Genomic DNA, 288,358 nt, shown 5'->3' with positions numbered 1-288,358 from the left:
GCGACCTCCACCGCACTTCCAAGGGGCATTTAAACCGTCTTGCTAAGCTACTGCGACCTGCACATCTCTTCCAAGGGGCATTTAAACCGTCTTGTTAAGCTACTGCGACCTTCACGTCTCTTCCAAGGGGCATTTAAAATGTCTTGTTAAGCTTCTGCGACCTCCACCGCTCTTCCAAGGGGCATTTAAACCGTCTTGTTAAGCTACTGCGACCTGCACGTCTCTTCCAAGGGGCATTTAAACCATCTTGGTAAGCTACTGCGACCTGCAAGCCTATTCCAAGGGGAATTTAAACCCTCTTGTTAAGTTTCTGTGACCTGCACGTCTCTTCCAAGGGGCATTTAAACCGTCTTATTAAGCCACTGCGACCTGCACGTCTCTTCCAAGGGGCATTTAAACCGTCTTATTAAGCCACTGCGACCTGCAAGTCTCTTCCAAGGGGCATTTAAACCGTCTTGTTAAGCTGCTGCGACCTGCATGTCTCTTCCAAGGGGCATTTAAACCATCATGTTAAGCTACTGCGACCTCCACCGCATTTCCAAGTTGCATTTAGACCGTCTTGTTAAGCTACTGCGACCTGCACGTCTCTTTCAAGGGGCATTTAAACTGTCTTGTTAAGCTACTGTGACCTCCACCGCTCTTCCAAGGGGCATTTAAACCATCTTGTTAAGCTACTGCGACCTCCACCGCACTTCCAAGGGGCATTTAAACCGTCTTTTTAAGCCACTGCGACCTGCACGTCTCTTTCAAGGGGCATTTAAACTGTCTTGTTAAGCTACTGCGACCTCCACCTTCTCTTTCAAGGATCATTTAAACTGTCTTGTTAAGCTACTGCGACCTGCACGTCTCTTCCAAGTGGCTTTTAAACCGTCTTCTTAAGCTACTGCGACCTGCACGTCTCTTCCAAGGGGCATTTAAACTGTCTTTTTAAGTTACTGTGACCTCCACCTCTCTTCCAAGGGGCATTTAAACCGTCTTATTAAGCTACTGCGACCTGTACATCTCTTCCAAGTGGCATTTAAACCGTCTTGTTAAGCTACTGCGACCTGCTCGTTTATTCCAAGGGGCATTTAAACTGTCTTGTTAAGCTACTGTGACCAGCACGTCTCTTCCAAGCCGCATTTAAACCGTCTTGTTAAGCTACTGCGACCTATACATCTCTTCCAAGGGGCATTTAAACCGTCTTATTAAGCTACTGTGACCTGCACGTCTCTTCCAAGGGGCATTTAAACTGTCTTGTTAAGCTTCTGCGACCTCCACCGCTCTTCCAAGGGGCATTTAAACCGTCTTGTTAAGCTACTGCGACCTGCTCGTTTATTCCAAGGGGCATTTAAACTGTCTTGTTAAGCTGCTGCGACCTGCATGTCTCTTCCAGGGAGCATTTAAACCGTCTTGTTAAGCTACTGCATCCTCCACCGCACTTCCAAGGGGCATGTAAACCGTCTTGTTAAGCTACTGCGACCTGCACGGCTTTTTAAGCTGCTGCGACCTGCATATCTCTTCCAAGGGTCATTTAAACCGTCTTGTTAAGCTACTGCGACCTGCACGTCTCTTCCAAGTGGCATTTAAAGCGTCTTGTTAAGCTAATGCGACCTGCACGTCTTTTCCAAGGGGAATTTAAACTGTCTTGTTAAGCTACTATAACCTTCACCACTTTTCCAAGGGGCATCTCAACAGTCTTGTTAAGCTACTGCGACCTGCACGTCTCTTCCAAATGGCATTTAAACCATCTTGTTAGCTACTGCTACCTGCATGTCTCTTCCAAGGGGCATTTAAACTGTCTTGTTAAGCTTCTGCGACCTCCACCGCTCTTCCAAGGGGCATTTAAACCGTCTTGTTAAGCTACTGCGACCTGCACGTCTCTTCCAAGGCTCATTTAAACCGTCTTTTTAAGCTTCTGCGACTTGAACGTCTCTTCCAAGGGGCATTTAAACCGTCTTCTTAAGCTACTATAACCTCCACCACTTTTCCAAGGGGCATCTCAACAGTCTTGTTAATCTACTGCGACCTGCACGTCTCTTCCAAGGGGCATTTAAACCATCTTGTTAAGCTACTGTGACCTCCACCACTCTTCCAAGGGGCATTTAAAATATCTTGTTAAGCTACTGCGACCTGCACGTCTCTTCCAAGGGGGATTTAAACCGTCTTGTTAAGCTACTGCGACCTGCACGTCTCTTCCAAGGTGCATTTAAACCGTCTTGTTAAGCTACTGCGACCTGCACCTCTCTTCCAACGGGCATTTAAACCATCTTATTAAGCTACTGCGACCTCCACCTCTCTTCCAAGGGGCATTTAAACTGTCTTGTTAAGCTACTGCGACCTCCACCTCTCTTCCAAGGTGCATTTAAACCATCTTATTAAGCTACTGCGACCTGCACATCTCTTCCAAGGGGCATTTAAACCGTCTGATTAAGCTACTGAGACCTGCACGTCTCTTCCAAGGGGCATTTAAACTGTCTTGTTAAGCTAATGCTACCTCCACCTCTCTTCCAAGGTGCATTTAAACCGTCTTATTAAGCTACTGCGACCTGCACATCTCTTCCAAGGGGCATTTAAACCGTCTTGTTAAGCTACTGCGACCTTCACGTCTCTTCCAAGGGGCATTTAAACTGTCTTGTTAAGCTACTGCGACTTCCACCGCTCTTCCAAGGGGCATTTAAACCGTCTTGTTAAGCTACTGCGACCTGCAAGCCTATTCCAAGGGGCATTTAAACCCTCTTGTTATGTTTGTGAGACCTGCACGTCTCTTCCAAGGGGCATTTAAACCGTCTTGTTAAGCCACTGCGAACTGTATGTCTCTTCCAAGGGGCATTTAAACCATCTTGTTAAGCTACTGCGACCTCCACCGCACTTCCAAGGGGCATTTAAACCGTCTTGCTAAGCTATTGTGACCTGCACGTCTCTTCCAAGGGGCGTTTAAACTGTCTTTTTAAGTTACTGTGACCTCCACCTCTCTTCCAAGGGGCATTTAAACCTTCTTATTAAGCTACTGCTACCTGCACATCTCTTCCAAGGGGCATTTAAACTGTCTTGTTAAGCTACTGCGACCTGCTCGTCTCTTCCAAGGGGCATTTAAACCGTCTTGTTAAGCCACTGTGACCTGCACGTCTCTTCCAAGGGGCATTTAAACCGTCTTATTAAGCTCTGCAACCTGCATGTCTCTTCCAAGGGGCATTTAAACCATCTTGTTAAGCTACTGCGACCTCCACCGAATTTCCAAGGGGCATTTAAACCATCTTGTTAAGCTACTGCGACCTCCACCGCACTTCCAAGGGGCATTTAAACCGCCTTGTTAAGCTACTGCGACCTGCACGTCTCTTCCAAGGGGCATTTAAACCGTCTTGTTAAGCTACTGCGACCTGCACGTCTGTTCCTAGGGGCATTTAAACTGGTTTTTTAAGTTACTGTGACCTCCACCTCTCTTCCAAGGGGCATTTAAACCGTCTTATTAAGCTACGGCGACCTGCACATCTCTTCCAAGGGGAATTTAAACCATCTTTTTAAGCTTCTGCGACCTGCACGTCTCTTCCAAGGGGCATTTAAACTGTCTTGTTAAGCTTCTGCGACCTCCACCGCTCTTCCAAGGGGCATTTAAACCATCTTGTTAAGCTACTGCGATCTGCGCGTCTTTTTAGGCTGCTGCGACCTGCATGTCTCTTCCAAGGGGCATTTAAACCATCTTGTTAAGCTACTGCGACCTCCACCGCTCTTCCAAGGGGCATTTAAACCGTCTTGTTAAGCTACTGTGTCCAGCACGTCTCTTCCAAGGCGCATTTAAACCGTGTTTTTAAGCTACTGCGACTTGCACGTCTCTTCCAAGGGGCATTTAAACCGTCTTGTTAAGCTACTGCGACCTGCACGTCTCTTCCAAGGGGCATTTAAACGGTCTTGTTAAGCCACTGCTACCTGCACGTCTCTTCAAAGTGGCATTTAAGCCGTCTTGTTAAGCTACTGCGACCTGCATTTCTATTCCAAGGGGCATTTAAACTGTCTTGTTAAGCTACTGCAACCTCCACCGCACTTCCAAGGGGCATTTAAACCGTCTTGTTAAGCTACTGCGACCTGCACGTCTTTTTAAGCTGCTGCGACCTGCATGTCTCTTCGAAGGGGCATTTAAACCGTCTTTTTAAGCTAATGCGACCTGCACGTCTCTTGAACGGGGCATTTAAACCCTCTTGTTAAGCTACTGCGACTTGCACGTCTCTTCCAAGGGGCATTTAAACTGTCTTGTTAAGCTACTGCGACCTCCACCTCTCTTCCAAGGGGCATTTAAACCGTCTTATTAAGCTACTGCGACCTGCACATCTCTTCCAAGGCGCACTTAAACCGTCTTGTTAAGCTACTGCGACCTGCACGTCTCTTCCAAGGGGGATTTAAAACGTCCTGTTAAGCTACTACGACCTGCACGTCTCTTCCAAGGGGCATTTAAACCATCTTGTTAAGCTACTGTGACCTGCTCGTCTCTTCCAAGGGGCATTTAAACTGTCTTCTTAAGCTACTGTAACCTCCACCACTTTTCCAAGGGGCATTTAAACCGTCTTGTTAAGCTACTGCGACCTGCACGTCTCTTTCAAGGGGCATTTAAACCGTCTTGCTAAGCTACTGCGACCTGAACGTCTCTTCCAAGGGGCATTTAATCCTTCTTGCTAAGCTACTGCGACCAGCAAGCCTATTTCAAGGGGCATTTAAACCCTCTTGTTAAGCTACTGCGACCTGCACATCTCTTCCAAGTGGGATTTAAACCGTCTTGTTAAGCTACTGCGACCTGCACGTCTCTTCCAAGGGGCATTTGAACCGTCTTGTTAAGCTACTACGACCTGCTCGTCTCTTCCAAGGGGCATTTAAACCGTCTTGTTAAGCTACTGCGACCTGCAAGCCTCTTCTAAGGGGCATTAAAACGGTCTTGTTAAGCTACTGCGACCTGCATATCTCTTCCAAGGAGCATTTAAATCGTCTTTATAAGCTACTGCGACCTGCTCGTCTCTTCCAAGGTGCATTTAAACCGCCTTGTTAATCTACTGTAACCTCCACCACTTTTCCAAGGGGCATTTAAACCGTCTTGCTAAGCTGCTGCGACCTGCACGTCTCTTCCAAGGGGCATTTAACCGTCTTGTTAAGCTACTGCGACCTGCATGTCTCTTTCATGGGGCATTTAAACCATCTTGTTAAGCCACTGCGACCTGCACGTCTCTTCCAGGGGTCATTTAAACCGTCTTGTTAAGCTGCTGCGACCTGCACTTCTCTTCCAAGGGGCATTTAAACCATCTTGTTAAGCTACTGCGACCTCCACCGCACTTCCAAGGGTCATTTAAACAGTCTTGTTAAGCTACTGCGACCTGCTCATCTCTGTCAAGGGGCATTTAAACTGTCTTGTTTAGCAACTGCGACCTCCACCGCTCTTCCAAGGGGCATTTAAACCGTTTTGTTAACCTACTGCGACCTGCACGTCTCTTCCAAGGGGCATTTAAACCGTCTTGTTAAGCTACTGTAACTTGCACTTCTCTTCCAAGGGGCATTTAAACCGTCTTGTTAAGCTACTGTAACCTCCACCACTTTTCCACGGGGTATTTAAACCGTCTTGTTAAGCTACTGCGACCTGCACGTCTCTTCCAAGGGGCATTTAAACCATCTTGTTAAGCTACTGCGACCTGCATGTCTCTTCCAAGGGGCATTTAAACCGTCTTATTAAGCTACTGCGACCTGCACGTCTCTTCCATGGGGCATTTAAACTGTCTTGTTAAGCTACTGCGACCTGCAAGCCTATTCTAAGGGGCATTTAAACCCTCTTGTTAAGATCCTGCGACCTGCATGTCTCTTCCAAGGGGGATTTAAACCGTCTTGTTAAGCTACTGCTACCTGCACGTCTCTTCCAAGGGGCATTTAAACCGTCTTGCTAAGCTACTGCGACCTGCTCGTCTCTTCCAAGGGGCATTTAAACCGTCTTGTTATGGAACTGCGACCTGCACTTCTCTTCAAAGGCGCATTTAAACCTTCTTTTTAAGCTCCTGCTACTTAGTCGTCTTTTCCAAGGCGCAATTAAACCATCTTGTTAAGCTACTGTAACCTCCACCACTTTTCCAAGGGGCATTTAAAACATCTTGTTAAGCTACTGCGACTTGCACGTCTCTTCCAAGGGGCTTTTAAACTGTCTTGTTAAGCTACTGCGACCTGCACGTCTCTTCCAAGGGGCATTTAAACCGTCTTGTTAAGCCTCTGCGACCTGCACGTCTCTTCCAAGGGGCATTTAAACAGTCTTGTTAAGCTACTGCGACCTGCATGTCTCTTCCAAGGGGCATTTAAACCGTCTTGTTAAGCTACTGCGACCTCCACCGCTCTTCCAATGGGCACTTAAACCATCTTGTTAAGCTACTGTGACCTGCACGTCTCTTCCAAGGGGCATTTAACCCTCTTGTTAAGCGCCTGCAACCTGCACGTCTCCTGAAAGGGGCATTTAAACCCTCTTGTTAAGCTACTGCGACCTGCACGTCTCTTTCAAGGGGCATTTAAACTGTCTTGTTAAGCAACTGCGACCTCCACCTCTCTTCTAAGGGGCATTTAAACCATCCTATTAAGCTACTGCGACCTGCACATCTCTTCCAAGTGGCATTTAAACCATCTTATTAAGCTACTGCGACCTGCACGTCTCTTCCTAGGGGCATTTAAACTGTCTTTTTAAGCTACTTCGACCTGCACGTCTCTTCCAAGGTGCATTTAAATCGTCTTTATAAGCTACTGCGACCTGCTCGTCTCTTCCAAGGTGCATTTAAACCGCCTTGTTAATCTACTGTAACCTCCACCACTTTTCCAAGGGGCATTTAAACCATCTTGATAAGCTGCTGCGACCTGCACGTCTCTTCCAAGGGGCATTTAACCGTCTTGTTAAGCTACTGCGACCTGCATGTCTCTTTCATGGGGCATTTAAACCATCTTGTTAAGCCACTGCGACCTGCACGTCTCTTCCAGGGGTCATTTAAACCGTCTTGTTAAGCTGCTGCGACCTGCACTTCTCTTCCAAGGGGCATTTAAACCATGTTGTTAAGCTACTGCGACCTCCACCGTACTTACAAGCGGCATTTAAACAGTCTTGTTAAGCTACTGCAACCTGCTCATCTCTGTCAAGGGGCATTTAAACTGTCTTGTTAAGCTACTGCGACCTCCACCGCTCTTCCAAGGGGCATTTAAACCGTGTTGTTAACCTAATGCGGCCTGCACGTCTCTTCCAAGGGACATTTAAACCGTCTTGTTAAGCTACTGTAACTTGCACTTCTCTTCCAAGGGGCATTTAAACCGTCTTGTTAAGCTACTGTAACCTTCACAACTTTTCCACGGGGTATTTAAACCGTCTTGTTAAGCTACTGCGACCTGCATGTCTCTTCCAAGGGGCATTTGAACCATCTTATTAAGCTACTGTGACCTGCACGTCTCTTCCATGGGGCATTTAAACTGTCTTGTTAAGCTACTGCGACCTGCAAGCCTATTCTAAGGGGCATTTAAACCCTCTTGTTAAGATCCTGCGACCTGCATGTCTCTTCCAAGGGGGATTTAAACCGTCTTGTTAAGCTACTGCTACCTGCACGTCTCTTCCAAGGGGCATTTAAACCGTCTTGCTAAGCTACTGCGACCTGCTCGTCTCTTCCAAGGGGCATTTAAACTGTCTTGTTATGGTACTGCGACCTGCACTTCTCTTCAAAGGCGCATTTAAACCTTCTATTTAAGCTCCTGCGACTTAATCGTCTTTTCCAAGGCGCAATTAAACCATCTTGTTAAGCTACTGTAACCTCCACCACTTTTCCAAGGGGCATTTAAAACATCTTGTTAAGCTACTGCGACTTGCACGTCTCTTCCAAGGGGCTTTTAAACTGTCTTGTTAAGCTGCTGCGACCTGCACGTCTCTTCCAAGGGGCATTTAAACCGTCTTGTTAAGCCTCTGCGACCTGCACGTCTCTTCCAAGGGGCATTTAAACCGTCTTGTTAAGCTACTGCGACCTCCACCGCTCTTCCAATGGGCATTTAAACCATCTTGTTAAGCTACTGCGACCTCCACCGCTCTTCCAATGGGCATTTAAACCCTCTTGTTAAGCGCCTGCAACCTGCACGTCTCTTGAAAGGGGCATTTAAACCCTCTTGTTAAGCTACTGCGACCTGCACGTCTCTTCCAAGGGGCATTTAAACTGTCTTGTTAAGCAACGGCGACCTCCACCTCTCTTCTAAGGGGCATTTAAACCATCCTATTAAGCTACTGCGACCTGCATGTCTCTTCCAAGTGGCATTTAAACTATCTTATTAAGCTACTGCGACCTGCACATCTCTTCCAAGTGGCATTTAAACCATCTTATTAAGCTACTGCGACCTGCACGTCTCTTCCAAGGGGCATTTAAACTGTCTTGTTAAGCTACTGCGACCTCCACCGCTCTTCCTAGGGGCATTTAAACTGTCTTGTTAAGCTACTGCGACCTGCACGTCTCTTCCAAGGGGCATTTAAACCGTCTGGTTAAGCTACTGCGACCTGCAAGCCTATTCCAAGGGGCATTTAAACACTCTTGTTAAGCTACTGCGACCTGCACGTCTCTTCCAAGGGGGATTTAAACCGTCTTATTAAGCTACTGTGACCTGCTCGTCTCTTCCAAGGGGCATTTAAACCGTCTTGTTAAGCTACTGTAACCTCCACCACTTTTCCAAGGGGCATTTAAACCGTCCTATTAAGCTACTGCGACATGCACGTCTCTTCCAAGGTGCATTTAAACCTTCTTGTTAAGCTACTTTGACCTGCTCGTCTCTTCCAAGGGGCATTTAAACCGTCTTGTTAAGCTACTGTAACCTCCACCACTTTTCCAAGGGGCATTTAAACCGTCTTGTTAAGCTACTGCGACCTGCACTTCTCTTCCAACGGGCATTTAAACCGTCTTGTTAAGCTACTGAGACCTGAACGTCTCTTCCAAGGGGCATTTAAACCGTCTTGGTAAGCTACTGCGACCAGCAAGCCTTTTCCAAGGGGCATTTAAACCCTCTTGTTAAACTAATGCGACCTGCACATCTCTTCCAAGGGGCATTTAAACGGTCTTGTTAAGCTACTGTAACTTGCACGTCTCTTCCAAGGGGCATTTAAACCATCTTGTTAAGCTACTGTAACCTCCACCACTTTTCCACGGGGCATTTAAGCCGTCTTTTTAAGCTACTGCGACCTGCACGTCTCTTACAAGGTGCATTTAAACCGTCTTGTTAAGCTACTGCGATCTGCACGTCTTTTTAGGCTGCTGCGACCTGCATGTCTCTTCCAAGGGGCATTTAAACCATCTTGTTAAGCTACTGCGACCTCCACCTCTCTTCCAAGGGGCATATAAACCGTCTTGTTAAGCTACTGTGACCAGCACGTCTCTTCCAAGGCGCATTTATACCGTGTTTTTAAGCTACTGCGACTTGCACGTCTCTTCCAAGGGGCATTTAAACCGTCTTGTTAAGCTACTGCGACCTGCACGTCTCTTCCAAGGGGCATTTAAACGGTCTTGTTAAGCCACTGCTACCTGCACGTCTCTGCAAAGTGGCATTTAAGCCATCTTGTTAAGCTACTGCGACCTGCATGTCTATTCTAAGGGGCATTTAAACTGTCTTGTTAAGCTACTGCAACCTCCACCGCACTTCCAAGGGTCATTTAAACCGTCTTGTTAAGCTACTGCGACCTGCACGTCTTTATAAGCTGCTGCGACCTGCATGTCTCTTCCAAGGGGCATTTAAACAGTCTTGTTAAGCTGCTTCGACCTGCATGTTTCTTCCAAGTGGCATTTAAACTGTCTTGTTAAGCTACTGCGACCTCCACCGCTCTTCCAAGGTGCATTTAAACTGTCTTGTTAAGCTACTGCGACCTGCACGTCTCTTACAAGGGGCATTTAAATCGTCTTGGTAAGCTACTGCGACCTGCAAGCCTATTCCAAAGGTCATTTAAACCCTCTTGTTAAGCTCCTGCGACCTGCACGTCTCTTCCAAGGGGCATTTAAACTGTCTTCTTAAGCTACTGCGACCTCCAACGCTCTTCCAAGGGGCATTTAAACCATCTTGTTAAGCTACTGCGACCTGCACGTCTCTTCCAAGGGGCATTTAAACTGTCTTGTTTAGCTTCGGAGAACTGCGCGTCTCTTCCAAGGGGCATTTAAACCGTCTTGTTAAGCAGCTGTGACCTGCATGTCTCTTCCAAAGTGCATTTAAACCATCTTGTTAAGCTACTGTGACCTTCACCGCACTTCCAAGGGGCATTTAAACTGTCTTGTTAAGCTACTGAGACCTGCACGTCTCTTTCAAGGGGCATTTAAACTGTCTTGTTAAGCTAACGCGACCTCCACCGCTCTTCCAAGGGACATTTAAACTGTCTTGTTAAGCTACTGCGACCTGCACGTCTCTTCCAAGGGGCATTTAAACCATCTTGTTAAGCTACTGCGATCTGTACGTCTCTTCCAAGTGGCATTTAAACCGTCTTGTTAAGCTACTTTTACCTGCACGTCTCTTTCAAGGGGCAGTTAAACAGTCTTGTTAAGCTACTGCGACCTCCACCGCTCTTCCAAGGGGCATTTAAACCGTCTTGTTAAGCTACTGCGAACTGCACGTCTCTTCCAAGGGGCATTTAAACTGTCTTGTTAAACTACTGCGACCTCCACCTCTCTTCCAAGAGGCATTTAAACCGTCTTATTAAGCTACTGCGACCTGCATGTCTCTTCCAAGGGGCATTTAAACTGTCTTGTTAAGCTACTGCGACCTCCACCACTCTTCCAAGGGGCATTTAAACTGTCTTGTTAAGCTACTGCGACCTGCACGTCTCTTCCAAGTGTCATTTAAACCGTCTTGTTAAGCTACTGCGACCTGCACGTCTCTTCCAAGGGTCATTTAAAACATCTTATTAAGCTGCTGCGACCTGCACATCTCTTCCAAGAGGCATTTAAACCGTCTTATTAAGCTACTTCAACCTGTACGTCTCTTCCAAGGGGCATTTAAATCGTCTTGTTAAGCTACTGCGAACTCCACCGCTCTTCCAATGGGCATTTAAACCATCTTGTTAAGCTACTGCGACCTGCACGTCTCTTCCAAGGGGCATTTAAACCGTCTTGTTAAGCTTCTGCGACCTGCAAGCCTCTTCTAAGGGGCATTAAAACGGTCTTGTTAAGCTACTGCGACCTGCATATCTCTTCCAAGGAGCATTTAAACCATCTTTTTAAGCTACTGCGACCTGCACATCTCTTCCAAGGGGAATTTAAACCGTCTTGGTAAGCTACTGCGACCAGCAAGCCTATTCCAAGGTGCATTTAAACCCTCTTGTTAAGCTACTGCGACCTGCACATCTCTTCCAAGTGGGATTTAAACCGTCTTGTTAAGCTACTGCGACCTGCACATCTCTTCCAAGAGGCATTTAAACCGTTTTGTTAAGCGTCTGCGACCTGCAAGTCTCTTCCAAGGGGCATTTAAACAGTCTTGTTAAGCTACTGCGACCTGCATGTCTCTTCCAAGGGGCATTTAAACCGTCTTGTTAAGCTACTGCGACCTCCACCGCTCTTCCAATGGGCATTTAAACCATCTTGTTAAGCTACTGCGACCTGCACGTCTCTTCTAAGGTGCATTTAAACCCTCTTGTTAAGCTACTGCGACCTGCATGTCTCTTGAAAGGGGCATTTAAACCCTCTTGTTAAGCTACTGCGACCTGCACGTCTCTTCCAAGGGGCATTTAAACTGCTTGTTAAGCAGCTGCGACCTCCACCTCTCTTCTAAGGGGCATTTAAACCATCCTATTAAGCTACTGCGACCTGCACATCTCTTCCAAGTGGCATTTAAACCGTCTTATTAAGCTACTGCGACCTGCACGTCTCTTCCAAGGGGCATTTAAACTGTCTTGTTAAGCTACTGCGACCTCCACCGCTCTTCCTAGGGGCATTTAAACTGTCTTGTTAAGCTACTGCGACCTGCACGTCTCTTCCAAGGGGCATTTAAACCGTCTGGTTAAGCTACTGCGACCTGCAAGCCTATTCCAAGGGGCATTTAAACACTCTTGTTAAACTACTGCGACCTGCACGTCTCTTCCAAGGGGCATTTAAACCGTCTTGTTAAGCTACTGCAACCTGCACATCTCTTCCAAGTGGGATTTAAACCGTCTTGTTAAGCTACTGTAACTTGCACGTCTCTTCCAAGGGGCATTTAAACCATCTTATTAAGCTACTGTAACCTCCACCACTTTTCAACGGGGCATTTAAACCGTCTTTTTAAGCTACTTCGACCTGCATTTCTCTTCCAATGGGCATTTAACCGTCTTTTTAAGCCTCTTCGACCTGCACGTCTTTTCCTAGGGGCATTTAAAAAGTCTTGTTAAGCTGCTTCGACCTGCATGTTTCTTCCAAGTGCCATTTAAACGGTCTTGTTAAGCTACTGCGACCTCCACCGCTCTTCCAAGGTGCATTTAAACTGTCTTGTTAAGCTACTGCGACCTGCACGTCTCTTACAAGGGGCATTTAAATCGTCTTGGTAAGCTACTGCGACCTGCAAGCCTCTCCCAAAGGGCATTTAAACCCTCTTGTTAAGCTCCTGCGACGTGCACGTCTCTTCCAAGGGGCATTTAAACTGTCTTCTTAAGCTACTGCGACCTCCAACGCTCTTCCAAGGGGCATTTAAACCATCTTGTTAAGCTACTGTGACCTGCTCGTCTCTTCCAAGGGGCATTTAAACTGTTTTGTTTAGCTTCGGAGAACTGCGCGTCTCTTCTAAAGGGCATTTAAACAGTCTTGTTAAGCTACTGCGACCTGCATGTCTCTTCCAAGGGGCATTTAAAACGTCTTGTTAAGCTACTGCGACCTCCACTTCTCTTCCAAGGGGCATTTAAACCGTCTTGTTAAGCAGCTGTGACCTGCATGTCTCTTCCAAAGTGCATTTAAACCATCTTGTTAAGCTACTGCGACCTTCACCGCACTTCCAAGGGGCATTTAAACTGTCTTGTTAAGCTACTGCGACCTGCACGTCTCTTTCAAGGGGCATTTAAACTGTCTTGTTAAGCTAACGCGACCTCCACCGCTCTTCCAAGGGACATTTAAACTGTCTTGTTAAGCTACTGCGACCTGCACGTCTCTTCCAAGGGGCATTTAAACCATCTTGTTAAGCTACTGCGATCTGCACGTCTCTTCCAAGTGGCATTTAAACCGTCTTGTTAAGCTACTTTTACCTGCACGTCTCTTTCAAGGGGCAGTTAAACAGTCTTGTTAAGCTACTGCGACCTCCACCGCTCTTCCAAGGGGCATTTAAACCGTCTTGTTAAGCTACTGCGAACTGCACGTCTCTTCCAAGGGGCATTTAAACTGTCTTGTTAAACTACTGCGACCTCCACCTCTCTTCCAAGAGGCATTTAAACCGTCTTATTAAGCTACTGCGACCTGCATGTCTCTTCCAAGGGGCATTTAAACTGTCTTGTTAAGCTACTGCGACCTCCACCACTCTTCCAAGGGGCATTTAAACTGTCTTGTTAAGCTACTGCGACCTGCACTTCTCTTCCAAGTGTCATTTAAACCGTCTTGTTAAGCTACTGCGACCTGCACGTCTCTTCCAAGGGTCATTTAAACTGTCTTGTTAAGCTACTGCGACCTCCACCTATCTTCCAAGGGGCATTTAAAACATCTTATTAAGCTACTGCGACCTGCACATCTCTTCCAAGAGGCATTTAAACCGTCTTATTAAGCTACTTCAACCTGTACGTCTCTTCCAAGGGGCATTTAAACTGTCTTGTTAAGCTACTGCGACCCCCACCGCTCTTCCAAGGGGCATTTAAACCGTCTTGTTAAGCTACTGCGACCTGCACGTCTCGTCCAAGGGGCATTTAAACCGTCTTGGTAAGCTACTGCGACCTGCAAGCCTATTTTAAGGGGGCATTTAAAACGTCTTGTTAAGCTACTGCGTCCTGCACGTTTCTTCCAAGGGGGATTTAAACCGTCTTGTAAGCTACTGCGACCTGCACGTCTCTTCCAAGGGCCATTTAAACCGTCTTGTTAAGCTACTGCGACCTGCACGTCTCTTCCAAGGCGCATTTAAACCGTCTTTTTAAGCTACTGCTACCTGCACGTCTCTTCAAAGTGGCATTTAAGCCGTCTTGTTAAGCTACTGCGACCTGCATGTCTATTCCAAGGGGCATTTAAACTGTCTTGTTAAGCTACTGCAACCTCCACCGCACTTCCAAGGGGCATTTAAACCGTCTTGTTAAGCTACTGCGAACTGCACGTCTCTTTCAAGGGGCATTTAAACCGTCTTGCTAAGCTACTGCGACCTGAAAGTCTCTTCCAAGGGGCATTTAATCCTTCTTGCTAAGCTACTGCGACCACCATGCCTATTCCAAGGGGCATTTAAACCCTCTTGTTAAGCTACTGCGACCTGCACATCTCTTCCAAGGGGCATTTAAACCGTCTTGGTAAGCTACTGCGACCAGCAAGCCTATTCCCAGGGGCATTTAAACCCTCTTGTTAAGCTACTGCGACCTGCACATCTCTTCCAAGTGGGATTTAAACCGTCTTGTTAAGCTACTGCGACCTGCACGTCTCTTCCAAGGGGCATTTGAACCGTCTTGTTAAGCTACTGCGATCTGCTCGTCTCTTCCAAGGGGCATTTAAACCGTCTTGTTAAGCTACTGCGACCTGCAAGCCTCTTCTAAAGGGCATTAAAACGGTCTTGTTAAGCTACTGCGACCTGCATATCTCTTCCAAGGAGCATTTAAACCATCTTTTTAAGCTACTGCGACCTGCACATCTCTTCCAAGGGGCATTTAAACCGTCTTGGTAAGCTACTGCGACCAGCAAGCCTATTCCAAGGTGCATTTAAACCCTCTTGTTAAGCTACTGCGACCTGCACATCTCTTCCAAGTGGGATTTAAACCGTCTTGTTAAGCTACTGCGACCTGCACATCTCTTCCAAGAGGCATTTAAACCGTTTTGTTAAGCCTCTGCGACCTGCAAGTCTCTTCCAAGGGGCATTTAAACAGTCTTGTTAAGCTACTGCGACCTGCATGTCTCTTCCAAGGGGCATTTAAACCGTCTTGTTAAGCTACTGCGACCTCCACCGCTCTTCCCATGGGCATTTAAACCATCTTGTTAAGCTACTGCGACCTGCACGTCTCTTCTAAGGTGCATTTAAACCCTCTTGTTAAGCTACTGCGACCTGCATGTCTCTTGAAAGGGGCATTTAAACCCTCTTGTTAAGCTACTGCGACCTGCACGTCTCTTCCAAGGGGCATTTAAACTGCTTGTTAAGCAGCTGCGACCTCCACCTCTCTTCTAAGGGGCATTTAAACCATCCTATTAAGCTACTGCGACCTGCACATCTCTTCCAAGTGGCATTTAAACCGTCTTATTAAGCTACTGCGACCTGCACGTCTCTTCCAAGGGGCATTTAAACTGTCTTGTTAAGCTACTGCGACCTCCACCGCTCTTCCTAGGGGCATTTAAACTGTCTTGTTAAGCTACTGCGACCTGCACGTCTCTTCCAAGGGGCATTTAAACCGTCTGGTTAAGCTACTGCGTCCTGCAAGCCTATTCCAAGGGGCATTTAAACATTCTTGTTAAACTACTGCGACCTGCACGTCTCTTCCAAGGGGCATTTAAACCGTCTTGTTAAGCTACTGCAACCTGCACATCTCTTCCAAGTGGGATTTAAACCGTCTTGTTAAGCTACTGTAACTTGCACGTCTCTTCCAAGGGGCATTTAAACCATCTTGTTAAGCTACTGTAACCTCCACCACTTTTCAACGGGGCATTTAAACCGTCTTTTTAAGCTACTGCGACCTGCACGTCTCTTACAAGGTGCATTTAAACCGTCTTGTTAAGCTACTTCGACCTGCATTTCTCTTCCAATGGGCATTTAACCGTCTTTTTAAGCCTTTTCGACCTGCACGTCTTTTCCTAGGGGCATTTAAAAAGTCTTGTTAAGCTGCTTCGACCTGCATGTTTCTTCCAAGTGGCATTTAAACTGTCTTGTTAAGCTACTGCGACCTCCACCGCTCTTCCAAGGTGCATTTAAACTGTCTTGTTAAGCTACTGCGACCTGCACGTCTCTTACAAGGGGCATTTAAATCGTCTTGGTAAGCTACTGCGACCTGCAAGCCTATTCCAAAGGGCATTTAAACCCTCTTGTTAAGCTCCTGCGACCTGCACGTCTCTTCCAAGGGGCACTTAAACTGTCTTGTTAAGCTACTGCGACCTCCACCGCTCTTCCAAGGGGCATTTAAACTGTCTTGTTAAGCTACTGCGACCTGCACGTCTCTTCTAAGTGGCATTTAAACCGTCTTGTTAAGCTACTGCGACCTGCACGTCTCTTCCAAGGGGCATTTCAACTGTCTTGTTAAGCTACTACGACCTCCACCTCTCTTCCAAGGGGCATTTAAACCGTCCTATTAAGCTACTGCGACCTGCACATCTCTTCCAAGGGGCATTTAAACCGTCTTATTATGCTACTGCGACCTGCATATCTCTTCCAAGGGGCATTTAAACTGTCTTGTTAAGCTACTGCGACCTCCACCACTCTTCCAAGGGGCATATAAACCCTCTTGTTAAGCTGCTGCGACCTGCACGTCTCTTCCAAAGGGGATTTAAACCCTCTTGTTAAGCTACTGCGACCTGCACGTCTCTTCCAATGGGCATTTAAACCGTCTTGTTAAGCTACTGCGACCTGCTCGTCTATTCCAAGGGGCATTTTAACCATCTTGTTAAGCTACTGCGACCTGCACGTCTCTTCCAAGGCACATTTAAACCGTCTATTTAAGCTACTGCGACTTGCATGTCTCTTCCAAGGGGCATTTAAACTTTCTTGTTAAGCTACTGTAACCTCTACCACTTTTCCAAGGGGCATTTAAACTGTCTTGTTAAGCTACTGCGACCTGCACGTCTCTTCCAAGGGGCATTTAAACCGTCGTGTTAAGCTACTGCGACCTGCATGTCTCTTCCAAGGGGCATTTAAACCGTCTTGTTAAGCCACTGCTACCTGCACGTCTCTTCCAAGGGGATTTAAACCATCTTGTTAAGCTGCTGCGACCTGAATGTCTCTTCCAAGGGGCATTTAAACCGTCTTGTTAAGCTACTGCGACCTCCACCGCACCTCCATGGGGCATTTAAACCGTCTTGTTAAGCTACTGCGACCTGCACGTCTCTTTCAAGGGGCATTTAAACCGTCTTGTTAAGCTACTGCGACCTCCACCGCTCTTCCAAGGGGCATTTAAACCGTCTTTTTAAGCTACTGCAACCTGCACGTCTATTCCAAGTGGCATTTAAACCGTCTTGTTAAGATACTGCGACCTGCACGTCTCTTCCAAGGGGCATTTAAACTGTCTTGTTAAGCTACTGCGACCTCCACCTCTCTTCCAAGGGGCATTTAAAACATCTTATTAAGCTACTGCGACATGCACATCTCTTCCAAGAGGCATTTAAACCGTCTTATTAAGCTACTTCAACCTGCACGTCTCTTCCAAGGGGCATTTAAACTGTCTTGTTAAGCTACTGCGACCTGCACGTCTCTTCCAAGGGCCATTTAAACCGTCTTGTTAAGCTACTGCGACCTGCAGGTCTCTTCCAAGGCGCATTTAAACCGTCTTTATAAGCTACTGCGACCAGCATGTCTCTTCCAAGGGGCATTTAAACTGTTGTTAAGCTACTGCGACCTGCAAGCCTATTCTAAGGGGCATTTAAACCCTCTTGTTAAGATCCTGTGACCTGCATGTCTCTTCCAAGGGGGATTTAAACCGTCTTGTTAAGCTACTGCTATCTGCACGTCTCTTCCAAGGGGCATTTAAATCGTCTTGTTAAGCTACTGCGACCTGCACGTCTCTTTCAAGAGGCATTTAAACTGTCTTGTTTAGCTACTGTGACCTCCACCGCTCTTCCAAGGGGCATTTAAAACGTCTTATTAAGCTACTGCAACCTGCACGTCTCTTCCAAGTGTCATTTAAACCGTCTTGTTAAGCTACTGCGACCAGCACGTCTCTTCCAAGGGTCATTTAAACTGTCTTGTTAAGCTACTGCGACCTCCACCTCTCTTCCAAGGGGCATTTAAAACATCTTATTAAGCTACTGCGACCTGCACATCTCTTCCAAGGGGCATTTAAACCGTCTTGTTAAGCTACTGCGACCTTCACGTCTCTTCCAAGGGGCATTTAAACTGTCTTGTTAAGCTACTGCGACCTCCACCGCTCTTCCAAGGGGCATTTAAACCGTCTTGTTAAGCTACTGCAACCTGCACGTCTCTTCCAAGGGGCATTTAAACCATCTTGGTAAGCTACTGTGACCTGCAAGCCTATTCCAAGGGGCATTTAAACCCTCTTGTTAAGTTTCTGTGACCTGCACGTCTCTTCCAAGGGGCATTTAAACCGTCTTATTAAGCCACTGCGACCTGCACGTCTCTTCCAAGGGGCATTTAAACCGTCTTGTTAAGCTGCTGCGACCTGCATGTCTCTTCCAAGGGGCATTTAAACCATCATGTTAAGCTACTGCGACCTCCACCGCATTTCCAAGTTGCATTTAAACCGTCTTGTTAAGCTACTGCGACCTGCACGTCTCTTTCAAGTGGCATTTAAACTGTCTTGTTAAGCTACTGCGACCACCACCGCTCTTCCAAGGGGCATTTAAACCATCTTCTTAAGCTACTGCTGTAGTGCCGGCGTCCCTGCCCTCTGCTAGGCAGGGACGCTGCTCCCCTCACCGCTCTGCTCCGTGCCCGGCATCTTCCCCCCGCTCTGTTGTCAGCGCGCGCTCCTTCCCGGCGTCCTCCTCCTGCTCTGCTCTCAGCGCGCGCTCCTTCCCGGCCCCTGTGCTTAGGGCGCGCGCGCGCGCGCTCCCCTCCTCTTAAAGGGGCCGCGCGCGCCGTCCTAAGGAGTCCCCGGCCAATGGCCGGAGGACTTCATCATATATAAGGCACCTCCTCCAAAATGGAGGTGCCCGAGCAATGTTGTTTGCACCTGTGTCTCACCTGTGCTTCAGCCCTCAGGTCCCGTTGCCAGTTACCTGCCTGTTACCTGCCTGTTACCTGCCAGTTACCTGCCAGTTACCTGCCTGATTTCTGCCTGTATACTTGTTACCAGTCTGCCAGTCTGAGGTCCGACGGTCTGCCTTACTACTCCTGTCAGTCTGTCTAAAGGACCAGCCTGCCCGCTCACCTGGGAGCGCATATCAGCTACCTGCCTGCTTGCCTGAGGTCCGACGGTCTGCCTTACTACTCCGGTCAGTCTGTCTATGGACCAGCTTGCCCGCTCACCTGGGAGCGCTTCTCCGTTACCTGCCTGCTTGCCAGCCCGGAGGCTCCGTTGTCACGTGCTGTGACCACCAGCTATCTCAGAGACTCTTGCCCGCTCACCTGGGAGCGCTTCTCCATTACCTGCCTGCTTGCCAGCCCGGAGGCTCCGTTGTCACGTGCTGTGACCACTAGCTATCTCAGAGACTCTTGCCCGCTCACCTGGGAGCGCTTCTCCGTTACCTGCCTGCTTGCCAGCCCGGAGGTCCCGTTGTCACGTGCTGTGACCACCAGCTATTTCAGAGACTCTTGCCTGCTCACCTGGGAGCGCTTCTCCGTTACCTGCCTGCCTGCCAGCCCGGAGGCTCCGCCGTCACGTGCCGTGACCACCTGCTATTCCAGAGACTCTCGCTTGCTCACCTGGGAGCACACATCTACCACCTGCCTGCTAGCCTACTCGGAGGCTCTGCCATCACAGGTCGTACCTACCCTTTACCCAGAGACTGCCCTGATCACTTGCCGTAACTCCCTGTCCGTTCATCCAGAGACTGCCACCCGCTCCCTTACAAGGGCCGCCCCCTTGTATCGTAGCTCATAGGTTCCGCCTCCCGGACCCGTTACAGTTTGCTCGGGCCATGGAACCCGGTGGCACCCAAGCACCCTCGCTCACGGACCTGTGTCATGAACTGTCCCGTCAAAGGTCCCAACAGGAGTCCATCCTGGGTCACCTGCGGAATGTCAATACTCGCCTGGACACTCTGTCTGCACCCTCTGCAACCACTGCCAGTACCATGACTCGCAACCCGGCAGCTCCGCTACCCACTAATACCATGGTATCCTATCCCGGACCCCTGCTGTCTGCACCTCCTCGCTTCGGAGGCGACTCCGCCCAGGCTCGTGGCTTCATAAATCAGTGCACCCTGCACTTTGAACTTTTGTCCCATCAGTTTAACTCCGACCGGGCCAAAATTGCCTTTATCATGTCCCATCTCACCGGGGAGGCCCTCGCCTGGCTAAATCCTCTATGGGAGAGAGGAGACCCTCTGGTGCCAACTTGCCTGCTTTTCTCTCAGCTTTCCGGAAAGTCTTCGACGAACCCGGACGGAAGACCTCATCCGCATCATCATTGCTACGCCTCCGTCAGGAAGGTCTCACCGTGGGCCAATATGCCATACGGTTCCGTACCCTTGCCTCGGAGCTGGCTTGGGATAACGACGCTCTGGTTTCCGTCTTCTGGGAGGGTCTGTCCGGCCGTATTAAAGATGAACTTGCCGGTCGGGACATTCCTACCACTCTCGATGACTTAATAACTCTTGCCACCCGGATTGACCTACGGTTCCAGGAACGTGCCAGAGAGGTCACCCGTGAGAGGAGGTTACCTCGTCTAGCTCCTACTTTTCAGAAACCCGTCACTCCTTCTGTCTCTAACCAGGTACACCCTCCTGAGCCTATGCAGGTCGACCAGACCAAGATGGTCAAGACCCGTCAGGACTTACGCCGTGCCGAGGGGACCTGCTTCTACTGTGGCAGTAAGGAGCACCGGATCCGTGCCTGCCCGGAGAGGTCGGGAAACGCCTGTGTCTAGGTTCGCTCAGAGAGGTCCACCTAGACAAGAATAAATCCTCTCCATCCCTGCTGTTGTCAGTTTCAATCGTCTACGGGGAGAACCGTTATTTCGAACTTGCCCAACTTGACTCTGGAGCAGCCGGGAATCTTATTTCACAGTCCCTGGTAGAGAAATACTGCATCCCCACCAAACCTCTGGCTGTACCCTTGTCTGTTGCTGCCGTGGATGGGGGGCTCTTACCACGCCCCATCCAACTCATCACCGAATCCATTACTCTGCAGGTGGGAATGCTGCATTCTGAAAGTATCTCCTTCCATGTTCTGCCTGGACTCTCTCACGCTCTCTTGCTAGGTCTGCCTTGGCTCCAGAGACATGCACCCGTGCTTGACTGGCAAACCGGAGAGGTCCTTCGCTGGGGACAAAACTGTCATAAAACCTGCCTGGTTCCCGTCCATCCCGTCCGTCCCTCTCCTACCCCAGCTAATCTACCTGGACTTCCGATTCCTTATTGGTCTTATGCTGATGTCTTTAATAAAAAGGAGGCAGAGACATTACCACCTCATAGACCATATGACTGTCCCATCGATCTGCTACCCGGTACTACTCCTCCCCGTGGGCGTATTTATCCTTTATCCGCTGCTGAGACCCGGTCAATGTCCGAATATATTGAGGAGAATCTGGCCAGAGGTTTCATCCGGAAATCTACCTCCCCGGCGGGAGCGGGCTTCTTTTTCGTCAAAAAGAAGGACGGCTCTCTCCGTCCCTGTATAGACTATAGAGGCCTAAACCAGATCACGGTGAAGAATAAGTACCCCCTTCCGCTCATTCCAGAATTATTTGATCGTCTGAGGGGGGCTAGGATCTTCACCAAACTGGACCTTCGTGGGGCGTACAACCTGGTTCGTATTCGTCAGGGGGATGAATGGAAGACGGCATTCAACACCCGGGACGGCCACTATGAATACCTGGTAATGCCCTTTGGTCTCTGTAACGCTCCTGCCGTCTTTCAAGTGTTGGTCAATGACATCTTCCGGGACCTTCTCTACTCCTGCGTAGTGGTGTACCTGGACGACATCTTGGTCTTCTCTCCGGATCTCCAGACTCACCGGAGGGACGTTCGTCAGGTCCTGCTCAGGCTCAGGCAGAACCATCTCTACGCTAAATTTGAGAAGTGCCTCTTTGAGCAGACCTCGCTTCCATTTCTGGGCTACATTATCTCTCAGACCGGCCTACAAATGGATCCTGAGAAACTGTCTGCCATCGAGAAATGGCCCCGACCGGAGGGGTTGAAGGCCATTCAGCGATTCCTGGGCTTCGCCAACTATTACCGCCTCTTCATACCACACTTCTCTTCCCGGACGGCCCCAATTTCTGCGCTCACCCGTAAAGGTACTAATCCCAAGGAGTGGCCACCCGAAGCAGAGGAGGCCTTTCTTTCCCTAAAACAGGCCTTCTCTTCCGCCCCGGTGCTGCATCGCCCAGATGGCAACAAGCAGTTCTTCCTGGAAGTTGACGCCTCCTCCTCTGGAGCCGGAGCGGTACTTACTCAAAAATCATCTTCCGGGAGGATGGTAACTTGCGGCTTCTTCTCTAAACTCTTCTCCTCCTCAGAGCGCAACTATTCCATTGGAGACCGAGAGTTATTGGCCATCAAACTGGCATTGGAGGAGTGGCGTTACCTGCTCGAGGGGGCTCTTCACCTGGTAATAATTTACACTGACCACAAGAACTTGGCCTACCTCCAGCATGCCCAGAGACTAAACCCGCGCCAAGCCCGGTGGTCCTTGTTTTTTGCTCGTTTTGATTTTGTCCTTCATTTTCGCCCGGCTGACAAAAACGTCAAGGCGGACGCCTTGTCTCGATCCTTTCTGGTGTCTGATCTCGAGGAGGATCCGAAACACATGATCGATCCCGCCAGAGTAATGCAGGTGGCTCCCGTGAGTCTAAATCGTCTCCCTCCTGGTAAGACGTTCGTATCAGTACCTAATCGGGAGAAGATCCTACACTGGGGTCATTCGTCTAAACTAGCTGGCCACGCCGGTCAGAAAAAGACCCTCCAGCTTATTACCCGGCACTACTGGTGGCCTAACCTGCACAAGGATGTAATAGACTTTGTTTCTGCCTGTGTGTCCTGCGCCCGCAACAAAGTTCCGAGACACCTGCCAGCCGGCCGCCTTCTTCCTCTGCCAGTACCTGCTGCCCCCTGGCAGCATATAGCGATGGACTTCATAACTGATCTGCCCATCTCTGCCGGTTGTACGGTCATTTGGGTGGTCACTGACCGCTTTTCCAAGATGGCTCACTTTATTCCCCTGCCAGGCCTTCCGTCTGCACCCGAGCTGGCTAAAGACTTTATCCGCCACATCTTCCGTCTTCATGGCCTGCCCCGTCACATCGTGTCGGATCGAGGAGTACAGTTCACTTCTCGTTTCTGGAGAGCCACTTGTAAATTGCTGGACGTCACCCTGGACTTCTCTTCCGCTTACCACCCACAGTCTAATGGTCAAGTGGAGTTGATCAATCAGAACCTGACCAGTTACCTCCGGCACTTCGTTAATGCCCACCATTCTGACTGGGTGGATCTCCTGCCATGGGCCGAATTCTCGTACAACAATCACGAGAGCGAGTCTTCCTCCAAATCCCCGTTTTTTGTAGTCTTCGGTCAGCATCCTCTGATCCCGTTTCCCGTCTCCACCTCGGTGGACAATCCGGCTGCGGAATCTCTTGTTAACAAATTTTCCTCCATATGGGAGAGTACACGGTCCGCACTCCTTCTGTCATCCGAGCGTATGAAAAGACACTCTGACAAAAAACGTCTGGACCCTCCTCAATTCCGTCCTGGGGATAAAGTCTGGCTCTCGTCCAAATATGTCCGGCTCAAGATCCCTTCCTATAAGTTAGGGCCTCGGTTCATCGGTCCACTGGAGGTCATCAGTCAGATCAACCCGGTGGCCTATAAATTGAAACTCCCGGCCAACTTACGAATCCCTAACTCCTTCCATGTATCTCTCCTCAAACCTGTGGTACTTAACTCTTTTTCCAAGTCTACAGGTACGCCTCCTGCTCCGGTTTCTGCTGAGGACGAGTTTGAGGTAGAGAACATTCTTGCCACCAAAAGGGTAAGAGGAAAGACCTTTTTTCTGGTAGATTGGAAGGGGTTTGGTCCTGAGGAGAGAACGTGGGAGCCCCGGGAGAACATCCATGCCCCTCTCATCCTAGCTAAATTTTTGTCTGGCCTAAAAAAGGGGGGGCCTAAAGGGGGGGGTACTGTAGTGCCGGCGTCCCTGCCCTCTGCTAGGCAGGGACGCTGCTCCCCTCACCGCTCTGCTCCATGCCCGGCGTCTTCCCCCCGCTCTGTTGTCAGCGCGCGCTCCTTCCCGGCGTCCTCCTCCTGCTCTGCTCTCAGCGCGCGCTCCTTCCCGGCCCCTGTGCTTAGGGCGCGCGCGCGCGCGCTCCCCTCCTCTTAAAGGGGCCGCGCGCGCCGTCCTAAGGAGTCCCCGGCCAATGGCCGGAGGACTTCATCATATATAAGGCACCTCCTCCAAAATGGAGGTGCCCGAGCAATGTTGTTTGCACCTGTGTCTCACCTGTGCTTCAGCCCTCAGGTCCCGTTGCCAGTTACCTGCCTGTTACCTGCCTGTTACCTGCCAGTTACCTGCCAGTTACCTGCCTGATTTCTGCCTGTATACTTGTTACCAGTCTGCCAGTCTGAGGTCCGACGGTCTGCCTTACTACTCCTGTCAGTCTGTCTAAAGGACCAGCCTGCCCGCTCACCTGGGAGCGCATATCAGCTACCTGCCTGCTTGCCTGAGGTCCGACGGTCTGCCTTACTACTCCGGTCAGTCTGTCTATGGACCAGCTTGCCCGCTCACCTGGGAGCGCTTCTCCGTTACCTGCCTGCTTGCCAGCCCGGAGGCTCCGTTGTCACGTGCTGTGACCACCAGCTATCTCAGAGACTCTTGCCCGCTCACCTGGGAGCGCTTCTCCGTTACCTGCCTGCTTGACAGCCCGGAGGCTCCGTTGTCACGTGCTGTGACCACTAGCTATCTCAGAGACTCTTGCCCGCTCACCTGGGAGCGCTTCTCCGTTACCTGCCTGCTTGCCAGCCCGGAGGTCCCGTTGTCACGTGCTGTGACCACCAGCTATTTCAGAGACTCTTGCCTGCTCACCTGGGAGCGCTTCTCCGTTACCTGCCTGCCTGCCAGCCCGGAGGCTCCGCCGTCACGTGCCGTGACCACCTGCTATTCCAGAGACTCTCGCTTGCTCACCTGGGAGCACACATCTACCACCTGCCTGCTAGCCTACCCGGAGGCTCTGCCATCACAGGTCGTACCTACCCTTTACCCAGAGACTGCCCTGATCACTTGCCGTAACTCCCTGTCCGTTCATCCAGAGACTGCCACCCGCTCCCTTACAAGGGCCGCCCCCTTGTATCGTAGCTCAGAGGTTCCGCCTCCCGGACCCGTTACAACTGCAACCTCCACCGCACTTCCAAGGGGCATTTAAACCGTCTTTTTAAGCCACTGCGACCTGCACGTCTCTTTCAAGGGGCATTTAAACTGTCTTGTTAAGCTACTGCGACCTCCACCGCTCTTTCAAGGGGCATTTAAACTGTCTTGTTAAGCTACTGCGACTTGCACGTCTCTTCCAAGTGGCATTTAAACCGTCTTGTTAAGCTACTGAGACCTGCACGTCTCTTCCAAGGGGCAATTAAACCATCTTATTAAGCTACTGCGACCTGTACATCTCTTCCAAGGGGCATTTAAACCGTCTTATTAAGCTACTGTGACCTGCACGTCTCTTCGAAGGGGCATTTAAACTGTCTTGTTAAGCTTCTGCGACCTCCACCGCTCTTCCAAGGGGCATTTAAACCGTCTTGTTAAGCTACTGCGACCTGCTCGTTTATTCCAAGGGGCATTTAAACTGTCTTGTTAAGCTACTGTGACCAGCACGTCTCTTCCAAGCCGCATTTAAACCGTCTTGTTAAGCTACTGCGACCTGCACGTCTCTTCCAAGTGGCATTTAAAGCGTCTTGTTAAGCTACTGCTACCTGCACGTCTCTTCCAAGGGACATTTAAACCCTCTTGTTAAGCTCCTGCGACCTGCACGTCTCTTGAAAGGGGCATTTAAACCCTTTTTTTAAGCTACTGCGACCTGCACGTCTCTTCCAAGGGGCATTTAAACTGTCTTGTTAATCTACTGCGACCTCCATCTCTCTTCCAAGGGGCATTTAAACCATCAAATTAAGCTACTGCGACCTGCACATCTCTTCCAAGCAGCATTTAAACAGTCTAATTAAGCTACTGCGGCCTGCACGTCTCTTCAAAGGGGCATTTAAACCGCCTTGTTAAGCTACTGCGACCTCCACCGCTCTTCCAAGGGGCATTTAAACCGTCTTGTTAAGCTACTGCGACCTGCACGTCTCTTTCAAGGGGGACTTAAACTGTCTTGTTAAGCTACTGCGACCTCCACCGCTCTTCCAAGGGGCATTTAAACCCTCTTGTTAAGCTACTGCGACCTGCACGTCTCTTCCAAGTGTCATTTAAACCGTCTTGTTAAGCTACTGCGACCTGCAAGTCTCTTCCAAAGGGCATTTAAACTGTCTTGTTAAGCTACTGCGACCTCCACCTCTCTTCCAAGGGGCATTTAAAGCATTTTGTTAAGCTACTGCAACCTGCAAGTCTCTTCCAAAGCTCATTTAAACCGTCTTTTTAAGCTACTGAGACTTGCACGTCTCTTCCAAGGGGGATTTAAACCGTCTTGTTTAGCTACTGCGACCTGCACGTCTCTTCAAAGGGGTATTTAAACCGTCTTGTTAAGCTACTATGACCTGCATGTCTCTTCCAAGGGGCATTTAAACCGTCATGTTAAGCTACTGCCACCTGCACGTCTCTTCCAAGGCTCATTTAAACCGTGTTTTTAAGCTACTGCGACTTGCACGTCTCTTCCAAGAGGCATTTCAACCGTCTTGGTAATCTACTGCGACCTGCAAGCCTATTCCAAGGGGCATTTAAACCCTCTTGTTAAGCTACTGCGACCTGCACGTCTCTTCCAAGGTGCATTTAAACCGTCTTGTTAAGCTACTGTGACCTGCACGTCTCTTCCAAGGGGCATTTAAACCATCTTATTAAGCTACTGCGACCTCCACCGCTCTTCCAAGGGGCATTTAAACTGTCTTGTTAAGCTACTGCGACCTCCACCTCTCTTCCAAGGTGCATTTAAACCATCTTATTAAGCTACTGCGACCTGCACATCTCTTCCAAGGGGCATTTAAACCGTCTGATTTAGCTACTGAGACCTGCATGTCTCTTCCAAGGGGCATTTAAACTGTCTTGTTAAGCTAATGCTACCTCCACCTCTCTTCCAAGGGGCATTTAAACCGTCTTGTTAAGCTACTGCGACCTTCACGTCTCTTCCAAGTGGCATTTAAGCTGTCTTGTTAAGCTACTACGACCTCCACCGCTCTTCCAAGGGGCATTTAAACCGTCTTGTTAAGCTACTGCGACCTGCAAGCCTATTCCAAGGGGCATTTAAACCCTCTTGTTATGTTTCTGAGACCTGCAGGTCTCTTCCAAGGGGCATTTAAACCGTCTTGTTAAGCCACTGCGACCTGCATGTCTCTTCCAAGGGGCATTTAAACCATCTTGTTAAGCTACTGTGACCTCCACCGCACTTCCAAGGGGCATTTAAACCGTCTTGCTAAGCTACTGCGACCTGCACATCTCTTCCAAGGGGCATTTAAACCGTCTTGTTAAGCTACTGCGACCTTCACGTCTCTTCCAAGGGGCATTTAAACTGTCTTGTTAAGCTACTGCGACCTCCACCGCTCTTCCAAGGGGCATTTAAACCGTCTTGTTATGCTACTGCGACCTGCACGTCTCTTCCAAGGGGCATTTAAACGATCTTGGTAAGCTACTGCGACCTGCAAGCCTATTCCAAGGGGCATTTAAACCCTCTTGTTAAGTTTCTGTGACCTGCACGTCTCTTCCAAGGGGCATTTAAATCGTCTTATTAAGCCACTGCGACCTGCACTTCTCTTCCAAGGGGCATTTAAACCGTCTTGTTAAGCTACTGCAACCTGCACGTCTCTTCCAAGGGGCATTTAAACCATCATGTAAAGCTACTGCGACCTCCACCGCATTTCCAAGTTGCATTTAAATCGTCTTGTTAAGCTACTGCGACCTGCACGTCTCTTTCAAGCAGCATTTAAACTGTCTTGTTAAGCTTCTGCGACCTCCACCGCTCTTCCAAGGGGCATTTAAACCATCTTATTAAGCTACTGCGACCTCCACCGCACTTCCAAGGGGCATTTAAACCGTCTTTTTAAGCCACTGCGACCTGCACGTCTCTTTCAAGGGGCATTTAAACTGTCTTGTTGTTATGCACACGCCCGGACTGACTGACGTGTGCGTGTTTATGTAGTGATTCCACTGTGCCATGAACCGGAGAGTGCCTGGAGGGGCGTAACTAAGTATCTGCCCGATCCGACCAAGGTGGCACGACGGCATACGACGCCAGTGCACCAAGGAGGAACCGAGCAGAGGGACCAGGTGCTACTCCAGGACAGACCCCGGACACGGCTGTTGACCCACACAGGGGAATACAGGAACAGACTGGTAGGCTGGCACACAGACTGGTGGGTATAGGCAGGCACGACTGGTATGCAGGCAGGCGGGCATGCAGGCAGGGGGGTACAGGCAAGCACAGCTAGAGTGCAGACAGGGAGGCACTAGCAGGTAGGGACACTGGCGGGATAGGACCCAGTACACACTGGGACTCAGGAACAATACAGGCAGAGGGGTACAGGCAAGCACAGCTAGAGTGCAGACAGGGAGGCACTAGCAGGTAGGGACACTGGCGGGATAGGACCCAGTACACACTGGGACTCAGGAACAATACAGGCAGAGGGGTACAGGCAAGCACAGCTAGAGTGCAGACAGGGAGGCACTAGCAGGTAGGGACACTGGCGGGATAGGACCCAGTACACACTGGGACTCAGGAACAGAACCACAGATGTGGCGGACAAACACAGCAGAGTGAGGCCGCCCAGAGAGGTGAGCGAGAACAGGGCAGGACAAAGCCGCCTGGAGCGGTGAGCAAGAGTAGAGCAGGACAAGGCCGCCAGGAGCGGTGAGCAAAGGGTCAGAGCTGAGCGAGACTGCCGGAGCAGTGAGCAAGAGTGGAGCAAGACGAGACCGCCTGGAGCAGTGAGCAAGAGTGGAGCAAGACTGCCGGAGCAGTGAGCAAAAGGATAAGAGCGGAGCGAGACTGCCGGAGCAGTGAGCAAAAGGGTCAGAGCGGAGCAAGGCTGCCGGAGCAGCGAGCAAAGGAGTCAGAGCAGGCTAGAACCGCCGGAGCGGTAAGCAAAGGAGTCAGAGCAGGCTAGAACCGCCGGAGCGGTGAGCAAAGGAGTCAGAGCAGGCTAGAACCGCCGGAGCGGTGAGCAAAGGAGTCAGAGCAGGCAAGGCTGAGCAGGGGGGACAGGGCTCTGTTCACACGGAACAGACAGGAAGGGAAAGGCAGAGCCAGATACCCACAGGGTACTTGCAGTGAAGTAGCGAGTGGACCACAAACTCACAAACGGGAGTACAGAGACAACAAGCAGGAGTTAGGTACGAGTTCAGACTCTGCAGAAAAAGGAAGGGAACGGACATAGAGGCAAAACAGGTAAAGGATAGGAGAGAGTTCAGACTGGAACTGAGTGTACGGAGGAGACCGACACTGCAGCGGAATACAGGAGCGGGTCTGGGAATACGGCCCCCAGAGAGGCAGGATGAAAAGGCAAGGAGCGTGTTCAGACAGGACAGACAAGATACAGGAGCAGGTCTAGGTAATCGGCCCCTAGAAGGCGGGAGGAACAGGCTAGGAGTGTGTTCAGACAGGACAGACAAGATACAGGAGCAGGTCTAGGTAATCGGCCCCTAGAAGGCAGGAGGAACAGGCTAGGAGCGTGTACAGACAGGCCTGGAAATACAGCCTCCAGGATAGGCAGACAAGAGAACACAGACAGGACTCAGTTCAGACACGGGAACTGATACCGCAAAGCAGGAGACAAAGAACGGGACCTGGCACCTTCAGAGTGCAAGCACACACTGAATGAAACACTATGCTCAGGCAGGGATAGATGGGAGCAGCTGAGCTATATACCAGGTGACAGACAGCAATAGGCTGAGGACGCACAAGGGGTGTGACCCACAGCAGGTACAAAAAGCAGGAAGTGATCGGGCGCCGCCCTTAAGCAGCAGAAACAGACACAAACAGACAGCATGGAGGGAAGCCAGAGAGACATTCTGGACTGGAGATCAAGTGCGCGCTCTTGCACAGTGGGAGATGGACCACCATGCAAGAACGCCGCCAGGTATGTTACAGTACCCCCCCCTTACACCCCCTCTTCTTCAGGCCTGCCAGAATCTTCCGCAGGGAATTCGAGGGCCAATTCTTCACTTCGAAGAGATCACTTCCACTGTCCACCGGAAAAACTGGTCTCCTCTGGGTAGCTAGGATGCTACCTCCCATCCAGCCACCCTTAGCAACAGACGAAACGGGTGGAGTACCAGGAACAGCACACAAGGAAGTCTCTCTCCACATATTTTCAGGTGGCACCCCAGAGGGTACAGGAGACAACTGGAAGTCCTCCAACGGGTTGGAGGGGGACAGAGACTTGGGGGTAATCTCTGCTTCGAGGTACATCTTGTCAAGCTCACAGGAAGAAATAGACGGGTTATCAGGTACATAATGAAGAAAAGTCACTGTCTCTTTGTTATCTGGTGGTACCCCGGAGGATTCAGGAAACAACTGGAGGTCCTCCGCCGGGTCAGAAGAGTGCAGAGGCTCAGAGAAAACATCTGCTTCAGAGTACACTAGGTCGGACTCACTGCACGAAGCAGGTGAGGTATCGGGTACCGAGTATAGGAAAGTCTCTGTCCATTCTCCACCAGGTGGCACCCCGAAGGGTTCTGGAGACAACTGGCGGTCCTCCGCCTGGTCAGAGGGGTGTAGAGACTCACGGGTAACCTCTGCTTCAGAGTACACTAGGTCGGACTCACTGGACGAAGCAAGCGAGGTATCAGATCCAGGATATAGGATAGTCTCTGTCCATTTACCACCAGGTGGCACCCCGAAGGGTTCTGGAGACAACTGGAGGTCCTCCGCCTGGTCAGAGGAGTGTAGAGACTCGGGAGTAACCACTGCTTCGGAGTACACTAGGTTGGACTCACTGGACGAAGCGAGCGAGGTATCAGGTACAGAGTATAGGAGAGTCTCTGTCCTTTCGCTACCAGGTAGCACCCCGAAGGGTTCAGGAGACAACTGGAGGTCCTCCGCCTGGTCGGAGGGGTGTAGAGACTCGGGGGTAACTACCACTTTGGGGTACCCATTGTCAGGCTCACAGGACGAAGCGGACAAAGTATCGAGTACCGGGTGTAGAGAATTCTCTCTCCATTTGTCATCGAGTGGTATCCCGGAGGATTCAGGAGGCAACGGGGGGTCCTCCGCCAGGTAGTAGAGGTGCACAGACTCTGAGGTAACCACAGCTTTGGAGCATCCTTGGACATGCACACCGGTTAAAGTGGGTGAAGCATCTGATGCCGGGTGCAGGAAGTTCTCCTGTGTGGAGTCTGGATGGGCAGAAGTCTCTTCGGGCAGGAGAACTGGTGCACTACCCACGCACATTACCCGTTGGGGCTTCTCCGGGATACAGGGAGATGAAGCTTCAGTAGGGACTTCAAGGTTGGGGTCAGGAGGTCTCAGGGAGGACAGACCCTGGCGTGACGGCTTGCCTCTACGTTTAGCACGTCTGGACTGCCTCTTGAGGTTGGCAGAAGTATTCCGGAAAGCGTAGTCACCCTGTGAGGATTCTGGGTGGGCAGTAGTCTCATTGGGCTGGAGGACTATTGCGCTACCCGCACACATTACCCATTGGGGCTGCTCCGGGATATTGGGAAGTGAAGCTTCAGCAGGAGCCTCCGGGTTAGGATCATCGAAGACCATTAGAAAGGCCACCAGGAAGGCCATTAGGTCCAGGAGGATCGGATCCTGTGTTTCATATAGGGGGTTGATCCATTCCAAGGCATCACCCGCCAGGTAAGACATAATGAATGCCACCTTAACCCGATCGGTGGGAAAACATAGAGGGTAGAACTTGAAGTGTAGCATGCATTGCTCCACAAATGCACGACTTTGTCTTGGATCCCCATAGTAACGTAGCGGATCCGCGGGAACGAGAGCAGATAGATCCATCTGGACGGTGCGTAATTCGCCTGGAACTCAGCTAAGGAAAAAAAAAAATTTATTTATTTATTTTAATGCATGTATTCGCTGGAAAACTTCTCAGAGAGCGAAGGCCATGGGGCTCAACGGGAACCATGACCTGAGCATGCTGTTATGCACACGCCCGGACTGACTGACGTGTGCGTGTTTATGTAGCGATTCCACTGTGCCATGAACCGGAGAGTGCCTGGAGGGGCGTAACTAAGTATCTGCCCGATCCGACCAAGGTGGCACGACGGCATACGACGCCAGTGCACCAAGGAGGAACCGAGCAGAGGGACCAGGTGCTACTCCAGGACAGACCCCGGACACGGCTGTTGACCCACACAGGGGAATACAGGAACAGACTGGTAGGCTGGCACACAGACTGGTGGGTATAGGCAGGCACGACTGGTATGCAGGCAGGCAGGCATGCAGGCAGGGGGGTACAGGCAAGCACAGCTAGAGTGCAGACAGGGAGGCACTAGCAGGTAGGGACACTGGCGGGATAGGACCCAGTACACACTGGGACTCAGGAACAATACAGGCAGAGGGGTACAGGCAAGCACAGCTAGAGTGCAGACAGGGAGGCACTAGCAGGTAGGGACACTGGCGGGATAGGACCCAGTACACACTGGGACTCAGGAACAATACAGGCAGAGGGGTACAGGCAAGCACAGCTAGAGTGCAGACAGGGAGGCACTAGCAGGTAGGGACACTGGCGGGATAGGACCCAGTACACACTGGGACTCAGGAACAGAACCACAGATGTGGCGGACAAACACAGCAGAGTGAGGCCGCCCAGAGAGGTGAGCGAGAACAGGGCAGGACAAAGCCGCCTGGAGCGGTGAGCAAGAGTAGAGCAGGACAAGGCCGCCAGGAGCGGTGAGCAAAGGGTCAGAGCTGAGCGAGACTGCCGGAGCAGTGAGCAAGAGTGGAGCAAGACGAGACCGCCTGGAGCAGTGAGCAAGAGTGGAGCAAGACTGCCGGAGCAGTGAGCAAAAGGATAAGAGCGGAGCGAGACTGCCGGAGCAGTGAGCAAAAGGGTCAGAGCGGAGCAAGGCTGCCGGAGCAGCGAGCAAAGGAGTCAGAGCAGGCTAGAACCGCCGGAGCGGTAAGCAAAGGAGTCAGAGCAGGCTAGAACCGCCGGAGCGGTGAGCAAAGGAGTCAGAGCAGGCTAGAACCGCCGGAGCGGTGAGCAAAGGAGTCAGAGCAGGCAAGGCTGAGCAGGGGGGACAGGGCTCTGTTCACACGGAACAGACAGGAAGGGAAAGGCAGAGCCAGATACCCACAGGGTACTTGCAGTGAAGTAGCGAGTGGACCACAAACTCACAAACGGGAGTACAGAGACAACAAGCAGGAGTTAGGTACGAGTTCAGACTCTGCAGAAAAAGGAAGGGAACGGACATAGAGGCAAAACAGGTAAAGGATAGGAGAGAGTTCAGACTGGAACTGAGTGTACGGAGGAGACCGACACTGCAGCGGAATACAGGAGCGGGTCTGGGAATACGGCCCCCAGAGAGGCAGGATGAAAAGGCAAGGAGCGTGTTCAGACAGGACAGACAAGATACAGGAGCAGGTCTAGGTAATCGGCCCCTAGAAGGCGGGAGGAACAGGCTAGGAGCGTGTTCAGACAGGACAGACAAGATACAGGAGCAGGTCTAGGTAATCGGCCCCTAGAAGGCAGGAGGAACAGGCTAGGAGCGTGTACAGACAGGCCTGGAAATACAGCCTCCAGGATAGGCAGACAAGAGAACACAGACAGGACTCAGTTCAGACACGGGAACTGATACCGCAAAGCAGGAGACAAAGAACGGGACCTGGCACCTTCAGAGTGCAAGCACACACTGAATGAAACACTATGCTCAGGCAGGGATAGATGGGAGCAGCTGAGCTATATACCAGGTGACAGACAGCAATAGGCTGAGGACGCACAAGGGGTGTGACCCACAGCAGGTACAAAAAGCAGGAAGTGATCGGGCGCCGCCCTTAAGCAGCAGAAACAGACACAAACAGACAGCATGGAGGGAAGCCAGAGAGACATTCTGGACTGGAGATCAAGTGCGCGCTCTTGCACAGTGGGAGATGGACCACCATGCAAGAACGCCGCCAGGTATGTTACACTTGTTAAGCTACTGCGACCTCCACCGCTCTTTCAAGGGGCATTTAAACTGTCTTGTTAAGCTACTGCGACCTGCACGTCTCTTCCAAGTGGCATTTAAACCGTCTTGTTAAGCTACTGCGACCTGCACGTCTCTTCCAAGGGGCATTTAAACTGACTTTTTAAGTTACTGTGACCTCCACCTCTCTTGCAATTGGCATTTAAACCGTCTTATTAAGTTACTGCGACCTGTACATCTCTTCCAAGGGGCATTTAAACCGTCTTAATAAATTACTGTGACCTGCATGTCTCTTCCAAGGGGCATTTAAACTGTCTTGTTATGCTTCTGCGACCTCCACCGCTCTTCCAAGGGGCATTTAAACCGTCTTGTTAAGCTACTGCGACCTACTCGTTTATTCCAAGAGGCATTTAAACCGTCTTGTTAAGCTACTGCGACCTGCAGGTCTCTTCCAAGGGGCATTTAAACCGTCTTGTTAAGCCACTGCTACCTGCACGTCTCTTCAAAGTGGCATTTAATCTGTCTTGTTAAGCTTCTATGACCTGCATGTCTCTTCCACGGGGCTTTTAACCCGTCTTGTTAAGCTACTGCACCCTCCACCGCACTTCCAAGGGGCATTTAAACCGTCTTGTTAAGCTACTGCGACCTGCACGTCTTTTTAAGCTGCTGCGACCTGCATGTCTCTTCCAAGGGGCATTTAAACCATCTTGTTAAGCTACTGCGACCTCCACCGCTCTTCCAAGGGGCATTTAAATCGTCTTGTTAAGCTACTGCGACGTGCACGTCTCTTCCAAGTGGCATTTAAAGCTTCTTGTTAAGATAATGCGACCTGCACGTCTTTTCCAAGGGGCATTTAAACTGTATTTTTAAGTTACTGTGACCTCCACCTCTCTTCCAAGGGGCATTTAAACCGTCTTATTAAGCTACTGCGACCTGCACATCTCTTCCAAGGGGCATTTAAACCATATTATTAAGCTACTGCTAACTGCACGTCTCTTCCAAGGGGCATTTAAACTGTCTTGTTAAGCTTCTGCGACCTCCACCGCTCTTCCAAGGGGCATTTAAACCGTCTTGTTAAGCTACTGCGACCTGCACGTCTCTTCCAAGGCTCATTTAAACCGTCTTTTTAAGCTTCTGCGACTTGAACGTCTCTTGCAAGGGGCATTTAAACCGTCTTGTTAAGCTACTATTACCTCCACCACTTTTCCAAGGGCCATCTCAACAGTCTTGTTAAGCTACTGCGACCTGCACATCTCTTTCAAGGGGGACTTAAACTGTCTTGTTAAGCTACTGCGACCTCCACCGCTCTTCCAAGGGGCATTTAAACCGTCTTGTTAAGCTACTGCGACCTGCAGGTCTCTTCCAAGGGGCATTTAAACCGTCTTGTTAAGCTACTGCGACCTGCACGTCTCTTCCAAGTGTCATTTAAACCGTCTTGTTAAACTACTGCAACCTGCAAGTCTCTTCCAAGGCTCATTTAAACCGTCTTTTTAAGCTACTGAGACTTGCACGTCTCTTCCAAGGGGCATTTAAACGGTCTTGTTAAGCTACTGTAACCTCCACCACTTTTCCAAGGGGCATCTCAACAGTCTTGATAAGCTACTGCGAACTGCATGTCTCTTCCAAGGGGCATTTAAACCGTCTTGTTAAGCTGCTGCGACCTGCATGTCTTTTCCAAGGGGCATTTAAACCATCTTGTTAAGCTACTGCGACCTCCACCGCATTTCCAAGGGGCATTTAAACCGTCTTGTTAAGCTACTGCGACCTGCACGTCTCTTTCAAGGGTCATTTAAACTGTCTTGTTAAGCTACAGCGACCTCCACCGCTCTTCCAAGGGGCATTTAAACCTTCTTGTAAAGCTACTGCGACCTGCTCGTCTATTCCAAGGGGCATTTAAACCGTCTTGTTAAGCTACTGCGACCAGCACGTCTCTTCCAAGGTGCATTTAAACCCTCTTGTTAAGCTACTGCGACTTGCACGTCTCTTCCAAGGGGCATTTAAACCATCTTGTTAAGCCACAGCTACCTGCACGTCTCTTCAAAGTGGCATTTAAGCCATCTTGTTAAGCTGCTGCGACCTGCATGTCTCTTCCAAGGGGCATTTAAACCCTCTTGTTAAGCTACTGCAACCTGCACGTCTCTTCCAAGGTGGATTTAAAGCGTCTTGTTTAGCTACTGCGACCTGCACGTCTCTTCAAGGGGCATTTAAACCGTCTTATTAAGCCAGTGCGACCTGCACGTCTCTTCCACGGGGCATTTAAACCGTCTTGTTAAGCTGCTGCGACCTGCATGTCTCTTCCAAGGGGCATTTAAACCATCATGTTAAGCTACTGCGACCTCCACCGCATTTCCAAGTTGCATTTAGACCGTCTTGTTAAGCTACTGCGACCTGCACGTCTCTTCCAAGGGGCATTTAAACCATCTTATTAAGCTACTGCGACCTCCACCGCTCTTCCAAGGCGCATTTAAACTGTCTTGTTAAGCTACTGCGACCTCCACCTCTCTTCCAAGGTGCATTTAAACCATCTTATTAAGCTACTGCGACCTGCACATCTCTTCCAAGGGGCATTTAAACCGTCTGATTAAGCTACTGAGACCTGCACGTCTCTTCCAAGGGGCATTTAAACTGTCTTGTTAAGCTAATGCAACCTCCACCTCTCTTCCAAGGGGCATTTAAACCGTCTTATTAAGCTACTGCGACCTGCACATCTCTTCCAAGGGGCATTTAAACCGTCTTGTTAAGCTACTGCGACCTTCACGTCTCTTCCAAGGGGCATTTAAACTGTCTTGTTAAGCTGCTGTGACCTCCACCGCTCTTCCAAGGGGCATTTAAACCGTCTTGTTAAGCTACTGCGACCTGCAAGCTTATTCCAAGGGGCATTTAAACCCTCTTGTTATGTTTCTGAGACCTGCACGTCTCTTCCAAGGGGCATTTAAACCGTCTTGTTAAGCCACTGCGACCTGCATGTCTCTTCCAAGGGGCATTTAAACCATCTTGTTAAGCTACTGCGACCTCCACCGCACTTCCAAGGGGCATTTAAACCGTCTTGCTAAGCTACTGCGACCTGCACATCTCTTCCAAGGGGCATTTAAACCGTCTTGTTAAGCTACTGCGACCTGCACGTCTCTTTCAAGGGGCATTTAAACTGTCTTGTTAAGCTACTGCGACCTCCACCGCTCTTCCAAGGGGCATTTAAACCTTCTTGTAAAGCTACTGCGACCTGCTCGTCTATTCCAAGGGGCATTTAAACCGTCTTGTTAAGCTACTGCGACCAGCACGTCTCTTCCAAGGTGCATTTAAACCCTCTTGTTAAGCTACTGCGACTTGCACGTCTCTTCCAAGGGGCATTTAAACCATCTTGTTAAGCCACAGCTACCTGCACGTCTCTTCAAAGTGGCATTTAAGCCATCTTGTTAAGCTGCTGCGACCTGCATGTCTCTTCCAAGGGGCATTTAAACCCTCTTGTTAAGCTACTGCAACCTGCACGTCTCTTCCAAGGTGGATTTAAAGCGTCTTGTTTAGCTACTGCGACCTGCACGTCTCTTCAAGGGGCATTTAAACCGTCATGTTAAGCTACTGCCACCTGCACGTCTCTTCCAAGGCTCATTTAAACCGTGTTTTTAAGCTACTGCGACTTGCACGTCTCTTCCAAGGTCATTTAAACCATCTTGTTAAGATACTGCGACCTGCATGTCTCTTCCAAGGGGCATTTCAACCGTCTTGTTAAGCTTCTGCGACTGGCATGTCTCTTCCAAGGGGCATTTAAACCGTCTTGTTAAGCCACTGCGACCTGCACGTCTCTTCCAAGGGGCATTTAAACCATCTTTTTAAGCTGATGCGAACTGCATGTCTCTCCCAAATGGCATTTAAACCAACTTGTTATGCTACTGCGACCTCCACCGCTCCTCCAAAGGGCATTTAAACCATCTTGCTAAGCTTCTGCTACCTGCACGTCTCTTCCAAGAGGCATTTCAACCGTCTTGGTAATCTACTGCGACCTGCAAGCCTATTCCAAGGGGCATTTAAACCCTCTTGTTAAGCTACTGCGACCTGCACGTCTCTTCCAAGGGGGATTTAAACCGTCTTGTTAAGCTACTGCGACCTGCACGTCTCTTCCAAGGTGCATTTAAACCGTCTTGTTAAGCTACTGCGACCTGCACGTCTCTTCCAAGGGGCATTTAAACCATCTTATTAAGCTACTGCGACCTCCACCGCTCTTCCAAGGCGCATTTAAACTGTCTTGTTAAGCTACTGCGACCTCCACCTCTCTTCCAAGGTGCATTTAAACCATCTTATTAAGCTACTGCGACCTGCACATCTCTTCCAAGGGGCATTTAAACCGTCTGATTAAGCTACTGAGACCTGCACGTCTCTTCCAAGGGGCATTTAAACTGTCTTGTTAAGCTAATGCAACCTCCACCTCTCTTCCAAGGGGCATTTAAACCGTCTTATTAAGCTACTGCGACCTGCACATCTCTTCCAAGGGGCATTTAAACCGTCTTGTTAAGCTACTGCGACCTTCACGTCTCTTCCAAGGGGCATTTAAACTGTCTTGTTAAGCTGCTGTGACCTCCACCGCTCTTCCAAGGGGCATTTAAACCGTCTTGTTAAGCTACTGCGACCTGCAAGCTTATTCCAAGGGGCATTTAAACCCTCTTGTTATGTTTCTGAGACCTGCACGTCTCTTCCAAGGGGCATTTAAACCGTCTTGTTAAGCCACTGCGACCTGCATGTCTCTTCCAAGGGGCATTTAAACCATCTTGTTAAGCTACTGCGACCTCCACCGCACTTCCAAGGGGCATTTAAACCGTCTTGCTAAGCTACTGCGACCTGCACATCTCTTCCAAGGGGCATTTAAACCGTCTTGTTAAGCTACTGCGACCTTCACGTCTCATCCAAGGGGCATTTAAAATGTCTTGTTAAGCTTCTGCGACCTCCACCGCTCTTCCAAGGGGCATTTAAACCATCTTGTTAAGCTACTGCGACCTGCACGTCTCTTCCAAGGGGCATTTAAACCATCTTGGTAAGCTACTGCGACCTGCAAGCCTATTCCAAGGGGAATTTAAACCCTGTTGTTAAGTTTCTGTGACCTGCACGTCTCTTCCAAGGGGCATTTAAACCGTCTTATTAAGCCACTGCGACCTGCACGTCTCTTCCAAGGGGCATTTAAACCGTCTTATTAAGCCACTGCGACCTGCACGTCTCTTCCACGGGGCATTTAAACCGTCTTGTTAAGCTGCTGCGACCTGCATGTCTCTTCCAAGGGGCATTTAAACCATCATGTTAAGCTACTGCGACCTCCACCGCTTTTCCAAGTTGCATTTAGACCGTCTTGTTAAGCTACTGCGACCTGCACGTCTCTTTCAAGCGGCATTTAAACTGTCTTGTTAAGCTACTGCGACCTCCACCGCTCTTCCAAGGGGCATTTAAACCATCTTGTTAAGCTACTGCGACCTCCACCGCACTTCCAAGGGGCATTTAAACCGTCTTTTTAAGCCACTGCGACCTGCACGTCTCTTTCAAGGGGCATTTAAACTGTCTTGTTAAGCTACTGCGACCTCCACCTTCTCTTTCAAGGATCATTTAAACTGTCTTGTTAAGCTACTGCGACCTGCACGTCTCTTTCAAGTGGCATTTAAACCGTCTTCTTAAGCTACTGCGACCTGCACGTCTCTTCCAAGGGGCATTTAAACTGTCTTTTTAAGTTACTGTGACCTCCAACTCTCTTCCAAGGGGCATTTAAACCGTCTTATTAAGCTCCTGCGACCTGTACATCTCTTCCAAGGGGCATTTAAACCGTCTTATTAAGCTACTGTGACCTGCACATCTCTTCCAAGGGGCATTTAAACTGTCTTGTTAAGCTTCTGCGACCTCCACCGCTCTTCCAAGTGGCATTTAAACCGTCTTGTTAAGCTACTGCGACCTGCTCGTTTATTCCATTCCAAGGGGCATTTAAACTGTCTTGTTAAGCTACTGTGACCAGCACGTCTCTTCCAAGCCGCATTTAAACCGTCTTGTTAAGCTACTGCGACCTGTACATCTCTTCCAAAGGGCATTTAAACCGTCTTATTAAGCTACTGTGACCTGCACGTCTCTTCCAAGGGGCATTTAAACTGTCTTGTTAAGCTTCTGCAACCTCCACCGCTCTTCCAAGGGGCATTTAAACCGTCTTGTTAAGCTACTGCGACCTGCTCGTTTATTCCAAGGGGCATTTAAACTGTCTTGTTAAGCTACTGTGACCAGCACGTCTCTTCCAAGCCGCATTTAAACCGTCTTGTTAAGCTACTGCGACCTGCATGTCTCTTCCAAGGGGCATTTAAACCGTCTTGTTAAGCCACTGCTACCTGCACGTCTCTTCAAAGTGGCATTTAATCTGTCTTGTTAAGCTGCTGCGACCTGCATGTCTCTTCCAGGGGGCATTTAAACCGTCTTGTTAAGCTACTGCACCCTCCACCGCACTTCCAAGGGGCATGTAAACCGTCTTGTTAAGCTACTGCGACCTGCACGGCTTTTTAAGCTGCTGCGACCTGCATGTCTCTTCCAAGGGGCATTTAAACCGTCTTGTTAAGCTACTGCGACCTGCACGTCTCTTCCAAGTGGCATTTAAAGCGTCTTGTTAAGCTAATGCGACCTGCACGTCTTTTCCAAGGGGCATTTAAACTGTCTTGTTAAGCTACTATAACCTTCACCACTTTTCCAAGGGGCATCTCAACAGTCTTGTTAAGCTACTGCGACCTGCACGTCTCTTCCAAATGGCATTTAAACCATCTTGTTAAGCTACTGCTACCTGCATGTCTCTTCCAAGGGACATTTAAACCCTCTTGTTAAGCTCCTGCGACCAGCACGTCTCTTGAAAGGGGCATTTAAACCCTTTTTTTAAGCTACTGCGACCTGCACGTCTCTTCCAAGGGGCATTTAAACTGTCTTGTTAATCTACTGCGACCTCCATCTCTCTTCCAAGGGGCATTTAAACCGTCTTGTTAAGCTACTGCGACCTGCAAGTCTCTTCAAAGGGGCATTTAAACCGTCTTGTTAAGCTACTGCGACCTGCACATCTCTTTCAAGGGGGACTTAAACTGTCTTGTTAAGCTACTGCGACCTCCACCGCTCTTCCAAGGGGCATTTAAACCGTCTTGTTAAGCTACTGCGAACTGCAGGTCTCTTCCAAGGGGCATTTAAACCGTCTTGTTAAGCTACTGCGACCTGCACATCTCTTCCAAGTGTCATTTAAACCGTCTTGTTAAACTACTGCAACCTGCAAGTCTCTTCCAAGGCTCATTTAAACCGTCTTTTTAAGCTACTGAGACTTGCACGTCTCTTCCAAGGGGCATTTAAACGGTCTTGTTAAGCTACTGTAACCTCCACCACTTTTCCAAGGGGCATCTCAACAGTCTTGATAAGCTACTGCGAACTGCATGTCTCTTCCAAGGGGCATTTAAACCGTCTTGTTAAGCTGCTGCGACCTGCATGTCTTTTCCAAGGGGCATTTAAACCATCTTGTTAAGCTACTGCGACCTCCACCGCATTTCCAAGGGGCATTTAAACCGTCTTGTTAAGCTACTGCGACCTGCACGTCTCTTTCAAGGGGCATTTAAACTGTCTTGTTAAGCTACTGCGACCTCCACCGCTCTTCCAAGGGGCATTTAAACCTTCTTGTAAAGCTACTGCGACCTGCTCGTCTATTCCAAGGGGCATTTAAACCGTCTTGTTAAGCTACTGCGACCAGCACGTCTCTTCCAAGGTGCATTTAAACCCTCTTGTTAAGCTACTGCGACTTGCACGTCTCTTCCAAGGGGCATTTAAATCATCTTGTTAAGCCACAGCTACCTGCACGTCTCTTCAAAGTGGCATTTAAGCCATCTTGTTAAGCTGCTGCGACCTGCATGTCTCTTCCAAGGGGCATTTAAACCCTCTTGTTAAGCTACTGCAACCTGCACGTCTCCTCCAAGGTGGATTTAAAGCGTCTTGTTTAGCTACTGCGACCTGCACGTCTCTTCAAGGGGCATTTTAACCGTCATGTTAAGCTACTGCCACCTGCACGTCTCTTCCAAGGCTCATTTAAACCGTGTTTTTAAGCTACTGCGACTTGCACGTCTCTTCCAAGGTCATTTAAACCATCTTGTTAAGCTACTGCGACCTGCATGTCTCTTCCAAGGGGCATTTCAACCGTCTTGTTAAGCTACTGCGACTGGCATGTCTCTTCCAAGGGGCATTTAAACCGTCTTGTTAAGCCACTGCGACCTGCACGTCTCTTCCAAGGGGCATTTAAACCATCTTTTTAAGCTGATGCGAACTGCATGTCTCTCCCAAATGGCATTTAAACCAACTTGTTATGCTACTGCGACCTCCACCGCTCCTCCAAAGGACATTTAAACCATCTTGCTAAGCTTCTGCTACCTGCACGTCTCTTCCAAGAGGCATTTCAACCGTCTTGGTAATCTACTGCGACCTGCAAGCCTATTCCAAGGGGCATTTAAACCCTCTTGTTAAGCTACTGCGACCTGCACGTCTCTTCCAAGGGGGATTTAAACCGTCTTGTTAAGCTACTGCGACCTGCACGTCTCTTCCAAGGTGCATTTAAACCATCTTGTTAAGCTACTGCGACCTGCACGTCTCTTCCAAGGGGCATTTAAACCATCTTATTAAGCTACTGCGACCTCCACCGCTATTCCAAGGCGCATTTAAACTGTCTTGTTAAGCTACTGCGACCTCCACCTCTCTTCCAAGGTGCATTTAAACCATCTTATTAAGCTACTGCGACCTGCACATCTCTTCCAAGGGGCATTTAAACCGTCTGATTAAGCTACTGAGACCTGCACGTCTCTTCCAAGGGGCATTTAAACTGTCTTGTTAAGCTAATGCAACCTCCACCTCTCTTCCAAGGGGCATTTAAACCGTCTTATTAAGCTACTGCGACCTGCACATCTCTTCCAAGGGGCATTTAAACCGTCTTGTTAAGCTACTGCGACCTTCACGTCTCTTCCAAGGGGCATTTAAACTGTCTTGTTAAGCTGCTGCGACCTCCACCGCTCTTCCAAGGGGCATTTAAACCGTCTTGTTAAGCTACTGCGACCTGCAAGCTTATTCCAAGGGGCATTTAAACCCTCTTGTTATGTTTCTGAGACCTGCACGTCTCTTCCAAGGGGCATTTAAACCGTCTTGTTAAGCCACTGCGACCTGCATGTCTCTTCCAAGGGGCATTTAAACCATCTTGTTAAGCTACTGCGACCTCCACCGCACTTCCAAGGGGCATTTAAACCGTCTTGCTAAGCTACTGCGACCTGCACATCTCTTCCAAGGGGCATTTAAACCGTCTTGTTAAGCTACTGCGACCTTCACGTCTCATCCAAGGGGCATTTAAAATGTCTTGTTAAGCTTCTGCGACCTCCACCGCTCTTCCAAGGGGCATTTAAACCATCTTGTTAAGCTACTGCGACCTGCACGTCTCTTCCAAGGGGCATTTAAACCATCTTGGTAAGCTACTGCGACCTGCAAGCCTATTCCAAGGGGAATTTAAACCCTCTTGTTAAGTTTCTGTGACCTGCACGTCTCTTCCAAGGGGCATTTAAACCGTCTTATTAAGCCACTGCGACCTGCACGTCTCTTCCAAGGGGCATTTAAACCGTCTTATTAAGCCACTGCGACCTGCACGTCTCTTCCACGGGGCATTTAAACCGTCTTGTTAAGCTGCTGCGACCTGCATGTCTCTTCCAAGGGGCATTTAAACCATCATGTTAAGCTACTGCGACCTCCACCGCATTTCCAAGTTGCATTTAGACCGTCTTGTTAAGCTACTGCGACCTGCACGTCTCTTTCAAGCGGCATTTAAACTGTCTTGTTAAGCTACTGCGACCTCCACCGCTCTTCCAAGGGGCATTTAAACCATCTTGTTAAGCTACTGCGACCTCCACCGCACTTCCAAGGGGCATTTAAACCGTCTTTTTAAGCCACTGCGACCTGCACGTCTCTTTCAAGGGGCATTTAAACTGTCTTGTTAAGCTACTGCGACCTCCACCTTCTCTTTCAAGGATCATTTAAACTGTCTTGTTAAGCTACTGCGACCTGCACGTCTCTTTCAAGTGCCATTTAAACCGTCTTCTTAAGCTACTGCGACCTGCACGTCTCTTCCAAGGGGCATTTAAACTGTCTTTTTAAGTTACTGTGACCTCCAACTCTCTTCCAAGGGGCATTTAAACCGTCTTATTAAGCTACTGCGACCTGTACATCTCTTCCAAGGGGCATTTAAACCGTCTTATTAAGCTACTGTGACCTGCACATCTCTTCCAAGGAGCATTTAAACTGTCTTGTTAAGCTTCTGCGACCTCCACCGCTCTTCCAAGTGGCATTTAAACCGTCTTGTTAAGCTACTGCGACCTGCTCGTTTATTCCATTCCAAGGGGCATTTAAACTGTCTTGTTAAGCTACTGTGACCAGCACGTCTCTTCCAAGCCGCATTTAAACCGTCTTGTTAAGCTACTGCGACCTGTACATCTCTTCCAAAGGGCATTTAAACCGTCTTATTAAGCTACTGTGACCTGCACGTCTCTTCCAAGGGGCATTTAAACTGTCTTGTTAAGCTTCTGCAACCTCCACCGCTCTTCCAAGGGGCATTTAAACCGTCTTGTTAAGCTACTGCGACCTGCTCGTTTATTCCAAGGGGCATTTAAACTGTCTTGTTAAGCTACTGTGACCAGCACGTCTCTTCCAAGCCGCATTTAAACCGTCTTGTTAAGCTACTGCGACCTGCATGTCTCTTCCAAGGGGCATTTAAACCGTCTTGTTAAGCCACTGCTACCTGCACGTCTCTTCAAAGTGGCATTTAATCTGTCTTGTTAGGCTGCTGCGACCTGCATGTCTCTTCCAGGGGGCATTTAAACCGTCTTGTTAAGCTACTGCACCCTCCACCGCACTTCCAAGGGGCATGTAAACCGTCTTGTTAAGCTACTGCGACCTGCACGGCTTTTTAAGCTGCTGCGACCTGCATGTCTCTTCCAAGGGGCATTTAAACCGTCTTGTTAAGCTACTGCGACCTGCACGTCTCTTCCAAGTGGCATTTAAAGCGTCTTGTTAAGCTAATGCGACCTTCACGTCTTTTCCAAGGGGCATTTAAACTGTCTTGTTAAGCTACTATAACCTTCACCACTTTTCCAAGGGGCATCTCAACAGTCTTGTTAAGCTACTGCGACCTGCACGTCTCTTCCAAATGGCATTTAAACCATCTTGTTAAGCTACTGCTACCTGCATGTCTCTTCCAAGGGGCATTTAAACTGTCTTGTTAAGCTTCTGCGACCTCCACCGCTCTTCCAAGGGGCATTTAAACCGTCTTGTTAAGCTACTGCGACCTGCACGTCTCTTCCAAGGCTCATTTAAACCGTCTTTTTAAGCTTCTGCGACTTGAACGTCTCTTCCAAGGGGCATTTAAACCGTCTTGTTAAGCTACTATAACCTCCACCACTTTTCCAAGGGGCATCTCAACAGTCTTGTTAAGCTACTGCGACCTGCACGTCTCTTCCAAGGGGCATTTAAACCATCTTGTTAAGCTACTGCTACCTGCATGTCTCTTCCAAGGGGCATTTAAACCATCTTGTTAAGCTACTGTGACCTCCACCGCTCTTCCAAGGGGCATTTAAAATATCTTGTTAAGCTACTACGACCTGCACGTCTCTTCCAAGGGACATTTAAACCCTCTTGTTAAGCTACTGCGACCTGCACTTCTCTTCCAAGGGGGATTTAAACCGTCTTGTTAAGCTACTGCGACCTGCACGTCTCTTCCAAGGTGCATTTAAACCGTCTTGTTAAGCTACTGCGACCTGCACCTCTCTTCCAACGGGCATTTAAACCATCTTATTAAGCTACTGCGACCTCCACCTCTCTTCCAAGGGGCATTTAAACTGTCTTGTTAAGCTACTGCGACCTCCACCTCTCTTCCAAGGTGCATTTAAACCATCTTATTAAGCTACTGCGACCTGCACATCTCTTCCAAGGGGCATTTAAACCGTCTGATTAAGCTACTGAGACCTGCACGTCTCTTCCAAGGGGCATTTAAACTGTCTTGTTAAGCTAATGCTACCTCCACCTCTCTTCCAAGGTGCATTTAAACCGTCTTATTAACCTACTGCGACCTGCACATCTCTTCCAAGGGGCATTTAAACCGTCTTGTTAAGCTACTGCGACCTTCACGTCTCTTCCAAGGGGCATTTAAACTGTCTTGTTAAGCTACTGCGACTTCCACCGCTCTTCCAAGGGGCATTTAAACCGTCTTGTTAAGCTACTGCGACCTGCAAGCCTATTCCAAGGGGCATTTAAACCCTCTTGTTATGTTTGTGAGACCTGCACGTCTCTTCCAAGGGGCATTTAAACCGTCTTGTTAAGCCACTGCGAACTGTATGTCTCTTCCAAGGGGCATTTAAACCATCTTGTTAAGCTACTGCGACCTCCACCGCACTTCCAAGGGGCATTTAAACCGTCTTGCTAAGCTATTGTGACCTCCACCTCTCTTCCAAGGGGCATTTAAACCGTCTTATTAAGCTACTGCTACCTGCACATCTCTTCCAAGGGGCATTTAAACTGTCTTGTTAAGCTACTGCGACCTGTACATCTCTTCCAAGGGGCATTTAAACCGTCTTATTAAGCTACTGTGACCTGCACGTCTCTTCCAAGGGGCATTTAAACTGTCTTGTTAAGCTTCTGCGACCTCCACCGCTCTTCCAAGTGGCATTTAAACCGTCTTGTTAAGCTACTGCGACCTGCTCGTTTATTCCAAGGGGCATTTAAACTGTCTTGTTAAGCTACTGTGACCAGCACGTCTCTTCCAAGCCGCATTTAAACCGTCTTGTTAAGCTACTGCGACCTGTACATCTCTTCCAAAGGGCATTTAAACCGTCTTATTAAGCTACTGTGACCTGCACGTCTCTTCCAAGGGGCATTTAAACTGTCTTGTTAAGCTTCTGCAACCTCCACCGCTCTTCCAAGGGGCATTTAAACCGTCTTGTTAAGCTACTGCGACCTGCTCGTTTATTCCAAGGGGCATTTAAACTGTCTTGTTAAGCTACTGTGACCAGCACGTCTCTTCCAAGCCGCATTTAAACCGTCTTGTTAAGCTACTGCGACCTGCATGTCTCTTCCAAGGGGCATTTAAACCGTCTTGTTAAGCCACTGCTACCTGCACGTCTCTTCAAAGTGGCATTTAATCTGTCTTGTTAAGCTGCTGCGACCTGCATGTCTCTTCCAGGGGGCATTTAAACCGTCTTGTTAAGCTACTGCACCCTCCACCGCACTTCCAAGGGGCATGTAAACCGTCTTGTTAAGCTACTGCGACCTGCACGGCTTTTTAAGCTGCTGCGACCTGCATGTCTCTTCCAAGGGGCATTTAAACCGTCTTGTTAAGCTACTGCGACCTGCACGTCTCTTCCAAGTGGCATTTAAAGCGTCTTGTTAAGCTAATGCGACCTGCACGTCTTTTCCAAGGGGCATTTAAACTGTCTTGTTAAGCTACTATAACCTTCACCACTTTTCCAAGGGGCATCTCAACAGTCTTGTTAAGCTACTGCGACCTGCACGTCTCTTCCAAATGGCATTTAAACCATCTTGTTAAGCTACTGCTACCTGCATGTCTCTTCCAAGGGGCATTTAAACTGTCTTGTTAAGCTTCTGCGACCTCCACCGCTCTTCCAAGGGGCATTTAAACCGTCTTGTTAAGCTACTGCGACCTGCACGTCTCTTCCAAGGCTCATTTAAACCGTCTTTTTAAGCTTCTGCGACTTGAACGTCTCTTCCAAGGGGCATTTAAACCGTCTTGTTAAGCTACTATAACCTCCACCACTTTTCCAAGGGGCATCTCAACAGTCTTGTTAAGCTACTGCGACCTGCACGTCTCTTCCAAGGGGCATTTAAACCATCTTGTTAAGCTACTGCTACCTGCATGTCTCTTCCAAGGGGCATTTAAACCATCTTGTTAAGCTACTGTGACCTCCACCGCTCTTCCAAGGGGCATTTAAAATATCTTGTTAAGCTACTGCGACCTGCACGTCTCTTCCAAGGGACATTTAAACCCTCTTGTTAAGCTACTGCGACCTGCACTTCTCTTCCAAGGGGGATTTAAACCGTCTTGTTAAGCTACTGCGACCTGCACGTCTCTTCCAAGGTGCATGTAAACCGTCTTGTTAAGCTACTGCGACCTGCACCTCTCTTCCAACGGGCATTTAAACCATCTTATTAAGCTACTGCGACCTCCACCTCTCTTCCAAGGGGCATTTAAACTGTCTTGTTAAGCTACTGCGACCTCCACCTCTCTTCCAAGGTGCATTTAAACCATCTTATTAAGCTACTGCGACCTGCACATCTCTTCCAAGGGGCATTTAAACCGTCTGATTAAGCTACTGAGACCTGCACGTCTCTTCCAAGGGGCATTTAAACTGTCTTGTTAAGCTAATGCTACCTCCACCTCTCTTCCAAGGTGCATTTAAACCGTCTTATTAACCTACTGCGACCTGCACATCTCTTCCAAGGGGCATTTAAACCGTCTTGTTAAGCTACTGCGACCTTCACGTCTCTTCCAAGGGGCATTTAAACTGTCTTGTTAAGCTACTGCGACTTCCACCGCTCTTCCAAGGGGCATTTAAACCGTCTTGTTAAGCTACTGCGACCTGCAAGCCTATTCCAAGGGGCATTTAAACCCTCTTGTTATGTTTGTGAGACCTGCACGTCTCTTCCAAGGGGCATTTAAACCGTCTTGTTAAGCCACTGTGAACTGTATGTCTCTTCCAAGGGGCATTTAAACCATCTTGTTAAGCTACTGCGACCTCCACCGCACTTCCAAGGGGCATTTAAACCGTCTTGCTAAGCTATTGTGACCTCCACCTCTCTTCCAAGGGGCATTTAAACCGTCTTATTAAGCTACTGCTACCTGCACATCTCTTCCAAGGGGCATTTAAACTGTCTTGTTAAGCTACTGCGACCTGTACATCTCTTCCAAGGGGCATTTAAACCGTCTTATTAAGCTACTGTGACCTGCACGTCTCTTCCAAGGGGCATTTAAACTGTCTTGTTAAGCTTCTGCGACCTCCACCGCTCTTCCAAGTGGCATTTAAACCGTCTTGTTAAGCTACTGCGACCTGCTCGTTTATTCCAAGGGGCATTTAAACTGTCTTGTTAAGCTACTGTGACCAGCACGTCTCTTCCAAGCCGCATTTAAACCGTCTTGTTAAGCTACTGCGACCTGTACATCTCTTCCAAAGGGCATTTAAACCGTCTTATTAAGCTACTGTGACCTGCACGTCTCTTCCAAGGGGCATTTAAACTGTCTTGTTAAGCTTCTGCAACCTCCACCGCTCTTCCAAGGGGCAATTAAACCGTCTTGTTAAGCTACTGCGACCTGCTCGTTTATTCCAAGGGGCATTTAAACTGTCTTGTTAAGCTACTGTGACCAGCACGTCTCTTCCAAGCCGCATTTAAACCGTCTTGTTAAGCTACTGCGACCTGCATGTCTCTTCCAAGGGGCATTTAAACCGTCTTGTTAAGCCACTGCTACCTGCACGTCTCTTCAAAGTGGCATTTAATCTGTCTTGTTAAGCTGCTGCGACCTGCATGTCTCTTCCAGGGGGCATTTAAACCGTCTTGTTAAGCTACTGCACCCTCCACCGCACTTCCAAGGGGCATGTAAACCGTCTTGTTAAGCTACTGCGACCTGCACGGCTTTTTAAGCTGCTGCGACCTGCATGTCTCTTCCAAGGGGCATTTAAACCGTCTTGTTAAGCTACTGCGACCTGCACGTCTCTTCCAAGTGGCATTTAAAGCGTCTTGTTAAGCTAATGCGACCTGCACGTCTTTTCCAAGGGGCATTTAAACTGTCTTGTTAAGCTACTATAACCTTCATCACTTTTCCAAGGGGCATCTCAACAGTCTTGTTAAGCTACTGCGACCTGCACGTCTCTTCCAAATGGCATTTAAACCATCTTGTTAAGCTACTGCTACCTGCATGTCTCTTCCAAGGGGCATTTAAACTGTCTTGTTAAGCTTCTGCGACCTCCACCGCTCTTCCAAGGGGCATTTAAACCGTCTTGTTAAGCTACTGCGACCTGCACGTCTCTTCCAAGGCTCATTTAAACCGTCTTTTTAAGCTTCTGCGACTTGAACGTCTCTTCCAAGGGGCATTTAAACCGTCTTGTTAAGCTACTATAACCTCCACCACTTTTCCAAGGGGCATCTCAACAGTCTTGTTAAGCTACTGCGACCTGCACGTTTCTTCCAAGGGGCATTTAAACCATCTTGTTAAGCTACTGCTACCTGCATGTCTCTTCCAAGGGGCATTTAAACCATCTTGTTAAGCTACTGTGACCTCCACCGCTCTTCCAAGGGGCATTTAAAATATCTTGTTAAGCTACTGCGACCTGCACGTCTCTTCCAAGGGACATTTAAACCCTCTTGTTAAGCTACTGCGACCTGCACTTCTCTTCCAAGGGGGATTTAAACCGTCTTGTTAAGCTACTGCGACCTGCACGTCTCTTCCAAGGTGCATTTAAACCGTCTTGTTAAGCTACTGCGACCTGCACCTCTCTTCCAACGGGCATTTAAACCATCTTATTAAGCTACTGCGACCTCCACCTCTCTTCCAAGGGGCATTTAAACTGTCTTGTTAAGCTACTGCGACCTCCACCTCTCTTCCAAGGTGCATTTAAACCATCTTATTAAGCTACTGCGACCTGCACATCTCTTCCAAGGGGCATTTAAACCGTCTGATTAAGCTACTGAGACCTGCACGTCTCTTCCAAGGGGCATTTAAACTGTCTTGTTAAGCTAATGCTACCTCCACCTCTCTTCCAAGGTGCATTTAAACCGTCTTATTAACCTACTGCGACCTGCACATCTCTTCCAAGGGGCATTTAAACCGTCTTGTTAAGCTACTGCGACCTTCACGTCTCTTCCAAGGGGCATTTAAACTGTCTTGTTAAGCTACTGCGACTTCCACCGCTCTTCCAAGGGGCATTTAAACCATCTTGTTAAGCTACTGCGACCTGCAAGCCTATTCCAAGGGGCATTTAAACCCTCTTGTTATGTTTGTGAGACCTGCACGTCTCTTCCAAGGGGCATTTAAACCGTCTTGTTAAGCCACTGTGAACTGTATGTCTCTTCCAAGGGGCATTTAAACCATCTTGTTAAGCTACTGCGACCTCCACCGCACTTCCAAGGGGCATTTAAACCGTCTTGCTAAGCTATTGTGACCTCCACCTCTCTTCCAAGGGGCATTTAAACCGTCTTATTAAGCTACTGCTACCTGCACATCTCTTCCAAGGGGCATTTAAACTGTCTTGTTAAGCTACTGCGACCTGTACATCTCTTCCAAGGGGCATTTAAACCGTCTTATTAAGCTACTGTGACCTGCACGTCTCTTCCAAGGGGCATTTAAACTGTCTTGTTAAGCTTCTGCGACCTCCACCGCTCTTCCAAGTGGCATTTAAACCGTCTTGTTAAGCTACTGCGACCTGCTCGTTTATTCCAAGGGGCATTTAAACTGTCTTGTTAAGCTACTGTGACCAGCACGTCTCTTCCAAGCCGCATTTAAACCGTCTTGTTAAGCTACTGCGACCTGTACATCTCTTCCAAAGGGCATTTAAACCGTCTTATTAAGCTACTGTGACCTGCACGTCTCTTCCAAGGGGCATTTAAACTGTCTTGTTAAGCTTCTGCAACCTCCACCGCTCTTCCAAGGGGCATTTAAACCGTCTTGTTAAGCTACTGCGACCTGCTCGTTTATTCCAAGGGGCATTTAAACTGTCTTGTTAAGCTACTGTGACCAGCACGTCTCTTCCAAGCCGCATTTAAACCGTCTTGTTAAGCTACTGCGACCTGCATGTCTCTTCCAAGGGGCATTTAAACCGTCTTGTTAAGCCACTGCTACCTGCACGTCTCTTCAAAGTGGCATTTAATCTGTCTTGTTAAGCTGCTGCGACCTGCATGTCTCTTCCAGGGGGCATTTAAACCGTCTTGTTAAGCTACTGCACCCTCCACCGCACTTCCAAGGGGCATGTAAACCGTCTTGTTAAGCTACTGCGACCTGCACGGCTTTTTAAGCTGCTGCGACCTGCATGTCTCTTCCAAGGGGCATTTAAACCGTCTTGTTAAGCTACTGCGACCTGCACGTCTCTTCCAAGTGGCATTTAAAGCGTCTTGTTAAGCTAATGCGACCTGCACGTCTTTTCCAAGGGGCATTTAAACTGTCTTGTTAAGCTACTATAACCTTCATCACTTTTCCAAGGGGCATCTCAACAGTCTTGTTAAGCTACTGCGACCTGCACGTCTCTTCCAAATGGCATTTAAACCATCTTGTTAAGCTACTGCTACCTGCATGTCTCTTCCAAGGGGCATTTAAACTGTCTTGTTAAGCTTCTGCGACCTCCACCGCTCTTCCAAGGGGCATTTAAACCGTCTTGTTAAGCTAATGCGACCTGCACGTCTCTTCCAAGGCTCATTTAAACCGTCTTTTTAAGCTTCTGCGACTTGAACGTCTCTTCCAAGGGGCATTTAAACCGTCTTGTTAAGCTACTATAACCTCCACCACTTTTCCAAGGGGCATCTCAACAGTCTTGTTAAGCTACTGCGACCTGCACGTTTCTTCCAAGGGGCATTTAAACCATCTTGTTAAGCTACTGCTACCTGCATGTCTCTTCCAAGGGGCATTTAAACCATCTTGTTAAGCTACTGTGACCTCCACCGCTCTTCCAAGGGGCATTTAAAATATCTTGTTAAGCTACTGCGACCTGCACGTCTCTTCCAAGGGACATTTAAACCCTCTTGTTAAGCTACTGCGACCTGCACTTCTCTTCCAAGGGGGATTTAAACCGTCTTGTTAAGCTACTGCGACCTGCACGTCTCTTCCAAGGTGCATTTAAACCGTCTTGTTAAGCTACTGCGACCTGCACCTCTCTTCCAACGGGCATTTAAACCATCTTATTAAGCTACTGCGACCTCCACCTCTCTTCCAAGGGGCATTTAAACTGTCTTGTTAAGCTACTGCGACCTCCACCTCTCTTCCAAGGTGCATTTAAACCATCTTATTAAGCTACTGCGACCTGCACATCTCTTCCAAGGGGCATTTAAACCGTCTGATTAAGCTACTGAGACCTGCACGTCTCTTCCAAGGGGCATTTAAACTGTCTTGTTAAGCTAATGCTACCTCCACCTCTCTTCCAAGGTGCATTTAAACCGTCTTATTAACCTACTGCGACCTGCACATCTCTTCCAAGGGGCATTTAAACCGTCTTGTTAAGCTACTGCGACCTTCACGTCTCTTCCAAGGGGCATTTAAACTGTCTTGTTAAGCTACTGCGACTTCCACCGCTCTTCCAAGGGGCATTTAAACCGTCTTGTTAAGCTACTGCGACCTGCAAGCCTATTCCAAGGGGCATTTAAACCCTCTTGTTATGTTTGTGAGACCTGCACGTCTCTTCCAAGGGGCATTTAAACCGTCTTGTTAAGCCACTGCGAACTGTATGTCTCTTCCAAGGGGCATTTAAACCATCTTGTTAAGCTACTGCGACCTCCACCGCACTTCCAAGGGGCATTTAAACCGTCTTGCTAAGCTATTGTGACCTCCACCTCTCTTCCAAGGGGCATTTAAACCGTCTTATTAAGCTACTGCTACCTGCACATCTCTTCCAAGGGGCATTTAAACTGTCTTGTTAAGCTACTGCGACCTGTACATCTCTTCCAAGGGGCATTTAAACCGTCTTATTAAGCTACTGTGACCTGCACGTCTCTTCCAAGGGGCATTTAAACTGTCTTGTTAAGCTTCTGCGACCTCCACCGCTCTTCCAAGTGGCATTTAAACCGTCTTGTTAAGCTACTGCGACCTGCTCGTTTATTCCAAGGGGCATTTAAACTGTCTTGTTAAGCTACTGTGACCAGCACGTCTCTTCCAAGCCGCATTTAAACCGTCTTGTTAAGCTACTGCGACCTGTACATCTCTTCCAAAGGGCATTTAAACCGTCTTATTAAGCTACTGTGACCTGCACGTCTCTTCCAAGGGGCATTTAAACTGTCTTGTTAAGCTTCTGCAACCTCCACCGCTCTTCCAAGGGGCATTTAAACCGTCTTGTTAAGCTACTGCGACCTGCTCGTTTATTCCAAGGGGCATTTAAACTGTCTTGTTAAGCTACTGTGACCAGCACGTCTCTTCCAAGCCGCATTTAAACCGTCTTGTTAAGCTACTGCGACCTGCATGTCTCTTCCAAGGGGCATTTAAACCGTCTTGTTAAGCCACTGCTACCTGCACGTCTCTTCAAAGTGGCATTTAATCTGTCTTGTTAAGCTGCTGCGACCTGCATGTCTCTTCCAGGGGGCATTTAAACCGTCTTGTTAAGCTACTGCACCCTCCACCGCACTTCCAAGGGGCATGTAAACCGTCTTGTTAAGCTACTGCGACCTGCACGGCTTTTTAAGCTGCTGCGACCTGCATGTCTCTTCCAAGGGGCATTTAAACCGTCTTGTTAAGCTACTGCGACCTGCACGTCTCTTCCAAGTGGCATTTAAAGCGTCTTGTTAAGCTAATGCGACCTGCACGTCTTTTCCAAGGGGCATTTAAACTGTCTTGTTAAGCTACTATAACCTTCACCACTTTTCCAAGGGGCATCTCAACAGTCTTGTTAAGCTACTGCGACCTGCACGTCTCTTCCAAATGGCATTTAAACCATCTTGTTAAGCAACTGCTACCTGCATGTCTCTTCCAAGGGGCATTTAAACTGTCTTGTTAAGCTTCTGCGACCTCCACCGCTCTTCCAAGGGGCATTTAAACCATCTTGTTAAGCTACTGCGACCTGCACGTCTCTTCCAAGGCTCATTTAAACCGTCTTTTTAAGCTTCTGCGACTTGAACGTCTCTTCCAAGGGGCATTTAAACCGTCTTGTTAAGCTACTATAACCTCCACCACTTTTCCAAGGGGCATCTCAACAGTCTTGTTAAGCTACTGCGACCTGCACGTCTCTTCCAAGGGGCATTTAAACCATCTTGTTAAGCTACTGCTACCTGCATGTCTCTTCCAAGGGGCATTTAAACCATCTTGTTAAGCTACTGTGACCTCCACCGCTCTTCCAAGGGGCATTTAAAATATCTTGTTAAGCTACTGCGACCTGCACGTCTCTTCCAAGGGACATTTAAACCCTCTTGTTAAGCTACTGCGACCTGCACTTCTCTTCCAAGGGGGATTTAAACCGTCTTGTTAAGCTACTGCGACCTGCACGTCTCTTCCAAGTTGCATTTAAACCGTCTTATTAAGCTACTGCGACCTGCACCTCTCTTCCAACGGGCATTTAAACCATCTTATTAAGCTACTGCGACCTCCACCTCTCTTCCAAGGGGCATTTAAACTGTCTTGTTAAGCTACTGCGACCTCCACCTCTCTTCCAAGGTGCATTTAAACCATCTTATTAAGCTACTGCGACCTGCACATCTCTTCCAAGGGGCATTTAAACCGTCTGATTAAGCTACTGAGACCTGCACGTCTCTTCCAAGGGGCATTTAAACTGTCTTGTTAAGCTAATGCTACCTCCACCTCTCTTCCAAGGTGCATTTAAACCGTCTTATTAACCTACTGCGACCTGCACATCTCTTCCAAGGGGCATTTAAACCGTCTTGTTAAGCTACTGCGACCTTCACGTCTCTTCCAAGGGGCATTTAAACTGTCTTGTTAAGCTACTGCAACTTCCACCGCTCTTCCAAGGGGCATTTAAACCGTCTTGTTAAGCTACTGCGACCTGCAAGCCTATTCCAAGGGGCATTTAAACCCTCTTGTTATGTTTGTGAGACCTGCACGTCTCTTCCAAGGGGCATTTAAACCGTCTTGTTAAGCCACTGCGAACTGTATGTCTCTTCCAAGGGGCATTTAAACCATCTTGTTAAGCTACTGCGACCTCCACCGCACTTCCAAGGGGCATTTAAACCGTCTTGCTAAGCTATTGTGACCTCCACCTCTCTTCCAAGGGGCATTTAAACCGTCTTATTAAGCTACTGCTACCTGCACATCTCTTCCAAGGGGCATTTAAACTGTCTTGTTAAGCTACTGCGACCTGCTCGTCTCTTCCAAGGGGCATTTAAACCGTCTTGTTAAGCTACTGCGACCTGCAAGTCTCTTCCAAGGCTCATTTAAACCGTCTTTTTAAGCTACTGCGACTTGCACGTCTCTTCCAAGGGGCATTTAAACTGTCTTGTTAAGCTACTATAACCTCCACCACTTTTCCAAGGGGCATCTCAACAGTCTTGTTAAGCTACTGCGACCTGCATGTCTCTTCCAAGGGGCATTTAAACCGTCTTGTTAAGCTGCTCCGACCTGCATGTCTTTTCCAAGGGGCATTTAAGCCATCTTGTTAAGCTACTGCGACCTCCACCGCTCTTCCAAGGGGCATTTAAGCCATCTTGTTAAGCTACTGCGACCTCCACTGCACTTCCAAGGGGCATTTAAACCGTCTTGTTAAGCTACTGCGACCTGCACGTCTCTTTCAAGGGGCATTTAAACTGTCTTGTTAAGCTACTGCGACCTCCACCGCTCTTCCAAGGGGCATTTAAACCGTATTGTTAAGCTACTGCGACCAGCACGTCTCTTCCAAGGCGCATTTAAACCGTGTTTTTAAGCTACAGCGACTTGCACGTCTCTTCCAAGGGGCATTTAAACGGTGTTGTTAAGCTTCTGTAATCTACACCACTTTTCCAAGGCACATTTAAACCGTCTTGTTAAGTTACTGCGACCTGCATGTCTCTCCCAAGGGGCATTTAAACCGTCTTGTTAAGCTACTGCGACCTGCATGTCTCTTCCAAGGCACATTTAAACTGTCTTGTTAAGCTACTGCGAACTCCACCTCTCTTCCAAGGGGACATTTAAACCGTCTTATTAATCTACGGCGACCTTCACGTCTCTTCCAAGGGGCATTTAAACTGTCTTGTTAAGCTACTGCGACCTTCACGTCTCTTCTAAGGGGCATTTAAACTGTCTTGTTAAGCTACTGCGACCTCCACCGCTCTTCCAAGGGGCATTTAAACCATCTTGGTAATCAACTGCGACCTGCAAGCCTATTCCAAGGGGCATTTAAACCCTCTTGTTATGTTTCTGTGACCTGCACATCTCTTCCAAGGGGCATTTAAACTGTCTTGTTAAGCTACTGCGACCTGCTCGTCTCTTCCAAGGGGCATTTAAACCGTCTTGTTAAGCTACTGCGACCTGCAAGTCTCTTCCAAGGCTCATTTAAACCGTCTTTTTAAGCTACTGCGACTTGCACGTCTCTTACAAGGGGCATTTAAACTGTCTTGTTAAGCTACTATAACCTCCACCACTTTTCCAAGGGGCATCTCAACAGTCTTGTTAAGCTACTGCGACCTGCATGTCTCTTCCAAGGGGCATTTAAACCGTCTTGTTAAGCTGCTCCGACCTGCATGTCTTTTCCAAGGGGCATTTAAACTGTCTTGTTAAGCTACTGCGACCTCCACCGCTCTTCCAAGGGGCATTTAAGCCATCTTGTTAAGCTACTGCGACCTCCACTGCACTTCCAAGGGGCATTTAAACCGTCTTGTTAAGCTACTGCGACCTGCACGTCTCTTTCAAGGGGCATTTAAACTGTCTTGTTAAGCTACTGCGACCTCCACCGCTCTTCCAAGGGGCATTTAAACCGTATTGTTAAGCTACTGCGACCAGCACGTCTCTTCCAAGGCGCATTTAAACCGTGTTTTTAAGCTACAGCGACTTGCACGTCTCTTCCAAGGGGCATTTAAACGGTGTTGTTAAGCTTCTGTAATCTACACCACTTTTCCAAGGCACATTTAAACCGTCTTGTTAAGTTACTGCGACCTGCATGTCTCTCCCAAGGGGCATTTAAACCGTCTTGTTAAGCTACTGCGACCTGCATGTCTCTTCCAAGGCACATTTAAACTGTCTTGTTAAGCTACTGCGAACTCCACCTCTCTTCCAAGGGGACATTTAAACCGTCTTATTAATCTACTGCGACCTTCACGTCTCTTCCAAGGGGCATTTAAACTGTCTTTTTAAGCTACTGCGACCTTCACGTCTCTTCTAAGGGGCATTTAAACTGTCTTGTTAAGCTACTGCGACCTCCACCTCTCTTCCAAGGGGCATTTAAACCATCTTGGTAATCAACTGCGACCTGCAAGCCTATTCAAAGGGGCATTTAAACCCTCTTGTTATGTTTCTGTGACCTGCACGTCTCTTCCAAGGGGTATTTAAACCGTCTTGTTAAGCCACTGCGACCTTCACGTCTCTTCCAAGGGGCAATTAAACTGTCTTGTTAAGCTACTGCGACCTGCACGTCTCTTCCAAGGGGCATTTAAACCGTCTTGTTAAGCCACTGTGACCTGCACGTCTCTTCCAAGGGGCATTTAAACCGTCTTATTAAGCTGCTGCAACCTGCATGTCTCTTCCAAGGGGCATTTAAACCATGTTGTTAAGCTACTGCGACCTCCACCGAATTTCCAAGGGGCCTTTAAACCATCTTGTTAAGCTACTGCGACCTGCACGTCTCTTTCAAGGCATTTAAACTGTCTTGTTAAGCTACTGCGACCTCCACCGCTCTTCCAAGGGGCATTTAAACCATCTTGTTAAGCTACTGCGACCTCCACCGCACTTCCAAGGGGCATTTAAACCGCCTTGTTAAGCTACTGCGACCTGCACGTCTCTTCCAAGGGGCATTTAAACCATCTTGTTAAGCTACTGCGACCTGCACGTCTGTTCCTAGGGGCATTTAAACTGTCTTTTTAAGTTACTGTGACCTCCACCTCTCTTCCAAGGGGCATTTAAACCGTCTTATTAAGCTACGGCGACCTGCACATCTCTTCCAAGGGGAATTTAAACCATCTTTTTAAGCTTCTGCGACCTGCACGTCTCTTCCAAGGGGCATTTAAACTGTCTTGTTAAGCTTCTGCGACCTCCACCGCTCTTCCAAGGGGCATTTAAACCATCTTGTTAAGCTACTGCGATCTGCACGTCTTTTTAGGCTGCTGCGACCTGCATGTCTCTTCCAAGGGGCATTTAAACCATCTTGTTAAGCTACTGCAACCTCCACCGCTCTTCCAAGGGGCATTTAAACCGTCTTGTTAAGCTACTGTGTCCAGCACGTCTCTTCCAAGGCGCATTTAAACCGTGTTTTTAAGCTACTGCGACTTGCACGTCTCTTCCAAGGGGCATTTAAACCGTCTTGTTAAGCTACTGCGACCTGCACGTCTCTTCCAAGGGGCATTTAAACCGTCTTGTTAAGCCACTGCTACCTGCACGTCTCTTCAAAGTGGCATTTAAGCCGTCTTGTTAAGCTACTGCGACCTGCATGTCTATTCCAAGGGGCATTTAAACTGTCTTGTTAAGCTACTGCAACCTCCACCGCACTTCCAAGGGGCATTTAAACCGTCTTGTTAAGCTACTGCGACCTGCACGTCTTTTTAAGCTGCTGCGACCTGCATGTCTCTTCGAAGGGGCATTTAAACCGTCTTTTTAAGCTAATGCGACCTGCACGTCTCTTGAACGGGGCATTTAAACCCTCTTGTTAAGCTACTGCGACTTGCACGTCTCTTCCAAGGGGCATTTAAACTGTCTTGTTAAGCTACTGCGACCTCCACCTCTCTTCCAAGGGGCATTTAAACCGTCTTATTAAGCTACTGCGACCTGCACATCTCTTCCAAGGCGCACTTAAACCGTCTTGTTAAGCTACTGCGACCTGCACGTCTCTTCCAAGGGGGATTTAAAACGTCCTGTTAAGCTACTACGACCTGCACGTCTCTTCCAAGGGGCATTTAAACCATCTTGTTAAGCTACTGTGACCTGCTCGTCTCTTCCAAGGAGCATTTAAACTGTCTTCTTAAGCTACTGTAACCTCCACCACTTTTCCAAGGGGCATTTAAACCGTCTTGTTAAGCTACTGCGACCTGCACGTCTCTTTCAAGGGGCATTTAAACCGTCTTGCTGAGCTACTGCGACCTGAACGTCTCTTCCAAGGGGCATTTAATCCTTCTTGCTAAGCTACTGCGACCAGCAAGCCTATTCCAAGGGGCATTTAAACCCTCTTGTTAAGCTACTGCGACCTGCACATCTCTTCCAAGGGGCATTTAAACCGTCTTGGTAATCTACTGCGACCAGCAAGCCTATTCCAAGGGGCATTTAAACCCTCTTGTTAAGCTACTGCGACCTGCACATCTCTTCCAAGTGGGATTTAAATCGTCTTGTTAAGCTACTGCGACCTGCACGTCTCTTCCAAGGGGCATTTGAACCGTCTTGTTAAGCTACTGCGACCTGCTCGTTGTAACATACCTGGCGGCGTCCTTGCATAGTGGTCCATCTCCCACTGTGCAGGAGCGCGCACTTGATCTCCTGTCCAGAATGTCTCTCTGGCTTCCCTCCATGCTGTCTGTTTGTGTCTGTCTCTGCTGCTTAAGGGCGGCGCCCGATCACTTCCTGCTTTTTGTACCTGCTGTGGGTCACACCCCTTGTGCGTCCTCAGCCTATTGCTGTCTGACACTTGGTATATAGCTCAGCAGCTCCCTTCTATCCCTGCCTGTGCATATGTGTTTCTTTCAGTGTGTGCTTGCACTCTGAAGTTGCCAGGTCCCGTTCCTGTTTCCCTGTCCGCCTTTCCTGGAGGCTGTATTTCCAGGCCTGTCTGAACTGTGTCCTGTATTTCTCCTGCCTTGCGGTATTAGTTCCCGTGTCTGAACTGAGTCCTGTATGTCTCCTGCTTTGCGGTATTAGTTCCCGTGTCTGAACTGAGTCCTTTCTGTGTATCTTGTCTGTCCTGTCTGAACACGCTCCTAGCCTGTTCCTCCCGCCTTCTAGGGGCCGATTACCTAGACCCGCTCCTGTATCTTGTCTGTCCTGTCTGAACACGCTCCTTGCCTGTTCGTCCCGCCTCTCTGGGGGCAGTATTCCCAGACCCGCTCCTGTATCCCGCTGCAGTGTCGGTCTCCTCCGTACACTCAGTTCCAGTCTGAACTCTCTCCTATCCTTTACCTGTTTTGCCTCTATGCCCGTTCCCTTCCTTTTTCTGCAGAGTCTGAACTTGTACCTAACTCCTGCCTGTTGTCTCTGTACTCCCGTTTGTGAGTTTGTGGTCCACTCGCTACTTCACTGCAAGTACCCTGTGGGTGTCTGGCTCTGCCTTTCCCTTCCTGTCTGTTCAGTGTGAACAGAGCCCTGTCCTCCCTGCTCAGCCCTGTCTGCACTTTAGTTGTGCTTGCCTGTACCTCTCTGCCTGTATTGTTCCTGAGTCCCAGTGTGTACTGGGTCCTATCCCGCCTGTGTTCCTACCTGCTAGTGCCTCCCCGTTTGCACTCTATCTGTGCTTACCTTTACCCGCCTGCCTGCATACCCGCCTGCCTGCATACCCGCCTGCCTGCATATCCGCCTGCCTGCATCCCAGTCTGTGTGCCAGTCTACCAGTCTGTTCCTGTATTCCCCTGTGTGGGTCAACAGCCGTGTCCGGGGTCTGTCCTGGAGTAGCACCTGGTTCCTCTGCTCGGTTCCTCCTTGGTGCTCTGGCGTCGTATGCCGTCGTGCGACCCTGGTCGGATCGGGCAGATACTTAGTTACGCCCCTCCAGGTATTCACTCTCCGGCACGGTCCAGTGGAATCACTACCAATCACATGCACACGCCGCTCTAGCCCGGGCGTGTGCATAACAGCATGCACAGGCCATGGTTCCCGTTGAGCCCCACGGCCTTCGCTCTCTGAGAAGTTTTTTCCAGCGAATACATGCAGTGAAATAAATAAATATATTTTTTTTTCCTTTAGCTGAGTTCCAGGCGAATTGCGCACTCGTCCAGATGGATCTATCAGCTCTCGTTCCTGCGGATCCGCCACGTTACTATGGGGATCCAAAACAGTGTCGTGCATTTGTGGAGCAATGCATGCTACACTTTAAGGCCTACCCTCTTTATTTTCCTTCCGATTGGGCTAAAGTGGCCTTTATTATGTCTTACCTGGCGGGGGATGCCTTGGAATGGATCAACCCCCTATATGAGACACAGGATCCGATCCTCCGGGACCTAATGGCCTTCCTGGTGGCCTTTCTAATGGTCTTCGATGATCCTAACCCGGAGGCTCCTGCTGAAGCTTCACTTCCCAATATCCCGGAGCAGCCCCAATGGGTAATGTGTGTGGGTAGTGTAATAGTTCTCCAGCCCAATGAGACTACTGCCCACCCAGAATCCTCACAGGGTGACCACGCTTTCCGGAATACTTCTCCCAACCTCAAGAGGCAGTCCAGACGTGCTAGACTTAGAGGCAAGCAGTCACGCCTGGGTCTGTCCTCCCTGAGACCTCCTGAACCCTTCGGGGTGCTACCTGGTAACGAAAGGACAGAGACTCTCCTATACTCTGTACCTGATACCTCGCTCGCTTCGTCCAGTGAGTCCAACCTGGTGTACTCCGAAGCAGAGGTTACTCCCGAGTCTCTACACCCCTCCGACCAGGCGGAGGACCTCCAGTTGTGTTTAGAACCCTTCGGGGTGCCACCTGGTGGTGAATGGACAGAGACTTTCCTATTTCCTGTACCTGATACCTCGCCTGCTTCCTCCAGTGAGTCCGACCTAGTGTTCTCCGAAGCAGAAGTTACTCCCGAGTCTCTACACCCCTCCGACCAGGCGGAGGACCTCCAGTTGTGTTTAGAACCCTTCGGGGTGCCACCTGGTGGTGAATGGACAGAGACTTTCCTATTTCCTGTACCTGATACTTCGCCTGCTTCCTCCAGTGAGTCCGACCTAGTGTTCTCCGAAGCAGAAGTTACTCCCGAGTCTCTACACCCCTCCGACCAGGCGGAGGACCTCCAGTTGTGTTTAGAACCCTTCGGGGTGCCACCTGGTGGTGAATGGACAGAGACTTTCCTATTTCTTGTACCTGATAACCCGTCTTTTTCTTCCTGTGAGCTTGACAAGATGTACCTCGAAGCAGAGATTACCCTCAAGTCTCTGTCCCCCTCCAACCCAGTGAACGACTGGTCCTCGAATTCCCTGCGGAAGATTCTGGCAGGCCTGAAGAAGAGGGGGCGTAAGGGGGGAGGTACTGTAACATACCTGGCGGCGTCCTTGCATAGTGGTCCATCTCCCACTGTGCAGGAGCGCGCACTTGATCTCCTGTCCAGAATGTCTCTCTGGCTTCCCTCCATGCTGTCTGTTTGTGTCTGTCTCTGCTGCTTAAGGGCGGCGCCCGATCACTTCCTGCTTTTTGTACCTGCTGTGGGTCACACCCCTTGTGCGTCCTCAGCCTATTGCTGTCTGACACTTGGTATATAGCTCAGCAGCTCCCTTCTATCCCTGCCTGTGCATATGTGTTTCTTTCAGTGTGTGCTTGCACTCTGAAGTTGCCAGGTCCCGTTCCTGTTTCCCTGTCCGCCTTTCCTGGAGGCTGTATTTCCAGGCCTGTCTGAACTGTGTCCTGTATTTCTCCTGCCTTGCGGTATTAGTTCCCGTGTCTGAACTGAGTCCTGTATGTCTCCTGCTTTGCGGTATTAGTTCCCGTGTCTGAACTGAGTCCTTTCTGTGTATCTTGTCTGTCCTGTCTGAACACGCTCCTAGCCTGTTCCTCCCGCCTTCTAGGGGCCGATTACCTAGACCCGCTCCTGTATCTTGTCTGTCCTGTCTGAACACGCTCCTTGCCTGTTCGTCCCGCCTCTCTGGGGGCAGTATTCCCAGACCCGCTCCTGTATCCCGCTGCAGTGTCGGTCTCCTCCGTACACTCAGTTCCAGTCTGAACTCTCTCCTATCCTTTACCTGTTTTGCCTCTATGCCCGTTCCCTTCCTTTTTCTGCAGAGTCTGAACTTGTACCTAACTCCTGCCTGTTGTCTCTGTACTCCCGTTTGTGAGTTTGTGGTCCACTCGCTACTTCACTGCAAGTACCCTGTGGGTGTCTGGCTCTGCCTTTCCCTTCCTGTCTGTTCAGTGTGAACAGAGCCCTGTCCTCCCTGCTCAGCCCTGTCTGCACTTTAGTTGTGCTTGCCTGTACCTCTCTGCCTGTATTGTTCCTGAGTCCCAGTGTGTACTGGGTCCTATCCCGCCTGTGTTCCTACCTGCTAGTGCCTCCCCGTTTGCACTCTATCTGTGCTTACCTTTACCCGCCTGCCTGCATACCCGCCTGCCTGCATACCCGCCTGCCTGCATATCCGCCTGCCTGCATCCCAGTCTGTGTGCCAGTCTACCAGTCTGTTCCTGTATTCCCCTGTGTGGGTTAACAGCCGTGTCCGGGGTCTGTCCTGGAGTAGCACCTGGTCCCTCTGCTCGGTTCCTCCTTGGTGCTCTGGCGTCGTATGCCGTCGTGCGACCCTGGTCGGATCGGGCAGATACTTAGTTACGCCCCTCCAGGTATTCACTCTCCGGCACGGTCCAGTGGAATCACTACCAATCACATGCACACGCCGCTCTAGCCCGGGCGTGTGCATAACACTCGTCTCTTCCAAGGGGCATTTAAACCGTCTTGTTAAGCTACTGCGACCTGCAAGCCTCTTCTAAGGGGCATTAAAACGGTCTTGTTAAGCTACTGCGACCTGCATATCTCTTCCAAGGAGCATTTAAACCATCTTTTTAAGCTACTGCGTCCTGCACGTCTCTTCCAAGGTGCATTTAAATCGTCTTTATAAGCTACTGCGACCTGCTCGTCTCTTCCAATGTGCATTTAAACCGCCTTGTTAATCTACTGTAACCTCCACCACTTTTCCAAGGGGCATTTAAACCGTCTTGCTAAGCTGCTGCGACCTGCACGTCTCTTCCAAGGGGCATTTAACCGTCTTGTTAAGGTACTGCGACCTGCACGTCTCTTCCAGGGGTCATTTAAACCGTCTTGTTAAGCTGCTGCGACCTGCACTTCTCTTCCAAGGGGCATTTAAACCATCTTGTTAAGCTACTGCGACCTCCACCGCACTTCCAAGGGGCATTTAAACAGTCTTGTTAAGCTACTGCGACCTGCTCATCTCTGTCAAGGGGCATTTAAACTGTGTTGTTTAGCTACTGCGACCTCCACCGCTCTTCCAAGGGGCATTTAAACCATTTTGTTAACCTACTGCGACCTGCACGTCTCTTCCAAGGGGCATTTAAACCATCTTGTTAAGCTACTGTAACTTGCACTTCTCTTCCAAGGGGCATTTAAACCGTCTTGTTAAGCTACTGTAACCTCCACCACTTTTCCACGGGGTATTTAAACCGTCTTGTTAAGCTACTGCGACCTGCACGTCTCTTCCAAGGGGCATTTAAACCATCTTGTTAAGCTACTGCGACCTGCATGTCTCTTCCAAGGGGCATTTAAACCGTCTTATTAAGCTACTGCGACCTGCATGTCTCTTCCATGGGGCATTTAAACTGTCTTGTTAAGCTACTGCGACCTGCAAGCCTATTCTAAGGGGCATTTAAACCCTCTTGTTAAGATCCTGCGACCTGCATGTCTCTTCCAAGGGGGATTTAAACCGTCTTGTTAAGCTACTGCTACCTGCACGTCTCTTCCAAGGGGCATTTAAACCGTCTTGCTAAGCTACTGCGACCTGCTCGTCTCTTCCAAGGGGCATTTAAACCGTCTTGTTATGGTACTGCGACCTGCACTTCTCTTCAAAGGCGCATTTAAACCTTCTTTTTAAGCTCCTGCTACTTAATCGTCTTTTCCAAGGCGCAATTAAACCATCTTGTTAAGCTACTGTAACCTCCACCACTTTTCCAAGGGGCATTTAAAACATCTTGTTAAGCTACTGCGACTTGCACGTCTCTTCCAAGGGGCTTTTAAACTGTCTTGTTAAGCTACTGCGACCTGCACGTCTCTTCCAAGGGGCATTTAAACCGTCCTGTTAAGCCTCTGCGACCTGCACGTCTCTTCCAAGGGGCATTTAAACAGTCTTGTTAAGCTACTGCGACCTGCATGTCTCTTCCAAGGGGCATTTAAACCGTCTTGTTAAGCTACTGCGACCTCCACCGCTCTTCCAATGGGCATTTAAACCATCTTGTTAAGCTACTGTGACCTGCACGTTTCTTCCAAGGGGCATTTAAACCCTCTTGTTAAGCGCCTGCAACCTGCACGTCCCTTGAAAGGGGCATTTAAACCCTCTTCTTAAGCTACTGCGACCTGCACGTCTCTTTCAAGGGGCATTTAAACTGTCTTGTTAAGCTACTGCGACCTCCACCGCTCTTCCAAGGGGCATTTAAACCGTGTTGTTAACCTACTGCGACCTGCACGTCTCTTCCAAAGGACATTTAAACCGTCTTGTTAAGCTACTGTAACTTGCACTTCTCTTCCAAGGGGCATTTAAACCGTCTTGTTAAGCTACTGTAACCTCCACCACTTTTCCACGGGGTATTTAAACCGTCTTGTTAAGCTACTGCGACTTGCACGTCTCTTCCAAGGGGCTTTTAAACTGTCTTGTTAAGCTACTGCGACCTGCACGTCTCTTCCAAGGGGCATTTAAACCGTCTTGTTAAGCCTCTGCGACCTGCACGTCTCTTCCAAGGGGCATTTAAACAGTCTTGTTAAGCTACTGCGACCTGCATGTCTCTTCCAAGGGACATTTAAACCGTCTTGTTAAGCTACTGCGACCTCCACCGCTCTTCCAATGGGCATTTAAACCATCTTGTTAAGCTACTGTGACCTGCACGTTTCTTCCATGGGGCATTTAAACCCTCTTGTTAAGCGCCTGCAACCTGCACGTCTCTTGAAAGGGGCATTTAAACCCTCTTGTTAAGCTACTGCGACCTGCACGTCTCTTTCAAGGGGCATTTAAACTGTCTTGTTAAGCAACTGCGACCTCCACCTCTCTTCTAAGGGGCATTTAAACCATCCTATTAAGCTACTGCGACCTGCACATCTCTTCCAAGTGGCATTTAAACCATCTTATTAAGCTACTGCGACCTGCACGTCTCTTCCAAGGGGCATTTAAACTGTCTTGTTAAGCTACTGCGACCTCCACCGCTCTTCCTAGGGGCATTTAAACTGTCTTTTTAAGCTACTTCGACCTGCACGTCTCTTCCAAGGTGCATTTAAATCGTCTTTATAAGCTACTGCGACCTGCTCGTCTCTTCCAAGGTGCATTTAAACCGCCTTGTTAATCTACTGTAACCTCCACCACTTTTCCAAGGGGCATTTAAACCGTCTTGCTAAGCTGCTGCGACCTGCACGTCTCTTACAACGGGCATTTAACCGTCTTGTTAAGCTACTGCGACCTGCATGTCTCTTTCATGGGGCATTTAAACCATCTTGTTAAGTCACTGCGACCTGCACGTCTCTTCCAGGGGTCATTTAAACCGTCTTGTTAAGCTGCTGCGACCTGCACTTCTCTTCCAAGGGGCATTTAAACCATCTTGTTAAGCTACTGCGACCTCCACCGCACTTCCAAGCGGCATTTAAACAGTCTTGTTAAGCTACTGCAACCTGCTCATCTCTGTCAAGGGGCATTTAAACTGTCTTGTTAAGCTACTGCGACCTCCACCGCTCTTCCAAGGGGCATTTAAACCGTGTTGTTAACCTACTGCGACCTGCACGTCTCTTCCAAGGGACATTTAAACCATCTTGTTAAGCTACTGTAACTTGCACTTCTCTTCCAAGGGGCATTTAAACCGTCTTGTTAAGCTACTGTAACCTCCACCACTTTTCCACGGGGTATTTAAACCATCTTGTTAAGCTACTGCGACCTGCATGTCTCTTCCAAGGGGCATTTAAACCATCTTATTAAGCTACTGTGACCTGCACTTCTCTTCCATGGGGCATTTAAACTGTCTTGTTAAGCTACTGCGACCTGCAAGCCTATTCTAAGGGGCATTTAAACCCTCTTGTTAAGATCCTGCGACCTGCATGTCTCTTCCAAGGGGGATTTAAACCGTCTTGTTAAGCTACTGCTACCTGCACGTCTCTTCCAAGGGGCATTTAAACCGTCTTGCTAAGCTACTGCGACCTGCTCGTCTCTTCCAAGGGGCATTTAAACCGTCTTGTTATGGTACTGCGACCTGCACTTCTCTTCAAAGGCGCATTTAGACCTTCTATTTAAGCTCCTGCGACTTAATCGTCTTTTCCAAGGCGCAATTAAACCATCTTGTTAAGCTACTGTAACCTCCACCACTTTTCCAAGGGGCATTTAAAACATCTTGTTAAGCTACTGCGACTTGCACGTCTCTTCCAAGGGGCTTTTAAACTGTCTTGTTAAGCTGCTGCGACCTGCACGTCTCTTCCAAGGGGCATTTAAACCGTCTTGTTAAGCCTCTGCGACCTGCACATCTCTTCCAAGGGGCATTTAAACAGTCTTGTTAAGCTACTGCGAACTGCATGTCTCTTCCAAGGGGCATTTAAACCGTCTTGTTAAGCTACTGCGACCTCCACCGCTCTTCCAATGGGCATTTAAACCATCTTGTTAAGCTACTGCGACCTGCACGTCTCTTCCAAGGGGCATTTAAACCCTCTTGTTAAGCGCCTGCAACCTGCACGTCTCTTGAAAGGGGCATTGAAACCCTCTTGTTAAGCTACTGCGACCTGCACGTCTCTTCCAAGGGACATTTAAACTGTCTTGTTAAGCAACGGCGACCTCCACCTCTCTTCTAAGGGGCATTTAAACCATCCTATTAAGCTACTGCGACCTGCATGTCTCTTCCAAGTGGCATTTAAACCATCTTATTAAGCTACTGCGACCTGCACATCTCTTCCAAGTGGCATTTAAACCATCTTATTAAGCTACTGCGACCTGCACGTCTCTTCCAAGGGGCATTTAAACTGTCTTGTTAAGCTACTGCGACCTCCACCGCTCTTCCTAGGGGCATTTAAACTGTCTTGTTAAGCTACTGCGACCTGCAAGCCTATTCCAAGGGGCATTTAAACACTCTTGTTAAGCTACTGCGACCTGCACGTCTCTTCCAAGGGGGATTTAAACCGTCTTATTAAGCTACTGTGACCTGCTCGTCTCTTCCAAGGGGCATTTAAACCGTCTTGTTAAGCTACTGTAACCTCCACCACTTTTCCAAGGGGCATTTAAACCGTCTTATTAAGCTACTGCGACATGCACGTCTCTTCCAAGGTGCATTTAAACCTTCTTGTTAAGCTACTTTGACCTGCTCGTCTCTTCCAAGGGGCATTTAGAACGTCTTGTTAAGCTACTGTAACCTCCACCACTTTTCCAAGGGGCATTTAAACCGTCTTGCTAAGCTACTGCGACCTGCACTTCTCTTCCAACGGGCATTTAAACCGTCTTGTTAAGCTACTGAGACCTGAACGTCTCTTCCAAGGGGCATTTAAACTGTCTTGTTAAGCTAATGCTACCTCCACCTCTCTTCCAAGGTGCATTTAAACCGTCTTATTAACCTACTGCGACCTGCACATCTCTTCCAAGGGGCATTTAAACCGTCTTGTTAAGCTACTGCGACCTTCACGTCTCTTCCAAGGGGCATTTAAACTGTCTTGTTAAGCTACTGCGACTTCCACCGCTCTTCCAAGGGGCATTTAAACCGTCTTGTTAAGCTACTGCGACCTGCAAGCCTATTCCAAGGGGCATTTAAACCCTCTTGTTATGTTTGTGAGACCTGCACGTCTCTTCCAAGGGGCATTTAAACTGTCTTGTTAAGCCACTGCGAACTGTATGTCTCTTCCAAGGGGCATTTAAACCATCTTGTTAAGCTACTGCGACCTCCACCGCACTTCCAAGGGGCATTTAAACCGTCTTGCTAAGCTATTGTGACCTCCACCTCTCTTCCAAGGGGCATTTAAACCGTCTTATTAAGCTACTGCTACCTGCACATCTCTTCCAAGGAGCATTTAAACTGTCTTGTTAAGCTACTGCGACCTGTACATCTCTTCCAAGGGGCATTTAAACCGTCTTATTAAGCTACTGTGACCTGCACGTCTCTTCCAAGGGGCATTTAAACTGTCTTGTTAAGCTTCTGCGACCTCCACCGCTCTTCAAAGTGGCATTTAAACCGTCTTGTTAAGCTACTGCGACCTGCTCGTTTATTCCAAGGGGCATTTAAACTGTCTTGTTAAGCTACTGTGACCAGCACGTCTCTTCCAAGCCGCATTTAAACCGTCTTGTTAAGCTACTGCGACCTGTACATCTCTTCCAAAGGGCATTTAAACCGTCTTATTAAGCTACTGTGACCTGCACGTCTCTTCCAAGGGGCATTTAAACTGTCTTGTTAAGCTTCTGCAACCTCCACCGCTCTTCCAAGGGGCATTTAAACCGTCTTGTTAAGCTACTGCGACCTGCTCGTTTATTCCAAGGGGCATTTAAACTGTCTTGTTAAGCTACTGTGACCAGCACGTCTCTTCCAAGCCGCATTTAAACCGTCTTGTTAAGCTACTGCGACCTGCATGTCTCTTCCAAGGGGCATTTAAACCGTCTTGTTAAGCCACTGCTACCTGCACGTCTCTTCAAAGTGGCATTTAATCTGTCTTGTTAAGCTGCTGCGACCTGCATGTCTCTTCCAGGGGGCATTTAAACCGTCTTGTTAAGCTACTGCACCCTCCACCGCACTTCCAAGGGGCATGTAAACCGTCTTGTTAAGCTACTGCGACCTGCACGGCTTTTTAAGCTGCTGCGACCTGCATGTCTCTTCCAAGGGGCATTTAAACCATCTTGTTAAGCTACTGCGACCTGCACGTCTCTTCCAAGTGGCATTTAAAGCGTCTTGTTAAGCTAATGCGACCTGCACGTCTTTTCCAAGGGGCATTTAAACTGTCTTGTTAAGCTACTAAAACCTTCACCACTTTTCCAAGGGGCATCTCAACAGTCTTGTTAAGCTACTGCGACCTGCACGTCTCTTCCAAATGGCATTTAAACCATCTTGTTAAGCTACTGCTACCTGCATGTCTCTTCCAAGGGGCATTTAAACTGTCTTGTTAAGCTTCTGCGACCTCCACCGCTCTTCCAAGGGGCATTTAAACCATCTTGTTAAGCTACTGCGACCTGCACGTCTCTTCCAAGGCTCATTTAAACCGTCTTTTTAAGCTTCTGCGACTTGAACGTCTCTTCCAAGGGGCATTTAAACCGTCTTGTTAAGCTACTATAACCTCCACCACTTTTCCAAGGGGCATCTCAACAGTCTTGTTAAGCTACTGCGACCTGCACGTCTCTTCCAAGGGGCATTTAAACCATCTTGTTAAGCTACTGCTACCTGCATGTCTCTTCCAAGGGGCATTTAAAACATTCTTGTTAAGCTACTGTGACCTCCACCGCTCTTCCAAGGGGCATTTAAAATATCTTGTTAAGCTACTGCGACCTGCACGTCTCTTCCAAGGGACATTTAAACCCTCTTGTTAAGCTACTGCGACCTGCACTGCTCTTCCAAGGGGGATTTAAACCGTCTTGTTAAGCTACTGCGACCTGCACGTCTCTTCCAAGGTGCATTTAAACCGTCTTGTTAAGCTACTGCGACCTGCACCTCTCTTCCAACGGGCATTTAAACCATCTTATTAAGCTACTGCGACCTCCACCTCTCTTCCAAGGGGCATTTAAACTGTCTTGTTAAGCTACTGCGACCTCCACCTCTCTTCCAAGGTGCATTTAAACCATCTTATTAAGCTACTGCGACCTGCACATCTCTTCCAAGGGGCATTTAAACCGTCTGATTAAGCTACTGAGACCTGCACGTCTCTTCCAAGGGGCATTTAAACTGTCTTGTTAAGCTAATGCTACCTCCACCTCTCTTCCAAGGTGCATTTAAACCGTCTTATTAACCTACTGCGACCTGCACATCTCTTCCAAGGGGCATTTAAACCGTCTTGTTAAGCTACTGCGACCTTCACGTCTCTTCCAAGGGGCATTTAAACTGTCTTGTTAAGCTACTGCGACTTCCACCGCTCTTCCAAGGGGCATTTAAACCGTCTTGTTAAGCTACTGCGACCTGCAAGCCTATTCCAAGGGGCATTTAAACCCTCTTGTTATGTTTGTGAGACCTGCACGTCTCTTCCAAGGGGCATTTAAACCGTCTTGTTAAGCCACTGCGAACTGTATGTCTCTTCCAAGGGGCATTTAAACCATCTTGTTAAGCTACTGCGACCTCCACCGCACTTCCAAGGGGCATTTAAACCGTCTTGCTAAGCTATTGTGACCTCCACCTCTCTTCCAAGGGGCATTTAAACCGTCTTATTAAGCTACTGCTACCTGCACATCTCTTCCAAGGGGCATTTAAACTGTCTTGTTAAGCTACTGCGACCTGCTCGTCTCTTCCAAGGGGCATTTAAACCGTCTTGTTAAGCTACTGCGACCTGCAAGTCTCTTCCAAGGCTCATTTAAACCGTCTTTTTAAGCTACTGCGACTTGCACGTCTCTTCCAAGGGGCATTTAAACTGTCTTGTTAAGCTACTATAACCTCCACCACTTTTCCAAGGGGCATCTCAACAGTCTTGTTAAGCTACTGCGACCTGCATGTCTCTTCCAAGGGGCATTTAAACCGTCTTGTTAAGCTGCTCCGACCTGCATGTCTTTTCCAAGGGGCATTTAAACTGTCTTGTTAAGCTACTGCGACCTCCACCGCTCTTCCAAGGGGCATTTAAGCCATCTTGTTAAGCTACTGCGACCTCCACTGCACTTCCAAGGGGCATTTAAACCGTCTTGTTAAGCTACTGCGACCTGCACGTCTCTTTCAAGGGGCATTTAAACTGTCTTGTTAAGCTACTGCGACCTCCACCGCTCTTCCAAGGGGCATTTAAACCGTATTGTTAAGCTACTGCGACCAGCACGTCTCTTCCAAGGCGCATTTAAACCGTGTTTTTAAGCTACAGCGACTTGCACGTCTCTTCCAAGGGGCATTTAAACGGTGTTGTTAAGCTTCTGTAATCTACACCACTTTTCCAAGGCACATTTAAACCGTCTTGTTAAGTTACTGCGACCTGCATGTCTCTCCCAAGGGGCATTTAAACCGTCTTGTTAAGCTACTGCGACCTGCATGTCTCTTCCAAGGCACATTTAAACTGTCTTGTTAAGCTACTGCGAACTCCACCTCTCTTCCAAGGGGACATTTAAACCGTCTTATTAATCTACTGCGACCTTCACGTCTCTTCCAAGGGGCATTTAAACTGTCTTGTTAAGCTACTGCGACCTTCACGTCTCTTCTAAGGGGCATTTAAACTGTCTTGTTAAGCTACTGCGACCTCCACCGCTCTTCCAAGGGGCATTTAAACCATCTTGGTAATCAACTGCGACCTGCAAGCCTATTCCAAGGGGCATTTAAACCCTTTTGTTATGTTTCTGTGACCTGCACATCTCTTCCAAGGGGCATTTAAACTGTCTTGTTAAGCTACTGCGACCTGCTCGTCTCTTCCAAGGGGCATTTAAACCGTCTTGTTAAGCTACTGCGACCTGCAAGTCTCTTCCAAGGCTCATTTAAACCGTCTTTTTAAGCTACTGCGACTTGCACGTCTCTTACAAGGGGCATTTAAACTGTCTTGTTAAGCTACTATAACCTCCACCACTTTTCCAAGGGGCATCTCAACAGTCTTGTTAAGCTACTGCGACCTGCATGTCTCTTCCAAGGGGCATTTAAACCGTCTTGTTAAGCTGCTCCGACCTGCATGTCTTTTCCAAGGGGCATTTAAACTGTCTTGTTAAGCTACTGCGACCTCCACCGCTCTTCCAAGGGGCATTTAAACCATCTTGGTAATCAACTGCGACCTGCAAGCCTATTCCAAGGGGCATTTAAACCCTCTTGTTATGTTTCTGTGACCTGCACGTCTCTTCCAAGGGGTATTTAAACCGTCTTGTTAAGCCACTGCGACCTTCACGTCTCTTCCAAGGGGCATTTAAACTGTCTTGTTAAGCTACTGCGACCTGCACGTCTCTTCCAAGGGGCATTTAAACCGTCTTGTTAAGCCACTGTGACCTGCACGTCTCTTCCAAGGGGCATTTAAACCGTCTTATTAAGCTGCTGCAACCTGCATGTCTCTTCCAAGGGGCATTTAAACCATGTTGTTAAGCTACTGCGACCTCCACCGAATTTCCAAGGGGCATTTAAACCATCTTGTTAAGCTACTGCGACCTGCACGTCTCTTTCAAGGCATTTAAACTGTCTTGTTAAGCTACTGCGACCTCCAACGCTCTTCCAAGGGGCATTTAAACCATCTTGTTAAGCTACTGCGACCTCCACCGCACTTCCAAGGGGCATTTAAACCGCCTTGTTAAGCTACTGCGACCTGCACGTCTCTTCCAAGGGGCATTTAAACCGTCTTGTTAAGCTACTGCGACCTGCACGTCTGTTCCTAGGGGCATTTAAACTGTCTTTTTAAGTTACTGTGACCTCCACCTCTCTTCCAAGGGGCATTTAAACCGTCTTATTAAGCTACGGCGACCTGCACATCTCTTCCAAGGGGAATTTAAACCATCTTTTTAAGCTTCTGCGACCTGCACGTCTCTTCCAAGGGGCATTTAAACTGTCTTGTTAAGCTTCTGCGACCTCCACCGCTCTTCCAAGGGGCATTTAAACCATCTTGTTAAGCTACTGCGATCTGCACATCTTTTTAGGCTGCTGCGACCTGCATGTCTCTTCCAAGGGGCATTTAAACCATCTTGTTAAGCTACTGCAACCTCCACCGCTCTTCCAAGGGGCATTTAAACCGTCTTGTTAAGCTACTGTGTCCAGCACGTCTCTTCCAAGGCGCATTTAAACCGTGTTTTTAAGCTACTGCGACTTGCACGTCTCTTCCAAGGGGCATTTAAACCGTCTTGTTAAGCTACTGCGACCTGCACGTCTCTTCCAAGGGGCATTTAAACCGTCTTGTTAAGCCACTGCTACCTGCACGTCTCTTCAAAGTGGCATTTAAGCCGTCTTGTTAAGCTACTGCGACCTGCATGTCTATTCCAAGGGGCATTTAAACTGTCTTGTTAAGCTACTGCAACCTCCACCGCACTTCCAAGGGGCATTTAAACCGTCTTGTTAAGCTACTGCGACCTGCACGTCTTTTTAAGCTGCTGCGACCTGCATGTCTCTTCGAAGGGGCATTTAAACCGTCTTTTTAAGCTAATGCGACCTGCACGTCTCTTGAACGGGGCATTTAAACCCTCTTGTTAAGCTACTGCGACTTGCACGTCTCTTCCAAGGGGCATTTAAACTGTCTTGTTAAGCTACTGCGACCTCCACCTCTCTTCCAAGGGGCATTTAAACCGTCTTATTAAGCTACTGCGACCTGCACATCTCTTCCAAGGCGCACTTAAACCGTCTTGTTAAGCTACTGCGACCTGCACGTCTCTTCCAAGGGGGATTTAAAACGTCCTTTTAAGCTACTGCGACCTGCACGTCTCTTCCAAGGGGCATTTAAACCATCTTGTTAAGCTACTGTGACCTGCTCGTCTCTTCCAAGGAGCATTTAAACTGTCTTCTTAAGCTACTGTAACCTCCACCACTTTTCCAAGGGGCATTTAAACCGTCTTGTTAAGCTACTGCGACCTGCACGTCTCTTTCAAGGGGCATTTAAACCGTCTTGCTGAGCTACTGCGACCTGAACGTCTCTTCCAAGGGGCATTTAATCCTTCTTGCTAAGCTACTGCGACCAGCAAGCCTATTCCAAGGGGCATTTAAACCCTCTTGTTAAGCTACTGCGACCTGCACATCTCTTCCAAGGGGCATTTAAACCGTCTTGGTAAGCTACTGCGACCAGCAAGCCTATTCCAAGGGGCATTTAAACCCTCTTGTTAAGCTACTGCGACCTGCACATCTCTTCCAAGTGGGATTTAAATCGTCTTGTTAAGCTACTGCGACCTGCACGTCTCTTCCAAGGGGCATTTGAACCGTCTTGTTAAGCTACTGCGACCTGCTCGTCTCTTCCAAGGGGCATTTAAACCGTCTTGTTAAGCTACTGCGACCTGCAAGCCTCTTCTAAGGGGCATTAAAACGGTCTTGTTAAGCTACTGCGACCTGCATATCTCTTCCAAGGAGCATTTAAACCATCTTTTTAAGCTACTGCGTCCTGCACGTCTCTTCCAAGGTGCATTTAAATCGTCTTTATAAGCTACTGCGACCTGCTCGTCTCTTCCAAGGTGCATTTAAACCGCCTTGTTAATCTACTGTAACCTCCACCACTTTTCCAAGGGGCATTTAAACCGTCTTGCTAAGCTGCTGCGACCTGCACGTCTCTTCCAAGGGGCATTTAACCGTCTTGTTAAGTTACTGCGACCTGCACGTCTCTTCCAGGGGTCATTTAAACCGTCTTGTTAAGCTGCTGCGACCTGCACTTCTCTTCCAAGGGGCATTTAAACCATCTTGTTAAGCTACTGCGACCTCCACCGCACTTCCAAGGGGCATTTAAACAGTCTTGTTAAGCTACTGCGACCTGCTCATCTCTGTCAAGGGGCATTTAAACTGTCTTGTTTAGCTACTGCGACCTCCACCGCTCTTCCAAGGGGCATTTAAACCATTTTGTTAACCTACTGCGACCTGCACGTCTCTTCCAAGGGGCATTTAAACCATCTTGTTAAGCTACTGTAACTTGCACTTCTCTTCCAAGGGGCATTTAAACCGTCTTGTTAAGCTACTGTAACCTCCACCACTTTTCCACGGGGTATTTAAACCGTCTTGTTAAGCTACTGCGACCTGCACGTCTCTTCCAAGGGGCATTTAAACCATCTTGTTAAGCTACTGCGACCTGCATGTCTCTTCCAAGGGGCATTTAAACCGTCTTATTAAGCTACTGCGACCTGCATGTCTCTTCCATGGGGCACTTAAACTGTCTTGTTAAGCTACTGCGACCTGCAAGCCTATTCTAAGGGGCATTTAAACCCTCTTGTTAAGATCCTGCGACCTGCATGTCTCTTCCAAGGGGGATTTAAACCGTCTTGTTAAGCTACTGCTACCTGCACGTCTCTTCCAAGGGGCATTTAAACCGTCTTGCTAAGCTACTGCGACCTGCTCGTCTCTTCCAAGGGGCATTTAAACCGTCTTGTTATGGTACTGCGACCTGCACTTCTCTTCAAAGGCGCATTTAAACCTTCTTTTTAAGCTCCTGCTACTTAATCGTCTTTTCCAAGGCGCAATTAAACCATCTTGTTAAGCTACTGTAACCTCCACCACTTTTCCAAGGGGCATTTAAAACATCTTGTTAAGCTACTGCGACTTGCACGTCTCTTCCAAGGGGCTTTTAAACTGTCTTGTTAAGCTACTGCGACCTGCACGTCTCTTCCAAGGGGCATTTAAACCGTCCTGTTAAGCCTCTGCGACCTGCACGTCTCTTCCAAGGGGCATTTAAACAGTCTTGTTAAGCTACTGCGACCTGCATGTCTCTTCCAAGGGGCATTTAAACCGTCTTGTTAAGCTACTGCGACCTCCACCGCTCTTCCAATGGGCATTTAAACCATCTTGTTAAGCTACTGTGACCTGCACGTTTCTTCCAAGGGGCATTTAAACCCTCTTGTTAAGCGCCTGCAACCTGCACGTCCCTTGAAAGGGGCATTTAAACCCTCTTCTTAAGCTACTGCGACCTGCACGTCTCTTTCAAGGGGCATTTAAACTGTCTTGTTAAGCAACTGCGACCTCCACCTCTCTTCTAAGGGGCATTTAAACCATCCTATTAAGCTACTGCGACCTGCACATCTCTTCCAAGTGGCATTTAAACCATCTTATTAAGCTACTACGACCTGCACGTCTCTTCCAAGGGGCATTTAAACTGTCTTGTTAAGCTACTGCGACCTCCACCGCTCTTCCTAGGGGCATTTAAACTGTCTTTTTAAGCTACTTCGACCTGCACGTCTCTTCCAAGGTGCATTTAAATCGTCTTTATAAGCTACTGCGACCTGCTCGTCTCTTCCAAGGTGCATTTAAACCGCCTTGTTAATCTACTGTAACCTCCACCACTTTTCCAAGGGGCATTTAAACCGTCTTGCTAAGCTGCTGCGACCTGCACGTCTCTTCCAACGGGCATTTAACCGTCTTGTTAAGCTACTGCGACCTGCATGTCTCTTTCATGGGGCATTTAAACCATCTTGTTAAGCCACTGCGACCTGCACGTCTCTTCCAGGGGTCATTTAAACCGTCTTGTTAAGCTGCTGCGACCTGCACTTCTCTTCCAAGGGGCATTTAAACCATCTTGTTAAGCTACTGCGACCTCCACCGCACTTCCAAGCGGCATTTAAACAGTCTTGTTAAGCTACTGCAACCTGCTCATCTCTGTCAAGGGGCATTTAAACTGTCTTGTTAAGCTACTGCGACCTCCACCGCTCTTCCAAGGGGAATTTAAACCGTGTTGTTAACCTACTGCGACCTGCACGTCTCTTCCAAGGGACATTTAAACCGTCTTGTTAAGCTACTGTAACTTGCACTTCTCTTCCAAGGGGCATTTAAACCGTCTTGTTAAGCTACTGTAACCTCCACCACTTTTCCACGGGGTATTTAAACCGTCTTGTTAAGCTACTGCGACTTGCACGTCTCTTCCAAGGGGCTTTTAAACTGTCTTGTTAAGCTACTGCGACCTGCACGTCTCTTCCAAGGGGCATTTAAACCGTCTTGTTAAGCCTCTGCGACCTGCACGTCTCTTCCAAGGGGCATTTAAACAGTCTTGTTAAGCTACTGCGACCTGCATGTCTCTTCCAAGGGGCATTTAAACCGTCTTGTTAAGCTACTGCGACCTCCACCGCTCTTCCAATGGGCATTTAAACCATCTTGTTAAGCTACTGTGACCTGCACGTTTCTTCCAAGGGGCATTTAAACCCTCTTGTTAAGCGCCTGCAACCTGCACGTCTCTTGAAAGGGGCATTTAAACCCTCTTGTTAAGCTACTGCGACCTGCACGTCTCTTTCAAGGGGCATTTAAACTGTCTTGTTAAGCAACTGCGACCTCCACCTCTCTTCTAAGGGGCATTTAAACCATCCTATTAAGCTACTGCGACCTGCACATCTCTTCCAAGTGGCATTTAAACCATCTTATTAAGCTACTGCGACCTGCATGTCTCTTCCAAGGGGCATTTAAACTGTCTTGTTAAGCTACTGCGACCTCCACCGCTCTTCCTAGGGGCATTTAAACTGTCTTTTTAAGCTACTTCGACCTGCACGTCTCTTCCAAGGTGCATTTAAATCGTCTTTATAAGCTACTGCGACCTGCTCGTCTCTTCCAAGGTGCATTTAAACCGCCTTGTTAATCTACTGTAACCTCCACCACTTTTCCAAGGGGCATTTAAACCGTCTTGCTAAGCTGCTGCGACCTGCACGTCTCTTACAACGGGCATTTAACCGTCTTGTTAAGCTACTGCGACCTGCATGTCTCTTTCATGGGGCATTTAAACCATCTTGTTAAGTCACTGCGACCTGCACGTCTCTTCCAGGGGTCATTTAAACCGTCTTGTTAAGCTGCTGCGACCTGCACTTCTCTTCCAAGGGGCATTTAAACCATCTTGTTAAGCTACTGCGACCTCCACCGCACTTCCAAGCGGCATTTAAACAGTCTTGTTAAGCTACTGCAACCTGCTCATCTCTGTCAAGGGGCATTTAAACTGTCTTGTTAAGCTACTGCGACCTCCACCGCTCTTCCAAGGGGCATTTAAACCGTGTTGTTAACCTACTGCGACCTGCACGTCTCTTCCAAGGGACATTTAAACCGTCTTGTTAAGCTACTGTAACTTGCACTTCTCTTCCAAGGGGCATTTAAACCGTCTTGTTAAGCTACTGTAACCTCCACCACTTTTCCACGGGGTATTTAAACCATCTTGTTAAGCTACTGCGACCTGCATGTCTCTTCCAAGGGGCATTTAAACCATCTTATTAAGCTACTGTGACCTGCACTTCTCTTCCATGGGGCATTTAAACTGTCATGTTAAGCTACTGCGACCTGCAAGCCTATTCTAAGGGGCATTTAAACCCTCTTGTTAAGATCCTGCGACCTGCATGTCTCTTCCAAGGGGGATTTAAACCGTCTTGTTAAGCTACTGCTACCTGCACGTCTCTTCCAAGGGGCATTTAAACCGTCTTGCTAAGCTACTGCGACCTGCTCGTCTCTTCCAAGGGGCATTTAAACCGTCTTGTTATGGTACTGCGACCTGCACTTCTCTTCAAAGGCGCATTTAGACCTTCTATTTAAGCTCCTGCGACTTAATCGTCTTTTCCAAGGCGCAATTAAACCATCTTGTTAAGCTACTGTAACCTCCACCACTTTTCCAAGGGGCATTTAAAACATCTTGTTAAGCTACTGCGACTTGCACGTCTCTTCCAAGGGGCTTTTAAACTGTCTTGTTAAGCTGCTGCGACCTGCACGTCTCTTCCAAGGGGCATTTAAACCGTCTTGTTAAGCCTCTGCGACCTGCACGTCTCTTCCAAGGGGCATTTAAACAGTCTTGTTAAGCTACTGCGACCTGCATGTCTCTTCCAAGGGGCATTTAAACCGTCTTGTTAAGCTACTGCGACCTCCACCGCTCTTCCAATGGGCATTTAAACCATCTTGTTAAGCTACTGCGACCTGCACGTCTCTTCCAAGGGGCATTTAAACCCTCTTGTTAAGCGCCTGCAACCTGCACGTCTCTTGAAAGGGGCATTGAAACCCTCTTGTTAAGCTACTGCGACCTGCACGTCTCTTCCAAGGGACATTTAAACTGTCTTGTTAAGCAACGGCGACCTCCACCTCTCTTCTAAGGGGCATTTAAACCATCCTATTAAGCTACTGCGACCTGCATGTCTCTTCCAAGTGGCAATTAAACCATCTTATTAAGCTACTGCGACCTGCACATCTCTTCCAAGTGGCATTTAAACCATCTTATTAAGCTACTGCGACCTGCACGTCTCTTCCAAGGGGCATTTAAACTGTCTTGTTAAGCTACTGCGACCTCCACCGCTCTTCCTAGGGGCATTTAAACTGTCTTGTTAAGCTACTGCGACCTGCAAGCCTATTCCAAGGGGCATTTAAACACTCTTGTTAAGCAATTCGACCTGCACGTCTCTTCCAAGGGGGATTTAAACCGTCTTATTAAGCTACTGTGACCTGCTCGTCTCTTCCAAGGGGCATTTAAACCGTCTTGTTAAGCTACTGTAACCTCCACCACTTTTCCAAGGGGCATTTAAACCGTCTTATTAAGCTACTGCGACATGCACGTCTCTTCCAAGGTGCATTTAAACCTTCTTGTTAAGCTACTTTGACCTGCTCGTCTCTTCCAAGGGGCATTTAAACCGTCTTGTTAAGCTACTGTAACCTCCACCACTTTTCCAAGGGGCATTTAAACCGTCTTGCTAAGCTGCTGCGACCTGCACTTCTCTTCCAACGGGCATTTAAACCGTCTTGTTAAGCTACTGAGACCTGAATGTCTCTTCCAAGGGGCATTTAAACCGTCTTGGTAAGCTACTGCGACCAGCAAGCCTTTTCCAAGGGGAATTTAAACCCTCTTGTTAAACTAATGCGACCTGCACATCTCTTCCAAGGGGCATTTAAACCGTCTTGTTAAGCTACTGTAACTTGCACGTCTCTTCCAAGGGGCATTTAAACCAACTTGTTAAGCTACTGTAACCTCCACCACTTTTCCACGGGGCATTTAAGCCGTCTTTTTAAGCTACTGCGACCTGCACGTCTCTTACAAGGTGCATTTAAACCGTCTTGTTAAGCTATTGCGATCTGCACGTCTTTTTAGGCTGCTGCGACCTGCATGTCTCTTCCAAGGGGCATTTAAACCATCTTGTTAAGCTACTGCGACCTCCACCGCTCTTCCAAGGGGCATTTAAACCGTCTTGTTAAGCTACTGTGACCAGCACGTCTCTTCCAAGGCGCATTTATACCGTGTTTTTAAGCTACTGCGACTTGCACGTCTTTTCCAAGGGGCATTTAAACCGTCTTGTTAAGCTACTGCGACCTGCACGTCTCTTCCAAGGGGCATTTAAACGGTCTTGTTAAGCCACTGCTACCTGCACGTCTCTTCAAAGTGGCATTTAAGCCATCTTGTTAAGCTACTGCGACCTGCATGTCTATTCCAAGGGGCATTTAAACTGTCTTGTTAAGCTACTGCAACCTCCACCGCACTTCCAAGGGTCATTTAAACCGTCTTGTTAAGCTACTGCGACCTGCACGTCTTTATAAGCTGCTGCGACCTGCATGTCTCTTCCAAGGGGCATTTAAACAGTCTTGTTAAGTTGCTTCGACCTGCATGTTTCTTGCAAGTGGCATTTAAACTGTCTTGTTAAGCTACTGCGACCTCCACCGCTCTTCCAAGGTGCATTTAAACTGTCTTGTTAAGCTACTGCGACCTGCACGTCTCTTACAAGGGGCATTTAAATCGTTTTGGTAAGCTACTGCGACCTGCAAGCCTCTTCCAAAGGGCATTTAAACCCTCTTGTTAAGCTCCTGCGACCTGCACGTCTCTTCCAAGGGGCATTTAAACCGTCTGGTTAAGCTACTGCGACCTGCAAGCCTATTCCAAGGGGCATTTAAACACTCTTGTTAAACTACTGCGACCTGCACGTCTCTTCCAAGGGGCATTTAAACCGTCTTGTTAAGCTACTGCGACCTGCACATCTCTTCCAAGTGGGATTTAAACCGTCTTGTTAAGCTACTGTAACTTGCACGTCTCTTCCAAGGGGCATTTAAACCATCTTGTTAAGCTACTGTAACCTCCACCACTTTTCCACGGGGCATTTAAACTGTCTTTTTAAGCTACTGCGACCTGCGCGTCTCTTACAAGGTGCATTTAAACCGTCTTGTTAAGCTACTTCGACCTGCATTTCTCTTCCAATGGGCATTTAACCGTCTTTTTAAGCCTCTTCGACCTGCACGTCTTTTCCTAGGGGCATTTAAACAGTCTTGTTAAGCTGCTTCTACCTGCATGTTTCTTCCAAGTGGCATTTAAACTGTCTTGTTAAGCTACTGCGACCACCACCGCTCTTCCAAGGTGCATTTAAACTGTCTTGTTAAGCTACTGCGACCTGCACGTCTCTTACAAGGGGCATTTAAATCGTCTTGGTAAGCTACTGCGACCTGCAAGCCTCTTCCAAAGGGCATTTAAACCCTCTTGTTAAGCTCCTGCGACGTGCACGTCTCTTCCAAGGGGCATTTAAACTGTCTTCTTAAGCTACTGCGACCTCCAACGCTCTTCCAAGGGGCATTTAAACCATCTTGTTAAGCTACTGCGACCTGCACGTCTCTTTCAAGGGGCATTTAAACTGTCTTGTTTAGCTTCGGAGAACTGCGCGTCTCTTCTAAGGGGCATTTAAACAGTCTTGTTAAGCTACTGCGACCTGCATGTCTCTTCCAAGGGGCATTTAAAACGTCTTGTTAAGCTACTGCGACCTCCACTTCTCTTCCAAGGGGCATTTAAACCGTCTTGTTAAGCAGCTGTGACCTGCATGTCTCTTCCAAAGTGCATTTAAACCATCTTGTTAAGCTACTGCGACCTTCACCGCACTTCCAAGGGGCATTTAAACTGTCTTTTTATGCTACTGCGACCTGCACGTCTCTTTCAAGGGGCATTAAAACTGTCTTGTTAAGCTAACCCGACCTCCACCGCTCTTCCATGGGACATTTAAACTGTCTTGTTAAGCTACTGCGACCTGCACGTGTCTTCCAAGGGGCATTTAAACCGTCTTGTTAAGCTACTGCGACCTGCACGTCTCTTCCAAGTGGCATTTAAACCGTCTTGTTAAGCTACTTTTACCTGCACGTCTCTTCCAAGGGGCATTTAAACTGTGTTGTTAAGCTACTGCGACCTCCACCACTCTTCCAAGGGGCATTTAAACTGTCTTGTTAAGCTACTGCGACCTGCACGTCTCTTTAATGGGGCACTTAAACTGTCTTGTTAAGCTACTGCGACCTCCACCACTCTTCCAAGGGGCATTTAAACTGTCTTGTTAAGCTACTGCGACCTGCACGTCTCTTCTAAGTGGCATTTAAACCGTCTTGTTAAGCTACTGCGACCTGCACGTCTCTTCCAAGGGGCATTTAAACAGTCTTGTTAAGCTACTACGACCTCCACCTCTCTTCCAAGGGGCATTTAAACCGTCTTATTAAGCTACTGCGACCTGCACATCTCTTCCAAGGGGCGTTTAAACCGTCTTATTATGCTACTGCGACCTGCATGTCTCTTCCAAGGGGCATTTAAACTGTCTTGTTAAGCTACTGCGACCTCCACCACTCTTCCAAGGGGCATTTAAACCGTCTTGTTAAGCTACTGCGACCTGCACGTCTCTTCCAAGGTGCATTTAAACATTCCTGGTAAGCTACTGCGACCTGCAAGCCAATTCCAAGGGGCATATAAACCCTCTTTTTAAGCTGCTGCGACCTGCACGTCTCTTCCGAAGGGGATTTAAACCCTCTTGTTAAGCTACTGCGACCTGCACGTCTCTTCCAATGGGCATTTAAACCGTCTTGTTAAGCTACTGCGACCTGCTCGTCTATTCCAAGGGGCATTTTAACCATCTTGTTAAGCTGCTGCGACCTGCACGTCTCTTCCAAGGCGCATTTAAACCATCTATTTAAGCTACTGCGACTTGCATGTCTCTTCCAAGGGGCATTTAAACTTTCTTGTTAAGCTACTGTAACCTCCACCACTTTTCCAAGGGGCATTTAAACTGTCTTGTTAAGCTACTGCGACCTGCACTTCTCTTCCAAGGGGCATTTAAACCGTCGTGTTAAGCTACTGCGACCTGCATGTCTCTTCCAAGGGGCATTTAAACCGTCTTGTTAAGCCACTGCTACCTGCACGTCTCTTCCAAGGGGATTTAAACCATCTTGTTAAGCTGCTGCGACCTGAATGTCTCTTCCAAGGGGCATTTAAACCGTCTTGTTAAGCTACTGCGACCTCCACCGCACCTCCATGGGGCATTTAAACCGTCTTGTTAAGCTACTGCGACCTGCACGTCTCTTTCAAGGGGCATTTAAACCGTCTTGTTAAGCTACTGCGACCTCCACCGCTCTTCCAAGGGGCATTTAAACCGTCTTTTTAAGGTACTGCAACCTCCACGTCTATTCCAAGTGGCATTTAAACCGTCTTGTTAAGATACTGCGACCTGCACGTCTCTTCCAAGGGGCATTTAAACTGTCTTGTTAAGCTACTGCGACCTCCACCTCTCTTCCAAGGGGCATTTAAAACATCTTATTAAGCTACTGCGACATGCACATCTCTTCCAAGAGGCATTTAAACCTTCTTATTAAGCTACTTCAACCTGCACGTCTCTTCCAAGGGGCATTTAAACTGTCTTGTTAAGCTACTGCGACCTGCACGTCTCTTCCAAGGGCCATTTAAACCGTCTTGTTAAGCTACTGCGACCTGCAGGTCTCTTCCAAGGCGCATTTAAACCGTCTTTATAAGCTACTGCGACCAGCATGTCTCTTCCAAGGGGCATTTAAACTGTCTTGTTAAGCTACTGCGACCTGCAAGCCTATTCTAAGGGGCATTTAAACCCTCTTGTTAAGATCCTGTGACCTGCATGTCTCTTCCAAGGGGGATTTAAACCGTCTTGTTAAGCTACTGCTACCTGCACGTCTCTTCCAAGGGGCATTTAAATCGTCTTGTTAAGCTACTGCGACCTGCACGTCTCTTTCAAGAGGCATTTAAACTGTCTTGTTTAGCTACTGCGACCTCCACCGCTCTTCCAAGGGGCATTTAAAACGTCTTATTAAGCTACTGCAACCTGCACGTCTCTTCCAAGTGTCATTTAAACCGTCTTGTTAAGCTACTGCGACCAGCACGTCTCTTCCAAGGGTCATTTAAACTGTCTTGTTAAGCTACTGCGACCTCCACCTCTCTTCCAAGGGGCATTTAAAACATCTTATTAAGCTACTGCGACCTGCACATCTCTTCCAAGAGGCATTTAAACCGTCTTATTAAGCTACTTCAACCTGTACGTCTCTTCCAAGGGGCATTTAAACTGTCTTGTTAAGCTACTGCGACCCCCACCGCTCTTCCAAGGGGCATTTAAACCATCTTGTTAAGCTACTGCGACCTGCACGTCTCTTCCAAGGGGCATTTAAACTGTCTTGTTTAGCTTCGGAGAACTGCGCGTATCTTCTAAGGGGCATTTAAACAGTCTTGTTAAGCTACTGCGACCTGCATGTCTCTTCCAAGGGGCATTTAAAACGTCTTGTTAAGCTACTGCGACCTCCACGTCTCTTCCAAGGGGCATTTAAACCGTCTTGTTAAGCAGCTGTGACCTGCATGTCTTTTCCAAAGTGCATTTAAACCATCTTGTTAAGCTACTGTGACCTTCACCGCACTTCCAAGGGGCATTTAAACTGTCTTGTTAAGCTACTGCGACCTGCACGTCTCTTTCAAGGGGCATTTAAACTGTCTTGTTAAGCTAACGCGACCTCCACCGCTCTTCCAAGGGACATTTAAACTGTCTTGTTAAGCTACTGCGACCTGCACGTCTCTTCCAAGGGGCATTTAAACCGTCTTGTTAAGCTACTGCGATCTGCACGTCTCTTCCAAGTGGCATTTAAACCGTCTTGTTAAGCTACTTTTACCTGCACGTCTCTTTCAAGGGGCAGTTAAACAGTCTTGTTAAGCTACTGCGACCTCCACCGCTCTTCCAAGGGGCATTTAAACCGTCTTGTTAAGCTACTGCGAACTGCACGTCTCTTCCAAGGGGCATTTAAACTGTCTTGTTAAACTACTGCGACCTCCACCTCTCTTCCAAGAGGCATTTAAACCGTCTTATTAAGCTACTGCGACCTGCATGTCTCTTCCAAGGGGCATTTAAACCGTCTTGTTAAGCTACTGCGACCTGCACGTCTCTTCCAAGGGTCATTTAAACTGTCTTGTTAAGCTACTGCGACCTCCTCCTATCTTCCAAGGGGCATTTAAAACATCTTATTAAGCTACTGCGACCTGCACATCTCTTCCAAGAGGCATTTAAACCGTCTTATTAAGCTACTTCAACCTGTACGTCTCTTCCAAGGGGCATTTAAACTGTCTTGTTAAGCTACTGCGACCCCCACCGCTCTTCCAAGGGGCATTTAAACCGTCTTGTTAAGCTACTGCGATCTGCACGTCTCGTCCAAGGGGCATTTAAACCGTCTTGGTAAGCTACTGCGACCTGCAAGCCTATTCCAAGGGGGCATTTAAAACGTCTTGTTAAGCTACTGCGTCCTGCACGTTTCTTCCAAGGGGGATTTAAACCGTCTTGTTAAGCTACTGCGACCTGCACGTCTCTTCCAAGGGCCATTTAAACCGTCTTGTTAAGCTACTGCGACCTGCACGTCTCTTCCAAGGCGCATTTAAACCGTCTTTTTAAGCTACTGCTACCTGCACGTCTCTTCAAAGTGGCATTTAACCCGTCTTGTTAAGCTACTGCGACCTGCATGTCTATTCCAAGGGGCATTTAAACTGTCTTGTTAAGCTACTGCAACCTCCACCGCACTTCCAAGGGGCATTTAAACCGTCTTGTTAAGCTACTGCGACCTGCACGTCTCTTTCAAGGGGCATTTAAACCGTCTTGCTAAGCTACTGCGACCTGAAAGTCTCTTCCAAGGGGCATTTAATCCTTCTTGCTAAGCTACTGCGACCACCATGCCTATTCCAAGGGGCATTTAAACCCTCTTGTTAAGCTACTGCGACCTGCACATCTCTTCCAAGGGGCATTTAAACCGTCTTGGTAAGCTACTGCGACCAGCAAGCCTATTCCCAGGGGCATTTAAACCCTCTTGTTAAGCTACTGCGACCTGCACATCTCTTCCAAGTGGGATTTAAACCGTCTTGTTAAGCTACTGCGACCTGCACGTCTCTTCCAAGGGGCATTTGAACCGTCTTGTTAAGCTACTGCGACCTGCTCGTCTCTTCCAAGGGGCATTTAAACCGTCTTGTTAAGCTACTGCGACCTGCAAGCCTCTTCTAAGGGGCATTAAAACGGTCTTGTTAAGCTACTGCGACCTTCATATCTCTTCCAAGGAGCATTTAAACCATCTTTTTAAGCTACTGCGACCTGCACATCTCTTCCAAGGGGCATTTAAACCGTCTTGGTAAGCTACTGCGACCAGCAAGCCTATTTCAAGGTGCATTTAAACCGTCTTGTTAAGCTACTGCGACCTGCACATCTCTTCCAAGTGGGATTTAAACCGTCTTGTTAAGCTACTGCGACCTGCACATCTCTTCCAAGAGGCATTTAAACCGTTTTGTTAAGCCTCTGCGACCTGCAAGTCTCTTCCAAGGGGCATTTAAACAGTCTTGTTAAGCTACTGCGACCTGCATGTCTCTTCCAAGGGGCATTTAAACCGTCTTGTTAAGCTACTGCGACCTCCACCGCTCTTCCAATGGGCATTTAAACCATCTTGTTAAGCTACTGCGACCTGCACGTCTCTTCCAAGGGGCATTTAAACCCTCTTGTTAATCTACTGCGACCTGCATGTCTCTTGAAAGGGGCATTTAAACCCTCTTGCTAAGCTACTGCGACCTGCACGTCTCTTCCAAGGGGCAATTAAACTGCTTGTTAAGCAGCTGCGACCTCCACCTCTCTTCTAAGGGGCATTTAAACCATCCTATTAAGCTACTGCGACCTGCACATCTCTTCCAAGTGGCATTTAAACCGTCTTATTAAGCTACTGCGACCTGCACGTCTCTTCCAAGGGGCATTTAAACTGTCTTGTTAAGCTACTGCGACCTCCACCGCTCTTCCTAGGGGCATTTAAACTGTCTTGTTAAGCTACTGCGACCTGCACGTCTCTTCGAAGGGGCATTTAAACCGTCTGGTTAAGCTACTGCGACCTGCAAGCCTATTCCAAGGGGCATTTAAACACTCTTGTTAAACTACTGCGACCTGCACGTCTCTTCCAAGGGGCATTTAAACCGTCTTGTTAAGCTACTGCGACCTGCACATCTCTTCCAAGTGGGATTTAAACCGTCTTGTTAAGCTACTGTAACTTGCACGTCTCTTCCAAGGGGCATTTAAACCATCTTGTTAAGCTACTGTAACCTCCACCACTTTTCCACGGGGCATTTAAACTGTCTTTTTAAGCTACTGCGACCTGCGCGTCTCTTACAAGGTGCATTTAAACCGTCTTGTTAAGCTACTTCGACCTGCATTTCTCTTCCAATGGGCATTTAACCGTCTTTTTAAGCCTCTTCGACCTGCACGTCTTTTCCTAGGGGCATTTAAACAGTCTTGTTAAGCTGCTTCGACCTGCATGTTTCTTCCAAGTGGCATTTAAACTGTCTTGTTAAGCTACTGCGACCACCACCGCTCTTCCAAGGTGCATTTAAACTGTCTTGTTAAGCTACTGCGACCTGCACGTCTCTTCCAAGGGCCATTTAAACCGTCTTGTTAAGCTACTGCGACCTGCAGGTCTCTTCCAAGGCGCATTTAAACCGTCTTTATAAGCTACTGCGACCAGCATGTCTCTTCCAAGGGGCATTTAAACTGTCTTGTTAAGCTACTGCGACCTGCAAGCCTATTCTAAGGGGCATTTAAACCCTCTTGTTAAGATCCTGTGACCTGCATGTCTCTTCCAAGGGGGATTTAAACCGTCTTGTTAAGCTACTGCTACCTGCACGTCTCTTCCAAGGGGCATTTAAATCGTCTTGTTAAGCTACTGCGACCAGCACGTCTCTTCCAAGGGTCATTTAAACTGTCTTGTTAAGCTACTGCGACCTCCACCTCTCTTCCAAGGGGCATTTAAAACATCTTATTAAGCTACTGCGACCTGCACATCTCTTCCAAGAGGCATTTAAACCGTCTTATTAAGCTACTTCAACCTGTACGTCTCTTCCAAGGGGCATTTAAACTGTCTTGTTAAGCTACTGCGACCCCCACCGCTCTTCCAAGGGGCATTTAAACCATCTTGTTAAGCTACTGCGACCTGCACGTCTCTTCCAAGGGGCATTTAAACTGTCTTGTTTAGCTTCGGAGAACTGCGCGTATCTTCTAAGGGGCATTTAAACAGTCTTGTTAAGCTACTGCGACCTGCATGTCTCTTCCAAGGGGCATTTAAAACGTCTTGTTAAGCTACTGCGACCTCCACGTCTCTTCCAAGGGGCATTTAAACCGTCTTGTTAAGCAGCTGTGACCTGCATGTCTTTTCCAAAGTGCATTTAAACCATCTTGTTAAGCTACTGTGACCTTCACCGCACTTCCAAGGGGCATTTAAACTGTCTTGTTAAGCTACTGCGACCTGCACGTCTCTTTCAAGGGGCATTTAAACTGTCTTGTTAAGCTAACGCGACCTCCACCGCTCTTCCAAGGGACATTTAAACTGTCTTGTTAAGCTACTGCGACCTGCACATCTCTTCCAAGTGGGATTTAAACCGTCTTGTTAAGCTACTGTAACTTGCACGTCTCTTCCAAGGGGCATTTAAACCATCTTGTTAAGCTACTGTAACCTCCACCACTTTTCCACGGGGCATTTAAACTGTCTTTTTAAGCTACTGCGACCTGCGCGTCTCTTACAAGGTGCATTTAAACCGTCTTGTTAAGCTACTTCGACCTGCATTTCTCTTCCAATGGGCATTTAACCGTCTTTTTAAGCCTCTTCGACCTGCACGTCTTTTCCTAGGGGCATTTAAACAGTCTTGTTAAGCTGCTTCGACCTGCATGTTTCTTCCAAGTGGCATTTAAACTGTCTTGTTAAGCTACTGCGACCACCACCGCTCTTCCAAGGTGCATTTAAACTGTCTTGTTAAGCTACTGCGACCTGCACATCTCTTACAAGGGGCATTTAAATCGTCTTGGTAAGCTACTGCGACCTGCAAGCCTCTTCCAAAGGGCATTTAAACCCTCTTGTTAAGCTCCTGCGACGTGCACGTCTCTTCCAAGGGGCATTTAAACTGTCTTCTTAAGCTACTGCGACCTCCAACGCTCTTCCAAGGGGCATTTAAACCATCTTGTTAAGCTACTGCGACCTGCACGTCTCTTCCAAGGGGCATTTAAACTGTTTTGTTTAGCTTCGGAGAACTGCGCGTCTCTTCTAAGGGGCATTTAAACAGTCTTGTTAAGCTACTGCGACCTGCATGTCTCTTCCAAGGGGCATTTAAAACGTCTTGTTAAGCTACTGCGACCTCCACTTCTCTTCCAAGGGGCATTTAAACCGTCTTGTTAAGCAGCTGTGACCTGCATGTCTCTTCCAAAGTGCATTTAAACCATCTTGTTAAGCTACTGCGACCTTCACCGCACTTCCAAGGGGCATTTAAACTGTCTTGTTAAGCTACTGCGACCTGCACGTCTCTTTCAAGGGGCATTAAAACTGTCTTGTTAAGCTAACCCGACCTCCACCGCTCTTCCATGGGACATTTAAACTGTCTTGTTAAGCTACTGCGACCTGCACGTCTCTTCCAAGGGGCATTTAAACCGTCTTGTTAAGCTACTGCGACCTGCACGTCTCTTCCAAGTGGCATTTAAACCGTCTTGTTAAGCTACTTTTACCTGCACGTCTCTTCCAAGGGGCATTTAAACTGTCTTGTTAAGCTACTGCGACCTCCACCGCTCTTCCAAGGGGCATTTAAACTGTCTTGTTAAGCTACTGCGACCTGCACGTCTCTTTAAAGGGGCACTTAAACTGTCTTGTTAAGCTACTGCGACCTCCACCGCTCTTCCAAGGGGCATTTAAACTGTCTTGTTAAGCTACTGCGACCTGCACGTCTCTTCTAAGTGGCATTTAAACCGTCTTGTTAAGCTACTGCGACCTGCACGTCTCTTCCAAGGGGCATTTAAACAGTCTTGTTAAGCTACTACGACCTCCACCTCTCTTCCAAGGGGCATTTAAACCGTCTTATTAAGCTACTGCGACCTGCACATCTCTTCCAAGGGGCATTTAAACCGTCTTATTATGCTACTGCGACCTGCATGTCTCTTCCAAGGGGCCTTTAAACTGTCTTGTTAAGCTACTGCGACCTCCACCACTCTTCCAAGGGGCATTTAAACCGTCTTGTTAAGCTACTGCGACCTGCACGTCTCTTCCAAGGTGCATTTAAACATTCCTGGTAAGCTACTGCGACCTGCAAGCCAATTCCAAGGGGCATATAAACCCTCTTTTTAAGCTGCTGCGACCTGCACGTCTCTTCCAAAGGGGATTTAAACCCTCTTGTTAAGCTACTGCGACCTGCACGTCTCTTCCAATGGGCATTTAAACCGTCTTGTTAAGCTACTGCGACCTGCTCGTCTATTCCAAGGGGCATTTTAACCATCTTGTTAAGCTGCTGCGACCTGCACGTCTCTTCCAAGGCGCATTTAAACCATCTATTTAAGCTACTGCGACTTGCATGTCTCTTCCAAGGGGCATTTAAACTTTCTTGTTAAGCTACTGTAACCTCCACCACTTTTCCAAGGGGCATTTAAACTGTCTTGTTAAGCTACTGCGACCTGCACTTCTCTTCCAAGGGGCATTTAAACCGTCGTGTTAAGCTACTGCGACCTGCATGTCTCTTCCAATGGGCATTTAAACCGTCTTGTTAAGCCACTGCTACCTGCACGTCTCTTCCAAGGGGATTTAAACCATCTTGTTAAGCTGCTGCGACCTGAATGTCTCTTCCAAGGGGCATTTAAACCGTCTTGTTAAGCTACTGCGACCTCCACCGCACCTCCATGGGGCATTTAAACCGTCTTGTTAAGCTACTGCGACCTGCACGTCTCTTTCAAGGGGCATTTAAACCGTCTTGTTAAGCTACTGCAACCTCCACCGCTCTTCCAAGGGGCATTTAAACCGTCTTTTTAAGGTACTGCAACCTGCACGTCTATTCCAAGTGGCATTTAAACCGTCTTGTTAAGATACTGCGACCTGCACGTCTCTTCCAAGGGGCATTTAAACTGTCTTGTTAAGCTACTGCGACCTCCACCTCTCTTCCAAGGGGCATTTAAAACATCTTATTAAGCTACTGCGACATGCACATCTCTTCCAAGAGGCATTTAAACCTTCTTATTAAGCTACTTCAACCTGCACGTCTCTTCCAAGGGGCATTTAAACTGTCTTGTTAAGCTACTGCGACCTGCACGTCTCTTCCAAGGGCCATTTAAACCGTCTTTATAAGCTACTGCGACCAGCATGTCTCTTCCAAGGGGCATTTAAACTGTCTTGTTAAGCTACTGCGACCTGCAAGCCTATTCTAAGGGGCATTTAAACCCTCTTGTTAAGATCCTGTGACCTGCATGTCTCTTCCAAGGGGGATTTAAACCGTCTTGTTAAGCTACTGCTACCTGCACGTCTCTTCCAAGGGGCATTTAAATCGTCTTGTTAAGCTACTGCGACCTGCACGTCTCTTTCAAGAGGCATTTAAACTGTCTTGTTTAGCTACTGCGACCTCCACCGCTCTTCCAAGGGGCATTTAAAACGTCTTATTAAGCTACTGCAACCTGCACGTCTCTTCCAAGTGTCATTTAAACCGTCTTGTTAAGCTACTGCGACCAGCACGTCTCTTCCAAGGGTCATTTAAACTGTCTTGTTAAGCTACTGCGACCTCCACCTCTCTTCCAAGGGGCATTTAAAACATCTTATTAAGCTACTGCGACCTGCACATCTCTTCCAAGAGGCATTTAAACCGTCTTATTAAGCTACTTCAACCTGTACGTCTCTTCCAAGGGGCATTTAAACTGTCTTGTTAAGCTACTGCGACCCCCACCGCTCTTCCAAGGGGCATTTAAACCATCTTGTTAAGCTACTGCGACCTGCAGGTCTCGTCCAAGGGGCATTTAAACCGTCTTGGTAAGCTACTGCGACCTGCAAGCCTATTCCAAGGGGGCATTTAAGCCATCTTGTTAAGCTACTGCGTCCTGCACGTTTCTTCCAAGGGGGATTTAAACCGTCTTGTTAAGCTACTGCGACCTGCACGTCTCTTCCAAGGGCCATTTAAACCATCTTGTTAAGCTACTGCGACATGCACGTCTCTTCCAAGGCGCATTTAAACCGTGTTTTTAAGCTACTGCGACTTGCACGTCTCTTCCAAGGGACATTTAAACTGTCTTGTTGAGCTACTGCGACCTGCAAGCCTATTCTAAGGGGCATTTAAACCCTCTTGTTAAGATCCTGCGACCTGCATGTCTCTTCCAAGGGGGATTTAAACCATCTTGTTAAGCTACTGCTACCTGCACGTCTCTTCCAAGGGGCATTTAAACCGTCTTGTTATGCTACTGCGACCTGCACTTCTCTTCCAAGGCGCATTTAAACCTCCTTTTTAAGCTCCTGCGACTTGATCGTCTCTTCCAAGGGGCATTTAAACCGTCTTGTTAAGCCTCTGCGACCTGCACGTCTCTTCCAAGGGGCATTTAAACGGTCTTTTTAAGCTGCTGCGACCTGCATGTCTCTTCCAAGGGGCATTTAAACCGTCTTGTTAAGCCTCTGCGACCTGCATGTCTCTTCCAAGGGGCATTTAAACCGTCTTGTTAAGCTACTGTAACCTCCACCACTTTTCCACGGGGCATTTAAACCGTCTTGTTAAGCTACTGCGACCTGCACGTGTCTTCCAAGGGGCATTTAAACCGTCTTGTTAAGCTACTGCGACCTGCATGTCTCTTCCAAGGGGCATTTAAACCGTCTTGTTAAGCCTCTGCGAGCTGCACGTCTTTTCCTAGGGGCATTTAAACAGTCTTGTTAAGCTGCTTCGATCTGCATGTTTCTTCCAAGTGGCATTTAAACTGTCTTGTTAAGCTACTGCGACCTCCACCACTCTTGCAAGGGGTCATTTAAACTGTCTTGTTAAGCTACTGCGACCTGCACATCTCTTCCAAGGGGCATTTAAACCTTCTTGTTAAGGTCCTGCGACCTGCACGTCTCTTGAAAGGGGCATTTAAAAACTCTTGTTAAGCTACTGCGACCTGCACGTCTCTTCCAAGGGGCATTTAAACTGTCTTGTTAAGCTTCTGCGGCCTGCACGTCTCTTACAAGGCGCATTTAAACCGTCTTTTTACGCTACTGTGACTTGTACGTCTCTTCCAAGGGGCATTTAAACCCTCTTATTAAGCTCCTGCGACCTGCTCGTCTCTTCCAAGGACCATTTAAACCCTCTTGTTAAGCTACTGCTACCTGCACGTCTCTTCCAAGGGGCATTTAAACCGTCTTGTTAAGCTACTGCGACCTGCACGTCTCTTCCAAGGGGCATTTAAACCGTCTTATTAAGCTACTGCGACCTGCACATCTCTTCCAATGCGCATTTAAACCGTCTTTTTAAGCTACTGTGACTTGAACGTCTCTTCCAAGGAGCATTTAAACCGTCTTGTTAAGTTACTGTAACCTCCACCACTTTTCCAAAGGACATCGCAACAGTCTTGTTAAGCTACTGCGACCTGCATGTCTCTTCCAATGGGCATTTAAACCATCTTGTTAAGCTCCTGCGACCTACACGTCTCTTCCAAGGGGCATTTAAACCCTCTTGTTAAGCTGCTGCGACCTGCACTTCTCTTTTTAGGGGCATTTAAACTGTCTTGTTAAGCTACTGCGACCTGCACATCTCTTCCAAGGGGCATTTAAACCGTCTTATTAAGCTACTGCGACCTGCACGTCTCTTCCAAGGGGCATTTAAACTGTCTTGTTAAGCTACTGCGACCTGCACGTCTCTTACAAGGTGCATTTAAACTGTCTTGTTAAGCTACTGCGACCTGCACGTCTCTTACAAGGTGCATTTAAACCGTCTTGTTAAGCTACTTCGACCTGCATTTCTCTTCCAAGGGGCATTTAACCGTCTTTTTAAGCCTCTTCGACCTGCACGTCTTTTCCTAGGGGCATTTAAACAGTCTTGTTAAGCTGCTTCGACCTGCATGTTTCTACCAAGTGGCATTTAAACTGTCTTGTTAAGCTACTGCGACCTCCACCGCTCTTCCAAGGGGCATTTAAACTGTATTGTTAAGCTACTGCGACCTGCACGTCTCTTCCAAGGGGCATTTAAATCGTCTTGGTAAGCTACTGCGACCTGCAAGCCTCTTCCAAAGGGCATTTAAACCCTCTTGTTAAGCTCCTGCGACCTGCACGTCTCTTCCAAGGGGCATTTAAACTGTCTTCTTCAGCTACTGCGACCTCCAACGCTCTTCCAAGGGGAATTTAAACCATCTTGTTAAGCTACTGCGACCTGCACGTCTCTTCCAAGGGGCATTTAAACTGTCTTGTTTAGCTTCGGAGAACTGCGCATCTCTTCTAAGGGGCATTTAAACAGTCTTGTTAAGCTACTGCGACCTGCATGTCACTTCCAAGGGGCATTTAAACCGTCTTGTTAAGCTACTGCGACCTCCACGTCTCTTCCAAGGGGCATTTAAACTGTCTTGTTAAGCAGCTGTGACCTGCATGTCTCTTCCAAAGGGCATTTAAACCGTCTTGTTAAGCTACTGCGACCTTCACCGCACTTCCAAGGGGCATTTAAACTGTCTTGTTAAGCTACTGCGACCTGCACATCTCTTTCAAGGGGCATTTAAACTGTCTTGTTAAGCTAACGCGACCTCCACCGCTCTTCCAAGGGACACTTAAACTGCCTTGTTAACCTACTGCGACCTGCACGTCTCTTCCAAGGGGCATTTAAACCGTCTTGTTAAGCTACTGCGAACTGCACGTCTCTTCCAAGTGGCATTTAAACCGTCTTGTTAAGCTACTTTTACCCGCACGTCTCTTTCAAGGGGCAGTTAAACAGTCTTGTTAAGCTACTGCGACCTCCACCGCTCTTCCAAGGGGCATTTAAACCGTCTTGTTAAGCTACTGCGAACTGCAGGTCTCTTCCAAGGGGCATTTAAACTGTCTTGTTAAGCTACTGCGACCTCCACCGATCTTCCAAGGGGCATTTAAACCGTCTCGTTAAGCTACTGCGACCTGCATGTCTCTTCCAAGGGGCATTTAAACTGTCTTGTTAAGCTATTGCTACCTCCACCACTCTTCCAAGGGGCATTTAAACTGTCTTGTTAAGCTACTGCGACCTGCATGTCTCTTTCAAGGGGCATTTAAACCGTCTTGTTAAGCTACTGCGACCTACACGTCTCTTCCAAGTGGCATTTAAACCGTCTTGTTAAGCTACTGCGACCTGCACGTCTCTTCCAAGGGGCATTTAAACTGTCTTCTTAAGCTACTGCGACCTCCACCTCTCTTCCAAGGGGCATTTAAACCATCTTATTAAGCTACTGCGACCTGCACATCTCTTCCAAGGGGCATTTAAACCGTCTTATTATGCTACTGCGACCTGCATGTCTCTTCCAAGGGGCATTTAAACTGTCTTGTTAAGCTACTGCGACCTCCACCACTCTTCCAAGGGGCATTTAAACCGTCTTGTTAAGCTACTGCGACCTGCACGTCTCTTCCAAGGGGCATTTAAACCGTCTTGTTAAGCTACTGCGACCTGCTCGTCTATTCCAAGGGGCATTTTAACCGTCTTGTTAAGCTACTGCGACCTGCACATCTCTTCCAAGGGAAATTTAAACCGTCTTGTTAAGCTACTGTAACTTGCACTTCTCTTCCAAGGGGCATTTAAACAGTCTTGTTAAGATACTGCGACCTGCACGTCTCTTCCAAGGGGCATTTAAACCATCTTATTAAGCTACTGCGACCTGCATGTCTCTTCCAAGGGACATTTAAAACGTATTATTAAGCTACTGCGACCTGCACGTCTCTTCCAAGGGGCATTTAAACTGTCTTGTTAAGCTACTGCGACCTGCTCGACTATTCCAAGGGGCATTTTAACCGTCTTGTTAAGCTACTGCGACCTGCACGTCTCTTCCAAGGCGCATTTAAACAGTCTATTTAAGCTACTGCGACTTGCATGTCTCTTCCAAGGGGCATTTAAACTTTCTTGTTAAGCTACTGTTACCTCCACCACTTTTCCAAGGGGCATTTAAACTGTCTTGTTAAGCTACTGCGACCTGCACGTCTCTTCCAAGGGGCATTTAAACCGTCGTTGTAAGCTACTGCGACCTGCATGTCTCTTCCAAGGGGCATTTAAACTGTCTTGTTAAGCCACTGCTACCTGCACGTCTCTTCCAAGGGGATTTAAACCATCTTGTTAAGCTGCTGCGACCTGAATGTCTCTTCCAAGGGGCATTTAAACCGTCTTTTTAAGCTACTGCGACCTGCATGTCTCTTTCAAGGGGCATTTAAACCGTCTTGTTAAGCTACTGCGACCTCCACCGCTCTTCCAAGCGGCATTTAAAACGTCTTATTAAGCTACTGCAACCTGCAAGTCTCTTCCAAGGGGCATTTAAACTGTCTTGTTAAGCTACTGCAACCTCCACCTCTCTTCCAAGGGGCATTTAAAACATCTTATTAAGCTACTGCGACATGCACATCTCTTCCAAGAGGCATTTAAACCGTCTTATTAAGTTACTTCATCCTGCACGTCTCTTCCAAGGGGCATTTAAACCGTCTTGTTAAGCTACTGCGACCTGCACGTCTCTTCCAAGGGCCATTTAAACCATCTTGTTAAGCTACTGGGACCTGCACGTCTCTTCCAAGGCGCATTTAAACCGTCTTTTTAAGCTACTGCGACCAGCATGTCTCTTCCAAGGGGCATTTAAACTGTCTTGTTAAGCTACTGCGACCTGCAAGCCTACTCTAAGGGGCATTTAAACCCTCTTGTTAAGATCCTGTGACCTGCATGTCTCTTCCAAGGGGGATTTAAACCGTCTTGTTAAGCTACTGCTAACTGCACGTCTCTTCCAAGGGTCATTTAAACCGTCTTGTTAAGCTACTGCGACCTCCACCGCTCTTCCATGGGGCATTTAAACCGTCTTATTAAGCTACTGCAACCTGTACGTCTCTTCCAAGTGGCATTTAAACCGTCTTGTTAAGCTACTGCGACCTGCACGTCTCTTCCAAGGGTCATTTAAACTGTCTTGTTAAGCTACTGCGACCTCCACCTCTCTTCCAAGGGGCATTTAAAACATCTTATTAAGCTACTGCGACCTGCACATCTCTTCCAAGAGGCATTTAAACCGTCTTGTTAAGCTACTGCGACCTGCACATCTCTTCCAAGGGAAATTTAAACCGTCTTGTTAAGCTACTGTAACTTGCACTTCTCTTCCAAGGGGCATTTAAACAGTCTTGTTAAGATACTGCGACCTGCACGTCTCTTCCAAGGGGCATTTAAACCATCTTATTAAGCTACTGCGACCTGCATGTCTCTTCCAAGGGACATTTAAAACGTATTATTAAGCTACTGCGACCTGCACGTCTCTTCCAAGGGGCATTTAAACTGTCTTGTTAAGCTACTGCGACCTGCATGTCTCTTCCAAGGTGCATTTAAACCGTCTTGCTATGCTACTGCGACCTGCACTTCTCTTCCAAGGCGCAATTAAACCTTCTTTTTAAGCTCCTGCGACTTGCACGTCTCTTCAAAGGGGCTTTTAAACCGTCTTGTTAAGCTACTGCGATCTGCATGTCTCTTCCAAGGGGCATTTAAACCGTCTTGTTAAGCCTCTGCGACCTGCACGTCTTTTCCAAGGGGCATTTAAACCGTCTTGTTAAGCTACTGCGACCTGCATGTCTATTCCAAGGGGCATTTAAACCTTCGTGTTAAGCTACTGCGACCTCCACCGCTTTTCCAAGGGGTATTTAAACCGTTTTTTTATGCTACTGCGACCTGCACTTCTCTTCCAAGGCGCATTTAAACCTTCTTTTTAAGCTACTGTAAACTCCACCACTTTTCCAAGGGGCATTTAAACCATCTTGTTAAGCTACTGCGACCTCCACCGCACTACCAAGGGGCTTTTAAAACGCTTTGTTAAGCTACTGCGACCTGCATGTCTCTTCCAAGGGGCATTTAAACCGTCTTGTTAAGCTACTGCGACCTCCACGTTTCTTCCAAGGGGCATTTAAACCGTCTTGTTAAGCTGCTGTGACCTGCATGTCTCTTCCAAGGGGCATTTAAACCATCTTGTTAAGCTACTGCGACCTCCACCGCACTTCCAAGGGGCATTTAAACCGTCTTGTTAAGCTGCTGCGACCTGCACGTCTCTTTCAAGGGGCATTTAAACTATCTTGTTAAGCTACTGCGACCTCCACCGCTCTTCCAAGGGGCATTTAAACCGTCTTGTTTAGCTACTGCGACCTGCACGTCTCTTCCAAGGGGCATTTAAACCGTCTTGTTAAGCTACTGCGACCTGCACGTCTCTTCCAAGGGGCATTTAAACTGTCTTGCTAAGCCACTGCGACCTCCACCTCTCTTCCAAGGGGTATTTAAACCGTCTTATTAAGCTACTGCGACCTGCATGTCTCATCCAAGGGGCATTTAAACTTTCTTGTTAAGCGACTGTAACCTCCACCACTTTTCCAAGGGGCATTTAAACTGTCTTGTTAAGCTACTGCGACCTGCACGTCTCTTCCAAGGGGCATTTAAACCGTCGTTTTAAGCTACTGCGACCTGCATGTCTCTTCCAAGGGGCATTTAAACCGTCTTGTTAAGCCACTGCTACCTGCACGTCTCTTCCAAGGGGATTTAAACCATCTTGTTAAGCTGCTGCGACCTGAATGTCTCTTCCAAGGGGCATTTAAACCGTCTTGTTAAGCTACTGCGACCTCCACCGCACGTCCTTGGGGCATTTAAACCGTCTTGTTAAGCTACTGCGACCTGCACGTCTCTTTCAAGGGGCATTTAAACCGTCTTGTTAAGCTACTGCGACCTCCACCGCTCTTCCAAGCGGCATTTAAACCGTCTTATTAAGCTACTGCAACCTGCACGTCTCTTCCAAGGGGAATTTAAACTGTCTTGTTAAGCTACTGCAACCTCCACCTCTCTTCCAAGGGGCATTTAAAACATCTTATTAAGCTGCTGCGACATGCACATCTCTTCCAAGAGGCATTTAAACCGTCTTATTAAGTTACTTCAACCTGCACGTCTCTTCCAAGGGGCATTTAAACCGTCTTGTTAAGGTACTGCGACCTGCACGTCTCTTCCAAGGGCCATTTAAACCATCTTGTTAAGCTACTGCGACCTGCACGTTTCTTCCAAGGCGCATTTAAACCGTCTTTTTAAGCTACTGCGACCAGCATGTCTCTTCCAAGGGGCATTTAAACTGTCTTGTTAAGCTACTGCGACCTGCAAACCTACTCTAAGGGGCTTTTAAACCCTCTTGTTAAGATCCTGTGACCTGCATGTCTCTTCCAAGGGGGATTTAAACCGTCTTGTTAAGCTACTGCTAACTGCACGTCTCTTCCAAGGGGCATTTAAATCGTCTTGTTAAGCTACTGCGACCTGCACGTCTTTTCAAGGGGCATTTAAACTGTCTTGTTAAGCTACTGCGACCTCCACCGCTCTTCCATGGGGCATTTAAACCATCTTATTAAGCTACTGCAACCTGCACGTCTCTTCCAAGTGGCATTTAAACCGTCTTGTTAAGCTACTGCGACCTGCACGTCTCTTCCAAGGGTCATTTAAACTGTCTTGTTAAGCTACTGCGAGCTCCACCTCTCTTCCAAGGGGCATTTAAAACATCATATTAAGCTACTGCGACCTGCACATCTCTTCCAAGAGGCATTTAAACCGTCTTGTTAAGCTACTGCGACCTGCACATCTCTTCCAAGGGAAATTTAAACCGTCTTGTTAAGCTACTGTAACTTGCACTTCTCTTCCAAGGGGCATTTAAACAGTCTTGTTAAGATACTGCGACCTGCACGTCTCTTCCAAGGGGCATTTAAACCATCTTATTAAGCTACTGCGACCTGCATGTCTCTTCCAAGGGACATTTAAAACGTCTTATTAAGCTACTGCGACCTGCACGTCTCTTCCAAGGGGCATTTAAACTGTCTTGTTAAGCTACTGCGACCTGCATGTCTCTTCCAAGGTGCATTTAAACCATCTTGCTATGCTACTGCGACCTGCACTTCTCTTCCAAGGCGCAATTAAACCTTCTTTTTAAGCTCCTGCGACTTGCACGTCTCTTCCAAGGGGCTTTTAAACCGTCTTGTTAAGCTACTGCGACCTGCATGTCTCTTCCAAGGGGCATTTAAACCGTCTTGTTAAGCCTCTGCGACCTGCACGTCTTTTCCAAGGGGCATTTAAACCGTCTTGTTAAGCTACTGCGACCTGCATGTCTATTCCAAGGGGCATTTAAACCTTCGTGTTAAGCTACTGCGACCTGCACCGCTTTTCCAAGGGGCATTTAAACCGTTTTTTTATGCTACTGCGACGTGCACTTCTCTTCCAAGGCGCATTTAAACCTTCTTTTTAAGCTCCTGCGACCTGCACGTCTTTTCCTAGGGGCATTTAAACAGTCTTGTTAAGCTGCTTCGACATGCATGTTTCTTCCAAGTGGCATTTAAACTGTCTTGTTAAGCTAGTGCGACCTGCACGTCTCTTCCAAGGTGCATTTAAACCGTCTTGTTAAGCTACTGCGACCTGCATGTCTCTTCCAAGGGGCATTTAATCCGTCTTGTTAAGCTGCTTCGACATGCATGTTTCTTCCAAGTGGCATTTAAACTGTCTTGTTAAGCTACTGCGACCTCCACCGCTCTTTCAAGGGGCATTTAAACTGTCTTGTTAAGCTACTGCGACCTGCATGTCTCTTCCAAGGGGCATTTAAATCGTCTTGGTAAGCTACTGCGACCTGCAAGCCTCTTCCAATGGGCATTTAAACCCTCTTGTTAAGCTACTGCGACCTGCATGTCTCTTCCAAGGGGCATTTAAACTGTCTGCTTAAGCTACTGCGACCTCCACCGCTCTTCCAAGGGGCATTTAAACCATCTTGTTAATCTACTGCGACCTGCGCGTCTCTTCCAAGGGGCATTTAAACTGTCTTGTTTAGCTTCTGCGACCTGCACGTCTCTTCCAAGGGGCATTTAAACAGTCTTGTTAAGCTGCTGCGACTTGCACGTCTCTTCCAAGGTGCATTTAAACCGTCTTCTTAAGCTACTGTAACCTCCACCACTTTTCCAAGGGGCATTTAAACCGTCTTGTTAAGCTACTGCGACCTCCACCGCACTACCAAGGGGCTTTTAAAACGCTTTGTTAAGCTACTGCGACCTGCATGTCTCTTCCAAGGGGCATTTAAACCGTCTTGTTAAGCTGCTGTGACCTGCATGTCTCTTCCACGGGGCATTTAAACCATCTTGTTAAGCTACTGCGACCTCCACCGCACTTCCAAGGGGCATTTAAACCGTCTTGTTAAGCTACTGCGACCTGCATGTCTATTCCAAGGCGCATTTAAACCTTCTTTTTAAGCTCCTGCGACCTGCACGTCTTTTCCTAGGGGCATTTAAACAGTCTTGTTAAGCTGCTTCGACATGCATGTTTCTTCCAAGTGGCATTTAAACTGTCTTGTTAAGCTAGTGCGACCTGCACGTCTCTTCCAAGGTGCATTTAAACCGTCTTGTTAAGCTACTGCGACCTGCATGTCTCTTCCAAGGGGCATTTAAACCGTCTTGTTAAGCTACTGCTACCTGCACGTCTCTTCCAAGGGGCATTTAAATCGTCTTGTTAAGCTACTGCGACCTGCACGTCTCTTTCAAGAGGCATTTAAACTGTCTTGTTTAGCTACTGCGACCTCCACCGCTCTTCCAAGGGGCATTTAAAACGTCTTATTAAGCTACTGCAACCTGCACGTCTCTTCCAAGTGTCATTTAAACCGTCTTGTTAAGCTACTGCGACCAGCACGTCTCTTCCAAGGGTCATTTAAACTGTCTTGTTAAGCTACTGCGACCTCCACCTCTCTTCCAAGGGGCATTTAAAACATCTTATTAAGCTACTGCGACCTGCACATCTCTTCCAAGAGGCATTTAAAACGTCTTATTAAGCTACTTCAACCTGTACGTCTCTTCCAATGGGCATTTAAACTGTCTTGTTAAGCTACTGCGACCTCCACCGCACTTCCAAGGGGCATTTAAACCGTTTTGTTAAGCTACTGCGACCTGCATGTCTATTCCAAGGCACATTTAAACCTTCTTTTTAAGCTCCTGCGACCTGCACGTCTTTTCCTAGGGGCATTTAAACAGTCTTGTTAAGCTGCTTCGACATGCATGTTTCTTCCAAGTGGCATTTAAACTGTCTTGTTAAGCTAGTGCGACCTGCACGTCTCTTCCAAGGTGCATTTAAACCGTCTTGTTAAGCTACTGCGACCTGCATGTCTCTTCCAAGGGGCATTTAAACCGTCTTGTTAAGCTACTGCTACCTGCACGTCTCTTCCAAGGGGCATTTAAATCGTCTTGTTAAGCTACTGCGACCTGCACGTCTCTTTCAAGAGGCATTTAAACTGTCTTGTTTAGCTACTGCGACCTCCACCGCTCTTCCAAGGGGCATTTAAAACGTCTTATTAAGCTACTGCAACCTGCACGTCTCTTCCAAGTGTCATTTAAACCGTCTTGTTAAGCTACTGCGACCAGCACGTCTCTTCCAAGGGTCATTTAAACTGTCTTGTTAAGCTACTGCGACCTCCACCTCTCTTCCAAGGGGCATTTAAAACATCTTATTAAGCTACTGCGACCTGCACATCTCTTCCAAGAGGCATTTAAACCGTCTTATTAAGCTACTGCAACCTGTACGTCTCTTCCAATGGGCATTTAAACTGTCTTGTTAAGCTACTGCGACCCCCACCGCTCTTACAAGGGGCATTTAAACCGTCTTGTTAAGCTACTGCGACCTGCACGTCTCGTCCAAGGGGCATTTAAACTGTCTTGGTAAGCTACTGCGACCTGCACGTCTCTTCCAAGGGCCATTTAAACCGTGTTTTTAAGCTACTGCGACTTGCACGTCTCTTCCAAGGGCCATTTAAACTGTCTTGTTGAGCTACTGCGACCTGCAAGCCTATTCTAAGGGGCATTTAAACCCTCTTGTTAAGATCCTGCGACCTGCATGTCTCTTCCAAGTGGGATTTAAACCGTCTTGTTAAGCTACTGCTACCTGCACGTCTCTTCCAAGGGGCATTTAAACCGTCTTGTTATGCTACTGCGACCTGCACTTCTCTTCCAAGGCGCATTTAAACCTCCTTTTTAAGCTCCTGCGACTTGATCGTCTCTTCCAAGGGGCATTTAAACCGTCTTGTTAAGCCTCTGCGACCTGCACGTCTCTTCCAAGGGGCATTTAAACAGTCTTTTTAAGCTGCTGCGACCTGCATGTCTCTTCCAAGGGGCATTTAAACCGTCTTGTTAAGCCTCTGCGACCTGCATGTCTCTTCCAAGGGGCATTTAAACCGTCTTGTTAAGCTACTGTAACCTCCACCACTTTTCCACGGGGCATTTAAACCGTCTTGTTAAGCTACTGCGACCTGCACGTGTCTTCCAAGGGGCATTTAAACCGTCTTGTTAAGCTACTGCGACCTGCATGTCTCTTCCAAGGGGCATTTAAACCGTCTTGTTAAGCCTCTGCGAGCTGCACGTCTTTTCCTAGGGGCATTTAAACAGTCTTGTTAAGCTGCTTCGATCTGCATGTTTCTTCCAAGTGGCATTTAAACTGTCTTGTTAAGCTACTGCGACCTCCACCACTCTTGCAAGGGGTCATTTAAACTGTCTTGTTAAGCTACTGCGACCTGCACATCTCTTCCAAGGGGCATTTAAACCTTCTTGTTAAGGTCCTGCGACCTGCACGTCTCTTGAAAGGGGCATTTAAAAACTCTTGTTAAGCTACTGCGACCTGCACGTCTCTTCCAAGGGGCATTTAAACTGTCTTGTTAAGCTTCTGCGGCCTGCACGTCTCTTACAAGGCGCATTTAAACCGTCTTTTTACGCTACTGTGACTTGTACGTCTCTTCCAAGGGGCATTTAAACCCTCTTATTAAGCTCCTGCGACCTGATCGTCTCTTCCAAGGACCATTTAAACCCTCTTGTTAAGCTACTGCTACCTGCACGTCTCTTCCAAGGGGCATTTAAACCGTCTTGTTAAGCTACTGCGACCTGCACGTCTCTTCCAAGGGGCATTTAAACCGTCTTATTAAGCTACTGCGACCTGCACATCTCTTCCAATGCGCATTTAAACCATCTTTTTAAGCTACTGTGACTTGAACGTCTCTTCCAAGGAGCATTTAAACCGTCTTGTTAAGTTACTGTAACCTCCACCACTTTTCCAAAGGACATCGCAACAATCTTGTTAAGCTACTGCGACCTGCATGTCTCTTCCAAGGGGCATTTAAACCATCTTGTTAAGCTCCTGCGACCTGCACGTCTCTTCCAAAGGGCATTTAAACCCTCTTGTTAAGCTCCTGCGACCTGCACTTCTCTTTTTAGGGGCATTTAAACTGTCTTGTTAAGCTACTGCGACCTGCACATCTCTTCCAAGGGGCATTTAAACCGTCTTATTAAGCTACTGCGACCTGCACGTCTCTTCCAAGGGGCATTTAAACTGTCTTGTTAAGCTACTGCGACCTGCACGTCTCTTACAAGGTGCATTTAAACTGTCTTGTTAAGCTACTGCGACCTGCACGTCTCTTACAAGGTGCATTTAAACCGTCTTGTTAAGCTACTTCGACCTGCATTTCTCTTCCAAGGGGCATTTAACCGTCTTTTTAAGCCTCTTCGACCTGCACGTCTTTTCCTAGGGGCATTTAAACAGTCTTGTTAAGCTGCTTCGACCTGCGTGTTTCTACCAAGTGGCATTTAAACTGTCTTGTTAAGCTACTGCGACCTCCACCGCTCTTCCAAGGGGCATTTAAACTGTATTGTTAAGCTACTGCGACCTGCACGTCTCTTCCAAGGGGCATTTAAATCGTCTTGGTAAGCTACTGCGACCTGCAAGCCTCTTCCAAAGGGCATTTAAACCCTCTTGTTAAGCTCCTGTGACCTGCACGTCTCTTCCAAGGGGCATTTAAACTGTCTTCTTAAGCTACTGCGACCTCCAACGCTCTTCCAAGGGGCATTTAAACCAACTTGTTAAGCTACTGCGACCTGCACGTCTCTTCCAAGGGGCATTTAAACTGTCTTGTTTAGCTTCGGAGAACTGCGCATCTCTTCTAAGGGGCATTTAAACAGTCTTGTTAAGCTACTGCGACCTGCATGTCTCTTCCAAGGGGCATTTAAACCGTCTTGTTAAGCTACTGCGACCTCCACGTCTCTTCCAAGGGGCATTTAAACCGTCTTGTTAAGCAGCTGTGACCTGCATGTCTCTTCCAAAGGGCATTTAAACCGTCTTGTTAAGCTACTGCGACCTTCACCGCACTTCCAAGGGGCATTTAAACTGTCTTGTTAAGCTACTGCGACCTGCACATCTCTTTCAAGGGGCATTTAAACTGTCTTGTTAAGCTAACGCGACCTCCACCGCTCTTCCAAGGGACATTTAAACTGTCTTGTTAACCTACTGCGACCTGCACGTCTCTTCCAAGGGGCATTTAAACCGTCTTGTTAAGCTACTGCGAACTGCACATCTCTTCCAAGTGGCATTTAAACCGTCTTGTTAAGCTACTTTTACCCGCACGTCTCTTTCAAGGGGCAGTTAACCCCTTACATACCGGGGACGTATTAGTACGCACTTTTGCGTACCGCCGGTTCAGTGAGGGCTCCGGCGCTGAGCCCTCACTGAACCGAGCACATGTCAGCTGATTCTTACAGCTGACATGTGCCCGCAACAGCCGCGGGTGGAATTGCGATCCACCCGCGGCTGTTAACCAGTTAAATGCTGCTGTCAATCTCCAACAGCAGCATTTAACGCGCGCTTCCGGGTAGCGCGTCATAAGCCCCGCCCACCGGCGACCCCGTCACGTGATCGCGGGTCGCCGATGGGCGTGCATGACAACCCAGGGTCTGCAGCAGACGCCTGTGGTTGTCACGATCTTGTCGCTATGAGCGCCACCTAGTGGTCGGCGCTCATAGCACAGGACCATTTCTGCTGCATGCAGGGGACCTGCTCGTCCCCTGTATGTAGCAGAGGCGATCGGACAGTTGCTGCTTCTAGTCTCCTATGGAGACTATAGAAGCATGCAAAAAGTAAAATAAAAAAGTTTTTAAAAATATAAAAAAAAATAAAAAAATATAAATATATAAAAAAAAAACCCACATACACATATTTGGTATCGCCGCGTTCAGAATCGCCCGATCTATCAATATAAAAAAAGAATTATTCCGATCGGTAAACGGCGTAACGAGAAAAAAATTCTAAACGCCAGAATTACGTTTTTTGGTCGCTGCAAAATTGCAATAAAATGCAATAACGGGCGATCAAAACATCGGATCTACCCCCAAATGGTATCAATAAAAACGTCAGCCCGGCACGCAAAAAATAAGCCCTCAACCAGCCCCAGATCCCGGAAAATGGAGACGCTACGGGTCTCAGAAAATGGCGCTATTTTTTTATTTTTTTTTTTACCAAATTTTGGAATTTTTTTTCACCACTTAAATATAAAAGAACCTATACACGTTTGGTGTCTATGAACTCGTAATGACCTGTAGAATAAGAAGAGCAGGTCAGTTTTAGCATTCAGTGAACATAGTAAAAAAAATAAATAAAAAACAACTGTGGTATTGCACTTTTTTTGCAATTTTACCGCACTTGGAATTTTTTTCCCGTTTTCCCGTACAGAATGTGATAAAACTAGTAATGGCGTTGAAAAGTACAACTCGTCCCGCAAAAAAAAAGCCCTCACATGGCCATATTGACCAAAAAATAAAAACGCTATGGCTCTGGGAACAAGGGGAGCAAAAACGAAAATGCAAAAACGAAAAATGCTCCGGGGCTTAAGGGGTTAAACAGTCTTGTTAAGCTACTGCGACCTCCACCGCTCTTCCAAGGGGCATTTAAACCGTCTTGTTAAGCTACTGCGAACTGCAGGTCTCTTCCAAGGGGCATTTAAACTGTCTTGTTAAGCTACTGCGACCTCCACCGATCTTCCAAGGGGCATTTAAACCGTCTTGTTAAGCTACTGCGACCTGCATGTCTCTTCCAAGGGGCATTTAAACTGTCTTGTTAAGCTACTGCTACCTCCACCACTCTTCCAAGGGGCATTTAAACTGTCTTGTTAAGCTACTGCGACCTGCACGTCTCTTTCAAGGGGCACTTAAACTGTCTTGTTAAGCTACTGCGACCTCCACCGCTCTTCCAAGTGGCATTTAAACCGTCTTGTTAAGCTACTGCGACCTGCACGTCTCTTCCAAGGGGCATTTAAACTGTCTTGTTAAGCTACTGCGACCTCCACCTCTCTTCCAAGGGACATTTAAACCATCTTATTAAGCTACGGCGACCTGCACATCTCTTCCAAGGGGCATTTAAACCGTCTTATTATGCTACTGCGACCTGCATGTCTCTTCCAAGGGGCATTTAAACTGTCTTGTTAAGCTACTGCGACCTCCATCACTCTTCCAAGGGGCATTTAAACCGTCTTGTTAAGCTACTGCGACCTGCACGTCTCTTCCAAGGGGCATTTAAACCGTCTTGTTAAGCTACTGCGACCTGCTCGTCTATTCCAAGGGGCATTTTAACCGTCTTGTTAAGCTACTGCGACCTGCACGTCTCTTCCAAGGCGCATTTAAACAGTCTATTTAAGCTACTGCGACTTGCATGTCTCTTCCAAGGGGCATTTAAACTTTCTTGTTAAGCTACTGTTACCTCCACCACTTTTCCAAGGGGCATTTAAACTGTCTTGTTAAGCTACTGCGACCTGCACGTCTCTTCCAAGGGGCATTTAAACCGTCGTTGTAAGCTACTGCGACCTGCATGTCTCTTCCAAGGGGCATTTAAACCGTCTTGTTAAGCCACTGCTACCTGCACGTCTCTTCCAAGGGGATTTAAACCATCTTGTTAAGCTGCTGCGACCTGAATGTCTCTTCCAAGGGGCATTTAAACCGTCTTGTTAAGCTACTGCGACCACCACCGCACGTCCATGGGGCATTTAAACCGTCTTGTTAAGCTACTGCGACCTGCACGTCTCTTTCAAGGGGCATTTAAACCGTCTTGTTAAGCTACTGCGACCTCCACCGCTCTTCCAAGCGGCATTTAAAACGTCTTATTAAGCTACTGCAACCTGCACGTCTCTTCCAAGGGGCATTTAAACTGTCTTGTTAAGCTACTGCAACCTCCACCTCTCTTCCAAGGGGCATTTAAAACATCTCATTAAGCTACTGCGACATGCACATCTCTTCCAAGAGGCATTTAAACCGTCTTATTAAGTTACTTCAACCTGCACGTCTCTTCCAAGGGGCATTTAAACCGTCTTGTTAAGCTACTGCGACCTGCACGTCTCTTCCAAGGCGCATTTAAACCGTCTTTTTAAGCTACTGCGACCAGCATGTCTCTTCCAAGGGGCATTTAAACTGTCTTGTTAAGGTACTGCGACCTGCAAGCCTACTCTAAGGGGCATTTAAACCCTCTTGTTAAGATCCTGTGACCTGCATGTCTCTTCCAAAGGGGGATTTAAACCGTCTTGTTAAGCTACTGCTAACTGCACGTCTCTTCCAAGGGGCATTTAAATCGTCTTGTTAAGCTACTGCGACCTGCACGTCTCTTTCAAGGGGCATTTAAACCGTCTTGTTAAGCTACTGCGACCTCCACCGCTCTTCCATGGGGCATTTAAACCGTCTTATTAAGCTACTGCGACCTGCACGTCTCTTCCAAGGGTCATTTAAACTGTCTTGTTAAGCTACTGCGACCTTCACCTCTCTTCCAAGGGGCATTTAAAACATCTTATTAAGCTACTGCGACCTACACATCTCTTCCAAGAGGCATTTAAACCGTCTTGTTAAGCTACTGCGACCTGCACATCTCTTCCAAGGGAAATTTAAACCATCTTGTTAAGATACTGTAACTTGCACTTCTCTTCCAAGGGGCATTTAAACAGTCTTGTTAAGATACTGCGACCTGCACGTCTCATCCAAGGGGCATTTAAACCATCTTATTAAGCTACTGCGACTTGCATGTCTCTTCCAAGGGACATTTAAAACGTCTTATTAAGCTACTGCGACCTGCACGTCTCTTCCAAGGGGCATTTAAACTGTCTTGTTAAGCTACTGCGACCTGCATGTCTCTTCCACGGTGCATTTAAACCGTCTTGCTGTGCTACTGCGACCTGCACTTCTCTTCCAAGGCGCAATTAAACCTTCTTTTTAAGCTCCTGCGACTTGCACGTCTCTTCCAAGGGGCTTTTAAACCGTCTTGTTAAGCTACTACGACCTGCATGTCTCTTCCAAGGGGCAATTAAACCGTCTTGTTAAGCCTCTGCGACCTGCACGTCTTTTCCAAGGGGCATTTAAACCGTCTTGTTAAGCTACTGCGACCTGCATGTCTATTCCAATGGGCATTTAAACCTTCGTGTTAAGCTACTGCGACCTCCACCGCTTTTCCAAGGGGCATTTAAACCGTTTTTTTATGCTACTGCGACCTGCACTTCTCTTCCAAGGCGCATTTAAACCTTCTTTTTAAGCTCCTGCGACCTGCACGTCTTTTCCTAGGGGCATTTAAACAGTCTTGTTAAGCTGCTTCGACATGCATGTTTCTTCGAAGTGGCATTTAAACTGTCTTGTTAAGCTAGTGCGACCTGCACGTCTCTTCCAAGGTGCATTTAAACCGTCTTGTTAAGCTACTGCGACCTGCATGTCTCTTCCAAGGGGCATTTAATCCGACTTGTTAAGCTGCTTCGACATGCATGTTTCTTCCAAGTGGCATTTAAACTGTCTTGTTAAGCTACTTCGACCTCCACCGCTCTTTCAAGGGGCATTTAAACTGTCTTGTTAAGCTACTGCGACCTGCACGTCTCTTCCAAGGGGCATTTAAATCGTCTTGGTAAGCTACTGCGACCTGCAAGCCTCTTCCAATGGGCATTTAAACCCTCTTGTTAAGCTACTGCGACCTGCATGTCTCTTCCAAGGGGCATTTAAACTGTCTGTTTAAGCTACTGCGACCTCCACCGCTCTTCCAAGGGGCATTTAAACCATCTTGTTAAGCTACTGCGACCTGCACGTCTCTTCCAAGGGGCATTTAAACTGTCTTGTTTAGCTTCTGCGACCTGCACGTCTCTTCCAAGGTGCATTTAAACAGTCTTGTTAAGCTACTGCGACTTGCACGTCTCTTCCAAGGTGCATTTAAACCGTCTTCTTAAGCTACTGTAACCTCCACCACTTTTCCAAGGGGCATTTAAACCGTCTTGTTAAGCTACTGCGACCTCCACCGCACTACCAAGGGGCTTTTAAAACGCTTTGTTAAGCTACTGCGACCTGCATGTCTCTTACAAGGGGCATTTAAACCGTCTTGTTAAGCTACTGCGACCTCCACGTCTCTTCCAAGGGGCATTTAAACCATCTTGTTAAGCTGCTGTGACCTGCATGTCTCTTCCAAGGGGCATTTAAACCATCTTGTTAAGCTACTGCGACCTCCACCGCACTTCCAAGGGGCATTTAAACCGTCTTGTTAAGCTACTGCGACCTGCATGTCTATTCCAAGGCGCATTTAAACCTTCTTTTTAAGCTCCTGCGACCTGCACGTCTTTTCCTAGGGGCATTTAAACAGTCTTGTTAAGCTGCGTCGACATGCATGTTTCTTCCAAGTGGCATTTAAACTGTCTTGTTAAGCTAGTGCGACCTGCACGTCTCTTCCAAGGTGCATTTAAACCGTCTTGTTAAGCTACTGCGACCTGCATGTCTCTTCCAAGGGGCATTTAAACCATCTTGTTAAGCTGCTTCGACATGCATGTTTCTTCCAAGTGGCATTTAAACTGTCTTGTTAAGCTACTGCGATCTCCACCGCTCTTTCAAGGGGCATTTAAACTGTCTTGTTAAGCTACTGCGACCTGCACGTCTCTTCCAAGGGGCATTTAAATCGTCTTGGTAAGCTACTGCGACCTGCAAGCCTCTTCCAATGGGCATTTAAACCCTCTTGTTAAGCTACTGCGACCTGCATGTCTCTTCCAAGGGGCATTTAAACTGTCTTCTTAAGCTACTGCGACCTCCACCGCTCTTCCAAGGGGCATTTAAACCATCATGTTAAGCTACTGCGACCTGCACGTCTCTTCCAAGGGGCATTTAAACTGTCTTGTTTAGCTTCTGCGACCTGCACGTCTCTTCTAAGGGGCATTTAAACAGTCTTGTTAAGCTACTGCGACTTGCACGTCTCTTCCAAGGGGCATTTAAACCATCTTCTTAAGCTACTGTAACCTCCACCACTTTTCAAAGGGGCATTTAAACCATCTTGTTAAGCTACTGCGACCTCCACCGCACTACCAAGGGGCTTTTAAAACGCTTTGTTAAGCTACTGCGACCTGCATGTCTCTTCCAAGGGGCATTTAAACCGTCTTGTTAAGCTACTGCGACCTCCACGTCTCTTCCAAGGGGCATTTAAACCGTCTTGTTAAGCTGCTGTGACCTGCATGTCTCTTCCAAGGGGCATTTAAACCATCTTGTTAAGCTACTGCGACCTCCACCGCACTTCCAAGGGGCATTTAAACAGTCTTGTTAAGCTGCTGCGACCTGCACGTCTCTTTCAAGGGGCATTTAAACTATCTTGTTAAGCTACTGCGACCTCCACCGCTCTTCCAAGGGGCATTTAAACCGTCTTGTTTAGCTACTGCGACCTGCATGTCTCTTCCAAGGGGCATTTAAACCGTCTTGTTAAGCTACTGCGACCTGCACGTCTCTTCCAAGGGGCATTTAAACTGTCTTGCTAAGCCACTGCGACCTCCACCTCTCTTCCAAGGGGTATTTAAACCTTCTTATTAAGCTACTGCGACCTGCATGTCTTATCCAAGGGGCATTTAAACTCTCTTGTTAAGCTCCTGCGACCTCCACCACTCTTCCAATGGGCATTTGAACCGTCTTGTTAAGCTACTGCGACCTGCACGTAACTTTCAAGGGGCATTTAAACTGTCTTGTTAAGCTACTGCGACCTCCAACGCTCTTCCAAGGGGCATTTAAACCGTCTTGTTGAGCTACTGCGACCTGCACGTCTCTTGCAAGTGGCATTTAAACCGTCTTTTTAAGCTACTGCGACCTGCACGTCTCTTCCAAGGGGCATTTAAACTGTCCTGTTAAGCTAGTGCGACCTCCACCTCTCTTACAAGGGGCATTTAAACCATCTTATTAAGTTACTGCGACCTGCACATCTCTTCCAAGGGGCATTTAAACTGTCTTATTATGCTACTGCGACCTGCATGTCTCTTCCAAGGGGCATTTAAACTGTCTTATTATGCTACTGCGACCTGCATGTCTCTTCCAAGGGGCATTTAAACTGTCTTGGTAAGCTACTGCGACCTGCACGTCTCTTCCAAGTGGCATTCAAACCGTCTTGTTAAGCTTCTGCGACCTGCAAGCCTATTCCAAGGGGCATTTAAACCCTCTTGTTAAGCTGCTGCGACCTGCACGTCTCTGCCAAGGGGGATTTAAACCGTCTTGTTAAGCTACTGAGACCTGCACGTCTCTTCCAAGGGGCATTTAAACCGTCTTGTTAAGCTACTGCGACCTGCTCGTCTATTCCAAGGGGCATTTAAACCGTCTTGTTAAGCTACTGCGACCTGCACGTCTTTTCCAAGGCGCATTTAAACCGTCTTTTTAAGCTACTGCGACTTGCATGTCTCTTCCAAGGGGCATTTAAACTTTCTTGTTAAGCTACTGTAACCTCCACCACTTTTCCAAAGGGCATTTAAACTGTCTTGTTAAGCTACTGCGAACTGCACGTCTCTTCCAAGGGGCATTTAAACCGTCTTGTTAAGCTACTGCGACCTGCGCGTCTCTTCCAAGGGGTATTTAAACCGTCTTGTTAAGCCACTGCTACCTGCACGTCTCTTCCAAGGGGATTTAAACCATCTTGTTAAGCTACTGCGACCTCCACCGCACTTCCAAGGGGCATTTAAACCGTCTTGTTAAGCTACCGCGACCTGCACGTCTCTTTCAAGGGGCATTCAAACTGTCTTGTTAAGCTACTGCGACCTCCACCGCTCTTCCAAGGGGTATTTAAACCGTCTTGTTAAGCTACTGCGACCTGCACGTCTCTTCCAAGGGGGATTTAAACCGTCTTGTTAAGCTACTGCGACCTGCACGTCTCTTCCAAGGGCCATTTAAACCATCTTGCTAAGCTACTGTGACCTGCTCGTCTCTTCCAAGGGGCATTTAAACTGTCTTTTAAGCTACTGTAACCACGACCACTTTTACAAGGGGCATTTAAACCATCTTGTTAAGCTACTGCGACCGGCATGTCTCTTCCAGGGGGCATTTACACCGTCTTGTTAAGCCACTGCGGCCTGCACGTCTCTTCCAAGGGGCATTTAAACCATCTTTTTAAGCTGCTGCGAACTGCATGTCTCTTCCAATGGGCATTTAAACTGTCTTGGTAAGCTACTGCGACCTGCAAGCCTCTTTCAAGGGGCATTTAAACCATCTTGCTAAGCTACTACGACCTCCACGTCTCTTCCAAGGGGCATTTAAACAATATTGTTAAGCTATTGCGACCTGCATGTCTCTTCCAAGGGGAATTTAAACTGTCTTGTTAAGCTACTGCGACCTCCACCGCTCTTCCAAGGGGCATTTAAACCATCTTGTTAAGCTACTGCGACATGCACCGCTCTTCCAAGGGGCATTTAAACCATCTTGTTATGCCTCTGCGACCTGCACGTCTCTTCCAAGGGGCATTTAAACCGTCTTTTTAAACTGCTGCGACCTGCATGTCTCTTCCAAAGAGCACTTAAACCATCTTGTTAAGCTACTGCGACCTGCGCATCTCTTCCAAGGGGCATTTAAACCGTCTTGTTAAGCTACTGTAACTTGCACGTCTGTTATAAGGGGCATTTAAACCGTCTTGTTAAGCTACTGTAACCTCCACCACTTTTCCACGGGGCATTTAAACCGTCTTGTTAAGCTACTGCGACCTGCACGTCTCTTCCAAGGGGCTTGTAAACCGTCTTGTTAAGCCTCTGCGACTTGCACGTCTTTTCCTAGGGGCATTTAAACAGTCTTGTTAAGCTGCTTCGACCTGCATGTTTCTTCCAAGTGGCATTTAAACTGTCTTGTTAAGCTACTGCGACCTCCACCGCTCTTCCAAGGAACATTTAAACTGTCTTGTTAAGCTACTGAGACCTGCACGTCTCTTCCAAGGGGCATTTAAATTATCTTGGTAAGCTACTGCGACCTGCAAGCCTCTTCCAAGGGGCATTTAAACCCTCTTGTTAAGCTACTGCGACCTGCACGTCTCTTCCAAGGGGCATTTAAACTGTCTTCTTAAGCTCCTACGACCTCCACCGCTCTTCCAAGGGGCATTTAAACCATCTTGTTAAGCTACTGCGACATGCACGTCTTTTCCAAGGGGCATTTAAAACTGTCTTGTTTAGCATCTGCGACCTGCACCTCTCTTCTAAGGGGCAATTAGACAATCTTGTAAAGCTACTGCGACTTGCACATCTCTTCCAAGGGGCATTTAAACCGTCTTCTTAAGCTACTGTAACCTCCACCACTTTTCCAAGGGGCATTTAAACCGTCTTGTTAAGCTACTGCGACCTGCACGTCTCTTCCAAGGGGCATTTAAAACGCTTTGTTAAGCTACTGCGACCTGCATGTCTCTTCCAAGGGACATTTAAACAATCTTGTTAAGCTACTGCGACCTCCACGTCTCTTCCAAGGGTCATTTAAACCGTCTTGCTAAGCTGCTGCGACCTGCATTTCTCTTCCAAGGGGCATTTAAACCGTCTTGTTAAGCTACTGTAACCTCCACCGCTCTTCCAAGGGGCATTTAAACCGTCTTGTTAAGCTACTGCGACCTGCACGTCTCTTCCAAGGGACATTTAAATAGTCTTGGTAAGCTACTGCGACCTGCAAGCCTCTTCCATCGGGCATTTATACCGTCTTGTTAAGCTACTGCGACCTGCACGTCTCTTCCAAGGGGCATTTAAACTGTCTTGTTAAGCTACTGCGACCTCCACCTCTCTTCCAATGGGCATTTAAACCATCTTGTTAAGCTACTGCGACCTGCACGTCTCTTCCAAGGGGCATTTAAACTGTCTTATTAAGCTACTGCGACGTGCACGTCTCTTCCAAGGGACATTTAAATAGTCTTGGTAAGCTACTGCGACCTGCAAGCCTATTCCAAGGGGCATTTAAACACTCTTGTTAACTACTGCGACCTGCACGTCTCTTCCAAGGGGGATTTAAACCGTCTTGTTAAGCTACTGCGACCTGCACGTCTCTTCCAAGGGGCATTTAAACCGTCTTGTTAAGCTACTGCGACCTGCTCGTCTCTTCCAAGGGCATTTAAACCGTCTTGTTAACTACTGCGACCTGCACGTCTCTTCCAAGGGGGATTTAAACCGTCTTGTTAAGCTACTGCGACCTGCACGTCTCTTCCAAGGGGCATTTAAACCGTCTTCTTAAGCTACTGCGACCTGCACGTCTCTTCCAAGGGGCATTTAAACCGTCTTGTTAAGCTACAGCGACCTGCACGTCTCTTCAAAGGGGCATTTAAACCGTCTTGGTAAGCTACTGCGACCTGCAAGCCTCTTCCAAGGGGCATTTAAACCGTCTTGTTAAGCTACTGCGACCTGCACGTCTCTTCCAAGTGTCATTTAAACTGTCTTGTTAAGCTACTGCGACCTCCACCGCTCTTCCAAGGGACATTTAAACTGTCTTGTTAAGCTACTGCGACCTGCAAGTCTCTTCCAAGATGCATTTAAGTCGTCTTGGTAAGCTACTGCGACCTGCAAGCCTCTTCCAAGGGGCATTTAAACCCTCTTGTTAAGCTACTGCGACCTGCATGTCTTTTCCAAGGGGCATTTAAACTGTCTTCTTAAGCTACTACGACCTCCACCGCTCTTCCAAGGGGCATTTAAACCATCTTGTTAAGCTACTGCGACCTGCACGTCTCTTCCAAGGGGCACTTAAACTGTCTTGTTTAGCTTCTGCGACTTGCACGTCTCTTCCAAGGGGCATTTACACCGTCTTCTTAAGCTACTGTAACCTCCACCACTTTTCCAAGGGGCATTTAAACCGTCTTGTTAAGCTACTGCAACCTGCACGTCTCTTCCAAGGGGCATTTAAAACGCTTTGTTATGCTACTGCGACCTGCATGTCTCTTCCAAGGGGCATTTCAACAGTCTTGTTAAGCTACTGCGACCTCCACGTCTCTTCCAAGGGGCATTTAAACCGTTTTGTTAAGCTGCTGCGACCTGCATGTCTCTTCCAAGGGGCATTTAAACCGTCTTGTTAAGCTACTGCGACCTGCACGTCTCTTCCAAGGGGCATTTAAACTGTCTTGTTAAGCTACTGCGACCGGCACGTCTCTTCTAAGGGGCATTTCAACAGTCTTGTTAAGCTACTGCGACCTGCATGTCTCTTCCAAGGGGCATTTAAACCGTTTTGTTAAGCTACTGTGACCTGCACGTCTCTTCCAAGGGGCATTTAAGCCGTCTTGTTAAGCTACTGCGACCTGCACGTCTCCTCCATGGGGCATTTAAACCGTCTTGTTAAGCTACTGCGACTTGCACGTCTCTTCCAAGGGACATTTAAACCGTCTTGTTAAGCTACTGCGACCTGCACCTCTCTTCCAAGGGGCATTTAAACTGTCTTGTTTAGCTTCTGCGACTTGCACGTCTCTTCCAAGGGGCATTTACACCGTCTTCTTAAGCTACTGTAACCTCCACCACTTTTCCAAGGGGCATTTAAACTGTCTTGTTAAGCTAATGCGACCTGCAAGCCTATTATAAGGGGCATTTAAACACTCTTGTTAAGATACTGCGACCTGCACGTCTCTTCCAAGGGAGATTTAAACCGTCTTGTTAAGCTACTGCGACCTGCACATCTCTTCTAAGGGGCATATAAACCGTCTTGTTAAGCTACTGCGACCTGATCGTCTCTTCCAAGGCGCATTTAAACCGTCTTTTTAAGCTTCTGCGACTTGTATGTCTCTTCCTAGGGGCATTTAAACCGTCTTGTTAAGCTCCTGTAAGCTCCACCACTTTTCCAAGGGGCATTTAAACCGTCTTGTTAAGCTACTGCGACCTGCACGTCTCTTCCAAGGGGCATTTAAACCTTCTTGTTAAGATACTGCGACCTGCACGTCTCTTCCAAGGGGCAATTAAACCGTCTTGGTAAGCTTCTACGACCTGCAAGCTTCTTCCAAGGGGCATTTACACCCTCTTGTTAAGCTACTGCGACCTACACGTCTCTTCCAAGGGGCATTTAAACCATCTTGGTAAGCTACTCTGACCTCTTCGTCTCTTCCAAGGGGCATTTAAACCGTCTTGTTAAGCTACTGCGACCTGCACATCTCTTCAAAGGGGCATTTAAACCGTCTTGGTAATCTACTACTAACTGCAAGAGTCTTCCAAGGGTCATTTAAACACTCTTGTTAAGCTACTGCGACCTGCACGTCTCTTCCAAGGGGGATTTTAACTGTCTTGTTAAGCCTCTGCGACTTGCACGTCTCTTCCAAGGGGCATTTAAACAATCTTGGTAAGCTACTGCGACCTGCACGTCTCTTCCAAGGGGCATTTAAACCGTCTTTTTAAGCTACTGTAACCTCCACCACTTTTCCAAGTGGCATTTAAACCGTCTTGCTAAGCTACTCCGACCTGCACGTCTCTTGCAAGGCGCATTTAAACTGTCTTTTTAATCTACTGCGACTTGCACATCTCTTCCAAGGGGCATTTAAACCGTCTTGTTAAGCTACTGCGACATGCACGTCTCTTCCAAGGGGCATTTAAACAGTCTTGTTAAGCTGCTGCGACCTGCATGTGTCTTCCAAGGGGCATTTAAACTGTCTTGTTAAGCTACTGAGACCTCCATCGCTCTTCCAAGGGGCATTTAAACTTTCTTGTTAAGCTACCGTGACCTTCACGTCTCTTACAAGGGGCATTTAAACCATGTTGTTAAGCTACTGTGACCTGCTCGTCTCTTACAAGGGGCATTTAAACCGTCTTGTTAAGCTATTGCGACCTGCACGTCTCTTACAAGGCGCATTTAAACCGTCTTTTTAAGCTACTGCAACTTGAACGTCTCTTCCAAGGGGCATTTAAACAGTCTTGTTAAGCTACTGTAACCTCCACCACTTTTCCAAGGGGCATCTAAACCGTCTTGTTAAGCTACTGCGACCAGCACGTCTCTTCCAAGGGGCATTTAAACAGACTTGTTAAGCTACTGCGACCTGCATGTCTCTTCCAAGGGGCATTTAAACCGTCTTGTTAAGCTACTGCGACCTGTACTTCTCTTCCAAGGGGCATTTAAACCATCTTGTTAAGCTGCTGCGACCTGCATGTCTCTTCCAAGGGGCATTTAAACCATCTTGTTAAGCTACTGTGACCTCCACCGCACCTCCAAGAGGCATTTAAACCGTCTAGTTAAGCTACTGCGTCCTGCACGTCTCTTCCAAGGGGCATTTAAACTGTCTTGTTAAGCTACTGCGACCTCCACCTCTCATCCAAGCGGCATTTAAAGCGTCTTGTTAAGCTTCTGCGACCTGCTCGTCTTTTCCAAGGGGCATTTAAACCGTCTTGTTAAGCTTCTGTAACCTCCACCACTTTTCCAAGGGGCATCTAAATCGTCTTGTTAAGCTACTGCGACCTGCATGTCTCTTCCAATGGGCATTTAAACCATCTTGTTAAGCTACTGCGTCCTGCACGTCTCTTCCAAGGGGCATTTAAACTGTCTTGTTAAGCATCTGCGACCTGCTCGTCTCTTCCAATTGGCATTTAAACCGTCTTGTTAAGCTACTGCGACCTGCAAGTCTCTTCCAAGGGGCATTTAAACTGTCTTGTTAAGCTACTGCAACCTCCACCACACTTCCAAGGGGCATTTAAAGCGTCTTGTTAAGCTTCTGCGACCTGCACGTCTCTTCCAAGGGGCATTTAAACCGTCTTGTTAAGCTACTGCGACCTGCAAGTCTCTTACAAGGCGCATTTAAACCGTCTTTTTAAGCTACTGTGACTTGAACGTCTCTTCCAAGGGGCATTTAAACCGTCTTGTTAAGCTACTGTAACCTCCACCACTATTCCAAGGGGCATCTCAACAATCTTGTTAAGCTACTGCGACCTGCAAGTCTCTTCCAAGGGTCATTTAAACCCTCTTGTTAAGCTCCTGCGACATGCACGTCTCTTGAAAGGGGCATTTAAACTGTCTTGTTATGCTACTGCGACCTCCACCTCTCTTCCAAGGGGCATTTAAACCGTCTTATTAAGCTACTGCGACCTGCACATCTCTTCCAAGGTGCATTTAAATCGTCTTTTTAAGCTACTGTGACTTGAACTTCTCTTCCAAGGGGCATTTAAACTGTCTTGTTAAGCTACTGTAACCTCCACCACTTTTCCAAGGGGAATCTCAACATTCTTGTTAAGCTACTGCTACCTGCACGTCTCTTCCAAGGGGCATTTAAACAGTCTTGTTAAGCTACTGCGACCTGCATGTCTCTTCCAAGGGGCATGTAAACCGTCTTGTTAAGCTACTGCGACCTCCACCGCTCTTCCAAGGGGCATTTAAACCCTCTTGTTAAGCTCCTGCGACCTGCACGTCTCTTGAAAGGGGCAATTAAACCCTCTTGTTAAGCTACTGCGACCTGCACGTCTCTTCCAAGGGGCATTTAAACTGTCTTGTTAAGCTACTGCGACCTCCAACTCTATTCCAAGGGGCATTTAAAGCGTCTTGTTAAGCTTCTGCGACCTGCACTTCTCTTCCAAGTCGCATTTAAACCTTCTTTTTAAGCTCCTGCGACATGATCGTCTCTTCCAAGGGGCATTTAAACCATCTTGTTAAGCTACTGTAACCTCCACCACTTTTCCAAGGGGCATTTAAACCGTCTTTTAAGCTACTGCGACTTGCAATTCTCTTCCAAGGGGCTTTTAAACTGTCTTGTTAAGCTACGGCGACCTGCATGCCTCTTCCAAGGGGCATTTAAACCGTTTTGTTAAGCCTCTGCGACCTGCACGTCTCTTCCAAGGGGCATTTAAACCGTCTTTTTAAGCTGCTGCGACCTGCATGTCTCTTCCAAGGGGCATTTAAACCATCGTGTTAAGCTACTGCGACCTCCACCGCTCTTCCAAGGGGCATTTAAACCATCTTGTTAAGCTACTGCGACCTGCACGTCTCTTCCAAGGGGGATTTAAACCGTCTTGTTAAGCTACTGTGACCTGCACGTCTCTTCCAAGGGCCATTTAAACCGTCTTGTTAAGCTACTGCGACCTGCACGTCTCTTCAGAGGGGCATTTAAACCGTCTAGTTAAGCTACTGCGACCTGCACGTCTCTTCCAAGGCGCATTTAAACCGTCTTTTTAAGCTACTGCAACTTGCAAGTCTCTTCCAAGGGGCATTTAAACTGTCTTGTTAAGCTACTGCGACCTGCAAGCCTATTCTAAGGGGCATTTAAACCCTCTTGTTAAGCAACTGCGAACTGCTCGTCTCTTCCAAGGGGCATTTAAACCGTCTTGTTAAGCAACTGTGACCTGCATGTCTCTTCCAAGGCCAATTTAAAACCGTCTTGTTAAGCTACTGCGACCTGCTCGTCTCTTCCAAGGGGCATGTAAACCTTCTTTTTAAGCTACTGCGACCTGCATGTCTCTTCCAAGGGGGATTTAAACCGTCTTGTTAAGCTACTGCTACCTGCACGTCTCTTCCAAGGGGCATTTAAAACGTCTTGTTAAGCTACTGCTACCTGCACGTCTCTTCCAAGGGGCATTTAAACCGTCTTGTTAAGCTACTGCTACCTGCACGTCTCTTCCAAGGGGCATTTAAACCATCTTGTTAAGCTACTGCGACCTGCAAGTCTCTTCCAAGGGGCATTTAAACTGTCTTGTTAAGCTACTGCAACCTCCACCACACTTCCAAGGGGCATTTAAAGCGTCTTGTTAAGCTTCTGCGACCTGCTGGTCTCTTCCAAGGGGCATTTAAACCGTCTTGTTAAGCTACTGCGACCTGCAAGTCTCTTCCAAGGCGCATTTAAACCGTCTTTTTAAGCTACTGTGACTTGAACGTCTCTTCCAAGGGGCATTTAAACCGTCTTGTTAAGCTACTGTAACCTCCACCACTATTCCAAGGGGCATCTCAACAATCTTGTTAAGCTACTGCGACCTGCAAGTCTCTTCCAAGGGTCATTTAAACCCTCTTGTTAAGCTCCTGCGACATGCACGTCTCTTGAAAGGGGCATTTATACCCTCTTGTTAAGCTACTGTGACCTGCACGTCTCTTCCAAGGGGCATTTAAACTGTCTTGTTATGCTGCTGCGACCTCCACCTCTCTTCCAAGGGGCATTTAAACTGTCTTATTAAGCTACTGCGACCTGCACATCTCTTCCAAGGCGCATTTAAATCGTCTTTTTAAGCTACTGTGACTTGAACTTCTCTTCCAAGGGGCATTTAAACTGTCTTGTTAAGCTACTGTAACCTCCACCACTTTTCCAAGGGGCATCTCAACAGTCTTGTTAAGCTACTGCTACCTGCACGTCTCTTCCAAGGGGCATTTAAACAGTCTTGTTAAGCTACTGCTACCTGCATGTCTCTTCCAAGGGGCATTTAATCCGTCTTGTTAAGCTACTGCGACCTCCACCGCTCTTCCAAGGGGCATTTAAACCATCTTGTTAAGCTATTGCGACCTGCACGTCTCTTCCAAGGGGCATTTAAACCCTCTTGTTAAGTTCCTGCGACCTGCACGTCTCTTGAAAGGGGCAATTAAACCCTCTTGTTAAGCTACTGCGACCTGCACGTCTCTTCCAAGGGGCATTTAAACTGTCTTGATAAGCTACTGCGACCTCCACCTCTATTCCAAGGGGCATTTAAAGCGTCTTGTTAAGCTTCTGCGACTTGCACTTCTCTTCCAAGGCGCATTTAAACCTTCTTTTTAAGCTCCTGCGACTTGATCGTCTCTTTCGATGGGCATTTAAACCATCTTGTTAAGCTACTGTAACCTCCACCACTCTTCCAAGGGGCATTTAAACCGTCTTTTAAGCTACTGCGACTTGCAATTCTCTTCCAAGGGGCTTTTAAACTGTCTTGTTAAGCTACGGCGACCTGCACGTCTCTTCCAAGGGGCATTTAAACTGTCTTTTTAAGCTGCTGCGACCTGCATGTCTCTTCCAAGGGGCATTTAAACCATCGTGTTAAGCTACTGCGACCTCCACCGCTCTTCCAAGGGGCATTTAAACCATCTTGTTAAGCTACTGCGACCTGCACGTCTCTTCCAAGGGGGATTTAAACCGTCTTGTTAAGCTACTGCGACCTGCACGTCTCTTCCAAGGGGCATTTAAACCGTCTTGTTAAGCTACTGCGACCTGCACGTCTCTTCCAAGGCGCATTTAAACCGTCTTTTTAAGCTACTGCGACTTGCACGTCTCTTCCAAGGGGCATTTAAACTGTCTTGTTAAGCTACTGCGACCTGCAAGCCTATTCGAAGGGGCATTTAAACCCTCTTGTTAAGATCCTGCGACCTGCACTTCTCTTCCAAGGGGTATTTAAACCGTCTTGTTAAGCAACTGCGACCTGCTCGTCTCTTCCAAGGGGTATTTAAACCGTCTTGTTAAGCAACTGTGACCTGCATGTCTCTTCCAAGGCCAATTTAAACCGTCTTGTTAAGCTACTGCGACCTGCTCGTCTCTTCCAAGGAGCATTTAAACCTTCTTTTTAAGCTACTGCGACCTGCATGTCTCTTCCAAGGGGAATTTAAACAATCTTGTTATGCTCCTGCGACCTGCAGTTCTCTTCCATGGCGCATTTAAACCTTCTTTTTAAGATCCTGCGACTTGATCGTCTCTTCCAAGGGGCATGTAAACCATCTTGTTAAGCTACTGTAACCTCCACCACTTTTCCAAGGGGCATTTAAACCGTCTTGTTAAGCTACTGCGACTTGCACGTCTCTTCCAAGGGGCTTTTAAACCGTCTTGTTAAGCTACTGTGACCTGCATGTCTATTCCAAGGGGCATTTAAACCGTCTTGTTAAGCCTCGGAGACCTGCACGTCTCTTCCAAGTGGCATTTAAACCGTCTTTTTAAGCTGCTGCAGCCTGCACGTCTCTTGAAAGGGGCATTTAAACCCTCTTGTTAAGCTACTGCGACCTGCACGTCTCTTCCAACGGGCTTTTAAACCGTCTTGTTAAGCTACTGCGACCTGCATGTCTCTTCCAAGGGGCATTTATAGCGTCTTGTTAAGCCTCGGCGACCTGCACGTCTCTTCCAAGTGGCATTTAAACCGTCTTTTTAAGCTGCTGCAACCTGCATGTCTCTTCCAAGGGGCATTTAAACCATCGTGTAAAGCTTCTGCGACCTCCACCGCTCTTCCAAGGGGCATTTAAACCATCTTGTTAAGCTACTGCGACCTGCACATCTCTTCAAAGGGGCATTTAATCCGTCTTCTTAAGCTACTGTAACTTGCAAGTCTCTGCCAAGGGGTCATTTAAACCATCTTGTTAAGCTAATGTAACCTCCACCACTTTTCCACGGCGCATTTAAACCGTCTTGTTAAGCTACTGCGACTTGCACGTCTCTTCCAAGGGGCATTTAAACCGTCTTGTTAAGCTACTGAGACCTTCATGTCTCTTCCAAGGGGCAATTAAACCGTCTTGTTAAGCCTCTGTGACCTGCACGTCTTTTCCTAGGGGCATTTAAACAGTCTTGTTAAGCTGCTTTGACCTGCATGTTTCTTCCAAGTGGCATTTAAACTGTCTTGTTAAGCTACTGCGACCTCCACCGCTCTTCCAAGGAGCAATTAAACTGTCTTGTTAAGCTACTGCGACCTGCATGTCTCTTCCAAGGGGCATTTAAAACCTCTTGTTAAGCTCCTGCGACCTGCACGTCTCTTGAAAGGGGCATTTAAACCCTCTTGTTAAGCTACTGCGACCTGCACGTCTCTTCCAAGGGTCATTTAAATTGTCTTGTTAAGCTACTGCGACCTCCACCTCTCTTCCCAGGGGCATTTAAAGCGTCTTGTTAAGCTTCTGCGACCTGCACGTCTCTTCCAAGGCGCATTTAAACAGTCTTTTTACGCTACTGTGACTTGAACGTCTCTTCCAAGGGGCATTTAAACCCTCTTATTAAGCTCCTGCGACCTGCTCGTCTCTTGAAAGGGTCATTTAAACCCTCTTGTTAAGCTACTGCGACCTGCACATCTCTTCCAAGGGGCATTTAAACTGTCTTGTTAAGCTACTGCGACCTCCACCTCTCTTCCAAGGGGCATTTAAACCGTCTTTTTAAGCTACTGTGACTTGAACGTCTCTTCCAAGTGGCATTTAAACCGTCTTGTTAAGTTACTGTAACCTCCACCTCTTTTCCAAGGGGCATCTCAACAGTCTTGTTAAGCTACTGCGACCTGCACGTCTCTTCCAAGGGGCATTTAAACAGTCTTGTTAAGCTACTGCGACCTGCATGTCTCTTCCAAGGGGCATTTAAACAGTCTTGTTAAGCTACTGCGACCTCCACCGCTCTTCCAAGTGGCATTTAAACCATCTTGTTAAGCTACTGCGACCTGCACGTCTCTTCCAAGGGGCATTTAAACCCTCTTGTTAAGCTCCTGCGACCTGCACGTCTCTTGAAAGGGGCATTTAAACCCTCTTATTAAGCTACTGCGACCTGCACGTCTCTTCCAAGGGGCATTTAAACTGTCTTGTTAAGCTACTGCGACCTCCATCTCTCTTCCAAGGGGCATTTAAACCATCTTATTAAGCTACTGCGACCTGCACATCTCTTCCAAAGGGCATTTAAACCGTCTTATTAATCTACTGCGACCTGCACGTCTCTTCCAAGGGGCATTTAAACTGTCTTGTTAAGCTACTGCGAACTGCACGTCTCTTCCAAGGGGCATTTAAACTGTCTTGTTAAGCCACTGCGACCTCCACCGCTCTTCCTAGGGGCATTTAAACAGTCTTATAAAGCTACTGCGACCTGCAAGCCTATTCCAAGGGGCATTTAAACACTCTTGTTAAGCTACTGCGACCTGCACGTCTCTTCCAAGGGGTATTTAAACTATCTTGTTAAGCTACTACGACCTGCATGTCTCTTCCAAGGTGCATTTAAACCATCTTGTTAAGCTACTGTGACATACTCGTCTCTTCCAAGGGGCATTTAAACAGTCTTGTTAAGCTACTGTAACCTCCACCACTTTTCCAAGGGGCATTTAAACCGTCTTGTTAAGCTACTGCGACCTGCACGTCTCTTCCAAGGGGCATTTAAACCGTCTTGGTAAGCTACTGCGACCAGCAAACCTATTCCAAGAGGCATTTAAACCCTCTTGTTAAGCTACTGCGACCTCCACCGCACTTCCAAGGGGCATTTAAACCGTCTTGTTAAGCTACTGCGACCTGCACATCTCTGTCAAGGGGCATTTAAACTGTCTTGTTAAGCTACTGCGACCTGCACGTCTCTTCCAAGGTGGATTTAAACCGTCTTGTTAAGCTACTGCTACCTGCACGTCTCTTCCAAGGGGCATTTAAACCATCTTGTTAAGCTACTGCGACCTGCTCGTCTCTTCCAAGGGGCATTTAAGCCTTCTTTTTAAGCTCCTGATACTTGATCGTCTCTTCCAAGGGGCATTTGAACGATCTTGTTAAGCTACTGTAACCTCCACCACTTTTCCAAGGGGCATTTAAAACTTCTAGTTAAGCTACTGCGACTTCCACGTCTCTTCCAAGTGGCTTTTAAACCGTCCTGTTAAGCTAGTGCGACCTGCATGTCTCTTCCAAGGGGCATTTAAACCGTCTTTTTAAGCTGCTGCGACCTGCATGTCTCTTCCAAGGGGCATTTAAACCATCGTGTTAAGCTACTGCGACCTCCACCGCTCTTCCAAGGGGCATTTAAACCATCTTGTTAAGCTACTGCGACCTGCACATCTCTTCCAAGGGGCATTTAAACCATCTTGTTAAGATACTGTAACTTGCACATCTCTTCCAAGGGGCATTTAAACTGTCTTGTTAAGCTACTGTATCCTCCACCACTATTCCACGGGGAATTTAAACCGTCTTGTTAAGCTACTGCGACCTGCACGTCTCTTACAAGGTGCATTTAAACCGTCTTGTTAAGCTACTGCAACCTGCATGTCTCTTCCATGGGGCATTTAAACCGTCTTGTTAAGCCTCTGCGACCTGCACTTCTTTTCCTAGGGGCATTTAAACAGTCTTCTTAAGCTTCTTCGACCTGCAAGTTTCTTCCAAGTGGCATTTAAACTGTCTTGTTAAGCTACTGCTACCTCCAGCGCTCTTCCAAGGGGCATTTAAACTGTCTGGTTAATCTACTGCGACCTGCACGTCTTTTCCAAGGGGCATTTAAACCATCTTGGTAAGCTACTGCGACCAGCAAGCCTATTCCAAGGGGCATTTAAACCCTCTTGTTAAGCTACTGCGACCTGCACATCTCTTCAAAGGGGGATTTAAACCGTCTTGTTAAGCTACTGCGACCTGCTCGTCTCTTCCAAGGGGCATTTAAACCGTCTTATTAAGCTACTGCGACCTGCACGTCTCTTCCACGGGGCATTTAAACTGTATTGTTAAGCTACTGCGACCTGCAAACCTATTCTAAGGGGCATTTAAACCCTCTTGTTAAGATCCTGCGACCTGCATGTCTCTTCCAAGGGGGATTTAAACCGTCTTGTTAAGCTACTGCTACCTGCACGTCTCTTCCAAGGGGCATTTAAACCTTCTTGTTAAGATCCTGTGACCTGCATGTCTCTTCCAAGGGGGATTTAAACCGTCTTGTTAAGCTACTGCTACCTGCTCGTCTCTTCCAAGGGGCATTTAAACCGTCTTGTTAAGCTACTGCGACCTGCTCGTCTCTTCCATGGGCATTTAAACCTTCTTTTTAAGCTCCTGCGACTTGATCGTCTCTTCCAAGGGGCATTTAAACCATCTTGTTAAGCTACTGTAACCTCCACCACTTTTCCAAGGGGCATTTAAACCGTCTTGTTAAGCTACTGCGACTTGCACGTCTCTTCCAACGGCTTTTAAACCGTCTTGTTAAGCTACTGCGACCTGCATGTCTCTTCCAGGGGGCATTTAAACCGTCTTGTTAAGCCTCTGCGACCTACACGTCTCTTCCAAGGGTCATTTAAACCGTCTTTTTAAGCTGCTGCGACCTGCATGTCTCTTCCAAGGGGCATTTAAACCATCGTGATAAGCTACTGCGACCTCCACCGTTCTTCCAAGGGGCATTTAAACCATCTTGTTAAGCTACGGTGACCTGCACATCTCTTCCAAGGGGCATTTAAACCGTCTTGTTAAGCTACTGTAACTTGCCCTTCTCTTCCATGGGTCATTTAAACCATCTTGATAAGCTACTGTAACCTCCACCACTTTTCCACGGGGCATTTAAACCGTCTTGTTAAGCTACTGCGACCTGCACGTCTCTTCCAAGGGGCATTTAAACTGTCTTGTTAAGCTACTGCGACCTGCAAGCCTATTCTAAGGGGCATTTAAACCCTATAGTTAAGATCCTGCGACCTGCATGTCTCTTCCAAGGGGGATTTAAACCGTCTTGTTAAGCTACTGTAACCTCCACCACTTTTCCAAGGGGCTTTTAAACCGTCTTGTTAAGCTACTGCGACTTGCACTTCTCTTCCAAGGGGCTTTTAAACCGTCTTGTTAAGCTGCGACCTGCAAGTCTCTTCCAAGGGGCATTTAAACAGTCTTGTTAAGCCTCTACGACATGCATGTCTCTTCCAAGGGGCATTTAAACTGTCTTTTTAAGCTGCTGCGACCTGCATGTCTCTTCCAAGGGGCATTTAAACCATCTTGTTAAGCTACTGCGACCTCCACCGCTCTTCCAAGGGGCATTTAAACCATCTTGTTAAGCTACTGCGACCTGCACATCTCTTCCAAGGGGCATTTAAACCATCTTGTTAAGCTACTTTAACTTGCACGTCTCTTCAAAGGGGCATTTAAACCGTCTTGTTAAGCTACTGCGACCTGCACGTCTCTTCCAAGGTGCATTTAAAAAGTCTTGTTAAGCTAATGCGACCTGCATGTCTCTTCCAATGGGCATTTAAACCGTCCTGTTAAGCCTCTGCGACCTGCACGTCTTTTACTAGGGGCATTTAAACTGTCTTGTTAAGCTACTGCGACCTCCACCGCTCTTCCAAGGGGCATTTAAACTGTCTTGTTAAGCTACTGCGACCTGCACGTCTCTTCCAAGGGGCATTTAAACCGTCTTGGTAAGCTTCTGCGACCAACAAGCCTATTCCAAGGGGCATTTAAACCCTCTTGTTAAGCTACTGCGACCTGCACATCTCTTCCAAGGGGGATTTAAACCGTCTTGTTAAGCTACTGCGACCTGCACGTCTCTTCCAAGGGGCATTTAAACCGTCTTGTTAAGCTAATGCGACCTGCTCGTCTCTTCCAAGGGGCATTTAAACAGTTTTGTTAAGCTACTGCGACCTGCACGTCTCTTCCAAGGTGCATTTAAACCGTCTTTTTAAGCTACTGCGACTTGCACGTCTCTGCCAAGGTGCATTTAAACCGTCTTGTTAATCTACTGCGACCTGCACGTCTCTTCCAAGGGGCATTTAAACCCTCTTGTTAAGCCACTGCGACCTGCACGTCTCTTCCAAGGGGCATTTAAACCGTCTTGTTAAGCTGCTGCGACCTGCATGTCTCTACCAAGGGGCAATTAAACCATCTTGTTAAGCTACTGCGACCTCCACCGCACTCCCAAGGGGCATTTAAACCATCTTGTTAAGCTACTGCGACCTCCACCGCTCTTCCAAGGGGCATTTAAACCATCTTATTAAGCTACTGCGACCTGCACGTCTCTTCCACGGGGCATTTAAACTGTATTGTTAAGCTACTGCAACCTGCAAGCCTATTCTAAGGGGCATTTAAATCCTCTTGTTAAGACACTGCGACCTGCATGTCTCTTCCAAGGGGTATGTAAACCGTCTTGTTAAGCTACTGCTACCTGCACGGCTCTTCCAAGGGGTCATTTAAACCGTCTTGTTAAGCTACTGTGACTTGCACGTCTCTTCCATGGGGCATTTAAACCGTCTTCTTAAGCTACTGTAACCTCCACCACTTTTCCAAGGGGCATTTAAACCATCTTGTTAAGATACTGCGACCTCCACAGCACTTCCAAGGGGCATTTAAAACGATTTGTTAAGCTACTGCGACCTGCATGTCTCTTCCAAGGGGCATTTAAACCGTCTTGTTAAGCTACTGCGATCTCCACCGCACTTCCAAGGGGCATTTAAACCGTTTTGTTTAGCTACTGCGACCTGCTCGTCTCTTCCAAGGGGCATTTAAACCTTCTTTTTAAGCTACTGCGACCTGCATGTCTCTTCCAAGGGGGACTTAAACCGTCTTGTTTAGCCATTGCGACCTGCACGTCTGTTCCAAAGGGCATTTAAACCATCTTATTTAGCTGCTGCGACCTGCATGTCTCTTCCAAGGGGTATTTAAGCCATCTTGTTAAGCTACTGCGACCTGCATGTATCTTCCAAGGGGCATTTAAAGTGTCTTGTTAATCTACTGCTACCTGCACGTCTCTTCCAAGGGGAATTTAAAGTGTCTTGTTAAGCTACTGCTACCTGCACTTCTCTTCCAAGGGGCATTTAAACCTTCTTTTTAAGCTACTGCGACCTGCACGTCTCTTCCAAGGGGCATTTAAACCATCTTGTTAAGCTACTGTAACCTCCTCCACTTTTCCAAGGGGCATTTAAACCGTCTTTAAAGCTACTGCGACTTGCACTTCTCTTCCAAGGGGCTTTTAAACCGTCTTGTTAAGCTACTGCGACCTGCATGCCTCTTCCAAGGGGCATTTAAACCGTCTTGTTAAGCCTCTGCGACCTGCATGTCTCTTCCAAGGGGCATTTAAACCGTCTTTTTAAGCTGCTGCGACCTGCATGTCTCTTCCAAGGGGCATTTAAACCATCGTGTTAAGATACTGCGACCTCCACCGCTCTTCCAAGGGGCATTTAAACCATCTTGTTAAGCTACTGCGACCTGCACGTCTCTTCCAAGGGGGATTTAAAACGCCTTGTTAAGCTACTGTGACCTGCACGTCTCTTCCAAGGACCATTTAAACCGTCTTGTTAAGCTACTGCGACCTGCTCGTCTCTTCCAAGGGGCATTTAAACCGTCTTGTTAAGCTACTGCGACCTGCACGTCTCTTCCAAGGGGCATTTAAACCGTCTTTTTAAGCTACTGCGACTTGCACGTCTCTTCCAAGGGGCATTTAAACTGTCTTGTTAAGCTACTGCGACCTGCAAGCCTATTCTAAAGGGCATTTAAACTCTCTTGTTAAGATCCTGCGACCTGCATGTCTTTTCCAAGGGGCTTTTAAACCGTCTTGTTAAGCTACTGCTACCTGCACGTCTCTTCCAAGGGGAATTTAAACCGTCTTTTTAACCTACTGCGACCTGCTCGTCTCTTCCAAGGGGCATTTAAACCTTCTTTTTAAGCTACTGCGACCTGCATGTCTCTTCCAAGGGGGATTTAAACCGCCTTGTTAAGCTACTGGTACCTGCACGTCTCTTCCAAGGGGCATTTAAACCGTCTTTTTAAGTTACTGCGACCTGCACGTCTCTTCCAAGGGGCATTTAAACCATCTTGTTAAGCTGCTGCGACCAGCAAGCCTATTCCAAGGGGCATTTAAACCATCTTGTTAAGCTACTGCGAACTGCACATCTCTTCCAAGAGGGATTTAAACCGTCTTGTTAAGCTACTGTGACCTGCACGTCTCTTCCAAGGGGTATTTAAACCGTCTTGTTAATCTACTGCGACCTGCACGTCTCTTCCAAGGTGCATTAAAACTGTCTTTTTAAGCTACTGCGACCTGCACGTCTCTTCCAAGGTGCATTTAAACCGTCTTGTTAATCTACTGAAACCTCCACCACTTTTCCAAGGGGCATTTAAACCGTCTTTTTAAGCTGCTGCGACCTGCATGTCTCTTCCAAGGGGCATTTAAACCATCGTGTTAAGCTACTGCGACCTCCACCGCTCTTCCAAGGGGTATTTAAACCATCTTGTTAAGCTACTGAGACCTGCATGTCTCTTCCAAGGGGCATTTAAACCGTCTTGTTAAGCCTCTGCAACCTGCATGTCTCTTCCAAGGGGCATTTAAACCATCGTGATTAGCTACTGCGACCCCCACCGCTCTTCCAAGGGGCATTTAAACCATCTTGTTAAGCTACTGCGACCTGCACATCTCTTCCAAGGGGCATTTAAACCGTCTTGTTAAGCTACTGTAGCTTGCACTTCTCTTCCAAGTGGCATTTAAACCGTCTTGTTAAGCTACTGTAACCTCCACCACTTTTCCACGGGGCATTTAAACCGTCTTGATAAGCTACTGCGACCTGCAAGCCTATTCTAAGGGGCATTTAAACCCTCTTGTTAAGATCCTGTGACCTGAATGTCTCTTCCAAGGGGGATTTAAACCGTCTTGTTAAACTACTGCTACCTTCACGTCTCTTCCAAGGGGCATTTAAACCGTCTTGTTAAGCTACTGCGACCTGCTCGTCTCTTCCAAGGTGCATTAAAACTGTCTTTTTAAGCTACTGCGACCTGCACGTCTCTTCCAAGGTGCATTTAAACCGTCTTGTTAATCTACTGAAACCTCCACCACTTTTCCAAGGGGCATTTAAACCGTCTTTTTAAGCTGCTGCGACCTGCATATCTCTTCCAAGGGGCATTTAAACCATCGTGTTAAGCTACTGCGACCTCCACCGCTCTTCCAAGGGGTATTTAAACCATCTTGTTAAGCTACTGAGACCTGCACGTCTCTTCCAAGGGGGATTTAAAACGCCTTGTTAAGCTACTGTGACCTGCACGTCTCTTCCAAGGACCATTTAAACCGTCTTGTTAAGCTACTGCGACCTGCACGTCTCTTCCAAGGCGCATTTAAACCGTCTTTTTAAGCTACTGCGACTTGCACGTCTCTTCCAAGGGGCATTTAAACTGTCTTGCTAAGCTGCTGCGACCTGCAAGCCTATTCTAAGGGGCATTTAAACTCTCTTGTTAAGCTACTGCGACTTGCACGTCTCTTCCAAGGGGCTTTTAAACCGTCTTGTTAAGCTACTGCGACCTGCATGTCTCTTCCAAGGGGCATTTAAACCGTCTTGTTAAGTCTCTGCAACCTGCATGTCTCTTCTAAGGGGCATTTAAACCATCGTGATTAGCTACTGCGACCTCCACCGCTCTTCCAAGGGGCATTTAAACCATCTTGTTAAGCTACTGCGACCTGCACATCTCTTCCAAGGGGCATTTAAACCGTCTTGTTAAGCTACTGTAGCTTGCACTTCTCTTCCAAGTGACATTTAAACCGTCTTGTTAAGCTACTGTAACCTCCACCACTTTTCCACGGGGCATTTAAACCGTCTTGATAAGCTACTGCGACCTGCAAGCCTATTCTAAGGGGCATTTAAACCCTCTTGTTAAGATCCTGTGACCTGAATGTCTCTTCCAAGGGGGATTTAAACCGTCTTGTTAAACTACTGCTACCTTCACGTCTCTTCCAAGGGGCATTTAAACCGTCTTGTTAAGCTACTGCGACCTGCTCGTCTCTTCCAAGGGGCATTTAAACCGTCTTGTTAAGCTACTGCTACCTGCACGTCTCTTCCAAGGGGAATTTAAACCGTCTTGTTAAGCTACTGCGACCTGCTCATCTCTTCCAAGGGGCATTTAAAAGTTCTTTTTAAGCTACTGCGACCTGCATGTCTCTTCCAAGGGGGATTTAAACCGCCTTGTTAAGCTACTGCTACCTGCACGTCTCTTCCAAGCGGCATTTAAACCGTCTTGTTAAGCTACTGCGACCTGCACGTCTCTTCCAAGGGGCATTTAAACCATCTTGTTAAGCTGCTGCGACCAGCAAGCCTATTCCAAGGGGCATTTAAACCCTCTTGTTAAGCTACTGCGAGCTGCACATCTCTTCCAAGAGGGATTTAAACCGTCTTGTTAAGCTACTGCGACCTGCACGTCTCTTCCAAGGGGCATTTAAACCGTCTTGTTAAGCTACTGCGACCTGCACGTCTCTTCCAAGGTGCATTAAAACTGTCTTTTTATGCTACTGCGACCTGCACGTCTCTTCGAAGGTGCATTTAAACCGTCTTGTTAATCTACTGAAACCTCCACCACTTTTCCAAGGGGCATTTAAACCGTCTTGTTAAGCTACTGCGACCTGCACGTCTCTTCCAAGGGGCATTTAGCCGTCTTGTTAAGCTACTGCGACCTGCATGTCTCTTCCAAGGGGCATTTAAACCGTCTTGTTAAGCCACTGCGACCTGCACGTCTCTTCCAAGGGGCATTTAAACCGTCTTGTTAAGCTACTGCGACCTGCACATCTCTGTCAAGGGGCATTTAAACTGTCTTGTTAAGCTACTGCGACCTCCACCGTTTCTTCCAAGGGGCTTTTAAACCGTCTTGTTAACCTACTGCGACCTGCACGTCTCTTCCAAGTGGCATTTAAACTGTCTTGTTAAGCTACTGCGACCTGCACGTCTCTTCCAAGGGGCATTTAAACCGTTTTGTTAAGCTACTGCGACCTGCACATCTCTGTCAAGGGGCATTTAAACTGTCTTGTTAAGCTACTGCGACCTCCACCGTTTCTTCCAAGGGGCTTTTAAACCGTCTTGTTAACCTACTGCGACCTGCACGTCTCTTCCAAGTGGCATTTAAACTGTCTTGTTAAGCTACTGCGACCTGCACGTCTCTTCCAAGGGGCATTTAAACTGTCTTGTTAAGCTACTGCGACCTGCACGTCTCTTCCAAGGGGCATTTAAACCGTCTTATTAAGCAACTGCGACCTGCACGTCTCTTCCACGGGGCATTTAAACTGTATTGTTAAGCTACTGCGACCTGCAAGCCTATTCTAAGGGGCATTTAAACCCTCTTTTTAAGCTCCTGCGACTTGATCGTCTCTTCCAAGGGGCATTTAAACCATCTTTTTAAGCTACTGTAACCTTCACCACTTTTCCAAGGGGCATTTAAACCGTCTTGTTAAGCTACTGCGACTTGCACGTCTCTTCCAAGGGGCTTTTAAACCGTCTTGTTAAGCTACTGCGACCTGCATGTCTCTTCCAAGGGGCATTTAAACCGTCTTGTTAAGCCTCTGCAGCCTGCATGTCTCTTCTAAGGGGCATTTAAACCATCGTGATTAGCTACTGCGACCTCCACCGCTCTTCCAAGGGGCATTTAAACCATCTTGTTAAGCTACTGCGACCTGCACATCTCTTCCAAGGGGCATTTAAACCGTCTTGTTAAGCTACTGTAGCTTGCACTTCTCTTCCAAGTGGCATTTAAACTGTCTTGTTAAGCTACTGTAACCTCCACCACTTTTCCACGGGGCATTTAAACCGTCTTGATAAGCTACTGCGACCTGCAAGCCTATTCTAAGGGGCATTTAAACCCTCTTGTTAAGATCCTGTGACCTGAATGTCTCTTCCAAGGGGGATTTAAACCGTCTTGTTAAACTACTGCTACCTTCACGTCTCTTCCAAGGGGCATTTAAACCGTCTTGTTAAGCTACTGCGACCTGATCGTCTCTTCCAAGGGGCATTTAAACCGTCTTGTTATGCTACTGCGACCTGCACTTCTCTTCCAAGGCGCATTTAAACCTTCTTTTTAAGCTCCTGATACTTGATCGTCTCTTCCAAGGGGCATTTAAACCATCTTGTTAAGCTACTGTAACCTCCACCACTTTTCCAAGGGGCATTTAAAACGTCTTGTTAAGCTACTGCGACTTGCATGTCTCTTCCAAGGGGCATTTAAACCGTCTTTTTAAGCTACTGCGACCTGCACGTCTCTTCCAAGGGGCATTTAAACCATCGTGTTAAGCTACTGTAACCTCCACCACTTTTCCAAGGGGCATTTAAACCGTCTTTTAAGCTACTGCGACTTGCACTTCTCTTCCAAGGGGCTTTTAAACCGTCTTGTTAAGCTACTGCGACCTGCATGCCTCTTCCAAGGGGCATTTAAATCGTCTTTTTAAGCTGCTGTGACCTGCATGTCTCTTCCAAGGGGCATTTAAATCATCGTGTTAAGCTACTGCGACCTTCACCGCTCTTCCAACGGGCATTTAAACCATCTTGTTAAGCTACTGCGACCTGCACGTCTCTTCCAAGGGGGATTTAAACCGTCTTGTTAAGCTACTGTGATCTGCACGTCTCTACCAAGGGCCATTTAAACCGTCTTGTTAAGCTACTGTGACCTGCTCGTCTATTCCAAGGGGCATTTAAACCGTCTTGTTAAGCTACTGCGACCTGCACGTCTCTTCCAAGGCGCATTTAAACCGTCTTTTTAAGCTACTGCGACTTGCACGTCTCTTCCAAGGGGCATTTAAACTTTCTTGTTAAGCTACTGCGACCTGCATGTCTCTTCCAAGGGGCATTTAAACCGTCTTGTTAAGCTACTGCGACCTCCACGTCTGTTCCAAGGGGCATTTAAACCGTCTTGTTAAGCAACTGTGACCTGCATGTCTCTTCCAAGGCCAATTTAAACCGTCTTGTTAAGCTACTGCGACCTGCTCGTCTCTTCCAAGGGGCATTTAAACCTTCTTTTTAAGCTACTGCGACCTGCATGTTTCTTCCAAGGGGGATTTAAACCGTCTTGTTAAGCTACTGCTACCTGCACGTCTCTTCCAAGGGGCATTTAAAACGTCTTGTTAAGCTACTGCTACCTGCAGGTCTCTTCCAAGGGGCATTTAAACCGTCTTGTTAAGCTACTGCTACCTGCACGTCTCTTCCAAGGGGCATTTAAACCGTCTTGTTAAGCTACTGCGACCTGCATGTCTCTTCCAAGGGGAATTTAAACCGTCTTGTTATGCTACTGCGACCTGCAGTTCTCTTCCATGGCGCATTTAAACCTTCTTTTTAAGCTCCTGCGACTTGATCGTCTCTTCCAAGGGGCATTTAAACCATCTTGTTAAGCTACTGTAACCTCCACCACTTTTCCAAGGGGCCTTTAAACCGTCTTGTTAAGCTACTGCGACTTGCACGTCTCTTCCAAGGGGCATTTAATCCGTCTTGTTAAGCTACTGTAATTTGCAAGTCTCTGCCAAGGGGCATTTAAACCATCTTGTTAAGCTACTGTAACCTTCACCACTTTTCCACGGGGCATTTAAACCTTCTTGTTAAGCTACTGCGACCTGCACGTCTCTTCCAAGTGGCATTTAAACCGTCTTTTTAAGCTGCTGCAACCTGCATGTCTCTTCCAAGGGGCATTTAAACCATCGTGTTAAGCTTCTGCGACCTCCACCGCTCTTCCAAGGGGCATTTAAACCAACTTGTTAAGCTACTGCGACCTGCACATCTCTTCCAAGGGGCATTTAATCCATCTTGTTAAGCTACTGTAACTTGCAAGTCTCTGCCAAGGGGCATTTAAACCATCTTGTTAAGCTACTGTAACCTCCACCACTTTTCCACGGGGCATTTAATACGTCTTGTTAAGCTACTGCGACCTGCACGTCTCTTCCAAGGGGCATTTAAACCGTCTTGTTAAGCTACTGCGACCTGCATGTCTCTTCCAAGGGGCATTTAAACCGTCTTGTTAAGCCTCTGCGACCTGCACGTCTTTTCCTAGGGGCATTTAAACAGTCTTGTTAAGCGGCTTCGACCTGCATGTTTCTTCCAAGTGGCATTTAAACTATCTTGTTAAGCTACTGCGACCCCCACCGCTCTTCCCAGGAGCATTTAAACTGTCTTGTTAAGCTACTGCGACCTGCACGTCTCTTGAAAGGGGCATTTAAACCGTCTTGTTAAGCTACTGCGACCTGCACGTCTCTTCCAAGGGGCATTTAAATTGTCTTGTTAAGCTATTGCGACCTCCACCTCTCTTCCAAGGCGCATTTAAACAGTCTTTTTACGCTACTGTGACTTGAACGTCTCTTCCAAGGGGCATTTAAACCCTCTTATTAAGCTCCTGCGACCTGCATGTCTCTTCCAAGGGGCATTTAAACAGTCTCGTTAAGCTACTGCGACCTGCATGTCTCTTCCAAGGGGCATTTAAACAGTCTTGTAAAGCTACTGCAACCTCCACCGCTCTTCCAAGGGGCATTTAAACCATCTTGTTAAGCTACTGCGACCTGCACGTCTCTTCCAAGGGGCATTTAAACCGTCTTATTAAGCTACTGCGACCTGCACGTCTCTTCCAAGGGGCATTTAAACCGGCTTATTAAGCTACTGCAACCTGCACGTCTCTTCCACGGGGCATTTAAACTGTATTGTTAAGCTACTGCGACCTGCAAGCCTATTCTAAGGGGCATTTAAACCCTCTTTTTAAGCTCCTGCGATTTGATCGTCTCTTCCAAGGGGCATTTAAACTGTCTTGTTAAGCTACTGTAACCTCCACCACTTTTCCAAGGGGCATTTAAACCGTCTTGTTAAGCTACTGCGACTTGCACGTCTCTTCCAAGGGGCTTTTAAACCGTCTTGTTAAGCTACTGCGACCTGCATGTCTCTTCCAAGGGGCATTTAAACCATCTTGTTAAGCCTCTGCGACATGCACGTCTCTTCCAAGGGTCATTTAAACCGTGTTTTTAAGCTGCTGCGACCTGCATGTCTCTTCCAAGGGGCATTTAAACCATCGTGATAAGCTACTGCGACCTCCACCGCTCTTCCACGGGGCATTTAAATCATCTTGTTAAGCTACTGCGACCTGCACATCTCTTCCAAGGGGCATTTAAACCGTCTTGTTAAGCTACTGCGACCTGCACGTCTCTTCCAAGGGGCATTTAAATTGTCTTGTTAAGCTATTGCGACCTCCACCTCTCTTCCAAGGGGCATTTAAAGCGTCTTGTTAAGCTTCTGCGACCTGCACGTCTCTTCCAAGGCGCATTTAAACAGTCTTTTTACGCTACTGTGACTTGAACGTCTCTTCCAAGGGGCATTTAAACCCTCTTATTAAGCTCCTGCGACCTGCACGTCTCTTCCAAGGGGCATTTAAACAGTCTCGTTAAGCTACTGCGACCTGCATGTCTCTTCCAAGGGGCATTTAAACAGTCTTGTTAAGCTACTGTGACCTCCACCACTTTTCCACGGGGCATTTAAACCGTCTTGATAAGCTACTGCGACCTACACGTCTCTTCCACGGGGCATTTAAACTGTCTTGTTAAGCTACTGCGACCTGCAAGCCTATTCTAAGGGGCATTTAAACCCTCTTGTTAAGATCCTGTGACCTGCATGTCTCTTCCAAGGGGGATTTAAACCGTCTTGTTAAGCTACTGCTACCTGCACGTCTCTTCCAAGGGGCATTTAAACCGTCTTGTAAAGCTACTGCGACCTGCTCGTCTCTTTCAAGGGGCATTTAAACCGTCTTGTTATGCTACTGCTACCTGCACTTCTCTTCCAAGGCGCATTTAAACCTTCTTTTTAAGCTCCTGATACTTGATCGTCTCTTCCAAGGGGCATTTAAACCGTCTTGTTAAGCTACTGCGACCTGCACGTCTCTTCCAAGTGGCATTTAAACCATCATGTTAAGCTACTGTTACCTCCACCACTTTTCCAAGGGGCATTTAAACCGTCTTTTAAGCTACTGCGACTTACACTTCTCTTCCAAGGGGCTTTTAAACCGTCTTGTTAAGCTACTGCGACCTGCATGCCTCTTCCAAGGGGCATTTAAATCATTTTGTTAAGCCTCTACGACCTGCACGTCTCTTCCAAGGGGCATTTAAACCATCGTGTTAAGCTACTGCGACCTCCACCGCTCTTCCAAGGGGCATTTATACCATCTTTTTAAGCTACTGCGACCTGCACGTCTCTTCCAAGGGGGATTTAAACCGTCTTGTTAAGCTACTGTGATCTGCACGTCTCTTCCAAGGGCCATTTAAACCGTCTTGTTAAGCTACTGCGACCTGCTCGTCTCTTCCAAAGGGGCATTTAAACCGTCTTGTGAAGCTACTGCGACCTGCACGTCTCTTCCAAGGCGCATTTAAACCGTCTTTTTTAGCTATTGCGACTTGCACGTCTCTTCCAAGGGGCATTTAAACTGTCTTGTTAAGCTACTGCGAGCTGCAAGCCTATTTTAAGGGGCATTTAAACCCTCTTGTAAAGATCCTGCGACCTGCACTTCTCTTCCAAGGGGGATTTAAACCGTCTTGTTAAGCAACTGCCACCTGCTCGTCTCTTCCAAGGGGCATTTAAACCGTCTTGTTAAGCAACTGTGACCTGCATGTCTCTTCCAAGGCCAATTTAAACCGTCTGGTTAAGCTACTGCGACCTGCTCGTCTCTTCCAAGGGGCATTTAAACCTTCTTTTTAAGCTACTGCGACCTGCATGTCTCTTCCAAGGGGGATTTAAACCGTCTTGTTAAGCTACTGCTACCTGCAGGTCTCTTCCAAGGGGCATTTAAACCGTCTTGTTAAGCTACTGCGACTTGCACATCTCTTGCAAGGGGCATTTAAACCGTCTTGTTAAGCTACTGTAACTTGCACTTCTCTTCCAAGTGGCATTTAAACCGTCTTATTACGCTACTGCGACCTGCACTTCTCTTCCAAGGCGCATTTAAACCTTCTTTTTAAGCTCCTGATACTTGATCGTCTCTTCCAAGGGGCATTTAAACCGTCTTTTTAAGCTACTGCGACCTGCATGTCTCTTCCAAGGGGCATTTAAACCGTCTTGTTAAGCTACTGCGACCTGCACGTCTCTTCCAAGGGGCATTTAAACCATCGTGTTAAGCTACTGTAACCTCCACCACTTTTCCAAGGGGCATTTAAACCGTCTTTTAAGCTACTGCGACTTGCACTTCTCTTCCAAGGGGCTTTTAAACCGTCTTGTTAAGCTACTGCGACCTGTATGCCTCTTCCAAGGGGCATTTAAATCGTTTTGTTAAGCCTCTACGACCTGCACGTCTCTTCCAAGGGGCATTTAAACAGTCTTTTTAAGCTGCTGCGACCTGCATGTCTCTTCCAAGGGGCATTTAAACCATCTTGTTAAGCTACTGCGACCTCCACCGCTCTTCCAAGGGGCATTTAAACCATCTTGTTAAGCTACTGCGACCTGCACGTCTCTTCCAAGGGGGATTTAAACCGTCTTGTTAAGCTACTGTGATCTGCACGTCTTTTCCAAGGGCCATTTAAACCGTCTTGTTAAGCTACTGCGACCTGCTCGTCTCTTCCAAGGTGCATTTAAACCGTCTTGTTAAGCTACTGCGACCTGCACGTCTCTTCCAAGGCGCATTTAAACTGTCTTGTTAAGCTACTGCGACCTGCAAGCCTATTCTAAGGGGCATTTAAACCCTCTTGTTAAGATCCTGCGACCTGCACTTCTCTTCCAAGAGGGATTTAAACCGTCTTGATAAGCAACGGCGACCTGCTCGTCTCTTCCAAGGGGCATTTAAACCGTCTTGTTAAGCAACTGTGACCTGCATGTCTCTTCCAAGGCCAATTTAAACCGTCTTTTTAAGCTACTGCGACCTGCTCGTCTCTTCCAAGGGGCATTTAAACCGTCTTTTTAAGCTACTGCGACCTGCATGTCTCTCCCAAGGGGGATTTAAACCGTCTTGTTAAGCTACTGCTACCTGCACGTCTCTTCCAAGGGGCATTTAAACCGTCTTGTTAAGCTACTGCTACCTGCAGGACTCTTCCAAGGGGCATTTAAACCGTCTTGTTAAGCTACTGCTACCTGCACGTCTCTTCCAAGGGCCATTTAAACCTTCTTTTTAAGCTCCTGCGACTTGATCGTCTCTTCCAAGGGGCATTTAAACCATCTTGTTAAGCTACTGTAACCTCCACCACTTTTCCAAGGGGCATTTAAACCGTCTTGCTAAGCTACTGCGACTTGCACGTCTCTTCCAAGGGGCATTTAATCCGTATTGTTAAGCTACTGTAATTTGCAAGTCTCTGCCAAGGGGCATTTAAACCATCTTGTTAAGCTACTGTAACCTCCACCACTTTTCCACGGGGCATTTAAACCGTCTTGTTAAGCTACTGCGACCTGCACGTCTCTTCCAAGTGGCATTTAAACCTTCTTTTTAAGCTGCTGCAACCTGCATGTCTCTTCCAAGGGGCATTTAAACCATCGTGTTAAGCTTCTGCGACCTCCACCGCTCTTCCAAGGGGCATTTAAACCGTCTTGTTAAGCTACTGCGACCTGCATGTCTCTTCCAAGGGGTATTTAAACGGTCTTGTTAAGCCTCTGCGACCTGCACGTCTTTTCCTAGGGGCATTTAAACAGTCTTGTTAAGCTGCTTCGACCTGCATGTTTCTTCCAAGTGGCATTTAAACTGTCTTGTTAAGCTACTGCGACCTCCACCGATCTTCCAAGGAGCCTTTAAACTGTCTTGTTAAGCTACTGCGACCTGCACGTCTCTTCCAAGGGGCATTTAAAACCTCTTGTTAAGCTACTGCGACCTGCACGTTTCTTCCAAGGGGCATTTAAATGGTCTTGTTAAGCTGCTGCGACCTCCACCTCTCTTCCAAGGGGCATTTAAAGCGTCTTGTTAAGCTTCTGCGACCTGCACGTCTCTTCCAAGGCGCATTTAAACAGTCTTTTTACGCTACTGTGACTTGAACGTCTCTTCCAAGGGGCATTTAAACCCTCTTGTTAAGCTCCTGCGACCTGCTCGTCTCTTGAAAGGGGCATTTAAACCCTCTTGTTAAGCTACTGCGACCTGCACGTCTCTTCCAAGTTGCATTTAAACAGTCTTGTTAAGCTACTGCAACCTGCATGTCTCTTCCAAGGGGCATTTAAACAGTCTTGTTAAGCTACTGCGACCTCCACCGCTCTTCCAAGGGGCATTTAAACCATCTTGTTAAGCTACTGCGACCTGCACGTCTCTTCCAAGGGGCATTTAAACCCTCTTGTTAAGCTCCTGCGACCTGCATGTTTCTTCCAAGGGGCATTTATCATGTCTTGTTAAGCTACTGCAACCTGCACGTCTCTTCCAAGGGGCATTTAAACCCTCTTGTTAAGATCCTGTGACCTGCATGTCTCTTCCAAGGGGGATTTAAACAGACTTGTTAAGCTACTGCTACCTGCACGTCTCTTCCAAGGGGCATTTAAACCGTCTTGTTAAGCTACTGCGACCTGCTCGTCTCTTCCAAGGGGCATTTAAACCGTCTTGTTATGCTACTGCGACCTGCACTTCTCTTCCAAGGGGGATTTAAACCTTCTTTTTAAGCTCCTGATACTTGATCGTCTCTTCCAAGGGGCATTTAAACCATCTTGTTAAGCTACTGTAACCTCCACCACTTTTCCAAGGGGCATTTAAAACGTCTTGTTAAGCTACTGCGACCTGCATGTCTCTTCCAAGGGGCATTTAAACCGTCTTGTTAAGCTACTGTAACCTCCACCACTTTTCCACGAGGCATTTAAACCGTCTTTTTAAGCTGCTGCGACCTGCATAACTCTTCCATGGGGCATTTAAACCATCGTGTTAAGCTACTGCGACCTCCACCGCTCTTCCAAGGGGCATTTAAACCATCTTGTTAAGCTACTGCGACCTGCACATCTCTTCCAAGGGGCATTTAAACCGTCTTGTTAAGCTACTGTAACCTCCACCACTTTTCCACGAGGCATTTAAACCGTCTTGTTAAGCTACTGCGACCTGCATGTCTCTTCCAAGGGGCATTTAAACTGTCTTGTTAACCTACTGCGACCTCCACCGCTCTTCCAAGGGGCATTTAAACTGTCTTGTTAATCTACTGCGACCTGCACGTCTCTTCATAGGGGCATTTAAATCGTCTTGGTAAGCTACTGCGACCAGCAAGCCTATTTCAAGGGGCATTTAAACCCTCTTGTTAAGCTACTGCGACCTGCACATCTCTTCCAAGGGGATTTAAACCGTCTTGTTAAGCTACTGCAACCTGCATGTCTCTTCCAAGGGGCATTTAAACCGTCCTGTTAAGCTACTGCGACCTGCTCGCCTCTTCCAAGGGGCATTTAAACCATCTTATTAAGCTACTGCGACCTGCACGTCTCTTCCAAGGGGCATTTAAACTGTATTGTTAAGCTACTGCGACCTGCAAGCCTATTCTAAGGGGCATTTAAACCCTCTTGTTAAGATCCTGCGACCTGCATGTCTCTTCCAAGGGGCATTTAAACCATCGTGATAAGCTACTGCGACCTCCACCGCTCTTCCAAGGGGCATTTAAACCATCTTGTTAAGCTACTGCGACCTGCACATCTCTTCCAAGGGGCATTTAAACCGTCTTGTTAAGCTACTGTAACTTGCACTCCTCTTCCAAGGGGCATTTAAACCGTCTTGATAATCTACTGTAACCTCCACCACTTTTCCACGGGGCATTTAAACCGTCTTGTTAAGCTACTGCGACCTGCACGTCTCTTCCAAGGGGCATTTAAACTGTCTTGTTAAGCTACTGCGTCTTGCAAGCCTATTCTAAGGGGCATTTAAAACCTCTTCTTAAGAACCTGTGACCTGCATGTCTCTTCCAAGGGGGATTTAAACCGTCTTGTTAAGCTACTGCTTCCTGCACGTCTCTTCCAAGGGGCATTTAAACCGTCTTGTTAAGCTACTGCGACCTGCTCGTCTCTTCCAAGGGGCATTTAAACCGTCTTGTTATGCTACTGCGACCTGCAGTTCTCTTCCAAGGCGCATTTAAACCTTCTTTTTAAGCTTCTGATACTTGATCGTCTCTTCCAAGGTGCATTTAAACCATCTTGTTAAGCTACTGTAACCTCCACCACTTTTCCAAGGGGCTTTTAAACCATCTTGTTAAGCTACTGCGACCTGTAAGTCTCTTCCAAGTGGCATTTAAACCGTCTTGTTAAGCCTCTACGACATGCACGTCTCTTCCAAGGGGCATTTAAACCGTCTTTTTAAGCTGCTGCGACCTGCATGTCTCTTCCAAGGGGCATTTAAATCATCGTTTTAAGCTACTGCGACCTGCACATCTCTTCCAAGGGGCATTTAAACCATCTTGCTAAGCTACTGCGACCTGCACATCTCTTCCAAGGGGCATTTAAACCATCTTGTTAAGCTACAGTAACTTGCACGTCTCTTCAAAGGGGCATTTAAACCATCTGGTTAAGCTACTGTAACTTCCACCACTTTTCCACGGGGCATTTAAACCGTCTTGTTAAGCTACTGCAACCTGCACGTCTCTTCCAAGGTGCATTTAAACCGTCTTGTTAAGCTACTGCGACCTGCATGTCTCTTCAGAGGGGCATTTAAAGCATCTTGTTAAGCCTCTACGACCTGCACGTCTTTTCCTAGGGGCATTTAAACAGTCTTGTTAAGCTGCTTCGACCTGCATGTTTCTTCCAAGTGGCATTTAAACTGTCTTGTTAAGCTACTGCAACCTCCACCGCTCTTCCAAGGTTCATTTAAACTGTCTTGTTAAGCTACTGCGACCTGCACGTCTCTTCCAAGGGGCATTTAAACCGTCTTGTTAAGCTACTGCGACCAGCAAGCCTATTTCAAGGGGCATTTAAACCCTCTTGTTAACCTACTGCGACCTGCACATCTTTTCCAAGGGGGATTTAAACCGTCTTGTTAAGCTACTGCGACCTGCACGTCTCTTCCAAGGGGCATTTAAACCGTCTTGTTAAGCTACTGCGACCTGCTCGTCTCTTGCAAGGCGCATTTAAACCGTCTTGTTAAGCTACTGCGACCTGCACGTCTCTTCCAAGGTGCATTTAAACCGTCTTTTTAAGCTACTGCGACCTGCACGTCTAGTCCAAGGTGCATTAAAACCGTCTTGTTAATCTACTGCGACCTGCACGTCTCTTCCAAGGGGCATTTAAACCCTCTTGTTAAGCCACTGCGACCTGCACGTCTCTTCCAAGGGGCATTTAAACTGTCTTGTTAAGCTACTGCGACCTGCATGTCTCTTCCAAGGGGCATTTAACCTGTCTTGTTAAGCTACTGCGACCTGCACGTCTCTTCCAAGGGGCATTTAAACCGTCTTGTTAAGCAGCTGCGACCTGCATGTCTCTTCCAAGGGGCATTTAAACCATCTTGTTAAGCTACTGCGACCTCCACCGCACTTCCAAGGGGCATTTAAACCGTTTGTTAAGCTACTGCGACCTCCACCTCTCTTCCAAGGGGCATTTAAACCGTCTTATTAAGCTACTGCGACCTGCACGTCTCTTCCACGGGGCATTTAAACTGTATTGTTAAGCTACTGCGACCTGCAAGACTATTCTAAGGGGCATTTAAACCCTCTTGTTAAGATACTGCGACCTGCATATCTCTTCCAAGGGGGATTTAAACCGTCTTGTTAAGCTACTGCTACCTGCACTTCTCTTCCAAGGGGCATTTAAACCGTCTTGTTGAGCTACTGCGACCTGCTCGTCTCTTCCAAGGGGCATTTAAACTGTCTTGTTAAGCTACTGCGACCTGCACTTCTCTTCCAAGGCGCATTTAAACCTTCTTTTTAAGCTCCTGCGACTTGATCGTCTCTTCCAAGGGGCATTTAAACCATCTTGTTAACCTACTGTAACCTCCACCACTTTTCCAAGGGGCATTTAAACCGTCTTGTTAAGCTACTGCGACTTGCACGTCTCTTCCAAGGGGCTTTTAAACCGTCTTGTTAAGCTACTGCGACCTGCATGTCTCTTCAAAGGTGCATTTAAACCATCTTGTTAAGCCTCTGCGACCTGCACGTCTCTTCCAAGGGTCATTTAAACCATCGTGATAAGCTACTGCGACCTCCACCGCTCTTCCAAGGGGCATTTAAACCATCTTGTTAAGCTACTGCGACCTGCACATCTCTTCCAAGGGGCATTTAAACAGTCTTGTTAAGCTACAGTAACTTGCACTTCTCTTCCAAGGGGCATTTAAACCGTCTTTTTAAGCTACTGTAACCTCCACCACTTTTCCATGGGGCATTTAAACCATCTTGTTAAGCTACTGCGACCTGCAAGCCTATTCTAAGGGGCATTTAAACCCTCTTGTTAAGATCCTGCGACCTGCTCGTCTCTTCCAAGGGGCATTTAAACCGTCTTGTTATGCTACTGCGACCTGCAAGCCTATTCTAAGGGACATTTAAACCCTCTTGTTAAGATCCTGCTACCTGCTCGTCTCTACCAAGGGGGATTTAAACCGTCTTGTTAAGCTACTGCTACCTGCAGGTCTCTTCCAAGGGGCATTTAAACCATCTTGTTAAGCTACTGCGACCTGCTCGTCTCTTCCAAGGGGCATTTAAACCGTCTTGTTATGCTACTGCGACCTGCAAGCCTATTCTAAGGGACATTTAAACCCTCTTGTTAAGATCCTGCTACCTGCTCGTCTCTACCAAGGGGGATTTAAACCGTCTTGTTAAGCTACTGCTACCTGCAGGTCTCTTCCAAGGGGCATTTAAACCATCTTGTTAAGCTACTGCGACCTGCTCGTCTCTTCCAAGGGGCATTTAAACCGTCTTGTTATGCTACTGCGACCTGCATTTCTCTTCCAAGGCGCATTTAAACCTTCTTTTTTAACTCCTGATACTTGATCGTTTCTTCCAAGGGGCATTTAAACCATCATGTTAATCTACTGTAACCTCCACCACTTTTCCAAGGGCATTTAAAACGTCTTGTTAAGCTACTGCGACTTGCATGTCTCTTCCAAGGGGCATTTAAACCGTCTTGTTAAGCCTCTACGACATGCACGTCTCTTCCAAGGGGCATTTAAACCATCTTTTTATGCTGCTGCGAACTGCATGTCTCTTCCAAGTGGCATTTAAACCATCGTGTTAAGCTACTGCGACCTCCACCGCTCTTCCAAGGGGCATTTAAACCATCTTGTTAAGCTACTGCGACCTGCATATCTCTTCCAAGGGGCATTTAAACTGTCTTGTTAAGCTACTGTAACTTGCACGTCTCTTCCAAGGGGCATTTAAACCGTCTTGCTAAGCGACTGTAACCTCCACCACTTTTCCACGGGGCATTTAAACCGTCTTGTTAAGCTACTGCAACCTGCACTTCTCTTCCAAGGTGCATTTAAACCTTCTTGTTAAGCTACTGCGACCTGCATGTCTCTTCCAAGGGGCATTTAAACTGTCTTGTTAAGCCTTTGCGACCTGCACGTCTTTTACTAGGGGCATTTAAACAGTCTTGTTAAGCTGCTTCGACCTGCATGTTTCTTCCAAGTGGCATTTAAACTGTCTTGTTAAGCTACTGCGACCTCCACCGCTCTTCCAAGGGGCATTTAAACTGTCTTGTTAAGCTACTGCGACCTGCATGTCTCTTCAAAGGTGCATTTAAACCATCTTGTTAAGCCTCTGCGACCTGCACGTCTCTTCCAAGGGTCATTTAAACCATCGTGATAAGCTACTGCGACCTCCACCGCTCTTCCAAGGGGCATTTAAACCATCTTGTTAAGCTACTGCGACCTGCACATCTCTTCCAAGGGGCATTTAAACAGTCTTGTTAAGCTACAGTAACTTGCACTTCTCTTCCAAGGGGCATTTAAACCGTCTTTTTAAGCTACTGTAACCTCCACCACTTTTCCATGGGGCATTTAAACCATCTTGTTAAGCTACTGCGACCTGCAAGCCTATTCTAAGGGGCATTTAAACCCTCTTGTTAAGATCCTGCGACCTGCTCGTCTCTTCCAAGGGGCATTTAAACCGTCTTGTTATGCTACTGCGACCTGCAAGCCTATTCTAAGGGACATTTAAACCCTCTTGTTAAGATCCTGCTACCTGCTCGTCTCTACCAAGGGGGATTTAAACCGTCTTGTTAAGCTACTGCTACCTGCAGGTCTCTTCCAAGGGGCATTTAAACCATCTTGTTAAGCTACTGCGACCTGCTCGTCTCTTCCAAGGGGCATTTAAACCGTCTTGTTATGCTACTGCGACCTGCAAGCCTATTCTAAGGGACATTTAAACCCTCTTGTTAAGATCCTGCTACCTGCTCGTCTCTACCAAGGGGGATTTAAACCGTCTTGTTAAGCTACTGCTACCTGCAGGTCTCTTCCAAGGGGCATTTAAACCATCTTGTTAAGCTACTGCGACCTGCTCGTCTCTTCCAAGGGGCATTTAAACCGTCTTGTTATGCTACTGCGACCTGCATTTCTCTTCCAAGGCGCATTTAAACCTTCTTTTTTAACTCCTGATACTTGATCGTTTCTTCCAAGGGGCATTTAAACCATCATGTTAATCTACTGTAACCTCCACCACTTTTCCAAGGGCATTTAAAACGTCTTGTTAAGCTACTGCGACTTGCATGTCTCTTCCAAGGGGCATTTAAACCGTCTTGTTAAGCCTCTACGACATGCACGTCTCTTCCAAGGGGCATTTAAACCATCTTTTTATGCTGCTGCGAACTGCATGTCTCTTCCAAGTGGCATTTAAACCATCGTGTTAAGCTACTGCGACCTCCACCGCTCTTCCAAGGGGCATTTAAACCATCTTGTTAAGCTACTGCGACCTGCATATCTCTTCCAAGGGGCATTTAAACTGTCTTGTTAAGCTACTGTAACTTGCACGTCTCTTCCAAGGGGCATTTAAACCGTCTTGCTAAGCGACTGTAACCTCCACCACTTTTCCACGGGGCATTTAAACCGTCTTGTTAAGCTACTGCAACCTGCACTTCTCTTCCAAGGTGCATTTAAACCTTCTTGTTAAGCTACTGCGACCTGCATGTCTCTTCCAAGGGGCATTTAAACTGTCTTGTTAAGCCTTTGCGACCTGCACGTCTTTTACTAGGGGCATTTAAACAGTCTTGTTAAGCTGCTTCGACCTGCATGTTTCTTCCAAGTGGCATTTAAACTGTCTTGTTAAGCTACTGCGACCTCCACCGCTCTTCCAAGGGGCATTTAAACTGTCTTGTTAAGCTACTGCGACCTGCACGTCTCTTCCAAGGGTCATTTAAATCGTCTTGGTAAGCTACTGCGACCTGCAAGCCTCTTCCAAGGGGCATTTAAACTGTCTTCTTTAGCTACTGCGACCTCCACCGCACTTCCAAGGGGCATTTAAACCATCTTGTTAAGCTACTGCGACCTGCACGTCTCTTCCAAGGGGCATTTAAACTGTCTTGTTTAGCTTCTGCGACCTGCATGTCTCTTCCAAGGGGCATTTAAACCGTCTTGTTAAGCTACTGCGACCTCCACGTCTCTTCCAAGGGGCATTTAAACTGTCTTGTTAAGCTGATGTGACCTGCATGTCTCTTCCAAGGGGCATTTCAACCGTCTTGTTAAGCTACTGCGACCTCCACCACACTTCCATGGGGCATTTAAACAGTCTTGTTAAGCTACTGCGACTTGCACATCTCTTCCATGGGGCATTTAAACCGTCTTCTTAAGCTACTGTAACCTCCACCACTTTTCCAAGGGGCATTTAAACCGTCTTGTTAAGCTACTGCGACCTGCATGTCTCTTTCAAGGGGGCATTTAAACCGTCTTGTTAAGCTACTGCGACCTCCACGTCTCTTCCAAGGGGCATTTAAACCGTCTTGTTAAGCTGCTGTGACCTGCATGTCTATTACAAGGGGCATTTAAACCGTCTTGTTAAACTACTGCGACCTCCACCGCACTTCCAAGGGGCATTTAAACCGTCTTGTTAAGCTACTGCGACCTGCACGTCTCTTCCAAGGGGGATTTAAACCGTCTTGTTAAGCTACTGTGATCTGCACGTCTCTTCCAAGGGCCACTTAAACCGTCTTGTTAAGCTACTGCGACCTGCTCGTCTCTTCCAAGGGGCATTTAAACCGTCTTGTTAAGCTACTGCGACCTGCACGTCTCTTCCAAGGCGCATTTAAACTGTCTTTTTAAGCTACTGCGACTTGCACGTCTCTTCCAAGGGGCATTTAAACTGTCTTGTTAAGCTACTGCGACCTGCAAGCCTATTCTAAGGGGCATTTAAACCCTCTTGTTAAGATCCTGAGACCTGCACTTCTCTTCCAAGAGGGATTTAAACCGTCTTGATAAGCAACGGCGACCTGCTCGTCTCTTCGAAGGGGCATTTAAACCGTCTTGTTAAGCAACTGTGACCTGCATGTCTCTTCCAAGGCCAATTTAAACCGTCTTGTTAAGCTACTGCGACCTGCTCGTCTCTTCCAAGGGGCATTTAAACCTTCTTTTTAAGCTACTGCGACCTGCATGTCTCTTCCAAGGGGGATTTAAACCGTCTTGTTAAGCTACTGCTACCTGCATGTCTCTTCCAAGGGGCATTTAAACCGTCTTGTTAAGCTACTGCTACCTGCAGGTCTCTTCCAAGGGGCATTTAAACCGTCTTGTTAATCTACTGATACCTGCACGTCTCTTCCAAGGGCCATTTAAACCGTGTTGTTAAGCTACTGCGACCTGCATGTCTCTTCCAAGGGGAATTTAAACCGTCTTGTTATGCTACTGCGACCTGCAGTTCTCTTCCATGGCGCATTTAAACCTTCTTTTTAAGCTCCTGCGACTTGATCGTCTCTTCCAAGGGGCATTTAAACCATCTTGTTAAGCTACTGTAACCTCCACCACTTTTCCAAGGGGCATTTAACCGTCTTGTTAAGCTACTGCGACTTGAACGTCTCTTCCAAGGGGCATTTAATCCGTATTGTTAAGCTACTGTAATTTGCACGTCTCAGCCAAGGGGCATTTAAACCATCTTGTTAAGCTACTGTAACCTCCACCACTTTTCCACGGGGCATTTAAACCGTCTTGTTAAGCTACAGCGACCTGCACGTCTCTTCCAAGTGGCATTTAAACCGTCTTTTTAAGCTGCTGCAACCTGCATGTCTCTTCCAAGGGGCATTTAAACCATCGTGTTAAGCTTCTGCGACCTCCACCGCTCTTCCAAGGGGCATTTAAACCATCTTGTTAAGCTACTGCGACCTGCACATCTCTTCCAAGGGGCATTTAATCCGTCTTGTTAAGCTACGGTAACTTTCAAGTCTCTGCCAAGGGGCATTTAAACCATCTTGTTAAGCTACTGCGACCTGCACGTCTCTTCCAAGGGGCATTTAAACCGTCTTGTTAAGCTCCTGCGACCTGCATGTCTCTTCCAAGGGGTATTTAAACCGTCTTGTTAAGCCTCTGCGACCTGCACGTCTTTTCCTAGGGGTATTTAAACAGTCTTGTTAAGCTGCTTCGACCTGCATGTTTCTTCCAAGTGGCATTTAAACTGTCTTCTTAAGCTACTGCGATCTCCACCGATCTTCCAAGGAGCCTTTAAACTGTCTTGTTAAGCTACTGCGACCTGCTCGTCTCTTCCAAGGGGCATTTAAAACCTCTTGTTAAGCTCCTGCGACCTGCACATCTCTTGAAAGGGGCATTTAAATCCTCTTTTTAAGCTACTGCGACCTGCACGTCTCTTCCAAGGGGCATTTAAATTGTCTTGTTAAGCTACTGCGACCTCCACGTCTCTTCCAAGGGGCATTTAAAGCGTCTTGTTAAGCTTCTGCGACCTGCACGTCTTTTCCAAGGCGCATTTAAACAGTCTTTTTACGCTACTGTGACTTGAACGTCTCTTCCAAGGGGCATTTAAACCCTCTTATTAAACTCCTGCGACCTGCTCGTCTCTTGAAAGGGTCATTTAAACCCTCTTGTTAAGCTACTGCGACCTGCACGTCTCTTCCAAGGTGCATTTAAACAGTCTTGTTAAGCTACTGCGACCTGCATGTCTCTTCCAAGGGGCATTTAAACAGTCTTGTTAAGCTACTGCGACCTCCACCGCTCTTCCAAGGGGCATTTAAACCATCTTGTTAAGCTACTGCGACCTGCACGTCTCTTCCAAGGGGCATTTAAACCCTCTTGTTTAGCTCCTGCGACCTGCATGTTTCTTCCAAGGGGCATTTAAACTGTCTTGTTAAGCTACTGCAACCTGCACGTCTCTTCCAAGGGGCATTTAAACCCTCTTGTTAAGATCCTGTGACCTGCATGTCTCTTCCAAGGGGGATTTAAACCGTCTTGTTAAGCTACTGCTACCTGCACGTCTCTTCCAAGGGGCATTTAAACCGTCTTGTTAAGCTACTGCGACCTGCTCGTCTCTTCCAAGGGGCATTTAAACCGTCTTGTTATGCTACTGTGACCTGCACTTCTCTTCCATGGGGGATTTAAACCTTCTTTTTAAGCTCCTGATACTTGATCGTCTCTTCCAAGGGGCATTTAAACCATCTTGTTAAGCTACTGTAACCTCCACCACTTTTCCAAGGGGCATTTAAAACGTCTTGTTAAGCTACTGCGACTTGCATGTCTCTTCCAAGGGGCATTTAAACAGTCTTGTTAAGCTACTGTAACTTGCACTTCTCTTCCAAGGGGCATTTAAACCGTCTTGTTAAGCTGCTGCGACCTGCATAACTCTTCCAAGGGGCATTTAAACCATCGTGTTAAGCTACTGCGACCTCCACCGCTCTTCTAAGGGGCATTTAAACCATCTTGTTAAGCTACTGCGACCTGCACATCTCTTCCAAGGGGCATTTAAACCGTCTTGTTAAGCTACTGTAACCTCCAGCACTTTTCCACGAGGCATTTAAACCGTCTTGTTAAGCTACTGCGACCTGCATGTCTCTTCCAAGGGGCATTTAAACTGTCTTGTTAAGCTACTGCGACCTGCTCGTCTCTTCCAAGGGGCATTTAAACCGTCTTGTTATGCTACTGCGACCTGCAGTTCTCTTCCAAGGCGCATTTAAACCTTCTTTTTAAGCTTCTGATACTTGATCGTCTCTTCCAAGGGGCATTTAAACCATCTTGTTAAGCTACTGTAACCTCCACCACTTTTCCAAGGGGCTTTTAAACCATCTTGTTAAGCTACTGCGACCTGTAAGTCTCTTCCAAGTGGCATTTAAACCGTCTTGTTAAGCCTCTACGACATGCACGTCTCTTCCAAGGGGCATTTAAACCGTCTTTTTAAGCTGCTGCGACCTGCATGTCTCTTCCAAGGGGCATTTAAATCATCGTTTTAAGCTACTGCGACCTGCACATCTCTTCCAAGGGGCATTTAAACCATCTTGCTAAGCTACTGCGACCTGCACATCTCTTCCAAGGGGCATTTAAACCATCTTGTTAAGCTACAGTAACTTGCACGTCTCTTCCAAGGGGCATTTAAACCGTCTGGTTAAGCTACTGTAACTTCCACCACTTTTCCACGGGTCATTTAAACCGTCTTGTTAAGCTACTGCGACCTGCACGTCTCTTCCAAGGTGCATTTAAACCGTCTTGTTAAGCTACTGCGACCTGCATGTCTCTTCAGAGGGGCATTTAAAGCATCTTGTTAAGACTCTACGACCTGCACGTCTTTTCCTAGGGGCATTTAAACAGTCTTGTTAAGCTGCTTCGACCTGCATGTTTCTTCCAAGTGGCATTTAAACTGTCTTGTTAAGCTACTGCAACCTCCACCGCTCTTCCAAGGTTCATTTAAACTGTCTTGTTAAGCTACTGCGACCTGCACGTCTCTTCCAAGGGGCATTTAAACCGTCTTGTTAAGCTACTGCGACCAGCAAGCCTATTTCAAGGGGCATTTAAACCCTCTTGTTAACCTACTGCGACCTGCACATCTTTTCCAAGGGGGATTTAAACCGTCTTGTTAAGCTACTGCGACCTGCACGTCTCTTCCAAGGGGCATTTAAACCGTCTTGTTAAGCTACTGCGACCTGCTCGTCTCTTGCAAGGGGCATTTAAACCGTCTTGTTAAGCTACTGCGACCTGCACGTCTCTTCCAAGGTGCATTTAAACCGTCTTTTTAAGCTACTGCGACCTGCACGTCTAGTCCAAGGTGCATTAAAACCGTCTTGTTAATCTACTGCGACCTGCACGTCTCTTCCAAGGGGCATTTAAACCCTCTTGTTAAGCCACTGCGACCTGCACGTCTCTTCCAAGGGGCATTTAAACTGTCTTGTTAAGCTACTGCGACCTGCATGTCTCTTCCAAGGGGCATTTAACCTGTCTTGTTAAGCTACTGCGACCTGCACGTCTCTTCCAAGGGGCATTTAAACCGTCTTGTTAAGCAGCTGCGACCTGCATGTCTCTTCCAAGGGGCATTTAAACCATCTTGTTAAGCTACTGCGACCTCCACCGCACTTCCAAGGGGCATTTAAACCGTCTTGTTAAGCTACTGCGACCTCCACCTCTCTTCCAAGGGGCATTTAAACCGTCTTATTAAGCTACTGCGACCTGCACGTCTCTTCCACGGGGCATTTAAACTGTATTGTTAAGCTACTGCGACCTGCAAGACTATTCTAAGGGGCATTTAAACCCTCTTGTTAAGATACTGCGACCTGCATATCTCTTCCAAGGGGGATTTAAACCGTCTTGTTAAGCTACTGCTACCTGCACTTCTCTTCCAAGGGGCATTTAAACCGTCTTGTTAAGCTACTGCGACCTGCTCGTCTCTTCCAAGGGGCATTTAAACTGTCTTGTTAAGCTACTGCGACCTGCACTTCTCTTCCAAGGCGCATTTAAACCTTCTTTTTAAGCTCCTGCGACTTGATCGTCTCTTCCAAGGGGCATTTAAACCATCTTGTTAACCTACTGTAACCTCCACCACTTTTCCAAGGGGCATTTAAACCGTCTTGTTAAGCTACTGCGACTTGCACATCTCTTCCAAGGGGCTTTTAAACCGTCTTGTTAAGCTACTGCGACCTGCATGTCTCTTCAAAGGGGCATTTAAACCATCTTGTTAAGCCTCTGCGACCTGCACGTCTCTTCCAAGGGTCATTTAAACCATCGTGATAAGCTACTGCGACCTCCACCGCTCTTCCAAGGGGCATTTAAACCATCTTGTTAAGCTACTGCGACCTGCACATCTCTTCCAAGGGGCATTTAAACAGTCTTGTTAAGCTACAGTAACTTGCACTTCTCTTCCAAGGGGCATTTAAACCGTCTTTTTAAGCTACTGTAACCTCCACCACTTTTCCATGGGGCATTTAAACCATCTTGTTAAGCTACTGCGACCTGCAAGCCTATTCTAAGGGGCATTTAAACCCTCTTGTTAAGATCCTGCGACCTGCTCGTCTCTTCCAAGGGGCATTTAAACCGTCTTGTTATGCTACTGCGACCTGCAAGCCTATTCTAAGGGACATTTAAACCCTCTTGTTAAGATCCTGCGACCTGCTCGTCTCTACCAAGGGGGATTTAAACCGTCTTGTTAAGCTACTGCTACCTGCAGGTCTCTTCCAAGGGGCATTTAAACCATCTTGTTAAGCTACTGCGACCTGCTCGTCTCTTCCAAGGGGCATTTAAACCGTCTTGTTATGCTACTGCGACCTGCATTTCTCTTCCAAGGCGCATTTAAACCTTCTTTTTTAACTCCTGATACTTGATCGTTTCTTCCAAGGGGCATTTAAACCATCATGTTAATCTACTGTAACCTCCACCACTTTTCCAAGGGCATTTAAAACGTCTTGTTAAGCTACTGCGACTTGCATGTCTCTTCCAAGGGGCATTTAAACCGTCTTGTTAAGCCTCTACGACATGCACGTCTCTTCCAAGGGGCATTTAAACCATCTTTTTATGCTGCTGCGAACTGCATGTCTCTTCCAAGTGGCATTTAAACCATCGTGTTAAGCTACTGCGACCTCCACCGCTCTTCCAAGGGGCATTTAAACCATCTTGTTAAGCTACTGCGACCTGCATATCTCTTCCAAGGGGCATTTAAACTGTCTTGTTAAGCTACTGTAACTTGCACGTCTCTTCCAAGGGGCATTTAAACCGTCTTGCTAAGCTACTGTAACCTCCACCACTTTTCCACGGGGCATTTAAACCGTCTTGTTAAGCTACTGCAACCTGCACTTCTCTTCCAAGGTGCATTTAAACCTTCTTGTTAAGCTACTGCGACCTGCATGTCTCTTCCAAGGGGCATTTAAACTGTCTTGTTAAGCCTTTGCGACCTGCACGTCTTTTACTAGGGGCATTTAAACAGTCTTGTTAAGCTGCTTCGACCTGCATGTTTCTTCCAAGTGGCATTTAAACTGTCTTGTTAAGCTACTGCGACCTCCACCGCTCTTCCAAGGGGCATTTAAACTGTCTTGTTAAGCTACTGCGACCTGCACGTCTCTTCCAAGGGTCATTTAAATCGTCTTGGTAAGCTACTGCGACCTGCAAGCCTCTTCCAAGGGGCATTTAAACTGTCTTCTTTAGCTACTGCGACCTCCACCGCACTTCCAAGGGGCATTTAAACCATCTTGTTAAGCTACTGCGACCTGCACGTCTCTTCCAAGGGGCATTTAAACTGTCTTGTTTAGCTTCTGCGACCTGCATGTCTCTTCCAAGGGGCATTTAAACCGTCTTGTTAAGCTACTGCGACCTCCACGTCTCTTCCAAGGGGCATTTAAACTGTCTTGTTAAGCTGATGTGACCTGCATGTCTCTTCCAAGGGGCATTTCAACCGTCTTGTTAAGCTACTGCGACCTCCACCACACTTCCATGGGGCATTTAAACAGTCTTGTTAAGCTACTGCGACTTGCACATCTCTTCCATGGGGCATTTAAACCGTCTTCTTAAGCTACTGTAACCTCCACCACTTTTCCAAGGGGCATTTAAACCGTCTTGTTAAGCTACTGCGACCTGCATGTCTCTTTCAAGGGGGCATTTAAACCGTCTTGTTAAGCTACTGCGACCTCCACGTCTCTTCCAAGGGGCATTTAAACCGTCTTGTTAAGCTGCTGTGACCTGCATGTCTATTACAAGGGGCATTTAAACCGTCTTGTTAAACTACTGCGACCTCCACCGCACTTCCAAGGGGCATTTAAACCGTCTTGTTAAGCTACTGCGACCTGCACGTCTCTTCCAAGGGGGATTTAAACCGTCTTGTTAAGCTACTGTGATCTGCACGTCTCTTCCAAGGGCCATTTAAACCGTCTTGTTAAGCTACTGCGACCTGCTCGTCTCTTCCAAGGGGCATTTAAACCGTCTTGTTAAGCTACTGCGACCTGCACGTCTCTTCCAAGGCGCATTTAAACTGTCTTTTTAAGCTACTGCGACTTGCACGTCTCTTCCAAGGGGCATTTAAACTGTCTTGTTAAGCTACTGCGACCTGCAAGCCTATTCTAAGGGGCATTTAAACCCTCTTGTTAAGATCCTGAGACCTGCACTTCTCTTCCAAGAGGGATTTAAACCGTCTTGATAAGCAACGGCGACCTGCTCGTCTCTTCGAAGGGGCATTTAAACCGTCTTGTTAAGCAACTGTGACCTGCATGTCTCTTCCAAGGCCAATTTAAACCGTCTTGTTAAGCTACTGCGACCTGCTCGTCTCTTCCAAGGGGCATTTAAACCTTCTTTTTAAGCTACTGCGACCTGCATGTCTCTTCCAAGGGGGATTTAAACCGTCTTGTTAAGCTACTGCTACCTGCATGTCTCTTCCAAGGGGCATTTAAACCGTCTTGTTAAGCTACTGCTACCTGCAGGTCTCTTCCAAGGGGCATTTAAACCGTCTTGTTAATCTACTGATACCTGCACGTCTCTTCCAAGGGCCATTTAAACCGTGTTGTTAAGCTACTGCGACCTGCATGTCTCTTCCAAGGGGAATTTAAACCGTCTTGTTATGCTACTGCGACCTGCAGTTCTCTTCCATGGCGCATTTAAACCTTCTTTTTAAGCTCCTGCGACTTGATCGTCTCTTCCAAGGGGCATTTAAACCATCTTGTTAAGCTACTGTAACCTCCACCACTTTTCCAAGGGGCATTTAACCGTCTTGTTAAGCTACTGCGACTTGAACGTCTCTTCCAAGGGGCATTTAATCCGTATTGTTAAGCTACTGTAATTTGCACGTCTCTGCCAAGGGGCATTTAAACCATCTTGTTAAGCTACTGTAACCTCCACCACTTTTCCACGGGGCATTTAAACCGTCTTGTTAAGCTACAGCGACCTGCACGTCTCTTCCAAGTGGCATTTAAACCGTCTTTTTAAGCTGCTGCAACCTGCATGTCTCTTCCAAGGGGCATTTAAACCATCATGTTAAGCTTCTGCGACCTCCACCGCTCTTCCAAGGGGCATTTAAACCATCTTGTTAAGCTACTGCGACCTGCACATCTCTTCCAAGGGGCATTTAATCCGTCTTGTTAAGCTACTGTAACTTTCAAGTCTCTGCCAAGGGGCATTTAAACCATCTTGTTAAGCTACTGTAACCTCCACCACTTTTCCACGGGGCATTTAATCCGTCTTGATAAGCTACTGCGACCTGCACAACTCTTCCAAGGGGCATTTAAACCGTCTTGTTAAGCTCCTGCGACCTGCATGTCTCTTCCAAGGGGTATTTAAACCGTCTTGTTAAGCCTCTGCGACCTGCACGTCTTTTCCTAGGGGTATTTAAACAGTCTTGTTAAGCTGCTTCGACCTGCATGTTTCTTCCAAGTGGCATTTAAACTGTCTTCTTAAGCTACTGCGATCTCCACCGATCTTCCAAGGAGCCTTTAAACTGTCTTGTTAAGCTACTGCGACCTGCTCGTCTCTTCCAAGGGGCATTTAAAACCTCTTGTTAAGCTCCTGCGACCTGCACATCTCTTGAAAGGGGCATTTAAATCCTCTTTTTAAGCTACTGCGACCTGCACGTCTCTTCCAAGGGGCATTTAAATTGTCTTGTTAAGCTACTGCGACCTCCGCGTCTCTTCCAAGGGGCATTTAAAGCGTCTTGTTAAGCTTCTGCGACCTGCACGTCTCTTCCAAGGCGCATTTAAACAGTCTTTTTACGCTACTGTGACTTGAACATCTCTTCCAAGGGGCATTTAAACCCTCTTATTAAACTCCTGCGACCTGCTCGTCTCTTGAAAGGGTCATTTAAACAGTCTTGTTAAGTTACTGCGACCTCCACCGCTCTTCCAAGGGGCATTTAAACCATCTTGTTAAGTTACTGCGACCTCCACCGCTCTTCCAAGGGGCATTTAAACCATCTTGTTAAGCTACTGCGACCTGCACGTCTCTTCCAAGGGGCATTTAAACCCTCTTGTTTAGCTCCTGCGACCTGCATGTTTCTTCCAAGGGGCATTTAAACTGTCTTGTTAAGCTACTGCAACCTGCACGTCTCTTCCAAGGGGCATTTAAACCCTCTTGTTAAGATCCTGTGACCTGCATGTCTCTTCCATGGGGGATTTAAACCTTCTTTTTAAGCTCCTGATACTTGATCGTCTCTTCCAAGGGGCATTTAAACCATCTTGTTAAGCTACTGTAACCTCCACCACTTTTCCAAGGGGCATTTAAAACGTCTTGTTAAGCTACTGCGACTTGCATGTCTCTTCCAAGGGGCATTTAAACAGTCTTGTTAAGCTACTGTAACTTGCACTTCTCTTCCAAGGGGCATTTAAACCGTCTTGTTAAGCTGCTGCGACCTGCATAACTCTTCCAAGGGGCATTTAAACCATCGTGTTAAGCTACTGCGACCTCCACCGCTCTTCTAAGGGGCATTTAAACCATCTTGTTAAGCTACTGCGACCTGCACATCTCTTCCAAGGGGCATTTAAACCGTCTTGTTAAGCTATTGTAACCTCCAGCACTTTTCCACGAGGCATTTAAACCGTCTTGTTAAGCTACTGCGACCTTCATGTCTCTTCCAAGGGGCATTTAAACTGTCTTGTTAAGCTACTGCGACCTCCACCGCTCTTCCAAGGGGCATTTAAACTATCTTGTTAATCTACTGCGACTTGCACGTCTCTTCCAAGGGGTATTTAAATCGTCTTGGTAAGCTACTGCGAACAGCAAGCCTATTTCAAGGGGCATTTAAACCCTCTTGTTAAGCTACTGCGACCTGCACATCTCTTCCAAGGGGGATTTAAACCGTCTTGTTAAGCTACTGCGACCTGCACGTCTCTTCCAAGGGGCATTTAAACCGTCTTGTTAAGCTACTGCGACCTGCTCGCCTCTTCCAAGGGGCATTTAAACCATCTTATTAAGCTACTGCGACCTGCACGTCTCTTCCAAGGGGCATTTAAACTGTATTGTTAAGCTACTGCGACCTGCAAGCCTATTCTAAAGGGCATTTAAACCCTCTTGTTAAGATCCTGCGACCTGCAAGTCTCTTCCAAGGGGCATTTAAACCATCGTGATAAGCGACTGCGACCTCCACCGCTCTTCCAAGGGGCATTTAAACCATCTTGTTAAGCTACTGCGACCTGCACATCTCTTCCAAGGGGCATTTAAACCGTCTTGTTAAGCTACTGTAACTTGCACTTCTCTTCCAAGGGGCATATAAACCGTCTTGATAATCTACTGTAACCTACACCACTTTTCCACGGGGCATTTAAACCGTCTTGTTAAGCTACTGCGACCTGCACGTCTCTTCCAAGGAGCATTTAAACTGTCTTGTTAAGCTACTGCGACCTGCAAGCCTATTCTAAGGGGCATTTAAAACCTCTTGTTAAGATCCTGCGACCTGCATGTCTCTTCCAAGGGGGATTTAAACCGTCTTGTTAAGCTACTGCTACCTGCACGTCTCTTCCAAGGGGCATTTAAACCGTCTTGTTAAGCTACTGCGACCTGCTCGTCTCTTCCAAGGGGCATTTAAACCGTCTTGTTATGCTACTGCGACCTGCACTTCTCTTCCAAGGCGCATTTAAACCTTCTTTTTAAGCTCCTGATACTTGATCATCTCTTACAAGGGGCATTTAAACCATCTTGTTAAGCTACTGTAACCTCCACCTCTTTTCCAAGGGGCTTTTAAACCGTCTTGATAAGCAACGGCGACCTGCTCGTCTCTTCCAAGGGGCATTTAAACCGTCTTGTTAAGCCTCTACGACATGTACGTCTCTTCCAAGGGGCATTTAAACTGTCTTTTTAAGCTGCTGCGACCTGCATCTCTCTTCCAAGGGGCATTTAAATCATCGTGTTAAGCTACTGCGACCTGCACATCTCTTCCAAGGAGCATTTAAACCATCTTGTTAAGCTACTGCGACCTGCACATCTCTTCCAAGGGGCATTTAAACCATCTTGTTAAGCTACTGTAACTTGCACGTCTCTTCCAAGGGGCATTTAAACCGTCTGGTTAAGCTACTGTAACCTCCACCACTTTTCCACGGGGCATTTAAACCGTCTTGTTAAGCTACTGCGACCTGCACGTCTCTTCCAAGGTGCATTTAAACCGTCTTGTTAAGCTACTGCGACCTGCATGTCTCTTCAGAGGGGCATTTAAAGCGTCTTGTTAAGCCTCTACGACCTGCACGTCTTTTCCTAGGGGCATTTAAACAGTCTTGTTAAGCTGCTTCGACCTGCATGTTTCTTCCAAGTGGCATTTAAACTGTCTTGTTAAGCTACTGCAACCTCCACCGCTCTTCCAAGGTTCATTTAAACTGTCTTGTTAAGCTACTGCGACCTGCACGTCTCTTCCAAGGGGCATTTAAACCGTCTTGCTAAGCTACTGCGACCAGCAAGCCTGTTTCAAGGGGCATTTAAACCCTCTTGTTAATCTACTGCGACCTGCACATCTCTTCCAATGGGGATTTAAACCGACTTGTTAAGCTACTGCGACCTGCACGTCTCTTCCAAGGGGCATTTAAACCGTCTTGTTAAGCTACTGCGACCTGCTCGTCTCTTCCAAGGGGCATTTAAACCGTCTTGTTAAGCTACTGCGACCTGCACGTCTCTTCCAAGGTGCATTTAAACCATCTTTTTAAGCTACTGCGACCTGCACGTCTAGTCCAAGGTGCATTTAAACCGTCTTGTTAATCTACTGCGACCTGCATGTCTCTTCCAAGGGGCATTTAAACCCTCTTGTTAAGCCACTGCGACCTACACGTCTCTTCCAAGGGGCATTTAAACTGTCTTGTTAAGCTACTGCGACCTGCTTGTCTCTTCCAAGGGGCATTTAAACCATCTTGTTAAGCTACTGCGACCTCCACCGCACTTCCAAGGGGAATTTAAACCGTCTTGTTAAGCTACTGCGACCTCCACCTCTCTTCCAAGGGGCATTTAAACCGTCTTATTAAGCTACTGCGACCTACACGTCTCTTCCACGGGGCATTTAAACTGTATTGTTAAGCTACTGCGACCTGCAAGCCTATTCTAAGGGGCATTTAAACCCTCTTGTTAAGATACTGCGAACTGCATGTCTCTTCCAAGGGGGATTTAAACCGTCTTGTTAAGCTACTGCTACCTGCTCGTCTCTTCCAAGGGGCATTTAAACCATCTTGTTAAGCTACTGCGACCTGCTCGTCTCTTCCAAGGGGCATTTAAACTGTCTTGTTAAGCTACTGCGACCTGCACTTCTCTTCCAAGGCGCATTTAAACCTTCTTTTTAAGCTCCTGCGACTTGATCGTCTCTTCCAAGGGGCATTTAAACCATCTTGTTAAGCTACTGCGACTTGCATGTCTCTTCCAAGGGGCTTTTAAACCGTCTTGTTAAGCTACTGCGACCTGCATGTCTCTTCAAAGGGGCATTTAAACCGTCTTGTTAAGCCTCTGCGACCTGCAAGTCTCTTCCAAGGGTCATTTAAACCATCATGATAAGCTACTGCGACCTACACCGCTCTTCCAAGGGGCATTTAAACCATCTTGTTAAGCTACTGCGACCTGCACATCTCTTCCAAGGGGCATTTAAACAGTCTTGTTAAGCTACTGTAACTTGCACTTCTCTTCCAAGGGGCATTTAAACCGTCTTGTTAAGCTACTGTAACCTCCACCACTTTTCCATGGGGCATTTAAACCATCTTGTTAAGCTACTGCGACCTGCAAGCCTATTCTAAGGGGCATTTAAACCCTCTTGTTAAGATCCTGCGACCTGCTCGTCTCTTCCAAGGGGCATTTAAACCGTCTTGTTATGCTACTGCGACCTGCAAGCCTATTCTAAGGGACATTTAAACCCTCTTGTTAAGATCCTGCGACCTGCTCGTCTCTACCAAGGGGGATTTAAACCGTCTTTTTAAGCTACTGCTACCTGCAGGTCTCTTCCAAGGGGCATTTAAACCATCTTGTTAAGCTACTGCGACCTGCTCGTCTCTTCCAAGGGGCATTTAAACCGTCTTGTTATGCTACTGCGACCTGCACGTCTCTTCCAAGGCGCATTTAAACCTTCTTTTTTAACTCCTGATACTTGATCGTCTCTTCCAAGGGGCATTTAAACCATCATGTTAATCTACTGTAACCTCCACCACTTTTCCAAGGGCATTTAAACCATCTTGTTAAGCTACTGCGATCTCCACCGCTCTTCCAAGGGGCATTTAAACCATCTAGTTAAGCTACTGCGACCTGCACATCTCTTCCAAGGGGCATTTAAACTGTCTTGTTAAGCTACTGTAACTTGCACGTCTCTTCCAAGGGGCATTTTAACCGTCTTGTTAAGCTACTGTAACCTCCACCACTTTTCCACGGGGCATTTAAACCGTCTTGTTAAGCTACTGCAACCTGCACTTCTCTTCCAAGGTGCATTTAAACCTTCTTGTTAAGCTACTGCGACCTGCATGTCTCTTCCAAGGGGCATTTAAACTGTCTTGTTAAGCCTCTGCGACCTGCACGTCTTTTACTAGGGGCATTTAAACAGTCTTGTTAAGCTGCTTCGACCTGCATATTTCTTCCAAGTGGCATTTAAACTGTCTTGTTAAGCTACTGCGACCTCCACCGCTCTTCCAAGGGGCAGTTAAACTGTCTTGTTAAGCTACTGCGACCTGCACGTCTCTTCCAAGGGGCTTTTAAACCCTCTTGTTAAGCTACTGCGACCTGCATGTCTCTTCCAAGGGGCATTTAAACTGTCTTCTTTAGCTACTGCGACCTCCACCGCTCTTCCAAGGGGCATTTAAACCATCTTGTTAAGCTACTGCGACCTACACGTCTCTTCCAAGGGGCATTTAAACTGTCTTGTTTAGCTTCTGCGACCTGCATGTCTCTTCCAAGGGGCATTTAAACCGTCTTGTTAAGCTACTGCGACCTCCACGTCTCTTCCAAGGGGCATTTAAACCGTCTTGTTAAGCTGATGTGACCTGCATGTCTCTTCCAAGGGGCATTTCAACCGTCTTGTTAAGCTACTGCGACCTCCACCGCACTTCCATGGGGCATTTAAACAGTCTTGTTAAGCTACTGCGACTTGCACATCTCTTCCATGGGGCATTTAAACCGTCTTCTTAAGCTACTGTAACCTCCACCACTTTTCCAAGGGGCATTTAAACCGTCTTGTTAAGCTACTGCGACCTGCATGTCTCTTTCAAGGGGGCATTTAAACCGTCTTGTTAAGCTACTGCGACCTCCACGTCTCTGCCAAGGGGCATTTAAACCGTCTTGTTAAGCTGCTGTGACCTGCATGTCTATTACAAGGGGCATTTAAACCGTCTTGTTAAACTACTGCGACCTCCACCGCACTTCCAAGGGGCATTTAAACCGTCTTGTTAAGCTACTGCGACCTGCACGTCTTTTTCAAGAGGCATTTAAACTGTCTTGTTAAGCTACTGCGACCTCCACTGTTCTTCCAAGGGGCATTTAAACCGTCTTGTTAAGCTGCTGTGACCTGCATGTCTCTTTCAAGGGGCATTTAAACTGTCTTGTTAAGCTACTGCGACCTGCATGTCTCTTCCAAGGGGCATTTAAACCGTCTTGTTAAGCTACTGCGACCTTCACGTCTCTTCCAAGGGGCATTTAAACCGTCTTGTTAAGCTGCTGTGACCTGCATGTCTATTCCAAGGGGCATTTAAACCGTCTTGTTAAGCTACTGCGACCTGCACGTCTCTTTCAAGAGGCATTTAAACTGTCTTTTTAAGCTACTGCGATCTGCACGTCTCTTCCAAGTGGCATTTAAAGCGTTTTGTTAAGCTACTGCGACCTGCACGTCTCTTTCAAGGGGCATTTAAACTGTCTTGTTAAGCTACTGCGACCTCCACCGCTCTTCCAAGGGTCATTTAAACCGTCTTGTTAAGCTACTGCGACCTCCACGTCTCTTCCAAGGGGCATTTAAACCGTCTTGTTAAGTGGCTGTGACCTGCATGTCTATTCCAAGGGGCATTTAAACCGTCTTGTTAAGCTACTGCGACCTGCACGTCTCTTCCAAGGGACATTTAAATTGTCTTGTTAAGCTACTGCGTCCTCCACCTCTCTTCCAAGGGGCATTTAAACCGTCTTATTAAGCTACTGCGACCTGCACATCTCTTCCAAGGGGCATTTAAACCGTCTTATTATGCTACTGCGACCTGCATGTCTCTTCCAAGGGTCATTTAAACTGTCTTGTTAAGCTACTGCGACCTCCACCTCTCTTCCAAGCGGAATTTAAACCGTGTTGTTAAACTACTGCGACCTGCAAGTCTCTTCCAAGGGGCATTTAAACCGTCTTGTTAAGCTACTGCGACCTGCAAGCCTATTCCAAGGGGCATTTAAACCCTCTTGTTAAGCTGCTGCGACCTGCACGTCTCTTCCAATGGGGATTTAAACCGTCTTGTTAAGCTACTGCGACCTGCACATCTCTTCCAAGGGGCATTTAAACCGTCTTGTTAAGCTACTGCGACCTGCTCGTCTATTCCAAGGGGCATTTAAACCGTCTTGTTAAGCTACTGCGACCTGCACGTCTCTTCCAAGGGGCATTTAAACTTTCTTGTTAAGCTAATGCGACCTCCACCGCTCTTCCAAGGGGCATTTAAACCATCTTGTTAAGCTACTACGACATGCACCGCTCTTCCAAGGGGCATTTAAACCGTCTTGTTAAGCCTCTGCGACCTGCATGTCTCTTCCAAGTGGCATTTAAACCGTCTTTTTAAGCTGCTGCATCCTGCATGTCTCTTCCAAGGGTCATTTAAACCATCTTGATAAGCTACTGCGACCTCCACCGCTCTTCCAAGGGGCATTTAAACCATCTTGTTAAGCTACTGCGACCTACACATCTCTTCCAAGGGGCTTTTAAACCGTCTTGTTAAGCTACTGTAACTTGCACGTCTCTTATAAGGGGCATTTAAACCGTCTTGTTAAGCTACTGCGACATGCAAGCCTATTCCATGGGGGCATTTAAACCGTCTTGTTAAGCTACTGCGACCTGCACGTCTCTTCCAAGGGGCATTTAAACCGTCTTGTTAAGCTACTGCGACCTGCACGTCCCATCCAAGGGGAATTAAATCGTCTTGGTAAGCTACTGCGACCTGCAAGCCTATTCCACGGGGCATTTAAACGTCTTATTCAGCTACTGCAACCTGCACATCTCTTCCATGGGGCATTTAAACTGTCTTCTTAAGCTACTGCGACCTCCACCGCTCTTCCAAGGGGCATTTAAACCATCTTGTTAAGCTACTGCGACCTGCACGTCTCTTCCAAGGGGCATTTAAAATGTCTTTTGTTTAGTTACTGCCACCTGCACGTTTCTTCTAAGGGGCATTTAAACAGTCTTGTTAAGCTACTGCGACTTGCACATCTCTACCAAGGGGCATTTAAACCGTCTTCTTAAGCTACTGTAAATTCCACCACTTTTCCAAGGGGCATTTAAACCATCTTGTTAAGCTACTGCGACCTGCATGTCTCTTCCAAGGGCATTTAAACAGTCTTGTTAAGCTACTGCGACCTCCACGTCTCTTCCAAGGGGCATTGAAACCGTCTTGTTAAGCTGCTGCGACCTGCATGTCTCTTCCAAGGGGCATTTAAACCGTCTTGTTAAGCTTCTGTGACCTGCACGTCTCTTCTAAGGGGCATTTAAACAGTCTTGTTAAGCTACTGCGACTTGCACGTCTCCTCCAAGGGGCATTTAAACCGTCTTATTAAGCTACTGCGACCTGCACATCTCTTCCAAAGGGCATTTAAACCGTCTTATTAAGCTACTGCGACCTCCACCACTCTTCCAAGGGGCATTTAAACTGTCTTGTTAAGCTACTGCGACCTGCAAGCCTTTTCCAAGGGGCATTTAAACCGTCTTGTTAAGCTCCTGCGACCTGCATGTCTCTTCCAATGGGCATTTAAACAGTCTTCTTAATCTACTGTAACCTCCACGACTTTTCCAAGGGGCATTTAAACCGTCTTCTTAAGCTACTGCGACCTGCATGTCTCTTCCAAGGGGCATTTAAACCATCTTGTTAAGCTACTGCGACCTCCATGTCTCTTCCAAGGGGCATTTAAACCATCTTGTTAAGCTCCTGCGACCTGCATGTCTCTTCCAATGGGCATTTAAACAGTCTTGTTAAGCTACTGCGACCTGCACGTCTCTTTCAAGGGGCATTTAAACCGTCTTGTTAAGCTACTGTGACCTCCACCGCTCTTCCAAGGGGCATTTAAACCGTCTTGTTAAGCTACTGCGACTTGAACGTCTCTTCCAAGTGGCATTTAAACCGTCTTGTTAAGCTGCTGCGACCTGCACGTATCTTCCAAGGGGCATTTAAACTGTCTTGTTAAGCTACTGCTAACTCCACCTCTCTTCCAAGGGGCATTTAAACCGTCTTATTAAGCTACTGCGACCTGCACATCTCTTCCAAAGGGCATTTAAACCGTCTTATTAAGCTACTGCGACCTCCACCACTCTTCCAAGGGGCATTTAAACCGTCTTGTTAAGCTACTGCGACCTGCAAGCCTTTTCCAAGGGGCATTTTAACCGTCTTGGTAAGCTACTGCGACCTGCAAGCCTATTCCAAGGGGCATTTAAACCCTCTTGTTAAGCTGCTGCGACCTGCACGTCTCTTCCAAGGGGGATTTAAACCATCTTTTTAAGCTACTGCGACCTGCATGTCTCTACCAAGGGACATTTAAAACGTCTTTTAAGCTACTGCGACCTGCACTTCTCTTCCAAGGGTTATTTAAACAGTCTTGTTAAGGTGCTGCGACCTGCATGTCTCTTCCAAGGGGCATTTAAACTGTCTTGTTAAGCAACTGCGAACTCCACCGCTCTTCCAAGGGGCATTTAAACTGTCTTGTTAAGCTATACTGCGAGCCACACGTCTCTTCCAAGGGACATTTAAACCGTCTTGTTAAGCTACTGCGACCTGCAAGCCTCTTCCAAGGGGCATATAAACTGTCTTGTTAAGCTACTGCGACCTGCACGTCTCTTCCAAGGGGCATTTAAATCGTCTTGTTAAGCTACTGCAACCTGCACGTCTCTTCCAAGGGGCATTTAAACTGTCTTCTTAAGCTACTGCGACCTCCACCGCTCTTCCAAGGGGCATTTAAACCATCTTGTTAAGCTACTGCGACATGCACGTCTCTTCCAAGGGGCATTTAAACAGTCTTGTTGAGCTTCTGCGACCTGCACGTCTCTTCCAAGCGGCATTTAAACTGTCTTGTTTAGCTTCTGTGACCTGCACGTCTCTTCTAAGGGGCATTTAAACAGTCTTGTTAATCTACTGCGACTTGTACGTCTTTTCCAAGGGGCATTTAAACCTTCTTCTTAAGCTACTGTAACCTCCACCACTTTTCCAAGGTGCATTTAAACCGTCTTCTTAAGCTACTGCGACCTGCACGTCTCTTTCAAGGGGAATTTAAAACGCTTTGTTAAGCTACTGCGACCTGCATGTCTCTTCCAAGGGGCATTTAAACCGTCTTTTTAAGCTACTGCGACCTCCACCACTCTTCCAAGGGGCATTTAAACTGTCTTGTTAAGCTACTGCGACCTGCAAGCCTTTTCCAAGGGGCATTTAAACCGTCTTGTTAAGCTCCTGCGACCTGCATGTCTCTTCCAATGGGCATTTAAACAGTCTTCTTAATCTACTGTAACCTCCACGACTTTTCCAAGGGGCATTTAAACCGTCTTCTTAAGCTACTGCGACCTGCATGTCTCTTCCAAGGGGCATTTAAACCATCTTGTTAAGCTACTGCGACCTCCATGTCTCTTCCAAGGGGCATTTAAACCGTCTTGTTAAGCTCCTGCGACCTGCATGTCTCTTCCAATGGGCATTTAAACAGTCTTGTTAAGCTACTGCGACCTGCACGTCTCTTTCAAGGGGCATTTAAACCGTCTTGTTAAGCTACTGTGACCTCCACCGCTCTTCCAAGGGGCATTTAAACCGTCTTGTTAAGCTACTGCGACTTGAACGTCTCTTCCAAGTGGCATTTAAACCGTCTTGTTAAGCTGCTGCGACCTGCACGTATCTTCCAAGGGGCATTTAAACTGTCTTGTTAAGCTACTGCGAACTCCACCTCTCTTCCAAGGGGCATTTAAACCGTCTTATTAAGCTACTGCGACCTGCACATCTCTTCCAAAGGGCATTTAAACCGTCTTATTAAGCTACTGCGACCTCCACCACTCTTCCAAGGGGCATTTAAACCGTCTTGTTAAGCTACTGCGACCTGCAAGCCTTTTCCAAGGGGCATTTAAACCGTCTTGGTAAGCTACTGCGACCTGCAAGCCTATTCCAAGGGGCATTTAAACCCTCTTGTTAAGCTGCTGCGACCTGCACGTCTCTTCCAAGGGGGATTTAAACCATCTTTTTAAGCTACTGCGACCTGCATGTCTCTACCAAGGGACATTTAAAACGTCTTTTAAGCTACTGCGACCTGCACTTCTCTTCCAAGGGTTATTTAAACAGTCTTGTTAAGGTGCTGCGACCTGCATGTCTCTTCCAAGGGGCATTTAAACTGTCTTGTTAAGCTACTGCGAACTCCACCGCTCTTCCAAGGTGCATTTAAACTGTCTTGTTAAGCTATACTGTGAGCCACACGTCTCTTCCAAGGGACATTTAAACCGTCTTGTTAAGCTACTGCGACCTGCAAGCCTCTTCCAAGGGGCATATAAACTGTCTTGTTAAGCTACTGCGACCTGCACGTCTCTTCCAAGGGGCATTTAAATCGTCTTGTTAAGCTACTGCAACCTGCACGTCTCTTCCAAGGGGCATTTAAACTGTCTTCTTAAGCTACTGCGACCTCCACCGCTCTTCCAAGGGGCATTTAAACCATCTTGTTAAGCTACTGCGACATGCACGTCTCTTCCAAGGGGCATTTAAACAGTCTTGTTGAGCTTCTGCGACCTGCACGTCTCTTCCAAGGGGCATTTAAACTGTCTTGTTTAGCTTCTGTGACCTGCACGTCTCTTCTAAGGGGCATTTAAACAGTCTTGTTAAGCTACTGCGACTTGTACGTCTTTTCCAAGGGGCATTTAAACCTTCTTCTTAAGCTACTGTAACCTCCACCACTTTTCCAAGGGGCATTTAAACCGTCTTCTTAAGCTACTGCGACCTGCACGTCTCTTTCAAGGGGAATTTAAAACGCTTTGTTAAGCTACTGCGACCTGCATGTCTCTTCCAAGGGGCATTTAAACCGTCTTGTTAAGCTACTGCGACCTCCACGTCTGTTCCAAGGGTTATTTAAACCGTCTTGTTAAGCTGCTGCGACCTGCATGTCTCTTCTAAGGGGCATTTAAAACGTCTTGTTAAGCTACTGCGACCTCCACCACACTTCCAATGGCCATTTAAACCGTCTTGTTAAGCTTCTGCGACCTGCACGTCTCTTCTAAGGGGCATTTAAACAGTCTTGTTAAGCTACTGCGACCTCCTCCACTCTTCCAAGGGACATTTAAACCGTCTTGTTAAGCTGCTGTGACCTTCACGTCTCTTCCAAGGGGCATTTAAACCGTCTTGTTAAGCGTCTGCGACTTGCACGTCTCTTCCAAGGGGCATTTAAACTGTCTTGTTAAGCTACTGCGACCTCCTCCACTCTTCCAAGGGACATTTAAACCGTCTTGTTAAGCTACTGCGACCTGCACGTCTCTTCCAAGTGGCATTTAAACAGTCTTGTTAAGCGTCTGCGACTTGCACGTCTCTTCCAAGGGGCATTTAAATTGTCTTGTTAAGCTACTGCGACCTCCACCTCTCTTCCAGTGGGCATTTAAACCGTCTTGTTAAGCTACTGCGACCTGCACGTCTCTTCCAAGGGGCAATTAAACCGTCTTGGTAAGCTACTGCGACCTGCAAGCCTATTCCAAGGGGCATTTAAACCCTCTTGTTAAGCTGCTGCGACCTGCACGTCTCTTCCAAGGGGGATTTAAACCGTCTTGTTAAGCTACTGCGACCTGCACGTCTCTTTCAACTGGCATTTAAACCGTCTTGTTAAGCTACTGCGACCTGCTCTTCTATTCCAAGGGGCATTTAAACCATCTTGTTAAGCTACTGCGGCCTGCACGTCTCTTCCAAGGCGCATTTAAACCTTCTTTTTAAGCTACTGCGACATGCGTGTCTCTTCCAAGGGGCATTTAAACTGTCTTGTTAAGCTACTGCGACATGCATGTCTCTTCCAAGGGGCATTTAAACCATCTTGTTAAACCACTGCTACCTGCACGTCTCTTCCAAGGGGCATTTAAACCATCTTGTTAAGCTGCTGCGACCTGCATGTCTCTTCCAAGGGGCATTTAAACCGTCTTGTTAAGCTACTGCGACATCCACCGCACTTCCAAGGGTCATTTAAACGGTCTTGTTAAGCTACTGCGGCCTGCACGTCTCTTTCAAGGGGCATTTAAGCTGTCTTCTTAAGCTACTGCGACCTCCACCGCTCTTCCAAGGGGCATTTAAACCGTCTTGTTAAGCTACTGAGACCTGCACGTCTCTTCCAAGGCGCATTTAAACCGTCTTTTTAAGCTACTGCGACTTGCACGTCTCTTCCAAGGGGCATTTAAACCGTTTTGTTAAGCTACTGTAACCTCCACCACTTTTACAAGGGGCATTTAAACAGTCTTGTTAAGCTACTGCTACCTGCACGTCTCTTCCAAGGGGCATTTAAACCATCTTGTTAAGCTACTGAGACCTCCATCGCTCTTCCAAGGGGCATTTAAACCAACTTGTTAAGCTACTGCGACCTGCACGTCTCTTCCAAGGGGCATTTAAACCGTCTTGGTAAGCTACTGCGACCTGCAAGCCTCTTCCAAGGGGCATTTAAACCGTCTTTTTAAGCTGCTGCGAACTGCTTGTCTCTTCCAAGGGGCATTTAAACCATCTTTTTAAGCTACTGCGACCTCCACCGCTCTTCCAAGGGGCATTTAAACCATCTTGTTAAGCTACTGCGACCTGCACGTCTCTTCCAAGGGGCATTTAAACTGTCTTGTTAAGCTACTGCGACCTCCAACGCTCTTCCAAGGGGCATTTAAACCATCTTGCTAAGCTACTGCGACTTGCACGTCTCTTCCATGGGGGATTTAAACTGTCTTGTTAAGCTACTGCGACCTGCACGTCTCTTCCAAGGGGCATTTAAACCGTCTTGTTAAGCTACTGCGACCTGCTCGTCTTTCCCAAGGTGCATTTAAACTATCTTGTTAAGCTTCTGCGACTTGCACGTCTCTTCCATGGCGCATTTAAACCGTTTTTTAAGCTACTGCGACTGGCACGTCTCTTCCAAGGGACATTGAAACCGTCTTGTTAAACTACTGCGACCTGCATGTCTCTACCAAGGGACATTTAAACCGTCTTGTTAAGCTATTGCGACCTGCATGTCTCTTCCAAGGGGCATTTAAACAATCTTGTTAAGATGCTGTGACCTGCATGTCTCTTCCAAGGGGCATTTAAACTGTCTTATTAAGCTACTGCGACCTCCAACGCTCTTCCAAGGGGCATTTCATCTGTCTTGTAAAGCTACTGCGACCTCCACCGCACTTCGAAGGGGCATTTAAACCGTCTTGTTAAGCTACTGCGACCTGCACATCTCTTTCAAGGGGCATTTAAACCGTCTTCTTAAGCTACTGCGACCTCCACCGCTCTTCCAAGGGGCATTTTAAACCATCTTGTTAAGCTACTGCGACCTGCACGTCTCTTCCAAGTGGCATTTAAACCGTCTTGTTAAGCTACTGCGACCTGCATGTCTCTTCCAAGGGGCATTGAAACTGTCTTGTTAAGCTACTGCGACCTCCACAACTCTTCCAAGGGGCATTTAAACCGTCTTGTTAAGCTACTGCGACCTGCAAGCCTCTTCGAAGGGGCATTTAAACCGTCTTGGTAAGATACTGCGAACTCCAAGCCTATTCCAAGGGGCATTTAAACCCTCTTGTTAAGCTGCTGCGACCTGCACGTCTCTTCCAAGGGGGATTTAAGCCATCTTGTTAAGCTACTGCGACCTGCATGTCTCTACCAAGGGACATTTAAAACGTCTTTTAAGCTACTGCGACCTGCACGTCTCTTCCAAGGGATATTTAAACAGTCTTGTTAAGGTGCTGCGACCTGCATGTGTCTTCCAACGGGCATTTAAACTGTCTTGTTAAGCTACTGCGACCTCCACCGCTCTTCCAAGGGGCATTTAAACTGTCTTGTTAAGCTACTGCGAACTGCACGTCTCTTCCAAGGGACATTTAAATCGTCTTGGTAAGCTACTGCGACCTGCAAGCCTCTTCCAAGGGGCATTTAAACCGTCTTGTTAATCTACTGCGACCTGCAAGGCTCTTCCAAGGGGCATTTAAACTGTCTTGTTAAGCTACTGCGACCTGCACGTCTCTTCCAAGGGGCATTAAAGTCGTCTTGGTAAGCTACTGCGACCTGCAAGCCTCTTCCAAGGGGCATTTAAACCCTCTTGTTAAGCTACTGCGACCTGCACGTCTCTTCCAAGGGGCATTTAAACAGTCTTTTTAAGCTACTGCGACCTCCACCGCTCTTCCAAGGGGCATTTAAACCATCTTGTTAAGCTACTGCGTCCTGCACGTCTCTTCCAAGGGGCATTTAAACCGTCTTGGTAAGCTACTGCGACCTGCAAGCCTCTTCCAAGGGGCATTTTAACCGTCTTTATAAGCTGCTGCGAACTGCATGTCTCTTCCGAGGGGCATTTAAACCATCTTGTTAAGCTACTGCGACCTCCACCGCTCTTCCAAGGGGCATTTAAACCATCTTGTTAAGCTACTGCGACCTGCACGTCTCTTCCAAGGGGCATTTAAACCGTCTTGTTTAGCTACTGCGACATGCACTTCTCTTCCAAGGGGCATTTAAACTGTCTTGTTAAGCTACTGCGACCTGCACGTCTCTTCCAAGGGGCATTTAAACCGTCTTGTTAAGCTACTGCGACCTGCACGTCTCTTCCAAGGAGCATTTAAACTGTCTTGTTAAGCTACTGCGACTTGCACGTCTCTTCCAAGGCGCATTTAAACCGTCTTTTTAAGCTTCTGCGACTTGCACGTCTCTTCCAAGGGTCATTTAAACCGTTTTGTTAAGCTACTGCGACCTGCACGTCTCTTCCATGGGGCATTTAAACCGTCTTGTTAAGCTACTGCGACCTGCATGTCTCTAGCAAGGGACATTTAAACCGTCTTGTTAAGCGACTGCGACCTGCACGTCTCTTCCAAGGTGCATTTAAACAATCTTGTTAAGCTACTGCGACCTCCACCGCTCTTCCAATGGGCATTTCAACTGTCTTGTTAAGCTACTGCGACCTGCATGTCTCTTCCAAGGGGCATTTAAACCATCTTGTTAAGCTACTGCAACCTGCATGTCTCTTCCAAGAGGCATTTAAACCTTCTTGTTATGCTACTGCGGCCTGCACGTCTTTTCCAAGGGGCATTTACACCGTCTTGTTAAGCTACTGCGACCTGCACGTCTTTTCCAAGGGGCATTTACACCGTCTTGTTAAGCTACTGCGACTTGCACGTCTCTTCCAAGGGGCATTTAAACCGTCTTGTTAAGCTACTGCGACCTGCTCGTCTTTCCCAAGGGGCATTTAAACTGTCTTGTTAAGCTACTGCGACTTGCACGTCTCTTCCAAGGCGCATTTAAACCGTTTTTTAAGCTACTGCGACTGGCACGTCTCTTCCAAGGGACATTTAAACCGTCTTGTTAAGCTACTGCGACCTGCACGTCTCTTCCATGGGGCATTTAAACCGTCTTGTTAAGCTACTGCGACCCGCATGTCTCTACCAAGGGACATTTAAACCGTTTTGTTAAGCTATTGCGACCTGCACGTCTCTTCCAAGTGGCAGTTAAACAATCTTGTTAAGATGCTGTGACCTGCATTTCTCTTCCAATGGGCATTTAAACTGTCTTATTAAGCTACTGCGACCTACAACGCTCTTCCAAGGGGCATTTCATCTGTCTTGTAAAGCTACTGCGACCTCCACCGCACTTCGAAGGGGCATTTAAACATTCTTGTTAAGCTACTGCGACCTCCACCGCTCTTCCAAGGGGCATTTAAATCATCTTGTTAAGCTACTGCGACCTGCACGTCTCTTCCAAGTGGCATTTAAACCGTCTTGTTAAGCTACTGCGATTTGCACGTCTCTTCCAAGGGGCATTTAAACTGTCTTGCTAAGCTACTGCGACCTCCACCTCTCTTCCAAGGGGCATTTAAATCGTCTTATTAAGCTACTGCGACCTGCACATCTCTTCCAAGGGGCATTTAAACCGTCTTATTAAGCTACTGCGAACTGCATGTCTTTTCCAAGGGGCATTGAAACTGTCTTGTTAAGATACTGCGACCTCCACCACTCTTCCAAGGGGCATTTAAACCGTCTTGTTAAGCTACTGCGACCTGCAAGCCTCTTCCAAGGGGCATTTAAACCGTCTTGGTAAGCGACTGCGACCTGCAAGCCTATTCCAAGGGGCATTTAAACTCTCTTGTTAAGCTGCTGCGACCTGCACGTTTCTTCCAAGGGGGATTTAAGCCATCTTGTTAAGCTACTGCGACCTGCATGTCTCTACCAAGGGACATTTAAAACGTTTTTTAAGCTACTGTGACCTGCACGTCTCTTCCAAGGGATATTTAAACAGTCTTGTTAAGGTGCTGCGACCTGCACGTCTCTTCTAAGGGGCATTTAAACCGTCTTGTTATGCTACTGCGACTTTCACGTCTCTTCCAAGGGTCATTTAAATCGTCTTGTTAAGTTACTGTAACCTCCACCACTTTTCCAAGGGGCATTTAAACCGTTTTGTTAAGATACTGCGACCAGCACGTCTCTTCCAAATGGCATTTAAAACGCTTTGCTAAGCTACTGCAACCTGCATGTCTTTTCCAAGGTGCATTTAAACCGTCTTGTTAAGCTACTGCGACCTGCATGTCTATTCCAAGGGGCATTTATACGGTATTGTTAAGCTGCTGCGGCCTGCATGTCTCTTCCAAGGGGCATTTAAACCGTCTTGTTAAGCTACTGCGACCTCCACCGCACTTCCAAGTGGCATTTAAACCATCTTGTTAAGCTACTGCGACCTGCACGTCTCTTCCAAGGGGCATTTAAACCATCTTGTTAAGCTTCTGCGACCTGCACGTCTCTTCCAAGGGGCATTTAAACAGTCTTGTTAAGCTTCTGCGACTTTCACTTCACTTCCAAGGGGCATTTAAACCGTCTTGTTAATCTACTGTAACCTCCACCACTTTTCCAAGGGGCATTTAAACCGTCTTGTTAAGCTACTGCGACCTGCACATCTCTTCCAAGGGGCATTTTAACGGTCTTGTTAAGCTGCTGCGACCTGCATGTTTCTTCCAAGGGGCATTTAAACCATCTTGTTAAGCTACTGCGACCTCCACCGCACTTCCAAGGGGCATTTAAACCGTCTTGTTAAGCTACTGCGACCATTACGTCACTTCCAAGGGGCATTTAAAGCGTCTTGTTAAGCTAATGCGACCTCCACCGCACTTCCAAGGGGCATTTAAACCGTCTTGTTAAGCTACTTCGACCTCCACCTCTCTTCCAAGGGGCATTTAAACCATCTTGTTAAGCTACTGCGACCTGCACGTCTCTTCCAAGGCGCATTTAAACCGTCTTTTTAAGCTACTTCGACCTGTACGTCTCTTCCAAGGGGCATTTAAACCGTCTTGTTAAGCTACTTCCACCTCCACCTCTCTTCCAAGGGGCATTTAAACCATCTTGTTAAGCTACTGCGACCTGCACGTCTCTTCTAAGGGGCATTTAAACTGTCTTGTTAAGCTACTGCAACTTGCACGTCTCTTCCAACGGGCAATTAAAGCGTCTTGTTAAGCCACTGTAACCTCCACCACTTTTCCAAGGGGCATATAAACCATCTTGTTAAGCTACTGCGACCTGCACGTCTCTTCCAAGGGGCATTTAAACTGTCTTGTTAAGCTTCTGTGAACTGCACGTCTCTTCCAAGGGGCATTTAAACTGTCTTGTTAAGCTTCTGTGACCTGCACGTCTCTTCCAAGGGGCATTTAAACTGCATTGTTAAGCTACTGTGACCTGCACGTCTCTTTCAAGGGATATTTAAACTGTCTTGTTTAGCTTCTGTGACCTGCACGTCTCTTCTAAGGGGCATTTAAACTGTCTTGTTAAGCTACTGCGACTTGCACGTCTCTTCCAAGGGGCAATTAAACCGTCTTCTAAAGCTACTGTAACCTCCACCACTTTTCCAAGGGGCATATAAACCGTCTTGTTAAGCTACTGTGACCTGCACGTCTCTTCCAAGGGGCTTTTAAAATGCTTTGTTAAGCTACTGCGACCTGCATGTCTCTTCCAAGGGGCATTTAAACCGTCTTGTTAAGCTACTGCGACCTGCACGTCTCTTCTAAGGGGCATTTAAACCATCTTGTTAAGCTGCTGCGACCTGCGTGTCTCTTCCAACGGGCATTGAAACCGTCTTGTTCAGCTACTGCGACCTCCTCCGCACTTCCAAGGGGCATTTAAAAGGTCTTGTTAAGCTACTGCGACCTGCACGTCTCTTCCAAATGGCATTTAAACCATCTTGTTAAGCTACTGCGACATGCACGTCTCTTCCAAGGGGCATTTAAACTGTCTTGTTTATCTACTGCGTCCTCCACATATCTTCCAAGGGGCATTTAAACCGTCTTATTAAGCTACTGCGACCTGCACGTCTCTTCCAAGGGGCATTTAAACCGTCTTGTTCAGCTTCTGCGACCTCCACCGCTCTTCCAATGGACATTTAAACCGTCTTGTTAAGCTACTGCGACCTGCACGGCTCTTCCAAGGGGCATTTAAACCGTGTTGGTAAGCTACTGCGACCTGCAAGCCTATTCCAAAGGGCATTTAAACCCTCTTGTTAAGCTACTGCGACCTGCACGTCTCTTCCTAGGGGCATTTAAACCGACTTGTTAAGCTTCTGCGTCCTGCACGTCTCTTCCAAGGGGCATTTAAACAGTCTTGTTAAGATTCTGCGACCTGCACGTCTCTTCCAAGGGGCATTTAAACTGTCTTTTTAAGATACTGTAACCTACACCACTTTTCCAAGGGGCATTTAAACCGTCTTGGTAAGCTAATGCGGCCTGCAAGCCTATTCCAAGGGGCATTTAAACACTCTTGTTAACTACTGCGACCTGCACGTCTCTTCCAAGGGGGAATTAAACCGTCTTGTTTAGCTACTGCGACCTGCACGTCTCTTCCGAGGGGCATTTAAACCGTCTTGTTAAGCTACTGCGACCTGCTCGTCTCTTCCAAGGGGCATTTAAACCGTCTTGTTAAGCTACTGCGACCTGCACGTCTCTTCCAAGGGGCACTTAAACCGTCTTGTTAAGCTACTGCGACCTGCATGTTTCTTCCAAGTGGCATTTAAACTGTCTTGTTAAGCTACTGCGACCTCCACCGCTCTTCCAAGGGGCATTTAAACTGTCTTGTTTAGCTTCTGCCACCTGCATGTCTCTTCCAAGGGGCATTTAAACAGTCTTCTTAAGCTACTGCGACTTGCACGCCTCTTCCAAGGAGCTTTTAAACCGTCTTCTTAAGCTACTGTAAATTCCACCACTTTTCCAATGGGCATTTAAACCATCTTATTAAGCTACTGCGACCTGCATGTCTCTTCCAAGGGGCATTTAAACAGTCTTATTAAGCTACTGCGACCTCCACGTCTCTTCCAAGGGGCATTTAAACCATCTTGTTAAGCTACTGCGACCTGCACATCTCTTCCAAGGGGCATTTAAACCGTCTTATTAAGCTACTGCGACCTGCACCACTCTTCCAATGGGCATTTAAACCGTCTTGTTAAGCTACTGCGACCTGCACGTCTCTTCCAAGGGGCAATTAAACCGTCTTGGTAAGCTACTGCGACTTGCAAGCCTATTCCAAGGGGCATTTAAACTCTCTTGTTAAGCTGCTGCGACCTGCACGTCTCTTCCAAGGGGGATTTAAACCGTCTTGTTAAGCTACTGCGACCTGCACGTCTCTTCCAAGGTGCATTTAAACCGTCTTGTTAAGCTACTGCGACCTGCTCTTCTATTCCAGGGGGCATTTAAACCGTCTTGTTAAGCTACTGCGACCTGCACGTCTCTTCCAAGGCGCATTTAAACCGTCTTTTTAAGCTACTGCGACTTGCATGTCTGTTCCAAGGGGCATTTAAACTGTCTTGTTAAGCTACTGTAACCTCCACCACTTTTCCAAGGGGGATTTAAACTGTCTTGTTAAGCTACTGCGACCTGCATGTCTCTTCCAAGGTGCATTTAAACCATCTTCTTAAGCCACTGCTACCTGCACGTCTCTTCCAAGGGGCATTTAAACCATCTTGTTAAGTTGCTGCGACCTGCATGTCTCTTCCAAGGGGCATTTAAACCGTCTTGTTAAACTACTGCGACATCCACCGCACTTCCAAGGGGCATTTAAACAGTTTTGTTAAGCTACTGCGACCTGCACGTCTCTTTCAAGGGGCATTTAAACTGTCTTCTTAAGCTACTGCGACCTCCACCGCTATTCCAAGGGGCATTTAAACCGTCTTGTTAAGCTACTGAGACCTGCACTTCTCTTCCAAGGCGAATTTAAACCGTCTTTTTAAGCTACTACGACTTGCACGTCTCTTCCAAGGGGCATTTAAACCGTCTTGTTAAGCTACTGTAACCTCCACCACTTTTACAAGGGGCATTTAAACAGTCTTGTTAAGCTACTGCTACCTGCACGTCTATTCCAAGGGGCATTTAAATCATCTCGTTAAGCCACTGCGACCTGCAGGTCTCTTCCAAGGGGCATTTAAACCGTCTTTTTAAGCTGCTGCGAACTGCATGTCTCTTCCAAGGGGCATTTAAACCATCTTGTTAAGCTACTGCGACCTCCACCGCTCTTCCAAGGGGCATTTAAACCATCTTGTTAAGCTACTGCGACCTGCACGTCTCTTCCAAGGGGCATTTAAACCGTCTTGGTAAGCTACTGCGACCTGCAAGCCTCTTCCAAGGGGCATTTAAACCATCTTTTTAAGCTGCTGCAAACTGCATGTCTCTTCCAAGGGGCATTTAAACCATCTTTTTAAGCTACTGCGAACTCCACCGCTCTTCCAAGGAGCATTTAAACCATCTTGTTAAGCTACTGCGACCTGCACGTCTCTTCCAAGGGGCATTTAAACCGTCTTGTTAAGCTAATGCGACCTGCTCGTCTTTCCCAAAGGGCATTTAAACTGTCTTGTTAAGCTACTGCGACTTGCACGTCTCTTCCAAGGCGCATTTAAACCGTTTTTTTAAGCTACTGCGACTGGCACGTCTCTTCCAAGGGACATTTAAACCGTCTTGTTAAGCTACTGCGACCTGCACGTATCTTCCATGGGGCATTTAAACCATCTTGTTAAGCTACTGTGACCTGCATGTCTCTACCAAGGGACATTTAAACCGTCTTGTTAAGCTATTGCGACCTGCACGTCTCTTCCAAGGGGCATTTAAACAATCTTGTTAAGATGCTGTGACCTGCACATCTCTTCCAAGGGGCATTTAAACCGTCTTATTAAGCTACTGCGAACTGCATGTCTTTTCCAAGGGGCATTGAAACTGTCTTGTTAAGATACTGCGACCTCCACCACTCTTCCAAGGGGCATTTAAACCGTCTTGTTAAGCTACTGCGACCTGCAAGCCTCTTCCAAGGGGCATTTAAACCGTCTTGGTAAGCGACTGCGACCTGCAAGCCTATTCCAATGGGCATTTAAACTCTCTTGTTAAGCTGCTGCGACCTGCACGTTTCTTCCAAGGGGGATTTAAGCCATCTTGTTAAGCTACTGCGACCTGCATGTCTCTACCACGGGACATTTAAAACGTTTTTTAAGCTACTGCGACCTGCACGTCTCTTCCAAGGGATATTTAAACAGTCTTGTTAAGGTGCTGCGACCTGCATGTCTCTTCCAAGGGGCATTTAAACTGTCTTGTTAGGCTACTGCGACCTCCACTGCTCTTCCAAGGGGCATATAAACTGTCTTGTTAAGCTACTGCGAGCTGCACGTCTCTTCCAAGGGGCATTTAAATCGTCTTGTTCAGCTTCTGCGACCTCCACCGCTCTTCCAATGGACATTTAAACCGTCTTGTTAAGCTACTGCGACCTGCACGGCTCTTCCAAGGGGCATTTAAACCGTATTGGTAAGCTACTGCGACCTGCAAGCCTATTCCAAAGGGCATTTAAACCCTCTTGTTAAGCTACTGCGACCTGCACGTCTCTTCCTAGGGGGATTTAAACCGACTTGTTAAGCTTCTGCGTCCTGCACGTCTCTTCCAAGGGGCATTTAAACAGTCTTGTTAAGCTTCTGCGACCTGCACGTCTCTTCCAAGGGGCATTTAAACTGTCTTTTTAAGATACTGTAACCTACACCACTTTTCCAAGGGGCATTTAAACCGTCTTGGTAAGCTAATGCGGCCTGCAAGCCTATTCCAAGGGGCATTTAAACACTCTTGTTAACTACTGCGACCTGCACGTCTCTTCCAAGGGGGATTTAAACCGTCTTGTTAAGCTACTGCGACCTGCACGTCTCTTCCGAGGGGCATTTAAACCGTCTTGTTAAGCTACTGCGACCTGCTCGTCTCTTCCAAGGGGCATTTAAACCGTCTTGTTAAGCTACTGCGACCGGCACGTCTCTTCCAAGGGGCACTTAAACCGTCTTGTTAAGCTACTGCGACCTGCATGTTTCTTCCAAGTGGCATTTAAACTGTCTTGTTAAGCTACTGCGACCTCCACCGCTCTTCCAAGGGGCATTTAAACTGTCTTGTTTAGCTTCTGCCACCTGCATGTCTCTTCCAAGGGGCATTTAAACAGTCTTGTTAAGCTACTGCGACTTGCACGCCTCTTCCAAGGAGCATTTAAACCGTCTTCTTAAGCTACTGTAAATTCCACCACTTTTCCAATGGGCATTTAAACCATCTTATTAAGCTACTGCGACCTGCATGTCTCTTCCAAGGGGCATTTAAACAGTCTTGTTAAGCTACTGCGACCTCCACGTCTCTTCCAAGGGGCATTTAAACCATCTTGTTAAGCTACTGCGACCTGCACATCTCTTCCAAGGGGCATTTAAACCGTCTTATTAAGCTACTGCGACCTGCACCACTCTTCCAATGGGCATTTAAACTGTCTTGTTAAGCTACTGCGACCTGCACGTCTCTTCCAAGGGGCAATTAAACCGTCTTGGTTAGCTACTGCGACCTGCAAGCCTATTCCAAGGGGCATTTAAACTCTCTTGTTAAGCTGCTGCGACCTGCACGTCTCTTCCAAGGGGGATTTAAACCGTCTTGTTAAGCTACTGCGACCTGCACGTCTCTTCCAAGGGGCATTTAAACCATCTTGTTAAGCTACTGCGACCTGCAAGCCTATTCCAATGGGCATTTAAACTCTCTTGTTAAGCTGCTGCGACCTGCACGTTTCTTCCAAGGGGGATTTAAGCCATCTTGTTAAGCTACTGCGACCTGCATGTCTCTACCACGGGACATTTAAAACGTTTTTTAAGCTACTGCGACCTGCACGTCTCTTCCAAGGGATATTTAAACAGTCTTGTTAAGGTGCTGCGACCTGCATGTCTCTTCCAAGGGGCATTTAAACTGTCTTGTTAGGCTACTGCGACCTCCACTGCTCTTCCAAGGGGCATATAAACTGTCTTGTTAAGCTACTGCGAGCTGCACGTCTCTTCCAAGGGGCATTTAAATCGTCTTGTTCAGCTTCTGCGACCTCCACCGCTCTTCCAATGGACATTTAAACCATCTTGTTAAGCTACTGCTACCTGCACGGCTCTTCCAAGGGGCATTTAAACCGTATTGGTAAGCTACTGCGACCTGCAAGCCTATTCCAAAGGGCATTTAAACCCTCTTGTTAAGCTACTGCGACCTGCACGTCTCTTCCTAGGGGGATTTAAACCGACTTGTTAAGCTTCTGCGTCCTGCACGTCTCTTCCAAGGGGCATTTAAACAGTCTTGTTAAGCTTCTGCGACCTGCACGTCTCTTCCAAGGGGCATTTAAACTGTCTTTTTAAGATACTGTAACCTACACCACTTTTCCAAGGGGCATTTAAACCGTCTTGGTAAGCTAATGCGGCCTGCAAGCCTATTCCAAGGGGCATTTAAACACTCTTGTTAACTACTGCGACCTGCACGTCTCTTCCAAGGGGGATTTAAGCCGTCTTGTTAAGCTACTGCGACCTGCACGTCTCTTCCGAGGGGCATTTAAACCGTCTTGTTAAGCTACTGCGACCTGCTCGTCTCTTCCAAGGGGCATTTAAACCGTCTTGTTAAGCTACTGCGACCGGCACGTCTCTTCCAAGGGGCACTTAAACCGTCTTGTTAAGCTACTGCGACCTGCATGTTTCTTCCAAGTGGCATTTAAACTGTCTTGTTAAGCTACTGCGACCTCCACCGCTCTTCCAAGGGGCATTTAAACTGTCTTGTTTAGCTTCTGCCACCTGCATGTCTCTTCCAAGGGGCATTTAAACAGTCTTGTTAAGCTACTGCGACTTGCACGCCTCTTCCAAGGAGCATTTAAACCGTCTTCTTAAGCTACTGTAAATTCCACCACTTTTCCAATGGGCATTTAAACCATCTTATTAAGCTACTGCGACCTGCATGTCTCTTCCAAGGGGCATTTAAACAGTCTTGTTAAGCTACTGCGACCTCCACGTCTCTTCCAAGGGGCATTTAAACCATCTTGTTAAGCTACTGCGACCTGCACATCTCTTCCAAGGGGCATTTAAACCGTCTTATTAAGCTACTGCGACCTGCACCACTCTTCCAATGGGCATTTAAACTGTCTTGTTAAGCTACTGCGACCTGCACGTCTCTTCCAAGGGGCAATTAAACCGTCTTGGTTAGCTACTGCGACCTGCAAGCCTATTCCAAGGGGCATTTAAACTCTCTTGTTAAGCTGCTGCGACCTGCACGTCTCTTCCAAGGGGGATTTAAACCGTCTTGTTAAGCTACTGCGACCTGCACGTCTCTTCCAAGGGGCATTTAAACCATCTTGTTAAGCTACTGCGACCTGCTCTTCTATTCCAGGGGGCATGTAAACCGTCTTGTTAAGCTACTGCGACCTGTACGTCTCTTCCAAGGCGCATTTAAACCGTCTTTTTAAGCTACTGCGACTTGCATGTCTGTTCCAAGGGGCATTTAAACTATCTTGTTAAGCTACTGTAACCTCCACCACTTTTCCAAGGGGCATTTAAACTGTCTTGTTAAGCTACTGCGACCTGCATGTCTCTTCCAAGGGGCATTTAAACCATCTTCTTAAGCCACTGCTACCTGCACGTCTCTTCCAAGGGGCATTTAAACCATCTTGTTAAGTTGCTGCGACCTGCATGTCTCTTCCAAGGGGCATTTAAACCGTCTTGTTAAGCTACTGCGACATCCACCGCACTTCCAAGGGGCATTTAAACAGTCTTGTTAAGCTACTGCGACCTGCACGTCGCTTTCAAGGGGCATTTAAACTGTCTTCTTAAGCTACTGCGACCTCCACCGCTCTTCCAAGGGGCATTTAAACCGTCTTGTTAAGCTACTGAGACCTGCACTTCTCTTCCAAGGCGAATTTAAACCGTCTTTTTAAGCTACTACGACTTGCACGTCTCTTCCAAGGGGCATTTAAACCGTCTTGTTAAGCTACTGTAACCTCCACCACTTTTACAAGGGGCATTTAAACAGTCTTGTTAAGCTACTGCTACCTGCACGTCTATTCCAAGGGGCATTTAAATCATCTCGTTAAGCCACAGCGACCTGCACGTCTCTTCCAAGGGGCATTTAAACCGTCTTTTTAAGCTGCTGCGAACTGCATGTCTCTTCCAAGGGGCATTTAAACCATCTTGTTAAGCTACTGCGACCTCCACCGCTCTTCCAAGGGGCATTTAAACCATCTTGTTAAGCTACTGCGACCTGCACGTCTCTTCCAAGGGGCATTTAAACCGTCTTGGTAAGCTACTGCGACCTGCAAGCCTCTTCCAAGGGGCATTTAAACCATCTTTTTAAGCTGCTGCGAACTGCATGTCTCTTCCAAGGGGCATTTAAACCATCTTTTTAAGCTACTGCGAACTCCACCGCTCTTCCAAGGAGCATTTAAACCATCTTGTTAAGCTACTGCGACCTGCACGTCTCTTCCAAGGGGCATTTAAACCGTCTTGTTAAGCTAATGCGACCTGCTCGTCTTTCCCAAAGGGCATTTAAACTGTCTTGTTAAGCTACTGCGACTTGCACGTCTCTTCCAAGGCGCATTTAAACCGTTTTTTAAGCTACTGCGACTGGCACGTCTCTTCCAAGGGACATTTAAACCGTCTTGTTAAGCTACTGCGACCTGCACGTATTTTCCATGGGGCATTTAAACCATCTTGTTAAGCTACTGTGACCTGCATGTCTCTACCAAGGGACATTTAAACCGTCTTGTTAAGCTATTGCGACCTGCACGTCTCTTCCAAGGGGCATTTAAACAATCTTGTTAAGATGCTGTGACCTGCACATCTCTTCCAAGGGGCATTTAAACCGTCTTATTAAGCTACTGCGAACTGCATGTCTTTTCCAAGGGGCATTGAAACTTTCTTGTTAAGATACTGCGACCTCCACCACTCTTCCAAGGGGCATTTAACCGTCTTGTTAAGCTACTGCGACCTGCAAGCCTCTTCCAAGGGGCATTTAAACCGTCTTGGTAAGCGACTGCGACCTGCAAGCCTATTCCAAGGGGCATTTAAACTCTCTTGTTAAGCTGCTGCGACCTGCACGTTTCTTCCAAGGGGGATTTAAGCCATCTTGTTAAGCTACTGCGACCTGCATGTCTCTACCAAGGGACATTTAAAACGTTTTTTAAGCTACTGCGACCTGCACGTCTCTTCCAAGGGATATTTAAACAGTCTTGTTAAGGTGCTGCGACCTGCATGTCTCTTCCAAGGGGCATTTAAACTGTCTTGTTAAGCTACTGCGACCTCCACTGCTCTTCCAAGGGGCATATAAACTGTCTTGTTAAGCTACTGCGAGCTGCACGTCTCTTCCAAGGGGCATTTAAATCGTCTTGGTAAGCTACTGCGACCTGCAAGCCTCTTCAAAGGGGCATTTAAACCCTCTTGTTAAGCTACTGCGACCTGCATGTCTCTTCCAAGGGGCATTTAAACTGTCTTTTTAAGCTACTGCGACCTCCACCGCTCTTCCCAGGGGCATTTAAACCATCTTGTTAAGCTTCTGCGACCTGCACGTCTCTTCCAAGGGGCATTTAAACCGTCTTGGTAAGCTACTGCGACATGCAAGCCTCTTCCAAGGGGCATTTAAACCGTCTTTATAAGCTGCTGCGAACTGCATGTCTCTTCCAAGGGGCATTTAAACCATCTTGTTAAGCTACTGCGACCTACACCGCTCTTCCAAGGGGCATTTAAACCATCTTGTTAAGCTACTGCGACCTGCACGTCTCTTCCAAGGTGCATTTAAACCGTCTTTTTAAGCTACTGCGACCTGCACGTCTCTTCCAAGGGGCATTTAAACTGTCTTGTTAAGCTACTGCGACCTCCACCTCTCTTCCTAGGGGCATTTAAACCATCTTGTTAAGCTACTGCGACCTGCACGTCTCTTCCAAGGGGGATTTAAACTGTCTTGTTAAGCTACTGCGACCTCCACGTCTCTTCCAAGGGACATTTAAACCGTCTTGTTAAGCTATTGCGACCTGCACGTCTCTTCCAAGGGGCATTTAAACAATCTTGTTAAGATGCTGTGACCTGCACATCTCTTCCAAGGGGCATTTAAACCGTCTTATTAAGCTACTGCGAACTGCATGTCTTTTCCAAGGGGCATTGAAACTGTCTTGTTAAGATACTGCGACCTCCACCACTCTTCCAAGGGGCATTTAAACCGTCTTGTTAAGCTACTGCGACCTGCAAGCCTCTTCCAAGGGGCATTTAAACCGTCTTGGTAAGCGACTGCGACCTGCAAGCCTATTCCAATGGGCATTTAAACTCTCTTGTTAAGCTGCTGCGGACCTGCACGTTTCTTCCAAGGGGGATTTAAGCCATCTTGTTAAGCTACTGCGACCTGCATGTCTCTACCACGGGACATTTAAAACGTTTTTTAAGCTACTGCGACCTGCACGTCTCTTCCAAGGGATATTTAAACAGTCTTGTTAAGGTGCTGCGACCTGCATGTCTCTTCCAAGGGGCATTTAAACTGTCTTGTTAGGCTACTGCGACCTCCACTGCTCTTCCAAGGGGCATATAAACTGTCTTGTTAAGCTACTGCGAGCTGCACGTCTCTTCCAAGGTGCATTTAAATCGTCTTGTTCAGCTTCTGCGACCTCCACCGCTCTTCCAATGGACATTTAAACCGTCTTGTTAAGCTACTGCGACCTGCACGGCTCTTCCAAGGGGCATTTAAACCGTATTGGTAAGCTACTGCGACCTGCAAGCCTATTCCAAAGGGCATTTAAACCCTCTTGTTAAGCTACTGCGACCTGCACGTCTCTTCCTAGGGGGATTTAAACCGACTTGTTAAGCTTCTGCGTCCTGCACGTCTCTTCCAAGGGGCATTTAAACAGTCTTGTTAAGCTTCTGCGACCTGCACGTCTCTTCCAAGGGGCATTTAAACTGTCTTTTTAAGATACTGTAACCTACACCACTTTTCCAAGGGGCATTTAAACCGTCTTGGTAAGCTAATGCGGCCTGCAAGCCTATTCCAAGGGGCATTTAAACACTCTTGTTAACTACTGCGACCTGCACGTCTCTTCCAAGGGGGATTTAAACCGTCTTGTTAAGCTACTGCGACCTGCACGTCTCTTCCGAGGGGCATTTAAACCGTCTTGTTAAGCTACTGCGACCTGCTCGTCTCTTCCAAGGGGCATTTAAACCGTCTTGTTAAGCTACTGCGACCGGCACGTCTCTTCCAAGGGGCACTTAAACCGTCTTGTTAAGCTACTGCGACCTGCATGTTTCTTCCAAGTGGCATTTAAACTGTCTTGTTAAGCTACTGCGACCTCCACCGCTCTTCCAAGGGGCATTTAAACTGTCTTGTTTAGCTTCTGCCACCTGCATGTGTCTTCCAAGGGGCATTTAAACAGTCTTGTTAAGCTACTGCGACTTGCACGCCTCTTCCAAGGAGCATTTAAACCGTCTTCTTAAGCTACTGTAAATTCCACCACTTTTCCAATGGGCATTTAAACCATCTTATTAAGCTACTGCGACCTGCATGTCTCTTCCAAGGGGCATTTAAACAGTCTTGTTAAGCTACTGCGACCTCCACGTCTCTTCCAAGGGGCATTTAAACCATCTTGTTAAGCTACTGCGACCTGCACATCTCTTCCAAGGGGCATTTAAACCGTCTTATTAAGCTACTGCGACCTGCACCACTCTTCCAATGGGCATTTAAACTGTCTTGTTAAGCTACTGCGACCTGCACGTCTCTTCCAAGGGGCAATTAAACCGTCTTGGTTAGCTACTGCGACCTGCAAGCCTATTCCAAGGGGCATTTAAACTCTCTTGTTAAGCTGCTGCGACCTGCACGTCTCTTCCAAGGGGGATTTAAACCGTCTTGTTAAGCTACTGCGACCTGCACGTCTCTTCCAAGGGGCATTTAAACCATCTTGTTAAGCTACTGCGACCTGCAAGCCTATTCCAATGGGCATTTAAACTCTCTTGTTAAGCTGCTGCGACCTGCACGTTTCTTCCAAGGGGGATTTAAGCCATCTTGTTAAGCTACTGCGACCTGCATGTCTCTACCACGGGACATTTAAAACGTTTTTTAAGCTACTGCGACCTGCACGTCTCTTCCAAGGGATATTTAAACAGTCTTGTTAAGGTGCTGCGACCTGCATGTCTCTTCCAAGGGGCATTTAAACTGTCTTGTTAGGCTACTGCGACCTCCACTGCTCTTCCAAGGGGCATATAAACTGTCTTGTTAAGCTACTGCGAGCTGCACGTCTCTTCCAAGGGGCATTTAAATCGTCTTGTTCAGCTTCTGCGACCTCCACCGCTCTTCCAATGGACATTTAAACCGTCTTGTTAAGCTACTGCGACCTGCACGGCTCTTCCAAGGGGCATTTAAACCGTATTGGTAAGCTACTGCGACCTGCAAGCCTATTCCAAAGGGCATTTAAACCCTCTTGTTAAGCTACTGCGACCTGCACGTCTCTTCCTAGGGGGATTTAAACCGACTTGTTAAGCTTCTGCGTCCTGCACGTCTCTTCCAAGGGGCATTTAAACAGTCTTGTTAAGCTTCTGCGACCTGCACGTCTCTTCCAAGGGGCATTTAAACTGTCTTTTTAAGATACTGTAACCTACACCACTTTTCCAAGGGGCATTTAAACCGTCTTGGTAAGCTAATGCGGCCTGCAAGCCTATTCCAAGGGGCATTTAAACACTCTTGTTAACTACTGCGACCTGCACGTCTCTTCCAAGGGGGATTTAAACCGTCTTGTTAAGCTACTGCGACCTGCACGTCTCTTCCGAGGGGCATTTAAACCGTCTTGTTAAGCTACTGCGACCTGCTCGTCTCTTCCAAGGGGCATTTAAACCGTCTTGTTAAGCTACTGCGACCGGCACGTCTCTTCCAAGGGGCACTTAAACCGTCTTGTTAAGCTACTGCGACCTGCATGTTTCTTCCAAGTGGCATTTAAACTGTCTTGTTAAGCTACTGCGACCTCCACCGCTCTTCCAAGGGGCATTTAAACCGTCTTGTTAAGCTACTGCGACCGGCACGTCTCTTCCAAGGGGCACTTAAACCGTCTTGTTAAGCTACTGCGACCTGCATGTTTCTTCCAAGTGGCATTTAAACTGTCTTGTTAAGCTACTGCGACCTCCACCGCTCTTCCAAGGGGCATTTAAACTGTCTTGTTTAGCTTCTGCCACCTGCATGTGTCTTCCAAGGGGCATTTAAACAGTCTTGTTAAGCTACTGCGACTTGCACGCCTCTTCCAAGGAGCATTTAAACCGTCTTCTTAAGCTACTGTAAATTCCACCACTTTTCCAATGGGCATTTAAACCATCTTATTAAGCTACTGCGACCTGCATGTCTCTTCCAAGGGGCATTTAAACAGTCTTGTTAAGCTACTGCGACCTCCACGTCTCTTCCAAGGGGCATTTAAACCATCTTGTTAAGCTACTGCGACCTGCACATCTCTTCCAAGGGGCATTTAAACCGTCTTATTAAGCTACTGCGACCTGCACCACTCTTCCAATGGGCATTTAAACTGTCTTGTTAAGCTACTGCGACCTGCACGTCTCTTCCAAGGGGCAATTAAACCGTCTTGGTTAGCTACTGCGACCTGCAAGCCTATTCCAAGGGGCATTTAAACTCTCTTGTTAAGCTGCTGCGACCTGCACGTCTCTTCCAAGGGGGATTTAAACCGTCTTGTTAAGCTACTGCGACCTGCACGTCTCTTCCAAGGGGCATTTAAACCATCTTGTTAAGCTACTGCGACCTGCAAGCCTATTCCAATGGGCATTTAAACTCTCTTGTTAAGCTGCTGCGACCTGCACGTTTCTTCCAAGGGGGATTTAAGCCATCTTGTTAAGCTACTGCGACCTGCATGTCTCTACCACGGGACATTTAAAACGTTTTTTAAGCTACTGCGACCTGCACGTCTCTTCCAAGGGATATTTAAACAGTCTTGTTAAGGTGCTGCGACCTGCATGTCTCTTCCAAGGGGCATTTAAACTGTCTTGTTAGGCTACTGCGACCTCCACTGCTCTTCCAAGGGGCATATAAACTGTCTTGTTAAGCTACTGCGAGCTGCACGTCTCTTCCAAGGGGCATTTAAATCGTCTTGTTCAGCTTCTGCGACCTCCACCGCTCTTCCAATGGACATTTAAACCGTCTTGTTAAGCTACTGCGACCTGCACGGCTCTTCCAAGGGGCATTTAAACCGTATTGGTAAGCTACTGCGACCTGCAAGCCTATTCCAAAGGGCATTTAAACCCTCTTGTTAAGCTACTGCGACCTGCACGTCTCTTCCTAGGGGGATTTAAACCGACTTGTTAAGCTTCTGCGTCCTGCACGTCTCTTCCAAGGGGCATTTAAACAGTCTTGTTAAGCTTCTGCGACCTGCACGTCTCTTCCAAGGGGCATTTAAACTGTCTTTTTAAGATACTGTAACCTACACCACTTTTCCAAGGGGCATTTAAACCGTCTTGGTAAGCTAATGCGGCCTGCAAGCCTATTCCAAGGGGCATTTAAACACTCTTGTTAACTACTGCGACCTGCACGTCTCTTCCAAGGGGGATTTAAACCGTCTTGTTAAGCTACTGCGACCTGCACGTCTCTTCCGAGGGGCATTTAAACCGTCTTGTTAAGCTACTGCGACCTGCTCGTCTCTTCCAAGGGGCATTTAAACCGTCTTGTTAAGCTACTGCGACCGGCACGTCTCTTCCAAGGGGCACTTAAACCGTCTTGTTAAGCTACTGCGACCTGCATGTTTCTTCCAAGTGGCATTTAAACTGTCTTGTTAAGCTACTGCGACCTCCACCGCTCTTCCAAGGGGCATTTAAACTGTCTTGTTTAGCTTCTGCCACCTGCATGTCTCTTCCAAGGGGCATTTAAACAGTCTTGTTAAGCTACTGCGACTTGCACGCCTCTTCCAAGGAGCATTTAAACCGTCTTCTTAAGCTACTGTAAATTCCACCACTTTTCCAATGGGCATTTAAACCATCTTATTAAGCTACTGCGACCTGCATGTCTCTTCCAAGGGGCATTTAAACAGTCTTGTTAAGCTACTGCGACCTCCACGTCTCTTCCAAGGGGCATTTAAACCATCTTGTTAAGCTACTGCGACCTGCACATCTCTTCCAAGGGGCATTTAAACCGTCTTATTAAGCTACTGCGACCTGCACCACTCTTCCAATGGGCATTTAAACTGTCTTGTTAAGCTACTGCGACCTGCACGTCTCTTCCAAGGGGCAATTAAACCGTCTTGGTTAGCTACTGCGACCTGCAAGCCTATTCCAAGGGGCATTTAAACTCTCTTGTTAAGCTGCTGCGACCTGCACGTCTCTTCCAAGGGGGATTTAAACCGTCTTGTTAAGCTACTGCGACCTGCACGTCTCTTCCAAGGGGCATTTAAACCATCTTGTTAAGCTACTGCGACCTGCTCTTCTATTCCAGGGGGCATTTAAACCGTCTTGTTAAGCTACTGCGACCTGTACGTCTCTTCCAAGGCGCATTTAAACCGTCTTTTTAAGCTACTGCGACTTGCATGTCTGTTCCAAGGGGCATTTAAACTATCTTGTTAAGCTACTGTAACCTCCACCACTTTTCCAAGGGGCATTTAAACTGTCTTGTTAAGCTACTGCGACCTGCATGTCTCTTCCAAGGGGCATTTAAACCATCTTCTTAAGCCACTGCTACCTGCACGTCTCTTCCAAGGGGCATTTAAACCATCTTGTTAAGTTGCTGCGACCTGCATGTCTCTTCCAAGGGGCATTTAAACCGTCTTGTTAAGCTACTGCGACATCCACCGCACTTCCAAGGGGCATTTAAACAGTCTTGTTAAGCTACTGCGACCTGCACGTCGCTTTCAAGGGGCATTTAAACTGTCTTCTTAAGCTACTGCGACCTCCACCGCTCTTCCAAGGGGCATTTAAACCGTCTTGTTAAGCTACTGAGACCTGCACTTCTCTTCCAAGGCGAATTTAAACCGTCTTTTTAAGCTACTACAACTTGCACGTCTCTTCCAAGGGGCATTTAAACCGTCTTGTTAAGCTACTGTAACCTCCACCACTTTTACAAGGGGCATTTAAACAGTCTTGTTAAGCTACTGCTACCTGCACGTCTATTCCAAGGGGCATTTAAATCATCTCGTTAAGCCACAGCGACCTGCACGTCTCTTCCAAGGGGCATTTAAACCGTCTTTTTAAGCTGCTGCGAACTGCATGTCTCTTCCAAGGGGCATTTAAACCATCTTGTTAAGCTACTGCGACCTCCACCGCTCTTCCAAGGGGCATTTAAACCATCTTGTTAAGCTACTGCGACCTGCACGTCTCTTCCAAGGGGCATTTAAACCGTCTTGGTAAGCTACTGCGACCTGCAAGCCTCTTCCAAGGGGCATTTAAACCATCTTTTTAAGCTGCTGCGAACTGCATGTCTCTTCCAAGGGGCATTTAAACCATCTTTTTAAGCTACTGCGAACTCCACCGCTCTTCCAAGGAGCATTTAAACCATCTTGTTAAGCTACTGCGACCTGCACGTCTCTTCCAAGGGGCATTTAAACCGTCTTGTTAAGCTAATGCGACCTGCTCGTCTTTCCCAAAGGGCATTTAAACTGTCTTGTTAAGCTACTGCGACTTGCACGTCTCTTCCAAGGCGCATTTAAACCGTTTTTTAAGCTACTGCGACTGGCACGTCTCTTCCAAGGGACATTTAAACCGTCTTGTTAAGCTACTGCGACCTGCACGTATTTTCCATGGGGCATTTAAACCATCTTGTTAAGCTACTGTGACCTGCATGTCTCTACCAAGGGACATTTAAACCGTCTTGTTAAGCTATTGCGACCTGCACGTCTCTTCCAAGGGGCATTTAAACAATCTTGTTAAGATGCTGTGACCTGCACATCTCTTCCAAGGGGCATTTAAACCATCTTATTAAGCTACTGCGAACTGCATGTCTTTTCCAAGGGGCATTGAAACTTTCTTGTTAAGATACTGCGACCTCCACCACTCTTCCAAGGGGCATTTAACCGTCTTGTTAAGCTACTGCGACCTGCAAGCCTCTTCCAAGGGGCATTTAAACCGTCTTGGTAAGCGACTGCGACCTGCAAGCCTATTCCAAGGGGCATTTAAACTCTCTTGTTAAGCTGCTGCGACCTGCACGTTTCTTCCAAGGGGGATTTAAGCCATCTTGTTAAGCTACTGCGACCTGCATGTCTCTACCAAGGGACATTTAAAACGTTTTTTAAGCTACTGCGACCTGCACGTCTCTTCCAAGGGATATTTAAACAGTCTTGTTAAGGTGCTGCGACCTGCATGTCTCTTCCAAGGGGCATTTAAACTGTCTTGTTAAGCTACTGCGACCTCCACTGCTCTTCCAAGGGGCATATAAACTGTCTTGTTAAGCTACTGCGAGCTGCACGTCTCTTCCAAGGGGCATTTAAATCGTCTTGGTAAGCTACTGCGACCTGCAAGCCTCTTCCAAGGGGCATTTAAACCCTCTTGTTAAGCTACTGCGACCTGCATGTCTCTTCCAAGGGGCATTTAAACTGTCTTTTTAAGCTACTGCGACCTCCACCGCTCTTCCCAGGGGCATTTAAACCATCTTGTTAAGCTTCTGCGACCTGCACGTCTCTTCCAAGGGGCATTTAAACCGTCTTGGTAAGCTACTGCGACATGCAAGCCTCTTCCAAGGGGCATTTAAACCGTCTTTATAAGCTGCTGCGAACTGCATGTCTCTTCCAAGGGGCATTTAAACCATCTTGTTAAGCTACTGCGACCTACACCGCTCTTCCAAGGGGCATTTAAACCATCTTGTTAAGCTACTGCGACCTGCACGTCTCTTCCAAGGGGCATTTAAACTGTCTTGTTAAGCTACTGCGACCTCCACCTCTCTTCCTAGGGGCATTTAAACCATCTTGTTAAGCTACTGCGACCTGCACGTCTCTTCCAAGGGGCATTTAAACTGTCTTGTTAAGCTACTGCGACCTCCACCTCTCTTCCTAGGGGCATTTAAACCATCTTGTTAAGCTACTGCGACCTGCACGTCTCTTCCAAGGGGGATTTAAACTGTCTTGTTAAGCTACTGCGACCTCCACGTCTCTTCCAAGGGGCATTTAAACCGTCTTGTTAAGCTACTGCGACCTGCTCGTCTCTTCCAAGGAGCATTTAAACTGTCTTGTTAAGCTACTGCGGCCTGCACGTCTCTTCCAAGGGGCATTTAAACCGTCTTGTTAAGCTACTGCGACCTGCACGTCTTTTCCAAGGGGCATTTACACCGTCTTGTTAAGCTACTGCGACTTGCACGTCTCTTCTAAGGGGCATTTAAACGGTCTTGTTAAGCTACTGTAACCTCCTCCACTTTTCCAAGGGGCATTTAAACCGTCTTGTTAAGCTACTGCGACCTGCACGTCTCTTCCATGGGGCATTTAAACCGTCTTGTTAAGCTACTGCTACCTGCATGTCTCTACCAAGGGACATTTAAAACAACTTTTAAGCTACTGCGACCTGCACGTCTCTTCCAAGGGGTATTTAAACAGTCTTGTTAAGGTGCTGCGACCTGCATGTCCTTCCAAAGGGCATTTAAACTGTCTTGTTAAGCTACTGTGTCCTCCACCGCTCTTCCAAGGGGCATTTAAACTGTCTTGTTAAGCTACTGCGACCTGCAGGTCTCTTCCAAGGGACATTTAAATCGTCTTGGTAAGCTACTGCGGCCTGCAAGCCTCTTCCAAGGGGCATTTAAACAGTCTTGTTAAGCTACTGCAACCTGCACGTCTCTTCCAAGGGGCATTTAACATGTCTTGTTAAGCTACTGCGACCTCCACCACTCTTCCAAGGGGCATTTAAACCGTCGTGTTAAGCTACTGCGACCTGCAAGCCTCTTCCAAGGGGCATTTAAACCGTCTTGGTAAGCGACTGCGACCTGCAAGCCTCTTCCAAGGGGCATTTAAACAGTCTTGTTAAGCTACTGCAACCTGCACGTCTCTTCCAAGGGGCATTTAACTTGTCTTGTTAAGCTACTGCGACCTCCACCGCTCTTCCAAGGGGCATTTAAACCATCTTGTTAAGCTACTGCAACCTGCACGTCTCTTCCAAGGGGCATTTAAGCTGTCTTATTAAGCTACTGCGACCTGCACGTCTCTTCTAAGGGGCATTTAAACCGTCTTGTTATGCTACTGCGACTTTCACGTCTCTTCCAAGGGGCATTTAAATCGTCTTGTTAAGTTACTGTAACCTCCACCACTTTTCCAAGGGGCATTTAAACCTTTTTGTTTAGATACTGCGACCAGCACGTCTCTTCCAAAGGGCATTTAAAACGCTTTGTTAAGCTACTGCAACCTGCATGTCTTTTCCAAGGTGCATTTAAACCGTCTTGTTAAGCTACTGCGACCTGCATGTCTCTTCCAAGGGGCATTTATACGGTCTTGTTAAGCTGCTGCGGCCTGCATGTCTCTTCCAAGGGGCATTTAAACCGTCTTGTTAAGCTACTGCGACCTCCACCGCACTTCCAAGAGGCATTTAAACCATCTTGTTAAGCTACTGCGACCTGCACGTCTCTTCCAAGGGGCATTTAAACCATCTTGTTAAGCTTCTGCGACCTGCACGTCTCTTCCAAGGGGCATTTAAACAGTCTTGTTAAGCTTCTGCGACTTTCACTTCACTTCCAAGGGGCATTTAAATCGTCTTGTTAATCTACTGTAACCTCCACCACTTTTCCAAGTGGCATTTAAACCGTCTTGTTAAGCTACTGCGACCTGCACATCTCTTCCAAGGGGCATTTTAACGGTCTTGTTAAGCTGCTGCGACCTGCATGTTTCTTCCAAGGGGCATTTAAACCGTCTTGTTAAGCTACTGCGCCCTCCACCGCACTTCCAAGGGGCATTTAAACCGTCTTGTTAATCTACTGTAACCTCCACCACTTTTCCAAGTGGCATTTAAACCGTCTTGTTAAGCTACTGCGACCTGCACATCTCTTCCAAGGGGCATTTTAACGGTCTTGTTAAGCTGCTGCGACCTGCATGTTTCTTCCAAGGGGCATTTAAACCGTCTTGTTAAGCTACTGCGACCTCCACCGCACTTCCAAGGGGCATTTAAACCGTCTTGTTAAGCTACTGCGACCATTACGTCACTTCCAAGGGGCATTTAAAGCGTCTTGTTAAGCTAATGCGACCTCCACCGCACTTCCAAGGGGCATTTAAACCGTCTTGTTAAGCTACTTCGACCTCCACCTCTCTTCCAAGGGGCATTTAAACCATCTTGTTAAGCTACTGCGACCTGCACGTCTCTTCCAAGGCGCATTTAAACCGTCTTTTTAAGCTACTGCGACCTGTACGTCTCTTCCAAGGGGCATTTAAACCGTCTTGTTAAGCTACTTCCACCTCCACCTCTCTTCCAAGGGGCATTTAAACCATCTTGTTAAGCTACTGCGACCTGCACGTCTCTTCTAAGGGGCATTTAAACTGTCTTGTTAAGCTACTGCGACTTGCACGTCTCTTCCAACGGGCAATTAAAGCGTCTTGTTAAGCCACTGTAACCTCCACCACTTTTCCAAGGGGCATATAAACCATCTTGTTAAGCTACTGCGACCTGCACGTCTCTTCCAAGGGGCATTTAAACTGTCTTGTTAAACTTCTGTGAACTGCACGTCTCTTCCAAGGGGCATTTAAACTGTCTTGTTAAGCTTCTGTGACCTGCACGTCTCTTCCAAGGGGCATTTAAACTGCATTGTTAAGCTGCTGTGACCTGCACGTCTCTTTCAAGGGATATTTAAACTGTCTTGTTTAGCTTCTGTGACCTGCACGTCTCTTCTAAGGGGCATTTAAACTGTCTTGTTAAGCTACTGCGACTTGCACGTCTCTTCCAAGGGGCAATTAAACCGTCTTCTAAAGCTACTGTAACCTCCACCACTTTTCAAGGGGCATATAAACCGTCTTGTTAAGCTACTGTGACCTGCACGTCTCTTCCAAGGGGCTTTTAAAACGCTTTGTTAAGCTACTGCGACCTGCATGTCTCTTCCAAGGGGCATTTAAACCGTCTTGTTAAGCTACTGCGACCTGCATGTCTCTTCCAAGGGGCATTTAAACCATCTTGTTAAGCTGCTGCGACCTGCGTGTCTCTTCCAACGGGCATTGAAACCGTCTTGTTAAGCTACTGCGACCTCCTCCGCACTTCCAAGGGGCATTTAAACGGTCTTGTTAAGCTACTGCGACCTGCACGTCTCTTCCAAATGGCATTTAAACCATCTTGTTAAGCTACTGCGACATGCACGTCTCTTCCAAGGGGCATTTAAACTGTCTTGTTTATCTACTGCGTCCTCCACATATCTTCCAAGGGGCCTTTAAACCGTCTTATTAAGCTACTGCGACCTGCACGTCTCTTCCAAGGGGCATTTAAACCGTCTTGTTCAGCTTCTGCGACCTCCACCGCTCTTCCAATGGACATTTAAACCGTCTTTTTAAGCTACTGCGACCTGCACGGCTCTTCCAAGGGGCATTTAAACCGTATTGGTAAGCTACTGCGACCTGCAAGCCTATTCCAAAGGGCATTTAAACCCTCTTGTTAAGCTACTGCGACCTGCACGTCTCTTCCTAGGGGGATTTAAACCGACTTGTTAAGCTTCTGCGTCCTGCACGTCTCTTCCAAGGGGCATTTAAACAGTCTTGTTAAGCTTCTGCGACCTGCACGTCTCTTCCAAGGGGCATTTAAACTGTCTTTTTAAGATACTGTAACCTACACCACTTTTCCAAGGGGCATTTAAACCTTCTTGGTAAGCTAATGCGGCCTGCAAGCCTATTCCAAGGGGCATTTAAACACTCTTGTTAACTACTGCGACCTGCACGTCTCTTCCAAGGTGGATTTAAACCGTCTTGTTAAGCTACTGCGACCTGCACGTCTCTTCCGAGGGGCATTTAAACCGTCTTGTTAAGCTACTGCGACCTGCTCGTCTCTTCCAAGGGGCATTTAAACCGTCTTGTTAAGCTACTGCGACCTGCACGTCTCTTCCAAGGGGCACTTAAACCGTCTTGTTAAGCTACTGCGACCTGCATGTTTCTTCCAAGTGGCATTTAAACTGTCTTGTTAAGCTACTGCGACCTCCACCGCTCTTCCAAGGGGCATTTAAACTGTCTTGTTTAGCTTCTGCCACCTGCATGTCTCTTCCAAGGGGCATTTAAACAGTCTTGTTAAGCTACTGCGACTTGCACGCCTCTTCCAAGGAGCATTTAAACCGTCTTCTTAAGCTACTGTAAATTCCACCACTTTTCCAATGGGCATTTAAACCATCTTATTAAGCTACTGCGACCTGCATGTCTCTTCCAAGGGGCATTTAAACAGTCTTGTTAAGCTACTGCGACCTCCACGTCTCTTCCAAGGGGCATTTAAACCATCTTGTTAAGCTACTGCGACCTGCACATCTCTTCCAAGGGGCATTTAAACCGTCTTATTAAGCTACTGCGACCTGCACCACTCTTCCAATGGGCATTTAAACCGTCTTGTTAAGCTACTGCGACCTGCACGTCTCTTCCAAGGGGCAATTAAACCGTCTTGGCAAGCTACTGCGACCTGCAAGCCTATTCCAAGGGGCATTTAAACTCTCTTGTTAAGCTGCTGCGACCTGCACGTCTCTTCCAAGGGGGATTTAAACCATCTTGTTATGCTACTGCGACCTGCACGTCTCTTCCAAGGGGCATTTAAACCGTCTTGTTAAGTTGCTGCGACCTGCATGTCTCTTCCACGGAGCATTTAAACCGTCTTGTTAAGCTACTGCGACATCCACCGCACTTCCAAGGGGCATTTAAACAGTCTTGTTAAGCTACTGCGACCTGCACGTCTCTTTCAAGGGGCATTTAAACTGTCTTCTTAAGCTACTGCGACCTCCACCGCTCTTCCAAGGGGCATTTAAACCGTCTTGTTAAGCTACTGAGACCTGCACTTCTCTTCCAAGGCGAATTTACACCGTCTTTTTAAGCTACTACGACTTGCACGTCTCTTCCAAGGGGCATTTAAACCGTCTTGTTAAGCTACTGTAACCTCCACCACTTTTACAAGGGGCATTTAAACAGTCTTGTTAAGCTACTGCTACCTGCACGTCTATTCCAAGGGGCATTTAAATCATCTTGTTAAGCCACTGCGACCTGCACGTCTCTTCCAAGGGGCATTTAAACCGTCTTTTTAAGCTGCTGCGAACTGCATGTCTCTTCCAAGGGGCATTTAAACCATCTTGTTAAGCTACTGCGACCTCCACCGCTCTTCCAAGGGGCATTTAAACCATCTTGTTAAGCTACTGCGACCTGCACGTCTCTTCCAAGGGGCATTTAAACCGTCTTGGTAAGCTACTGCGACCTGCAAGCCTCTTCCAAGGGGCATTTAAACCATCTTTTTAAGCTGCTGCGAACTGCATGTCTCTTCCAAGGGGCATTTAAACCATCTTTTTAAGCTACTGCGAACTCCACCGCTCTTCCAATGAGCATTTAAACCATCTTGTTAAGCTACTGCGACCTGCACGTCTCTTCCAAGGGGCATTTAAACCGTCTTGTTAAGCTAATGCGACCTGCTCGTCTTTCCCAAAGGGCATTTAAACTGTTTTGTTAAGCTACTGCGACTTGCACGTCTCTTCCAAGGCGCATTTAAACCGTTTTTTAAGCTACTGCGACTGGCACGTCTCTTCCAAGGGACATTTAAACCGTCTTGTTAAGCTACTGCGACCTGCACGTATCTTCCATGGGGCATTTAAACCATCTTGTTAAGCTACTGTGACCTGCATGTCTCTACCAAGGGACATTTAAACCGTCTTGTTAAGCTATTGCGACCTGCACGTCTCTTCCAAGGGGCATTTAAACAATCTTGTTAAGATGCTGTGACCTGCATGTCTCTTCCAAGGGGCATTTAAACTGTCTTATTAAGCTACTGCGACCTCCAACGCTCTTCCAAGGGGCATTTCATCTGTCTTGTAAAGCTACTGCGAACTCCACCGCACTTCGAAGGGGCATTTAAACCGTCTTGTTAAGCTACTGCGACCTGCACGTCTCTTTCAAGGGGCATTTAAACCATCTTGTTAAGCTACTGCGACCTCCACCGCTCATCCAAGGGGCATTTAAACCGTCTTGTTAAGCTACTGCGCCCTGCACGTCTCTTCAAAGTGGCATTTAAACCGTCTTGTTAAGCTGCTGCGACCTGCACGTCTCTTCCAAGGGGGATTTAAACCGTCTTGTTAAGCTACTGCGACCTGCACGTCTCTTCCAAGGGGCATTTAAACCGTCTTGTTAAGCTACTGCGACCTGCACGTCTCTTCCAAGGCGCATTTAAACTGTCTTTTTAAGCTACTGCGACTTGCATGTCTGTTCCAAGGGGCATTTAAACTGTCTTGTTAAGCTACTGTAACCTCCACCACTTTTCCAAGGGGCATTTAAACTGTCTTGTTAAGCTACTGCGACCTGCATGTCTCTTCCAAGGAGCATTTAAACCATCTTGTTAAGCCACTGCTACCTGCACGTCTCTTCCAAGGGGCATTTAAACCATCTTGCTAAGTTGCTGCGACCTGCATGTCTCTTCCAAGGGGCATTTAAACCGTCTTGTTAAGCTACTGCGACATCCACCGCACTTCCAAGGGGCATTTAAACGGTCTTGTTAAGCTAATGCAACCTGCACCTCTCTTTCAAGGGACATTTAAACTGTCTTCTTAAGCTACTGCGACCTCCACCGCTCTTCCAAGGGGCATTTAAACCGTCTTGTTAAGCTACTGCGCCCTGCACGTCTCTTCCAAGTGGCATTTAAACCGTCTTGTTCAGCTAGACCCGTGGATTGCGGTCAATGGGGACCGCCGCTGCGCTGCCGACCGCTGAGGCTGATGTTGGTTGCGCAGCCGAGTATGTGATAACTCCCCACGGGAGGAGTAATTGCCTCAGGGCAGCTAATGTGAGAGATGATGGGAGTGATGGTGTGAGGGTCCCAGTGCTGATGGTGCTGGTGCGACAAGGAATCACAGAGACGTGTGGTGCAGTTCAGGGTCTTTACTGATGGTACAAGGCAGACCCTCCCGGGAGTACTGGCTAGTATAAGGGGCCTGGTCAGTCTGCGAGCAAGCAGGAGTTCCCCTGGCCAGGTGGAGTTGTAGGCCTCCCCGTTAATCTGCACTCTTCCTGGCTACCTTGCTGTCAGCGGTTACAAGTAGCCCACATCCCTGAGTATACTGTGTGGTGCTCACCCGTATGGCTGGTGACTTGGGGCCTTCTGTTAGCCTCCGCTTCTGGATGACGGCGCTGGTCCCTTCTCTGTGACTGAGCCTCCGGGCTTCTATGGCCAGAGGACCTGGAATCCCCTGCCGGCTGGTTTCTGCTGCTGGGTGTAGATGAGTCCCCACAGCCTCGGACTCCTGTGTCCGGTTTTAGTGTCCTTGTCCAGGGCGAACTCTGCTCAGCTCCAGCCCCTGGACTTCTGCTACTGCTCCTACAGAGCTCCTGTTCTTGCTTTCCCTGTGTCTGGAACTGAACTGTCTAATCCCGCCCCAGACCCAGTTTAAAAGGGCAGATTCCTCCCCTCCCAGGTCTGGGCGGACCGTGTTGCATGTTTAGGGATCCTGACCAGAGAAACCTCCCACTTGCTCTCAGACATAATATCTCTATTACTGCGGCAACCAGACCCCTGGGGTTTCGCATTCCCCCCTAGTAAATTTTAGTACTCCGGGACTAAACACTTTTTTTAAAGAAACATAAATACAAGGTATAACAATAACAAGACAACATATTCACAAGAAACTTTAGTCTGTAGAGGTCACGGCGTTTCCGTGACCGGGTGTCCATATCACCCAAGGTGAAGTTTATGAAACAAAGTGGGTGTCCATGTCACCCAACAAGGCGAAGTCTTGGCACAGAATAGGGGACCTGTCCAAAGCAAACCCCTTGCGTTGTCCTTGGGCGTGGCTGCAAGGCTGGAGCTAGCTACTTTGGGCCGCAAGTAGGCCACGCCAGACAGGTTTTCTCTTCCGCGGCCGTCTTCGCAAGAGGCACCAAGGTGCAACTATCTACAAAACTGTTCCGGTTATCCAGTGTCCATAACCTGTTAGTCCAAATAAATCTGCAGGGTAACTGAGAAACATAATTAGTAACAGGCAACAAACATAAACCATAAACATTTTTCAATAAACAGTCAACTTTACGGTGCATTGGTTTAGATTCTCCAGCGAGCGGGCATCTGACCTCTAGTGACTCTAGTGGACCTACGGAGCTCACTAACTGGTTCTGCACTACAGGGTGTAGGAGGTGTTATGGGCAAGCTGGGCAGCTTTCTGCGCACTCTTTGGCTCACTAGGGGCACAGCAGGCTCACTACTAGCAGAGGGTTGATCCTCCTGTACTGCTGGTGTGGACTCTTCTGCCCCTTGGCCGGCTGCTCTTCCAGCTCTACCGGTTCCTCTGTAGGCACTTGCGGGGCTGGCTGGAGAAAGGTGAGGACGGGTACCACGACAGCGCCGTTTACTTGTGTCCAAGACCGGGGGAAGTCTCCGAGTACGGTACTGATCATTTCTTCCCTTTCCTCTGCGGGTTGAGGGTTTTCTTGATCTTCTTCAGGGCTTTGCAGCTGCTCGGGACACTTCTTCAGGTGGTCTCTGGAGACAATGGCTGTGGTTTCTCCTCCATCCTTACTGATTACGCAGATTTTTGGGTTCTCATGGCTTAATGGCAGTACGGTGTACGGGTCCTTCTCCCACTGGTCGTCCAACTTGTGGAGCCGCCTCTTCCTCTTCAAGACCTGCTCTCCAGGTACCAGGGGAACAGCGGGAGCATACTGGTTATAAGCCTTCTCTTGCCTTTCTCTAGCTTGAGACAGACTTCGCTCGACGCTCTCCTGTACTTTCCGATACTGCTGCTGCCGTTCTGTATCCCAGTCTGCCTCTGGCGAGGTGTCCTCAGGCGTCAGGACTCCCATATCCAGGTCAATAGGCAGCTTACCAGGTCTTGCTCTCATTAGGTAAGCCGGGGTACAGTTGGTGGAACCTACAGGGATGTGGTTATACAGGTCCACCAGATCGGGCAGTTTCTCAGGCCACAGACTGCGTTCTTCCAGGGGCAATGTTTTTAGCAGATCTATCACCACCTGGTTCATCTTCTCGCAGAGTCCATTGGTTTGAGGGTGAGAGGGCGTTGTTCTTATCTTCTTGCAGCCATACAGGTTGCAGAACTCCTGGAAGACCTCCGCTTCGAAGGCTGGGCCTTGGTCTGTCAACACTTGGTCCGGGTACCCGTGTGGACGGCAAAAGTGCTGCTGGAAGGCTCTAGCTGCTGTTTGAGCCGTTAAGTCCTTGACCGGGACCACCACCAGGAACCGGGAGTAATGATCTACGATTGTGAGGGCGTAGACATACCCAGATCTGCTTGGAGCCAGTTTCACATGGTCCAGGGATACCAGTTCCAGTGGCTGTCTGGTGATGATGGGCTGCAGGGGAGTCTTCTGGCTGGCACGGTCCTTTCTTCTTAGGTTGCACGGGCAACAGTCTCTGCACCACCTCTCGATGGCTCCTCTCATGCCTACCCAGTAGAACCGTTCACGCAACAAGAACTCCAGCTTCTTCCATCCGAAATGCCCTGCTCCGTTGTGGTATGCCTCCAGAACCATAGCCGCGTCTCGTCTTGGGACCACTACCTGCCAGGTCAACTCATGTGTTCGAGAGTTAACCATTCTCCGGCACAGCTTCTCCCTGTAGAGGAACAGCTTACTTTTCTCCTTCCACAGTTGCTTGGTCTCCTCCGGAGCATCTGGGTCAAGACGGGCATCGGCCTGGGTCAGACTTTTCCTTCACCAAATGGACTGCGGGATCACTGTCTTGCGTCTCCGCCCAGTTGTAGTGGGGCAAGGGATTGAACATCACGGAGCGCCTGTCCTTCACACGGTGGGAATACAGGGTAATCCCATGACGGTGGAACGCAGGGAGCTCAACTTCTTCCAGATTTTCTGGATCTTCCCCTACGTCCGGTAAGTTCGGCATTCTAGACAGGGCATCCGCGTTGGCATTTGAGCGTCCTGCCTGGTATTTGATGGTGAATTCAAAATTGGACAGGCGGGCCATCCATCTCTGTTCCAGGGCACCGAGCCTTGCAGTGTCCAGATGTGTCAACGGGTTGTTATCCGTGTACACGGTGAATTTGGAGGAGGCAAGGTAATGCTTGAAACGTTCGGTCACTGCCCACACTACTGCCAGGAACTCCAGCTTGAATGAGCTATAATTCTCAGGGTTCCTCTCCGTGGGCCGTAGCTTTCGGCTGGCGTAAGCGATTACCCGTTCTTTCCCCTGCTGGATCTGGGACAGTACGGCTCCTAGCCCGATGTTGCTTGCGTCCGTGTGGAGGATAAAGGGCTGGCTGTAGTCCGGATATGCCAGGATTTCATCCCCTGTGAGGGCCATCTTCAGCTGACAAAAGGACTCCTCTTCCAGCTTTTCCCACCTAAAGGGCGACTTCTGGTTTTTGGCTTTCCGAGATTGACCTATCAGGAGGTCCTGCATAGGGGCTGCCATTTTGGTGAAACCGGGAATGAATCTTCGGTAGTAGCCTACCAACCCGAGGAACTGCCGCACTTCCTTTATGCTGGAGGGTCTTGGCCAGTCCTTAATCACAGTGATCTTATCAGGGTCGGGAGCCACTCCGTCAGCACTCACCACGTGTCCCAGGTACTGCACCTTTGGTTTCAGGAGGTGACACTTGGAGGGTTTCACCTTTAGGCCGTAGTTTGCCAGAGCTTCGAACACTTCTGCCAGGTGTTTCAGGTGGTCCTCGTAGGTCTTGGAATAGACGATGACATCGTCCAGGTATAACAGGACCGTCTCGAAGTTCCGGTGTCCCAGACAGCATTCCATCAACCGTTGGAAGGTTCCTGGTGCGTTGCAGAGCCCGAACGGCATACAGTTAAATTCGCTGAGACCCATCGGGGTGGTGAATGCGGTCTTCTCCCGGTCCGCCTCTGCTACAGGAACCTGCCAGTACCCGCTAGTGAGATCCAAAGTAGAGAAGAAGTTAGCAGATTTTAATGCAGCTAAGGACTCTTCTATCCTTGGTAACGGGTACGCATCTTTGTGTGTGATACGGTTGACCTTCCTGTAGTCTACACACATTCTCATGGTGTTGTCTTTCTTTTTCACTAAGACTAGTGGAGCTGCCCAGGGGCTACAGCTGTCCCTGATTACCCCAGCCTACTTCATGTCTCTAAGCATCCCCTTGTCGTGTTGGTAGTGTGCCGGGGGTACGGGTCGGTATCTCTCCTTTATGGGAGGATGGTCTCCCGTGGGGATGTGGTGTTCTACCCCCTTTACTCGCCCGAAGTCTAGCGGGTGTTTACTAAACACTCTCTCGTACTCTCGAACCACCCGATAGACTCCCTGTTTCTGGTGTGAGGGAGTGGAGTCAGTACCCAAATGCAGTTGCTGACACCAGTCCTCCATTGGTTTCTTAGAGCCGTTACCTTCCTCTGGTTGAGATGGAGGCAAGGGTTCCACGGCCTGTACAGAATTCTGGTTTATGGTGAACAATTTGGCTAGCGTGGCATACCGGGGCAGGTGTACTTCTCTCTCCCCAATATTTATGATGCGAACGGGCACCCTCCCATGGCGTACATCGACCACCCCCCGTGCTGTCAAAATGGTGGGCCTACTGTCTGAATAGACGGGTTCTACCATTGCTTGGTAGTCTCTACCTCTTAGACCAATAGCTGCCCGGCACCAAATCATCATCTCACTTTTTGGGGGCATGGCAATAGGGAACGGGTCACACATTCTCACGCTACCTATCTCACCACCAGATAGTTCCACCTGTTGCCGCTTCATCAGTGCCCGGATCTCTTTTTGGAGCACACGCTGCTGGCCGGAACTGGCGTTCTTGGCAACCTGCTGTAAAATGAGAATCACCTCTGCAAGACAATTTTCAATCACATTAGTTCCCAAGGTTATTCTAGGGTGACTCTCATGACGGTCTATGTCCACTATAATCAGTCCTTGTGCCGCCAGTTCGACTTTACCGATCTTAATGGTCACCTCTTTGAATCCCACCTGCGGCACGGGCTGACCATTGCTGGCGATGATACTCAGGTCGTCACCTGGGTAGCGAGTTATGTCCGAGTCATTCCAGTACTGTTTAAAGAGCACGTACGGGATGGTGGTCACCTGTGACCCAGTGTCTAGTAGGGCACTCATAGGAATGCCATCAGTACCACAGGCAAGATTGGATGTCCCCCTATGTATTTATCACGCCAGTTTGATGGGCCTGATGGTCTTATGCCTGGGGGTTGGCCCTCTACCCCAGGTTGTGCCCGTTTAAATGACAGTACCTTGCCACATGTCCGGGTTGATTGCAGCGGCGGCAGATGGGTCGTCCGTCCTCGTTGTATCTGTCTCTGGGTCTTCCTCTGGCCGGTGGGGTCCTCCTCAGTCGGTGCCACGGGACGTCCTCCGGTCCGGATGCCAGCTGGATCTTTCCTGGAGAAGAGACCTGTAAAGACTGCACAGTTCTGGTTAGCGCAGCAACGCTCTTAGTCAGCTCTTGGACCTGATGGTGCAGGTCTGCAGCCGGGTCACTGTTTAAAGCCTGCGCATCAGCTCCCACAGGCCCTGCAGACAAGGGCGCCGTCTCCTGGTGGTAAGTGATAGCAGGGCGCCTGTGGGTCACAGCGCCACCTGGTGCCGGTTCTCGGAGCACCCGGATGGCTCTGTCCTTGAACTGTGCAAAGTCCAGGTCAGGGTCCTGTAAGGCCATTGCCCGCAACTGGGTTCGGTGGGCATTGCATAGTAGACCCTCAATAAATTGTTCAGTCAACAGCTTATCTTCATTTCCCACGCTGTCCGGGTCTGCCTGCTTAATGGCTCTCAGGGCCTCTTGTAAGTTTAAAGCATAGTCTCTTATACTCTCATGTGCTCGCTGTTTGCACCCGTAAAATCTGAGCTTTATTTCGGCTGAAGTGCGGGTGTCAAACGTGTCTTTCAGCCGGGCTAGTATCTCTCTGACAGTCCTCTTCCTCCCAGGTGGCCAGGACTTTACCTCCCTTTGGGCTGCCCCGATTAATTGGGCCACCAGGATGCTCACTTTTTGCTCTTCTGTGAGGGGGTACACCTGGAAGAGGCTATCCAGTCTTTCTCTAAAGTCATTTAGGGTATGTGACTCCCCTGAGTACTGGGGTAGCCAGGTTGCCCCCGGGATATAGGGCATGGTGAATGGCATGACTGCTGCAGCGGTTGCGCTGGCGGTGGCTGTGGCAGTGGAGCTCCCCTCGGTGTCCGACATCCTCCTTCCCCCTAGTGGACCGTGGCCTACCTTGCGATGCTCTTCTTCCGTAGGCCACGGCTCCACAGTCGATCGTCGGGGTTGAGGACCTGGCGTCGCGCTCCGATGACGTCAGCGTCGCTCTTCCTCCCTTCCAGGACCTTGCGCAGCGTCAGAGCGTGGGGCGGAGCGTGGGGCGGAGCTTCGGATCTCGCGCGCTTTCGGCGTCCACGCCCCTCTTCTTCCCGTGCGGCGTCCCGAAGATGGCGTCCGAAGGTGGGAAGCAGCTGCGGATGGCGGGAAGAAGGCAGAAGACGGCGGGAAACAGTCCAAGATGGCGTCTGATGGCGGGAATCAGCTCCGGATGGCGGGAAACGACTCCGGACGGCGGGAAACTTCACCACAGGTAAGTATAAAAGTCTCTTTTTCAGGCACGCAGTACCCGGTGGTTGCGGGCACGAAATCCTGCCGACTACGCCAAAGTTGACGCGCCCCCTGGGCCTGTGCTGCTGCTGCTGTGCAGGGGGAATACCCGGAGCCGGATCGCTGGGGGTGGTAGTTCTCCGTGGCGGTGACCCGGTCCGTGCCCAGGGTGGTCAAACCAGTGGCAGTCTAAATGTTGTAATAAGTGTCCGACTACGCCACCCGTGGATTGCGGTCAATGGGGACCGCCGCTGCGCTGCCAACTGCTGAGGCTGATGTTGGTTGCGCAGCCGAGTATGGGATAACTCCCCACGGGAGGAGTAATTGCCTCAGGGCAGCTAATGTGAGAGATGATGGGAGTGATGGTGTGAGGGTCCCAGTGCTGATGGTGCTGGTGCGACAAGGAATCACAGAGACGTGTGGTGCAGTTCAGGGTCTTTACTGATGGTACAAGGCAGACCCTCCCGGGAGTACTGGCTAGTATAAGGGGCCTGGTCAGTCTGCGAGCAAGCAGGAGTTCCCCTGGCCAGGTGGAGTTGTAGGCCTCCCCGTTAATCTGCACTCTTCCTGGCTACCTTGCTGTCAGCGGTTACAAGTAGCCCACGTCCCTGAGTATACCGTGTGGTGCTCACCCGTATGGCTGGTGACTTGGGGCCTTCTGTTAGCCTCCGCTTCTGGATGGCGGCGCTGGTCCCTTCTCTGTGACTGAGCCTCCGGGCTTCTATGGCCAGAGGACCTGGAATCCCCTGCCGGCTGGTTTCTGCTGCTGGGTGTAGATGAGTCCCCACAGCCTCGGACTCCTGTGTCCGGTTTTAGTGTCCTTGTCCAGGGCGAACTCTGCTCAGCTCCAGCCCCTGGACTTCTGCTACTGCTCCTACAGAGCTCCTGTTCTTGCTTTCCCTGTGTCTGGAACTGAACTGTCTAATCCCGCCCCAGACCCAGTTTAAAAGGGCAGATTCCTCCCCTCCCAGGTCTGGGCGGACCGTGTTGCATGTTTAGGGATCCTGACCAGAGAAACCTCCCACTTGCTCTCAGACATAATATCTCTATTACTGCGGCAACCAGACCCCTGGGGTGTCGCATTAGAAACCTGGAGGTCACAGTAGCTTAACAAGACGGTTTTAATGCCCCTTGGAAGAGTCGTGGACGTCGCAGAGGAATAAAAAGACAATATCAATGCACTTGGAAGAGTGCAGAAGGTTACAATGGAATAAAAAGACATTGTCAATGAACCTTGGAATAGCTGTGGAGCTTAGAGAGGTTTAACCAGACTGTTTTAATGCCCCTTGGAAGGGACTTGGAGGTCACAGTAGCTTAACAAGACGGTTTTATCCTAAACTCTGCTGCTCGACTAATTCACCTGTCTCCCCATTATTTCCCGGCTTCTCCACTCTGTCAATCTCTTCACTGGCTCCCCATTGCCCAGAGAATCCAGTTCAAAACTCTAACCATGCATACAAAGCCATCCACAACCTGTCTCCCCAATACATCTGTGACCTAGTCTCCCAGTACTTACCTGCACGCAACCTCCGATCCTCACAAGATCTTCTTTACTCCCCTTTTATCTCCTCCTCCCACAATCGTATACAAGATTTCTCCCATGCATCCCCCCTACTCTGGAACTCTCTACCCCAACACATCAGACTCTCACCGACAGTGGAAACCTTCAAAAGAAACCTGAAGACCCACCTCTTCCGACAAGCCTACAACCTGCAGTAACCACCGCAGCATGACCAGCTCTACCCTCACCAAATGTATCCTCACCCATCCCTTCTAGAATGTGAGCCCTCGCGGGCAGGGTCCTCGCTCGTCCTGTACCAGTCGCTGACTCATTTTGCTAAGATTATGTAAATGCTTTTGTTATGTATATCCCTATCACATGTACAGCGCGATGGAATAAATGGCACTATAATAATAGATAATAATAATAATAATAAAAATATTAATAATAAAAAGACAATATCAATTCCCATAGGAAAAGTGGTGGAGGTTACAGTGGAATAAAAAGACAATATCAATGCCCTGTGGAAGAGACATGGAGGTCACAGTTGCTTAACAAGATGGTTTTAATGCCCCTTGGAAGAGTGGTGGAGGTCGCAGTGGATTAAAAAGACATTATCGATGCCCCTTGGAAGAGTGGTGGAGGTCGCAGTGGAATAAAAAGAAAATATCAATGCCCCTTAGAAGAGTGGTGGAGGTTACAGTGGAAAAATAAGACAATACCAATGTTCCTAGGAAGAGGGGTGAAGGTGGCAGAGGAATAAAAAGTCAATATCAATGTCACTTGGAACAGTGGTGGAGGTTGCAGTGGATTAAAAAGACAATATCAATGCCCCTTGGAAGAGTGGTGCAGGTCGCAGTGGAATAAAAAGACAATATCAATGCCCTGTGGAAGGGACGTGGAGGTCACAGTAGCTTAACAAGTCGGTTTTAATTCCACTTGGAAGAGTGGTTGAGGTCGCAGTGGATTAAAAAGACTATCAAATCCCCTTGGAAGAGTGGTGGAGGTCGCAGTGGAAAAAGAAGACAATATCAATGCCCCTTGGAAGAGTGGTGGAGGTTACAGTTGAAAAAAAAGACAATATCAATGCCTCTTGGAAAAGCTGTGGAGTTCAGAGTGGTTTAACCATGCGGTTTTAATGCCCCTTGGAAGAGACGTGAAGGTCAGAGAAGCTTATCAAGACTGTTTAAAAGCCCCTTGGAGGAGTGGTGGAAGTCGCAGTGTATTGAAAAGACAATATCAATGCCCCTTGGATGAGTGGTGGAGGTTACAGTGGAATAAAAAGACAATATCAATGCCCCTTGGAAGAGTGGTGGAGGTTACAGTGGATTAAAAAGACAAAATCAATGTCCCTTGGAAGAATGCTGGAGGTTAGAGTGGAATAAAAAGACAATATCAATGCCCCTTGGAAGAGTGGTGGAGGTGCCAATTAAATAAAAAGACAATATCAATGCCCCTTGGAAGAGACGTGGGGGTCACAGTGGAACAAAAAGACAATATTAATGCCCCTTGGAAGAGTGGTGGGGGTCGCAGTAAAATAAAGAGACAATATCAATGCCCCTTGGAAGAGTAATGGAGGTTAGAGTGGAATAAAAAGACAATATCAATGCCCCTTGGAAGAGCTGTGGAGTTCACAGTGGTTTAACCAGAAAGTATTAATGCATAGTGGAATAGACGTGGAGGTCACAGTAGCTTAATAAGACAGTTTCAATGCTTCTTGGAAGAGTGATGGAGGTCACAGTGGATTAAAAAGACAATATCAAAGCCCCTTGGAAGAGCAGTGGAGTTCACAGTGGTTTAACCAGAAGGTTTTAAGGCAACGTGGAAGAGACTTGGAGGTCACAGTAGCTTAACAAGATGGTTTTAATGCCCCTTGGAAGAGTGGTGGAGGTTACAGTGGAATAAAAATACAATATCAATGCCCCTTGAAAGAGTGGTGGAAGTTACAGTGAAATAAAAAGACAATATCAATGCCCCTTGGAAGAGCTGTGGAGTACAGAGTGGTTTAACCAAACGCTTTTAGTGCCCTTTGGAAGAGACGTGGAGGTCACAGTAGCTTAACAAGACTGTTTTAATGCCCCTTGGAAGAGTGGTGGAGGTCACAGTCGAATAAAAATACAATATCAATGCACCTTGAAGGAGTGGTGGAAGTTATAGTGAAATAAAAATAAAATATCAATGCCCCTTGAAGGAGTGGTGGAAGTTATAGTGAAATAAAAAGACAATATCAATGCCCCTTGGAAGAGCTGTGGAGTAAAGAGTGGTTTAACCAAACAGTTTTGGTGCCCCTTGGAAGAGACGTGGAGGTCACAGTAGCTTCACAAGACAGTTTTAATGCCCCTTGGAAGAGTGTTGGAGGTCGCAATGGATTAAAAAGACAATATCAATGCCCCTTGGAAGAGTGGTGGAGGTTACAGTGGAATAAAAAGACAATATCAATGCCTCTTGGAAGAGTGGTGGAGGTTACAGTGGAATAAAAAGACAATATCAATGCCCCGTGGAAGAGACGTGGACATCACAGTAGCTTAACAAGACGGTTTTAATGCCGCTTGGCAGAGTGGTTGAGGTCGCTGTGGAATAAAAAGACAATAACAATGCCCTGTGGAAGAGACGTGGAGGTCACAGTAGCTTAACAAGACGGTTTCAATGCTTCTTGGAAGAGTGAGGGAGGTCGCAGTGGATTAAAAAGACAATATCAATGCCCCTTGGAAGAGTGGTGGAGGTTACAGTGGAATAAAAAGACAATATCAATGTCCTGTGTAAGAAACTTGGAGGTCACAGTAGCTTAACAAGATGGTTTTAATGCCCCTTGGAAGAGTCGTGGACGTCGCAGAGGAAGATAAAGACAATATCAATGCACTTGGAAGAGTGCAGAACGTTACAATGGAATAAAAAGACATTGTAAATGCCCCTTGGAAGTGCTGTGGAGCTCAGAGCGGTTTAACCAGACGGTTTTAATGCCTCTTGGAAGAGACTTGGAGGTCACAGTAGCTTAACAAGACGGTTTTAATGCCCCTTGGAAGAGAGGTGGAGGTCACAGTGGAATAAAAATACAATATCAATGCCCCTGGAAAGAGTGGTGGAAGTTACAGTGAAATAAAAAGACAATATCAATGCCCCTTGTAAGAGTGGTGGAGGTTACAGTGGAATAAGAAGACAATATCAATGCCCCTTGGAAGAGTGGTGGAGGTTTCAGTGGAATAAAAATACAATATCAATGCCCCTTGAAAGAGTGGTGGAAGTTACAGTGAAATAAAAAGACAATATCAATGCCCCTTGGAAGAGCTGTGGAGTACAGAGTGGTTTAACCAAACGGTTTTAGTGCCCCTTGGAAGAGACGTGGAGGTCACAGTAGCTTAACAAGACGATTTTAATGCCCTTTGGAAGAGTGGTGGAGGTCGCAGTGGATTAAAAAGGCAATATCAATAGACCTTGCAAGAGTGGTGGAGGTCGCAGTGGAATAAAAAGACAATATCAATGCCCCTTGGAAGAGTGGTGGAGGTTACAGTGGAATAAAAAGACAATATCAATGCCCCGTGGTAGAGATGTGGACATCACAGTAGCTTAACAAGATGGTGTTAATGCCCTCGGCAGAGTGGTGGATGTAACAGTGGAATAAACAGACAATAACAATGCCCTGAGGAAGAGACGTGGAGGTCACAGTAGCTTAACTAGATGGTTTTAATGCCCCTTAGAACAGTGGTGGAGGTTACAGTGGAATAAAAGACAATATCAATGCCCTTTGGAAGAGTGGTGGAGGTTACAGTGGAATAAAAAGACAATATCAATGCCCTGTGTAAGAAACTTGGAGGTCACAGTAGCTTAACAAGACGGTTTTAATGCCCCTTGGAAGAGTCGTGGACGTCGCAGAGGAATAAAAAGACAATATTAATGCACTTGGAAGAGTGCAGAAGGTTACAATGGAATAAAAAGACATTGTCAATGCCCCTTGGAAGAGCTGTGGAGCTCAGAGCGGTTTAACCAGACGGTTTTAATGCCCCTTGGAAGAGACTTGGAGGTCACAGTAGCTTAACAAGACGGTTTTAATGCCCCATGGAAGAGTGGTGGAGGTCACAGTGGAATAAAAACACAAAATCAATGCCCCTTGAAAGAGTGGTGGAAGTTACAGTGAATTAAAAAGACAATATCAATGCCCCTTGGAAGAGCTGTGGAGTACAGAGTGGTTTAACCAAACGGTTTTAGTGCCCCTTGGAAGAGACATGGTGGTCACAGTAGCTTAAAAAGACGGTTTTAATGCCCCTTGGAAGAGTGGTGGAGGTCGCAGTGGATTAAAAAGACATTATCAATGAACCTTGGAAGAGTGGTGGAGGTCGCAGTGGAATAAAAAGACAATATCAATGCCTCTTGGAAAAGTGGTGGAGGTTACAGTGGAATAAAAAGACAATATCAATGCCCCGTGGAATAGATGTGGACATCACAGTAGCTTAGCAAGACGGTTTTAATGCCCCTCGGCAGAGTGGTGTAGGTCGCAGTGGAATAAAAAGACAATAAGAATGCCCTGTGGAAGAGACGTGGAGGTCACAGTAGCTTAACAAGACGGTTTTAATGCCCCTTGGAAGAGAGGTGGAGTTCGCAGTGGAATAAAAAGAGAATATCAATTCCCCTTGGAAGAGTGGTGGAGGTTACAGAGGAATTAAAAGACAATATCAATGACCCTTGGAAGAGTGGTGGAGGTCGCAGTGGAATAAAAAGACAATATTAATGCCCCTTGGAAGAGTGGTGGAGGTCGCAGTAAAACAAAAAGACAATATAAATGCCCCTTGGAAGAGTGGTGGAGGTTACAGTGGAATAAAAAGACAATATCAATGCCCCTTGGAAGAGCTGTGGAGTTCACAGTGGTTTAACCAGAAGGTTTTAAGGCACCGTGGAATAGACGTGGAGGTCACAGTAGCTAAACAAGATGGTTTAATGATTCTTGGAAGAGAGATGGAGGTCGCAGTGGATTAAAAAGACAAAATCAATGCCCCTTGGAAGAGTGGTGGAGGTTACAGTGGAATAAAAAGACAATATCAATGCCTTTTGCAAGAGCTGTGGAGTTCAAAGTGTTTTAAATTGACGGTTTTAATGCCCCTTGGAAGAGACGTGGAGGTCACAGTAGCTTAACAAGATGGTTTTAATGCCCCTTGGAAGAGTGGTGGAGGTCGCAGTGGATTAAAAAGACATTATCGATGCCCCTTGGAAGAGTGGTGGAGGACGCAGTGGAATAAAAAGAAAATATCAATGCCCATTAGAAGAGTGGTGGAGGTTACAGTGGAAAAAAAAGACAATATCAATGTTCCTTGGAAGAGGGGTGAAGGTCGCAGTGGAATAAAAAGACAATATCAATGTCCCTTGGAACAGTGGTGGAGTTTGCAGTGGATTAAAAAGACAATATCAATGCCCCTTGGAAGACTGGTAGAGTTCGCAGTGGAATAAAAAGACAATATCAATGCCCAGTGGAAGGGACGTGGAGGTCACAGTAGCTTAACAAGATGGTTTTAATGCCCCTTGGAAGAGTGGTGGAGGTCGCAGTGGATTAAAAAGACTATCAAATCCCCTTGTAAGAGAGGTGGAGGTCGCAGTGGAAAAAAAAGACAATATCAATGCCCCTTGGAAGAATGGTGGAAGTTACAGTTGAAAAAAAAGACAATATCAATGCCTTTTGGAAGAGCTGTGGAGTTCAGAGTGGTTTAACCATGCGGTTTTAATGCCCCTTGGAAAAGACGTGAAGGTCACAGAAGCTTATCAAGACTGTTTTAAAGCCCCTTGGAGGAGTGGTAGAGGTCTCAGTGGAGGAAAAAGACAATATCAATACCCCTTGGAAGAGTGGTGGAGGTTACAGTGGAATAAGAAGACAATATCAATGCACCTTGGAAGAGTGGTGGAGGTTACAGTGGAATAAAAATACAATATCAATGTCACTTGGAAGAATGGTGGAGGTTACAGTGGAATAAAAAGACAATATCAATGCCCCTTGGAAGAGCGGTGGAGGTTCCAATTAAATAAAAAACCAATATCAATGCCCCTTGGAAGAGACGTGGAGGTCACAGTGGAACAAAAAGACAATATTAATGCCCCTTGGAAGAGTGGTGGAGGTCGCAGTAAAATAAATAGACAATATCAATGCCCCTTGGAAGAGTGGTGGAGGTTAGAGTGGAATAAAAAGACAATATCAATGCACCTTGGAAGAGCTGTGGAGTTCACAGTGGTTTAACCAGAAAGTTTTAATGCCCTTTGGAAGAGACTTGGAGGTCACAGTAGCTTAACAAGACGGTTTTAATGCCCCTTGGAAGAGTGGTGGAGGTCACAGTGGAATAAAAATACAATATCAATGCCCCTTGAAGGAGTGGTGGAAGTTACAGTGAAATAAAAAGACCATATTAATGCCCCCTGGAAGAGCTGTGGAGTACAGAGTGGTTTAACAAAACGGTTTTAGTGCCCCTTGGAAGAGACATGGTGGTCACAGTAGCTTAACAAGACGGTTTTAATGCCCCTTGGAAGAGTGATGGATGTCGCAGTGGATTAAAAAGACAATATCAATGAACATTGGAAGAGTGGTGGAGGTCGCAGTGGAATAAAAAGACAATATCAATGCCTCTTGGATGAGTGGTGGAGTTTACAGTGGAATAAAAAGACAATATCAATGCCCCGTGGAAGAGACGTGGACATCACAGTAGCTTAACAAGACGGTTTTAATGCCGCTTGGCAGAGTGGTGGAGGTCGCAGTGGAATAAAAATACAATATCAATACCCTGTGGAAGAGACGTGGAGGTCACAGTAGCTTAACAAGACGGTTTCAATGCTTCTTGGAAGAGTAAGGGAGGTCGCAGTGGATTAAAAAGACAATATCAATGCCCCTTGGAAGAGTGGTGGATGTTACAGTGGAATAAAAAGACAATATCAATGCCCTGTGTAAGAAACTTGGAGGTCACAGTAGCTTAACAAGATGGTTTTAATGCCCCTTGGAAGAGTCGTGGACGTTGCAGAGGAATAAAAAGACAATATCAATGCACTTGGAAGAGTGCAGAAGGTTACAATGGAATAAAAATACATTCTCAATGCCCCTTGGAAGTGCTGTGGAGCTCAGAGCGGTTTAACCAGACGGTTTTAATGCCCCTTAGAAGAGACTTGGAGGTCACAGTAGCTTAACAAGAAGGTTTTAATGCCCCTTGGAAGAGTCGTGGACGTTGCAGAGGAATAAAAAGACAATATCAATGCACTTGGAAGAGTGCAGAAGGTTACAATTAGTGTTGAGCATTCCGATACTGAAATATCGGGTATCGGCCGATATTCACTGTATCGGAATTCCGATACTTAATTCCGATACTTTTATAATATCGAATACCGGAATCGGAAGTTCCCATAATGCCTGCGCTCTGCAGTGTCTGTGAAGGATGACAAGTTGGATGGCAGCGCGATCCAGCTTGTCATCAGAATGCCATCCCAGCGTGGGAGAATTCTCCTGATTGTTTAAAAGCCGGCGCGCGGTAAAAAGCCGCCGGCTTTTAAACAATCACGCAGCCCCATACTGCTTCCCCGCAGCCTCCCACCCCGATCCTCCGCTCCCCTCGCCACCTCCCATCCCGATCGTAAGTTAGGACCGGGCGGGGAGCGCAGCACCAAGGAGCGAAGGACCCGGGCGGGGAAGCCGGCAGTGAAAAGACTTCACCGCCGGCTTTCCCGTTCTGTGCTGCGCTTTCCCGCCGGTTATTTCAAATGAACAGCTGAGGTATCAGGTGATGCCGATCAGCTGTTCATTTGAAGTAGCCGCGGTGCCCTCAGAGGGTTCATGTGAGTTCATGCTTGACTGCATGAACTCACATCAACTTTCCCACGGCCGCACAGGTCAGCCTCACCTCCCGGACCCGTCATGATTAGTGTGTGTGCGGGGTGTGTGTGTGTGCGGGGTGTGTGTGCGGGGTGTGTGTGCGGGTGTGTGTGCGGGTGTGTGTGCGGGGTGTGTGTGCGGGGTGTGTGTGTGCGGGTGTGTGTGCGGGGTGTGTGTGTGCGGGTGTGTGTGCGGGCAGACATAGGCCGATGTGACACTACTACTCCCATCGGCCTATGTCTGTCCCCCGTCCACTCCTGCCAGCAGGATCAGCTCGATGGGAGCAGTAGTTCCCATCAGCCTGATCCTGCTATTTAAATTGCCCTACTGTGTCCCCAATAAATGTTAAATACATGTCATTGGTGGCCAGTGGTTACCTACAATAAATTAGTTCATACATTACCTGTCCCCGCCGATCGCCACCTAAAATAAAGTAAAAAATAAAAAACTACACCTATACTCACCTAGACACCTAATTCCCCGAAGCCATCGATCTCCTGTAATAAAATCTAAAATAATAAACCACAACCTTATCCTTACCCCTCCGTAGTAGTCCACGAGTGTCCCACGAAGATCTCCAGTTCAGAGCAGCCACATAGAATGTGACCGCTCTGAACCGCTGCCGCCGCTAGAATGACGGGGCCGTAAGGGTTCACCGGAGTTCAGGCAGCGCTGCTCCGGTTAGCTCCTTTACGGCACTGCTGTATCGTGAGAAATTCCCACGGTACAGCACTGCCGTAAAGGAGGTCTCCGGAGCTGCGCTGCCTGAATGCACTCCGGTGACCTCAGTCAGTGGCTCCCGCTGCCGGGAGCGGACGTGTTCCCGGCAGCGTGAGCTTACAGCAGCCATGCACAGCTGTCACCATCTCCAGATGTGACAGCTGTGCATGGGAGATCAGCGCAGGAACGTGGACAGGTAACTATTTTTTTTTTAGTAAACTAAGAATTAAATAAAATGGTGTTTTATTTCAAATAAATTATTTTTTTCTGGGTGTAGTGTGTTTTTTCTTTTTAACACTTTGTAGGTTAGTAATGGGGGTGTCATATAGACGGCCATCATTACTAACCTGGGCTTCATGGCAGCTGGCGCTGACATGAACCCCACCACTATTACCCCCTGCCACCGCACCAGGGCAGCGTGGAAGAGCGAGGCTAAGTGCCAGAATTGGCGCATCCTATGGATGCGCCATTTCTGGGGCGGCTGACGGCTGGTGTTTCTAGCCTGGGAGGGGGCCAATATTCATGGCACCCTTCCTGAGCTATTAATATCAGCCCCCAGCTGTCTGCCTAGCCTTTGCTAGCTATTAAAATAGAGGGGACCCCACGTCATTTTTTTTTGGGGGGTCCCCCATTTTAATAGCTAGTAAAGGCTAGGTATTCAGCTGGGGGCTGATATTAGTAGCCTGGGAAGCTCCGTGGGTTTTACCCCCTTCCCAGGCTTCAAACATCTGCCCCAGCCGTCTGCTTAACCTCCGCTAGAGACTAAAATTATGGGGGATCCCACGCCATTTTTTTTTTTTAAATAAATCCTTTATTTTAACACTAAATGACATTTGAGGACTTAATAAAGATGCAGTCCCTAAATTATTATTTATTTTTTAATAAATTTTTCCCAAAACTTTTGACGTGGGCTTCGCCATATTTTTGTATGCCAGCCAGGTACAGCATCCAGCTTCTATGAACGCGCCATTTTCCGGGGCGGCCGCGGACTGCAATTTTCAGCGGGGGGGGGGAGGGCAAAAAGCTTGGGCCTCCCTGCGCTGCAGATTCCATCCCCCAGCTGCCTAGTTGTACCTGGCTGGACACAAAAATAGGGAGAAGCTCCACGTTTTTTTTTTTTTAATTATTTCATGAAATTCATGGAATAATTAAGAAAAAAAGGGCTTCCCTATATTGTTGTGTCCGGCTAGGTACAAATAGGCAGCTGGTGGTTGGGGGCAGCCCGTTCCTGCCTGCTGTACCTGGCTGGACACAAATATAGTGTGAAGCCCCACGTCAATTTTTTTTTAATTATTTCAGGAAATTCATGAAATAATTAAAAAAAAATTATGTGGGGCTTCGCCCTATAATTGTGTCCAGCCAGGTACAGCAGGCAGGAACGGGCTGCCCCCAACCACCAGCTGCCTATTTGTACCTAGCCGGACACAACAATATAGGGAAGCCCTTTTTTTCTTAATTATTCCATGAATTTCATGAAATAATTAAAAAAAAAAAAACGTGGAGCTTCTCCCTATTTTTGTGTCCAGCCAGGTACAACTAGGCAGCTGGGGGATGGAATCTGCAGCGCAGGGAGGCCCAAGCTTTCTGCCCCCCCCCTCCCCCCGCTGAAAATTGCAGTGCGCAGCCACCCCGGAAAATGGCGCGTTCATAGAAGCTGGATGCTGTACCTGGCTGGCATACAAAAATATGGCGAAGCCCACGTCAAAAGTTTTGGGAAAAATTAATTAAAAAATAAATAATAATTTAGGGACTGCATCTTTATTAACTCCTCAAATGTCATTTAGTGTTAAAATAAAGGACTTATTTTAAAAAAAATTGACGTGGGGCTTCGCCCTATATTTGTGTCCAGCCAGGTACAGCAGGCAGGAACAGGCTGCCCCCAACCACCAGCTGCCTATTTGTACCTGGCCGGACACAACAATATAGGGAAGCCCTTTTTTAAAAAAATTATTTCATGAAATAATTAAAAAAAAATTGACGTGGGGCTTCGCACTATATTTGTGTCCAGCCAGGTACAGCAGGCAGGAATGGGCTGCCCCCAACCACCAGCTGCCTATTTGTACCTGGTTGGACACAAAAATATAGGGAAGCCCTTTTTTTCTTAATTATTCCATGAATTTCATGAAATAATTTTAAAAAAAAATGCGTGGGGCTTCGCCCTATTTTTGTGCCCAGCCAGATACAACTAGGCAGCTGGGGGCTGGAATCCGCAGCGCAGGGAGACCCAAGCTTTCTGGGCCACCCCCGCTGCAAATTGCAGTCCGCAGCCGCCCCAGAAAATGGCGCGTTCATAGAAGCGCCATCTTCTGGCGCTGTACCCAACTCATCCAGGGCCCTGGTGCGGTGGCTCACTGGGTAATAAAGGGGTTAAGGCCAGCTTGGCATTATCAGCTGGCCCTAAGCCCAAAATTCATGGGGTCACGCCAATATTAGACATGACCACCATGAATTTCTAGTAAAGTATTTAAAAAAACACAACACCCAGAAAAAAGTCCTTTAATTGAAATAAACACACAATTCTTTTTTGTTCTAAATTAAACCATACTTACCACCACGCCCATTCCAGCTGAAGCCAACGATCTCCTGCAATAAAAGTAAAATAATAAAGCAACCTCATCCTTACCTTTCCATGGCTCCCACGACAGCTTCAGCTCTGCTACATCGAGATGACAGGCTGGACCGCAGCAGAACGCTGCCATCCATCCTGTCATCCCGCAGACACTGAGAAGCGCAGGCATACTTCCACTCCTCAGTGTCTGGCTGTGACGGCATCCAGATGAGCCGAGGTCATGTCCAATGAACTCCGCTCACTTCATGTACGTCACTGACAGCGTGGGAAAATTCTCCTGCACTCAGCACTTCAGCGTGAGAATTTTCCCACGCTGTCAGTGACGTGCATGAGGTGAGCTGAGTTCATTGGACATGACCTCACCTCATGTATGTCACTGACAGCGTGGGAGAATTCTCACGCTGAAGCGCTGAGTGCAGGAGAATTTTCCCACGCTGTCAGTGACGTGCATGAGGTGAGCTGAGTTCATTGGACATGAACTCGGCTCATCTGGATGACGTCACAGAGAGACACTGAGGAGCGCAAGCATGCCTGCGCTTCTCAGTGTCTGCGGGATGAGAGGCTGGATGGCAGCGTTCTGCTGCGGTCCAGCCTGTCATCTCGATGTAGCAGAGCTGGAGCCGTCGTGGGAACCATGGAAAGGTAAGGATGAGGTTGGTTTATTATTTTTCTTTTATTGCAGGAGATCGTTGGCTTCAGCTGGAATGGGTGTGATGGTAAGTATGGTTTAATTTAGAACAATAAAGGATTGTGTCTTTATTTCAATTAAAGGACTTTACTCTGGGTGTTTGTGTTTTCTTTTAACTTTGACTATGGGGTTAGTAATGGGGGTGTCTTATAGACGCCTCTCCATTACTAACCTGGGCTTGATGTCAGCTGGCATTATAAGCTGACATCAACCCCAACCCTATTACCCCCTGCCACCGCACCAGGGCAGCGTGGAAGAGCGAGGCTAAATGCCAGAATTGGCGCATCCTATGGATGCGCCATTTCTGGGGCGGCTGACGGCTGGTGTTTCTAGCCTGGGAGGGGGCCAATATTCATGGCACCCTTCCTGGGCTATTAATATCAGCCCCCAGCTGTCTGCCTAGCCTGTGCTAGCTATTAAATTAGGGGGGACCCCACGTCATTTTTTTGGGGGGGTCCCCCATTTTAATAGCTAGTAAAGGCTAGGTATTCAGCTGGGGGCTGATATTAGTAGCCTGGGAAGCTCCGTGGGTATTACCCCCTTCCCAGGCTTCAAACATCTGCCCCAGCCGTCTGCTTAACCTCCGCTAGAGCCTAAAATTAAGGGGAACCCCACGCCAATTTTTTTTTAAATAAATCCTTTATTTTAACACTAAATGACAAGTACAGTAATCAACACTGTCACTGTACTTCATATATATGTGACTGACATGTTTCTATCTATCTAATCTATGTGTGATTCTCTATTCCTTCTATTCTAAATTGTCGGGTACAGATGCTGAATTGCCGGCCGGCTTTCTTAAAGAGACGGTGCATGAAAACACTATTATTTTTTTAAATAAATCCTTTACACTAAATGACAAGTTCTGTAAGCAACACTGTCACTGTACTTCTTATATATGTGACTGACATGTTTCTATCTATCTAATCTATGTGTGAAGCTCTATTCTGTCTGTTATAAATTGTCGGGTACAGATGCTGAATTGCCGGCCGGCTTTTTTAAAGAGACGGTGCACGAAAACACTAATATTTTTTTTAATAAATCCTTTACACTAAATGACAAGTACAGTAAGCAACACTGTCACTGTACTTCATATATATGTGACTGACATGTTTCTATCTATCTAATCTATGTGTGATTCTCTATTCCTTCTATTCTAAATTGTCGGGTACAGATGCTGAATTGCCAGCCGGCTTTCTTAAAGAGACGGTGCATGAAAACACTATTATTTTTTTAAATAAATCCTTTACACTAAATGACAAGTTCTGTAAGCAACACTGTCACTGTACTTCTTATATATGTGACTGACATGTTTCTATCTATCTAATCTATGTGTGAAGCTCTATTCTGTCTGTTATAAATTGTCGGGTACAGATGCTGAATTGCCGGCCGGCTTTTTTAAAGAGACGGTGCATGAAAACACTATTATTTTTTTTAATAAATCCTTTACACTAAATGACAAGTACAGTAAGCAACACTGTCACTGTACTTCATATATATGTGACTGACATGTTTCTATCTATCTAATCTATGTGTGAAGCTCTATTCTGTCTGTTATAAATTGTCGGGTACAGATGCTGAATTGCCGGCCGGCTTTTTTAAAGAGACGGTGCATGAAAACACTAATATTTTTTTTAATAAATCCTTTACACTAAATGACAAGTACAGTAAGCAACACTGTCACTGTACTTCATATATATGTGACTGACATGTTTCTATCTATCTAATCTATGTGTGATGCTCTATTCTTTCTGTTGTAAATTGTCGGGTACCGGTGAATGCCGCTGATGAATTGCCGGCTTTTCATGTCATTCTACATTATTCTTAGTTGTTTTACTTCATGTAGAATTAACCTACAAGGAAAGAAAGGGTTTATTTTCATTCCGATATTTGTGTCCCATTGACTTGCATTGGTTTCCGGTATCGGAATCGGCGATATCCGATACTTTTTGGGTATCGGCCCGATCCAATCCGATACGATATTTCCTGATATCGGAAGGTATCGCTCAACACTAGTTACAATGGAATAAAAAGACATTGTCAATGCCCCTTGGAAGAGCTGTGGAGCTCAGAGTGGTTTAACTAGACGGTTTTAATGCCACTTGGAAGAGCTGTAGAGTACAGAGTGGTTTAACCAAATGGTTTTAGTGCCCCTTGGAAGAGACGTGGAGGTCACAGTAGCTTAACAAGACGGTTTTAATGCACCTTGGAAGAGTGGTGGAGGTCGCAGTGGATTAAAAAGACAATATCAATGAACCTTGGAAGGGTGGTGGAGGTCGCAGTGGAATAAAAAGACAATATCAATGCCCCTTGGAAGAGTGGTGGTGGTCGCAGTGGAATAAAAAGACAATAACAATGCCCTGTGAAAGAGACGTGGAGGTCACATTAGGTTAACAAGACTGTTTTAATGCCCCTTGACAGAGTGGTGGAGGTCGCAGTGGTATAAAAAGACAATAACAATGCCCTGTGGAAAAGACGTGGAGGTCACAGTAGCTAAACAAGACGGTTTTAATGCCCCTTGGCAGAGTGGTGGAGGTCGCAGTGGAATAAAAAGACAATAACAATGCCCTGTGGAAGAGACGTGGAGGTCGCAGTGGAATAAAAAGACAATATCAATGCCCCTTGGAAGAGTGGTGGAGGTCGCAGTGGAAAACAGAGACAATATTAATGCCCCTTGGAAGAGTGGTGGAGGTTACAGTCGAATAAAAAGACAATATCAATGCCTCTTGGAAGAGCTGTGGAGTACAGAGTGGTTTAACCAGACGGTTTAATGCCCCTTGGAAGAGACGTGGAGGTCTCAGTAACTTATCAAGACTGTTTTATTGCCCCTTGGAAGAGTGGTGGAGGTCGCAGTAGATTAAAAAGACAATATCAATGCCCCTTAGAAGAGTGGTGGAGGTCGCAGTGGAATAAAAAGACAATATCAATTCCCCTTGGAAGAGATGTGGATGTCGCATTGGAATAAAAAGACAATATCAATGCCCCTTGGAAGAGTGGTGGAGGTTACAGTGGAATAAAAAGACAATATCAATGATCCTTGGAAGAGTGATGGAGGTCGCAGTGGAATAAAAAGACAATATTAATGCCCCTTGGAAGAGTGGTGGAGTTTACAGAGGAAAAAAAAGACAATATCAGTGCCCCTTGGAAGAGCTGTGGAGTTCACAGTGGTTTAACCAGAAGGTTTTAAGGCACCGTGGAATAGACGTGGAGGTCACAGTAGCTAAACAAAACAGTTTTAATGCTTCCTGGAAGAGTGATGGAGGTCGCAGTGGATTAAAAAGACAAAATCAATGCCCCTTGGAAGAGAGGTGGAGGTTACAGTGGAATAAAAAGTTAATATCAATGCCTCTTGCAAGAGCTGTGGAGTTCAGAGTGGTTTAAATTGACGGTTTTAATGCCCCTTGGAAGAGACATGGAGGTCACAGTAGCTTAACAAGACGTTTTTAATGAGCCTTGGAAGAGACGTGGAGGTCATAGTAGCTTAATAAGATGTTTTTATTGCCTCTTGGAAGAGTGGTGGAGGTCACAGTAGGTTTAAAAAGACAATATCACTGCCCCTTAGAAGAGTGGTGGAGGTTATATTGGAATAAAAAGGCAATATCAATGCCCCGTGGAATTGACGTGGAGGTCAAAGTAGCTTAACAACTCGGTTTTAATGGCCCTTGGAAGAGTGGTGGAGGTCGCAGTTGATTAAAAAGACAATATAAATGCCCCTTAGAAGAGTGGTGGAGGTCGCAGTGGAATAAAAAGACAATATCAATGTTATGATCTGCTACAAGCACTAAGGAAAGACAGGAGAACTGTCCCCACAATAGAACTAAACTAGATCCCTACGATGTAACGGGGAAACTGATCCTGCGATCAGACCCGCTAAAGTCCTCGGCTAGTCTGTACGAAGACCTATAGATGTGAGGGAGGGATCCCTACAAGAACTAGGGACTGGAATACGTTGGACACCTCCTAGCAGAAATAGTAGCAGTCAAAGACAAACACACAACAAAAAGCATAGAGGTCAGAAGACCTAGCAAAACTAACAGAGAATGGCAACAGAGCACCAAGCTAGCTCAAGAGTAGTAAATACAATGAAGTCCAGCAAGGCCAGGAGGACGGAGCCGGATTAAATAGGCAAAAATGGTCATGTGACCAGCAAACTAAAAAAAAACTAACAGGAGAGTTCTAACAGTACCCCCTCTTCTAAGAGGATCCTCCGGATCCCCTAGGCCCAGGCTTACCAGGAAACCTCCTGTGAAACGCTCTGACAAGTCTGGAAGCAGAAACATCATCCGTCCTCACCCATGAGTTATCCTCAGGTCCGAAACCCTTCCAAGCGACGAGATACTGCAAACTCCCTCTATACCGTCTAGAATTTAGGATGAGGGAAATTTCATATTCCCCGTCCTCCACCACCGGAGGAACAGTGGCAGAGGCGTCACCATTAGAGATGAGTGTTGTTCGACTCGAACTGTTCGCCAATCTCAAATTCGAGCTGTTTTGGGCGGTGTTCGAGCCGTTCGGCGAACATGAACGATTTGAGAAAAATTCGGCTGTTCGAGGTTATGTTCGATAACTGTTCATGCACCAAAATCATAACTGGATTTTTTCTCAGTAATGATGAAAATTAATGTTAATACGCAGTTTGAGTGTACAGCGGGGTGGGGGGAGGGGCAGGGGATGGATCTCTGCAGGAGTAATGAAGATCTCCATTTTTTTTTTCTCTTTCCGCATTTACAGTGGGGAGGTGCAATCTGTCAGCCTATCAGCAGCGCACACACGGAGCGAAGTGCTTTTTTTCACACAAGCAAGGGCATGTGTCATTGGCAGTGTATGTCACATGTCCTTGCCCTATAAGACCCAGCCATTTTCCCCGTCGCCACCATTTTCTCACTGCTGCAGCTGCGTGTTAGACGGCACCGCTGTTGCTGTGTGCGCTATACCTTGTTAATTTCAAGCCAATTTTCGCACAAATCTACAGATAGCTTGGGAGTAGGGAATAGTTGTGATTGCAGTCCTTTTAAGGACTAGGTTACAGCATTTCCTACGACTTTTATCAGGCAAGTCTGTGCTCTTAAATAGATAGATTGTGGGAGTAAAGACTAATTGTAATTGCAGTCCTTTTCAGGACTATGTTACATCAGTTCCTATCAGTTTTTGCCAGGCAGGTCTGTGCCAGTACTGTGCAAGTTTTTTTCGCAGCATTTGGCTGAATCTAGCAAAGCTAATCCTTTTTGGCCTATTGCAGAGTGTGTTAGTCAGTGGAGTAGCCGATCTGTGTTGCAAGTTATACCACCTGTGTATAGAATACCAATTTTTTTACTGCACCTAGTGAAGTAAAATATTTTGGGCATAGCATCATTCTATTAGTCCATCTATACTGACCTCCATCAGGTTGCAAATTGAATATAATTTTTTTCTGCATCTAGCTCTGAAAAAATATTTGGGCTTCTAGCAGTGTGTGGGACTTATTCTATTAGTCCATCTATACTGACCTCCATCAGGTTGCAAATTAAAAATAATTTTTATCTGCATCTACCTCTGAAAAAATATTTGGGCTTCTAGCTGTGTGTGGGACTTGTTCTATTAGTCCATCTATACTGACCTCCATCAGGTTGCAAACTGAATATAATTTTTTTCTGCATCTAGCTCTGAAAAAATATTTGGGCTTCTAGCAGTGTGTGGGACTTTCTCTATTAGTCCATCTATACTGACCTCCATCAGGTTGCAAATTAAAAATAATTTTTATCTGCATCTAGCTCTGAAAAAATATTTGGCCTTCTAGCAGTGTGTGGGACTTTCTCTATTAGTCCATCTATACTGACCTCCATCAGGTTGCAAATTAAAAATAATTTATATCTGCATCTAGCTCTGAAAAAATATTTGGCCTTCTAGCAGTGTGTGGGACTTTCTCTATTAGTCCATCTATACTGACCTCCATCAGGTTGCAAATTAAAAATAATTTTTTGTCTGCATCTAGCTCTGAAAAAATATTTGGCCTTCTAGCAGTGTGTGGGACTTTCTCTATTAGTCCATCTATACTGACCTCCATCAGGTTGCAAACTGAATATATTTTTTTCTGCATCTACCTCTGAAAAAATATTGGGCTTCTAGCTGTGTGTGGGACTTTTTGTATTAGTCCATCTATACTGACCTCCATCAGGTTGCAAACTGAATATATTTTTTTCTGCATCTACCTCTGAAAAAATATTGGGCTTCTAGCTGTGTGTGGGACTTGTTCTATTAATCCATCTATACAGACCTCCATCAGGTTGCAAACTGAATATATTTTTTTCTGCATCTACCTCTGAAAAAATATTTGGGCTTCTAGCTGTGTGTGGGACTTGTTCTATTACTCCATCTATACTGACCTCCATCAGGTTGCAAACTGAATATATTTTTTTCTGCATCTACCTCTGAAAAAATATTGGGCTTCTAGCAGTGTGTTGGACTTTCTCTATTAGTCCATCTATACTGACCTCCATCAGGTTGCAAATTAAAAATAATTTTTATCTGCATCTACAGTACCTCTGAAAAAATATTTGGGCTTCTAGCTGTGTGTGGGACTTGTTCTATTAGTCCATCTATACTGACCTCCATCAGGTTGCAAATTGAATATAATTTTTATCTGCATCTAGCTCTGAAAAAATATTTGGCCTTCTAGCAGTGTGTGGGACTTTCTCTATTAGTCCATCTATACTGACCTCCATCAGGTTGCAAATTAAAAATAATTTTTATCTGCATCTAGCTCTGAAAAAATATTTGGCCTTCTAGCAGTGTGTGGGACTTTCTCTATTAGTCCATCTATACTGACCTCCATCAGGTTGCAAATTGAATATAATTTTTTTCTGCATCTACCTCTGAAAAAATATTTGGCCTTCTAGCAGTGTGTGGGACTTGTTCTATTAGTCCACCTATACTGACCTCCATCAGGTTGCAAATTCAAAATAATTTTTTGTCTGCATCTAGCTCTGAAAAAATATTTGGCCTTCTAGCAGTGTGTGGGACTTTCTCTATTAGTCCATCTATACTGACCTCCATCAGGTTGCAAACTGAATATATTTTTTTTCTGCATCTACCTCTGAAAAAATATTGTGCTTGTAGCTGTGTGTGGGACTTGTTCTATTAATCCATCTATACAGACCTCCATCAGGTTGCAAACTGAATAAAAAAATTTTCTGCATGTACCTCTGAAAAAATATTTGGGCTTCTAGCTGTGTGTGGGACTTGTTCTATTAGTCCATCTATACTGACCTCCATCAGGTTGCAAACTGAATATAATTTTTTTCTGCATCTAACCCAGCCAATAGTTTTGGTCTAATACCACAGTTTGGCCACTCAGCTCTGCTCGGTTCCCATCCATTGTTTTTTTGTGCAAACAACTCCAGAGTTGTGAATTAGTTAACCACCAAAATGAGTGGAAAAAGGTCTGATGCTGGTGGAAAGGGGAATAGGCGTGTTGGGAAGGGGAAAAAAGGTTGTGTCCGTGGGGTAGGTGTTAAAGCAACAGTAACATCTGCAGAAGAAAGACCATCTTCCAGCCAAACTAAAATGTCTACTTCTTTTAGCGGACAATGTGATAAGATCCCTTTCTTACGGCCACGCCAATCGCTACAAATTCCAGATGAGGCACAAAAACAGCAGGTGCTTCAACGGATATCAAGTGCTCCTTTAAGTGGGCTCTCCTCCACATCAACTTCAACATCACAAATACTCCAGTCCTCAAAGGTGTCACCCCAATCGCACTTGCTTCCTCACAGCTCCAAAATCTCCAGCTGCCTGTCTGAGTATGAGGTAGAACAGATGGTTGAGTCTGCAGAGCTGTTTACTCATACTATAGCCTGGGAATCAGAGGTCGACTCCAGCGCTTATGTGAATCCAGACGAGGAAATGATCTGCACTGATGCCCAGAATCTTTATGAGTCGGATCCAGGACCAGACGCAGAAGGTTCTGACCATAATGTAGACCCTCATTCCCAAACTGTAACTCCTGTTGGTGGAGACAATGAGGAAGACGATGATAAGACTCAAATACCTGATTGGAGCGACAACTTTAGTTTTTTGTCAGGGCAGGAACAGGTTGGCTCTGAGGACGACGGGTGTGATAACGCACAGGGTGATGATGATGAGGTTGGAGATCCCACTTACTGTCAACCCACAGTCAGCCAAGAGATGAGGTCAGCAGAGGAGGTGGAGGAAGATGCTAGTGACGACGAGGTCAGGTTGCGCCTTCCTGGACAGAGACGTAGTACTGGAAGCACGTCAACAACTGCATCCTCAAACACAACTCTGCCTCTCACCACAAGTCGTGGGGGCTCTTCAGGTCGCATGGGTGCTAAGCCTTGCATAGCCTGGGCATTTTTTCAGATCGATAAAGATGACCCAACTCGTGTTATCTGTAACATTTGTCAGCAAAAGCTAAGTAGAGGCTAAAAAATACATAGTTTGAGTACTTCATGCATGAACCGGCACATGGACATGAAGCATAAGTTGCAGTGGGAAGCTCAGTGTGCTACAATGCGGCCTAGCCGGCCGGGCCAACCACTGTCTGCCATATCTTGTGCATCCGCGGCCTCTTCATCCTCTGTAACTGGGGGGACAGCAGTCACACCTGTTTTGGGGCGCAGACCTGCCACCTCTTTACCCGCAACAGCCAGCGTGATTGGCAGGTCATTATTTTCTTTGGAGGTGGTAACACCAGCTGGTGTTGAGCGCTGTCCGACATCGATAGCACCACCTTTGGATCAAGGCAACCTAACATGTCCGCCTGCATCTTCCTCACAGACCGGCAGTTTGCCGGTGACACCCTTATCAACCCCGTCTAAGCACAATAGCCAGCCCTCGGTCCCTCAGATGTGGACAAGTAAAAGACCATTTCCTCCTAGCCATGAGAAAGCTAAGAGGTTGAATTTCTCCATCTGCAAGCTCTTGGCTACAGAAATGATGCCTTTCCGCCTGGTGGACACAGAGGATTTTCGAGACCTTATGTCCATCGCAGTGCCCCAGTACCAGATGCCCAGTCGGCACTACTTCTCAAAGAAAGGTGTGCCTGCGCTCCACCAGCATGTCGCGCACAACATCACCGCTTCTTTGAGAAACTCTGTGTGTGACAGGGTGCATTTCACCACAGACACTTGGACGAGTAGGCATGGACAGGGGCGTTACATGTCGCTGACTGGGCACTGGGTAACTATGGTGACAGCAGGACAAGGGGCTGCTGTCCAAGTCTTGCCGTCCCCACGAGTTGTGCGTCAATCCTCTTTATGTCAAAGTTCCTCCACTGCTTCTGCCTCCTCAACCTCCTCTCGGTCTTCCACCTGCACCCAAAGCCTGTCTGGTCATGCCACAAGCTTTCTAACTGCGCAGAAGGGATCCTGCACACCTCCTTACTATGCTGGCAGTAGGGCTCAACGTCATCAGGCGGTTTTTACATTGAAATGTCTGGGAAATGTGAGTCACACAGCTGAGGAGTTGTGGTCAGCTCTGGAGAACCAATTTCATGAATGGTTGTCTCCACTGGACCTGAAACCAGGGAAGGCCGTGTGCGACAATGCTGCAAACCTGGGTGCGGCCCTTCGCCGGGGCAATGTCACACACGTGCCTTGTATGGCTCACGTGTTGAACCTGGTTGTCCAGCAATTTTTAGCCCACTATCCCAGACTAGATGGCCTTCTGCAGAGGGCACGGTCGCTGTGTGCTCACTTCCGCCGTTCGCATCCCGCAGCACAGCGACTTACATCTCTACAGAAGTCGTTGGGCCTGCCACTTCACCGGCTAAAATGCGATGTGCCTACCCGGTGGAATTCAACTCTGCACATGTTGCAGCGACTGTGGCAGCACCGACAAGCCCTGGTGCAATACGTTCTGACGTATAGCCTGGGCCAACGAGATCCAGAGGTGGGGCAAATCACGCTGGAGGAGTGGTCTCAGATCAGGGACCTATGCACCCTTCTGCACAGTTTTGAAATGGCGACGAAGATGTTTAGTGCTGACGATGCCATTATCAGCATGACTATTCCGGTGATTTACATGCTGCAGCACATGTTAAACAGAATTCGGAGTCAGGTGGTGGCACAAGAGGAGGTGGAGGAAGTAGAGGAGGAGGAGTTGTATGCGGAAGGGCTAACATCTGCAAGGTCCAGACGGTCGGCAGCACCAAGGCGGCAGGCATGTGAGGGTGGGGGAGATGGTTTTACCAGGGCGCATGGTAGCAGCCAAACTAGTGAGGAAGGTGCAGGAGCCCAGGAAGAAGTGGAGGACGAACTGATGGAAGACTCATCAGATGAGGGAGACCTTGATCACATTTCTGTTGTGCGAGGTTGGGGGGAGAGGACAGAGGAAGGAAGCATGATTGTTACCTCGCCACCAACACAACAGGGACTTGGTGTTCCTGGATGCGCAACACACATGAGTGCCTTCTTGCTGCACTATCTGCAACATGACCCTCGAATTGTGAGAATTAGAAATAATCCTGACTACTGGGTTGCCACACTGTTAGATCCCCGGTACAAAAGTAAATTTGCAGAAATTATTCCTGCCATAGAAAGGGATGCACGCATGCAGGAGTATCAGCAGAGACTGTTGCAGAATCTTACATGTGCTTTTCCACAAAATAGCAGTGGTGCACGTAGTGAATCTCACAGTTCCAACTTGCCAACCGTGGGACCGTCAAGTGTTCAGCACTCAAACCGTAACAGAACCACAGTATCTGCTGGTAACATCAATTTTGCGGAATCATTTCACCACTTTTTTAGCCCATCCTTTGCAAGGCCACAGGAGACAAGAAGTCTGACACATAGTCAACGCCTAGAGACGATGGTACAGGAGTATCTCCAAGTAAACATTGAAGCCACGACTGTGTCACTGGACCCTTGCTCTTTTTGGGCTTCCAATCAGGATAAATGGCCGGAGCTAGCCACTTACGCCTTGGAGATCTTGTCATGCCCCGCAGCCAGCGTTCTGTCTGAACGTGTGTTCAGCGCTGCTGGTGGTGTGCTGACAGATAAGCGCACGCGGCTCTCCACTGATAATGTAGACAGACTCACGTTCATAAAGATGAACAAATCATGGATCCGAAACGACTTTTCTACCCCTGTGTCATCCTGGGGAGAGTAAAAGCTTGATGATTGGTTAAAATCACCCTACCAACCGTTTTAAGCTTTCAAATTACTAATCATGTTTATCTGTATCTTGGCTGGAAAATAATTTGGGCTTTGTAGCAGTGTGCAGCACTGATTCTATTAGGCCATCTATAATAAGCTCCACCAGATTTAAAATTACTAATCATGTTTATCTGTATCTTGACTGGAAAATATTTTGGGCTTTGTAGCAGTGTGCAGCACTGATCCTATTAGGCCATCTATACTAAAGCTTCACCAGATTTAAAATTAATAATAATTTTTAGCTGCATCTAACCCGGAAAATAATTTTGGGGCTCCGAGATGCGCAAGACACATAAGTGCCTTCTTGCTGCACTACCTGCAGCATGACCCTCATATTGTCAGAATTCGAAGTAATCATGACTACTGGGTTGCCACACTCTTAGATCCCCCAAACTTTTCGATCAACCTTTTCATTTTAATAAAGACCAAAAAAATGGTCATTTTTGAAATTATAAGCATTAGCAGGTTGTTAGAAACTGAAATCAAACAGTTTTCAACTCAAAACTTTATTCTAGGTGATGTTACATTTTCACATAGGACCCCTTGTTCGAAAGGAGCTTCTGAACTCTCTCGTCCATTGAATTTGTCAGGTTCTGGATGGTTTCTGCTTCAATTGTTTTGCATGAGGACAGAATACCCTCCCAGAGATGTTGTTTAGATGTGAACTGCCTCCCGCCATCATAGACACTCCTTTTAATGATGCTCCAAAGGTTCTGAATGGGGTAGAGGTCAGGGGAGCATGGGGGTCACACCATAAGTTTGTCCCCTTTTATGCCCATATCAGCCAGAGATGCAGATGTTTTATGTGCAGCATGAGATAGTGCATTATCATGCAAAAAAATGATCTTGCTGTGAAATACACGGTTCTTCTTCTTGAACCATGGCAGGAAGTGCTGTTTGAGAAAATCCACATACATTATGGAGTTCATCTTTAGCGCCTTCAGGGATCCTAAAGGGGCCGACAATCTCTCTCCCCATGATTCCAGCCCAAAACATTACTCCACCTCCTCCTTGTTGGCGCTGTAGCCGTGTTTGCGTGGGGTGTCCATCAACCAGCCATCCTCCACTCCATCCATCTGGACCATCGAGCGCTGCACGGCACTCATCCGTGAACAAAACTGTTTTGAAATCAGTCTTCATGTAATGTTTGGCCCACTGGAGCCGTTTCTGCTTGTGTGAAGTGGATAGAGGAGGTCGACAGGATGGCGTATGCACAGCTGCAAACCTCTGAAGGACCCTGCATCTTGTTGTTCGGGGGACGTTGGAGGCACCAGCAGCTTCAAAAACTTGGCTGCTGCTATGACAAGGATTTTTTGCCGCTGCTCTTTCAACCTGACGTAATTGCCTGTAGGAAAGAGTCCTCAATTTGCCCTTATCAGCACGCACACGTGTGTACTGTGAATCAGCTACATACTTCTTGATTGCCAAGACACTTCATCCTGATCATCACACAATGTTGATTGTAGTCATGCCTTGACCTAAACACTCCACAATTTGTTGCTTCTCAGCAGCCGACACATCCTTTTTCTTTCCCATTTTGGCAGAAAATGTAGGCTGCTTAATAATGTGAGACAGCCTTCTTAAGTAGTCTTGCCTTTCATTGGACACACCTACCAAACTAATTAGCACAGGTGTCTGCAATTGCTTACAGTGATATAAAGAGCCCTGACACACATCACCATCAATGAGTTTAACTGACAAACAAACAAATTCTTCCCTTATCACTCCTAAACACTTTTTGCATAATAATTTGGAACACAGTGTACATGTGCTTTTCCACAAAACACCAGTGGTTCACGTAGTGAATCTTACAGTTCTAACTTGCCAACTGTGGTCTGTATGGAGTTGTTCAATAAAGGGCCCAAAATTAAGATAACATAGATGGGAGAGGTCTCTATGAATAGGAATTCCTAAGTATTTGATACCCTGTGAGGGCCAGGCAAAGGGAAAGTTGGACTGGATGGAATACTATATGGATTTGGGGAGGGAGACATCGAGGGCCTCAGACTTCGCTGCATTGATTTTAAAATTTGACCATGTAACAAAGTGATCTATTTCAGCCATAACAGCATGGATGGATATATGTGATTGAGTGATATATACTAGGACATCATCAGCAAATAGAGAGCACTTGTACTTGGTGCCTCCCACCTCAATCCACCTAATATTGGGGTTATGGCGAATTGATGAGAGCAGGTGCTCCGTCACTAGGATGTATAAGAGAGGGGACAGAGAACATCCCTGCCTTGTCCCATTGGTGATTGTGAAAGGTGATGAAAATGTTCTGACGCGCCCCCTGGGCCTTGGGACAACCGGAGCCGGACCCTTTTTGGTGGATGCTGGTGGTTGTAGTCTCCGTGGCGGCGACCTGGTTCCGTGGCTCAGGGCGGTCAAACCAGTGGCGGAACTATTTATGTGGTTTTGATGCTTAAATGTCCGACTACGCCACCCGTGGATTGCGGTCAGAGTGAACCGCCGCTGCAGGGCAGACCGCTGAGGCTGGTGTTGTGGGTGCAGCAGAGCGTAGCATAACTCCCCACGGGAGGAGTATAGCCTCAGGGCAGTGTATGCGGAGGATGGGGGTGATGGTGCAGGGCAGCAGCAGTAACGACACGGAGTCAGTGATGCAGTCCAGGGCCTTTATTCACAGTTCTTATTATCCAGACCACGTCTGCAGGTAACGGCTGCCCACGTCGTACTGTGCTCACCAGGTGAGGGGCTCAGACAACTCCCAGATAACTTTGGAGCGCTTCACAGGACCCCCTTTGTGTATCCTTTGTCTGGCCTTTCTTACCAACCCTTCTGTCCGGCTGCCTCGGGCCTCCTCTTGGTAAACTTGGCGCTAGTTTCCCTGACCCTATGTGGTGCCTTCCTAGCGGGTGTAGCGAGGGGCTGCGCCACATAAAATGTCACAGCCTCCTGTTTCTAGCTGAGGGTCGTTTCCTGCCTCCACTAGTTTCGGGGACCGGTCTCCCCCTTTGGCCTGACCCCTCCATGCAGGTGGATTCGGGCGTGCGGTGGCGACTCGCCCGTCCGCACCCCTGGGATCCCTTCGTTCCTCGTTCCTGGAGCCTTCTCCGCTCCTCTTCCTTCCTTCTCCCTCTTCCAGGCCTGGGCCTCTGTTACTAAGCCCGCCTCCGGAGCAGAGCTCATGCAGAGCCCCTGCTCCCTGCCACTTCTGCTCAGACTTCTCTGCACTGAACTAAGATGGTGCCCACCTTTTATACTCCCTTCTCAATGCACCCAGGAACTGCTTCCTCCCTGCTCCTGCACTACAGGGTTCCCCTTCCTCAGTGTTCCCTCCCCCCACTCCAGCCAGGGACAGGGACTGTCGTGCCCATCTCAGGGGCATATTGGTCGCCCTGCCCCACGGCAATGTGGTGTAATGCATGCAGGTGTCGGGTCCTGATCCACACTACATCCTTACCTGAGAGTGAGATATCACACCTCTGGGTGAGGTGCAATACCTCTGTAGCAACCGAGCCCTCAGGGTGCTACAGTTCCATTTATCTTCAGCCTAGGTGACGTATTGCGATACAGGGCCGTGATTTTGGCTATAAAAGGGTCCCCTAGACCCCTACCCCAAGCTTTTTAAGAGAATCATATATGGCGTGCCAGGAGACTCTATGGAATGCTTTCTCAGCATCCAACGAGAGTATCTAATTACAAATTTTTAACTGCATCTAGCCCAGGAAATACTTTGTGCCTAGTAGCAGTGTCTGCTAGTCAGCAGATTATCCCGGCTGTTAAGCAAGCTACACCACCTGTAGTTTGGACACTTAATTTTTTCAAAGGAAATGCTTCGGGACCACGGGATACTCAGTGAAGAGCATCAGGAGGCACCCCAAGGCATAGGGGCTGGGACTTGCAGTAGGATGCCTTGCGGTGGACAGCCGAGCTCGATCCTTATAAAAGCTTTTTAACTGCAGCAGCTTTAGTGGACGCTGCTGGAGCTGGAATTACGCGGCTGCTGGCATGAGACTTGCCCTCCAATAGATCCTTGTAAATGGATTTAAAGTGTATTCATTCAAATTAGAGAGACAATTTAAATTAAAAAGCTTAGAGCTGCCTCCACCACAGGGGGGCTCGCTCTACCCACCAGCGGACAGGCACCAGTATTGGGAGAGGGGGGCTGGCCGTCAGGGTTCACCGCGGCTCTGGCACAAACCCGGCGACGCGGAGGTGGCACGGGCAGGAGCGGACTGAACGTGTCGGCTTCTCACTTTTTGGATTTTAGAAGGGCATGACATGCCTATATCTGTGTCTCCCCCTCCTTTTACTCCTCCACCTCTTTTCTTTTCGCATGACTATATGTACTTGTCACTTTTCCATGTGTTAGTTGTGTCTTCTGAGCAGTTTGTCAGCTTTTGGACACCTTTGAAGGTGTTTTCTATGTGTTTCTATGTGTTTTTGTTTGCCTGCCATTGGTTTTAATGGTGTTCGGGTGTTCGACGAACCGAACCGAACTCGAACACTACGGGGGTGGCTCAACACTAATCACAACACCTTCTTGTAAAATGCTCTCCTCTTCCTCCTCAACACCGACCATGGGAGAAAAGCTGCGAGACAAAGCATCCGCTTTAACATTCTTGGTACCCGGGATGTAAGTAACGGAAAAATTAAACCGCGAGAAAAAAAGTGCCCACCTAGCCTGATGGGCATTCAAGCGCTTGGCAGCATCAAGATAGATCAGATTTTTATGATCAGTGAAAACCTGAATGGGAAATTCAGCACCTTCCAAGAGGTGACGCCAGTGTTCAAATGCGAGTTTAATCGCCAGCAATTCCCGATTACCAATATCGTAATTAAGTTCAGTCTCAGAAAATTTTTTTGAAAAAAAGGCACAGGGATGTACTCCATCCTTTTTTTCCTGAGACAACACCGCACCGACCCCCACCGAAGAAACATCAACCTCAACCAAAAACGGCTTAGCCACATCAGGCTGCATAAGGATGGGAGCAGAGGTGAACCTCTCCTTTAGAGACACAAAAGCTTCAATGGCCTCAGAAGTCCACTGAACCGCATTAGCACCTTTCCTGGTGAGATCGGTCAGTGGTTTATCAATAATAGAAACATTTTTTATGAATTTTCTGTAATAATTGGCGAAACCCAAAAACCTCTGTATCGATTTCAAACCAATAGGCCTAGGCCATTCCTGCACAGCTTGAACTTTAACCGAGTCCATCTCAAAACCTTCACTGGAGATAATGTAGCCCAAAAAACTAATTCTCTGTACAGCGAACTCACATTTCTCCAGCTAAGCAAAAAGCGAATTGTCCATTAATAACTGTAATACCTCACGTACGCTCCGCCAATGAGACTCCAGATCAGGCGAATAAATCAGAATGTCATCCAAATACACAACCACATTTTTGCCGATTAAAGGTCTAAGGATGTCATTAATAAGATTCTGAAAAAATGCTGGAGCATTGGTAAGACCAAAAGGCATAACCAGATTCTCAAAATGACCCACAGGAGTGTTAAAAGCAGTCTTCCATTCATCACCCTCCTTCATGCGCAACAAATTGTATGCCCCCCGGAGATCAATTTTAGAGAACCACTTGGCCCCCACTAACTGGTTAAATAAATCAGGAATCAATGGCAGTGGGTAAGGATTGCGTACAGTAATTTTATTAATCTCACGAAAGTCCAGACAAGGACGTAAACCGCCATCTTTTTTTTTTACAAAAAAAAATCCAACAGCCACAGGAGAATTGGAAGGCCTAATGTGACCGGCGGCCAAGCTTGTCTGTATGTATTCCTCCAAAGCCTTTCTCTCAGGAATAGTAAGATTAAATAAAGTACTTTTAGGAAGAGTCGCTCCAGGGACAAATTCAATGGTACAATCATAGTCTCTATGGGGAGGCAAAATTTGTGACTCCTCCTCAGAAAAAACTCTCCAAAAATCCTGAATAGGTACAGGCAATTCCCCTTTATCCACAGCAGCAATACGTCCGTTACAACACTTGTCATAACACTTAGGGCTCCAGGACTTAATTTCATTGGTAGACCAATCCAGTGCAGGATTGTGCAATTTTAACCAGGGTAACCCCAATATTACTGGAGAAGGCAAATTATCCAATACCACCAAATCCAAATTTTCTTGGTGAATACCATTAATAGTGAGGGGAAATTCACAGACCTTATGAGTAACACTCTTCAAGGGAGAGCCATCAACAGAAACCACAGCAATAGGGGATGACAAAGTTTTAGGTTCTAATCTAAGTTTTTCCAAGAATCCCCCATCAATCACATTCAGAGTAGAACCACAATCCACAAATACCCGAAATTCAATTAATTCATCCTGAGCAGCAGTAGTGGCAGATAGGAATACTCCCTTAGAATTTAAACAGGCAATACGGGCATAACTGACCATTTTTTTTTCTTTCTTCATACGAAGCACACAGTTCTTAATAAAATGACCAGAATTTCCGCAATAGAAGCACAAGCCTTCAGAAAGCCTGCGGTCTTTTTCCTGAGAGCGGGGTGTCATCGCCCCAATCTCCATCGGCTCTCCATTGTCAGCACAGACCCTCTCAGGACTCGGAGCTGACATAGCAGAGGATTTGCTCTCATTAACCCTTGCACGCAGTCTCCTGTCCACCCGTATAGCTAATTGCATTGCCTCCTGCAAGTTTCCAGGTGTGGGATAAGCAATCAGTAAATCCTTAACCCTTTCACCTAGCCCTGCAAGAAACAAGCTTTTCAAAGCTGAATCGTTCCACCCCACCTGGGCAGACCACCGACGGAAGTGAGAACAATATTTTTCCACATTACCTGATCCCTGCCTCAAACGTCTCAATTCAGACTCAGCAGATGAGACACGATCAGGATCATCATACAACAAACCCAAAGCAGAAAAAAAACTATCCACTGATCTAAAGCACGGATCACTAGGTTGGAGAGAGAAGGCCCATCCCTGAGGATATTTGCGCAAAAGTGACATTATGAACCCTATGCGCTGTGATTCATCACCAGAGGATCCGGGTCTCAAACGAAAATACAATAAACAAGCATTTTTAAAAGAAAAAAATCTTGTTGTTCGCCGAAAAATAGATCAGGCAGACGTACCTTTGGTTCCACAAAATGTGCTCCAGAACAGCTACTCACGTGTTGTTGGAGCTCGGCCACCTCCAGAGAGAGTCCCTGCAAGCGTTGAGCCAAATCTTGAACCGAGACCATGATGGAAAACTGGAGGTCTTTCCTTAGAGAAATTTTTTTTTTTTCTTTTAGGGCTGGACTTACTGTTATGATCTGCTACAAGCACTAAGGAAAGACAGGAGAACTGTCCCTACAATAGAACTAAACTAGATCCCTACGATGTAACGGGGAACCTGATCCTGCGATCAGACCCGCTAAAGTCATCGGCTAGTCTGTACGAAGACCTATAGATGTGAGGGAGGGATCCCTACAAGAACTAGGGACTGGGATAAGTTGGACACCTCCTAGCAGAAATAGTAGCAGTCAAAGACAAACACACAACAAAAAGCATAGAGGTCAGAAGATCTAGCAAAACTAACAGAGAACGGCAACAGAGCACCAAGCTTGCTCAAGAGTAGTAAATACAATGAAGTCCAGCAAGACCAGGAGGACGGAGCCGGATTAAATAGGCAAAAATGGTCATGTGACCAGCAAACTAAAAAAAACCTAACAGGAGAGTTCTAACAATCAATGCCCCTTGGAAGAGTAGTGGAGGTCGCAGTGCAATAAAAAAACAATATCAATGCCCCTTGGAAGAGTGGTAGAGGTAACAGTGGATTAAAAAGTCAATATCAATGCCCCTTGGAAGAGCAGTGGAGTTCAGAGTTGTTAAACCAGACGGTTTTAATGCCCATTGGAAGTGACGTGGAGGTCACAGTAACTTAAAAAGATGTTTTTAATGCCCCTTGGAAAAGTGGTGGAGGTCGCAGTGGATTAAAAATACAATATCAATGCCCCTTGGAAGAGTGGTGGAGGAGGCAGTGGAATAAAAAGACAATATCAATGCACCTTGGAAGAGTGGTGGAGTTTACAGTGGAATAAAAAGACAATATCAATGCCCCGTGAAAGAGACGTGGATGTCACAGTAGCTTAACAAGACGGTTTTAATTTCCCTTGGAAGAGAGGTGAAAGTCGCAGTGGAATAAAAAGACAATATCAATGCCCCTTGGAAAAGTGCTGGAGGTTACAGTGGAATAAAAAACAATATCAAAGCCCCTTACAAGAGCTGTGGAGTTGAGAGTGGTTTAAATTGATGGTTTTAATGCCCCTTGGAAGAGACGTGGAGGTCACAGTAGCTTAAAAAGACTGTTTTAATGCCCCTTGGAAGAGTGCTGGAGGTCGAAGTGGATTAAAAAGACAATGTCAATGCTCCTTGAAGGAGTCGCTGAAGTCTCAGTGGAATAAAAAGACAATATCAATGCCCCTTGGAAGAGTGTTGGAGGTTCCAGTGGAATAAAAAGACAATATCAATGCCCTGTGGAAGAGACATGGAGGTCACAGTAGCTTAACAAGATGGTTTTAATGCCCCTTGGAAGAGTGGTGGAGGTCGCAGTGGAATAAAAAGACAATATCAATGCCCCTTGGAAGAGTGGTGGAGGACACAGTGGAATAAAAAGACAATATCAATGCCCCTTGGAAGAACTGTGGAGTTCAGATTGGTTTAACCATATGGTTTTAATGCCCCTTGGAAGAGACGTGGAGGTCACAGTAGCTTAACAAGATGGTTTTAATGCCACATGGAGGAGTGGTGGAGGTTGCAGTGGATTAAAAAGACAATATCAATGCCCCGAGGAAGAGTGGTGGAGGTCGCAGTGGAATAAAAAGACAATATCAATGCCCCGTGGAAGAGACGTGGAGGTCACAGTAGCTTAAGAAGATGGTTTTAATGCCCTTTGGAGAAGTGGTGGAGGTCGCAGTGGATTAAAAAGACAATATCAATGCCCTTTAAGAGTGGTGGAGATCGCAGTGGAATTTAAAGATAATATCAATGACCCGTGTAAGAGGTCACTGTAGCATAGCAAGACAGTTTTAATGCCCCTTGGAAGAATGGTGGAGCTCGAAGTGGAATAAAGAGACAATGTCAATGCCCCTTGGAAGAGTGGTGGAGGTTAGAGTGGAATAAAAAGACAATACCAATTCCCCTTGGAACAGCTCTGGAGTTCAGAGTGGTTTAACCAGATGGTTTTATTGCCCCTTGGAAGAGACGTGGAGGTCACAGTAGATTAACAAGACGGTTTTAATGCCCCTTGAAAATGTGGTGGGGGTCACAGTGGATTAAAAAGACAATATCAATGCCCCGTGGAAGACACGAGGAGGTCACAGTAGCTTAACAAGACAGTTTTAATGCCCCTTGGAAGAGTGGTGGAGGTCGCAGTGGAATAAAAAGACAGTATCAATGCCCCTTGAAAGAATGGTGGAGGTTACAGTGGAATAAAAAGGCAATATCAATGCCCATTGGAAGAGCTGTGGAGTTCAGAGTCATTTAACAAGACGGTTTTAATGCCCCTTGGAAGAGATGTGGACATCACAGTAGCTTAACAAGACTGTTTTAATGCCTCTTGGAAGAGTGGTGGAGGTCACAGCGGATTAAAAAAACAATATCAATGCCACTTGGAAGAAAGCTGTAGGTTACAGTGGAGTAAAAAGTCATTATCAATGCCTCTTGCAAGAGCTGTGGAGTTCAATTAACGGTTTTAATACAGCTTGGAAGAGACGTGGAGGTCACAGTAGCTTAACAATACGGTTTTAATGCCCCTTGAAAGAGTGGTGGAGGTCGCAGTGGAATAAAAAGACAATATCAATGCCCCTTGGAAGAGTGGTGGAGGTTACAGTGGAATAAAAAGACAATATCAATGCCCCGTGAAAGAGACGTGGAGGTCACAGTAGCTTAACACGACGGTTTTAATGCCCCTTGCAAGAGATGTGCAAGTTGCAGTGGAATAAAAAGAAGAGCTGTGGAGTTCACATTGGTTTAAATTGACTGTTTTAATGCCCTTTGGAAGGGACGTGGAGGTGACAGTAGCTTAGCAAGACTTTTTTAATGCCCCTAGGAAGAGTGGTGGAGGTCGCAGTGGATTAAAAAGACAATATCAATGCCCCTTGGAAGAGTGGTGGAGGTTACAGTTGAATAAAAAGACAATATCAATGCCCCTTGGAAGAGTGGTGGAGGTTACAGTGGAATAAAAAGACAATATCAATGCCCCGTGAAAGAGACGTGGAGGTCACAGTAGCTTAACAGGACGGTTTTAATGCCCCTTGCAAGAGATGTGCAAGTTGCAGTGGAATAAAAAGAAGAGCTGTGGAGTTCACATTGGTTTAAATTGACTGTTTTAATGCCCTTTGGAAGGGACGTGGAGGTGACAGTAGCTTAGCAAGACTTTTTTAATGCCCCTTGAAAGAGTGGTGGAGGTCGCAGTGGAATAAAAAGACAATATCAATGCCCCTTGGAAGAGTGGTGGAGGTTACAGTTGAATAAAAAGACAATATCAATGCCCCTTGGAAGAGTGATGGAGGTTACAGTGGAATAAAAAGACAATATCAATGCCCCTTGGAACAGTGGTGGAGGTTACAGTTAAATAAAAAGACAATATCAATACCCCTTGGAAGAGTGATGAAGGTTACAGTGGAATAAAAAGACAATATCAATGCCCCATGGAAGAGATGTGGAGGTCACAATAGCTTAACAAGACGGTTTTAATGCCTCTTGGAAGAGTGGTGGAGGTCTCAGTGGATTAAAAAGACAATATCAATGAGCCTTGGAAGAGTGGTGGAGGTCGCAGTGTAATAAAAAGACTAGAGATGAGCGTTGTTCGACTCAAACTGTTCGCCAATCTCAAATTCGAGCTGTTTTGGGCTGTGTTCGAGCCGTTCGGCGAATACGAACGATTTGAAAAAAATTCTGCTGTTCGAGGTTATGTTCGATAACTGTTCGTGCACCAAAATCATAAGTGGATTTTTTCTCAGAAATGATGAAAATTAATGTTAATACGCAGTTTGAGTGTACAGCGGGGCGGGAGGAGGGGCAGGGGATGGATCTCTGCAGGAATAATGAAGATCTCCATTTTTTTTTTCTCTTTCCCGCATTTACAGTGGGGAGGTGCAATCTGTCAGCCTATCAGCAGCGCACACACGGAGCGAAGTGATTTTTTTCACACAAGCAAGGGCATGTGTCATTGGCAGTGTATGTCAAATGTCCTTGCCCTATAAGACCCAGCCATTTTCCCCGTCGCCACCATTTTCTAACTGCTGCAGCTACGTGTTAGATGGCACCGCTGTTGCTGTGTGCGCTATACCTTGTTAATTTCAAGCCAATTTTCGCACAAATCTACAGATGGCTTGGGAGTAGGGGATAGTTGTGATTGCAGTCCTTTTAAGGACTAGGTTACAGCATTTCCTACGACTTTTATCAGGCAGGTCTGTGCTCTTAAATAGATAGTTGTGGGAGTAAAGACTAATTGTAATTGCAGTCCTTTTCAGGACTAAGTTACATCAGTTCCTATCAGTTTTTGCCAGGTAGGTCTGTGCCAGTGCTGTGCAAGTTTTTTTCACAGCATTTGGCTAAATCTAGCAAAGCTAATCCTTTTTGGCCTATTGCAGAGTGTGTTAGTCAGTGGAGTAGCCTATCTGTGTTGCAAGCTACACCACCTGTGTATAGAATACCAATTTTTTTACTGCACCTAGTGAAGTAAAACCTTTTGGGCATAGCATCATTCTATTAGTCCATCTATACTGACCTCAATAAGGTTGCAAATTGAATATAATTTTTTTCTGCATCTAGCGCTAAAAAAATATTTGGCCTTGCAGCAGTGTGTGGGACTTGTTCTATTAGTCCATCTATACTGACCTCCATCAGGTTGCAAACTGAAAATAATTTTTTTCTGCATCTACCTCTGAAAAAATATTTGGGCTTCTAGCTGTGTGTGGGACTTGTTCTATTAGTCCATCTATACTGACCTCCATCAGGTTGCAAATTGAATATAATTTTTTTCTGCATCTACCTCTGAAAAAATATTTGGGCTTCTAGCTGTGTGTGGGACTTGTTCTATTAGTCCATCTATACTGACCTCCATCAGGTTGCAAATTCAATATAATTTTTTTCTGCATCTAGCTCTGAAAAAATATTTCGGCTTCTAGCAGTGTGTGGGACTTGTTCTATTAGTCCATCTATACTGACCTCCATCAGGTTGCAAACTGAATATAATTTTTTTCTGCATCTACCTCTGAAAAAATATTTGGTCTTCTAGCAGTGTGTGTGACTCATTGTATTAGGCCATCTATACCAAGCTCCACCAGCTTTTAAATTAATAATAATTTTTAGCTGCATCTAGCCCTGAAAATAATTTTTCTTCCCAATAGTGGTAGCAATACAAAAATATGGGGCGCGCTCCTGGCTTACAAAAATATACGCTTCATAACAAAAAACACCAGCCTAGCGCACTGCATTAATAAGATGGCATCATCGTCTCTCCCAGTGCTAGGCCTACTACCCAGGCTAGCATTCCTGTGCCTAAAACACAATGTATGGGTCCTTGCTAGCCACGATGCTGAGGGGTCTAAAGCTGCTGCTAACGCTTTATAACAATTCAATTGGCAGATTTTCACAGAGCTCTTCCACAACGCCCACCCATCGGGCAACAGTTGCCCACCTTCCCTATGGGATCTAGTGGCGAATAGTTGATGCCATTAATCATAGCGTCAGTTGCTCCGTCAACGTGGCAAGCATACGGTAAGGCATGGGAAGAGTGGACACAACTAGTAGCAGGCAGACGGGTTGACCAATGTGAACAAGCCAGATCACAAGTCACCATAGAATTTCTCCACCAGCTAATGATGAGGGGCATATCAGGGGCGTTAGCGCAGCGGTGTCTGACCGGAGTAGCATTTCACTTCCAACTACTGAATTGGGGAGATGTGACAAAGATTCATCATCAGACAATCCATAAAAGGGTGGAAAAGGGGTCAGCCAAGTCAGGAGTGTAGACATCCCGTCCCGTGTCACTAAAACTGATTTCTCACATCATATCCCTAACACCATTAACATGACACTCACAATTTGAAGCAACACTACTGTCTACTGCATTTGTGATCGCCTTCTTCGTTGCGCTATGCATAAGCGAATTAGTCCCTCAATCCAAAATTACCACCAGTGGAGGCTTATTACACCAGGACGTAGTCATAGCCAATAATGCAATACATCTACGCATACACAAATCGAAAACGGTTCCAGCGGGCAGGGGCACTTGGGTACTTCTACAACCCACAAACGGTACACTGAGTCGGGTAACAATAGTAAAAACATATCTAACCATCAGATCACACAGTAATTTCTTCCTATCACACATTGATGGAATGCCATTATCAAGATACCAGTTCCAAGCTATATTTAATAAATGCATAACATCGGCAGGGAACCACCCCAAAGATTACGGGACACACTCATTCCGCATAGGCGCGGCCACGGAAGCAGCAAGAGCAGGACTGTCAGAAATGGAAGTTCAGAGGATAGGGAGATGGCGATCCACGTGTTTGGCAAGATGCATAAGACCGGACTTGTTATCCTAACGAGGTTTGTTTCTTTTACAGGTGACGCTAAGCCAACTGTGTGGGTGATAGGCCACTCGTATATATATTGGGCAGAAAAAAGTGGCGCAAGTCCCCCCAGGCGGGAGGAAATTAGAGTTTCATAACACATATTTCAACTGGAGAGGTATTAGAGGCCTGCTATGGCCACAGGTACTAATGGACGTAGTCAAGGTAGGGAGAGAGGCAAGATGTCCGGTCATCTTAGTTATACAGGCCGGGGGAAACAACCTAGGTCATCACAAGAGCGCATAACTAATGGCAATAATGAAACTAGACACTGAGCGCTTCAGAGAATTTTTCACAAAATTAGCTATAGTATGGTCAGAGATTGTGCCGATAGCGGTATGGCAAGGTGCGCAAGACATCACGGCCATCGAACGGACAAGGCGGGTAATAAATATTCGGATGGCAAAATTTAGAAGAGACAGAGGCGGTGTAGTGGTACGACACCGACAACTGGAAGGAGATAAAGCAGGCCTCATACGTCCCGACGGTGTTCACTTAATGGATATTGGACTGGACATATTTGAGTCAGGACTCCAGGACGGAGTGAAACAAGCGTTAAGAGTGATGGGTGGGGGTCAGAGTCCTGCATACGAGTACACAGGATCCTCCGTGGCCTGGAAATAGAAGGGACATGTTGGAGAGTTACACTTGTTGGCCAAGTTGCCGGAGTGGAGACCCAGGGCATGCTGCAGCAAGCTGAATTAATTAGAAATTAAATGCCTTTCTAATGGAATGAGTATAAAGAGTTAATAAAGCTGTGACCGATCCTCACCCATCCAGTTGTAAGAGTTACATTATTGTATTATTGTATTGTCAAGGAAAGGGGGGCAGTAGGGGGGCTGAGCGTCTGGGTTTGGTTGGGGGTCCCCACAGTCTGCCTAGGCTAGATGCATTTAAAAATTCTTATTAGATACACAGGCGGTGCAGCTTGCTTCGCAGCTGGGCTACTACGCCCAAAGTATTGCCTAGGCTAGATGCAGTTAAAAATTCTACGCTGACTAGCAGACACTGAAGATTTGGAGCAGACCTCTGAGTAAACAGCTCTTCAGACTCAACCATCTGTGTTACCCCAAGCCATAGTGTATGTAGTTTCTTACAGTTAAAAGGGGGGGGGGAGCGACCCAACCCACCTGGAATTGACGATGCCAACGTCACGTAAGACACAGCAAGGGGACTCCAAAAAGAGTCTCCATTTTTTCACAAAATTGTGGCACAGACACCACTTAACCCTAGAATGCATACCTGGGGCCTCGCAGTAATTGTTTTCTATTTTCTGCAAGATTACTTTAGTTAGAATTTTGAAACTCTAGGTATTCTTCATGTATATAGTTGTTTGTCTTTTGAGTTTGAGTTATTCCAAGTTATTTGCACACGGGCATAAAAGGCCCCAGGTATATGAAAGTGTAGATTTTTATTGTCATGCGTTCTAGGGTTAAGTGGCATCAATTGCCCCACAGTTGCTTAAAACGGTTGGTGAGGTGATATTACCAAATCCTCAAGCTTTTAGTCTCTCAAGGATAACACAGGGTTAGAAAAGTCCTTGCGAATCCATGATTTGTTCATCTTTATGAACGTGAGTCTGTCTACATTCTCAGTGGACAGCCGCGTGCGCTTATCTGTCAGCACACCATCTGCAGCGCTGAACACACGTTCAGACAGAACGCTGGCTGCAGGGCATGACAAGATCTCCAAGGCGTGAGTGGCGAGCTCCGGCCATTTTTCCAGATTGGAATACCATAATGAGCAAGGGTCCAGTGACACAGTCATGGCTTCGATGGTCACTTGGAGATACTCCTGCACCATCCTCTCTAGGCATTGACTATGTGTCAGACTTCTTGTCTCCTGTGACCTTGCAAAGGATGGTCTAAAAAAGTGGTGAAACGATTCTACAAAATTGCTGTTACCAGCAGATACTGTGTTACTGTTACGGTTTGAGTGATGAAGACTCGACAGTCCCACGGTTGGCAAGTTATAACTGTGAGATTCACTTCATGCACCACTGGTGTTTTGTGGAAAAGCACATGTAAGATTCTGCAACAGCGTCTGCAGATACTCCTGCATGCGTCAATCCCTTTTTATGGCAGGAATTATTTTGACAAATTTACTTTTGTACCGGGGATCTAAGAGTGTGGCAACCCAGTAGTCGGGATTACTTAGAATTCTGCAATCTGAGGGTCATGTTGCAGGTAGTGCAGCAAGAAGGCACTCATGTGTCTTGCGCATCCAGGAGGATCAAGTCCTTGTTGTGTTGGTAGTGAGGTAAGAATCATGCTTCCTTCCTCTGCCCTCTCCCCCCAACCTCGCACAACAGAAATGTGATCAAGGTCTCCCTCATCTGATGAGTCTTCCATGCCCATCACAAGTTCATCCTCCACTTCTTCATCGGCTCCTGCACCTTCCTCAACAGTTTGGCTGCTACCATGCGCCCTGGTTAATCTCTCTCCCCCACCCTCCCATGCCTGCCGCCTTGGTGCTACCAACCGTCTGGACCTTGGAGATGTTATCCCTTCCGCATACGACTCCTCCTCTACTTCCTCCACCTCCTCTTGTCCCACCACCTGACTCTGAATTCTGTTTAATGTGTGCTCCAGCATGTAAATCACCGGAATAGTCATGCTGATAATGACATCGTCGTCTGCACTAAACATCTTCGTCGCCATTTCAAAACTGTGCAGAAGGGTGTGTGGCGCCCCTGAGGGTTCAGTCGCCACAGAGTTACTGCATCTCACCCAGAGGTGTGGTATCTCACCCTCAGGTAAGGAAGGCGTATGGCTCGGGACCCTAACACCTGCATCCAACACATACCCGCACTGAGGCTAGGGCGAGATTGCTCCTAAAGGAGAGCACAGTCCCAGGTCCCTAGCTGGTGGGAGGGTCCTATGTAGTGGGTGCTTAGGGGAGTAGCTTAGGGGAGCACATGACAGGGAGAGTATAAATAGGAAGCCATCTTAGAAAGAGCAAGCCAGTCAGAGGAGGAAAAGTGACACGAGCAGAGGCTCGGCATGAGCTCTGCTCCGGAGGCAGGCCTAGCCTGGGAGGCCCAGGACTGAAGGAGAGAAGAGAGGAGTGGGAGCAGGAAGGCTCCAGGAACCGAAGGGACCCTAGGGCTACGGGCCGTGCAGAAGGCCACCCATACTCCCGCTGCTACCAGGAGGTAGAGGGGTCAGGCCAGATAAGGGGAACTGGTCCCTCAACTAGAGGAGAAACAGCAAGGCTCAACTAGAAACCGGAGGCTGCAGCATTTCATGTACTGCAGGCAAAAGTCCACACCAGTCTCACTAAGAAGGTAGCCACATAGGACCCAGGGGACCGAACACAAGTCGCCCGCCAAGGCCCGAGGATACCGGATAGAAGTGTCACTGGGTGTGAGGTGCAGGGAGAAGGCCAGAGAAAGGACGCACAGAAAGGGGTCCTGCTAAGTACTCCAGAGCTATCTGGGGGTGGACTGAGCCCCTCACTGAGTACGCACAGCACGACGGGTGAGATTGCTCTGGTACCTGTAATCTGGACTGCAACAAATGTGAGTAAAGATCTTGAGACTGCATCACACGGACTCTGTGTTCATCACTGACTCCCTGCACTACAACCACCTTCATCCACCCACACTGCCCTGAAGCTACACTCTTCCTGTGTTGAGTAATAATACCATTGCTGCAAAACCACCATCTTCAGAGAACTGTTCCACAGGTGGCATAGTCGGACATTATAAAATCCATATATATAAATTACCGTTGGATTGACCGCCCTGGGTCACGGACCCGGTCACCGCCACAGTGACTACAACCCCCAGCGTCTACCGGCCCGGCTCAGGGTACCCCACGGCCCAGGGGGCGCCTCAACTTCATAGGTCCCTGATCTGAGATCACTCCTGCAGCGTGATTTGCCCCACCTCTGGATCTCGTTGGCCCAGGCTATACGTCAGAACGTATTGCACCAGGGCTTGTCGGTGCTGCCACAGTCGCTGCAACATGTGCAGAGTTGAATTCCACCGTGTCGGCACATCGCATTTCAGCCGGTGAACTGGCAGGCCCAACGACTTCTGTAGAGATGTAAGTCGTTGAGCTGCGGGATGCTAACGGCGGAAGTGAGCACACAGCGACCGTGCCTTCTGCAGAAGGCCATCTAGTCCGGGATAGTGGGCTAAAAATTGCTGGACAACCAGTTTCAACACGTGAGCCATACAAGGCACGTGTGTGACATTGCCCCGGCGAAGGGCCGCACCCAGGTTTGCAGCATTGTCGCACACGGCCTTCCCTGGTTGCAGGTCCAGTGGAGACAACCATTCATGAAACTGGGTCTCCAGAGCTGACCACAAGTCCTCAGCTGTGTGACTCACATTTCCCAGACATTTCAAAGTAAACACTGATGCCGTTGAGCCCTGCTGCTAGCATAGTAAGGAGGTGTGCAGGATTCCTTCTGCGCAGTTAGAAAGCAGGTGGCATTACCAGACAGGCTTTGGGTGCAGGTGGAGGACCGAGAGGAGGTTGAGGAGGCAGAAGCAGTGGAGGAACTTTGAGACAAAGAGGATTGACGCAAAACTCATGGGGACGGTAAGACTTGGACAGCAGCCCCTTCTACTGCTGTCACCATAGTTACCCAGTGCCCAGTCAGCGACATGTAACGCCCCTGTCCATGCCTACTCGTCCAAGTGTCTGTGGTGAAATGCACCCTGTCAGACACAGAGTTTCTCAAAGAAGCGGTGATGTTGTGTGCGACATGCTGGTGGAGCGCAGGCACACCTTTCTTGGAGAAGTAGTGCCGACTGGGCATCTGGTACTGGGGCACTGTGACGGACATAAGGTCTCGAAAATCCACTGTGTCCTCCAGGCGGAAAGGCAGCATTTCTGTAGCCAACAGCTTGCAGATGGTGAAATTCAACCTCTTAGCTTTCTCATGGCTAGGAGGAAATGGTCTTTTACTTTTCCACATCTGAGTGACCGAGGGCTGGCTGTTGTGCTTTGACGGGGTTGAGTAGGGTGTCCCCGGCAAACTGCCGGTCTGTGAGGAAGATGCAGGCGGACATATTAGGTTGCCTTGATCCAAAGGTGGTGCTCTCGATGTCAGAGAGCGCTCAACACCAGCAGGTGTTTCCACTTCCCAATGAACTGACGACCTGCCAATCACACTTGCTGTTGTAGGTAAAGAGGTGGCAGGTCTGCGTCCAAAAACATGTGTGACTGCTGTCCCCCCAGTCACAGAGGATGAAGAGGCCGCGGATGCACAAGATGGGGCAGACGGTGGTTGGCCCAGCCTGCTAGGCCGCATTGTAGCACAGTGAGCTTCCCACTGCAACTTATGCTTCATATCCATGTGACGGTACATGCATGAAGTACTCAAACTATGGATTTTTTGGCCTCTACTTAGCTTTTGGTGACAAATATTGCAGATAACACGACTTGGGTCATCCTTATCGATCTGAATAAATGCCCAGGCTATGCAAGGCTTAGAGCCAATGCGACCTGAAGAGCCGCTACGACTTGTGGTCAGAGGCAGAGTTGTGGTTGAGGATGCAGTTGTTGATGTGCTTCCAGTACTCCGTCTCTGTCCAGGAAGGCGCAACCTAACCTCGTCATCAATAGCATCTGTGACGCCCCGCTGCGCTTGGTCTCACAGATCCTAGAAGAGTGTATTGATGGAATCCTCCACAAGATTCCCCCATAAACATTCACACATCTCTACCTTCCACCTCAGACCAGCAGAGGGAGCCCGTTAGCGATATAAATAGGGAAGGTGGAGCTAGGCAGTTCAGTTCCTCTGAAGAGTTCCTGCAGTAGAGAAGCCTAAGAGAGGTCAGTCTGCAGTGGAGCTCAGTCTAGTCTAGAGAACTCAGTTAATAGTTCAGCAGTGGAGCACGAGGCTCCTGCTAGCTAGATTCAGGGAGCCCAGATAGAGCTTAAGGTGTGCCGGCGCCATACGATCGGTGAAGCGCGGCAAGCTGCCGTTAGTGTGTATAGCCTAGTGAGGGCCCGAGTAGGCCGAAGGCGAGTGGCGAGTTAGTACATAAGGGGCAGAGGAGCTTAACCAGCTCACCCCGAAGCATTTACCGGACACCGGATCCAAGCTTACCGGGATCTCTATGACCCAGTAAGGAATAACCGGAATCCCTGGAGAACTACAAGTCCCAGGATCGCTAAGGCGCTGATACGTAACAGAGCCAGGAGACGCGTAGGCCCCGCATACTGGGAGCGTGAACTCCAAGAGAAGGCCCTACCACAAGGTCAGCCAGCGCAGGACAGAGACAAAGTTAGGCCTAGCTCCAGGCAGGTCAGAAACTTACTACGCAGAGGAAGGAAACAGGAGGCCCTACACCCGCTCATTGGGGAGGATCCTGATATGCACCCTTCACCCTACAGTGCTCCGGGATGTGCCTGAATTTCCTCCAGTAAAAGGTACTGAAGTGACTACCGTGTCCGTTCCCGTTCTTGCTCTGACCCAGCTGGGTCTCGCCTGTCCTGCATTCCCCCTGCATACGCTGCCCTGAGACCTAGCTCCACCTGTGGGGAGATATACCATCGAGCTGCCTTATCACGGGCCTCAGTGGACTGCTGCAGCGCTGGTGCTTCTCACCAGATACCACAGGTGGCGTCACGAACTCTTATAAAATTAACAATTATCCACCCTTTTAAAGAGTGACCCCAGGGTACGGGCCAGGGAGCCGACCACCGCGACATCCCCAAGGCCAGGCAAAGGCCCGGGTGACCTCATCGACTGGCTGACTGTGGGTTGACAGTAAGTGGGATCTCCAACCTTGTCATCATCACCCTGTGTGTTATCACACCCGTCGTCCTCAAAGCCAACCTCTTCCTGCTCTGACCGAAAAGTCAAGTTGTCTCTCCAATCAAGTATTTGAGTCTCATCATCGTCTTCATCATTGTCTCCACCAACAGGAGCTACAGTTTGGGAACGAGGGTCTACATTATGCTCAGAACCTTCTTCATCTGGTCCTGGATCCGACTTATAAAGATTCTGGGCATCAGTGCAGATCATTTCCTCATCTGGATTAACAGAAGCTCTGGAGCAGACCTCCGTTTCCCAGGCTATAGTATGAGTAAACAGGTCTGCAGACTCAACCATCTGTGTTACCCCATACTCAGACGGGCAGCTGGAGACTTGGGAGCTGTGAGGAAGCAAGTGCGATTGGGGTGACACCTCTGAGGACTGGAGTATTTGTGATGTTGAAATTGAGGTGGAGGAGAGCCCACTTGAAGGAGCACTTGATATCTGCTGAAGCACCTGCTGTTTTTGTGCCTCATCTGGAATTTGTAGCGATGGGCGTGTCAGTAACAAAGGGATCGTATCACATTGTCCACGAAAAGAAGTCGACATGTTAGTTTGGCTGGAAGATGGTCTTTCTTCTTCAGATGTTACCCCCCCCCACCGCGGGGGGGCTTGACCCACCAGCGGACAGGCACCAGTATTGGGAGAGGGGGGCTGGCCGTCGGGGTCCACCGCGGCTCTGGCACAAACCCGGTGACACGGAGGTAGCACGGGCAGGAACGGACTGGACGTGTCGGCTTCTCACTTTTTGGATTTTAGAAGGGCATGACATGCCTATATCTTTGGCTCCCCCTCCTTTTACTCCTCCACCTCTTTTCTTTTCGCATGACTATATGTACTTTTCACTTTTCTATGTGTTAGTTATTTCTTCTGAGCAGTTTGTCAGCTTTTGGACAACTTTGAAGGTGTTTTCTATGTGTTTCTATGTGTTTTTGTTTGCCTGCCATTGGTTTTAACGGTGTTCGAAGGTGTTCGACGAACAGTTCGACAAACAGTTCGGCGAACACACGGGTGTTCGACGAACCGAACCGAACTCGAACACTACGGGGGTGGCTCAACACTAAAAATGACATTATCAATGCCCCTTGGAAGAGTGGTGGAGGTCGCAGTGGAATAAAAAGAAAATATCAATGCCCCTTGGACGAGTGGTGGAGGTTACCGTGGAATAAAAAGACAATTTCAATGCCCCGTGGAAGAGACGTGGAGGTCACAGTAGCTTAACAAGACCATCTTAATGCCTCTTGGAGGACTGGTGGAGGTTATAGTGGAATAAAAAGATAATATCAATGCCCCTTGGAAGAGCTGTGGAGTACAGAGTGGTATAACCAGACGGTTTTAACGCTCCTTGGAAGAGACGTGGAGGTCACAGTAACTTAACAAGACGGTTTTAATGCCCCTTGGAAGAGACGTGGAGGTCGCAGTGGAATAAGAAAACAATATCAATGCCCCTTGGAAGATTGGTGGAGGTTACAGTGGAATAAAAAGACAATATCAATGCCCCGTGGAAGAGATGTGGAGGTCACTGTAGCTTAACAATATGGTTTTAATGCACCTTGGAAGAGTGGTGGAGGTCGCAGTGGAATAAAAAGACAATGTCAATGCCCCTTGGAAAAGTGGTGGAGGTTAGAGTGGAATAAAAAGACAATGCAAATGCCCCTTGGAAGAGCTGTGGAGTTCAGAGTGGTTTAACCAGATGGTTTTAATGCCCCTTGGAAGAGAAGTCGACGTCACAGTAGCATAACAAGACAGTTTTAATGCCCCTTGGAAGAGTGGTGGAGTTCGCAGTGGATTAAAAAGACAATATCAGTGCCCCTTGGAATAGTGGTGGAGGACGCAGAGGAATAAAAAGACAATATCAATGCCCCGTGGAAGGGACGTGGAGGTCACAGTAGCTTAACAACACGGTTTTAATGCCCCTTGGAAGAGTGGTGGAGGTTGCAGGGGATTAAAAAGACAATAACAATGCCCATTGGAAGAATGGTGGAGGTCGCAGTGGAATAAAAAGACAAAACCAATGCCCCTTGAAAGAGTGGTGGAGGTTACAGTGGAATAAAAAGACAATATCAATGCCCCTTGGAAGAGCTGTGGAGTTCAGAGTGGTTTAACCAGACGGTTTTAATGCCCCTTGGAAGAGACGTGGAGGTCACAGTAGCTTAAAAAGACTGTTTTAATGCCCCTTGGAATAGCGGTGGAGGTCGCAGTGGATTAAAAAGACAATATCAATGCCCCTTAGAAGAGAGGTGGAAGTCGCAGTGGAATAAAAAGACAATGTCAATGGCACTTGGAAGAGTGGTGGAGGTTACAGTGGAATAAAAAGACAATATCAATGCTCCGTGGAATAGACATGGACGTGACAGTAGCTTAACAAGATGGCTTTAATGCCCCTTGGAAGAGTGGTGGAGGTTGCAGTGGATTAAAAATACAACATCAATGCCCATTGGAAGAGTGGTAGAGGTCGCAGTGGAATAAAAAGACAAAATCAATGCCCCTTGGAAGAGTGGTGGAGGTTACAGTGGAATAAAAAGACAATATCAATGCCCCACGGCAGAGTTGTGGAGGTCACTGTAGCTTAACAAGGTGGTCTTAATGCCCCTTGGAAGAGTGGTGGAGGTCGCAGTGGCATAAATAGACAATGTCAATGCCCCTTGGAAGAGTGGTGGAGGTTAGAGTGGAATAAAAAGAAAATACCAGTGCTCCTTGGAAGAGCTGTGGAGTTCAGAGTGGTTTAAATTGACGTTTCTAATGCCCCTTGGAAGAGACATGGAGGTCATAGTGGATTAAAAAGACAATATCAATGCCCCTTGGAAGAGTGGTGGAGGTCGCAGTGGAATAAAAAGACAATATCAATGCCCCGTGGAAGGGACGTGGAGGTGACAGTAGCTTCACAAGACGGTTTTAATGCCTCTTGGAAGAGAGGTGGAGGTCGCAGTTGAATAAAAAGACAATATCAATGCCTCTTGGAAGAGCTGTGGAGTACAGAGTGGTTTAACCAGATGGTGTAATGCCCCTTGGAAGAGACGTGGAGGTCACAGTAGCTTATCAAGACTGTTTTAATGCCCATTGGAAGAGTGGTGGAGGTTGCAGTGGAAAAGAGATACAATATCAATGCCCCTTGGAAGAGTGGTGGAGGTTACAGTCGAATAAAAAGACAATATCAATGCCTCTTGGTAGAGCTGTGGAGTAGAGCATGGTTTAACCAGATGGTTTAATGCCCCTTGGAAGAGATGTGGAGGTCACAGTAGCTTATCAAGACTGTTTTAATGCCCCTTGAAAGAGTGGTGGAGGTCGCAGTGGATTAAAAAGACAATATCAATGCCCCTTAGAAGAGTGGTGGAGGTCGCAGTGGAATGAAAAGACAATATCAATTCCCCTTGGAAGAGATGCGGATGTCGCAGTGGAATAAAAAGACAATATTAATGCCTCGTGGAAGAGACTTGGAGGTCACAGTTGCTTAACAAGATGGTTTTAATGCCCCTTGGAATAGAAGTGGAGGTCGCAGTGGAATAAAAAGACAATATCAATGACCCTTGGAAGAGTGGTCGAGATCGCAGTGGAATAAAAAGACAATATTAATGGCCCTTGGAAGAGTGGTGGAGGTCGCAGTAAAATAAAAAGACAATATCAATGCCCCTTGGAAGAGTGGTGGAGGTTAGAGTGGAATAAAAATACATTATCAATGCCCCTTGGAAGAGCTGTGGAGTCCACAGTGGTTTAACCAGAAGGTTTTAAGGCACCGTGGAATAAAAAGACAATATTAATGTCCCTTGGAAGAGTGGTGGAGGTTACAGTGGAATAAAAAGACAATATCAATGCCTCTTGCAAGAACTGTGGAGTTCAGAGTCGTTTAAATTGACGGTTTTAATGCCACATGGAAGAGACGTGGAGGTCACAGTAGCTTAACAAGACGGATTTATTGCCCCTTGGAAGAGTGGTGGAGGTTACAGTCGAATAAAAAGACAATATCAATGCCTCTTGGAAGAGCTGTGGAGTTCAGAGTGGTTTAACCAGACGGTTTTAATGCCCCTTGGAAGAGATATGTAGGTCACAGTAGCTTATCAAAACTGTTTTAATGCCCCTTGGAAGAGACTTGGAGGTCACATTATCTTAACAAGATGGTTTTAATGCCCCTTGGAAGAGAGGTGGAGGTCGCAGTGGAATAAAAAGACAATATCAATGCCCCTTGGAAGAGTGGTGGAGGTTACAGTGGAATAAAAAGACAATATCAATGACCCTTGGAAGAGTGGTGGAGGTCGGAGTGGAATAAAAAGACAATATTAATGCCCCTTGAAAGAGTGGTGGAGGTCGAAGTAAAATAAAAAGACAATATCAATGCCCCTTGGAAGAATGGTGGAGGTTACAGTGGAATGAAAAGATAATATCAATGCCCCATGGAAGAGCTGTGGAGTTCACAGTGTTTTAACCAGAAGGTTTTAAGGCACCGTGGAATAGATGTGGAGGTCACAGTAGCTAAACAAGACGGTTTTAATGCTTTTTGGAAGAGAGATGGAGGTCGCACTGGATTAAAAAGACAAAATCAATGTCCCTTGGAAGAGTGGTGGAGGTCGCAGTGGATTAAAAAGACAAGATCAATGCCCCTTGGAAGAGTGGAGGAGGTCGCAGTGTAATAAAAAGACAATATCAATGCCCCGTGGCAGGGACGTGGAGGTCACAGTAGCTTAACAAGACGGTTTTAATGCCCCTGGGAAGAGTGGTGGAGGTTGCAGTGGATTAAAAAGACTATCAAATCCCCTTGGAAGAGTGGTGGAGGTCGCAGTGGAAAAAAAAGACAATATCAATGCCTCTTGCAAGAGCTGTGGAGTTCAGAGTGGTTTAAATTGACGGTTTTAATGCCCCTTGGAAGAGATATGGAGGTCACAGTAGCTTAACAAGATGGTTTTAATGCCCCGTGGAAGAGTGGTGGAGGTCGCAGTGGATTAAAAAGACATTATCGATGCACCTTGGAAGAGTGGTGGAGGTCGCAGTGGAATAAAAAGACAATATCAATGCCCCTTGGACGAGTGGTGGAGGTTACCGTGGAATAAAAAGACAATTTCAATGCCCCGTGGAAGAGACGTGGAGGTCACAGTAGCTTAACAAGACCATCTTAATGCCTCTTGGAGGACTGGTGGAGGTTATAGTGGAATAAAAAGATAATATCAATGCCCCTTGGAAGAGCTGTGGAGTACAGAGTGGTATAACCAGACGGTTTTAACGCTCCTTGGAAGAGACGTGGAGGTCACAGTAATTTAACAAGACGGTTTTAATGCCCCTTGGAAGAGACGTGGAGGTCGCAGTGGAATAAAAAAACAATATCAATGCCCCTTGGAAGATTGGTGGAGGTTACAGTGGAATAAAAAGACAATATCAATGCCCCGTGGAAGAGATGTGGAGGTCACTGTAGCTTAACAATATCGTTTTAATGCACCTTGGAAGAGTGGTGGAGGTCGCAGTGGAATAAAAAGACAATGTCAATGCCCCTTGGAAAAGTGGTGGAGGTAAGAGTGGAATAAAAAGACAATGCAAATGCCCCTTGGAAGAGCTGTGGAGTTCAGAGTGGTTTAACCAGATGGTTTTAATGCCCCTTGGAAGAGAAGTCAACGTCACAGTAGCATAACAAGACAGTTTTAATGCCCCTTGGAAGTGTGGTGGAGTTCGCAGTGGATTAAAAAGACAATATCAGTGCCCCTTGGAATAGTGGTGGAGGACGCAGAGGAATAAAAAGACAATATCAATGCCCCGTGGAAGGGACGTGGAGGTCACAGTAGCTTAACAAAATGGTTTTAATGCCCCTTGGAAGAGTGGTGGAGGTTGCAGGGGATTAAAAAGACAATAACAATGCCCATTGGAAGAATGGTGGAGGTCACAGTGGAATAAAAAGACAAAACCAATGCCCCTTGAAAGAGTGGTGGAGGTTACAGTGGAATAAAAAGACAATATCAATGCCCCTTGGAAGAGCTGTGGAGTTCAGAGTGGTTTAACCAGACGGTTTTAATGCCCCTTGGAAGAGACGTGGAGGTCACAGTAGCTTAAAAAGACTGTTTTAATGCCCCTTGGAAGACCGGTGGAGGTCGCAGTGGATTAAAAAGACAATATCAATGCCCCTTAGAGGAGAGGTGGAAGTCGCAGTGGAATAAAAAGACAATGTCAATGGCACTTGGAAGAGTGGTGGAGGTTACAGTGGAATAAAAAGACAATATCAATGCTCCGTGGAATAGACATGGACGTGACAGTAGCTTAACAAGATGGCTTTAATGCCCCTTGGAAGAGTGGTGGAGGTTGCAGTGGATTAAAAATACAACATCAATGCCCATTGGAAGAGTGGTAGAGGTCGCAGTGGAATAGAAAGACAAAAATCAATGCCCCTTGGAAGAGTGGTGGAGGTTACAGTGGAATAAAAAGACAATATCAATGCCCCACGGCAGAGTTGTGGAGGTCACTGTAGCTTAACAAGGTGGTCTTAATGCCCCTTGGAAGAGTGGTGGAGGTCGCAGTGGCATAAATAGACAATGTCAATGCCCCTTGGAAGAGTGGTGGAGGTTAGAGTGGAATAAAAAGAAAATACCAGTGCTCCTTGGAAGAGCTGTGGAGTTCAGAGTGGTTTAAATTGACGTTTCTAATGCCCCTTGGAAGAGACATGGAGGTCATAGTGGATTAAAAAGACAATATCAATGCCCCTTGGAAGAGTGGTGGAGGTCGCAGTGGAATAAAAAGACAATATCAATGCCCCGTGGAAGGGACGTGGAGGTGACAGTAGCTTCACAAGACGGTTTTAATGCCTCTTGGAAGAGAGGTGGAGGTCGCAGTTGAATAAAAAGACAATATCAATGCCTCGTGGAAGAGACTTGGAGGTCACAGTTGCTTAACAAGATGGTTTTAATGCCCCTTGGAATAGAAGTGGAGGTCGCAGTGGAATAAAAAGACAATATCAATGACCCTTGGAAGAGTGGTCGAGGTCGCAGTGGAATAAAAAGACAATATTAATGGCCCTTGAAAGAGTGGTGGAGGTCGCAGTAAAATAAAAAGACAATATCAATGCCCCTTGGAAGAGTGGTGGAGGTTAGAGTGGAATAAAAATACATTTTCAATGCCCCTTGGAAGAGCTGTGGAGTCCAGAGTGGTTTAACCAGAAGGTTTTAAGGCACCGTGGAATAAAAAGACAATATTAATGCCCCTTGGAAGAGTGGTGGAGGTTACAGTGGAATAAAAAGACAATATCAATGCCTCTTGCAAGAACTGTGGAGTTCAGAGTGGTTTAAATTGACGGTTTTAATGCCACATGGAAGAGACGTGGAGGTCACAGTAGCTTAACAAGACGGATTTATTGCCCCTTGGAAGAGTGGTGGAGGTTACAGTCGAATAAAAAGACAATATCAATGCCTCTTGGAAGAGCTGTGGAGTTCAGAGTGGTTTAACCAGACGGTTTTAATGCCCCTTGGAAGAGATATGGAGGTCACAGTAGCTTATCAAAACTGTTTTAATGCCCCTTGGAAGAGACTTGGAGGTCACAGTAGCTTAACAAGATGGTTTTAATGCCCCTTGGAAGAGAGGTGGAGGTCGCAGTGGAATAAAAAGACAATATCAATGCCCCTTGGAAGAGTGGTGGAGGTTACAGTGGAATAAAAAGACAATATCAATGACCCTTGGAAGAGTGGTGGAGGTCGGAGTGGAATAAAAAGACAATATTAATGCCCCTTGAAAGAGTGGTGGAGGTCGAAGTAAAATAAAAAGACAATATCAATGCCCCTTGGAAGAATGGTGGAGGTTACAGTGGAATGAAAAGACAATATCAATGCCCCATGGAAGAGCTGTGGAGTTCACAGTGTTTTAACCAGAAGGTTTTAAGGCACCGTGGAATAGATGTGGAGGTCACAGTAGCTAAACAAGACGGTGTTAATGCTTTTTGGAAGAGAGATGGAGGTCGCACTGGATTAAAAAGACAAAATCAATGTCCCTTGGAAGAGTGGTGGAGGTCGCAGTGGATTAAAAAGACAAGATCAATGCCCCTTGGAAGAGTGGAGGAGGTCGCAGTGTAATAAAAAGACAATATCAATTCCCCGTGGCAGGGACGTGGAGGTCACAGTAGCTTAAGAAAACGGTTTTAATGCCCCTGGGAAGAGTGGTGGAGGTTGCAGTGGATTAAAAAGACTATCAAATCCCCTTGGAAGAGTGGTGGAGTTCGCAGTGGAAAAAAAAGACAATATCAATGCCTCTTGCAAGAGCTGTGGAGTTCAGAGTGGTTTAAATTGACGGTTTTAATGCCCCTTGGAAGAGATATGGAGGTCACAGTAGCTTAACAAGATGGTTTTAATGCCCCGTGGAAGAGTGGTGGAGGTCGCAGTGGATTAATAAGACATTATCGATGCACCTTGGAAGAGTGGTGGAGGTCACAGTGGAATAAAAAGAAAATATCAATGCCCCTTAGAAGAGTTGGGGAGGTTACAGTGGAAAAAAAAAGACAATATCAGTGTTCCTAGGAAGAGGGGTGAAGGTCGCTGTGGAATAAAAAGACGATATCAATGTCCCTTGAAAGAGTCGTAGAGATCGCAGTGGAATAAAAAGACAATATCAATGCCCCTTGGAAGAGTGGTGGAGGTCGCAGTGGAATAAAATGACAATATCAATGGACCATGGAAGGGACGTGGAGGTCACAGTAGCTTAACAAGACGGTTTAATGCCCCTTGGAAGAGTGGTGGAGGTCGCAGTGGATTTAAAAGACTATAAAATCCCATTGGAAGAGTGGTGGAAGTTGCATTGAAATAAAAAGACAATATCAATGCGCCTTGGAAGAGTGCTGGAGGTTACATTGGGAAAAAAAACAATATCAATGCCCCTTGCAAGAGCTGTTGTGTACAGAGTGGTTTAAATTGACGGTTTTAATGCCCCTTGGAAGGGACGTGAAGGTGACAGTAGCTTAACAAGACGGTTTTAATGCCCCTTGGACGAGTTGTGGAGGTCACAGTGGATTAAAAAGACAATATGAATGCCCCTTGTAAGAGTGGTGGAGGTCGCAGTGGAATAAAAAGACAAAATCAATGCCCCTTGGAAGAGTGGTGGAGGTTACAGTTGAATAAAAAGACAATATCAATGCCCCTTGGAAGAGTGATGGAGTTTACACTGGAACAAAAAAACAATATTAATGCCCCGTGGAAGAGATGTGGAGGTCACAATAGCTTAACAAAACGGTTTTAATGCCCCTTGGAAGAGTGGTGGAGGTCGCAGTGGATTAAAAAGACAATATCAATGAGCCTTGGAAGAGTTGAGGAGGTCGCAATGGAATAAAAAGATATTATCAATGCCCCTTGGAAGAGTGGTGGAGGTCGCAGTGGAATAAAAAGACAATATCAATGCCCCTTGGACGAGTGGTGGAGGTTACAGTGGAATAAAAAGACAATAATAATGTCCCTTGGAAGAGCTGTGGAGTTCAGAGTGGTATAACCAGACGGTTTTAATGCTCCTTGGAAGAGACGTGGAGGTCACAGTAACTTAACAAGATGGTTTTAATGCCCCTTGGAAGAGTGGTGGAGGTCGCAGTGGAATAAAAAAACAATATCAATGCCCCTTGGAAGATTGGTGGAGGTTACAGTGGAATAAAAAGACAATATCAATGCCCCGTGGAAGAGATGTGGAGGTCACTGTAGCTTAACAATATGGTTTTAAAGCCCCTTGGAAGAGTGTTGGAAGTCGCAGTGGAATAAAAAAACAATGTCAATGCTCCTTGGAAGAGTGGTTGAGGTTAGAGTGGAATAAAAAGACAATACAAATGCCCCTTGGAAGAGCTGTGGAGTTCAGAGTGGTTTAACCAGATGGTTTTAATGCCCCTTGGAAGAGAAGTCGTAGCATAACAAGACAGTTTTAATGCCCCTTGGGATAGTGGTGGAGTTCGCAGTGGATTAAAAAGACAATATCAATGCCCCTTGGAAGAGTGGTGGAGGTCGCAGTGGAATAAAAAGACAAAATCAATGCCCCAAGGAAGAGTGGCGGAGGTTACAGTGGAATAAAAAGACAATATCAATGGCCCTTGGAAGAGCTGTGGAGTTCAGAGTGGTTTAACGAGACGGTTTTAATGCCCCTTGGAAGATACATGGAGGTCACAGTAGCTTAACAAGACGGTTTTAATGCCCCTTGGAATAGTGGTGGAGTTCGCAGTGGATTAAAAAGACAGTATCAATGCCCCTTAGAAGAGAGGTGGAAGTCGCAGTGGAATAAAAAGACAATGTCAATGCCACTTGGAAGAGTGGTGGAGGTTACAGTGGAATAAAAAGACAATATCAATGACCCTTGGAAGAGTGGTGGAAGTCGGAGTGGAATAAAAAGACAATATTAATGCCCCTTGAAAGAGTGGTGGAGGTCGAAGTAAAATAAAAAGACAATATCAATGCCACTTGGAAGAGTGGTGGAGGTTACAGTGGAATGAAAAGACAATATCAATGCCCCATGGAAGAGCTGTGGAGTTCACAGTGGTTTAACCAGAAGGTTTTAAGGCACCGTGGAATAGATGTGGAGGTCACAGTAGCTAAACAAGACGGTTTTAATGCTTCTTGGAAGAGAGATGTAGGTCGCAGTGGATTAAAAAGACAAAATCAATGCCCCTTGGAAGAGTGGTGGAGGTTGCAGTGGAATAAAAAGACAATATCAATGCGTCTTGCAAGAGCGGTGGAGTTTAGAGTGGTTTAAATTGAAGGTTTTAATGCCCCTTGGAAGAGTGGTGGAGGTCGCAGTGGATTAAAAAGACATTATCGATGGCCCTTGGAAGAGTGGTGGAGGTCGCAGTGGAATAAAAAGAAAATATCAATGCCCCTCAGAAGAGTGATGGAGGTTACAGTGGAAAAAAAAGACAATATCAATGTTCCTTGGAAGAGGCTGAATGTCACAGTGGGTAAAAAAGACAATATCAATGTCCCTTGGAAGAGTGGTGGAGGTCGCAGTGGATTAAAAAGACAATATCAATGCCCCTTGGAAGAGTGGAGGAGGTCGCATTGTAATAAAAAGACAATATCAATGCCCCGTGGTAGGGACGTGGAGGTCACAGTAGCTTAACAAGACGGTTTTAATGCCCCTGGGAAGAGTGGTGGAGGTCGCAGTGGATTACAAAGACTATCAAATCCCCTTGGAAGAGTGGTGGAGGTCGCAGTGGAAAAAAAAGACAATATAAATGCCCCTTGGAAGAGTGGTGGAGGTTACAGTTGAATAAAAAGACAATATCAAGGCCTCTTGGAAAAGCTGTGGAGTTCAGAGTGGTTTAACCATGCTGTTTTAATGTCACTTGGAAGAGTGGTGGAGGTCGCAGTGGATTAAAAAGACAATATCAATGCCCCTTGGAAGAGTGGAGGAGGTCGCATTGTAATAAAAAGACAATATCAATGCCCCGTGGTAGGGACGTGGAGGTCACAGAAGCTTATCAAGACAGTTTTAAAGCCCCTTGGAGGAGTGGTAGAGGTCGTAGTGGATTAAAAAGACAATATCAATGCCCCTTGGAAGAGTTGTGGAGGTTACAGTGGAATAAAAAGACAATATCAATGCCCCTTGGAAGATTTGTGGAGGTTACAGTGGAATAAAAAGACAATATCAATGTCCCTTGGAAGAATGGTGGAGGTTACAGTGGAATAAAAAGACAATATCAAAGCCCCTTGGAAAAGTGGTGGAGGTTCCAATTAAATAAAAAGACAATATCAATGCCCCTTGGAAGAGACGTGGAGGTCACAGTGGAATAAAAAGACAATATTAATGCCCCTTGGAAGAGTGGTGGAGGTCGCAGTAAAATATAAAGACAATATCAATGCCCCTTGGAAGAGTGGTGGAGGTTAGAGTGGAATAAAAAGACAATATCAATGCCCCTTGGAAGAGCTGTGGAGTTCACAGTGGTTTAACCAGAAAGTTTTAGTGCACCGTGGAATAGACTTGGAGGTCACAGTAGCTTAACAAGACGGTTTCAATGCTTCTTGGAAGAGTGATGGAGGTCGCAGTGGATTAAAAAGACAAAATCAATGCCCCATGGAAGAGCTGTGGAGTTCACAGTGGTTTAACCAGAAGGTTTTAAGGCACCGTGGAATAGATGTGGAGGTCACAGTAGCTAAACAAGACGGTTTTAATGCTTCTTGGAAGAGAGATGGAGGTCGCAGTGGATTAAAAAGACAAAATCAATGCCCCTTGGAAGAGTGGTGGAGGTTGCAGTGGAATAAAAAGACAATATCAATGCCTCTTGCAAGAGCTGTGGAGTTCAAAGTGGTTTAAATTGACGGTTTTAATGCCCCTTCTAAGAGACGTGGAGGTCACAGTTGCTTAAAAAGAGGGATTTAATGCCCCTTGGAAGAGTGGTGGAGGTTGCAGTGGATTAAAAAGACATTATCGATGCCCCTTGGAAGAGTGGTGGAGGTCGCAGTGGAATAAAAAGAAAATATCAATGCGCCTTAGAAGAGTGGTGGAGGTTACAGTGGAAAAAACAGACAATATCAATGTTCCTTGGAAGAGGGGTGAATGTCGCAGTGGAAAAAAAAGACAATATCAATGTCCCTTGGAAGAGTGGTGAAGGTCGCAGTGGATTAAAAGACAATATCAATGCCCCTTGGAAGAGTAGTGGAGGTCGCAGTGTAATAAAAATACAATGTCATTGCCCCGTGGTAGGGACGTGGATGTCACAGTAGCTTAACAAGATGGTTTTAATGCCCCTTGGAAGAGTGGTGGAGGTCGCAGTGGATTAAAAACACTATCAAATCCCGTTGGAAGAGTGGTGGAGGTCGCAGTGGAAAAAAAAGACAATATCAATGCCCATTGGAAGAGTGGTGGAGGTTACAGTTGAATAAAAAGACAATATCAATGCCTCTTGGAAAAGCTGTGGAGTTCAGAGTGGTTTAACCATGCTGTTTTAATGTCCCTTCGAAGAGACGTGGAGGTCACAGAAGCTTATCAAGACAGTTTTAAAACCCCTTGGAGGAGTGGTAGAGGTCGCAGTGGATTAAAAAGACAATATCAATGCCCCTTGGAAGAGTTGTCGAGGTTACAGTGGAATAAAAAGACAATATCAATGCCCCTTGGAAGAGTGGAGGAGGTAACAGTGGAATAAAAATACAATACCAAACCCCCTTGGTAGAGTGGTGGAGGTTCCAATTAAATAAAAAGACAATATCAATGGCCCTTGGTAGAGACATGGAGGTCACAGTGGAATAAAAAGACAATATTAATGCCCCTTGGAAGAGTGGTGGAGGTCGCAGTAAAATAAAAAGACAATATCAATGCCCCTTGGAAGAGTGGTGTAGGTTAGAGTGGAATAAAAAGACAATATCAATGCCCCTTGGAAGAGCTGTGGAGTTCACAGTGGTTTAACCAGAAAGTTTTAATGCACCGTGGAATAGACATGGAGGTCACAGTAGCTAAACAACACTGTTTTAATGCTTCTTGGAAGAGAGATGAAGGTCGCAGTGGATTAAAAAGACAAAATCAATGCCCCTTGGAAAAGTGGTGGAGGTTACCGTGGAATAAAAAGACAATATCAATGCCTCTTGGAAGAGTGGTGGAGGTCGCAGTGGAATAAAATGACAATATCAATGGACCGTGGAAGGGACGTGGTGGTCACAGTAGCTTAACAAGACGGTTTAATGCCCCTTGGAAGAGTGGTGGAGGTCGCAGTGGATTTAAAAGACTATAAAATCCCATTGGAAGAGTGGTGGAAGTTGCCTTGAAATAAAAAGACAATATCAATGCCCCTTGGAAGAGTGCTGGAGGTTATATTGGAAAAAAAGACAATATCAATACCCCTTGTAAGAGCTGTTGTGTACAGAGTGGTTTAAATTGACGGTTTTAATGCCCCTTGGAAGGGACGTGAAGGTGACAGTAGCTTAACAAGACGGTTTTAATGCCCCTTGGAAGAGTGGTGGAGGTCGCAGTGGATTAAAAAACAAAATCAATGAGCCTTGGAAGAGTTGAGGAGGTCGCAGTGGAATAAAAAGATATTATCAATGCCCCTTGGAAGAGTAGTGGAGGTCGCAGTGGAATAAAAAGACAATATCAATGCCCCTTGGACGAGTGGTGGAGGTTACAGTGGAATAAAAAGACAATAATAATGTCCCTTGGAACAGCTGTGGAGTTCAGAGTGGTATAACCAGATGGTTTTAACTCTTCTTGGAAGAGACGTGGAGGTCACAGTACTTTAACAAGACGGTTTTAATGCCCCTTGGAAGAGTGGTGGAGGTCGCAGTGGAATAAAAAAACAATATCAATGCCCCTTGGAAGATTGGTGGAGGTTACAGTGGAATAAAAAGACAACATCAATGCCCCGTGGAAGAGATGTGGAGGTCACTGTAGCTTAACAATATGGTTTTAATGCCCCTTGGAAGAGTGTTGGAGGTCGCAGTGGAATAAAAAGACAATGTCAATGCCCCTTGGAAGAGTGGTGGAGGTTAGAGTGGAATAAAAAGACAATACAAATGCCCCTTGGAAGAGCTGTGCAGTTCAGAGTGGTTTAACCAGATGGTTTTAATGCCCCTTGGAAGAGAAGTCGACGTCACAGTAGCATAACAAGACGGTTTTAATGCCCCTTGGAATAGTGGTGGAGTTCGCAGTGGATTAAAAACACAATATCAATGCCCCTTGCAAGAGTGGTGGAGGTCACTGTAGCTTAACAAGATGGTCTTAATGCCCCTTGGAAGAGTGGTGGAGGTCGCAGTGGAATAAATAGACAATGTCAATGCCCCTTGCAAGAGTGGTGGAGTTCACAGTGGAATAAAAAGACAATATCAGTGCCTCGTGGAAGAGACTTGGAGGTCACAGTAGCTTAACAAGATAGTTTTAATGCCCCTTGGAAGAGAGGTGGAGGTCGCTGTGGAATAAAAAGACAATATCAATGCCCCTTGGAAGAGTGGTGGAGGTCGCAGTGGAATAAAAAGACAATATCAATGCCCCTTGGAAGAGTGGTGGAGGTCGCAGTGGAATAAAAAGACAAAATCAATGCCCCGTGGAAGATTGGCGGAGGTTACAGTGGAATAAAAAGACAATATCAATGGCCCTTGGAAGAGCTGTGGAGTTCAGAGTGGTTTAACCAGACGGTTTTAATGCCCCTTGGAAGAGACGTGGAGTTCACAGTAGCTTAACAAGACTGTTTTAATGCCCCTTGGAAGAGTGGTGGAGGTCGCAGTGGATTAAAAAGACAATATCAATGCCCCTTAGAAGAGAGGTGGAAGTCTCAGTGGAATAAAAAGACAATGTCAATGCCACTTGGAAGAGTGGTGGAGGTTACAGTGGAATAAAAAGACTATATCAATGCCCCATGGAAGAGTTGTGGAGGTCACTGTAGCTTAACAAGATGGTCTTAATGCCCCTTGGAAGAGTGGTGGAGGTCGCAGTGGAATAAATAGACAATGTCAATGCCCCTTGGAAGAGTGGTGGAGGTTACAGTGGAATAAAAAGACAATATCAATGACCCATGGAAGAGTGGTGGAGGTCGCAGTGGAATAAAAAGACAATATTAATGCTGCTTGGAAGAGTGGTGGAGGTCACTGTAGCTTAACAAGATGGTCTTAATGCCCCTTGGAAGAGTGGTGGAGGTCGCAGTGGAATAAATAGACTATATCAATGCCCCTTGGAAGAGTGGTGGAGGTTACAGTGGATTAAAAAGACAATATCAATGACCCATGGAAGAGTGGTGGAAGTCGCAGTGGAATAAAAAGTCAATATTAATGCCGCTTGGAAAAGTGGTGGAGGTCGCAGTAAAATAAAAAGACAATATCAATGCCCCTTGGAAGAGTGGTGAAGGTTACAGTGGAATAAAAAGACAATATCAATGCCCCTTGGAAGAGCTGTGGAGTTCACAGTGGTTTAACCAGATGGTTTTAATGCCCCTTGGAAGAGAAGTCGACGTCACAGTAGCATAACAAGACGGTTTTAATGCCCCTTGGAATAGTGGTGGAGTTCGCAGTGGATTAAAAAGACAATATCAATGCCCCTTGCAAGAGTGGTGGAGGTCACTGTAGCTTAACAAGATGGTCTTAATGCCCCTTGGAAGAGTGGTGGAGGTCGCAGTGGAATAAATAGACAATGTCAATGCCCCTTGCAAGAGTGGTGGAGTTCACAGTGGAATAAAAAGACAATATCAGTGCCTCGTGGAAGAGACTTGGAGGTCACAGTAGCTTAACAAGACAGTTTTAATGGCCCTTGAAAGAGAGGTGGAGGTCGCTGTGGAATAAAAAGACAATATCAATGCCCCTTGGAAGAGTGGTGGAGGTCGCAGTGGAATAAAAAGACAATATCAATGCCCCTTGGAAGAGTGGTGGAGGTCGCAGTGGAATAAAAAGACAAAATCAATGCCCCGTGGAAGATTGGCGGAGGTTACAGTGGAATAAAAAGACAATATCAATGGCCCTTGGAAGAGCTGTGGAGTTCAGAGTGGTTTAACCAGACGGTTTTAATGCCCCTTGGAAGAGACGTGGAGTTCACAGTAGCTTAACAAGACTGTTTTAATGCCCCTTGGAAGAGTGGTGGAGGTCGCAGTGGATTAAAAAGACAATATCAATGCCCCTTAGAAGAGAGGTGGAAGTCTCAGTGGAATAAAAAGACAATGTCAATGCCACTTGGAAGAGTGGTGGAGGTTACAGTGGAATAAAAAGACTATATCAATGCCCCATGGAAGAGTTGTGGAGGTCACTGTAGCTTAACAAGATGGTCTTAATGCCCCTTGGAAGAGTGGTGGAGGTCGCAGTGGAATAAATAGACAATGTCCAATGCCCCTTGGAAGAGTGGTGGAGGTTACAGTGGAATAAAAAGACAATATCAATGACCCATGGAAGAGTGGTGGAGGTCGCAGTGGAATAAAAAGACAATATTAATGCTGCTTGGAAGAGTGGTGGAGGTCACTGTAGCTTAACAAGATGGTCTTAATGCCCCTTGGAAGAGTGGTGGAGGTCGCAGTGGAATAAATAGACTATATCAATGCCCCTTGGAAGAGTGGTGGAGGTTACAGTGGAATAAAAAGACAATATCAATGACCCATGGAAGAGTGGTGGAAGTCGCAGTGGAATAAAAAGTCAATATTAATGCCGCTTGGAAAAGTGGTGGAGGTCGCAGTAAAATAAAAAGACAATATCAATGCCCCTTGGAAGAGTGGTGAAGGTTACAGTGGAATAAAAAGACAATATCAATGCCCCTTGGAAGAGCTGTGGAGTTCACAGTGGTTTAACCAGAAGGTTTTAAGGTACCGTGGAATAGACGTGGAGGTCACAGTAGCTAAACAAGATGGTTTTAATGCTTCTTGGAAGAGTGATGGAGGTCGCAGTGGATTAAAAAGACAAAATCAATGCCCCTTGGAAGAGTGGTGGAGGTTACAGTGGAATAAAAAGACAATATCAATGCCTCTTGCAAGAGCTGTGTGTAACGGGTCTGGGAGGTGGAACCTCTGAGCAACTATACAAGGGGGCGGTCCTTGTAAGGAAGCGGTTGGCTCCCAGGGAAGACGGGCAGGTAGTCACGGCAAGTGGCAGGGACAGTCTCTGGGTAGAGGGGCAGGTAGACACGGCAAGTGACAGGGACAGTCTCTGGGTAGAGGGGCAGGTAGTCACGGCAAGTGACAGGGACAGTCTCTGGGTAGAAGGACAGCAGGCAGGTGGCTGGTGAGCGCTCCCAGGTGAGCGGGCAAGAGTCTCTGGATGGGCAGGTGGTCACAGCAAGTGACGGCAGAGCCTCCAGGTAGGCTAGCAGGCAGGTAGCAAGTAAGCGCTCCCAGGTGAGCGGGCAAGAGTCTCTGGACGGGCAGGTCGTCATGGCAAGTGACGGCAGAGCCTCCAGGTAGGCTAGCAGGCAGGCAGCAGGTGAGCGCTCCCAGGTGAGCGGGCAAGAGTCTCTGGACAGGCAGGTGGTCACGGCAAGTGACGGCAGAGCCTCCAGGTAGACTAGCAGGCAGGTAGCAGGTGAGCGCTCCCAGGTGAGCGGGCAGGCTGGTCCATAGACAGACTGACAGGTGTCGGAAGGCAAACCGTCGGACCGCAGGCTTGCAAGCAGGTGAGCAGATATCAGGCAGGTATCAAGCAGGAATCTTGCAGGTGACTGGCAGGTAACAGGCAGGAATCTGGCAGGTGACTAGCAGGTAACAGGCAGGAATCAGGCAGGTGACTGGCAGGTAACTGGTAGCGGGACCTGAGGACTGAAGCAGAGTGAAGGCTTTGCAACAGCATTGCTCGTGCACCTCCATTTTGGAGGAGGTGCCTTATATATGGGAAGTCCTCCGGCCATTGGCCGGGGACTCCTTAGGACGGCGCGCGCGGCCCCTTTAAGAGAGGGGGAGCGCGCGCGCGCGCGCCCTAAGCACCATGGCCGGGAAGCAGCGCGAGCTGCCAGCAGAGCGGGAGGAAGACGCCGGGCACGGAGCGGAGAGGTGAGGGGAACAGCGTCCCTGCCTAGCAGGAGGCAGGGACTCCGAAGCTACACTGTGGAGTTCAGAGTGGTTTAAATTGACCGTTTTAATGCCCCTTGGAAGAGACGTGGAGGTCACAGTAGCTTAACAAGACGGTTTTAATGCCCCTTGGAAGAGTGGTGGAGGTTACAGTCGAATAAAAGACAATATCAATGCCTCTTGGAAGAGCTGTGGAGTTCAGAGTGGTTTAACCAGACGGTTTTAATGCCTCTTGGAAGAGACGTGGAGGTCACAGTAGCTCATCAAAACTGTATTAATGCCCCTTGGAAGAGTGGTGGAGGTCACAGTGGATTAAAAAGACAATATCAATGCCCCTTAGAAGAGTGGTGGAGGTCCCAGTGGAATATAAAGACAATATCAATTCCACTTGGAAGAGATGTGGAGATTGCAGTGGAATAAAAAGACAATATCAATGCCTCGTGGAAGAGACTTGGAGGTCACAGTAGCTTAACAAGATGGTTTTAATGCCCCTTGGAATAGAGGTGGAGGTCGCAGTTGAATAAAAAGACAATATCAATGCCCCTTGGAAGAGTGGTGGAGGTTACAGTGGAATAAAAAGACAATATCAATGACTCTTGGAAGAGTGGTGGAGGTCGCAGTGGAATAAAATGACAATATTACAGCCCCTTGGAAGAGTGGTGGTGGTCGCAGTAATATAAAAAGACAATATCAATGCCCCTTGGAAGAGTGGTGGAGGTTACAGTGGAATAAAAAGACAATATCAATGCCCCATGGAAGAGCTGTGGAGTTCACAGTGGTTTAACCAGAAGGTTTTAAGGCACCGTGGAATAGACGTGGAGGTCACAGTATCCAAACAAGACGGTTTTAATGCTTCTTGGAAGAGAGATGGAGGTGCAAAGGATTAAAAAGACAAAATCAATGCCCCTTGGAAGAGTGGTGGAGGTTACAGTGGAATAAAAAGACAATATCAATGCCTCTTGCAAGAGCTGTGGAGTTCAGAGTGGTTTAAATTGACGGTTTTAATGCACCTTGGAACAGACGTGGAGGTCGCAGTGGAATAAAAAGACAATATCAATGAATTTTGGAAGAGTGGTGGAGGTTACAGTTGAATAAAAAGAAAATATCAATGACTCTTGGAAGAGCTGTGGAGTTCAGAGTGCTTTAACCATGCAGTTTTAATGCCCCTTGGAAGAGATGTGGAGGTCACAGAAGCTTATCAAGACTGTTTTAAAGCCCCTTGGAGGAGTGGTAGAGGTCGCAGTGGATTAAAAAGACAATATCAATGCCCCTTGGAAGAGTGGTGGAGGTTACAGTGGAATAAAAAGACAATATCAATGCCCCTTGGAAGGGTGGTGGAGGTTACAGTGGAATAAAAAGACAAAATCAATGTCCCTTGGAAGAATGGTGGAGGTTACAGTGGAATAAAAAGACAATATCAATGCCCCTTGGAAGAGTGGTGGAGTTTCCAATTAAATAAAAAGACAATATCAATGCCCCTTGGAAAAGCTGTGGAGTACAGAGTTGTTTAACCAAACGGTTTTAGTGCCCCTTGGAAGAGACGAGGAGGTCACAGTAGCTTAGCAAGGCGATTTTAATGCCCCTTGGAAGAGTGGTGGAGGTCGCAGTGGATTATAAAGACAATATCAATGAACCTTGGAAGAGTGGTGGAGGTCGCAGTGGAATAAAAAGACAATATCAATGCCCCTTGGAAGAGTGGTGGAGGTTACAGTGGAAAAAAAGACAATATCAATGCCTCTTGGAAGAGTGGTGGAGGTTACAGTGGAATAAAAAGACAATATCAATGCCCCGTGGAAGAGACGTGGACATCACAGAAGCTTAACAAGACGGTTTTAGTGCCCCTTGGCAGAGTGGTGGAGTTCGCAGTGGAATAAAAAGACAATAACAATGCCCTGTGGAAGAGACGTGGAGGTCACAGTAGCTTAACAAGACGGTTTTAATGCCCCTTAGAACAGTGGTGGAGGTTACAGTGGAATAAAAGACAATATCAATGCCCTTTGGAAGAGTGGCGGAGGTCGCAGAGGAATAAAAAGACTATATCAATGCCCCTTGGAAGAGTGGTGGAGGTCGCAGTGGAATAACCTCACTGGTACATGCTCTGCATAACTTCTCTGCTTGCTGTGTCTGCTGTAATCTAATGCTCTGGTTTGCTGATTCACCTCACTGGTACATGCTCTGCATAACTTCTCTGCTTGCTGTGTCTGCTGTAATCTAATGCTCTGCTTTGCTGATTCACCTCACTGGTACATGCTCTGCATAACTTCTCTGCTTTATCTGTCCCACTCCATTCAATACCCACATATGTCTGTCCCTTCCCCACTATAGATCTTATCTGATTTGTAGAGTTGCTAAACTGCAGAGACTAGAGTCCTAGCTCTGTGTTTAATCACCCAGCCATCTCCTGGTGAGACGACCAGCTGCTAATTTAGCCATATGCAGCTCCCACAATGCCCTTCACCTGATAGTTTAATGTGCCCTATATATTTAGAAGCTCTTTAAGGGGTGCACGCGTTTTCTTGTGCCAAGTGGCTTCGGAGATAAGTGGCAGTTATTTCAGAGGCTGTTAGTCAGGGCAAAAGTCAGGTAACCAACACTTTGACCACTTATTCTCTTTCAACTATGTTTCTGTTAGCTCTCACTTTTTCCTCTACAGTCCTCCATTTCTAGTAACCCCTGAAATCCCGACACCTAATAAGAAACTCTTCATCTCTCCCTCCATCCTCCCCATTCATCTCACCTCCTCCTCCAAATGATTCCTAAACATTCAATCCTGGATCTCCAAACACAGACAGCCACCTCATGCTCTCTCTTGCTCCCACCTGCTAACACTTTCTCTGCTCCTCCTCATTGCTGGAGATATCTCTCCAAATCCTGGTCCTCCTCGCCATATCCCCACAGTTACTTCTTCCTCCTATCCACGACCTTCCACAAACTGTCACAACCCTTCTAACCTCATACCCATCCAACCAATCCCCACTCCCTTAGCTGCTCTAACAGGAGCTCTATGGAATGCTTGCTCTGTCTGCAACAAACTTTCCTTCATCCACGATCTTTTCATTACAAACAAACTTTCCTTCCTTGCCATCACTGAAACCTGGCTCACCCCCTCTGACGCAGCCTCCCCAGCTGCACTTTCATATGGCGGATTCCACCTTTCCAACAACCCCCTGCCCCAACGGCAAACATGGTGGAGGCGTAGGTTTTCTCCTATCAGAACACTGCGCTTTCACCCAATTCCCACTGCCACCCTCTGTTACACTCCCCTCTATTGAGGTGCACTGTGTGCGCATCTATTCCCCCTCCAACCTCCAACTGGCCGTCGTTTACCGACCCCCAGGGCAAGCCACCTTCTTAAACCACTTCACCACCTGGCTGCTTCGCTTCCTCTCCACTGACATCCCCACTATCATAATGGGTGACTTCAACATCCCCATTAACACTTCCCACTCATCTGTCTCTAAGTTCATATCTCTCACTTCCTCCATCGCACTCACTCAATGGTCTTCCACACCCACCCACAAAGATGGCCAAACACTGGAAGTCATCTTCACCCGCCTCTGTTCCCTATCTAACCTCTCTAACTCACCTCTCCCTCTCTCTGATCACAGCCTACTTACATTCTTTTTTCTCTCCTCCCCGGGGCAACAATCCCCACTCCACAAACTTGCATACCCTCGCAGAAATCTCAAACACCTTGACTTACACTCACTCTCTGAATCCCTCCTCCCTCTTACAGACATAAATTCCTTACACGATGCAGACGTTGCTGCTGCTTCATATAACACCACAATAGCTGCAGCTCTAGACTCGATCGCTCCTCTCTCACACACCTCATCTCGCACATTCAACAGGCAACCCTGGCACACTAAACTTACTAAAGAACTGCGCCGGGCCTCCAGGGTTGTGGAGCGGAGATGGAAAAGGTCTCACTCCATCGAGCACTTCATCGCATTCAAGCAATCCCTCACTAATTTCAAGTCCGCACTCACTACAGCAAAACAAACCTACTTCTCATCTCTCATATCCTCCCTATCTCACAACCCTAAACAGCTATTTAACACTTTCAACTCTCTCCTTCGTCCCCCAGCACCTCCTCCCTCTTCTCTCATCTCAGCCGACGACTTTGCCTCATTCTTCAAACAGAAGATTGACACCATCAGACAAAACTTTTGCCTAAAGTCCACACAACCCCTCCTCATATCTATTCAACCCTCCTCCTCCAAACCCCACTTCTCCACCATTACAGAAGGTCAAGTCTCCTCTTTACTCTCCAAATCACACCTCACTACCTGCAAACTTGACCCAATCCCATTCCACCTCATCACTAACCTTACCACAGTCTTCATCCCAACCCTAACCCACCTATTCAATCTGTCACTAACAACCGGTGTCTTTCCCTCATGTTTAAAACATGCCGCAATCACACCCATTCTCAAAAAGCCCTCCCTTAACCCTTCCTCTCTGACTAGCTACCGCCCCATATCACTCCTCCCCTTTGCCTCAAAACTACTAGAACAACATGTCCACCTTGAAGTGTCCTCCCACCTCTCCTCCTGCTCCCTCTTCGACAGCCTGCAATCTGGCTTCCGACCGCATCACTCGACTGAAACTGCCCTGACCAAAGTCACCAACGACCTACTAAATGCCAAATCCAAGCGACACTACTCCATCCTCCTCCTTCTGGACCTGTCATCTGCCTTTGACACAGTGGAACATTCCCTCTTACTCCAGATTCTCTCATCTCTTGGCATCACGGACTTGGCTCTATCTTGGATCTCCTCATACTTAACAGACAGGACATTCAGCATCTCCCACTCACGCACCACCTCCTCATCTCGCCCCCTATCTGTCGGTGTCCCCAAAGGTTCAATTCTAGGACCTCTGCTCTTCTTCATCTACACCTTTGGCCTGGGACAGCTCATAGAGTCTCACGGTTTTCAGTATCACCTCTATGCTGACGACACACAGATCTACCTCTCTGGACCCGATATCTCCTCCCTACTAACCAAATTCCCACAATGTCTCTCCGCCATGTCATTCTTCTTCTCTGACAGATTTCTAAAACTCAACATGGATAAAACAGAGTTCATCATCTTTCCACCCTCTCATTCACATCCCCCATCTGACCTAGCCATCAACGTCAATGGCTGTTCACTTCCCCAGTCCCACAAGCTCGCTGCCTTGGAGTAACCCTGGACTCTGATCTCTCCTTCAAGCCACATATCCAAGCCCTTTCCACTTCCTGCCAACTCCAACTCAAAAACATCTCCTGGATCCGTGCATTCCTCAGCAAAGACTCTGCCAAAACACTAGTGCATGCCCTCATCATATCCCGCCTCGACTACTGCAACCTCCTGCACCGTGGCCTCCCTTAGAACACTCTTGCGCCTCTCCAATCTATCCTAAACTATGCTACTCGACTAATTCACCTGTTCCCCCGCTATTCCCCGGCCTCTCCTCTCTGTCAATCTCTTCACTGGCTCCCCATTGCCCAGAGAATCCAGTTCAAAACTCTAACCATGGCATACAAAGCCATCCACAACTTGTCTCCCCCATACATCTGTTACCTAGTCTCCCGATACTTACCTGCACGCAACCTCTGATCCTCACAAGATCTTCTTCTCTACTCCCCTCTTATCTCCTCCTCCCACAATCGTATACAAGATTTCTCCCGTGCACCCCCCTACTCTGGAACTCTCTACCCCAACACATCAGACTCTCGCCGACCGTGGAAACCTTCAAAACAAACCTGAAGACCCACCTCTTCCGACAAGCCTACAACCTGCAGTAACCACCGCTGCATGACCAACTCTACCCTCACCTAATGTATCCTCACCCATCCCTTCTAGAATGTGAGCCTTCGCGGGCAGGTTCCTTGCTCCTCCTGTACCAGTCGCTGACTCGTTTTGTTAAGATTATGTAAATGCTTTTATTAGGTATATCCCTATCACATGTAAAGCGCCATGAAAAAAATGGCGCTATAATAATAAATAATAATAATAATAATAATAATAATAATAATAAAAAGACAATATCAATTCCCATAGGAAAAGTGGTAGAGGTTACAGTGGATTAAAAAGACAATATCAATGCCCCTTAGAAGAGAGGTGGTAGTCGCAGTGGAATAAAAAGACAATGTCAATGCCCCTTGGAAGAGTGGTGGAGTTGGAAGTGGAATAAAAAGACAATATCAATGCCCCTTGGACGAATGATGGAGGTCGCAGTGGAATAAAAAGACAATGTCAATGCCCCTTGGAAGAGTGGTGGAGGTTAGAGTGGAATAAAAAGACAATACCAATGCCAATTGGAAGAGCTGTGGAGTTCAGAGTGGTTTAACCAGATGGTTTTATTGCCCCTTGGAAGAGACGTGGAGGTCACAGTAGATTAACAAGAAGGTTTTAATGCCCCTTGGAAGAGTGGTGGAGGTCACAGTGGATTAAAAAGACAATATCAATGCCCCGAGGAAGACACGTGGAGGTCACAGTAGCTTAACAAGACAGTTTTAATGAACCTTGGAAAAATGGTGGAGGACGCAGTGGAATAAAAAGACAATATCAATGCCCCTTGAAAGAGTGGTGGAGGTTACAGTGAAATAAAAAGACAATATCAATGCCTCTTGAAAGAGCTATGGAGTTCAGAGTGGTTTAACCAGATGGTTTTAATGCCCATTGGAAGAGTGGTTGAGGTCGAAGTGCATTAAAAAGACAATATCAATACCCCTTGGAAGAATGGTGGAGGATACAGTGGAATAAAAAGACAATATCGATGCCCCTTTGATGAGCTGTGGAATTCAGAGTGTTTCAACCAGACGGTTTTAATGCCCCCTGGAATAGACATGGAGGTCACAGTAGCTTAAAAAGACGTTTTTAATGCCCCTTGGAAAAGTGTTGGAGGTCGCAGTGGATTAAAAAGACAATATCAATACCCATTGGAAGAGTGCTGGAGGTGGCAGTTGAATAAAAAGACAATATCACACCCCTTGGAAGAGTGGTGGAGTTTACAGTGGAATAAAACGACAATATTAATGCCCCGTGAAAGAGACGTGGATGTCACAGTAGCTTAACAAGACGGTTTTAATGTCCCTTGGAAGAGAGGTGAAAGTAACAGTGGAATAAAAAGACAATATCAATGCCCCTTGGAAGAGTGCTGGAGGTTACAGTGGCAAAAAAAACAATATCAAAGCCCCTTGCAAGAACTGTGGAGTTGAGAGTGGTTTAAATTGACGGTTGTAATGCCCCTTGGAAGAGACGTGGAGGACAGAGTAGATTAACAAGACTGTTTTAATGCCCCTTGGAAGAGTGGTAGAGGTCGAAGTGGATTAAAAAGACAATGTCAATGCTCCTTGAAGGAGTGGTTGAAGTCTCAGTGGAATAAAAAGACAATGTCAATGCCCCTTGGAAGAGTGGTGGAGGATACAGTGGAATAAAAAGACAATATCAATGCCCCTTGGAAGATCTGTGGGGTTCAGATTGGTTTAACCATACGGTTTTAATGCCCCTTGGAAGAGAAGTGGAGGTCACAGTAGCTTAACAAGACGGTTTTAATGCCACATGGAAGAGTGGTGGAGGTTGCAGTGGAATAAAAAGACAATATCAATGCCCCGTGGAAGAGACGTGGAGGTCATTGTAGCTTAACAAGATGGTTTTAATGCCCTTTGGAAGAGTGGTGGAGGTCGCAGTGGATTAAAAAGACAATATCATTGCCCCTTGGAAGAGTGGTGAAGGTGGCTGTGGAATAAAAATACAAAATCAATGCCCCTTGGTAGAGTGGTGGAGGTTACAGTGGAATTTAAAGACAATATCAATGCCCCGTGGAAGAGATGTGGAGGTCACTGTAGCTTAACAAGACAGTTTTAATGCCCCTTGGAAGAATGGTGGAGGTCGCAGTGGATTAAAAAGACAATATCATTGCCCCTTGGAAGAGTGGTGGAGGTGGCAGTGGAATAAAAAGACAATGTCAATAACCCTTGGAAGAATGATGGAGGTCGCAGTGGAATAAAAAGACAATGTCAATGCCCCTTGGAAGAGTGGTGGAGGTTAGAGTGGAATAAAAAGACAATACCAATGCCACTTGGAAGAGCTGTGGAGTTCAGAGTGGTTTAACAAGATGGTTTTATTGCCCCTTGGAAGAGACGTGGAGGTCACAGTAGATTAACAAGACGGTTTTAATACCCCTTGGAAAATTGGTGAAGGTCACAGTGGATTAAAAAGACAATATCAATGCCCCGTGGAAGACACGTGGAGGTCACAGTAGGTTAACAAGACAGTTTTAATGCCCCCTGGAAGAGTGGTGGAGGTCGCAGTGGATTATAAAGACAAAATCAATGCCCCTTGAAAGAGTGGTGGAGGTTACAGTGAAATAAAAAGACAATATCAATGCCTCTTGAAAGAGCTATGGAGTTCAGAGTGGTTTAACAAGATGGTTTTAATGCCCCTTGGAAGAGTGGTGGAGGTCGCAGTGCATTAAAAAGACAATATCAATACCCCTTGGAAGAATGGTGGAGGTTACAGTGGAATAAAAAGACAGTATCAATGCCCCTTGGAAGAGCTGTGGAGTTCAGAGTGGTTTAACCAGACGGTTTTAATGCCCCTTGGAAGAGATAAAAAACCAAGCAATGTGAACTGAGGTCTAAGATGGTACACATGCAAGAAATAGGAGCATGTTCACACTAGCAAAAAGAAGCAAAACCTACAAAAGACAAAAAATATATCTCATACCCTACCATCATTATATATAAATGTAAAGTAAAGTTGCATATGAAATATAGGGTACTTAGTGAACTATTTTTGATCAAAAAAAGTATACAAGCCATCCCACCAGCGGCAAGGTGACCCTAAATTGGGACGGTACCTACACTGTCTATATTAAAAACCTTACTGTATATCAAAGTTGAAGTAATGCATATAAAAGGGTAGACAAATAGGACCGGGTCCCAACTCCAGACCACCTAGGCCCGTGGTAAGCTACATATATAGTAATCAGCTCAACAAAGGGGGATGCCACACCCCTAATATGCACAGAATGCAAACAAGACAAAAAACCAAGCAATGTGAACTGAGGTCTAAGATGGTACACATGCAAGAAACAGGAGCATGTTCACACTAGCAAAAAGAAGCAAAACCTACAAAAGACAAAAAATATATCTCATACCCTACCATCATTATATATAAATGTAAAGCAAAGTTGCATATGAAATATAGGGTACTTAGTGAACTATTTTTGATCAAAAAAAGCATACAAGCCGTCTCACCAGCGGCAAGTTGACCCTAAATTGGGACGGTACCTACACTGTCTATATTAAAAACCTCACTGTATATCAAAGTTGAAGTAATGCATATAAAAGGGTAGACAAATAGGACCGGGTCCCAACTCCAGACCACCTAGGCCCGTGGTAAGCTACATATATACTAATCAGCTCAACAAAGGAGATGCCACACCCTTACTTTGCACAGAATGCAAACAAGACAAAAAACCAAGCAATGTGAACTGAGGTCTAAGATGGTACACATGCAAGAAATAGGAGCATGTTCACACTAGCAAAAAGAAGCAAAACCTACAAAAGACAAAAAATATATCTCATACCCTACCATCATTATATATAAATGTAAAGCAAAGTTGCATATGAAATATAGGGTACTTAGTGAACTATTTTTGATCAAAAAAAGTATACAAGCCGTCCCACCAGCGGCAAGGTGACCCTAAATTGGGACGGTACCTACACTGTCTATATTAAAAACCTTACTGTATATCAAAGTTGAAGTAATGCATATAAAAGGGTAGACAAATAGGACCGGGTCCCAACTCCAGACCACCTAGGCCCTAGTGCTGGAGGTTACATTGGAAAAAAAAGACAATATCAATGCCCCTTGCAAGAGCTGTGGAGCTCAGAGTGGTTTAAATTAACGGTTTTAATGCCCCTTGGAAGGGACGTGGAGGTGACAGTAGCTTAACAAGACGGTTTTAATGCCCCTTGGAAAAGTGGTGGAGGTCGCAGTTGATTAAAAAGACAATATGAATGCCCCTTGGAAGAGTGGTGGAGGTTGCAGTGGAATAAAAAGACAATATCAATGCCCCTTCGAAGAGTGGTGAAGGTTACAGTTGAATAAAAATACAATATCAATGCCCCTTGGAAGAGTGATGGAGGTTACAGTGGAATAAAAAGACAATATCAAAGCCCCTTGGAACAGTTGTGGAGGTTACAGTTAAAAGAAAGACAATATCAATGCCCCGTGGAAGAGATGTGGAGGTCACAATAGCTTAACAAGACTGTTTAAATGCCCCTTGGAAGAGTGGTGAAGGTCGCAGTGGATTAAAAAGACAATATCAATGAGCCTTGGAAGAGTGGTGGAGGTCGCACTGGAATAAAAACATAATATCAATACCCCTTGGAAGAGTGGTGGAGGATACAGTGGAATAAAAAGACAATATCAATGCCCCGTGGAATAGACATGGACGTTACAGTAGCTTAACAAGACAGTTTTAATGCCCCTTGGAAGAGTGGTGGAGGTCGCAGTGGAATAAAAAGACAATATCAATGCCCCTTGAAAGAGTGTTGGAGGTTACAGTGAAATAAAAAGACAATATCAATGCCTCTTGAAAGAGCTATGGAGTTCAGAGTGGTTTAACCAGATGGTTTTAATGCCCCTTGGAAGAGACGTGGAGGTCACAGTAGCTTAACAAGACTGTTTTATTGCCTCTTGGAAGAGTGGTGGAGGTCGCAGTGGATTAAAAAGACAATATCAATGCCCCTTAGTAAAGAGGTGGAAGTCGCAGTGGAATAAAATGAGAATATCAATACCCCTTGGAAGAGTGGTGGAGGATACAGTGGAATAAAAAGACAATATCAATGCCCCTTGGAATAGACATGGATGTTACAGTAGCTAAACAAGATGTTTTTAATGCACCTTGGGAGAGTGGCGGAAGTCGTAGTGGAATTAAAAGACAATATTAATGCCCCTTGAAAGAGTGCTGTAGGTCAAAATGGAGTAAAAAGACAATAGCAATACCTCTTGCAAGAGCTGTGGAGTTCAGAGTGGTTTAAATTGACGTTTTTAATGCACCTTGGAAGAGACGTGGAGGTCACAGTAGTTTAACAATACGGTTTTAATGCCCCTTGGAAGAGTGGTGGAGGTTACAGTTGAATACAATGACAATATCAATGCCACTTGGAAGAGTGATGGAGTTTACAGTGGAATAAAAAGACAATATCAATGCCCCTTGGAACAGTGGTGGAGGTTACAGTTAAAGGATAGACAATATCAATGCCCCGTGGAAGAAATGTGAAGGTCACAATAGCTTAACAAGACGATTTTAATGCCAATTGGAAGAGTGGTGGAGGTCGCAGTGGATTAAAAAGACAATATCAATGAGCGTTGGAAGAGTGGTGGAGGTCGCAGTGGAATAAAAAGACATTATAAATGCCCCTTGGAAGAGTGGTGGAGGTCGCAGTGGAATAAAAAGACAATATCAATGCACCTTGGACGAGTGGTGGAGGTTACAGTGAAATAAAAAGACAGTTTCAATGCCCCATTGAAGAGACGTGGAGGTCACAGTAGCTTAACAAGACCGCTTTAATGCCTCTTGGAGGACTGGTGGAGGTCGCAGTGGAAGAAAATGACAATGTCAATGCCCCTTGGATGAGTGGTGGAGGTTACAGTGGAATAAAAAGACAATAATAATGCCCCTTGGAAGAGCTGTGGAGTTCAGAGTGGTATAACCATACGGTTTTAACGCTCCTTGGAAGAGACGTGGAGGTCACAGTAACTTAACAAGACGGTTTTAATGCCCCTTGGAAGAGTGGTGGAGGTCGCAGTGGAATAAAAAAACAATATAAATGCCCCTTGGAAGATTAGTGGAGGTTACAGTGGAATAAAAAGACAATATCAATGCCCCGTGGAAGAGATGTGGAGGTCACTGTAGCTTAACATTATGGTTTTAATGCCCCTTGGAAGAGTGGTGGAGGTCGTAGTGGAATAAAAAGACAATGGCAATGCCCCTTGGAAGAGTGGTGGAGGTGGCAGTGGAATAAAAAGACAATATCAATGCCCCGTGGAAGGGACGTGGAGGTCACAGTAGCTTAACAAGACCGTTTTAATGCCCTTGGAATAGTGGGGGAGGTTGCAGGCGATTAAAAAGATAATAACAATGCCCATTGGAAGAGTGGTGGAGGTCGCAGTGGAATAAAAAGTCAAAATCAATGCCCCTTGGAAGAGTGGTGGAGGTTACAGTGGAATAAAAAGACAATATAAATGCCCCTTGGTAGAGCTGTGGAGTTCAGAGTGGTTTAACCAGACGCTTTTAATGCCCCTTGGAAGAGACGTAGAGGTCACAGTAGCTTAACAAGACTGTTTTAATGCCCCTTGGAAGAGTGGTGGAGGTCGCAGTGGATTAAAAAGACCATATCAATGCCCCGTGGAATAGACATGGACTTGACAGTAGCTTAACAAGACGGTTTTATTGCCCCTTGGAAGAGTGGTGGAGGTTGCAGTTAGTGTTGAGCCACCCCCGTAGTGTTCGGGTTCGGTTCGTCGAACACCGGGATGTTCGAGGAACTGTTCGTCGAACTGTTCGTCGAACACCTTAGAACACCGTCGAACATCGTTAAAACCAATGGCAGGCAAACAAAAACACATAGAAACACATAGAAACCACCTTCAAAGGTGTCCAAAAGCTGACAAACTGCTCAGAAGACGCTCTCTTTAAAAAAGCCGGCCGGCAATTCAGCAGCGGCATACACCGGTACCCGACAATTTAGACAAGAAGGAATAGAGCATCACACATAGATTAGATAGATAGAAACATGTCAGTCACACATATAAGAAGCACAGTGACAGTGTTGCTTACTGTACTTGTCATTTAGTGTAAAGGATTTATTTAAAAAAATAATAGTGTTTTCATGCACCATCTCTTTAAAAAAGCCGGCCGGCAATTCAGCAGCGGTACCCGACAATTTATAACAGAAAGAATAGAGCTTCACACATAGATAGATATAAACATGCCAATCACATATATAAAAAGCACAGTGATAGTGTTGGTTACTGTACTTGTCATTTAGTGTAAAGGATTGATTTAAAAAAATAATAGTGTTTTCATGCACTGTCTCTTTAAAAAAGCCGGCCGGCAATTCAGCATCTGTACCCGACAATTTAGAACAGAAAGATAGAGCATCACACATAGATTAGATAGATAGAAACATGTCAGTCACATATATATGAAGTACAGTGACAGTGTTGATTACTGTACTTGTCATTTAGTGTTAAAATAAAGGATTTATTAAAAAAAAAATTGGCGTGGGGTTCCCCTTAATTTTAGTCTCTAGCGGAGGTTAAGCAGAGGGCTGGGGCAGATATTTGAAGCCTGGGAAGGGGGTAATACTCATGGAGCTTCCCAGGCTACTAATATCAGCCCCCAGCTGAATACCTATCCTTTACTAGCTATTAAAATGGGGGACCCCCCCAAAAAAATGACGTGGGGTCCCCCCTATTTTAATAGCTAGCAAAGGCTAGGCAGACAGCTCGGGGCTGATATTAATAGCCCAGGAAGGGTGCCATGAATATTGGCCCCCTCCCAGGCTAGAAACACCAGCCGTCAGCCGCCCCAGAAATGGCGCATCCATAGGATGCGCCAATTCTGGCACTTAGCCTCGCTCTTCCACGCTGCCCTGGTGCGGTGGCAGTGGGGTAATAGGGCTGAGGTTGATGTCAGCTTATAATGCCAGCTGACATCAAGCCCAGGTTAGTAATGGAGAGCCGTTTATAAGACACCCCCATTACTAACCCCATAGTCAAAGTTAAAAAAAAAACACAAACACCCAGAATAAAGTCCTTTAATTGAAATAAACACACAATTCTTTATTGTTCTAAATTAAACCATACTTACCGTCACGCCCATTCCAGCTGAAGCCAACGATCTCCTGCAATAAAAGAAAAATAATAAAGCAACCTCATCCTTACCTTTCCATGGTTCCCACGACAGCTTCAGCTCTGCTACATCGAGATGACAGGCTGGACCGCAGCAGAACGCTGCCATCCAACCTGTCATCCCGCGGACACTGAGAAGCGCAGGCATGCTTGCGCTCCTCAGTGTCTCTCTGTGACGGCATCCAGATGAGCCGAGGTCATGTCCAATGAACTCGGCGCATCTCATGCACGTCACTGACAGCGTGGGAGAATTCTCTTGCACTCAGCGCTTCAGCGTGAGAATTTTCCCACGCTGTCAGTGACGTGCATGAGGTGAGCTCATGTCCAATGAACTCAGCTCACCTCATGTACGTCACTGACAGCGTGGGAGAATTCTCACGCTGAAGCGCTGAGTGCAGGAGAATTTTCCCATGCTGTCAGTGACGTGCATGAGGCTGATATTTAAATTTGGCGCACAAATCGGTGATTGGTCGCGGGCAGCGTCCGCGACCAATCAGCACGGTAGTGTTTAACTTTGGCGGCAAGATCAGTGATTGGTCGCGCGCCAAGACCGCGACCAATCACCGATTTGGGCGCCACATTTAAATATCGGCCGCGACCAATCAGCACAGCGTTGTTTAAATGTGGATCCAAGATCGGTGATTGGTCGCGGCCGATATTTAAATTTGGCGCACAAATCTGTGATTGGTCGCGGGCAGCGTCCGCGACCAATCAGCACAGTAGTGTTTAACTTTGGCGGCAAGATCAGTGATTGGTCGCGGTCAAGACGGCGACCAATCACCGATTTGTGCTGCACATTTAAATAGCGGCCGCGACCAATTGGATGTCAGCGCCGCTCCCCGGTCCTCCCTTGACACCCTAGCCGCATGGATGTCAGCGGCGCTGCCTGTGCGGATACTTCCGCTGCGAGAACCCGGGACATGAGCGGGCGCTCGCAGCAGAAGTATCCCGACCCGCAGCGCCGCTCCCCAGTCCTCCCTTCACACCCTAGTCGCTGATGTCCCCACAGTATCCGCATGGTGTTACAAAGGTCCGGACATTTGTGTTAAAAATCGCTGATTGGTCGCTGGCGCTGCCCGCGACCAATCACCGATTTGGGCGCCAAATTTAAATATCAGCCGCGACCAATCACCCATCTTGGCTCCACATTTAAACACCGCTGTACTGATTGGTCGCGGACGCTATTTAAATGTGGCGCCAAAATCGGTGATTGGTCGCGCCCAGCGTCGGCGACCAATCAGCACAGCGGTGTTTAAATGTGGAGCCAAGATTGGTGATTGGTTGCGGCCGATATTTAAACTTGGCGCCCAAATCGGTGATTGGTCGCGGGCAGCGCCCGCGACCAATCAGCGATTTTTAACACAAATGTCCGGATCTTTGTAACACCATGTGGATACTGTGGGGACATCAGCGGCTAGGGTGTCAAGGGAGGACCGGGGAGCGGAGCTGCGGGTCGGGATACTTCTGCTGCGAGCAGTCGCTCATGTCCCTGCTTCTCGCAACGGAAGTATCCGACCAGGCAGCGGCGCTCCCCGGTCCTCACCAATACGATTAGCTGATTGGTCGCGCTCTCCGCACGCGACCAATCAGTGATCTTGGCGCTAAAGTTAAACACCGCTCTGCTGATTGGTCGTGGACGCTGCCCGCGACCAATCACCGATTTGGGCGCCACATTTAAATAGCGGCCGCGAC

The sequence above is a fragment of the Phyllobates terribilis genome, unplaced genomic scaffold (assembly GCF_046119375.1).
Source record: "Phyllobates terribilis strain yellow unplaced genomic scaffold, ASM4611937v1 Scaffold_21__1_contigs__length_20361869, whole genome shotgun sequence".
NCBI classification, from domain to species: Eukaryota; Metazoa; Chordata; class Amphibia; order Anura; family Dendrobatidae; genus Phyllobates; species Phyllobates terribilis.
This window is presented reverse-complemented; position numbering follows the sequence as displayed.